Source organism: Artemia sp. Qi Xiang Cuo, chromosome 17, assembly GCF_049724085.1.
Source record: "Artemia sp. Qi Xiang Cuo chromosome 17, ASM4972408v1, whole genome shotgun sequence".
In the NCBI taxonomy this organism is placed as follows: domain Eukaryota; kingdom Metazoa; phylum Arthropoda; class Branchiopoda; order Anostraca; family Artemiidae; genus Artemia; species Artemia sp. Qi Xiang Cuo.
The window spans coordinates 23,183,489-23,471,846 of NC_142810.1; the positions used below are offsets into that span (position 1 = coordinate 23,183,489).

General features: G+C 35.2%; 3 protein-coding genes across 4 annotated transcripts in view; all 3 read left to right on the plus strand.

The window, feature by feature from the left end:
* LOC148942010 (uncharacterized) overlaps positions 1-3,566 on the plus strand; it is a 115,391-nt gene extending 111,825 nt beyond the window's left edge. The window contains exon 4 of the mRNA XM_089103204.1: positions 3,105-3,566. Coding sequence (XP_088959330.1) covers positions 3,105-3,520 — 416 coding nt within the window. The 3' untranslated portion in view covers positions 3,521-3,566. The remainder of the gene's footprint in view (positions 1-3,104) is intronic.
* Positions 3,567-22,986: 19,420 nt separating this feature from the next.
* LOC148942012 (serine/threonine-protein phosphatase Pgam5, mitochondrial-like) lies at positions 22,987-191,145 on the plus strand. Its single transcript, XM_089102842.1, has 5 exons — positions 22,987-23,093; positions 57,766-58,009; positions 112,583-112,794; positions 127,012-127,145; positions 189,553-191,145. The coding sequence occupies exons 2-5, from the start codon at positions 57,778-57,780 to the stop codon at positions 189,776-189,778; spliced, it is 804 nt and encodes a 267-aa protein (XP_088958968.1). The 5' UTR covers positions 22,987-23,093; positions 57,766-57,777; the 3' UTR covers positions 189,779-191,145.
* A 17,060-nt stretch (positions 191,146-208,205) lies between these two features.
* ND-ACP (NADH dehydrogenase (ubiquinone) acyl carrier protein) lies at positions 208,206-230,601 on the plus strand. 2 transcript variants are annotated; one of them, XM_089103757.1, is made up of 4 exons: positions 208,206-208,425; positions 221,775-221,885; positions 224,082-224,169; positions 230,442-230,601. In XM_089103757.1, the coding sequence occupies exons 1-4, from the start codon at positions 208,270-208,272 to the stop codon at positions 230,531-230,533; spliced, it is 447 nt and encodes a 148-aa protein (XP_088959883.1). In that variant the 5' UTR covers positions 208,206-208,269; the 3' UTR covers positions 230,534-230,601. The 2 variants fall into 2 exon arrangements, with proteins under 2 accessions (XP_088959883.1, XP_088959882.1); XM_089103756.1 differs by lacking the exon at positions 221,775-221,885 and adding an exon at positions 221,620-221,739 and having other exon boundaries at positions 208,224-208,425.
* The last annotated feature ends 57,757 nt before the right edge of the window (positions 230,602-288,358 follow it).

Consider the following 288,358-nt stretch of genomic DNA (forward strand, 5'->3'; position numbering starts at 1 on the left):
CCGCACACGCACACGCACACGCACACCCACACGCACACGCACACGCACACGCTCACGCACACGCACACGCACACGCACACGCACACACACACGCACACACACACACACACACACACACACACGCACACACACAACCACACGCACACTCACACGCACACGCTCACACACACGCACACTCACACGCTAGCGCACACGCAGACACACACACACACACCCACACACCCTCACAAACACACCCATTCTCACACTTTTACAATGTTGAAAAAATGGTGAAAAGGCCAATTCATTAACCCATAGAAAAAAGGCTTTATTTTCAATTTGAAATAACAACTATTTTGTAAAGTTAAAAAAACCATGTTCATTTTCATCCCATCGTCAAAACTTAATTTTACCCCTCCTAGCATTATTTAAACTAACTACTTACCTCCCCCCCCCCCCCACCCCCGAAAGTTAAGAAAGCATTTCAAGCATTGAAGCATTTCAAGTCAGATGTTTACCAGGATATTGAATAAGTACCATTTTTTATACCTCCCTGAGAACTTAATCCTCAGAACTCCCTCAGGATTAAAATTATAGCGAAAATAACATTTTAATATCTCTGACACATACACACACTTTTACGGTGCTGAAAAATTATGAAAAGAAAAGACTAAAAAAATTTGAAAGAAATAGGTTGATATTTCGAACATGTAGAAAGTAAAAGTAAAAATGCTCATATTTCCAAATTCAGACTGCTGTTGAGTGCTCTCTGTTTCTTGCATAGATGTGGTGGCAATGTCACTGGCTTGTACAGATGAGCCAGCGGGGTTCACCATCCTGTGAGCAGCCGCCCATTCTCTTTTCGGTTTTTGACCAGACTGTATTCGCGTATTCTCCAGTTGTTGCATTGGAGTATCGCCATTAGCCTTAGCTCTCTTTTGAGGGGGAGAGTAATTGTAGGAATCCTCCTGCTTAAAAATAAGACAAAATTTAGTATGGAAAAACCTTCCCCCTTTTTACAGAAGAAAAAATTAGTACCCCCCGCTGCATCTAATCCAACACAATGATTTAAAATATAAATCTAAAAAATAGCCATAAATATGATATAATTAAAAGCTAACCAAACACTAAACTTCAGTGTTGCGTGTCGGAATGAACACATTAGTTTTCTTGTCAAAGGGTATACGTGTCTGCACAAAGAATCCCCCCTTACTTTTCATGCGAAGGAATAGTTGTTTTTTTTACCTTACAACGAAGGTGTTAGAATTGATACATTGCCCCCCCCCCCCCTCCCCCGCCTTATATTTTTTTTAAAAGCCTCTTTATCATCAAATACAATTGAAAATAGAATATCTCGTCTAATTTGGCCTAAATACAATCTCTCTTTCTTCAAAGCGTCTAGAAGTACACAAAGCCCGTCTTAATCATTTCCATTCCTAAATACCAACCTTTGTTTTCATAATTTAGATAAGGCGCGCGTGTGAAGTCTGATTCTAAAATCGCCCCTTTTTGTAAATATAAACACAGATGGTTTTAGACCGGAGGGGAAAGTACATTTTAAATGCACGATGGGAAAAGGTCATTTTGAACAAAAGAACTATTTTGTAATGAATTAAACTTGTAAACAGAGGGGTGGGGGGTGATGGAGTTTACATAATGGAAAAAAGAGCGTATTTTACGTTTTCTATTGACTATAATCATCATATTTTAGAGTTTGTATTGTTGGGGAGAGGGCTATGCCCCCTGAATTTGAATTTACTGCTGGGGTGGTAAAATTATTTTATTTGGAAATAAATTAAGAAAATTTAGTAAACTGTACTCACATTGTAAATCGATATATCCATAGCTTCAAAGTCAATAATATTTAATTTATTATCCATGGTATGTTAAAACATTATGAAAATTTAATCGTAACGCATGGCCATTAGATACAAAATCTCAAGGACGAATGAAAATCACTCCTTTTTATTTGTATTGAATTACCAGTCGAGTTATCGTATATGGAGTAACCTCCGCTGTCTCTGATTGGTCCTAAAAAATGGGTGTTTTCTAAAAAAACAGTCTGGTTGAAAATGTGGAGTTAAAGAAAACTTGTGTAACAAGCTAGACTTCAAGAACCAGTAGGGAATCCCCATTTGTACTGCTCGCTTTTTTGCAATGTGCACGTGGAAGAAACATAAACGCTTAGAATAGCATAGGAAGGAACATAAACCCTTAGAATAGCATAGGAAGGAACATAAACCCTTAGAATAGCATAGGAAGGAATATAGTGCCCGTAAATAGCATTAGAAGGCATATAATGTCCGCTAATAGCATTAAAAGGAACATAGTGTCCCCACATAGTATGTAATTTCAAAACGTATTTAATCACGTGTAGAGGTCCCATAGAATAGCATTGGAAGGAATATAAACCCTTAGAATAGCATAGGAAGGAACATAAACCCTTAAAATAGCATAGGAAGGAACATAAACCCTTAGAATAGCATAGGAAGGAACATAAACCCTTAGAATACCATAGGAAGGAACATAGTGTCCCCAAATAGGATTGGAAGGAACATAGTGTCCCCAAATAGCTTTGGAAGGAACATAGTGTCCCCAAATAGCATAGGAAGGAACATAAACCAAGCAAATCCATAAGTACATGCTCCGGAAAGGTGCCAAGGAATGTAATCTCCCCAAATAGCACAGAAAGGAACATAGTTCCATGGAAATATAAGGTACTACTCTACTATTGTGGGGGTTGCGGGAAAAAATTTTCACATTTTGTAAGGGAGTGTAAAGAATTGGTTGATTTAAGGAAAGAATATTTTGAGGAATTCTTTATTAATAATAATAATTGGATCTGATTAAAGGGAAAAAATGATTTTGGAGAAAATTTGAAAGCTGGCAAAATTCTAGAGACTAGGGCTGAACCTTTGAGGTCAGTTTTTTACGTTTGAGTTGATCGCATCTATGTTTATATGTGTTAGATATTAAGTGATGTCACTTGTTGATTGGTGTCTTGTTTTTTTTTCTCGGCCCTTGCTGGCTGTTGCACAAATAAAATTATACCATTGTTATTGTATACAGTCTACAAATAATACGACACATTGCATGTACAAAACTATTTCTCACCATTTTTCTAGGTTATCATGAGGCCCCAAATTTGGAACCACTTCCAAAAGTAGGTCTCTATGCTGCACCAAATGGATATTTTGGAGATCTACCATTTGATTTGATGCAGCGGCAACAGCCTTACCATCCAGAAGAGTACCTCAGCTACGAATCTTTGCTTCCTATAAGTGATTACATGCACTACGTGCCACACGGTCGTACGTCAGAGTTGTTTAGTCTTAACTGGCCTCTTCAAGATAATAACTTTGGCTTCGAGCCAATCGGAATGGTTGTTAATTCTGCACTGACCCCATTACACAGACCTATATTTAATGTTCCTGAGCTAAAAGTGGGAGAAGAAGAAGATAGAAGAACAGTTGATGTTCGTGATCGCAGGCCACGCATGGTGCAGCCCCATGTTTGGCTGCCATCCAGGATGACAATTTAGCTTTTTACTACTACTGCGTTAATAAAAATAAAGTCATTTTGTCGAATTGCTATTATGAGCTAATTAAAACGTAAATTGTAATTAGAGGGTTTTAATTGTAAAATTTCAAAAGAAATAATAATGCGCTGCACTTGTATAATAACAACTGATCAAAGTATGTAAAACTTCTATAATAGGTTAATTTTTAACAGGAAATTATTGGTAACAATTTTATAAACAAGAGTGTTTCCGCACGATGACTAGTCAAAATCTCTAGCAACCGCGAACCTTCTAAGGGAAAATCTCTCCGCCTCCCAGCACAGAATTTGAAGTCCTCTTGCCCCCGGACTTTCTTTTCAAACTCTATCGGATCCATTCCCCTCCTCAGCCGTTACCGACATATTTTCAAAGTCTTATTGCACACATTGTGTTTTAATTTAGCTCTACCATCTCCTCCGAGTCAAAATGCAACATACACTTACTTCTCCCTCTTCCCTCAGAACTCACAGAAAGTTTTGACTGCATACCTTAAGCTGTTCCCAAAATACTCTAGTTATGTCATTCTGAAAACATGTAAACACATGATGTTCTTCTGTTTCCCTAGTTATTTGACCGACCGTAGAATATAATTTTATCAGTACCCTCGCATAACATCTTTCGATTTACCTTTGCCCCCAGTTATGTCTGTATTCTCTTGGCCTGATGACTTAAAGACTTAGGTTTTGGTTTCATCAGAATCTTGTTGATGCTTTCAGGCCCAATTAAAGGGGGACCATACACCCAAACTGTGTTTTTCAAAATTAGGCTCCACTTGGCTCGAAGAATTACAGCTATACTTGACTCATTTCAGTTCCTTCTAACACTCTCCCTCCTCCAAACAATATTTTTGGTTGTAATAACCCAGGCAACAATCCTTGAAAAATTCGAGCAAATTGAACAAACTATAGCCCTCTCGGACCCCATTTTCTGGTGAACCAGTATTTTTTTTTAAATAGTTTTTGCAAATTGTTTGCCCCTTGGCCCAAGGACTTTCATATATAAGTTTCAAACCATCAAAGAAAGCTGCTTGGCTAGTTTTTGGGGGGTTCGTGCCTCCCACCTAGTTTTGGGGGACATGAGATTCCCCTTGGGCCAGTTACGGGTATCAGTTTCAAGCTGTTTAGAAAAAAATGGCTCTTTTTTGGGCCCAATTTATGGAAAGTCAATTTTGCTCTATGCTTTCTTTGTACATTAGGGCCATTTCAAGCCCAGAAACTTACTGGCGTAAGTTTCAACGGGTTCTGAAAAACAATGTTTATTGCCCGTTTTCAACCCTATATCAGGGCCCAGGCAAGTACACAGGAATTTGTTTCAGGGGGGGGATAAATCCTTCAAACCAATTATTCTGTGAAAAAAATAGCTCAAGGTCTTCTTTATAAAGTAAAAGATTGGTGCTGGTCAAATGCTATGTCTCAATAGCCAAAAAGTGCTATAGTATAATTCAGGACTTCTTACCGTATGAGAGACGCAATGGAATAAACCCCCCTGGCGCATGGAATCGATTTTATACTACAAGCCCCTATATTAAAATTTCTGAGTGCATATCTTGACTTTTTTCTTCATTTCAAGCCACATATAACTCACACTCGCTCCTTTGTCCTCCATCAATCTTCAATGTTGCGCAGGGTCAACTCATGTCTTCCCACAGATGTTATGCTTTCTCTTTATTATGCTTTTATTTTCCTTACCTTTCTTATTGCTGTTCTACCTGGGGTAGTACTAATAAATCTCTTCTCTGCTCACTTCAAAGAGCCCAAAATAGGGCAGTGAAGGCTACTTTTCATCTACCTTTTTTTTACCCTTCCTCTGATCTTTATAATGATACCGGAATAGCTCCGCTGGATCGTATTGTGAGTAAAATTTACCTTTATTTAGCCCATTCTGCTTTACTAGGTACACTTCCACAATCTTTGCAACAGTTTTTCTTTCTGTCAGGCTCAGGTAGGTACTCTTCTTTTTTACGTAGTTCTTATCGCAGATTCATTTTACCTAAACGATCATCAACAGCAGGTCAGAGGTCTCCTGTTTATCAATCTATTTTACTATGGAACTCCATCGCTCCAGACGTCCCTCTATCTCTTTCTTCAAAGGCAGTTTCTCACCGGGTCTTTTCAGTATAGTATTCCCCCCCCCCCTTTTTTTCTTTTTTTTGGCATTCCATCCAAATTTATGTCTTTTTTTCATTCAATATATTTTTCTGATTTTTTTTTATAATATTTAATCCTAATTTTCAATCTCTTTTCTTCGTTTATATAGTTTTTTTTCAGTTATTTTTGAAATTTCCTGTTAATTCTCCTATTTTCATAAATGTCTCTTGATCCAGTTTTTTTTGTTTTTTTTTTTTTTTTTTTTTTTTGGTTTAGAATATTGTGTTATTTTGTTTTTTTTTGTCCCTTTACAAGCTGTACTTCTTGGGCGTGTATAAACTTTACGTTTGTAATTGTTTTGTTTTTAGTATTAACAAATTTGATTGATTGATTGATTGATCGTTTTTCAAATAATGCCAGGAAATCTAGCCCCCTTAAATGAAAAATTGCCTTTCCCATAGGAAATTCCTCAAAGCAAAGATCCTACCACTTACCCCCAACCTAACCCCGGAAATTCCGCCCGGCTATGCTTGCTGTAAATCACCCAGGAAAAATTCTTGCGGACAATCCCGTCCTTAAAATTGTCCTGAGCATACTATTTTTTGAAAAAGACTTAAGTTTCTTATAGTTTTCCAAAACATATAAAGAATCCTTCCTCCGTGGAATTTTTTTTCTGGAAATCCCCCTCACATCCAGTGGAAAGTTCCTCCCGCGGAAAATTTTCACATGAAGAATTTTTCCCCTGGAAATTTCTCTCACGCCCTTATGAAAAAAATCTTCAGACAATTCCAACCCCGCTGAAAATTTCTCTTGAATATCACCACATATTAAATTTAGTTGACAAATACAAAGCCAGACCAAAAAAAAGAATTTTGTATAGAAATTCTGGCAAATTTTGCAGTGTAAAACTTCCCCAGGAAAGCTCATCCCCGGAAACTTCCCTCTTCATGGAAAGTTTTCACCATTGAAAATTCCCCCAAGCAGAAAATCCCCCCCTCCAAGAAAAAATGTCTATATTCTTCCTAATAACAAATAGGTCTGCTATACGTGAACAATGGGTACATTTCGTAGCTTACAGCCCTTTTCTCGGGGGCTGCGGGGGGTTATGTTATCTCTAAAGGCATAGTTATTGGATCCTTGAGCTGTGCTGAACAAAATGGCTTACTCAAAATGTTGATCGGACCATTTTGGGGAAAAGGGGTAATGGGGAAGGGGCTAGCTTCCCTCCAATCTTCTCGGTCATTTAAATAGGGCACTAGACCTTTTCATTTCCAGTCAAATGAGCCCTCTCCAGATCTTCTAGTATAACTTGTTCGATACGATCACCCCTGGGAAAAAGAAAATAAATAAATAAACACGCATCCGTGATCTTTCTTTTGGAAAAAAGAAATGCAAAATTCCATATTTGTGCATGTAGGAGCTTGAAACCCAGGCCATGATTTACACACCCACCCAGTAGGCTTGGACCTAAGGGCGTGCACAGTACTGAGGGGCGTAAAAAAAAATACTGAGCGATTTTGTTCGTGAAGAAGACTGGACTGATGTGATTTATCTTCAAAGTGCCAAGTGCACTTTGCTGCTGCGCTGTCTATTCACAGAAAAGTGAAATTAGAACAACACAGGAATCCCGTGGCCACTTATACTTCCAAGAATGGCAGCAGAGGGCTCAGTATCACCTCTCTCTTGCATTGCTTTTGGCTCATAACTCATCACACATGGCTCATCAAAACTTAAATCCGTTCCTGTTGAAACCTCTCCAGTAGGATTCCCTGGTATGCTGAATCTGACAGCATGATATTTATGAAGATTGCTCGACGCGTTGGGGGTGTTTTCTCCCTTTTTCAAAAATTGGGCAAATTTTCTCAGGCTCGTTACTTTCGACGGGTAAATCTAAAGCTAATGAACTTTATGTATTTTGAATCAAAACAAAAAACTTGATTCCTTTGGTATATCTATTGTTATCAAAACTATATTTTTTATATAGTTAAACAGTTCGTTACCATGAGCTGTTTGATTAGGCCCAACATTATCAAACGCTTCTTTTACTCAAGGAAAGTGTTTTTGACTTTAATTGGCAAACAATGAACGTTGAACCCGACTGGTCCTTAGTTTTCTTTTTTCTTAGATTAATATTTTTTTTAGTAATAAGAATTAATTTAAAAAAAAATCAGAGATAAAATCAATCGTTAGCTTACCAAAAGTGTCGCTTGCGAGAGTGTGTTACTAAAAAAAAATAAAAAAAAAAAAAACAACAAACAAACAAAAAAACAAAAAAAAAACAAACAAAAAATATATTCTGTAAGAGGTAGGAGGGTGAAACTGTGTACCGAAAAAACATACTTGCATAAAAATTGCTAGTATATGAGTAGTAAGGCATCTAGTACCACTGATCCCACATTGAATTACACATGGATATGTGTGTAGTTTAACCGGTTCATTGACTTACCAGGGTCAGTCACCTATTACTATGAACGGTACTTGCCTTAGCAGACGGGTTTCTGCAAAGTGTTATGGGCTTCCTTGAAAAAATACCAGTTTAAAAAAAACAAAAAAACATGTATCAATGATCTTTCTTCTAGCAAAAAATACAAATTCCAATCAAAACTGGTCAAACGTGTTAATAACCTGTAAGTTATAGCTATCTGATAACTCGTTCAGTATCGCATATATTATTAGCGGTATCAATGGTATTTCATTTGCGTAAAGCTATCTCGATTTGACAAAACTTTTATCGTTCGCATAAAACTAACTCAATTTGCAAAAATGGTATTACATTTGCGTAACTCTGCTCTGAATGTCCTTAATGAGGATATAAATTATATAGAATGGCATTGTGACTTGACCTAGGTTTCCCTTTCCGATGTGACCTGTATAATACAAAAGTGACGTTTTAAAAGTATTGTAAATTTAAAATAGGATCTTACGGTCCCTTCGTTCCCCCATTTCGGAGGGGTAGTGGAAGGTAGGAGAGGGGGAGGAGGTCTCAATTTTGGAGATTTCTGATAACAAGTACCATTCATTGCGATCGTAGCTCTATGTTGGCTCGTTTTAAATACTTCAGCTTATCTATTCATTTGTGTTAAATAAAAATTTTGAATCTGGAAAATGAAAAAATAAGTATTTAAACAAAATTTACGATGCTGCTAATTAAAGAATAGTAGGCTACACTCAGAATTGTTTGCATGAGGGTTCAGTTAAAGAGGTCTCACTTGCACGAGGGTTCAGATGCATGGGGGTTCACTTGCTTAGGGCTCAGTTACACGGGCCATGGGGCACACACAAAAGCCAAATGAATGACATTGCGACTTGACCTAGCTTTATCTCTCCGAAGTGGTCTGTATAATACACATCTGGGGAGGGGAGAATGGAGGTAAGTATTTAGTTTAAAAACTGCTAGGAGGACTTGAGTTTTGTGGGTAGGGTGAAAAATGGTACTTATTCAATATCCTGGTAAACATTATACCTCATTCTTTTATTCTAACTTAACTTCTAGGAATAGGACTTCATTCCATCGGCTAAATCAGTTTATTCATCTATAAAGGTGAACAAAAAGACTATTAATTATCCGTATTCTTCTGATCATGCGCACATTCATCCTTCTCTCTTCTTCTTCTGATCATGCGCCCACTCCTTCTTCTCACTCGAGGTCAGTTGACGTCTCAGTATCCGGTAAAAATTGCATATTCTACTCGTTCTCCACAGCTCATAATATCCATCATGAGTAATATAGTGTGAGTCATCGATCTTAGGTTCCCGATCTAGACATGAAAATTAAAAGGCTTAAAATATATGGAATTTGTATAAGCTGTAATGGGCAAAAATTATTACTTCACGATCGATCTTATATACATAAAGATAATGTATTAAAAAGACCGTCAAAAAAAAATTTTTTTTCAGTGTAAGCCCGTGCAACTTCTATGGTAAGCACCATTTATCAGATAGCTAAGGAGGGTTCAGTTACATGAGGGTTCAGTTAAAGAGGGTTCAGTTGCATGGGGGATTCAGAAGCTTGGGATTCAGTTAAAGAATACCTCCTCGACAGATATATTTTTTTAATGTATTTTATAGCTATTACCAAAACGTCTAGCATAAAGAGCAAGGTATTTCGGAGGGGACATCTCACTTCATATACGGGATAATTTCCATTCGTCTTAGTTTTTAACGATGCTCCTTATTTCCACTTGAAAATGCTGTTTTCGCAAGAAAATAGCTGGTCTTTAGCAAACTTAGACATAGCTAGTTGAAACTCTGCATAAATATCTTCATTTTTAGCCTAATTGCGTAGGTACTAAAGGAACATTGAACATTTTTTTTTATTTTGTGTGTTTTCGCAAGAAAATAGCTGGTCTTTAGCAAACATAGCCATAGCTAGTTGAAACTCTGCATAAATATCTTCATTTTTAGCCTAATTGCGTAGGTACTAAAGGAATATTGAACATTTTTTTTCTGATTTTGTGTGTTTTCGCAAGAAAATAGCTGGTCTTTATCAAACTTCGCAATAGCTATTTTAAACTTTACATAAATATATTCCTTTTTTATCCTAATTGCGTAGGTAATAAATGAACATTGAACATTTTTTCTGATTTTGTGTTTTATCAAGAAAATAACTTGTATTTAGCAAACTTAGCAATAGCTAGTTGAAACTCTACATAAATATCTTCTTTTTTAGCCTAATTGCGTAGGTACTAAAGGAACATTGAACATTTTTTCTGATTTTGTGTGTTTTTGCAAGAAAATAGCTGGTCTTTAGCAAACTTAGCCATAGCTAGTTGAAACTCTGCATAAATATCTTCATTTTTAGCCTAATTGCAAAGGTACTAAAGGAACATTGAACATTTTTATGATTTTGTGTGTTTTTTACAAGAAAATAGCTGTTCTTTAGCAAACTTAGCCATAGCTAGTTGAAACTCTGCATAAATATCTTCATTTTTAGCCTAATTGCGTAGGTACTAAAGGAACATTGAACATTTTTTTTCTGATTTTGTGTGTTTTCGCAAGAAACTAGCTGATCTTTAGCAAACTCAGCCATAGCTCGTTGAAACTCTGCATAAATATCTTCATTTTTTAGCCTAATTGCGTAGGTACTAAAGGAACATTGAACATTTTTTCTGATTTTGTGTGTTTTCGCAAGAAAATAACTGGTCTTTAGCAAACTTAGCCATAGCTAGTTGAAACTCTACATAAATATCTTCATTTTTAGCCTAATTGCGTAGGTACTAAAGGAACCTTGAACCTTTTTTCTGCTTTTGTGTGTTTTCGCAAGAAAATAGCTGGTCTTTAGCAAACTTAGCCATAGCTAGTTGAAACTCTGCATAAATATCTTCATTTTTAGCCTAATTGCGAAGGTACTAAAGTAACATTGAACATTTTTCTGATTTTGTGTGTTTTTTACAAGAAAATAGCTGGTCTTTAGCAAACTTAGCCATAGCTTGTTGAAACTCCGCATAAATATCTTAATTTTTAGCCTAATTGCGTAGCTACTAAAGGAACATTGAAAATTTTTTTCTAATTTTTTGTGTTTTCGCAAGAAAATAACTGGTCTTTAGCAAACTTAGTCATAGCTAGTTGAAGCTTTGCATAAATATCTTAATAGTTGGCCTAATTGCGTAGGTACTAAAGGAACATTGAACATTTTTTCCGATTTTGTGTGTTTTTACAAGAAAATAGCTGATGTTTAGCAAGCTTAGCCATAGCTAGTTGAAACTCTGCATAAACATTTTCGTTTTTAGCCTAATTGCGTAGCTACTAAAGGAACATTTTTGTTGTATCTATGGGTATCAATATTCCGTTTTTTAGAGTTTCGGTTACTATTGATCCTTACGTGCCTGAAATCATGAATTAGAATATTTATTTAGCTGTTTGAGTTTTCAGACATAGTTTTTTAGATGTTCATGGGTGTTAGGTTCCTGAAGGGTTTTATGACTCCTCCCTCCAATGAATTCAGATGTTCTTAGGACTCATCCCCCTAGCCATAACTCCATTCAACCTTGAGCGAAGATATAAAAGTTTGATGAAGTATTTTTCTACTTATCAACTGCATTAATAACTTCCAAGATGATAGGACTGTATTACACAGAATTTATCAGTTACCGAGAGTTCAATGACTCCTCCCCGCAATGACTTCCAGGGGTTTTATGACTCCTCCCCACAATGAATTCAGATGGTTTTAGGACTCATCCACCTAGCCATAACTCAATTCAACTTTGATCGAAGACATAAAAGTTTGATGAAGTATTTTTCTACTTAACAACTACATTAATAACTTCCAAGATGATAGGACTGTATGACACAGAATTTATCAGTTTGAAAAAATCATCTTGTGGTGTTATATTTGAATGTGCATTTTTATTATTGTCTTTGAAACTCGAAGAAATTGACTGTTATCATTGGATAGTGAACTATAGCATGTTTGAGTATGATAAAAGCTGGTGGAGTACTACATTACGTCATATAAACAGACTGGGATTCTATGATAGAGTGATTACGTCACTTAATAATGCTGGTCGGGAACTGAGAAATATTCAGGAGGAAGTCAGTGAAATTTGCAGCTTTTTCGGGGTTGAAGCGCTCTACGTAAAGGGCAATGTACCTACAGATAAAGTTTTAATTCAAAAGTGTGACCCTAGGATTCCACTTTTTCAATCTAGAAGAGTTTAAGTGTCCTAAATTTGAAGGGGGTTATCACCGTCCTGAAGACGAGGTTAGGTTCTTCGCACAGTGGATACCTAAGAACATACCTGATCGTGATAAATCCATAAGACATGGTAAAAACTTTTCTATATCATGGGACCATTGTTTGTGGATGTTTAAGAGTGAACTCTAAGTACTATTTTTTATGTAAACATTTGTTGTTGTGTTTTTTTTTTGTCAAAAAAAATCTGTTAATACGTTTAAGCAATAAATATCTTTAAGCTTAACCCGTCTTTATTCTTTAGAATAGTTCTATTGTAAGCAAGTAACAAACTCTTTCCTGAAGTCACCTCTTGGATACACAATGCAGAAATTTCATTTAAGAAACTATGAAAAAATTGTAAGTAAGTAAGTAACAAATTCTTTCTTGAAGTCACCTCTTGGATACACAATGCAGAAATTTCATTAAAGAAATTATGAAAAAATTGTAAGTAAGTAGTAAATTCCTTCTTGAATTCACGCGCACGTAACCTCGTCTAAATTAACCTTAAAAAAATTAAATAAAGCTATGTCGACTTTGCATGTCTCTCTCACTATGTATGCGCCGTCGTGGTGTGTAACGAATCACCAATCAAGTTATTGTATATTGAGCAACCTCCGTTGTCTCTGATTGGTCACTAAAAAGGAGTGTTGTCGAAAAAACCAGTCTGGCTGAAAACGTGGAGTTTTCGTACTGCTCACTTTTTGCAATGTGTAGGAACCAGTGGGGAATCCCCGCTCGTTTTGAAAGGTGCCAAGGAAAGGCATGCAAATAGCATGTAGTTTCAAAACGTGTTTAATCACGTTTCTTGAATGAAGTATCTGTACCGTATATTCAAGAGGTGAAGTCAATAAAGAGCTTGTTACTTACTTACAAATATTTTCATAATTTCTTGAATGAAATTTCCGTACTGTGTATCCAAGAGTTGACTTCAAGAAAGAAACTGTTACTTACTGAGAATTTTTTCATAATTTCTTGAATTTAATTTCTACATCGTATATCTAACTCATGAAAACAATAAAGAGTTTGTTACTTACTTAGAATCTTGTCATAATTTCTTGAACGAAATGCTTTTTTGTTTATCCAACAGGTGAATTCAAGAAAGAATTTGCTACTTAGACTGAGAATTTTTTCATAATTTCTTGAATTTAATTTCTACATCGTATATCTAACTCGTGAAAACAATAAAGAGTTTGTTACTTACTTAGAATTTTGTCATAATTTCTTGAACGAAATGTCTTTTTGTTTATCCAACAGGTGAATTCAAGAAAAAATTTGCTACTTAGTTACAATTTTTTCATAATTTCTTGAATGAAATTTCCGTATTGTGTATCCAAGAGTTGACTTAAGAAAGAAATGGTTACTTACTGAGAATTTTTTCATAATTTCTTGAATTTAATTTCTACATCGTTTATCTAACTCGTGAAAACAATTAAGAGTTTGTTACTTACTTAGAATTTTGTCATAATTTCTTGAACGAAATGTCTTTTTGTTTATCCAACAGGTGAATTCAAGAAAGAATTTGCTACTTAGACTGAGAATTTTTTCATAATTTCTTGAATTTAATTTCTACATCGTATATCTAACTCGTGAAAACAATAAAGAGTTTGATACTTACTTAGAATTTTGTCATAATTTCTTGAACGAAATGCCTTTTTGTTTATCCAACAGGTGAATTCAAGAAAGAATTTGCTACTTAGTTACAATTTTTTCATAATTCCTTGAATTAAATTTCCGTATTGTGTATCCAAGAGTTGACTTCAAGAAAGAAATTGTTACTTACTGAGAATTTTTTCATAATTTCTTGAATTAAATTTGTACATCGTGTAGCTAAGTGAAAATTGTTTGTGATAAAGAGAGAAAAAAAAGTTACTTACTTGTGATTTTTTCACAATTTCTTGAATGAAGTATCTGTACTGTATATCCAAAAGGTGAAATCAATAAAGAGTTTGTTACTTACTTACAAATATTTTCATAATTTTTTGAATGAAATTTCCGTATTGTGTATCCAAGAGTTGACTACAAGAAAGAAATGGTTACTTACTGAGAATTTTTTCATAATTTCTTGAATTTAATTTCTACATCGTATGTCTAACTCGTGAAAACAATAAAGAGTTTGTTACTTACTTAGAATTTTCTCATAATTTCTTGAACGAAATGTCTTTGTGTTTATCCAACAGGTGAATTGAAGAAAGAATTTGCTACTTAGTTACAATTTTTTCATAATTTCTTGAATGAAATATCCGTATTGTGTATCCAAGAGTTGACTTCAATAAAGAAATTGTTACTTACTGAGAATTTTTTCATAATTTCTTGAATTAAATTTCTACATCGTGTAGCTAAGTGAAATTGTTTGTGATAAAGAGAAAAAAAAGTTACTTACTTGCGATTTTTTCATAATTTCTTGAATGAAGTATCTGTACCGTATATCCAAGAGGTGAAATCAATAAAGAGTTTGTTACTTACTTACAAATATTTTCATAATTTCTTGAATGAAATTTCTGTATTGTGTGTCCAAGAGTTGACTTCAAGAAATAAATTGTTACTTACTGTGAATTTTTTCATAATTTCTTGAATTTAATTTCTACATCGTATATCTAACTCGTGAAAACAATAAAGAGTTTGTTACTTACTTAGAATTTTGTCATAATTTCTTGAACGAAATCTATTTTTGCTTATCCAATAGGTGAATTCAAGAAAGAATTTGCTACTTATTTACAATTTTTTCATAATTTCTTTAATGAAATTTCCGCATTGTGTATCCAAGAGTTGACTTCAAGAAAGAAATTGTTACTAACTGAGAATTTTTTAATAATTTCTTGAATTAAATTTCTACATCATGTAGCTAAGTGAAAATTGTTTGTGATAAAGAGAAAAAAAAAGTTACTTACTTGCGATTTTTTCATAATTTCTTGAATCAAGTATCTGTACTGTATATCCAAGAGGTGAAATCAATAAAGAGTTTGTTACTTACTTACAAATATTTTCATAATTTCTTGACTGAAATTTCCGTATTGTGTATCCAAGAGTTGACTTCAAGAAAGAAATTGTTACTTACTGAGAATTGTTTCATAATTTCTTGAATTAAATTTCTACATCGTGTATCTAAGTCGTGTAAACAATAAAGAGTTTGTTACTTACTTAGAATTTTGTTATAATTTCTTGAACGAAATGTCTTTGTTTATCCAGCAGGTGAAATCAAGAAGGAATTTACTACTTACTTACATTTGTTTATTAATTTCCTATATGAAGTGCATGCATTGTGCATCCAAGAGGTGACTTCAAGAAAGAATTTGTTACTTACTTACTTACAATGTTTTCATAGTTTCTTAAATAAAGTCTATGCATTGTGTATCAAAGAGGTGACTTCAGGAAAGAGTTTTTTACTTGCTTACAATAGAAATATTATAAAGAATAAGGACAGGTTAAGCTTAAATATAGTTATTGCTTAAACGTAGTAACAAATTTTTTTTTTTTGAGAAAAAAAAACACAACAACAAATGTTTACATAAAAAATAGTACTTAGAGTTCACTCTTAAACATCCGCAAACGATGGTCCCATGATATAGAAAAGTTTTTACCATGTCTTATGGATTTATCACGATCAGGTATGTTCTTAGGTATCCACTGTGCGAAGAACCTAACCTCGTCTTCAGGACGGTGATAACCCCCTTCAAATTTAGGACACTTAAACTCTTCTAGATTGAAAAAGTGGAATCCTAGGGTCACACTTTTGAATTAAAACTTTATCTGTAGGTACATTGCACTTTACGTAGAGCGCTTCAACCCCGAAAAAGCTGCAAATTTCACTGACTTTCTCCTGAACATTTCTCAGTTCCCAACCAGCATTATTAAGTGGTGTAATCACTCTATCATAGAATCCTAGTCTGTTTATATGACGTAATGTAGTACTCCACAAGCTTTTATCATACTCAAACATATTATAGTTCACTATCCAATGATAACAGTTAATTTCTTCGCGTTCCATAGACAATAATAAAAATGCACATTCAAATATAACACCACATGATGATTTTTTCAAACGGATAAATTCTGTGTCATACAGTCCTATCATCTTGGAAGTTATTAATGTAGTTGTTAAGTAGAAAAATACTTCATCAAACTTTTATATCTTCGCTCAAGGTTGAATGGAGTTATGGCTAGGTGGATGAGTCCTAAAACCATCTGAATTCATTCTTGGGAGGAGTCATAAAACCCCTGGAAGTCATTGCGGGGAGGAGTCATTGAACTCTCGGTAACTGATAAATTCTGTGTCATACAGTCCTTTCATCTTGAAAGTTATTAATGTAGTTGTTAAGTAGAAAAATACTTCATCAAACTTTTATATCTTCGTTCAAGGTTGAATGGAGTTATGGCTAGGGGGATGAGTCCTAAAACCATCTGAATTTATTGCGGGGAAGAGTCATAAAACCCTCCAGGAAGCTAGCACCCATGAACAACTAAAAACTATGTCTGAAAACTCAAACAGTTGATTAAATATTCTAATTCTTGATTTAATGCACTTAAGACTCAATAGTAACAAAAACTCTAAAAAACGGAATATTTATACAAATAGATACAACAAAAATGTTCCTTTAGTAGCTACGCAATTAGGCTAAAAATGAAGATATTTATGTAGAGTTTCAACTAGCTATGGCTAAGTTTGCTAAAGACCAGCTATTTTCTTGCGAAAACATACAAAATCAGAAAAAATGTTCAATTTTCCTTTAGTACCTACGCAATTAGGCTAAAAATTAAGATATTTATGCAGAGCTTCAACTAGCTATGGCTAAGTTTGCTAAACACCAGGTATTTTCTTGCGAAAACACACAAAATCAGAAAAACATTGTCAATGTCCCTTTAGTGGCTACGCAATTAGGCTGAAAATTAAGATATTTAAGCGGTGTTTCAACTAGCTATGGCTAAGTTTGCTAAAGACCAGCTATTTTCTTGCAAAAAACACACAAAATCAGAAAAAATGTTAAATGTTCCTTTAGTACATTCGCAATTAGTATAAAAATTAAGATATTTATGAAGAGTTTCAACTAGCTATTGCTAAGTTTGCTAAAGACCAGATATTTTCTTGCTAAAACACACAAAATCAGAAAAAATGTTCAATGTTCCTTTAGTACCTACGCAATTAGGCTAAAAATGAAGTTATTTATGTAGAGTTTTAACTAGCTATGGCTAAGTTTGCTAAAGACCAGCTATTTTCTTGCAAAAAAAACACAAAATCATAAAAATGTTCAATGTTCCTTTAGTACCTTCGCAATTAGGCTAAAAATGAAGATATTTATGCAGAGTTTCAACTAGCTATGGCTAAGTTTGCTAAAGACCAGCTATTTTCTTGCGAAAACACACAAAATCAGAAAAAATGTTCAATGTTCCTTTAGTACCTACGCAATTAGGCTAAAAATGAAGATATTTATGTAGAGTTTCCACTAGCTATGGCTAAGTTTGCTAAAGACCAGTTATTTTCTTGCGAAAACACACAAAATCAGAAAAATGTTCAATGTTCCTTTAGTACCTACGTAATTACGCTAAAAATGAAGATATTTATGCAGAGTTTCAACTAGCTATGGGTAAGTTTGCTAAAGACCAGCTATATTCTTGCAAAAACAGACAAAATCAGAAAAAATTCTCAATGTTCCTTTAGTACCTACGCAATTAGGCTAAAAAATGAAGATATTTATGTAGAGTTTCAACTAGCTATGGCTAAGTTTGCTAAAGACCAGTTATTTTCTTGCGAAAACACACAAAATCAGAAAAAATGTTCAATGTTCCTTTAGTACCTACGCAATTAGGCTAAAAAATGAAGATATTTATGTAGAGTTTCAACTAGATATGGCGAAGTTTGCTAAAGATCAGCTATTTTCTTGCGAAAACACGCAAAATCAGAAAAAAAAAGTTTAATGTTCCTTTAGTACCTACACAATTAGGCTAAAAATGAAGATATTTATGCAGAGTTTCAACTAGCTATGGCTAAGTTTGCTAAAGACCAGCTATTTTCTTGCGAAAACACACAAAATCAGAAAAAATGTTCAATGTACCATTAGTACCTACGCAATTAGGCTAAAAATGAAGATATTTATGTAGAGTTTTAACTAGCTATGGCTAAGTTTGCTAAAGACCAGCTATTTTCTTGCAAAAAACACACAAAATCAGAAAAATGTTCAATGTTCCTTTAGTACTTTCGCAATTAGGCTAAAAATGAAGATATTTATGCAGAGTTTCAACTAGCTATGGCTAAGTTTGCTAAAGATCAGCTATTTTCTTGCGAAAACACACAAAATCAGAAAAAATGTTCAATGTTCCTTTAGTACCTACGCAATTAGGCTAAAAATGAAGATATTTATGTAGAGTTTCCACTAGCTATGGCTAAGTTTGCTAAAGACCAGTTATTTTCTTGCGAAAACACACAAAATCAGAAAAATGTTCAATGTTCCTTTAGTACCTTCGCAATTAGGCTAAAAATGAAGATATTTATGCAGAGTTTCAACTAGCTATGGCTAAGTTTGCTAAAGACCAGCTATTTTCTTGCGAAAACACACAAAATCAGAAAAAATGTTCAATGTTCTTTTCGTACCTACGCAATTAGGCTAGAAAATGAAGATATTTATGTAGAGTTTCAACTAGCTATGGCTAAGTTTGCTAAAGACCAGTTATTTTCTTGCGAAAACACAAATTCAGAAAAAATGTTCAATGTTCCTTTAGTACCTACGCAATTAGGCTAAAAAATGAAGATATTTATGCAGAGTTTCAACTAGCTATGGCGAAGTTTGCTAAAGATCAGCTATTTTCTTGCGAAAACACACAAAATCAGAAAAAAAAGTTCAATGTTCCTTTAGTACCTACACAATTAGGCTAAAAATGAAGATATTTATGCAGAGTTTCAATCAGAAAAATGTTCAATGTTCCTTTAGTACCTTCGCAATTAGGCTAAAAATGAAGATATTTATGCAGTTTCAACTAGCTATGGCTAAGTTTGCTAAAGACCAGCCATTTTCTTGCGAAAACACACAAAATCAAAAAAAATGTTCCATGTTCCTTTAGTACCTACGCAATTAGGCTAAAAATGAAGATATTTATGTAGAGTTTGAACTAGCTATGGCTAAGTTTGCTAAAAACCAGTTATTTTCTTGCGAAAACACACAAAATCAGAAAAAATGTTCAATGTTCCTTTAGTACCTACGCAATTAGGCTAAAAAATGAAGATATTTATGCAGAGTTTCAACTAGCTATGGCGAAGTTTGCTAAAGATCAGCTATTTTCTTGCGAAAACACACAAAATCAGAAAAAAAAGTTCAATGTTCCTTTAGTACCTACACAATTAGGCTAAAAATGAAGATATTTATGCAGAGTTTCAACTAGCTATGGCTAAGTTTGCTAAAGACCAGCTATTTTCTTGCGAAAACACAAAATCAGAAAAAATGTTCAATATTCCTTTAGTACCTACGCAATTAGGCTAAAAATCAAGATATTTATGCAGAGTTTCAACTAGCTATGTCTAAGTTTGCTAAAGACCAGCTATTTTCTTGCGAAAACAGCATTTTCAAGTGAAAATAAGGAACATCATTAAAAACTAAGACGAATGCAAATTATCACGTATATGAAGTGAGCTGCCCCCTCTGAAAGACCTTGCTTTTTATGCTAGATGTTTTGATAATAGCTATAAAATACATTAAAAAAATGCATCGGTCTAGGAGGTATTCTTTAACTGAATCCCAAGCTTCTGAATCCCCCATGCAACTGAGCCCTCTTTAACTGAACCCCCATGTAACTGAACCCCCCTTAGTTATCTGCTATAAGATGATCGCTATAGAAGATTCACGGGCTTACACTGAAAAAAAAAATTTACGGTCTTTTTAATACATTATCTTTATGTATATAAGATCGGTCGTGAAGTAATAATTTTTGCCCATTACAGCTTATACAAATTCCATATATTTTAAGCCTTTTAATTTTCATGTCTAGATGGGGAACCTAAGATCGATGACTCACACTATATTACTCATGTTGGATATTATGAGCTGTGGAGAACGAGTGGAACATGCAACTTTTACCGGATACTTAAACGTCAACTGACCTCGAGTGAGAAGGAGGAGTGGGCGCATGATCAGAAGAAGAAGAGAGAAGGAGGAATGTGCGCATGATCAGAAGAATACGGAGAATTAATAGTCTTTTTGTTCACTGTTATAGATGAATAAACTGATTTAGCCGATGGAATGAAGTCCTATTCCTAGAAGTTAAGTTAGAATAAAAGAATGAGGTATAATGTTTACCAGGATATTGAATAAGTACCATTTTTCACCCTACCCACAAAACTCAAGTCCTCCTAGCATTTTTCAAACTAAATACTTGCCTCCATTCTCCCCTCCCCAGATGTGTATTATACAGACCACTTCGGAGAGATAAAGCTAGGTCAAGTCGCAATGTCATTCATTTGGCTTTTGTGTGTGCCCCATGGCCCGTGTAACTGAGCCCTAAGCAAGTGATCCCCCATGCATCTGAACCCTCGTGCAAGTGAGACCTCTTTAACTGAACCCTCATGCAAACAATTCTGAGTGTAGCCTACTATTCTTTAATTAGCAGCATCGTACATTTTGTTTAAATACTTATTTTTTCATTTTCCAGATTCAAGATTTTTATTTAGCACAGATGAATAGATAAGCTGAAGTATTTAAAACGATCCAACATTGAGCTAACATCACCATGAATGGTACTTGTTTTCAGATATCCCCAAAATTGACTCCCCCTCCCCCTTTCCTACCTACCACAACCCCACCGACATGGGGGGACGAAGGGACCGTAAGATCCTATTTTAAATTGACAATACTTTTCAAACGTTACTTTTGTATTATACAGGCCACATCGGAGAGGTAAACCTAGATCAAGTCACAATGCCATTCTATATTATTTACATTCTCATTAATGACATTCAGAGCAGAGTTACGCAAATTGAATACCATTTTTGCAAATTGAATTAGTTTTACGCGAACGATAAAAGTTTTGTCAAATCGAGATAGCTTTACGCAAATGAAATACCATTGATACCGCTAATAATATTTGCGATACTGAACGAGTTATCAGATAGCTATAACTTACAGGTTATTAACACGTTTGACCAGTTTTGATTGGAATTTGTATTTTTTTTTGCCAGAAGAAAGATCATTGATACATGTTTTTTTTTTTTTTAACTGGTATTTTTTAAAGGAAGCCCATAACACTTTGCAGAAACCCGTCTGCTAAGGCAAGTACCGTTCATAGTAATAGGTGACTGACCCTGGTAAGCCAATGTACCGGTTAAACTACACACGCATCCATGTGTAATTCAATGTGGGATCAGTGGTACTAGATGCCTTACTACTTATATGACGACTTTACGCAATTCAAAGGATCTTAATCCTGATTTATTTGGCAACTAAATGGCTAAGAAGACTTGGTAGTTACGTGTTATAGCAATAACACAAAAGAATTGGAATTAGGTTAATCATAGGCAGCGCAATCGCGCTGTCTAAGTAAAGAACGATGTTGGCACAATATATTATTATTTTTTTTTTCCATACCAGGGCACTTTGTATAGAAGGAGTTGTCGTAGAAATTCGGAAAAGGGCTCATTCGATAGAAAATTGGAATGGCTAGTGCCCATTTTAATACTCGAAAGTGATTGGAAGGCAACTAATACCCCTTCCACGCCCACCATTTCCCCAAGTAGGGCTCAAAACCCTTATCCCTTCCCAAGGCCAGAACCTAATTTGCATTTTACTGGAAAAATACAAATGAATGTGAATTGTCAGTTTAATATACATATACTGATATTTAGTAATTAAAATGTTAATACTATTTGATTTACTAAAGTTATGAAATTAAAAAAACATTTATATTTTTTCAGTAATCTGCAAATTATGTTCTGGCCTTGGGAAGGCATAGAGGATTTGAGCCCTACTCATGTTAATTTCTGCTTGTTTTGAGTTTGACTCTTTTATTTATTGTAATTTCTGTTCGTTTGGGGTTTTATTTATTTACCGATGCTGATTTGTGGTAGTTTCACGGTTGTTAGATTATTTGATTTTATGTTTTGCTTATTTTTGGTTTAATGGAGTTCTTTACTTTTCTTTGAAAAACTTTTTTTGTGGAAAGTTTTTCTTGATTAATCCTAAATAAGGAGCCAAAATATTATGAAAATATAATGCTTTACTAACAAAATTATGGAAATTACAACAAAGAATTATGGAATTTAGGTCGCCCAGAACGCATTTCATTAAATACTTAATCTAACCTAACCACCTCTATATATTAAATATTTAATTATAATATACCTGCAAAGTAATTTCTCTCGCTCAGGCTAAGCTGAGCGACCATAGAAAATCGATTTCATTACAGATCAAGAACAAAGTTTGGTCGCTGTAACACGTGAGTACCAAAGACTTCTGCATGTCATTCTCTAATATAAACCAAAGCTCGCCTCCCTCTTTTCCGAACGAAAGCGCTGATTAAATCCTGCCCTAATCTATGTGTTTTAGGTAAAAGTGCATAGGTTAATAAATCTTCTCTGCCCCCTCTTTAGAAAAAAAAGCGATAGCAAACCTAATAGATAGCTCTTATCGTCAGAGAAGGTAAACAAAAGACAAGAAGAGTATAATTAGTTTTTTGTAAGAAAATATTTGTATGACCAACAGTCTCATGCTCAACCTGAATGGTTACTGGTTGACTGCTGTCAGTTTTACTGACAAAACCAAACGGGCTAGTTAAAAAGAAGATTCGTGAGAGAATCCTAAGTCATCTGCAAACTAGTCAGGTGAGGAAAATCCTTTGTAAAATGAGCCTCTGTTTTATGTTTGTCCATTGGACACGTAGTTTAAGCTGGGTATGAGCCTATCAGCCGCTAAACCGATAAGTTCACCTACTTTATTTTCGGGAGTGTTTATAGGAAAGAGTTGGCCTAAGATGGGTTTGGCACGGTCAATTTGTGGAAAGGTATTACTGAATTTAGCCGCTTTACAGTGAACTTCTCTACATTTGTTTTTGGGGCTTCAAACACGATTTGGTGGGATTATCCCCCAGAACAAAACATCTGTTGCATAGAATAATACATTTTTTCGTCAATTTTGCTTGTTTTAGTAACACTGGATGTTTACAGCTCCTCTGAAAGAAAATGAAACAATAAGATTAGAAAATTTTTTTCACATTTTATGTTCTTTCCAAATATCATAGCCGCTTTTCTGACGCTTCATCTTCCCTTTCTCTGATGGTTTTAAATACAACACTAGGATGTATAGGATACATTACAAACCGAAAACATTAAAATAATGGAATTCTTATTTTACAATGTGCAATAGATTAATAAGATTATCATGTTTCCTTCCATTATAATTCAAATTTCTATATCATTTTAATACTTTGTTTTGCAACCTGATTTTTTTTGCAATTAAATGAGGAAAGGCTAACATTATTATGGGTGAAGAATGCAACTACCCGTTAACAAATAAATACAAAGCATCAAGGGATGACAAACAACAAGGAAATATATTGTTCAGCGTTGAATCTGGGACCGTGATGTTGAGTGGTTGAAGCTAAATTTTCAGAAAAACAACCATGATGTTTCAAAATCAATTGATACTGCTCTTTTATTTTTTCATAATATTCCCTTCGAGTGAGCAATAACTCTCCGGTGTTATCTTCGTAACTAAAAGGAGGGACTCACAATCAGAGCTGCTGCTCTATTGATTGGCAACCATGCTCACAATCTATACAGTTGAGCATTAAAAGAGTAGGGAGTTCAAAGGCGAATGTAAGCTTTGGCTTTGAATAGAAAAACTAATTAAAAAATTGATGTTCATCAAAAGACTTTTCAGGCGATGTAAATTCTTTGAATTAAAAAAAAATGATTTTTGTGATTTTACTATTAAAAATAAAATCTACTTTAATTATTATCTCAACGGCACAAGTTAAAAGATACTCAAAACATGTAAATAAAGAAAAATAGAGTTCGATGAACTATAGCTCGTTTAGTCCTTTACACAGAAAATATTTGTACGCGTTTAAATTTGAATTGGGACAAATTGACAATAATATATATAATATTAAGTCTAAAATCAATAATTTCTAAAATATTAAGGACCGCCCACTCTCCATACATTATTCCTTTAACCGAGGGGTTCCCATCCTTTTTGCAAGTCAAGTCTCAATTCTCCTTTTTGCAGGTGAGTCTTATAAAATGGTTTTGCACTCTTTAAAAGAGGCTTCGAGATTATTTCAATACTACTTTATGGTTAGATAATCTTACAGCAATACTTTTTTAAATCACTGTGTCCATTCTGTATCCCCTAGGGTGTATATACTCTTGGTTTTAAACCCCATTTCCAGGAACAAGTCAATATTGCGGAAAATACAAGACTAAGAGCCTGGTGTAAAGCTTACCCCAAAGGAAATTGAAATCAGAGTTGTTCCAGATGAAAGCTTTAGGGTTGGAGTTGAAATTATAGCCAAAATACTTAAAAGTTGGAATCGGTGAAAATAAAGATAAACTCTATTAGCTTCTAAAATATTCACATTTAGTGCTTTGGGGTTGTCATTTTGACTTTGGTCCTTTCAAAATAACTGATTCCACCTGGTAGTGACGAAATTGCACTTTTAGTATATATTTAATGTTAGAAAGCACCGACAAGAAGCAGTGGTAGGAATTTATGGAGCTGGTTGCCTATCTTTGAAAAATATAAATGTCGAAATCTTGGAATAAAAAATGTCGCATTTGACTTTAGAAACTAGATTCAGAGTTGAAAAGGCGGAAAAATCTGTTTTTAGTTGGCATAAATAGTAATATTGATTGGAGAAGGGGGGGGGGGGTGCACTGATCCCTGATTTGATCCAGGAGGGTTCATTTCAGAAGAAGGTATCTCTTAATGTTTAAGTTATTCTACTTGGAAAAGTGCTTATTTCTATTCTATTTTCCGCATTTATTTCAAAGTGCAAACAAATGTGGTTTGGAGTTTAAGACTTTAGACTATTCATAGTCAGCATTTATAAATCACTGACTTGGCAGTTTGGTTGGAAATATGAACACTGAAATAGGGTAGAATTTTTCAATTGAGGGAGATTCTTTGAATTTGCTCTTTTTTTACGATTGAAAACAACCAATTAGCAGTTCGAAATCAAAATACTTTTTTTTACATGTACTTTGTTAAATGGCAATGCGTAAAAAACACTGTACGTCTAATTTAAACTCCTATTTTGTTCAAAAACTAAATTTTAGAACTGAGATTGATCAGACCTTGAATTAACACTTAAAGTATGTTTCCATCATCCTAACAAAAAGTTTTATCAACAACTTTGCATAAAATTGTTTCCACGAACTAACAGAAAAATGTTAATAACAATTTCTTAGTAAAGTTCCCTAACAATTTGAAATTTTTTCCGAGAAAATTGTGACGGGACTTGAAACGACGTAAAAAGAAATAAAACTTGTATAATTATAATTTAAGAAACAAACTTAAGCGGCTATAGTGTTCTATGGCCTTATTTACCAATTTTATGCCAGTATATACAAGTTTTCAAGTTTAAATTCTCCTTTGGATTTTTGCTTTCATTTAAAGCTTCTATCTTTAAATTTTGCGGCTATAGTGTTCTATGGCTTTATATACCAATTATAAGCCAGTATATACCAGTTTGCAAGTTTAAATTCTGCTTTGGATTTTTGCTTCCATTTGAAGCTTCTATCTTTAAATTTTGCGGCTATAGTGTTCTATGGCTTTATATACCAATTTTATGCCGGTATATATCAGTTTTCAATTCTAAATTCTGCTTTGAGTTTTCGCTTCCATTTGAAGCTGCTATCTTTAAAATTTTCGGCTATAGTGTTCTATGGCTTTATATACCAATTTTATGCCAGCATGTACCAGTTTTCAAGTCTAAATTCTGCTTTGGATTTTGCTTCCAATTGAAGCTTCTATCTATAAATTTTATGGCTATAGTTTTCAATGGCTTTATATACTAATTTTATGCCAGTATATACCAGTTTTCAAGTCTAAATTCTGCTTTGGATTTTTGCTTCCATTTGAAGCTTCTATTTTTAAATTTTGCGGCTATAGTGTTCTATGGCTTTATACCAATTTTATGCCAGTATATACCAGTTTTCAAGTTTAAAGTCTGCTTTGGATTTTTGCTTCTATTTGAAGGTTCTATCTTTAAATTTTCTACCCATTTAATATGCTCATGCAGATTTCTATCTGCAATTATCACTAGTTAACAATTATTTTTCAACGAGCTAACAGAGAATTCCTAGTAACATTAGGACAAGGGAATATGTCCTTATAACAGGTCTTTATTTAAGGGAATTCTCATTTTATACAGCCTATGTTTGTATACTTCACAGCAAAAAGACCAGTCGTTTGACCAAATACTAAAGTTTTGATCAAGACCAGATTGTTGTCAAAATCTTAGAAAAATGATTAAGCAATGTAAATAAATCTTCCAGGAATACATTTACAACGTAGCCTAATATAACCTAATCTCCATTTAAAGTCTACCTTTTATGTCGAATTCAAATTTTATAGAAGTTTTTAGTTTTGAATTAGTCCATTAAAACTATTTGTCCATTTAGAGCTGTCGTATTTATTTATTGTGACGAATTTACATTGTGACTAAATTCAGTGTGACGAAAACTCAGGAAAACCCAAAATTGACTTACTGGCTTTATCATCTTCCTGCATCATACGCATATGACTGAAGATAGAAATAATTGGAGGAATCCCTCCTAAAAACTGTTGCTACATGCGACACATAAGTAGTATGCGTCGTCTGGATTCTGTACCCTGTATAGCAATTTCTACGTTATTCTATAGAAGCTCTACACCTTTTCAAAGAGATTCAGAGCTCCCTCACATAATGGAATTTGAGGGTCGATAAAGTGAAATTATGTCACTATTCTAGTTTTTCTAAACCAGTATTGCCTATAACTTAATTAACGTAGACAATGAAGGATATTAATTAATGTTTTGAATAATAGGAGTGTGAATGATTCTAATTAGTGATTGGATTGTATGAAGGTGGAGAAAAAAAGGATTATGAAATTATGTCACTATTCTAGTTTTTCTAAATCAGTATTGCCTATAACTTAATTTACGTAGACAATGAACGATATTAATTAATGTTTTGAATAATAGGAGTGTTAATGATTCTAATTAGTGATTGGATTGTATGAAGGTGGAGAAAAAAAATGATTATGAAATTATGTCACTATTCTAGTTTTTCTAAACCAGTATTGCCTATAACTTAATTTACGTAGACAATGAACAATATTAATTAATGTTTTGAATCATAGGAGTGTGAATGATTCTAATAAGTGATTGGATTGTATCAAAGGAGAAAAAAAAAGGATTAAACTGATTAGCAGTTAAGGTAACCCCCGAAGGAGTTATTAATTCAGGTAATTTGTTATAAATTTGAAAAATCATCAGTCTATGAAAATGACTAACGACGATAGAAAGGCATTGTGACTTGACCTAGCTTTACCTTCCCGATGTGGTCCTTATAACGAACGATTTATTATTTATATTCATTTCCAATTTAAAATTAGATATAACGTTTCCTTAGTTCCCTCATATCTGCAGGCAGGAGAGGGGAGGGGTCACTTAGGGAATAAAAACTAAAAAAATCGAGACTAAACAATAAACAGGGCCTAACTCAAGAGGAAGGCTCAAAGACCCTTCGTTCCCACATTTCTGAGGGCAAGGGAGGGAGAGGGGGAGTCAATTTCAGAGGGAAAACCAAAAATACTCAGAATCGAAAATAAACAGGATCTGTCTCATGGGCAAAGCTCAGAGGTCCTTCGTTCCTCCATTTCTGAGGGGCAGACGAGGGAGGGATCAATTTTGGAGGGAAAACCAAAAATACTCAGAATCGAAAATAAACGGGATCTGCCTCAAGGGAAAAACTCAAAGACCCTTCGTTCCCACATTTTTGAGGGCAGGGAAGGGAGAGGGGGAGTCAATTTCAGAGGGAAAACCAAAAAAACCCAGAATCGTAAATAAATAGGATCTGTCTCATGGGCAAAGCTCAGAGGTCCTTTGTTCCTCCATTTCTGAGGGGCAGGAGAGGGAGGGGGTCAATTTTGGAGGGAAAACCAAAAATACTCAGAATCGAAAATAAACGGGAATCTGCCTCGAGGGGAAGGCTCAGAGGCCCTTCGTCCCCCCATTTCTGAGGGGCAGGAGAGGTGGGGGGTCAATTTTGGAGGGAAAACCAAAAATAATCAGAATCGAAAATAAATGGGATCTGCCTCAAGGGGAAGACTCAGAGGCCCTTCGTTCCCACATTTCTGCGGGCAGGGGAGAGTGAGGGGGAGTCAGTTTCGGAGGGAAAACCAAAAATACACAGAATCGAAAATAAACAGAATCTGTCTCATGGGCAAAGCTCAGAGGTCCTTCGTTCCTCCATTTCTGAGGGGCAGGAGAGGGAGGGGGTCAATTTTGGAGGGAAAACCAAAAATACTCAGAATCGAAAATAAATGAGATCTGCCTCAAGGGGAAGACTCAGAGGCCCTTCGTTCCCCCTTTTCTGAGGGCAGGGGAGGGGGGAGGTCAATTTTGGAGGGAAAACCATAAATATTCAGAATCGAAAATAAAGTATGATCTGCCTCAAGGGGAAGGCCCAGAGGCCCTTCGTTCCCCCATTTCTGAGGGCAGGGGGGGAGGAGGGGCAATTTTGGAGGGAAAATCAAAAATAATCAGAATAATATATGGGATCTAACTCAAGGGGAAGGCTCAGTTGATTTTTTGTCTTGTTACTTATGTAATAATGGAACATTTAGTATTTTTTCTAATTTAAGTGTTTTCTTAAGAAAATGGCCCATCTTTAACAAATATAGCCTTAGCTAGTTAAAACTGCGCATAAATTCTTGATTTTCTGTCGTGTTACTTAGGTAATAAAGGAACATTTAGTATTTTTTTCTAATGTAAGTTTTTTTTTAAGAAAATGGCCCATCTTTAACAAATATAGCCTTAGCTAGTTAAAAATGCGCATAAATTCTTGATTTTTTGTCATGTTACTTAGGTAATAATGGAACATTTAGTATTTTTTTCTAATGTAAGTGTTTTCTTAAGAAAATGGCCCATCTTTAACAAATATAGCCTTAGCTAGTTAAAAATGCGCATAAATTCTTGTTATTTTTTGTCGTGTTACTTAGGTAATAATGGAACATTTAGTATTTTTTCTAATGTAAGTATTTTCTTAAGAAAATGGCCCATCTTTAACAAATATAGCCTTAACTAGTTAAAACTGCGCATAAATTCTTGATTTTTTGTCGTGTTAATTAGGTAACAATGGAACATTTATTATTTTTTCTAATGTAAGTGTTTTCTTAAGAAAAAGGCCCATCTTTAACAAATATAGCCTTAGCTAGTTAAAACTGCGCATAAATTCTTGATTTTTTGTCGTTTTACTTAGGTAATAATGGTACCTTTAGTATTTTTTTCTAATGTAAGTGTTTTCTTAAGAAAATGGCCCGTCTTTAACAAATATAGCCTTAGCTAGTTAAAACTGCGAAGAAATTCTTGATTTTTTGTCGTGTTACTTAGGTAATAATGGAACATTTAGTATTTTTTCTCATGTAAGTGTTTTCTTAAGAAAATGACCCATCTTTAACAAATATAGCCTTAGCTAGTTAAAACTGCGCATAAATTCTTGATTTTTTGTCGTTTTACTTAGCTAATAATGGAACATTTAGTATTTTTTCTAATGTAAGTGTTTTCTTAAGAAAATGGCCCATCTTTAACAAATATAGCCTTAGCTAGTTAAAACTGCGCATAAATTCTTGATTTTTTGTCTTGTTACTTAGGTAATAAAGGAACATTTAGTATTTTTTTTATAATGTAAGTGTTTTTTTTTAAGAAAATGGCCCATCTTTAACAAATATAGCCTTAGCTAGTTAAAACTGCGCATAAATTCTTGTTTTTTTGTCATGTTACTTAGTTAATAAAGGAACATTTAGTATTTTTTTCTAATGTAAGTGTTTTCTTAAGAAAATGGCCCATCTTTAACAAATATAGCCTTAGCTAGTTAAAACTGCGCATAAATTCTTGATTTTTTTGTCATGTTGCTTAGGTAATAATGGAACATTTAGTATTTTTTGTAATGTAAGTGTTTTCTTAAGAAAATGGCCCATCTTTAACAAATATAGCCTTAGCTAGTTAAAACTGCGCATAAATTCTTGATTTTTTGTCTTGTTACTTATGTAATAAAGGAACATTTAATATTTTATTCTAATGTAAGTGTTTTCTTAAGAAAATGGCCCATCTTTAACAAATATAGCCTTAGCTAGTTAAAACTGCGCATAAAATCTTGATTGTTTGTCGTGTTACTTAGTTAATAATGTAACATTTAGTATTTTTTCTAATGTAAGTGTTTTCTTAAGAAAATGGCCCATCTGTAACGAATATAGCCTTATCTAATTAAAACTGCGCATAAATTCTTCATTTTTTGTCGTGTTACTTAGGTAATAATGGTACATTTAGTATTTTTTTCTAATGTAAATGTTTTCTTAAGAAAATGATCCGTCTGTAAAAAATATATCCTTAGCTAATTAAAACTGCGCATAAATTCTGGATTTTTTGTCGTGTTACTTAGGTAATAATGGAATATTTAGTATTTTTTCTAATATAAGTGTTTTTCTTAAGAAATTCCCATTTGAGGCTAAAGGACACCTCCCCACAATGAATTCAGATGGTTTTAGGACTCATCTCACTAGCCATAACTCCATTCATACTGAAATTTCATTCAAGAAATTATGAAGGAATTGTAAATAGGTAACACACTCATTCTTGAAGTCACCTCTTGTATACACCATGCAGAAATTTCATTTAAGAAATTATCCAAAATTGTAAGTAAGTAGCAAATTCTTTCTTGAATTCGCCTCCTGGATAAATAAAAAAAAGACATTTCATTCAAGAAATTACGACAAAATTCTAAGTAAGCAACAAACTTTTTCCTGAAGTTACCTCATGGATACACAATGCAGAAATTTCATTTAAGAAATTATCAAAAATTGTAAGTAAGTTGCAAGTTCTTTCAAAAATATGTTAATACGTTTAAGCAATAAATATCTTTAAGCTTAACCCGTCTTTAGTCTTTAGAATAGTTTTATTCATTTCATTAAATAATGAAAAAATTGTAAGTAAGTAACAATAGCTTTCTTGAATTCGCTTCCTGGACACAATACAGATATTTAATTCAAGAAATCATAATAAAATCGCGAGTAAGTAATAAAGTCTTTATTGTTTTCACCTATTGGATACACAAGACTGAAATTTCATTCAAGAAATTATGAAGGAATTTTAAATAGGTAACACTCATTCTTGAAGTCACCTCTTGTATACACAATGCAGAAATTTCATTTAAGAAATTATCAAAAATTGTAAGTAAGTAGCAAATTCTTTCTTGAATTCGCCTCCTGGATAAATAAAAAAGACATTTCATTCAAGAAATTATGACAAAATTCTAAGTAAGCAACAAAGTCTTTCTTGAAGTTACCTCATGGATACACAATGCAGAAATTTCATTTAAGAAATTATCAAAAATTGTAAGTAAGTAGCAAATTCTTTCTTAAATTCGCCTCCTGGGTAAATAAAAAAGACATTTCATTCAAGAAATTATGACAAAATTCTAAGTAAGTAACAAACTCTTTCTTGAAGTTACCTCATGGATACACAATGCAGAAATTTCATTTAAGAAATTATGAAAAAATTGTAAGCAAGTAACAAACTTTTTCCTGAAGTCACCTCATGGATACACAGTGCAGAAATTTTATTAAAGAAATTATGAAAAAATTGTAAGTAAGTAGCAAATTCTTTCTTGAATTCACCTGCTGGATAAACAAAAAAGATATTTCATTAAAGAAATTATGAAAAAATTGTAAGCAAGTAACAAACTCTTTCCTGAAATCACCTCTTGGATACACAATGCAGAAACTTCATTTAAGAAACTATGAAAAAATTGTAAGTAAGTAACAAATTCTTTCTTGAAGTCACCTCTTGGATACACAATACAGAAATTTCATTAAAGAAATTATGAAAAAAATTGTAAGTAAGTAGCAAATTCTTTCTTGAATTCACCTGCTGGATAAACAAAAAGACATTTCGTTCAAGAAATTATGACAAAATTCTAAGTAAGTAACAAACTGTTTATTGTTTTCACGACTTAGATATACGATGTAGAAACTTAATTCAAGAAATTATGAAAAAATTCTCAGTAAGTAAGAATTTCTTTCTTGAAGTCAACTCTTGGATACACAATACGGAAATTTCATTCAAGAAATTATGAAAATATTTTTAAGTAAGTAACAAACTCTTTATTGATTTCACCTCTTGAATATACAGTACAGATACTTCATTCAAGCAACGTGATTAAACACGTTTTGAAACCACATGCTATTTGCTTGCCTTTCCATGGCTCCTTTCCAAACGAGCGGGGATTCCCCCACTGGTTCTTACACATTGCAAAAAAGTGAGCAGTACGAAAACTCCACGTTTTCAACCAGACTGTTTTTTTCTCTTTATCACAAACAATTTTCACTTAGCTACACGATGTAGAAATTTAATTCAAGAAATTATGAAAAAATTCTCAGTAAGTAACAGTTTCTTTCTTGAAGTCAACTCTTGGATACACAATACGGAAATTTCATTCAAGAAATTATAAAAATATTTGTAAGTAAGTAACAAGCTCCTTATTGATTTCACCTCTTGAATATACAGTACAGATAGTTCATTCAAGAAACACGATTAAACAAGTTTTGAAACTACATACTATTTGAATGCCTATCCTTGGCACCTTTCCAAACAAGCGGGGATTCCCCACTAGTTCCTACACATTGCAAAAAAGTGAGCAGAACGAAAACTCCTTGTTTTCAACCAGTGTGTTTTTTAGCCAACACTCATTTTTTAGGGACCAATCAGAGACAGCGGAGGTTGCTCAATATACGTTAACTTGATTGGTGATTGGTTACACACCGCGACGGCGCATACATAGTGAGAGAGACATGCAAAGTCGACATAGCTTTATTTCATTTTTAAGGTTAATTTAGACGAGGTTACGTGCGCGCACGTAACTTCGTCTAAATTGACCTGAAAAAATGATAATAAAGCTACTAATAAAGATTATTTAATTTTTTAAGGTTAATTTAGACGAAGTTACGTGCGCGCACGTAACCTCGTCTAAATTAATCTTAAAAAAATGGAATAAAGCTATGTTGACTGTGCATGTCTCTCTCACTATGTGTACGCCGTCGCGGTGTGTAACCAATCATCAATCAAGTTATCGTACATTCATCGGCCTCCGCTGTCTCTGATTGGTCCCTAAAAATGGTTGTTGTCTCAAAATATCAGTCTGGTTGAAAACGTGGAGTTTTCGTACTGCTCACTTTTTTGCAATGTGTAGGAACCAGTGGGGAATCCCCGCTCGTTTGGAAAGGTGCCAAGGAAAGGCAAGCAAATAGCATGTAGTTTAAAAACGTGTTTAATCACGTTTCTTGAATGAAGTATCTGTACTGTATATTCAAGAGGTGAAATCAATAAAGAGCTTGTTACTTACTTACAAATATTTTCATAATTTCTTCAATGAAATTTCCGTATTGTGTATACAAAAGTTGACTTCAAGAAAGAAATTGTTACTTACTGAGAATTTTTTCATAATTTCTATAATTAAATTTCTACATCGTGTAGCTAAGTGAAAATTGTTTGTGATAAAGAGAAAAAAAACAGTCTGGTTGAAAACGTGGAGTTTTAGTACTTCTCACTTTTTTGCAATGTGTAGGAACCAGTGGGGGAATCCCCGCTCGTTTGGAAAGGTGCCATGGAAAGGCAAGCAAATAGCATGTGGTTTCAAAATGTGTTTAATCACGTTGCTTGAATGAAGTATCTGTACTGTATATTCAAGAGGCGAAATCAATAAAGAGTTTGTTACTTACTTACAAATATTTTCATAATTTCTTGAATGAAATTTCCGTATTGTGTATCCAAGACTTGACTTCAAGAAAGAAATTGTTACTTACTGAGAATTTTTTCATAATTTCTTGAATTAAATTTCTACATCGTATATCTAAGTCGTGAAAACAATAAAGAGTTTGTTACTTACTTAGAATTTTGTCATAATTTCTTGAATGAAATGTCTTTTTGTTTATCCAGCAGGTGAATTCAAGAAAAAATTTGCTACTTACTTACAATTTTTTCATAATTTCTTTAATGAAATTTCTGTATTGTGTATCCAAGAGGTGACTTCAAGAAAGAATTTGTTACTTACTTACAATTTTTTCATAGTTTCTTAAATGAAGTTTCTGCAATGTGTATCCAAGAGGTGATTTCAGGAAAGAGTTTGTTACTTGCTTACAATTTTTTCATAATTTCTTAAATGAAATTTCCGTATTGTGTATCCAAGAGTTGACTTCAAGAAAGAAATTGTTATTTACTGAGAATTTTTTCATAATTTCTTGAATTAAATTTCTACATCGTGTATCTAAGATGTGAAAACAATAAAGAGTTTGTTACTTACTTCGAATTTTGTCATAATTTCTTGAATGAAATGTCTTTTGTTTATCCAGCAGGTGAATTCAAGAAAGAATTTGCTACTTACTTACAATTTTTTCATAGTTTCTTTAATGAAATTTCTGCATTGTGTATTCATGAGGTAACTTCAAGAAAGAGTTTGTTACTTACTTAGAATTTTTGTCATAATTTCCTGAATGAAATGTCTTTTTGATTTACCCAGGAGGCGAATTCAAAAAAGAATTTGCTACTCACTTACAATTTTTGATAATTTCTTAAATGAAATATCTGCATTGTGTATCCATGAGGTAACTTCAAGAAAGAGTTTGTTGCTTACTTAGAATTTTGTCATAATTTCTTGAATGAAATGTCTTTTTATTTATCCAGGAGGCGAATTCAAGAAAGAATTTGCTACTTACTTACAATTTTTGATAATTTCTTAAATGAAATTTCTGCATTGTGTATACAAGAGATGACTTCAAGAATGAGTGTGTTACCTATTTACAATTCCTTCATAATTTCTTTAATGAAATTTCAGTATTGTTTATACAATAGGTGAAAAGAATAAATACTTTATTACTTACTTGAGATTTTATTATGATTTATTGAATTAAATATATTTTTTGTGTCCATGAAGAGAATTCAAGAAAGCTAATCTTACTTACTTACAATTTCTTCATAATTTAATGAAATGAATAAAACTATTCTAAAGAATAAAGACGGGTTAAGCTTAAAGATATTTATTGCTTAAACATATTAACATATTTTTGAAAGAATTTGCTACTTACTTACAATTTTTGTTAATTTCTTAAATGAAATTTCTGCATTGTGTATCCATGAGGTAACTTCAAGAAAGAGTTTGTTGCTTACTTAGAATTTTGTCATAATTTCTTGAATGAAATGTCTTTTTTTATTTATCCAGGAGGCGAATTCAAGAAAGAATTTGCTACTTACTTACAATTTTTGATAATTTCTGAAATGAAATTTCTGCATTGTTTATACAAGAGGTGACTTCAAGAATGTGTGTGTTACCTATTTACAATTCCTTCATAATTTCTTGAATGAAATTTCAGTATGAATGGAGTTATGGCTAGTGAGATGAGTCCTAAAACCATCTGAATTCACTGTGGGGAGGAGTCATAAAACCTTCAGTGGGAATTTCTTAAGAAAAACACTTACATTAGAAAAAATACTAAATGTTCCATTATTACCTAAGTAACACGACAAAAAATCAAGAATTTATATGCAGTTTTAACTAGCTAAGGCTATATTTGTTAAAGATGGGCCATTTTCTTAGGAAAACATTTACATTAGAAAAAATACTAAATTTTCCATTATTACCTAAGTAACACGACAAAAAATCAAGAATTTATGCGCAGTTTTAACTAGCTAAGGCTATATTTGTTAAAGATGGGCCATTTTCTTAAGAAAACACTTACATTAGAAAAAATACTGAATGTTCCATTATTACCTAAGTAACACGACAAAAAATCAAGAATTTATGTGCAGTTTTAACTAGCTAAGGATATATTTGTTAAAGATGGGCCATTTTCTTAGGAAAACAATTACATTATAAAAAATACTAAATGTTCCATTATTACCTAAGTAACACGACAAAAAATAAAGAATTTATTCGCTGTTTTAACTAGATAATGCTAAATTTGTTATAGATGGGCCATTGCCTTAAGAAAGCACAAAAATTAGAAAAAAATAAAAAAATATACATAATTAAATAAGCAAAACTACAAAAAATAATGAATATATTAGCAGTTTTAACTAGCTAATGCTATATTTGTTAAAGATGGGCCATTTTCTTAAGAAAACACTTACATTAGAAAAAATATTAAATATTCTATTATTACCTAAAGACACGACAAAAAATCAAGAATTTATGCGCAGTTTTAACTAGCTAAGGCTATATTTGTTAAAGATGGGCCATTTTCTTAAGAAAACACTTACATTAGAAAAAATACTAAATGTTCCATTATTACCTAAGTAGGCCTAACACGACAAAAAAATCAAGAAATTATGCGGAGTTTCAACTAGCTATGGCTATTTTTGTTAAAGATGGGCCATTTTCTTAAGAAAACACTTAAATTAGAAAAAAATACCAAATGTTTCTTTATTACCTAAGTAACATGACAAAAAATCAAGAATTTATGCACTGTTTCAACTAGCTATGGCTATATTTGTTATAGATGGGTCATTTTCTTAAGAAAACACTTACATTAGAAAAAATATTAAATATTCTATTATTACCTAAGTAACACGACAAAAAATCAAGAATTTATGCGCAGTTTTAACTAGCTAAGGCTATATTTGTTAAAGATGGTCCATTTTCTTAAGAAAACACTTACATTAGAAAAAATACTAAATGTTCCATTATTACCTAAGTAGGCCTAACACGACAAAAAAATCAAGAAATTATGCGGAGTTTTAACTAGCTAAGGCTATATTTGTTAAAGATGGGCCATTTTCTTAAGAAAACACTTACATTAGAAAAAAATACTAAATGTTTCTTTATTACCTAAGTAACATGACAAAAATCAAGAATTTATGCGCAGTTTTAACTAGCTAAGGCTATATTTGTTATAGATGGTCCATTTTCTTAAAAAAAAACTTACATTAGAAAAAAATATACTAAATGTTCCTTTATTACCTAAGTAACACGACAAAAAATCAAGAATTTATGAGCAGTTTTAACTAGCTAAGGCTATATTTGTTCAAGATGGACCATTTTCTTAAGAAAACACTTACATTAGAAAAAATACTAAATGTTTCATTATTACCTAAGTAACACGACAAAAAATCAAGAATTTATGCGCAGTTTTAACTAGATAAGGCTCTATTTGTTAAAGATGGTCCATTTTCTTAAGAAAACACTTACATTAGAAAATTTACTAAATGTTCCATTATTACCTAAGTAACACGACAAAAAATCAAGAATTTATTCGCAGTTTTAACTAGCTAAGGCTATATTTGTTAAAGACGGGCCATTTTCTTAAGAAAACACATTAGAAAAAATACTAAATGTTCCATTATTACCTAAGTAATACGACAAAAAATCAAGAATTTATTCGCAGTTTTAACTAACTAAGGCTATATTTGTTAAAGATGGGCCATTTTCTTAAGAAAACACTTACATTAGAAAAAATATTAAATGTTCCATTATTACTTAAGTAACACGACAAAAAATCAAGAATTTATGCGCAGTTTTAACTAGCTAAGGCTATATTTGTTAAAGACGGGCCATTTTCTTAAGAAAACACTTACATTAGAAAAAATAATAAATGTTCCATTATTACCTAAGTAACACGACAAAAAATCAAGAATTTATGCGCAGTTTTAACTGGCTAAGGCTATATTTGTTAAAGATGGGCCATTTTCTTAAGAAAACACTTACATTAGAAAAAATACTAGATGTTCCATTATTACCTAAGTAACACGACAAAAAATCAAGAATTTATTCGCAGTTTTAACTAGCTAAGGCTACATTTGTTAAAGACAGGCCATTTTCTTAAGAAAACACTTACATTAGAAAAAATACTAAATGTTCCATTATTACCTAAGTAATACGACAAAAAATAAAGAATTTATGCGCAGTTTTAACTAGCTAAGGCTATATTTGTTAAAGATGGACCATTTTATTAATAAAACCCTTACATTAGAAAAAATACTAAATGTTCCATTATTACCTTAGTAACACGACAAAAAATAGAGAATATATGCGCAGTTTTAACTAGCTAAGGTTATATTTGTTAAAGATGGGCCATTTTCTTAAGAAAACACTAACATTAGAAAAAATACTAAATTTTCCATTATTACCTAATTAACACGACAAAAAAAATCAAAAATTTATGCGCATTTTAACTAGCTAAGGCTATATTTTTTAAAGATAGGCCATTTTCTTAAGAAAACACTTACAATAGAAAAAAATACTAAATGTTCCTTTATTACCTAAGTAACATGACAAAAAAACAAGAAGGTATGGGCATTTTTAACTAGCTAAGGCTATATTTGTTAAAGATGGGCCATTTTCTTAAAAAAACACTTACATTAGAAAAAAAACAACTAAATGTTCCTTTGCCATTATATTACCTAAGTAACAAGACAAAAAATCAAGAATTTATGCGCAGTTTTAACTAGCTAAGGCTATATTTGTTAAAGATGGGCCATTTTCTTAAGAAAACACTTAAATTAGAAAAAATACTAAATGTTCCATTATTACATAAGTAACAAGACAAAAAATCAACTGAGCCTTCCCCTTGAGGCAGATCCCATTTATTTACGATTCTGAGTATTCTTGATTATCCCTCCAAAATTGCCCCCTCTCCCCCTGCCCTCAGAAATGGGGGAACGAAGGGCCTCTGGGCCTTCCCGTTGAGGCAGATCATGCTTGATTTTCGATTCTGAGCATTTTTGGTTTTCCCTCCAAAATTGACCTCCCCCCTCCCCTGCCCGCAGAAATATGGGAACGAAGGGCCTCTAAGTATTCCCCTTGAGGCAGATCTCATTTATTTTCGATTCTGAGTATTTTTGGTTTTCACTCCAAAATTGACCCCCTCCCTCTCTTGCCCCTCAGAAATGGAGGAACGAAGGACCTCTGAGCTTTGCCCATGAGATAGATCCTGTTTATTTTCGATTCTGAGTATTTTTGGTTTTCCCTCTGAAATTGACTCCCCCTCTCCCTCCCCTGCCCTCAGAAATGTGGGAACGAAGGGCATCTGAGTCTTCCCCTTGAGGCAGATCTCATTTATTTTCGATTCTAATTATTTTTGGTTTTCCCTCCAAAATTGACCCCCTACCTCTCCTGCCCCTCAGAAATGGGGGGACGAAGGGTTTCTGAGCCTTCCCCTAGAGGCAGATTCCCGTTTATTTTCGATTCTGAGTATTTTTGGTTTTCCCTCCAAAATTGACCCCAACCCACTCCTGCCCCACACAAATGGAGGAACCAAGGACCTCTGAGCTTTGCCCATGAGACAGATCCTATTTATTTACGATTCTGGGTATTTTTGGTTTTCCCTCTGAAATAGACTCCCCCTCTCCCTCCCCTGCCCTCAGAAATGTGGGAACGAAGGGTCTTTGAGCCTTCCCCTTGAGGCAGATCCTGTTTATTTTCGATTCTGAGTATTTTTGGTTTTCCCTCCAAAATTGACCCCTCCCTCTCCTGCCCCTCAGAAATGGAGGGACGAAGGACCTCTAAGCTTTGCCCATGAGACAGATCCTGTTTATTTTCGATTCTGAGTATTTTTGGTTTTCCCTCTGAAATTGACTCCCCCTCTCCCTCCCCTGCCCTCAGAAATGTGGGAACGAAGGGTCTTTGAGCCTTCCCCTTGAGGCAGATCCCGTTTATTTTCGATTCTGAGTATTTTTGGTTTTCCCTCCAAAATTGACCCCTCCCCTCCCCTGCCCTCAGAAATGGGGGAACGAAGGGAACGTTAGATTCTATTTTAAATTGACAATACTTATCAAACATCACTTGTGTATTATACAAACCACATCGGAAAGGTAAAGCTAGGTCAAGTCACAATGCCATTCTATCGTCGTTATTCATTTTCATAGACCGATGATGTTTCAAATGTATAACAAACTACCTGAGTTAACAACTCCTTCGGGGGTTACCTTAACTGCTAATCAGTTTAATCCTTTTTTTTCTCCACTGATACAATCCAATCACTAATTAGAATCATTCACACTCCTATTGTTCAAAATATTCACTAATATTGTTCATTGTCTACGTAAATTAAGTTATAGGCAATACTGTTTTAGAAAAACTAGACTAGTGACATAATTTCATAATCCTTTTTTTTTCACCTTCATACAATCAAATCACTAATTAGAATCATTCACACTCCTATTATTCAAAACATTAATTAATATCGTTCATTGTCTACGTAAATTAAGTTATAGGCAATACTGATTTAGAAAAACTAGAATAGTGACGTGATTTCATAATCCTTTTTTTTTCTCCACGTTCATACAATCCAATCACTAATCAGAATCATTCACCTTCCTATTATTCAAAACATTAATTAATATCGTTCATTGTCTACGTAAATTAAGTTATAGGCAATACTGGTTTAGAGAAACTAGAATAGTGACATAATTTCTCTTTATCGACCCTCAAATTTCATTACGTGAGGGAGCTCTGAATCTCTTTGAAAAGGTGTAGAGCTTCTATAGAATAACGTTGAAATTGCTATACAGGGTACGGAATCCAGACGACGCATACTACTCACATACTCATTTTACACACCAGATTATCTAGCTGCAAATGCAGTCCATTTTATCCCCCCAACCATATACAGTGGCATCAATTCACAAGAACTGGGGAGCTGGGATAAAACCAAATAAAATAAACAGAAAGTATCCGATATTTGGAAGAGCGTTGCACTCCTTTAACTTTCTCGCTCTTTATGATGAAGTTTCACTAGTGTTCTTCTGAAAGTAAGTTAACCTTCAATAAATATAGCCAATAAGGAATTGCCATTGAACTATTGCTTTCCAAGACATTTGGATAGAAAGATTTGTTGCTTAAAGCAAACGTAAATGAGCTCTTTCATTCTAGAAATATTGTGATAACAATTAATAAGCCACATTTTGCGTGTGGTAAATCATTAATCCTTGAAATATTGAGAAAAAATCGGTCAAACTCTATTGTGAAGAGCGGTTCATTTGAGAGGGGTAGTACCCCTTTTCACAAATAAAATAGTTTCTGCTAGTTTCGAATTTTAACGTTACTATTTACTTTTATTTGGAAAAGCGTTTTTTTTTCTAATGGCTTTACAAGGTAACGAACAAATGACAAAAAAAAAATGTACAATAGTGTTGTTTCTGTAAATAAACACATCTGAATTGAACACATTTTGGTTATATTTTAATCAAATTATTTTTATTTTTAGTATTTTTGACTTAAAATAAGGTAGGCTTGTGGAATGAGGATTATTTGGGAGAAGACTTGAAGGGTGGGAAGTTGTGTGCGTTTTAACTAGCTTTTATGAGGACAGGGAATTATGAGTAGCAAATTTGGAAATTGATAGATTTAATTAAGAACAAATTGAAAGATGTTTTAGGTCAGGATGTAAAATACATATAATTTAAGAAAAATATGTGCTCGACATTTGAAACACAATCAGCATCTTTCCATTGTCAAAAGTTTTTCGCAATAATTTTAGAAAATCTATTCCTTTTGTTTCTTTTTCGTTATTTGGAAGCCTTGGAGTTTTTTTGTTTTTTTTCAAAATACTTTCAAAGGTTCTGGAAATACTTCTAACATTCTTCGCATAGCAGTTTCAAAAATGTAATTAATATTGTTCTAGCACCCATAGCTTTTTCATAATGAATTTTGGATATTTATTTGTAGGAAACACTAAAATATTTTAAAGCTTCTTAACAGTAGAAGGGCCTTATTGAGTCGTGACAGGACCACGTGGTTTATGGTTTTCTCACTGAGAATGAAAAAACAGGAACTTTCTCACATTTTTGATGTTTTTATGGTTTTTGTCAGTGAGAATTTGAAAAAACAGGAACTTTCTCACTGAGAAAACCATAAACCACGTGGTCCTGTCAGCATTTTTAATGCTGACAGGGCACCAAATATGGGCATGGAATCCCCTGGGAAATTGATTGCGTAATCGATTGGGAATTTGGAACACCTGTGCTGTCAGTCATTAATCAAATTGTTTCCAGGCAAAGTTTAATAATGTCTGATAGGTACTGTCAACATTTCTCCAGGAATAGATCCAAGTCATTAATGTCTGCCTCGGAAACAACTCTTTTGGTCGAACTCCAAAGATATTAATAACCAAACGCCATGGAAACAGTTCTCCAAGAAACATCTTAGCGATGAATTGTTTTAGCGCGGGAATCAGGTTTCTTATTAATTTGAATTGCGTTAGCGCAGAGATGCCAAACAAAAGGAACACGCTGAAATTACGTTTAGGGATTATTTGGGCGAAACCGTTTTATCCATTTTATGGGATTATTTCGGCGAAACAGTTAGAGACATTTTGAAAGAAGATTTTAGGAAAGGTTTTAGAAGAGAATTTGAGGGTGAAACTCTGTGGTCGTTATAATACACAAGTTCCATTTGAACAGTGTTGTGAGGTCCTCTAACCCAACCCCAAAGGGTTACGGTGCCCCCCCCCAACCCCGAAGGAAGCCCCCAGTACTCAAAGGTCCCCCAAGCTCCCAAAGAGCCCCAGCCCCCCAAACGCCCTCCTCAGACCCTCAAAGGCCCTCCTCTGGTCCTCAAAGAGCCCCCGGTACTCAAAGGTCCCCCAAGCTCCCAAAGAGCCCCAGCCCCCCAAACGCCCTCCTCAGACCCTCAAAGGCCCTCCTCTGGTCCTCAAAGGGCCCCCGGACTCCCAAAGGGCCCCCCGGACCCCCAAAAGCCCTCCACCGAACCCCAAAGGTCCACCGGGCTCCCAAAGGACCAATCGGTCCTCAAGTGCCCCCCAGACCCCAAAGGCCCTCCCCAGACCCCCAAAGGCCCTCCCCGGGCCCCCCAGAGGCCCTCCCCCTGGTCCTCGAAGGTCCCCTGGGCCCGAGAAGCGCCGTGGGGCAGGAAGGTGCCGGATGGAGATGTGCCGCAGGGGGATGCGCCACGGGTCGGGGGATGCGCCGCAGGGATGCGCCGCAGGGATGCGCCACAGGGATGCGCCGCAGGGGAGCCCCGCTTTTTGTTAGAGTTCTAGTTTACTTTAATTTTAGTTAAGAGTTTGATGTTTTACTTTGAGTTTCAGTTAGAGTTCTTGTTTAGTTTTAGTTAAGAGTTTAGAGTTTTTAGCTTAGAGTTTTTGTTGAAGTTCTAGTTTAGTTTAGTTTTAGTTAATAGTTTAGAGTTTTAGCTTAGAGTCTTAGCTTAGAGTTTTCGTTAGAGTTCTAGTTTAGTTTAATTTTAGTTAAGAGTTTGATGTTTTACCTTTGAGTTTCAGTTAGAGTTCTAGTTTAGTTTAGTTTTAGTTAAGAATTTAGAGTTTTTAGCTTAGAGTCTTAGCTTAGAGTTTTTGTTGAAGTTCTAGTTTAGTTTAGTTTTAGTTAATAGTTTAGAGTTTTAGCTTAGAGTCGTAGCTTGAGAGTTCTAGTTTATTTTAATTTTATTTTAGAGTTTAGAGTTTTAGCTTAGTCTTAGCTTAGAGTTTTTTTTTGTTAGAGTTCTAGTTTAGTTTAATTTTAGTTAAGAGTTTGATTTTTTTACCTTTGAGTTTCAGTTAGAGTTTTAGTTTAGTTTTAGTTAAGAGTTTGGCGTTTTACCTTAGAGTCTTAGCTTAGAGTTTTAATTTGAGTTCTAGTTTAGTTTAGTTTTAGTTAAGATTTTAGAATTTTAGCTTAGAGTTTTCTTTGTTAGAGTTCTAGTTTAGTTTAATTTTAGCTAAGAGTTTGATTTTTTTACCTATGAGTTTCAGTTAGAGTTCTAGTTTAGTTTTAGTTAAGAGTTTAGAGTTTTTAGCTTAGAGTTTTTATTGAAGTTCTAGTTTAGTTTAGTTTTAGTTAATAGTTTAGAGTTTTATCTTATAGTCTTGGCTTAGAGTTTTTGTTAGAGTTCTAGTTTAATTTAGTTTTAGTTAAGAGTTTGATGTTTTATCTTTGAGTTTCAGTTAGATTTCTAGTTTAGTTTAGTTTTAGTTAAGAATTTAGAGTTTTTATCCTAGAGTCATAGCTTAGAGTTTTTGTTTGTGTGTGTGTGTAAGTTTTTGTGTGTGTGCGAGTTTTTTTGTGTGTGCACATATCAATTCTATTTTCCTAAAATAACATAAAATTTTCGTATGTGTAGGTGTGTGTAATAAGTTTTTGTGAGTGTGTTAGTTTTAGTGTGTGTGTAAGTTTTTGTGTGTGTGTGTAAGTGTTTTTTTTTTGTTTTTCTTTTCTTTTTTTTGTGTATTTCTATTTTGTGTTTTTCCGTTTTTTTTTTGTGTAAGTTTTTTTTGTGTATTTAATTTTTTTTGTGTATGTTATTTTTTGTTTGTGGTAAAGTTTTTGTGTGTGTGTATTTTGGTTTTTTTGTTTAAGTTTTTTTTTTGTTTGTGTGAAAGTTTTTGTTCTTGTTTTATTTTTTTTGTTTGTGTGTAATTTTTTTTGTGGGTGTGTTAGTTTTTGTGTGTGTGTGAGTTTTTGTGTGTGTGTAATTTTTTATGTGTGTGTAAGTTTTAGTGTGTGTGTGTTAGTTTTTTTGTGTGTGTAAGTTTTTATGTGTGTGTAAGTGTGTGTTTAATAAGTTTTTGTGTGTGTATTATTTTTTGTGTGTCTGTAAGTTTTTGTGTGTGTAAGTTTTTGTGTGTGTGTAAGTTTTTTTTGTGAGTGTGTATGTTTTTGTTTGTGTATGTAAGTTTTTTGTGTGTGTATTTTTTTTGTGTGTATGTAAGTTTTTGTGTGTATGTAGTGTGTGTTTAAGTTTTTGTGTGTATGTAAGTTTTTTGTGTGTGTAAGGTTTTTGTGTGTATGTAAGTTTTTTGTGTGTGTAAGGTTTTTGTGTGTATGTAAGTTTTTGTGTGTATGTAAGTTTTTGTGTGTGTATAAGTTTTTGTGTGTGTAAGTTTTTGGGTGTTTGTTATTTTTTTGTGTGTATTTTAGTTTTTTTTGTTTGTTATGTTTTTTTGTGTTTATTTTTGTTTTTGTGTGTGTGTTATTTTTTGTGTGTGCATAACTTTGTTTGTGTGTGTAAGTTTTTTTGTGTTTTTAAGTTTTTTTTTTTTTTGTGTGTATATTTGGTTGTTTTTTTTTTTGTTTGTGTTTGTGTGTTAGTATGTGTGTGTGTGTTTTAGTTTTTGTGTGTGTTTAAGTTTTTGTGTGAGCGTAAGTTTTTATGTGTGTGTTAGTTTTAGTGTGTGTGTAAGTTTTTTTGTGTGTGTAAGTTTTTGTGTGTGCGTAAGTATGTGTGTGTGTGTGTTATTTTTTGTGTGTGTGTGTAAGTTTTTGTGTGTGTGTAAGTTTTTGTGCGTGTGTAAGTTTCTGTGTGTGTTTGTAAGTTTATGTGTGTCTGTGTGTGTTTGTGTTTTATTATTTGTGTGTTTGTTAGTTTATGTGTGTGTAATTTTTTTTGTGTGAGTTAGTTTTTTTGTGTGTGTAAGTTTTTTTTTTTTGTTTTTAATTTTTTGAGTGTGCATTTTTTTTGTGTGTGTGTTAGTTTTTTTGTGTGTGTGTAAGTTTTTGTGTGTGTGTAAGTTTGTTTGTGTTTGTTAGTTTTTGTGTGTGTCTTAGTTCTTTTGTCTGTGGGTTATTTTTTGTGTGTGTGTTAGTTTTTGTGTGTGTGTAAGTTTTTTGTGTGTGTGTAATTTTTTTTTGGTTTGTTCGTTTTTGTTTTTTTGTTTTTTTATGTGTGTATTAGTTTTTGTGTGTCTGTGTAATTTTTTTTGTGTGTGTAAGTTTTCTTGTGTGTTTAAGTTTTTGTTTGTGTGTAATTTTTTTTGTGTGTGTTTAATTTTATGTTTTTTTGTAATTTTTTTTTTGTGTTTTAGTTTGTTTTTGTGTGTGTGTAATTTATTTTTTGTGTGAGTATTTTTATGTTTGTGTGTCTGTTTGTGTGTTAGTTTAATATTTTTTGTTTGTTTAAGTTTTTTTTTGTTTGTTTTATTTCTTTTGGTTGTGTAAGTTTTTTTGTGGTTGTGTAATTTTTTTTGTTTGTGTTATTTTTTTTGTGTGTGTAAGTTTTTGTGTGTGTGTAAGTTTTTGTGTGTGTGTAAGTTTTTGTGTGTGTGTAAGTTTTTGTGTGTGTGTATGTTTTTTTGTGTGTGTAAGTTTTTGTGTGTGTGTGTGTCATTGTTTGTGTGTGTGTGTTTTTTTGTGTTTGTTTATTTTGTTGTGTGTGTGTATTTTTTTTTGTGTGTGTTATTTTTTGTGTGTGTGTTTGTTTTTTTGTGTGTGTAAGTTTTTGTGTGTGTGTGTGTAAGCTTTTGTGTGTGTGTGAGTTTTTGTGTGTGTACCCATATCAATTCTATTTTCCAAAAATAATATAAAAATTTCCACTTCAATTCAGATTTTTCTCAAACAGATGAAAGAATTTAAAATACTGTTCTAAATTTTTCATAGAAGATAGAAAAGTTCAAGTTCTCTTCTGAATTTTACCAAAGAACATAATTCAATTCTAATTTCTCCAGAGAAAATAAAAAAGCTTCCACTTCAGTTTTAAGTTCACCAAGACATGAAAAATTTAAAGTTCACTTCTAAATTTTTCCGTAGAAGATTGGAAAAGTTATACTATGATTCTGATTATTTTCCATGAAGATAAAAAGTTTCACTTTAATTCTAAAATTTCTTTAATTCAATTCCGACCTTTCTCAAAGAGATGAAAAAATTTGAAGTTCTGTTTCAAATATTTTCGCAGAAGAAGAACAGTTCACCTTCAGTTCCGAAACTTCTCAATGAAAATGAACTAAGTTTTGATCAAATCTATTTTCCCAAAATAATATAAAAAGTTTCCACTTCAGTTCAGATTTTTCTCAAAGAGATGAAAAAATTTTAAATACTGATCCAAATTTTTCATAGAAGATAGAAAAGTTCAAGTTCTCTTCTGAATTTTACCAAAGAAAACAATTCAATTCTAATTTATCCAGAGAAAATAAAAAGCTTACACTGATTATTTTCAATGAAGATAAAAAGTTTCACTTTAATTCTAAAGTTTCTTAAATTCAATTCCGACCTTTCTCAAAGAGATGAAAAAATTTAAAGTTCTGTTCCAAATATTTTCTCGGAAGAAGAAAAGTTCAACTTCGATTCTGAATTTTCTCAATGAAAATGAAAAAAGTTATTGATCAATTCTATTTTCTTAAAATAATATAAAATTTTACACTTCAGTTCAGATTTTTCTCAAAGAGATGAAAAAATTTAAAATACTGTTCCAAATTTTTCTTACAAGATAGATAAGTTCAAGTTCTCTTCTGAATTTTACCAAAGAACGTAATTCAATTCTAATTTCTCCTGAGAAAATAAAAAGCTTCCACTTCAGTTTTAAGTTGACCAAGACATAAAAAATTTAAAGTTCAGTTCTAAATTTGTCCGTAGAAGATAGGAAAAGTTATACTATGATTGTGATTATTTTCAGTGAAGATCAAAAGTTTCACTTTAATTCTAAATTTTCTTAAATTCAGTTCCGACTTTTCACAAAGAGATGAAAAAATTTAAAGTTCTGTTCAAAATTTTGAATTGAAGATAGGAAAAGTTATACTTTGATCGTGAATATTCAAGTTCTCTTCTGAATTTTACCAAAGAAAATAATTCAATTCTAATTTCTCCAGAGAAAATAAAAAGCTTCCACTTCAGTTTTAAGTTCACCAAGACATAAAAAATTTAAATTTCAGTTCTAAATTTTTCCGTAGAAGATATGAAAAGTTATACTATGATTGAGATTATTTTCTATGAAGATAAAAAGTTTCACTTTAATTATAAATTTTCTTAAATTCAATTCCGACTTTTCTCAATGAGATGAAAAAATTTAAAGTTCTTTTCCAAATATTTTTCCGGAAGAAGAAAAATTCAACTTCGATTCTGAATTTTCTCACTGAAAATGAAATAAGTTATTGATCAATTCTATTTTCCCAAAATAATATAAAAAGTTTCCACTTCAGTTCAGATTTTTCTCAAAGATTTAAAAAATTTTATATACAGATCCTAATTTTTAACCTAATATAGAAAATTTCAAGGTCTAGTAGGAATTTTAAAACCGTCAACAAGAAAGGTCTAAGGTAAACAGAGACAATGAAACACGTACATGTATCATTTTTCTTTAATATGAACAAAAATTTCAAAAGTAGATTTAAAATGTTATACGCTGATTGTGATTATTTTCTATTAAGATGAAACGTTTAACTTAAATTTTAAATTCTTTCAATGAAGTGTAGAAAAGTTCAACTTCGATTCTGAATTTTCGCAATGAAAATGAAATAAGTTATTTATCAATTCTATTTCCCCAAATTAATATAAAAATTTCCCACTTCAGTTCAGATTTTTCTCAAACTGATGAAAAATTTTTAAATACTGTTCCAAATTTTTTCATAGAAGATAGAAAAGTTCAATTTCTCTTCTGAATTTTAACAAATAACATAATTCAATTATTATTTCTCCAGATAAAATAAAAATCTTCCACGTCAGTTTTAAGTTCACCAAGACATAAGAAATTTAAAGTTCAGTTATAAATTTTTCCCTAAAAGATAAGAAAAGTTAAATTATGATTTTTATTATTTTAATGAAGATAAAAAGTTTCACTGTAATTATAAATTCTCTTAAATTCAATTCTGACATTTCTCAAAGAGATGAAAAAATTTAAACTTCTGTTCCAAATATTTTTTCGGATGAAGAAAAGTTCAATTTCGATTCTGAATGTTCTCAATGAAAATGAAATAAATTATTGATCAATTCTATGTTCCTAAGATATTATAAAAGTTTTCACTCCAATTCAGATGTTTCTCAGACATGAAAAAATTTATAAAATTGTTCCAAATTTTTCATATAAGATAGGAAAAGTTATACTTTGATTGTGAATATTCTTCATGAAGATATGGAACTCCACTTTAATTCTGAGTTTTCTCGAAGAAGTGCAAAATGTACAAGTTCTCGTCTGAATTTTCTTAGAGAAGAGAAAAAAAGTTAGATCAATTCTGAAATTTAACATTGAAAATGAAAAAGCTTCCATTTCAGTTCCTAATTTCTCAAAGACATACAAAATTTAAAGTTCAATTATAAATTTTTCCATAGAAGATAGGAATGGCTATACTATGATTGTGATTATTTACAATGAAGATAAAAAGTTTCACTTTATTTCTAATTTTTCTTAAATTCAGTTCATTCATCTAACCACCAAAAACAATAGGTTAGGTTAGGTATAAATAAATATTAATAAATAATTAGTAACATTTCTCCATGTTTAAGTTAGGTTAGGTTAGGTAAACTTATCACGAGCGCTCATGATAAGCTAACCTAACCTAACTTAAACATGGTAAAAAGAATAAATTAGGTTAGGTTAGGCTAGATTAAGTTAGGTTAGGTTCAGTTAGGTTAGGTTAGGTTAGCCAACGTACGCGCGCTCTCGTAGGCTAACCTAACCTAACTTAACCTACCCTAACTTAATCTAGCCTAACCTAACCTAATTTAATCTTTTTACCATGTTTAAGTTAGTTTAGGTTAGCTTATCATGAGCGCTCGTGATAAGTTTACCTAACCTAACCTAACTTAAACATGGAGAAATGTTTCTAATTATTTATTAATATTTGTTTATACCTAACCTAACCTATTGTTTTTGGTTGTTAGATGAATGAACTGAATTTAAGAAAAATTAGAAATAAAGTGAAACTTTTTATCTTCATGGTAAATAATCACAATCATAGTTTAGTCATTCCTATCTTCTATGGAAAAATTTAGAGTTGAACTTTAAATTTTTTTTGACTTTGAGAAATTAGGAACTGAAATGGAAGCTTTTCATTTTCAATGGTAAATTTCAGAATTGAGCTAACTTTTTTCTCTTCTCTAAGAAAATTCAGAAGAGAACTTGTACATTTTGCACTTCTTCGAGAAAACTCAGAATTAAACTGGAGTTCCATATCTTCATGAAGAATATTCACAATCAAAGTATAACTTTTCCTATCTTCTATGAAAAATTTGGAACAATGTTTTAAATTTTTTCACCTCTTTGAGAAAAATCTGAATTGAAGTGGAAAATTTTATATTATTTTAGGAAAATGGAATTGATCAATAACTTATTCAATTTTCATTGAGAAAAGTCAGAATCAAAATTGAACTTTTCTTCTCCCGGAAAAACATTTGGACTAGAACTTTAAATTTTTTCATCTCTTTGAGAAATGTCAGAATTGAATTTAAGAAAATTTAGAATTAAAGTAAAACTTTTTATCTTCATGAAAATAATCAAAATCATAGTATAACTTTTCTTATCTTCTATGGAAAAATTTTGAACTGAATTTTAAATTTTTTATGTCTTGGTGAACTTAAAACTGACGTGGAAGCTTTTTATTTTCTCTGGAGAAATTAGAATTGATTTATGTTCTTTGGTAAAATTCAGAAGAGAAATTTAAATTTTCTATATTCTATGAAAAAATTTGGAACTGTATTTAAAAATTTTTCATATGTTTGAGAAAAATCTGAACTGAAGTGGAAAATTTTTATATTATTTTGGGGAAATAGAATTGATCAATAACTTATTTCATTTTCATTGAAAAAATTCAGAATCGAAGTTGAACTTTTATTCACTTCTTTGAGAAAATTTAAAATTCAAGTGAAACTTTTTATCTTCATAGAAAATAATCACAATCATAGTATAACTTTTCCTATCTTCTATGGAAAATTTTTTTTATCTTCATGGAAAATAATCTGTGGAAGCTTTTTATTTTCTCTGTAGAAATTAGAATTGAATTGTGTTCTTTGGTAAAATTCAGAAGAGAACTTGAACTTTTCTATCTTCTATGAAAAATTTGGAACAGTATTTTAAAATTTTTCATCTCTTTGAGAAAAATCTGAACTAAAGTGGAAACTTTTTATATTATTTTGGGAAAATAGAATTGATCAATAACTTATTTCATTTTCATTGAGAAAATTCAGAATCGAAGTTTAACTTTTCTTCTTCCGGGGAAAATATTTGGAACAGGACTATAAATTTTTTAATCTCATTGAGAAAAGTCGGAATTGAATTTAAGGAAATTTAGAATTAAAGTGAAACTTTTTATCTTCATAGAAAATAATCACAATCATAGTATAACTTTTCATATCTTCTACGGAAAAATTTAGAACTGAACTTTAAATTTTTTATGTCTTGGTGAACTTAAAGCTGAAGTGGAAGCTTTTTATTTTCTCTGGGGAAATTAGAATTGAATTATGTTTTTTGGTAAAATTCAGAAGAGAACTTGAATATTCACGATCAAAGTATAACTTTTCCTATCTTCAATGAAAAATTTGGAACAGAACTTTAAATTTTTTTATCTCTATGTGAAAAGTCGGAACTGAATTTAAGAATATTTAGAATGAAAGTGAAACTTTTCATCTTCACGGAAAATAATCACAATCATAGTATAACTTTTCCTATCTTCTACGGAAAAATTTATAACTGAACTTTAAATTTTTTATGTCTTGGTCAACTTAAAACTGAAGTGGAAGCTTTTTATTTTCTCTGGAGAAATTAGAATTGAATTATGTTCTTTGGTAAAATTCAGATGAGAACTTGAACTTTTCTTTCTTGTAAGAAACATTTGGAACAGTATTTTAAATTTTTTCATCTCTTTGAGAAAAATCTGAATTGAAGTGTAAAATTTTATATTATTTTAGGAAAATAGAATTGATCAATAACTTATTTCATTTTCATTCAGAAAATCCAGAATCGAAGTTTAACTTTTATTCTTCCGGGAAAATATTTGGAACAGAACTTTAAATTTTTTCATCTCTTTGAGAAAGGTCGGAATTTAATTTAATAAAATTTAGAATTAAAGTGAAACTTTTTATCTTCATGGAAAATAATCTGTGGAAGCTTTTTTAGTTTCTCTGGAGAAATTAGAATTGAATTGTGTTCTTTGGTAAAATTAAGAAGAGAACTTGAACTTTTATATCTTCTATGAAAAATTTTGAAGAGTATTTTAAATTTTTTCATCTCTTTGTGAAAAATCTGAACTGAACTGGACAATGTTTATATTATTATGGAGAAATAGAATTGATCAATATCTAATTTCATTTTCATTGAGAAAATTCAGTCTCGAAGTTGAACTGTTCTTCTTCCGGGAAAATATTTGGAACAGAAGTTTAAATTTTTTCATCTCGTTGAGAAAGGTCGGAATTGAATTTAAGAAAATTTATAATTAAAGTGAAACTTTTTATCTTCCTGGAAAATAATCAGAATCATAGTATAACTTTTCCTATCTTCTACGGAAAAATTTAGAAGTGAACTTTAAATTTTTCATGTGTTGGTGAACTTAAAACTGAAGTGGAAGCTTTTTATTTTCTCTGGAGAAATTAGAATTGAATTATGTTCTTTGGTAAAATTCAGAAGAGAACTTGAACTTTTCTATCTTCTATGAAAAATTTACAACAGTATTTTAAATTCTTTCATCTGTTTGAGAAAAATCTGAATTGAAGTGAAAATTTATATATTATTTTAGGTAAATAGAATTGATATGGGTACACACACAGTAACTCATACACACACAAAAGCTTACACACACACACACACACACAAAAATATACACACACAAAAAAACGTACACACACAAAAAAACATACACGCACACACAAACATAAACACACACAAAAACTTAAACAAAAACATAAACATACACCAACACACAAAAAATTACAAACACAAAAAAACTTACACACACACAAAAACTTAAACACAAACAAAAACTTACACACACAAAAAACTTACAAACACACAAAAACTTACAAACACACAAAAACTTAAACACACACACAAAAACTAACACACACATACACACACAAACTTACACACACACAAAAGCTTACACACACACAAAAACTTACACACACACATAAACTTACACACACACACAAAACTTACACACACACACACAAAAACTTACACACACACAAAACTTACACACACACATAAACTTACACACACACACAGAAACTTACACACACACAAAGACTTACACACACACAAAAACTTACACACACACAAAAACACACACACACAAAAACTTACACACACACAAAAACTACACACACACAAAAACTTACACACACACAAAACTTACACACACACAAACACACACACACACACACACACAAAAACTTACACACACACAAAAACTTACACACACACAAAACTTACACACACACAAAAACTTACACACACACAAAACACTACACACACACACAAAACTTACACACACACAAAGAACTTACACACACACAAAGACTTACACACACACAAAAACTTACACACACACAAACTTACACACACACAAGACTTACACACACACACACACACACACATAAACTTACAAACACACACAGAAACTTACACACACACAGAAACTTACACACACACACACAAAAACTTACACACACACACAAAAACTTACACACACACAAAAAAACTTACGCACACACAAAAACTTACACACACATAGAAACTTACACACGCACGAAAACTTACACACACATAAAAACTTACACGCACACAAAAACTACACACACACAAAGACTTACACACACACACAAAAACTTACACACACACACAAAAGACTTACAGACACACAAAAACTAACACACACACAAAAAAAACTAAACACACACAAAAACTAACACACACACAAAAACTAACACACACACAAAGACTTACATACACACAAAGACTTACATACACACAAAACCTTACACACACAAAAACTTACATACACACAAAAACTTACACACACACAAAGACTTACACATGCACAAAAGACTTACACACACACAAAGACTTACACACACAAAAACTTAAACACACACTACATACACACAAAAACTTACATACACACAAAACCTTACACACACAAAAAACTTACATACACACACAAAAACTTACACACTCACAAAAAAAATTACACACACACAAAAACTTACACACACAAAAACTTACACACACACAAAAATTTACACACACACAAAAACTTATTACACAAACACTTACACACATAAAAACTTACACACAAACACAAAAACTTACACACACACACAAAATAACAGACACTCACAAACTTACACACACACAAAAAATTACACACACACACAAACACATACAAACACAAACAAAAAAACAGACAAACACAAAATAACAGACACACAAAAAAAAACTTACACACACACAAAAACTTACACACACACACAAAAACTTACACACACACACAAAAACTTACATAAACAAAAAAACTTAAATACACACAAAAACCTTACAAACACAAAAAACTTAAATACACACAAAAAACTTAAACACACACAAAATATAACACATGCACAAAAAACTTACACACACACAAAAACTTACACACACACAAACTTAAACACAAACAAAAACTTACACACACACAAAAACTTATTACACACACATACACAAAATAAAATTTTATATTATTTTTTGAAAATAGAATTTATATGTGCACACAAAAAAAAACTCGCACACACACAAAAACTTACACACACACACAAACAAACACTCTAAGCTAAGACTCTAAGCTAAAAACTCTAAATTCTTAACTAAAACTAAACTAAACTAGAACTCTAACTGAAACTCAAAGGTAAAACATAAAACTATTAACTAAAATTAAACTAAACTAGAACCCTAACAAAAACTCTAAGATAAGACTCTAAGCTAAAACTCTAAACTATTAACTAAAACTAAACTAAACTAGAACTTCAATAAAAACTCTAAGCTAAAAACTCTAAACTCTTAACTAAAACTAAACTATAACTCTAACTGAAACTCATAGGTAAAAAAATCAAACTCTTAGCTAAAATTAACTAAACTAGAACTCTAACAAAAAAAACTCTAAGCTAAAATTCTAAAATCTTAACTAAAACTAAACTAAACTAGAACTCAAATTAAAACTCTAAGCTAAGACTCTAAGCTAAAACACCAAACTCATGAATAAAAATAAAAAAAAACTATAAATTAAACTAAAAGGTAAAAAAATCAAACTCTTAACTAAAATTAAACTAAACTAGAACTCTAACAAAAAAAACTCTAAGCTAAGACTAAGCTAAAACTCTAAAATAAAATCAAACTAAACTAGAACTCTAGGCTACGACTCTAAGCTAAAACTCTAAACTATTAACTAAAACTAAACTAAACTATAACTTCAACAAAAACTCTAAGCTAAGACTCTAAGCTAAAAACTCTAAATTCTTAACTAAACTAAACTAGAACTCTAACTGAAACTCAAAGGTAAAACATCAAACTCTTAAATAAAATTAAACTAAACTAGAACACTAACAAAAACTCTAAGCTAAGACTATAAGCTAAAACTCTAAACTATTAACTAAAACTAAACTAAACTAGAACTTAAATAAAAACTCTAAGCTAAAAACTCTAAACTCTTAACTAAAACTAAACAATAACTCTAACTGAAACTCAAAGGTAAAACATCAATATCTTAACTAAAATTAAAGTAAACTAGAACGCTAACAAAAAAGCAGCGCATCCCTGCGGCGCATTTCTGCGGCGCTTCCCTGCGGCGCTTCCCCCGACCCGCGGCGCATCCCCCTGTGGCGCATCCCCATGCGGCGCATTCCTGGCCCGCGGCGCTTCTCGGGCCCGGGGGACCTTTGAGGACCGGGGGGAGGGCCTTTGGGGGGCCCGGGGAGGGCCTTTGGGGGTCTGGGGAGGGCCTTTGGGGGTCTGGGGGGCACTTGAGGGCCGATTGGTCCTTTGGGAGCCCGGTGGACCTTTGGGGTTCGGTGGAGGGCCTTTGGGGGTCCGGGGGGCCCTTTGGGAGTCTGGGGGCCCTTTGAGGACCAGAGGAGGGCCTTTGAGGGTCTGAGGAGGGCGTTTGGGGGGCTGGGGCTCTTTGGGAGCTTGGGGGACCTTTGAGTACCGGGGGCCCTTTGAGGACCAGAGGAGGGCCTTTGAGGGTCTGAGGAGGGCGTTTGGGGGGCTGGGGCTCTTTGGGAGCTTGGGGGACCTTTGAGTACCGAGGGCTTCCTTCGGGGTGGGGGTGGGGGATCGGAACCCTTTGGGGTTGGGGTAGAGGACCTCACAACACTGTTCAAATGGAACTTGTGTATTATAACGACCACAGAGTTTGACCCTCAAATTCTCTTCTAAAACCTTTCCTAAAATCTTCTTTCAAAATGTCTCTAACTGTTTCGCCGAAATAATCCCATAAAATGGATAAAACGGTTTCGCCCAAATAATCCCTAAACGTAATTTCAGCGTGTTCCTTTTGTTTGGCATCTCTGCGCTGAGGCATTTCAAATTAATAAGAAACCTGATTCCCGCGCTAAAACAATTCATCGCTAAGATGTTTCTTGGAGAACTGTTTCCATGGCGTTTGGTTATTAATATCTTTGGAGTTCGACCAAAAGAGTTGTTTCCAAGGCAAAGACATTAATGACTTGGATCTATTTCTGGAGAAATGTTGACAGTACCTATCAGACATTATTAAACTTTGCCTGGAAACAATTTGATTAATGACTGACAGCACAGGTGTTCCAAATTCCCAATCGATTTCGCAATCAATTTCCCAGGGGATTCCATGCCCATATTTGGTGCCCCGTCAGCATTAAAAATGCTGACAGGACCACTTGGTTTATGGTTTTCTCAGTGAGAAAGTTCCTGTTTTTTCAAATTCTCACTGACAAAAACCATAAAAACATACAAAAATGTGAGAAAGCTCTTGTTTTTTCATTCTCAGTGAGAAAACCATAAACCACGTGGTCCTGTCACGACTCAATAAGGCCCTTCTACTCTTAACATAGGAAATTCAAGCTAGAATTTTTTTTTTAAACAAAAAACACTATAAAAATCTACCATAACTGTGAAAAATCAGTTTTTTTTTATTAAATTTGTAAGCAAAACTGTATTTGAAAAGTAGTCTTTTTAGCCATTGAATTATTTTATTATATCAATTGAATTTTTGTTTTGCTCAAGATTTAAGGTATGACACTCTAATAAAATTTTATCTGCTTAATTTGTATATTAATCAGAATGTCTTCATTAACTAAATTTCTTGCATTATAATCTTGATCTACTTTTGATCCTGAGCAAAGAAAATTCAGCTAAAAATTTCCAAAAAAGTAGCATACAAAAACAATGGGTATCAGAAAAAAATATGAAAAAAGAATGTTGAATTTAAAAAAAATTTCATTGGACAGTTTTCATCAACAATTAAAATTAATTTTTCTTTGAAAAATACATTTCACTTAAAAAGTTTTGAGAATATCTCTCCTCAGCCTTGGACTTGATTTCAGGTTGTGAGCAAATTCTCCTGTTTCATATATCCCTTATTTTAGATGTAAACCAAAATGATTTGGCTTTTCAAAACCATATTATCATGGATAGCTAGCATATGGAAACCGTTCAAGTGGCCCTTAGAAGACAATAAGGACACTTGGAAATGGAACGAAAATTGGGACGAACTTGTTATACCTCACCCCATCACCAAATACCAAGTTTCCAGAAATATTTTCTTAATAAGACATGGCCAGTGCACAAAGGTGGGAAATGATGATCATGAAAGACGACTTACAGATGTTGGTAAGTGGGCTTACTTGTAAACCCCCTCCCTTAGTGGCTTTTTTATACTGTCGGTATTTTCCCTATTGCGGCATATTCTCACCGTAACTGTAACCCGAAGACTATGGGTAACTTATAAGAATCAGAACTGGGGTTAGTGTCGGATAAAAATCACAAGCACCATCTAGTGTTTGGTATTTTGTTTTTTTTGCACTTTCTCAAGCATTGTAATTGCATTTTTTTCAGAAAACGAGATAAGACATTTTATTACTTCTCTAATTTTGGCAATTGCACTGGTTAAACCAATTTTGCCGTGTTATTACGCTAAAAACGCTTAGAAAAGAAAAAAAATTAGATAACACTGGCGATAGGCCGTATCCAGGGACAGAAGCGTAACTAAAGAAGGGAGAGGGGTGACTTGGCGCCTTAATTTAGCTTACCGCATCTATCGGCACACTGAACAATTTTGTCGGCACATTCTTTATAAAACCCCTCCAAACTCAAAACTCTAGCTTCACCCCTGTCCAGGAGGTTACCGCGTTTGACCCCCCCGCCCCCCGAAAATTTTGTATGACTCGTAAAAAGATTTTTCTGTATCCCTCCCCCTCACACACACAATACCACCCCCATCCAACGAAAATCCTGGATACGCCCTTGCATTAGCGATGTTTTGGAAACACTAGCACCAATTTCCTCTCGTTGGTTACCCAAACTCGTTCATCGATACCGATACCATTACATCGCTTAGGCATTAGAAGAAGCCCCGTTCTCAATCTACTTCGGAGTCAGTCACCACATCAAAAAATACCCAAGGCTAATGACCCAAACATAGCCCACAACTACAAACTACATACCCAAATGCTTTTTTCTTGGTCGATAGAGATTCTAATCTCTAGAATCTAGATTACATGTCTGATGGTTTTTATTTATAACAAGACATTAGCTGCGTTTTTGATCGCCGTTTTGATCGCCGTTTAATCACCGTTTTGTTTAAAATCTGCTTTTGATACCCGGCACGTTCACCGTTGTGCTTACTTCCGTTTTGGCTCGAGTAAAAATCTCAACGGCGACCGGTGATGTCAAACGTCTACGGCGAAAAGTAATAAATCGTCAAACTTTGATTAGAAGGACGTTGGAAGTTCCACTCAGAATCAAACCTGGATAAAATTTAGACAATAAAATGGACAAGTATGAGCTGGAAGTCTTAAACTATGAAAATGGCTACTTTCAAGTAAAAGGTAAGGGTTTAAAGATACTTTTCAGCATGGGAAGTATTAGGTACAAAAGTAAAAAAAAAGGATTGGGCCTTGACTTGTAGGGGAAGTTAAGGATAACTGGTTTACTAGCCTATAGGCTAATTTTAAATTTAACCTGTTGTATAAAATGACTTAAGATTCTACTCAAAAAGGAAAATAGGGCTACTTTAGCCACCCATGCTCAATTCTTGTTTTTACTGAAGAACGCCAACCGGCCTCATAAACGTTCACCATGCAATAAAAACGAAAATTAAGTACTTGAACGTCCAACGTTGTCAGTTCAACTGCTTCACTGAACGGTGAACAAAAACGCAGCTATTGAACATGCAACAATATCCGCAGAGAGCAAATGAAAAATTGTGATGTGCGTTTCATTCTTATCTTATATTCAATAAAAAAACAAGTTTTTTTCACCTGAAAGTAAGGAGCGAGATTAAAACTTAAAACGAACAGAAATTATTCCGTATATGAAAGGGGCTGTCCCTTCCTCAATACCTCGCTCTTTACACTAAAGTTTTTTATTGTTTTAAAAAATAAAGTTGTGCGACAGATTCAAAATTTAGCGTGAAGAGCGAGGTATTGAGGAAGGGACAACCCCTTTCATATATGGAATAATTTCTGTTCGTTGTAAGTTTTAATGTCACTCCTTACTTTTAGTAAAAAAACTTGTTTTTATATTTAATTTCTGAGTGTTTTTGAATTGATTCAGCTTTGATTTTGGCTCACCGTACATGAATAATTAAAACGAAATTTGCATATTAATTTTACTTTTTTGAATAAATGGCTTTCTCAAAATTTTGTTCTGACGTAACTTACGAATTAACTTACGTAACGAACTTCTATATTCGTATGTTGTATAACGTATATTAGGGAGTTTGCCCCCTAGTCGATACCTTGCTCTTAACGCTAAAGTTCGAATTTTGTTCGAACCACAAACCCCTGAATCACAAGGGCCGGTTAATTAGAATAGATAGCTCTTTTGAAAGTACTAAAAAAAACTTAAGCAAAGAGGGTGAGGTATTGATCAGGGAGGGGGCGAACCCCTTCATATACGTAATAATTTCTGTTTGTCTTAAGTTTTAATGTTGCTCCTTACTTTCAGTTGAAAAAACTAGTTTTTATATTTAATTTCTTATCGTTTTTTAAATAATGCTGGGAAATCCGGTGCCCCCTTCATAGAATTATCCCTTCCCCCAAGGAAACATCCTCCATGGTAGGATCCTCCCCCGTAACCCCCTCCTCCGACACCCCCCATCAGAAAAAAATCCCTCCTGAAACCTCTTTATACTTCCCATTAACCAATACTATATGTTAAAAATGGGCAAAGTTAATAACTTCCAGCCTTCCCTCGGGAATAGTGGGGGATTAAGTCATCCTCAAAGACATATTTGTTAGATTTTTGACTATGCTGAACAAAATGGCTATATCAAAATTTTGATTGGATGATTTAGGTAAAAAAATGAGCGTGGAAGGGGGCCCAGTTGCCCTCCAATTTTTTTGGTCACTTAAAAAGGACACTAGAACTTTTAATTTCCGTTCAAATGAGCCCTTTTACGATATTCTAGGACTACTGGATCGATACGATCAGCCCTGGGAAAAGAAAACAAATAAACAGGCATACGTGATCTTTCTTCTGACAAAAAATACAAAATTCCACATTTTTGCAGATAAGAGCTTGAAACTTCCGCAATGGGGTTGTCTGATACGCTGAATCCAATGGTGTGATTTTCATTAATGTTCTATGAATTTTCGGGAGTGTTTCCCCCTTTTTTCGAAAATAAGGCAAATTTTCTCAGGCATATGACTTTTGATGGGTAAAACTAAACTTAATGAAACTTATATATTTGAAATCAGCATAAAAATTTGATTCTATTGATGCATCTATGGGTATCAAAATTCCGGCTTTTAGAGTTTCGGTTACTATTGAGCCGAGTCGCTCTTTACTTACAGTTCGTTACCACGAACTGTTTGACTAATTAAAACAAATTTGCGTAAGAGTAGCTTTCAAATAAAAGTAAAGAGGCACATTAAAGCCCATATCAAGCAAAAGAGAGGTCCTATAATAGTTCAAAATTTAAACGACCAGAACTTAATATCAAAGAATAAATGAAACTCAAAAGGAACAGAAATTAGGATAAATAATCAAATTGAATATAAAGATAACATTTACTGATATAGATAAGTAAACAAAACATAAAACAACTAGAAACTAAAATGAATAATCAAATAACATTCAAAACGAACAGAAATTTAAAAAAACAAGAATAAGATTACGTCCGACCCCCCACTGACCCTAAACCTTCTAAAGGGTATTGAGTTATTTATTTTTCATTTACAACTATATGTATTTTGAACACTGTGGTTTAACTTTCACAACTTTCATGGAAATCCTTCGCTGTTTCTGAGATTAACATTCCTTGAAAATTTCAACGTAATATCCTTATCTGTCCTTGAAATATTGTGTATAAACCCTTATGACAACCTGAATGGACATATCATTTTTTTTATTCACTTCAACATTTCCCTTGAAACTGCTAAATTTCAGCTTAATACCTTTAACTGAGCCTGAGGTGTTTGTATGCATCCTTTTGACAAACTGGATGCATGTACCTTTTGATTTAGTTAAAAATTCCGTTCCTGAGATATTAAAGATACACCCTTTTGACAACGTAAATGTGTTTTGATTTAGTTTAACATCTTCCTTAACACTTCCTGAGAGTTTCGGCTTACTTTGAACCTTTTTTTTTATAAAGTTTCAGCTTAACTCCTTTTGCCAATTCTGAGATCTTGCAGATGCACCATTTTTGACAGCCTAGATTCACATAGAATCTTTGGATTTAGTTCATATTTCCCTTAACATTCCTTGAAAATTTCTCAACGTAATATCCTTATCTTCTCCTGAGAAATTGCACATAAGTCCTTATGACAACCTAGATGGACATAATGCCTTTCAACTCACTTCAAAATCACCCTCCAAACTCTCTGTAAGCATCAGTTTAATACACTTAGCTAAGTCTAAGGTATTGCAGATATATCCTTTTGAAAACCTAGATGCACATACCTTTTGGTTTAGTTTAAATTTCCCTCAATACTCCCTGAAAGATTCAATTTAATATCCTAGCTCTTCCTAAGATATTGTAGATAGGCCCTATTGATAACCTGGATCAATATAGTGCCTTTTGATTTAGTTCAACATCCTCCTCAATATTTACTGAAAGTTTCTACTTAATACCTGAAGATTTTCCAAAAATTTTGTGGATGCACTCTTTTCGACAACGGGGATGAAAATAATGTCTTTCGATATTAGTTCAACCAACCCTCAAGATTCCCTGAAAGTTTCAACTTAATAGTCTAAGCTGTTTCCAATATTTTGCAGAAGTGCCCTCATATCCTTATCTTTTCCTGAGATATTGCATACAAATCCTTATGGCAACCCGGATGGACATAATATCTTTTGATTCTCTTCAACACCACCCTTCAAACTCTCTTTAAGTATCGGCTTAATACCCTTAGCTGAGCCTTAGGTATTGCAGATACATCCTTTTGAAAACTTGGATGCACATGCCTTTTGATTCAGTTCAAACTTTCCCTAAAAATTCCCCGAAAGATTCAACTTAATATCCTTAGCTGTTCCTGAAATATTGCAGATGCATCCTTTTGTTAACCTGGATCTATATAGTGTCTTTAGATGTAGTTCAACATCCTCCTCAACATTTACTCAAAGTTTCAGCTTTATACCTGTCGCTGTTCTGAAAATTTTGAAGATGCATCCTTTCCGACAACCTGGATGCAGATAATGTCTTTCGATATTAGTTGAACATATCCTCAACATTTCCTAGAAGTTTCATCTTAACACTCTTAGCTCTTTCCAATATTTCGCAGAAATGCTCTTTTGACGATCTGGATGCACATAGTGCCTTTTATTTAGATTCAACATACTTTTCACTATTCCCTGAAAGTTTCAGCATAATATTCTTAGCCGTTCCTGGATATTGCAAATACGCCATCTTGACAATCTGCCCTCACAAAGTGTGTTTAATTTTGTTCAGCATCCCTGTCAATACTCCCTGAGAGTTTCAACTTAATACCCTGAACCATTCCAGGGGTTTAGTAGATACGTCCTTTTGAAAACCTGGGCCTACATCCTGTCGTTTAATTTAGTTTATTATCGCTCTCAGCACTCTTTCAAAGTTTCAATTTAGTACCCTTAGCCCTTCCTGATATTTTTTCTGAGAGATAGGCCTTATTGACAACCTGGATGTGCATAGTGTCTTTTAATTTAGCTCAACCTTTCCCTCGAAGTTTCAACTTAATACTTTTAGTCGTTCCTGAGATATTTTACAAGTCCTTTTTTTCCATTGTAAACCATGTGTTTAAACAATTGCAAATTTACACATTTACAGCCCTTGCCCAAGGACCTGTAGGGGTGATGACGTCCTTGGAGGCATTTTCATTAGATCTTTCGACTATTTTAAACAAAATAGACATTTCAAAATTTTTAATCGAATACCTTTGAGGGAAAAGGGGGCAGGGCCAAAAAAGCAAGGCTAAAAAGGAAGACCGGTTGCCTTCTAATCTCTTTTGACTCTTAAAAAGACACTAGAGCTTGCAATTTACAATCAAATGAGGCCCCTCGCGCATTTCTCCTTTATCAAGTGACTCTGGGAAAAAAGGAAAATAAATAGGTGATGCATTGAAGGCTTACGGCTCTTTATTATACAGTTCTACAGTTTTAAGTATACAGTTGTTTTCATTAGTTGACCTCAGAAACCCCTGGCTTCTTAGATAGAAGATGTTTTCTTAAGTCCACAATTTGGCCCACAACCTATTGGTTAGCTAGATGCAGCTCGTCACTTGTATAGATGTTATAGTTAAATTTCATAGGCAGCGCAATCGCGCTGCCTAAGTAAAGAACGATGATGGCACAATGTATTATTTATTTCTTTAGACCAGGGCACTTCGTATCGAAGGAGTTGTCGTAGAAACTTAGAACAGTGCTCATTCGATTGGAAATTGGAGTGGCTTATGCCCTTTTTAATAGTCGAAAGTGATTGGAAGGAACACCCCTTCCACGCCCGCCATTTTCCCAAACACAGCCAATCAAAATTTTGAGATAGCAATTTTGTTCAGCGTAGTTGATTTTCAGACCGAAAATGTGTTTTTGAGGAGGACACTCCCCCACAGCCCTCAGGGCAAGGGTTGTAAGTTATGTCCTGGGGGCAAATAAGGTTTTTATAGAAAGAGTTGTTGTAAAAACTTCAAAAAAGGCTCATTCGATTGGAAATTCAAAGAGCTAGTGCCCTTTTTAATTGTAGAAAGGGATGGAAGGGCACCTAACCCCCCTTACACGCCCACCATTTCCCCAAACACACACAATCTACATTTTGATACAGACATTTTACTCCATTTAGTTAAACGCTCTGAAAATGCTGTCTTTGTGGCTGCCAACCCCCCCCCAGAGCCCTAAGGGCAAGGGTTGTAAGTTATGCCCAAGGACTTTGTCGTAAAAACTACAAAAAGGGCTCATTTGATTGCAAATTCAAAGGGCTAGTGCCCTTTTAGATGGTTGAAAATGATCTTAGGCCAATTAATCCCTCACTCACCCCCATCTTTTCTCCAAACACGTCCAATCAAAATGTTTAGATAGCCATTTTGTTCAACGTAGTTAAAAATTTTAGAAATTATGTCTTTAAGGATGATAAGCTCCTCAGAGTCCTCGGGGCAAGGGTTTTAAGTTATGCCTTGGAGGCATATTAGGTTTTTATAGATAGTGATGCTGTAGAAACTTCAAAAAGTGCTCATTCGATTGGAAATTAGAAGGGCTTGTGCCCTTTTTATAGTCGAAATTTAGTGGAGGATAACTAACATCCCTCTCCCACCCACCGTTTCCCCAAACACGTCCAATCGAAATGTTGAAATAACTATTTTGTTCGACGTAGCTAAAAAGTCCGGAAATTATGTTTTTGAGGATGACACTCCCCCCACATCCCTCACGGCAAGGGTTGTAAGTTATGCCCTGGTGGGCATATAAGTTTGTTTTTTTTATAGAAAGCGTTGTCGTAGAAACTTCGAAAAGGAATCATTCGATTGGAAATTGAAACTTTACAAGGGCACTAGACTTTGTGTAGGGAAGGGAAATAATAATTGTGATAGACCGCGATAGTTTTTTAGGTTCCATAATCTGGTCAAAACCAATATACATGGTTCTTGATCGTAAAAGAGCCTTTACTGTTATCAAAACTTCTCCTCGGAGGGGAGGGGGGGTAACAAATCCTACCTGGAGCTTTGTTTTACAAAGATTGAAATGGGAGGGTGTTTATCATTTTCGTATTTTATGCATTTTTATTGTATTTTTGTTTCCCAAAGAGGAGGGGGTATGGACCCCCCCCCCCCTGCTGGTATCTATGAACGGACTCATAAGTTCACTTGACATTGTTATGGTGGTAAGACGGCTAGCCTGTGATTTTGCTGGTTAACCTGATTGATTTTGCTATTGCAAATCAAAGACTGACAGGATCAAAAGAGAGGATTAAGGTAAACAAGTGTTCTGTTATTGAAGTTATTAGTAAAGATAGCCATCTAGTAGCATCCATAGTATAATTAAAGCTGAAACTTAGCAAGAGGGAGTAATTACTAGGTAGTTGTAATATTGTGTTATAATTTTTTTTTGTGCCCAAGGTCTTTTAAGGGCAATTTCGTTGTCCCAAACTTAGCTGCGAAATATCTTTCTCAGAAGCTAAATAGGGTTAAACTAGGATAGGTACAAATAGGCACAGATTCTGCTAGTCTTTAGCGAGGAAAATCTAGGTTATCCCTAGGATATATATAAATTCATTTACTTGAGGAGCGCAACATGAATATAACTCGAATGATAATTTATGCACAGACAAACCTATAAATAAACAACACTTACAATCGAAGCAATCTGGCCTGTCCCAAAGCACTGGGTAAAAGTGACCTTTGGCAAATGCTAAAGGCGCCCTTATCCTGCAAGTCTTCCTGTATTTTTTTTTTATCTGATGTAAATTTTCAGTTTCTTCAGATTTCAAAACTAGCATTCTTAAATTATTTTAACTTTATTTGACTATTTAACAAGTTGACCCTACTTATTACATTTTTTAGACTTCAGGATGAGATTTTGAGATGAGCATTCCAAAAACAGCTAGATACGAAAATGGAGAGTTCAAAATCTTTTGAAATGACGTATGAATAGATAGTTCTTAGGAGACTAATTTGTAAAGCATCAGAATATTGTTTTAGGCAGGGAGATTATAAAAGTAGATAGAAATATTATTGAAAAGGTTTTAAGCTGGGTAGGAGAATAAAGAATTTGCGAGAAGAAAATCTAAAACCATGAATTCGTTTAAATATGTGCCTAAGATCTTCGATCCAGGATACTAAGATATAAGAAATTTGACGGAGTAAGTTTTATCAGAGTACTCTTGGGATTTTTCCGTTTTTTTTTAATATTGTAAAATTTCTTTTGTTTATAACTTCTAATGGACAAATGCCAAAGTTAAGGAATAATCTATAATGGGAATATAAATAGACGGGAATATAAGTATAATGGGAATATAAATATAAATAAAGGGGGTTCATCTTGTTTGTATTTACTTTTATCAAGCCGGCCAGTTGTTTCTAGAGTTACAGCTTCGATTGACAAGGGCTACTCTTCACTTAAGGCTCATTACCTTGAATGATTTGTAAAGGTATTCCGCTCGTTTTGCTCAAGTGATGATTGGACAATAGAAACAGAAAACTCACGCTAGAAAAAAGAGGTTCATATGCTGGACCAATAAGTCCAATTTGGTTTTAGCTTGTTTTTATTAGTTTCTCAGGTTGTTTGCAGTAATTAAAAAAGGATTATGCGACATGCATCTTACAGGAGAGGGTAAAAAAGAAAAATTGATTCCCTTTTGTTCTTCTTTTGTTTTATCACAGGATAACAAGCCAGCAAGTCTATTTGGTGAGAGCATAAAGAGAAAAATAAAAACTCTATACTTTTTTGTGAAGAGTGGGCGTGAAAAATTTCCTTCGTCCCCCTGGAACAAAATTCTTGACCTCCTCCTAAATAAGAATTTTTTTTTTAAGTTTCAGCTGTGTTTTCCTGCCGTGAGACAGAATATGTCAGATTATTCAAAAAAAAAGTTTGCCAACCTCTAAAGACCCATTAAAAAGGAGAAAACCGAATATATTTTAAATGTGTTCACTTTTTTACTTTAATAAAAAAGAAATTATTACGACTTTAAGGAATAAATATCAGTATATGTATATTAATCAGACATTTCACTGCCATTTCATTTTTTCAATAAAGTACAAATTATGTTCTGGTGTTGAAAAGGCATGGGGGTTGTCAGCCCTACTCATGCTAATTTTTGCTCGTTTTGAGTTTGACTTAGTTATTTATTGTAATTTTTTTTTGTTGTAGGTTCCATTTATTTATTGATGGTGATTTGTGGTAGTTTTACGCTTGGAAGATTGTTTGACTTCATTTCTGCCCATTTTTGGTTTAATAGAGCTCTTTACTCTTCTTTGAAAACTTAATTTATGGAAAAGAAAATTTAAATTAGTTTCCGTTTTTATGACAAAAATAATATTTATTATCTTTTCGGTCTTTTTCGATAAAAAACCATAGTTCGGCTTGTTATTTTTATTTGGAGAAACTTTTTCAACGATATTTAATTTTGAAACAGATAGTATTGTTGCATTTACTTTGTATCTCCTCAAGTTGACTTGAAAAATAAAACTTAATACTAATCCTCAAAAATTCTATATATGCTCTTTGACAACAGTAGAGATCTAAGTTATACTTTACGTACGCCCCTAGGAATTCCCATACTATTTTCGTACGCCCCTAGGAATTCCCATACTATTTACGTACGGCCATAGGACCATGCTGTGCATAATATGTGATGAAGGACAGGTTTCTGACTCCTAATTCATGTAAGCCAGATTTCTACTTCATAGTATATATATGGCCTACATACCTTTTAGGGTAAGTTCATTATCCGTGTCAAAAAATTTTTTTTTTGTCCAGATAAAATTTGCGAATTGAAGATGGAGAAAAAAAGGGATTAAAGTGATTAGCATTTAAGGTAACCCTGAAGGGCCTGTTAATTCATACCTTATTTATTATAAATTTGAAACAATATCAATCTTTGGAAACGGTTAACGATGATAAAATGGTCTTATGAGTTGACCTAGCTTTACTTCTTAGAGGTGTACTGTATAATACACAACTGGTGTTTGGGGCAGTGTTGTCAATTTAGAATACAGTTTAACGTTATACTAAAAAGTTTCCAGTTTTTTTTTATTTCTTTTTTTTAGGAAAGATCTTCCACATAGGGCGGATTTCCAGTGTGAATACAAAAAAACAACCAGAAATTCAATAAAAAAAACGAAAATATTATAATAATTTATTAAATTGATTCCTTTCTATGTTTGAGGTAAATAAAGCTCTTTTAGCAATTGACTTGTAAAAATATGCCACGAGATGAAACCGAATTAGCATCTATATTTGGGGTAATGAGATGCGAGTCCCTTCTGGGTGTGAGAAATTTACGTCTAAAACACCGGCAGTTTCTTGTTTGCATGTGATATCTAACATTCTAATTTAAGGGAAATCGTTATTTGTCATTCGCGAAGATAAATATTCTTAGGCCATAATAATAATAATAGTTTATTAAATATAAACCAGAGCGCCTTGGGTATGTGTTAATATATTCAGTTTCTTCTGATTCCGTGTGGTTTTTCTTTACTTGGTGCTCATTAAAAACGAAATTTTTGTGTTAAATAATTAGTTCTTGTATCTTTTAAAAGAGCTTTAAGGGGTTTGAGAGACTCGGTTGCCTGATTCCGTGTGGTTTTTCTTTACTTGGTGCCCAATAAAAACTAAATTTTTGTGTTCAATAAGTAGTTATTGTATCTCATAAAAGAGCTTTACGAGGTTTAAGAGACTCGGTTGCCGGATTCCGGGTGGTTTTTCTTTACTTGGTGCCCATTAAAAACTAAATTTTTGTGTTAAATAAGTATTTATTGTATATTTTAAAAGAGCTTTACGGGGTTTGAGAGAATCAGTTGCCTGATTCAGTGTGGTTTTTCTTTACTAGGTGACCATTGAAAAAGAAATTTTTGTGTTAAATAAGTAGTTCTTGTATCTCATAAAAGAGCTTTACGAGGTTTGAGAGACTCGGTTGCCTGATTCCGTGTGGTTTTTCTTTTCTTGGTGCCCATTGAAAACGAAATTTTTGTGTTAAATAAGTAGTTTTTGTATCTTTTAAAAGAGCTTTAAGGGTTTTGAGAGACTCGGTTGCCTGATTCCGTGTGGTTTTTCTTTACTTGGTGCCCAGTAAAAACGAAATTTTTGTGTTAAATAAGTTGTTTTTGTATCTTTTAAAAGAGCTTTACGGGGTTTGAGAGACTCTGTTGCCTGATTCCTTGTGGTTTTTCTTTACTTAGTGTCAATTAAAAACGAAATTTTTGTGTTAAATAAGTAGTTCTTGTATCTTTTAAAAGAGCTATACGGGGTTTGAGAGACTCGGTTGCCTGATTTCTTGTGGTTTTTCTTTACTTAGTGCCCATTAAAAATGAAATTTTTGTGTTAAATAAGCAGTTCTTGTATCTTTTAAAAGAGCTTTAAGGGGTTTGAGATACTCTGTTGCATGATTCCGTGTGGTTTTTCATTAATTATTGCACAATAAAAACGAAATTTTTGTGTTAAATAAGTATTTCTTGTATCTCATAAAAGAGCTTTACGAGGTTTGAGAGACTCGGTTGCCTGATTCCGTGTGGTTTTTCTTTTCTTTGTGCCCATTAAAAAATAAATTTTTGTGTTAAATTAGTAGTTTTTGTATCTTTTAAAATAGCATTAATGGGTTTGAGAGACTCGGTTGCCTGATTCCGTGTGGTTTTTCTTTACTTGGTGCCCATTAAAAACGAAATTTTTGTGTTCAATAAGTAGTTCTTGTATCTCATAAAAGAGCTTTACGAGGTTTGAGAGACTCGGTTGCCGGATTCCGTGTGGTTTTTCTTTTCTTGGTGCCCATTAAAAACGAAATTTTTGTGTTGAATAATTAGTTATTGTATCTTTTAAAAGAGCTTTAAGGGGTTTGAGAGACTCGGTTACCTGATTCCGTGTGGTTTTTCTTTACTTGGTGCCCATTAAAAACGAAATTTTTTTGTTAAATCAGTAGTTCTTGTATCTTTTAAAAGAGCTTTACGGGGTTTGAGAGACTCGGTTGCCTGATTCCGTGTGTTTTTTCTTTACTTGGTGCCAATTAAAAACGAATTTTTGTGTTAAATAAGTAGTTTTTGTATCTTTTAAAAGAGCTTTACGGGGTTTGAGAGACTCGGTTGCCTGATTCCTTGTGGTTTTTCTTTAATTGGTGTCAATTAAAAACGAAATTTTTGTGTTAAATAAGTAGTTCTTGTATCTTTTAAAAGAGCTTTACGGGGTTTGAGAGACTCGGTTGCCTGATTCCGTTTTGTTTTTCTTTACTTGCTTTCCATTAAAAACATAATTTTTGTGTTAAATAAGTGGTTTTTGTATCTTTTAAAAGATCTTTACGGGGTTTGAGAGACTCGGTTGCCTGATTCCGTGTGGTTTTTCTTTACTTGGTGTCAATTAAAAACGAAATTTTTGTTTTAAATAAGTAGTTCTTGTATCTCATAAAAGAGCTTTACGAGGTTTGAGAGACTCGGTTGCCTGATTCCGTGTGGTTTTTCTTTTCTTGGTGCCCATTAAAAACGAAATTTTTGTGTTAAATAAGTATTTTTTTTATCTTTTAAAAGATGTTTAAGGGGTTTGAGATACTCGGGTGGCTGATTACGTGTTGTTTTTATTTAAGTGGTGCTCATTAAAAATGAAATTTTTGTTTTAAATAAGTGGTTCTTGTATCTTTTAAAAGAGATTTACGGGGTATGAGAGACTCGGTTGCATGATTCCTTGTGGTTTTTATTTAATTGGTGCCCATTAAAAACGAAATTTTTGTGTTAAATAAGTAGTTTTTGTATCTTTTAAAAGAGCTTTGCGGGGTTTGAGAGACTCTGTTGCCTGATTCCTTGTGGTTTTTCTTTAATTGGTGTCAATTAAAAACGAAATTTTTGTGTTAAATAAGTAGTTCTTGTATCTTTTAAAAGAGTTTTACGGGGTTTGAGAATGGACCGGAAACAACTTCAACCGTGCCCAGCCCCCTGCGATCAGAAATTAAATTATAAAAAAGTTTCTTCAACTGAAAGTAAGGAGCAACATCAAAACTTAAACGGGCAGAAATAGAGGTAGTTTCCAAAGATTTAGGATTCATTAACTTTAATGTTGCCAGTCAAAAGCTATGAGCTTGAGAAAATTGCCTGATTATCGAGAAATGGAGAAACACCCCCCAAAAGTCGACAGAAATGGGATTGTCTTGAGGGGGAAATTTCGATGGAAGAGATGGAGGGTATTTTTACGTGAAAACAACTTCAACCGTGCCCAGCCCCCCGCGATCAGAAATTAAATTATAAAAAATTTTCTTCAGCTGAAAGTAAGGAGCAACATCAAAACTTAAACGGGCAGAAATAGAGACTGTTTCCAAAGATTTAGGATTCATTAATTTTAGTGTTGCCAGTCAAAAGCTATGAGTTTGAGAAAATTGCCTGATTATCGAAAAATGAAGAAACACCCTCCAACAGTCGACAGGAATGGGTTTGTCTTGAGGGGGAATTTTCCATGGAAGAGGGGAAGGGTAATTTTACGTGAAAACAACTTCAACCGTGCCCAGCCCCCTGCATTTCTAACATGAAATGGCTGAAAAGTGTTTTGGGGGAATGGGTATTAGTCTCTCATAGGCGTGTGTTGTCTGAAACCTATAAAAATAAACTATTTCCGTAAAATCTGAGCTAATAAGGGTTTTGACAGTAAACTCTAGTTTTTTTTGTAAGAAAATTATGGAATATACAATTCTCTGGTACAGGTGTAACACTTAAGTATATTTTTGTATTTAAAAATAAAGCCGTATCCGTAAAATCTGAGATAGTTATCCAATATTTTTTTTTCATATAAACAAACTTTTTTTTTTAAACTTCAAAATTTATCAACTTTATTTATTTTTTTTCTTTTTGTACGTATCATAAAATCTCAAAATATGATTAAGGTTCTAACAATTATGTTCTATGATTGTTCAGAGACATGATGTGGCTTTTCCACTGGTATTCTATGACCGGTTATCGACACTACCTAGTCTATTGCATGTATTAAATCAGTATTTTTAACGCAGCGGAACGATAAACACATAAGTCATATCTTTAAAACAAAAGTGAAGATGGAACATTTTAATAGAGTGTGTTCACATAACAAGGTTATTGTAGCATTGAATGCCGACAAGGAGAAGTATTTAAACAAAAAAGTGAAGATGGAACATTTTAATAGAGTGTGTTCACATAACAAGGTTATTGTAGCATTGAATGCCGACAAGGAGAAGTATTTAAACTATGAAACAAGTACAAGTGGTAGCACTATCGGAAACGTATGCGTGCGTTGTCATGACAGTGAGAGTTTAGATTTCTTTGGAGCACCCAAGAATTTCTATTATACAAATGCTGGATATGTGAAATTATCATTTCCAGAGATGATTACACTCAAAGAGAATGCTAACATAAAAATAATTATTGATGATAGAGGACAACTCCTTGCTACTGCTGCAGGTAACACATTACCTACGGATACATCCAATCATCAGCTTTCGGGTATTAGCATTCAACGGAAGGCTAATAAAAGAAAGGCCTACTCTGCTACTAATATCGTAAACCATATCTTGTTTACGTGTCGAAACTGTGTAAAAATATTGTGTTAATAGACAGTGAAATTGTCAGAAAAATAAAAATGGCATTGTCAGAAAATATCACTACGGAATATAAAGATGAAACGATGAAAAAAAAGCACCAGCAAACGTTACTGGCATTGATCAAACAGTCAATGAATCAAATAATACCAAAGACGAAAAACATATTGAGCCTGTCGATGACACACCAGTAAAAATTGTGTATGAATCAAAATGGAATAATGATTATTCTACTGATTACGAACTAAGAGAAGACAATAGCTATAATATCAAGAGAGAACATGGTGAACTATTTTATGGAACAGATTCAAAATGTCCGAAGTTGTTCATTGGTATTAATAATGTATATTAATATATATTTTTTGTATTAATATTTTACATGACATTATTTCATTAAAAATATATTATGTATTACATTGTTATGTGTTCATTATTTTTAGAGTAAGCTAGCATATCGAACGTTCGTTTTTCAAGAAGACTGTTTTTCGAGCCAAAAATAGACTAAAGTTTCAGATTTGAACCAGAGAATTGTATTTTCCATAATTATCTTACAAAAAACTAGAGTTTACGGCAAAAAACCCTTATTAGCTCAGATTTTATAGAAATAGTTTTATTTTTTAATCCTAAAATAGACTAAAATTTCAGATTTGAAGCAGAGAATAGTATTTTCCATAATTTTCTTACAAGAAACTAGGGTTTACGGCCAAAAACCGTTATTAGCTCAAATTTTATAGAAATAGTTTTATTTTTCGATCCGAAAATAGACTAAAGTTTCAGATTTGAACCAGAGAATTGTATTTTCCATAATTTTCTTACATCTTTGGAAATGGTTAACGATAACAAACATGTTTTTCGACCAGATGGGTTTTTGAAAGCACATTCAGCATGGCGTGCGCTATTTTTTTTATCAAAACTTAAACGGGCAGAAATAGAGGCTGATTTCAAAGATTTAGAATTCTTTAACTTTAGTGTTGTCCGTCAAAAGCTATGAGCTTGAAAAAATTGCCTGATTATCGAAAAATGGAGAAACACCCTCCAAAAGTCGACAGGAATGGTATTGTCTTGAGGGGGGAATTTTCCATGGAAGAGGGGAAGGGTATTTTTACATGAAAATAACTTCAACCATGGCCCGCAATCAGAAACTAAATTATAAAAAAAGTTTATTCAACTGAAAGTAAGGAACAACTTCAAAACTTAAACGGTCAGAAATAGAGGCTGTTTCCAAAGATTTAGAATTCATTAACTTTAGTATTGTCAGTCAAAAGCTATGAGCTTGAGAAAATTGCCTGATTATCGAAAAATGGGGAAACACCCTCCAAAATTCGACAGGAATGGTATTGTTTTGAAGTGGTGGGGGGGAGGGGGGCGTTTTCCATGGAAGAGGGGAAGGGTATTTTTACCTGAAAACAACATCAACTGTGGCCGCAATCAGAAATTAAATTATAAAAAAGTTTCTTCAACTGAAAGTAAGGAGCAATATCAAAACTTAAACGGGTAGAAATAGAGGCTGTTTCCAAAGATTTAGGATTCATTAACTTTAGTGTGTAAGTCGTCACTTTGTGTGTGCGTCGTCTCTGTGTGTGTGTGTCCTCTCTGTGCATTTGTCGTCGCTATGTGTGTGCCGTCTCTGTGTGTGTGTGTCGTCTCTGTGTGTGTGTCGTCCCTGTGCATGTGTCGTCCCTATGTGTGTGTGGTCTCTGTGTGTGTGTGTATCAGCATAAATTCCACTATTTAATGCCCCCCTTTGGCGCACCGGAGGGGGGCATTACATAGCGACGACACACACATAGCGACGACACATGCACAGAGAGGACACACACACAGAGACGACGCACACACAAAGTGACGACTTACACACTAAAGTTAATGAATCCTAAATCTTTAGAAACAGCCTCTATTTCTGCCCGTTTAAGTTTTGATGTTGCTCCTTACTTTCAGTTGAAGAAACTTTTTTAATAATTTAATTTCTGATTGCGGGCCACGGTTGAAGTTGTTTTCATGTCAAAATACCCTTCCCCTCTTCCATGGAAAATTCCCCCTCCACCCCCCCCCCCCTCAAGACAATACCATTCCTGTAGACTTTTGGAGGGTGTTTCCCCATTTTTAGATAATCAGGCAATTTTCTCAAGCTCATAGCTTTTGACTGACAACACTAAAGTTAATGAATGCTAAATCTTTGGAAACAGCCTCTATTTCTGACAGTTTAAGTTGTTATGTTGCTCCTTACTTTCAGTTGAAAAAAATTTTTTTATAATTTAATTTCTGATTGCGGACCATTGTTGAAGTTGTTTTCATGTAAAAATACCCTTCCCCTCTTCCTTGGAAAATTCCCCCCTCAAGACAATACCATTCCTCTCGACTTTTGAGGGTGTTCCCCATTTTTCGATAATCAGGCAATTCTCTCAAGTTCATAGCTTTTGACTGGCAACACTAAAGTTAATGAATTCTAAATCTTTGGAAACAGCCTTTATTTCTGCCCGTTTAAGTTTTGATAAAAAAAATAGCGCACGCCATGCTGAATGTGCTTTCAAAAACTCATCTGGTCAAAAAACATGTTTGTCATCGTTAACCATTTCCAGAGATGTAAGAAAATTATGGAAAATACAATTCTCTGGTTCAAATCTGAAACTTTAGTCTATTTTATGATCGAAAAATAAAACTATTTCTATAAAATCTGAGCTAAAAAGGGTTTTTGGCCGTAAAATCTAGTTTCTTGTAAGAAAATTATGGAAAATACAATTCTTTGGTTCAAATCTGAAACTTTAGTCTATTTTCGGATTGAAAAATAAAACTATTTCTATAAAATCTGAGCTAATAAGGGTTTTTGGCCGTAAACTCTAGTTTTTTGGAAGATAATTATGGAAAATACAATTCTCTGGTTCAAAACTGAAACCTTAGTCTATTTTCAGATCGAAAAATAAAACTATTTCTATAAAATCTGAGCTAATAAGGGTTTTTGGCCGTAAACTCTAGCTTTTTGTAAGAAAATTATGGAAAATACAATTCTCTGGTTCAAATCTGAAACTTTAGTCTATTTTTGGCTTGAAAAACTGTCTGCTTGAAAAACGAACGTTCAATATGCTAGCTTACTCTAAAAATAATGAACACATAACAATGTAATGCATAATACATTTTTAATGAAATAATGTCATGTAGAATATTAATACAAAAAATGTATTATTATACATTATTAATATCAATGAATAACTTTGGACATTTTGAATCTGTTCCATAAAATAGTTCACTATGTTCTCTCTTGATATTGTAGCTACTGTCTTCTCTTAGTTTGTAATCAGTAGAATAATCTTTATTCCATTTTGAATCATACACAATTTTTACTGGTGTGTCATCGACAGGCTCAATATGTTTTTCATCTTTGGTATTATTTGATTCATTGACTGTTTAATCAATGCCAGTAACGTTTCCTGGTGCTTTGTTTTTCATCGTTTTATCTTTATATTCCGTATTGATATTTTCTGACAATGTCATCTTTATTTTTCTGACAATTTCAATGTCTATTAACACATTATCTTTACTCAGGTAACAGTTTCGGCACGTAAACAAGATATGGTTTACGATATTAGTAGCAGAGTAGGCCTTTCTTTTATTAGCCTTCCGTTGAATGCTAATACCCGAAAGCTGATGATTGGATGTATCCGTAGGTAATGTGTTACCTGCAGCAGTAGCAATGAGTTGTCCTCTATCATCAACAATTATTTTTATGCTAGCATTCTCCTTGAGTGTAATCATCTCTGGAAATGATAATTTCGCATATCCAGCATTTGTATAATAGAAATTCTTGGGGGCTCCAAAGAAATCTAAACTCTCACTGTCATGACAACGCACGCATACGTTTCCGTTAGTGCTACCACTTGTACTTGTTTCTTAGTTTAAATACTTCTCCTTGTCGGCATTCAATGCTACAATAACCTTGTTATGTGAACACACTCTATTAAAATGTTCCATCTTCACTTTTTTTTTAAAGATATGACTTATGTGTTTATCGTTCCACTGCGTAAAAAATACTGATTTAATAAAAGCAATAGACTAGGTAATGTCGATAACCGGTCATAGAATACCAGTGGGAAAGCCACATCATATCTCTGACCAATCATAGAGCACAATTGTTAGAACCGTAAGTATATTTTGAAATTTTAGCTTGTGACTGGCAACACTAAAATTAATGAATCCTAAATCTTTGGAAACAGCCTCTATTTCTGCCCGTTTAAGTTTTGATGTTGCTCCTTACTCTCAGCTGAAGAAACTTTTTTATAATTTAATTTCTGATCGCGGGGGCTGGGCACGGTTGAAGTTTTTTTCACGTAAAAATACTCTCCGCCTCTTCCATGGAAAATTCCCCCCTCAAGACAATCCCATTCCTGTCGACTTTTAGAGGGTTTTTCTCCATTTTTCGATAATCAAGCAATTTTCTCAAGCTCATAGCTTTTGACTGGCAACATTAAAGTTAATGAATCCTAAATCTTTGGAAACAGCCTCTATTTCTGCCTGTTTAAGTTTTTATGTTGCTCCTTACTTTCAGTTGAAGAAACTTTTTTATAATTGAATTTCTGATCGCGGTGGGCTGGGCACGGTTGAAGTTGTTTCCGGTCCATTTTTGTACACAAAACCTTGGGATTTTCACCATCCGTCTTATAAACTAATGAGCTTTTAAAAGATACAAGAACTACTTATTTAACACAAAAATTTCGTTTTTAATGGGCACCAAGTAAAAAAAACACACGGAACCAGGCAACAGAATCTCTCAAACCCCGTAAACCTCTTTTAAAAGATACAAGAACTACTTATTTAACGCAAAAATTACGTTTTTAATTAGCACCAAGTAAAGAAAAACCACACGGAATCAGGCAACAGAATCTCTCAAACCTCATAAAGCTCTTTTAAAAGATACAAGAACTACTTATTTACAACAAAAATTTTGTTTTTAATGAGCATTAAGTAAAGAAAAACCACACGGAATCAGGCAACAGAGTTTCTCAAACCCCTTAAAGCTCTTTTAAAAGATACAAAAACTACTTATTTAACACAAAAATTTCGTTTTTAATGGGCACCAAGTAAAGAAAAACCACACGGAATCAGGCAACAGAGTCTCCCAAACCCCGTAAAGTTCTTTTAAAAGATACAAGAACTACTTATTTAACACGAAAATTTCGTTTTTAATGGGCACCAAGTAAAGAAAAACCACACGGAATCAGGCAACAGAGTCTCCCAAACCCCGTAAAGTTCTTTTAAAAGATACAAGAACTACTTATTTAACACAAAAATTTCGTTTTTAATTGGCACCAAGTAAAGAAAAACACCACGGAATCAGGCAACTGAGTCTCTCAAACCCCGTAAAGCTCTTTTAAAAGATACAAAAACTACTTATTTAACACAAAAATTTCGTTTTTAATGGGCACCAAGTAAATAAGAACAAAACTGAATAAGGCAACAGAGTCTCTCAAACACCGTAAAGATCTTTTAAAAGATACAAGAACTACTTATTTAACACAAAAATTTCGTTTTTAATGGGCACCAAGTAAAGAAAAACCACACGGAATCAGGCGACAGAGTCTCCCAAACCCCGTAAAGTTCTTTTAAAAGATACAAGAACTACTTATTTAACACTAAAATTTCTTTTTTAATGGGCACCAAGTAAAGAAAAACCACACGGAATCAGGCAACAGAGTCTCTCAAACCCCGTAAAGTTCTTTTAAAAGATACAAGAACTACTTATTTATCACAAAAATTTCGTTTTTAATTGGCACCAAGTAAAGAAAAACCACACGGAATCAGGCAACAGAGTCTCCCAAACCCCGTAAAGATCTTTTAAAAGATACAAGAACTACTTATTTAACACGAAAATTTCGTTTTTAATTGGCACCAAGTAAAGAAAAACCACACGGAATCAGGCAACAGAGTCTCCCAAACCCCGTAAAGCTATTTTAAAAGATACAAGAACTACTTATTTAACACAAAAATTTCGTTTTTAATTGGCACCAAGTAAAGAAAAACCACACGGAATCAGGCAACTGAGTCTCTCAAACCCCGTAAAGCTCTTTTAAAAGATACAAAAACTACTTATTTAGCACAAAAATTTCGTTTTTAATGGGCACCAAGTAAAAAAAAACACACGGAACCAGGCAACAGAATCTCTCAAACCCCGTAAACCTCTTTTAAAAGATACAAGAACTACTTATTTAACGCAAAAATTACGTTTTTAATTAGCACCAAGTAAAGAAAAACCACACGGAATCAGGCAACAGAATCTCTCAAACCTCATAAAGCTCTTTTAAAAGATACAAGAACTACTTATTTACAACAAAAATTTCGTTTTTAATGAGCATTAAGTAAAGAAAAATCACACGGAACCAGGCAACCGAGTTTCTCAAACCCCTTAACGCTCTTTTAAAAGATACAAAAACTACTTATGTAACACAAAAATTTCGTTTTTAATGGGCACCCAGTAAAGAAAAACCACACGGAATCAGGCAACAGAGTCTCCCAAACCCCGTAAAGTTCTTTTAAAAGATACAAGAACTACTTATTTAACTCTAAAATTTCGTTTTTAATTGGCACCAAGTAAAGAAAAACCACACGGAATCAGGCAACAGAGTCTCCCAAACCCCGTAAATCTCTTTTAAAAGATACAAGAACTACTAATTTAACAAAAAAAATTCTTTTTTAATGGGCACCGTGTAAAGAAAACAACACCTAATCAGGCAACCGAGTGTTCCAAACCCCATAAAGCTCTTTTAAAATATGAAAGTAATACATATTTAACACAAAAATTGTTTTTTTAATGGTCACCAAGTAAAGAAAAAACTCACGGAATGAGGTGAACGGGACTCTCAAACCCCGTAAAGTTATTTTAAAAGATACAAGAACTACTTATTTATCACTAAATTTTCGTTTTTAATTGGCACCAAGTAAAGAAAAACCCCACGGAATCAGGCAACAGAGTCTCCCAAACCCCGTAAAGCTCTTTTAAAAGATACAAGAACTACTTATTTAACACAAAAATTTCGTTTTTAATTGGCACCAAGTAAAGAAAAACCACACGGAATCAGGCAACAGAGTCTCACAAATCCCTTAAAGCTCTTTTAAAAGATACAAGAACTACTTATTTAACACAAAAAATTTTGCTTTTATTGGACTCCAAGTAAATAAAAACAACATGTAATCAGGCAACTGGGTCTCTCAAACCCCGTAAAGCTCTTTAAAAGACAAAAAAACTACTTATTTAACACAAAAATTTCGTTATTAATTGTCACCAAGTAAATAAAAACCAAACGGAATCAGACAACAGATTCTCTCAAGCACCTTAAAGCTATTTAAAAATATACAAGAACTCCTTATTTAAAACTAAAATTTTGTTTTTAATGAGCACCAAGTAAATAAAAACCACATGGAATCAGGCAACAGAGTCTCTCAAACCCCGTAAAGCTCTTTTAAAAGATACAAGAACTACTTATTTAACACAAAAATTTCGTTTTTAATGGGCACTAAGTAAAGAAAAACTACACGGAATCAGGCAACAGAGTCTCCCAAACCCCGTAAAGTTCTTTTAAAAGATACAAGAACTACTTATTTATCACGAAAATTTCGTTTTTAATGGGCACCAAGTAAAGAAAAACCACACGGACTCAGGCACCCGAGTCTCCCAAACCCCGTAAAGCTCTTTTAAAAGATACAATAACTAATTATTTAACACAAAAATTTCGTTTTTAATGGGCACAAAGTAAATAAAAACCACACGGAATCAGGCAACCGAGTCTCTCAAACCCCGTAAAGCTCTTTTAAAAGATACAAAAACTACTTATTTAACACAAAAATTTAGTTTTTATTGGGCACCAAGTAAAGAAAAACAACACGGAATCAGGCAACCGAGTCTCTCAAACCCCTTAAAGCTATTTTAAAAGATACAAAAACTACTTATTTAACACAAAAATTTCGTTTTTAATGGGCACCAAGAAAAGAAAAACCACACGGAATCAGGAAACCGAGTGTCTCAAACCCCGTAAAGTTCTTTTAAAAGATACAAGAACTACTTATTTATCACGAAAATTTCGTTTTTAATGGGCACCAAGTAAAGAAAAACCACACGGAATCAGGCAACCGAGTCTCCCAAACCCCGTAAAGCTCTTTTAAAAGATACAAGAACTACTTATTTAACACAAAAATTTCGCTTTTAATGGGCACCAAGTTAAAAAAAACCACACGGAATCAGGCGACCGAGTCTCTCAAACCCCGTAAAGCTCTTTTAAAATATACAAAAACTACTTATTTAACACAAAAATTTTGTTTTTGATGGGCACCAAGTAAAGAAAAGCCACACGGAATCAGGCAACCGAATCTCTCAAACCCCGTAAAGCTATTTTTAAATATACAATAAATTCTTTTTTAAAAAAAAATTTTTTTTTTTAATTTTCACAATTTAAAGAAAAACCACAAGGAATCAGGCAACCGAGTCTCTCAAACCCCGTAAAGCTCTTTTAAAAGATACAAGAACTACTTATTTAACAGAAAAATTTCGTTTTTAATGAGCACCAAGTAAAGAAAAACCACACGGAATAAGAAGAAACTGAATATATTAACACATACCCAAGACGCTCTGGTTTATATTTAATAAACTATTATTATTATTATGGCCTCAGAATATTTATCTTCGTGAATGACAAATAACGATTTTCCTTAAAATAGAATGTTAGATATCACATGCAAACAAGAAACTGCCGGTGTTTTAGACGTAAATTTCTCACACCCAAAAGGGACTCGTATCTCATTACCCCAAATATAGATGCTAATTCGGTTTCATCTCGTGGCATATTTTTACAAGTCAATCGCTAAAAGAGCTTTATTCACCTCAAACGTAGAAAGGAATCAATTTAATAAATTATTATAATATTCTCGTTTTTTTTATTGAATTTCTGGTTGTTTTTTGTATTCGCACTGGAAATCCCCCCTATGTGCAAGATTTTTCCTAAAAAAAAAAAAAAAAAAAAAAAAAAAAAAAAAAATGGAAACTTTTTAGTATAACGTTAAACTGTATTTTAAATTGACAACACTGCCCCAAACACCAGTTGGGTATTATACAGTACACCTCTAAGAAGTAAAGCTAGGTCAACTCATAAGACCATTTTATCATCGTTAACCGTCTCTAAAGATTGATATTGTTTCAAATTTATAATAAATAAGGTATGAATTAACATGCTCTTCAGGGTTACCTTAACTGCTAATCACTTTAATCCCTTTTTTTCTCCATCTTCAATTCGCAAATGTTATCTAGACAAAAAAAAAAATTTTAAACGGATAATGAACTTACCCTTAAATGCATGTAGGCCATATATATACTATGAAGTAGAAATCTGGCCTACATGAATTAGGAGTCAGAAACCTATCATTCATCACATATTATGCACAGCATGGTCCTATGGCCGTGCGCAAATAGTATGGGAATTCCTAGGGGCGTACGTAAAGTATAACTTAGATCTCGACTGACAACCTGGATACATTTACACTCTTTTGATTTATTTAAATTGTAAGAGCAGAGATAATAATACTAGTAGCCCTGAAAGTTTCAACTTAGTACTCTCACTCGTTCTCGAGATATGACTGAGGTGCCTTATTGACAACCATAAACACAATGCCTTTTGATTTTGGTTAAAGCAACATTTAGTTTTAAAGCATAATGGGCCAATTGTGTGGGGGTTGACATGCTCATTATCCCTAGAGATATAGTTACTGAACCATCCTAATATGCTGAACAAAATGGATGTCTTAAAATTTTGATTTGATGTACTTGAAAAATGAATGGGTTTGGGAGGAGGCCTACTTTCCCTCCAGTCACTTTTGACTCTTGAAAAGGGCACTTGAACTTTTAATTTCTAATCGAGTTAGCTCCTTTAAAAGTTTCAAAGATATGCTAACTATTAAAAAGCGGCACTGCCTATTATATTGCTTATATGTCCTTCTGAAAATCTGCATCTGCATTACAGAATCTGCATTACCTTTAGCGTCATTGGTTACAGTAACTATAGTTGTAGTATTAAATAGTATACACATATTGCATTCTGGCTAGTAAAAATCCGCCACAACTTACTGTTAAAGGTCTAACTGAATAACGTAAGCCGTTCTAGAGACATGGCTCTTTCACCTTTTTGAAAATCTACATGCTCATAGTTCATTTTGATCTAGTTCAACATCCATCGAAATTACCCTTAAAAGATTCACCTTAATACCCTTAGCTTGGGTAGTAGCAATAGTTCTAACAGCAATAGTTACAGTATGCACAGTAAGATTGCTCTATTTTTAGGACTAGAAACTAAGTTTGATTGTTGCTTTAAGCTTGATCTGGGTAAACCTATCCCTCTAACCGTTCCTTCTGAACTTATTAAATTCTATTTATAAACCTTTTTACCCAGAGTTCATAAAGGCGTAACCAATGAATTTGGTAGCGTTATAAACTGAGGCAATTTAGTTCTTTCGTACTCAAAATTTGGTGCCAACTTAATTTTATTATTAAATTCAATAAAAGAGGTAAAAGCCTTGTAATTCCAATTATTATAAACCCTTCCAATGGCTCTCTTCAGAGTTGAATAGTCTTATATTGTGTGTGTGTCTGTCGTTCTAGGAGGTTACCTCTATTGTCCAAGCGCCGTTCACTGAGAAAAAGGATTATTTTAAGTTTATGGGCTACTGAAATTCTAATTGAATAAATTACATTTGGATATTTAGTTATAGCTTGGATCGGTGGTATTAGAATCTTCAAGTCTAAAAATATCAAAGTAAGTAACTTCTGATAATTTGATTAGAAATGGAAGCACCACTATTACGAGTTCATTTGATTAGTTAAGGTATCTCGAGAAAGTAATTTAAGGGTTTCTAAGGTGGGTAAAAACTCGGTATAACGACATTGATTGGTCACAAATTTCGCAGTAACCCAAAACAAGGTATTTTCTACCTATTTCTTGTAAAAGCGTGTTAGTGTTCCTTGGACCTCGGGTAAAACTCAAAATTTAATGGGAAAGATCCTTGATTGAATTTCCCCCGACAGAAAGGAACTTAAAATTCAAAGTTTGACAATATCATTCCCTTTTCCCTAGCCTCCCTGTATAACATCAAGACCACCAATCTGTATCTATGGCCAGCACAGGATTAGGAAGGTGAAAGAACTAACAAAAGGGGACAAGACTCTCCTCCGTATGACGTTGGAGAATTCACAAGGAGATAAGTAAAACTATAGTCTAGGAAATTCCAATTTCTGTGTGTGACCTATTTTATAAATACTGTACTGTAGTTCCATGAAACACTAAATTGGGAAAAAGCATACAGCCAATAATCTCTACTCCCTGTTGTGGGTTTTTCCATCTTAAACCTTAGTTTATTCTAAGTTTGTTCCACCAATTATGTGCTTCTGGGAAGACTCTCACTTGAGTTCTTAAATCTAATTAATCGTAGAGTAGGCCTATTCTATCCTTTACAGATCTGGCCTTAATTAAAAGGAAGTATAAAGACGAAATTAGGAGACCCACAACCAAAGGAAATAAAAATATAACAAGAATCTTGAGCTATTTACAAGGGTGATCACCGCCCTTCACTATAATCTAGTTAATTTTAATTGGATCACGTATCTCCTAAATAATCAGAATAAATCCAAGGAGCTACCTTGCACCATCCGCAAGACTCAAAACTTTGTTCTATACAAAACTGGTCTGGATTGGGCCTTCAACTATTTGTTATGGGTTCAAATGTTGTTCGATACTTAAACAAAGCAATGTCACTTCAAGATTTATGACAAGGTATACAAGTCGAAGGTATTTCAAATTTAGGCTAATTTAAAATAATCTTATTTCTGATCTATTGGGGCAAAGGGGATTCCAAATTTTTCTGAAATTGAGTTACTAAATTTACAAAAAAATAAAGCATTCTTACAAAGCATAGCACCTTTTGTTTTTTTAACATTGCCTTCGACTTACACTGAAAGTTTCAACTTAGTACCATCAACTGCTCCTGAAGCATATCTGATACGTCCTCTTGACAATATATGTGGGCATAGTGTGTTTCAATATTTACATACAGTTTCAATATTTCTTAATAATTTTCGCCCTAATACTCTTTACTTTAGTTGCAGTAACAGTAGTACCTGTAGAATTAATAGTAGCAGCCTTAGCTTTAGTTGCAATTGTAGTAGTAGAAGTGGTGATAATAATAGCAGTAGTAGTAATATGAGTAGAAGCAGTTGCATTAGGAGGCAACTACTGTCTTTTGGTTATTTCAATATCTCCCACAAAAAGCCCTGTTATTTTCCACTTCAGACACGAAAATGTTCCTAAGATATCGTTGATACGCCTTTTTGACTACCTGCATATAGACGGTATATTGTACTGTAAAAAATAAATGTTTGAGATTCAACAAAAATTGTCTGGAATGTTTATCAAACAGCAAAAATGGAATTTCAACAGCTTAAATCGAATATTAGAGGCCATTTTGGAATTCCATTATCTTGACTGAGTATCCAATCTGTTGAGAAGCAAAATGTTGGATTCCCATACCTGAACTGAATTTTCAAAAACAACATGTTGGATTTTAAGATCCTTATTGGATTTCCATCTTGTTTGTTGTATTTCCTGTTCTTTAATTGGATTTCCATCACTATCGTTATTCAATTTATTAGGCCTACAATCTTGTTGAACAATAAACTAGTTGGATGTTCTAACAGCTAACTAGAATGGTCCTTAATAATCAATTTCAGATATAAGCCCGAACAGGTCCTTCTCCTGCTCAGAGGCAGACTTTTCCATTTATCATGAAGTTTAGTGGAATCGTCGGTTTCCAGCGAAATCCAACTAATCGTACTACCAAAATAATCCCGTAAAGTATGATATTAACATTTAATATGTCCGGTCTTTTCTCTGTGTAGAAAAGGTAAAAAAAAAGATTGTTTCTCTTTTATTAGGAGATTATTATTTTAGAGAATATTGCTCCAAAATATTAATTATAAGCTAAAAATGTTTTTATATAAATGTATGCATGTTTACAAGAACATTTGTACATAAATTCACTTTAAATGGCACCATAGTCAAATTCAATAAGATATTGAAGAAATTTTAATCTACTGTTAAGGTCCAAACCATTTTGATTCATATAACCTATTTGCGTCGAAAATTACATTATTTTCTGCTGAAAAGTGCATATACCTTAATAATTTCAATAATTTGTTGGAATTCAGTAAGCAAGTCACAGTTTCAACAGAAAAATTATATTTTTTTACTTGTTTGAATTCAATAAGCATGTCATAATTCCAACAGAAAAATTGGATTTTTTTTTACTTGTTTGAATTCAAGCAAAACATTTTGTTGGAAATCAATTTTTTTTACAGTGTGTGATTCGGTTCACCTTCCTCCCCTCAAAACATCTTGAAAATTCCACCGTCATATCCTTAGGCATAGTTGAAATAATCGTCACAGTAATATTATTGGTCTTGCTAGTAGTTGTATTAATAGTAATGGCACTATTAATATTTGCAGCAGTAGCATTCCGTGTTGCCTTTTGGTCAGTTGAATATCCCTTTCATCAAGTCCTGGGAGTTTCAACTTAATACAACCAGCAATTGCTATGACTTTGCGGATATTTCCTTTCGATAACCTGTATGTTCATATACTTCTTGAAATTTTAATTTTAATGCTCCTAGCCTTACAGGTAGTTGCAATAGAAGTGGTAGTTGAAGTAGTAGTAGTAGCTGCAGCAGTTGTAAATGTAGCAGTTGTAGTAATATTAGTAGTAGCGTAAACATATTGTCTTTTGGTTAAATGATCTTCCCTTTTCAGCATTCTCTGAAAGTTCCAACTGAATAGCCAAATCCTTTCTTGAAATATGCTCTTTTGACGATGTGCCTGCAAAAAGTGTTCTTTAATTTAGTTCAAATTTCCCCATAGTATTGTAAATCTACCAGTGTGGTAGTAGTAGTGGTAGCAATAGTAGTAGCGGTAGGTGCTCTAGTGTGCAAATATTGCCTTTTTGGTCAATTAATCATCTCCCTTATCACTTCCTCAAATTTTCTAATTAATATATTCAGCCACTCTTGAGTTACGGTCCTTTGACAACCCGTTTACAAATAAAAGGTTTTGATTTAGCTCAACACTCCCCCCGAAATTATCCGGAAGGCTCACCTGAATGCCCTTCGTCTCTTTGGAAAGTAAAGGTCAAACATGCATATATTTCTCAATAACATAAACGCATTGCTGCCCTCTACATTACTAAAAAGGAAAGTGTACCAATCCGTAGAGTGCGTGTCGGCGGTGATAAGCAGGCTGGACCAGCAAACTGGAGGTGGCCGATTTTAGGTTTCATATTTGGAAAGAGTGTGGTATGCCGTGTACCAGAGTATTGAACGCAATGATGCTCTGCAAAAAATCTCAAACGACTTCAAGCAAATTCTATTGTCGCAATGACCCGAACTTTGTGTGGAAAATTTTAAAGCAGGGTAAATCCAAATCATGCAGCGTTTCTGTCCTTACAAGGGACCAGTAGTTTTATTACTTCACTGCTGAATTTTTGTAACCTGAGAAAGTCTGACACGGAAGTGTTTATAAGAAGGAGCTTGATAAATGTTTTCTGAAATCTAGCGATAACGTCAGTTTTATCGTCACACTTTCTCTGGTGATTAATTGTATTTGTAAGCTACGTAAACAGAATTTCGGTGGTATTGATGACATTTGTGCTAAGTATCTTGAAGATGACTCCCCGTCTTTAGTTGAGCACTTGCTATTGCTTTATCAAATGATTGTCTGATCTGAACTGGTGCTAGACCTATTTTGTACTGATATAGTTAGTCCTGTCATTAAAAAGGGAAAAGCTTCCGACCAGTGTTCTTCGTTAAGACCGATTATTGTTTTTCCTGTACAGTGTGAAATATTTGAACTAATGATTATTAATGAAATTATGATGAAGTGTTATACACCAGATAGTTAGTTTGGGCTTTAGTTTGGCCGCGATCATGCACATCATCTTAGTTCTAATCTGTTGGTACATGTTGCTGAAAACGATGAAGCACTTTACTTTGGTGGTCTTGATGTCTCACTAGCATTTGACAATGGTATCCACGCTCGAAATTCTACTTACTGATACAAACGTGGAGTGAATTCTTCCAATTGTAAAGCCTTTTCCGGTAATGCACAGGAAGCTGAGCGCTTAACTTAAGATTAATTTATCACCCGGTGTTACTGAGCTTACTTCGCAAATCCCGACTAAGAAAGGTATTAGACAGGGATCCCTGGCTGCTCCACCCCTGTTCAATAATAGCACCGCTGAACTTCAACATGAAGCTAATACGGCTTGTTTATTTAGGGGGGGTTGATGTCTTGTTAGCAAATTACGCTGATAATATTCTGAAAGTTAGTCGAATGCAGACTGGAATAGAACAAAATTTCCGTGTACTGTCGGAGGAGTAGGAACATACGGGACTGAAGTTCAACGGGAGTAAAACTGAAATCTAGGTTTTTATTCGCCATATCTAAGAGCTATGAAATTTAAATTTGGTCGTCCTATCCTAGAATCTCTTTACAATGCGTTTATAGTCTTGCATTTGCTTGCTCTTTCGCCTTTTTGGTAGATTTTCACTTGCAGTAATATTGCTTATATTAGAAAACGTTTTTACAAATATATGAAACATCTTCTTTGGGTGCCCCTTTGGACTAGCAACACCATTGTGTCGACCATATATGGAGCCATTAGCCCCTTTGATACTATCAGATGAAAAACTGAGTCTTTTCGAAAGCGGATAAATTTCGATTCTGCTTTTCTGAATTTCTTTCTATAAGCTTGTCAATGGTTAAATTTTTAATTTATTTTCATTGGGTCTTGTTTTTCCTACTCAGTCATCCGTGTGCTTTCGTTCATTATGATAAGCACTAAAAATTTATTATTATCGGAGGCAACGCTATAGCGTTGACAATAGGAAAGGCCTTACGGCTCCAATGTTTTATTATTATTAATTAAAAAAAAAACTCTCGGAAAAATCATTTTTTCAAGGAAAAGTAAAGGCCATTTTAAACTTAAGCTCAGCAGATACAAATACCTGTTAAAATTCAAACTCTGAACGACCAGAAATTACTATTGAAGAATAAATGAAACCCAAAACGAACAGAAATTAAACGAACAATTATAGGAAAAAAAATACAACAACAAACAAACAAACATACAATAGATATTAATAGGTAAATGAATGAATAAATCTTAAAACGAGTGAAACTCATATTTAATATGCAAATCAAGCTTGAAACGAACAAAAATCACTGCAAACAAGAGTTAGGCTATAGCCTCCTTCTCTCACTGTAAAAGTGTAAAACCTACTGCGTCATTGACGCTTTACTGAAAATCAATTTCATGACAAATATTTTCTTTTGTATTTAGTATTGGAAACAAACATTAAAATTATAGTAAAATTTTAAACTGATGAGTTTTCAGCCATTAATATCATTATACATCAAATATTCAGTTTAATTTATTAGTTCTTTCTAAAGTTGTTCAAGACGAATTTAGTTTCGCTACAAACAAGAGTTTGGATACAGCCCCCTTCCTTAACTGTAAATAAAAACCAAAAGCCTACTGCGTCATTGGCGCTTCATTGAAAACGAATTATACAAGTGCCTTTCCAAAAACTAACAAACAAGTATGTGTCCCATAAGAGAGTCATAATAACTCCCGTCATTTACCCGTGCCGCAGCGATTTAAACATTTTCCTCTCAATTACTTGGACATCTGTCTTGGCTTTTCTCTTTCTATCAACAATTAGCTATGTCTTGATGCAACCTACTGCAAAATACTTCATAATTTACACTCCGAAGTTTATACGAGCATCCCTTCCATAAAAATTATATATGCCCCAAGAGCATTACTTAAAACGCCTGCCTCCGGCTCTGGGGGGTTGCGTCGACACAGGACTTTTTTTTTATCTGACCTTTGAACTATTTTTAATGAAATGGCTATTTTAAAAACTTTATCGGATAAGCTTGGGGAAAAGGGTGTGTGGGGAGGGGGCTAGTTTCCCTCGGATATATTTTGACTCTTAAAATGTGAACTAGAACTTCCAATTTCGAATCAAATGAGCCCTCTCTGAAGATTATATGAGCATTCCTTTCATAAGAACCATACACGCCTCCAGGACAACACTTACAACGCCGACCCCCTGGGCCCTGGGGGTTTGTGGCGACACCGGAGGTTTTGTTATCTAATTTTTGAACAATTTTTTAAAAACTGGCCATCTCAAAACTTGTAGCGGATAGGTTTGGGGAATAGAGCGTGGGGGGGCTAGTTGCCCTTAAATCTCTTGACTCTTAAGAAATGAACCAAAACTTTCAATTTCCAATCGAATGAGCCCTCTATGAAGTTTATACGAGCATCCGTTTCATACGAACCATACTTGCCCTTAGGGCATAGCTTAGAAAGCCTTTTCCCGGGCCCTGGGGGGTTGTATTGACAGCGGAGTTTTTCTTATCCGACCTTTGAACTATTTTTTTAACAAAATGTCTATATCGAAATTTTCATCAGATGAGTTTGGAAAAAGAAGGCGTGGGGGAGGGGGCTAGTTGCCCTTAGATCTCTTTTGACTATTAAAAAGTGAACTCAAATTTTCAATTTCCAATCCAATGATCCCTCTCTGAAGTTTATACGAGTATCCCTTTCATAAGAACCATGTATGCCCCAGGGCATAACTCACAACGCCTGCCCCGGGCCCTGGGGGGTTGTGTCGACACCTGAGTTTTTGTTGTCTGACTTTTGAACAATTTTTAACTTAATGGCTATCTCAAAATTTTATCGGATACATTCGAAAAAAAGGGCGTGGGGGGGGGCTAGTTGCCTTCCAATCTTTTTTGACTCTCAGAAACTGAAGTAGAACTTTCAATTTCAAATCAAATTATCCCTCTCTGAAGTTTTTATGATCATGCCTTCCATAAGAACCATATCTTCCCCCAGGCCATAACTTACAACGCCTGCCTTCGGGCCCTAGGGGGGGGGGGCTGTATCAACCCCGGAGTTTTTGTTATAGGTCTTTGAACTATTTTTTTTTAATAACTATCTCGAAGTTCTTATCACATGGGTTTGAGAAAAAAAGGGCGTAGAAGGGGGGGGGCTATGTGCCCTCCAATCTCTTTTGACTCTTAAAAAGTGAACTAGAACTTTCAATTTCTAATCCATTGAACCCTCTTTAAAGTTTATACGAGCATCCCTTCCATATGAACGATATATGCCCCCGGGCCATAACTTATAACGCCTGCCCCTGGGCCCTGGGGGGTTGTGTCGACACCGGAGTTTTGTTATATGATCTTTGAACTATTTTTAACAAAATAGCTATCTCACATTTTATTGGATGCATTTGGGGAAAAGGGGCGTGGGGGGTTTGTTACTCTCTGATATCTTTTGACGCTTAAAAAGTGGACTAGAACTTTGACTTTCCAATCAAATGAGCCCTCTCTGAAGTTTATACGAGCATTCCTTCCATAAGAACCATAGCCTATATGCCCCCAGGGCGTAACTTATAACCCTTGCCCTGAAGACTGTGGGGTGAATTTCCTGCTCAAAGATATAATTTCCAGAACTTTCAACTGCGTTAAACAAAATGGCTATCTCAAAATTTTGATTGAATGTGTTTGGGGAAATAGTGGGCGTTGAAGGGGTGTTAGTTGCCTTCCAATCACTTTCGACCATTAAAAAGGGCACTAGCCATTTAAATTTCCAATCGAATGAGACCTTTTTGAAGTTTCTACGACAACACTTTCTATAAGAACCTTATATGCCCCCAGGGCAAAACTTAGAACCCTTGCCCTGAGGGCTGTGGGGGCCTTGTCATCCTCAACTTAATTTCCAGAATTTTCAACCACGTTGAACAAAATGACTATCTCTAAATTTTGATTGTATGTGTTTGGAGATAAGGCGGGCGTGAGAGGGGGGTTACTTACCCTCCAATTACTTTTGACTATTAAAAAGGGCACTAGCCCTTCAAATTTCCAATCGAATGAGCCTTTTTTGAAGTTTCTACGACAATGTTTTCTATAAGAACCTTATATGCCCCCAGGGCATAACTTGCAACCTTTGCCCTGAAGGTTGTGGGGGGGGGGAGTGTCCTACTCAAAAACATAATTTATATTTGGAAATCAACTACGTAGAGCAAAATGGCAATCTCAAAATTTTCATTGGAAGTGTTTGGGCAAATGGTGGGCATGGAGGGGGTTTTCGTTGCCTTCCAATCACTTTTGACCCTTAAAAAGGGCACTAGAACTCTTGATTTCCAATCGAATGAGCCCCCTTTGAAGTTTCTACAACGATCCCTTCCATATGGTCCCTCTGGAAAAAAATTCAGAGGCAATGCTATAGCGTTGCCTTTAGTAAAGGCCATACGGCTCCTATGTTTTATTATTTTTTACTTATTTTTTTTCAAAGACACTTCATATAATAATAATAATTTATTTTTGACCCACTATTAATTATAAAAAAGTGGAGTAGCAAAAGAAAATAAAGAGTCCAACTTATTATATGACGTCAATATATCAGTTGCATTAAACATTCGAATAATCTTACGGTTTCTATACCAACGAGGCAAATACAAAAGATATTTACAATTACGGAAATACAAAAATCTAATATCCTGCATATCACTAGTATTAAAAAATGGGCGTAAACCTGATAGAAAAAGAATAGAATGGTCGCAATATGGAAGGGGTCGTCGTAAAAAATTCAAAGGGGGCTCATTCGATTGGAAATTGAGAGTTCTAGTGCTCTTTGTAAGAGTCAAAAGTGATTGCAAGGCAACGAACACCCTTTACTTTTCTTTAAAAAACTGATTCTTCGGAAAGTTTTTTTTAATTAATTATATTTAAACAATGAATAAATTGCCTAACTGTCAGCCCTTGCTCTGAGGGCAGTGGGGGGTTGACATCCCCAAAGGCATAGTTACTGGAACTTTCAACAATACTGAAAAAAATAGCTCTCTTAAAACTTTGACTGGATGTGTTTTGGGGAATGATTGGTCTGGAGGAGGGGGAGGCTGGTTGCCCTCCATTCACATTTGACTCATAAAAAGGGCACTAGAACAGTCACATTCTAATCAAATGAGGACCATCCAAAGTTTATACGACGACCGGATCCGTAAGAACATAGTATACCCTGAGCCATAAATTACAACCTTTGCTCCTGGGCTCTGGGGGGGGGGGGTTCACAATTTTGATCGGAAGCATTTGGGGAAAAGAGGACGTCGGAGGGGTGGCTAATCACCCTCCATCACTTTTGACTCTTAAAAGCAAACTAGAACTTTCAATTTCCCATTAAATGAGCATCCTTTAAAGTTTACACAACCATCCCTTCCATAAAAACCTTATGTGCCCCGGGGCATAACCTACAAACCTTGCCCCCAGACTCAGAGAGGCTGTGTCAGCCCAGACGGCCTTGTTTTGTGATCTTTGGACTTTTTTAAGAAATGGCTGTCTTACACCTTTTATCGGCTGTATTTAGGAAAAATAGGATGTGAGGGGGGAAGGTGCTAGTTGTCTTCCAATCACTTTTACTCTTAAAAAGGGCACTTGAACTTTTGATTTCTAATCCATTAAGCCCCTTTGGAATTTTATACATCCACCCCTTCCTTAAGAATGTTATATGCCCTTGCGGCATAGCTTAGAATCCTTTTTCTGAGGTCTATGGGGGTTTGTCAGCCTCAAAGAGATAATTACTGGGCCTTGCAACTGCGCTGAACAAAGTGGCTATCTCAAAATTTTGATTGAATGTGTTTGGGGAAATGATAGGCGCGGGGGGCTGGTTGCCCTCCAATCACTTTTTACTATTAAAATGGCACTAGAACTTCTAATTTCCAATCGAATGAGCTCCTTTTGAAGTTTCTACGATAGCTTTTACGAAGTTTTTACGAAGTGTGAAGTTACGAAGTGCCCTGGTCTGAAAAAAAATAAATAATAATACATTGTGCCCACATCGATTTTTACTTAGGCAGCGCTATTGCGCTGCCTATGATTATGATATGCCTATGATATAAAAAGTGGAATTATTCTAATCGTTTATAGCGAATTGCAAAGTACATATTTGGTCCAGCGATCGCTCTATATGTCGTGCAAAAAAAAGAAAAAAAAAGTCTAATGCAAACAAATGAGAAAAAAAGTTGCACAATCGACATTAAACAGAGATAAAATCTTGGACTAAATACAGGAAATAAGTAATAATGAGATTAAGACATAAACTGTCAGAGTATTGCTCAAGAGAATTATATCAGACACTTTTACGCTTTATTGAAACAAATAGAATCCAATATCAAATTACTTTACTTTGATTGATGTAACATGCACAAGACTCATGAGCATGTCAGCTGCATAACAAGAAACACAGAAAAATTAAATTATACTTGTTGTTTTTAAATGCGCTAATCAGAATTTAATAACATTCAAGAAAAAACCTTTAAGACTCATTGAAAGGTTTCACAAAATTTCTAAAGCAGAGACATTTTTCTTAAAACAAATAACCGGTATATCTGGTCTTGAAAATATTATTTGAACGATGATTGAGGGACTAAAATTTTCACATTAATAAAAAACAACTGAAAACTAGGTTTGGAATTCTGTGAAAATAACTGTACCAAACGATTTACCTTGAAATTTTACTTTGAATGCACAAATAACAGAGTCTACATGCTTGTTTTTTTGTCGTTGTTTTTTACGCAACACTACTGGATTGAACAGCAGTCATCTGCAAATAGATAAGCGAATAACAGGATAAGACGAAATAAGACGAAGTAGGAATAAAAAAAACATGAGAAAGGGATGAAAATAGAAGGGACATTTGTACATTACGAGTGAGTTAAAAGAGATTGCTGATGTGAATGCCCCGTCAAGTGCTGCAGCGTTTATGACCAATGGGTTACAGTTGTGTTTGGGAAGCAGCTTAGTAGGTATTATCTATTGGATTTGATTCGAGCTCATTACGATGAAAAAAAGCCCAAGCTGCCAATCTGTGTCAAGATTAATGGGATGAAAAGGGATAGATGTAGATGGAAAATTTGTGTATTACGAATAAATTAAAACAGATCTATGATGGCAATGCCCCGTTAAGTACTGCAGCATATTTGAACAGTGGGCTATATTTTGTGTACGTGAAGCAGCTCAACATATAATATCTGTTGGATTAGATTTGAGCTCCCTAAGATGAAACATGGCCTAAATTGTCAATCTATGTCAAAATTAATCAAGAGCTGACGAGCCATTTTTATAGACATTTTTAATAATGTCACTTTATGACATTATTAATAATGTCACTTTTCCCTCCAAGATGTCTGGTTCAGCAAATTCACCCAAAACCATAGTTTAAGGCGTTGTTTAGGCTTTGTCAAATAAATTCTGTCAGCCTGTATAGTAATTAGTTTGATAAAAGGAGGTTGTGACACCGCTACCCACTTCCACGGAGGTTGGATCAGATTAATTTATCTTCAAGACTAGTTCAGGTACAAACCCCCTAATTAACCAAAATCTGGACAACTACCCTTCTTCACTTAGTTTGGTTGGGATCTAACAACCTGTTGTAGAAGATTTCCTGCTGACAAAAACTTAGGGATCTCCCCCGTCAGTGGAGGCCGTACTGCGTCTCTCACTCTCGCAAAATTAACCAAAAGAGTCTTCTTTTGGTAGACGTGCTTACAAAGATATTTAATAACCCCCTTCTGCTGCCCCAATAAAGATTGAAAGTTTTTCTGTTAAATATCCTGACAGCAATGATTAACGGAATCCCTCTTCCCGCGTAGGTCAAAATAGTTATAACCCTCCAAATGAATTACTAGGACGTTTACTGTTACCTCTAAAGTTTAACTGAAATCCGATGACCCCTCTTTCTAGATGTTCTGATGACAAGAAATTAATACTTTCTCTCTTTTCCCCCGTCTACGGTAATTGCGTCGGGTTTGAGGTCTGATTCCAAGAACATAACTATTATATTAGTCTGTATTTTCTCCAAGTTAAAAATCACACCAAGCACTTATAATTGAACAGTGTCCAGCAATTCTTTCTGGTAGATATCCTAAAGATAATAATGCAAGAATCCCTCGTGGTTAATTAAGGAAGAGGTCTGATTTGTGTAGATAGCAGAAAGGCAAAACTAGAACATGACTTTTACTTATAAAGTTTGATTGGGATGTGACAATCCCTTCTGGTTGATGTGCTAAAGGTTGCTCCAGAAATCGCTTTTCTCTTTCCTTCAATTTTGAATCAGATGGTTGTTAGACTTATTTCAGTCAATTTCGAAGTTTAGCAGTAGTGGGGGCTTACCACTTTCTACCGGGGCCCTCCCCGGATTTCTACTGGAACCCTTGACGTCACGGCATAGATAGGGAAATTCTCATTGGATTTCTACTGGAGCCCTCTGGCGTCACGGCAGCCCTGGCAAGAGTCCATCCCCTGACAAATTTCCCACGCCTGACAAGATTACCGAGATTCCGGGTGTTCGAATACTTCCCCTTAGCAACCGCCATTTTTAGCAAATTCATTTTTCTGGAAGATTCCTGGAGCTATCCAGTCCCTCAAGCAGTCACAGCTGTGCAACGTGGTCACCGGTTCTATTAAAGGGAACACAGTTGGCAAAACTCCCATGATACACCCTTCTGGACTCTAATGACGTCACAACACACCCCCCGTTTCAAACAGTCAGGTATAATATGCTTGACGCAATTTTATGTAACCTTGCGACAGATACCTATGGGGGAATCCCCGCTTATAACGTAATGACAGTACACCCACCTTACGTAAAATTGCGCAACCATCACTGTCACTTAATACCTCTTCAACGTTTTCAGTTTTTGCCCAAAACGCTCAAAACATTTTTTCTTTCTTTAACTTAATGGTGGGACACACTTTACGTAAGGCTAGCGCATCTTACGCAATGTCGGCATACATCACTGTTAGATAATACCTTTTTAGGCCTGTTATTGTTCGTCGGAAACGTTCAAAGCTTTTTTTTCTTTCTTTAGTTGTGTCTTTTTTTCTTTAGTTCTTGACCCCGCCAGGACTCGAAAGGTCAATTTTCTTCCAACGGATATGTGCCCTAACCGAGAAGACTAACAAGCCATTCCTAATATTTTGTCCTACTCATTATATTCCTAAATTAAACTATTGCGCAACACCTGAGATTCCCCATTTTTGGTCCACGCTAGAACGGTGTGTTACTGCCCAAATTTGACAAACTCTTGGAGACAATTGCTCTCAAGATATTAATAGCGATACAGACTAAAGAGTACTTAAATTGTAAAATCACATTGTTCGTCCTAAGCAATACATCTTGAAAACATATAGCTTGTAAATAAAAGTTTTATTAATAAAACCAACTTACATCAATATTAAAAACATAGAAAAAAGTAGCTAAAAAACACGACAAAAAAATAAAACGTGAAAAGAAGCTTATCGAAATATGTGCAAAAGAACCATCTATTATAGAAAAACACATCCTAGCTACCATTACCAGGGGGGATATCGCTGATATTAACTGCAAATTTATGTCCTATTAAGAACTTTTAAGGAAAATACCTCGTTTTTTTAGTTAAACTTATGAATATTTCAGAATATCCTGACAGTATACGGCTGCCCCCCGTCCCCTAACAATCATTTTGAGAGGGCGAGCTGATATTAGTGGTACATTTAAACCATACTAAGAGGTATTTTTGAAAAACTTTTAATGAAATGCGTCGTTTCTTAGACAGGAATGTTAGATTTTAGTCCCCCTTTACCAAAAATTCAATTAATGCCTCTCGCCTTATCTTTAAGCTCTAGAGTGTACTAGACCAAGGCAACGCATGCAACAATGTCACACTATTACTGCTTTGTGGCATCCCTCCGACATCACCCCATCTCCCCCTCAAGACATCTTTCAGGTATTTCTTGTCAAAAATTATATTTCAACCATTGATTCCTGGTTTTCACAAGCCAAGCCCATTATAATATCTTCCAAAACACTCCACACCACCAGGGCATTACACACTAGCCCTTCTTCCTTAATCAACAGGATACCATCCCCCTGCCCCCCTAGGACATCTCCAACCTTTTCGCTCCGAAAATAAGGTAGTGAATCTAAATTAAACAGTGTTTTTTTACTTGAACATCGAGACGTCAATTTCTTTGCTAGAGAGTGAAACTCCAAGTAATTAACTCCACAATGCCACACTGTTACTGCTCAGTGGCACCCCTCTGACATCACCCTATCCCCAAATATACTTTTTCAGTCATTTCTTTTTGAAAAGTATACTTCAACCTTCTGATTCAAGTTTTTGCAATCCTAGACCTATCATAATAGCCTCCAAAACACCCCACATCACCATGGCATTCCACACCAGACCCCCCCCGCCAGCCACAAGGTATCACCCCTTCAACCCCCTAAGACATTTTCAACCTTTTCGCTCCGAAAATAAGCTAGTGAATCCAAATTAAACAGTGTTTTTACTTGAACACCAAAAAGTCACCCATTTTTTTGCTAGAGAGTGATACTCCAAGCAATTTACCCCACAATGGCACGCTATCACTGCTCTATGGCACCCCCTCGGTCATCGGCCCATCCCCCCAATACACTTTTTCAGTCATTTCTTGTTAAAAATTATACCTCAGTCCTCTGATTTAAGTTTTTGCAATCCCAAGCCTATCATAATAGCCTCCGAAACACTCCACACCATGACATTACACATCAGCCCCCCTCTCCTTCATCTACTTGGTTGAACATTTTCAACCTTTTCGCTCCGAAAATAAGCTAGTGAATCTAAATTAAATTGTGTTTTTACTCGAACATCGAGAAGTCGCCAATTTCTTTGCTAGAGAGCGATTCTCCAAGCAATTCATCCCACAATGCCATGCTATTACTGCTCCGTGGTACCTCCTCTGACGTAACCCCTCATCTTCTCCCCCAAGACATCTTTCAGGCATTTCTTGTTAAAAATTCTGCCTTTAAATACCATGATTCAAGTTTTTACAACCCAAGTGCATATTTATAACCGTGCAACTGGGCCTGTTTAACTGAACCCTCGTTCAACAGAACCCCTGATTTTGCATAACCTCCCTTTCTATCAGCCCTCATGCAACCCGGGAGGCATTTTTTCAGCAAAAATATCAAAACGCGCAAAGGGGAAATTCTATTTCTAGAAATTATTGTTCCCAAGGCAAATATGCAATTAGGAAAATTCTACAAATACCATTTTTTCGACACAGGACTATGCCATGGAAAAAAACAAAAACACGTGTATGGGAGCTAAGGTATGGGACCTAGCAGGCAGGGAGGGTGGAGTGGTACAAAAGATAGATTTAAAGCGTTTTAAGAGGTATCTTTGACGGACTTTTAATGCAAATTTCCATTTCTTTTAGTACTTGTTAGATTTTCACACCTCCTCTCCCTCTCCCATGGAATAAATTCTTTAACACCTCCACCTTAACTTTTAACCTGTAGAACTTGATACTCCAAGCAGTTCACACCACAATGACATGACTCGACCCCCCTCCCTTTCCCCGACATCACATCGTCACCTCAAAGACGTTTTTTAAGACATTTCATATTAAAAATTATGCATTTAAATTCCGTCTTTCAAATTTTTACAAACCAAACTTATCATAACAACCATCAAAAGACACCCCGCCACCACGACATTACACGACTGGCATCCACGTGGCATCACCCTTCATTCCCCCTAGAACATTTTCAACCTTTTTTCACTCCGAAAATATACTTGTGAATCTAAATTAAAAACTATGCTTTTTTTGAAAAGCGGAACTCGGCATTTCATCCCTAGAACGTGACACACAAAGTAATTCACGCCACACTGTCATTATTAGACTGCCACTCTGACATCTCCTTACATATTCAATCCGATGCTTTAGGTTTTTTCACGGGGCAACCCTATCACGACCCCCCACAAAAAGTTAAAACCACCACCCACAACCCAAGAATTACATGCCTACCTTCTACGTGGCACACACCCCTCATCACCTCCTAGGTCATTTTCCACCTTTACATCCTGGAAATAGGCTTTTGAGTCTAAATTAACTCTTTTTTTTGTAAACAGAACTTGGTTTCCTTAGAAGTAACAATTTCCTGACTATGATAGCAAGCTTTTCTATTAGAAGGAGCAAGTTTTGTCATTAATGCTAAAAAAATTTCTCTTTGAAGTAACAACATTTTTCCCTTACTAGTAACAAAGTTTTTCTAATAGCAGCAAGTTTTCCGCCAAAGATAACAAATTTGTCTTAGAAGTAACAATTTTCTGTTATTGCTATAAAGTTTTCTGTTAGAAGTAGCAACTTTTTCTTAATATTAATAAATTTTCTCTTTAAATTAACAACTTTTTTCTTTAACACTAACAAATTTTTACTTAGTACGATCAAATGTTTCATGAAGGTAACAGGTTTTCTTAATAGTAACACGTTTTTCTAATAGCAGCAAGTTTACCGTCAAAGATAAGAAATTTCTCTTAGAAGTAACAATTTTCTGACTATGCTACCAAGTTTGCTGTTAGAAGTAACAACTCTTTCTTACGCTAACAAAATTTTTCTTTGAAGTAACAGCTTTTTTCCTTAATAGTAACAAATTTTTTTAATAGCAGCAATTTTTCCGTCAAAGATAACAAATTTTTCTTAGAACTAACAATTTTCTGTTTACGCTACCAAGTTTTCTGTTAGAACTAGCAACTTTTTCTAACACTAAAAAATTTTCTCTTTGAAGTAACAACTTTTTCATTAATACTAACTAACTTTTACTTAATATTATCAAATTTCTCCTAGACGTAACAGGTTTTTTTTAATAGTAAAATTTTTTTATAATATCAGAAATTTTTCCGTAAAATATAACAATTTTCTCTTAGAAGCAACAATTTTCTGGCTATGCTTTGTGTTAAAACTAACACATTAAGATTTGTGTTAAAACTAACAAATTTTCTCTTCGAAATAACAACATTTTCTTTTATACAGACAAACTTTTACATGATATTATTAAATTTCTCATGGCGGTAACAAATTTGTCTTAGAAGTAACAATTTTCTGTTATTGCTACCATGTTTTCTGTTAGAAGTAGCGCGTTTTTCTTAACATTAACAAATTTTCTCTTCGAAGTAACGACTTTTTTCCTTAATACTAAACAATTTTTCACTTAGTACGATCAAATATTTCGTGGAGATAACAGGTTTTTCTTAATAGTAACAAATTTTTCTAATAGCAGCAAGTTTCATGTCAAAGATTACAAATTTCTCTTAGAAGTAATAATTTTCTGCAAAGGGTTTACATGTTATCTGTTAGGAAAAGTAAGTTCTTCTTTAAACTAACAATTTTTCTCCTCGAAGTATTAATATTTTCCCTTAATAGTAACAAAGTTTTTCAAATAGCACCAACTTATCTGTCAAATATAACAAATTTCTATTAGAAGTAGCATTTTTTCTTTATACTAACAAATTTTCTCTTCGAAGTAACAGCTTTTTTCCTTAATACTAACAATTTTTTACTTAATACCATCAAATTTCTCATGGGGGTGACAATTTTTTCTTAATAGTAAAAAAAATATTTTCTAATAGCAGCAAGTTTTTCGTCAAAGATAACAAATTTCTCTTATAATTAGTAATTTTCTCTTATAAATAGTAATTTTCTGTTAATCCTACCAAGTTTTCTGTTCGAAGTAGCAAGTTTCTCTTAACACTAACAAATTTTCTCTTCAAAGTAACAACTTTTTTCATTAATAATAACAAACATTTGCTTAAAATTATCAAATCTCTAGTGAAGGTGACAGGTTTTTTCTTAATAGTAACAAATTTTTCTAATAGCAGCAAGTTTTAGGTCAAAAGATAATAATTTTCTTTTAGAAGTAACAATTTTCTGATTATGCTAACAATCTTTCGGTTAACACTAATAAATTTTCCCTTCGAAGTAACAACTTTTTATTTCATACTAACAAACTTTTACATAATATTTTCAAATTTCTCACGGAAGTAACAGGTTTTTTTCTTAATAGTCATAATTTTTTCAAATATTAGCAAGTTTTCCGTCAAAGATAACAATCTTTTTTAGGAGCAATAATTTTCTGACTATACTAACAAAATTTTCAAATAGCACCAATTTATCTGTCAAAGATAACAAATTTCTAATAGAAGTAGCATTTTTTCTTTATACTAACAAATTTTCTCTTCGAAGTAACAGCTTTTTTCCTTAATACTAACAATTTTTTACTTAATACGATCAAATTTCTCATGGGGGTGACAATTTTTTCTTAATAGTAATAATTTTTTCTAATGGCATTAAGTTTTCCTTCAAAGATAACTAATTTCTCTTAGAATTAACAACTTTCCATTTTTGCTACCAAATTCTTTTTTCGAAGTAACAAGTTTTTCTTGACATTAACAAATATTCTCTTAGAAGTAACAAATTTTTTTATTAATACTAACAAACTTTTGCTTAAAATTATCAAATCTCTAGTGAAGGTGACAGGTTTTTTCTTAATAGTAACAAATTTTTCTAATAGCAGCAAGTTTTTGGTCAAAAGATAATAATTATCTTTTAGAAGTAACAATTTTCTGATTATGCTAACAATCTTTCGGTTAACACTAACAATTTTTCTCTTCGAAGTAACAACTTTTTATTTAATACTGACAAACTTTTACATAATATTTTCAAATTTGTCACGGAAGTAACTGGTTTTTTCTTAATAGTCATAAATTTTTCAAATATTAGCAAGTTTTCCGTCAAAGATAACAATCTTTCTTAGGAGCAATAATTTTCTGACTATACTAACAAAATTTATTTTAACACTGACAAATAGAGAAAACTGTTATCTTTAGACGGATAACTTACTGCTATTATAAAAATTTGTCACTATTAACAAAAAACCTATTAACCCCATGAGAAACTTGCTAATATTAAGTAAAAGTGCGTTAGTAATAATAAAAAAAGTTGTTACTTCGAAGAGAAAATTTGTTAGTATTAAGAGAAACTTGCTACTTCAAACAGAAAACTTGGTTGCATTAACAGAAAATTGTTACGTCTATGTGACATTTGTTATTCTGGACGGAAAAATTGCTGCGATTGAAAAAAAAAATTACTATTAAGAAAAAGCTGTTACCTCAATGAGAGATTTGATTGTATTAAGTAAAAAATTTCTAGTAATAAGGAGATAAGTTGTTAGTTCAAAGAGAAAATTCTTTAGCGTAAAGAATAAGTTGCTACTTCTAACAGAGAACTTGGTAGCATTAACAGAAAATTGTTACTTCTAAGAAAAATTTGTTATCTTTGACGGAAAAAAGGTGCTATTAGAAAACCTTTGTTACTATTAAGGGAAAATATTATTACTTCGAGGACAAAATTTGTTTGTGTTAAAAAAACTTATAACAGAAAACTTGTTAGCATTGTTGGAAAATTAATAATTCTAAGATAAATTTGTTATCTTTGACAGGAAACTTGCTTCTATTAGAAAAGAATTGTTACTATTAAGAAAAAGCTGTTACCTCCATGAGAAATTGGATCGTATTAAGTAACAATTTGTTATTATTAAGGAAAAACTCTGCTATTTCGAAGAGAAAATTTGCTAGTGTTAAGAAAAAGTTTCTAGTTCTAACAGAAAACTTTGAAGCATTAGCAAAAAATTGTTACTTCTAAGAGGAATTTGTTATCTTTGACGGAAAACTTGTTGCTATTAGAAAAACACTTTGTTACTATTAAGGAAAAAATGTTTTTACTTCGAAGAGAAAATTTGGTTACTGTTAAGACAAATCTACTTCTTCTAACAGAAAACGTGTTAACATAGTCAGAAAATTGTTACTTCAAAGAGAAATTTGTTATCTCTGACGAAAAACTTGCTGCTATTAGAACAAATTTGTTACTATTAAGAAAAACCTGTTACCTCCATGACAAATTTTTTAGTATTAGGGAAAAAAGTCGTTACTTCGAAGAGAAAGTTTGTTAATGTAAAGAAAAAATTGCTACTTCTAACAGAAAATTTGGTAGCATTAGCAGAAAATTGTTACTTATAAGAGAAAACTTGGTAGCAGTAACAGAAAATTGTTGCTTCTAATGTTAAGAGAAACTTGCTACTTCTAACAGAAGACTTGGTAGCAATAACAGAGAATTGTTACTTCTAAGACAAATTTGCAATCTCCATGAGAAACTTGAGAATATTATGTAAAAGTTTGTCAGTATTAAGGAAAAAGTTGTTACTTTGAGAAGAAAATTTGTTAGTTTTAACATAAATCTTGTTAGCCTAGTCAGAAAAGTGTTACTTCTAATAGAAAATTGTTATATTTTGACGGAAAACTTGCCGCTATTATAAAAATTTGTTACTATTAAGAAAAAAACCTGTTAACTCTATGAGAAATTTGATAATATTAAGTAAAAGTTTGTTAGCATTAAGGAAAAAGTTGTTACTTCTTAAAGAAAATTTGTTACTGTTAAGAAAAAGTTGCTAGTTCTAAGAGAAAACTTGGTATTGAATGAACAATACCAAGGTATTGAATGAACAAACATGAACAGAAAATTGTTACTTCAAATAGAAATTTTTTGTCTTTGACGGAAAACTTGCTGCTATTACAAAACAAAATTGTTACTATTAAGAAAAAGTGCTGTTACTTCGAAGAGAAAATTTTTTAGTGTTAAGAAAGATTTACTTCTTCTAACAGAAAACTTAGTAGTATAATCAGAAAATTGTTACTTGTAAGAGAAATTTGTTATCTTTGACGGAAAACTTGCTGCTAATACAAAAAATTTTTACTATTAAGAAAAACCTGTTATTGATCGTGATATTTGATCGTAATAAGTACAAATTTGTTAGTATTAAGGAAAAAAGTTGTTACTTGAAAGAGAAAATGTATTAATGTTAAGAAAAAATTTCTACTTCCAACAAAAACTTGGTAGCAATAACAGAAAATTTTTATTTCTAAGACAAATTTGTTATCTTTGACAGAAAACTCGGTGCTATTAGAAAAACGTTGTCACTATTAAGGAATAAATGTTGTTAGGTTGAAGAGAAAACTTTTTAGTGTTAAGGAAAACTTACTTTTTCTAACAGAAAACTTGTTTGCATAGTCAGAAAATTGTTACTTCTAAGAGAAAATTGTTATCTTTGACGGAAAACATGCTGCTATTGGAAAGAAGTAGTTGTTACTTCGAAGAGAAAATTTGTTAGTACTAAGAAAAACAATTGCTACTTCGACGAGAAAATTTGTTAGTGTTAAGAGAAAATTGCAAGTTCTAACAGGAAAATTGATAGCATTAACAGAAAATTAGTACTTCTAAAAGAAATTTTTTATCTTTGAGGGAAAACTTACTGCTATTAGAAAAACTTTGTTACTATTAAGGAAAAAATGTTGTTGCTTTGAAGAGAAATTTTGTTAGTATTAATGACAAAACTTACTTCTTTTAACAAAAATCTTGTTAGCATAGTCAGAATATTGTTACCTCTTAGGAAACCAAGTTCTGTTTATCAAAAAATATAGTATTGAATTTAGATTCACAAGCTGATTTCCAGGATGAAAAGATGGAAAATGTCCTAGAAAGTGATGAGGGGTGTGTGCCACTTGGGTGGTATGAATGTAATGCTGTGATAGTGTGCTGTTTTTTTTTTGGGGGGGGGGGGGGTGATAGGTTTGTCCCGTGAAAGAAGTTGAAGCATCGGATTGAATGTGTAAGGAGATGTCAGAGGGGCAATGAAATGCCGATTTCCGATTTTCAAAAAACGGTATATTGTTTAATTTAGATTCACGAGTTTATTTTCGGAGTGAAAAAGGTTGAAGAGGTTCTACGGGTGATGAAGGGTGGTGCCACCTTGATGACAGGGGTTTAATTTCGTGGTGGCAGGGTGTCTTTTGATGGTTGTTATGATAAGTTTGGTTTGCAAAACTTAAAATCACGGGATTTAAATGCATAATTTTTATTGGGAAATGTCTTGGGAAAACGTCTTGGAGGTGATGATGTGATGTCAGGGGGGCAGTCGAGTAATGTAATTGCGGTGTGAATTACTTGCAGTATCGTGTTCTACAGCTTAAAAGTTAAGGTGGAGGCGTTAAAGATTTTTTTCCATGTGGGGGGGGGGTGAAAATGTAATTAGTACTCAAAGAAATGAATATTTTCATTTAAAGTCCTTCAAAGATGCCTCTTAAAACGCTTCAAATCCATCTCTAATATCTCTCCACTCTCCCTAGAATGGCTTGCTAGGTCCCATGTTTTTATTCTATTCACTTGTGTTTTTGTTGTTTTTTTCCATTGCATAGGCTTGTCTCGAACACACTGTATTTTCAGAATTTTCGTAATTGCATATTTGCCTTGGGAACAATAATTTCTCGAAATATAATTTCCCAATTACGCGTTTTGATATTTTTGCTGAAAAATGCCTCCTGATATGCATGAGGACTGAGACAAAGGGAGGTTATGCAAAAATTGGGGGTTCTATTAAACAATGGTTCAGTTAAACGGGCTTTGTTGTACGGTTATAAACATGGTCTTAGGTTGTAAAAACTTTGATCATGGTATTTACAGGCATAAATATAACAAGAAAAGCCTGAAAAATGTCTTAAGGGAGATGGGAGTGATGTCAGAGGGAGTGCTACAGAGTACTAATAGTTTGGCATTGTGGGGTGAATTGCTTTGACTATCGCTCTCTAGCGAAGAAATGGTTGACTTCTCGATGTTCAAGTAAAAAACAGTCTTTAATTTAGATTCACTAGCTTATTTTCTGAGCAAAAAGGTTGAAAATGTCCTAGGAAGCTGTAGGATGGTGCGATGTGGGTGCCGGGGGGACTGGTTTGTAGTGCCATGGTAATGTGGAGTGTTTTGGAGGAGGTTTGAGATAGCGAAAACTTGAATTAGAGGATTGAAGTAAAATTTTTAACAAGAAATGGCTGAAAAAGTGTCTTGGGGGATGGGCACTGACTGAGGGGGTGCCATAGAGCAATAACAGTGTGTCATTGTGGGGTGAATTGCTTGGAGTATCACTCTTTAGCAAAGAAATTGGCGATTTCTTTGTGTTCAAGTAAAAAACACTGTTTAGTTTAGATTCACTAAATTATTTTCGGAGAAAAAAGGTTGAAAATGTCCTAGGGGGCGGAAGGGTGGTGCCATGTGGATGGTGTGGAGCTGCTGTGTAATGCCATGGCGGTGTGGAGTGTTTTGGAGGCTCTTATGATAGGTTTGAATTGTTGTTATTTAAAAAAAGAATAAAAGAATGATAAAGAAATAAGTATTAAAAGTAGGATAAATATAAAGTTTTAAAGAGATTTGAGAAGTTTTAAAAGTAGAATAAAGATAAAGTTTAAAGACAATTGAGCAGCCAAAGGGGAAAGGTAAGATGAGTAATAAAGGTAAAGGAAATGAAGTGAAGTAAAAATGAGACAGAATACCTTTTAGTATTTTTTGTAATTGTAGTGTTTTTTCATTTCTTTCTCTCTTTTTTTTTCTTTTTTTTATTGTTTGTTGTGGGGATGGGTGTAACATTAAATTATATATAGGGTGAAATAGAGGTTGATGAAAATGGATTTTAAAATTGTAATTTAAGGTCACGATGGAAGGGGTGCCCTAAGGGGGAAGGGCAGCCTGAGATATCGGATGAACCTAAAAGGTATATGAAATTTAAAATGTAGTATACCTCTATTTTTATAACCTGATATATTTTGGAATGCTCAATTTTATATAAATTTAATATATGGATTTTTTTTTGAAGAAGTTTTTTTTAAGAAAAGAGTAGGTGACTTTAAATAAATTATGAGATATTGTTAAAGAAAATTTGAAAGTCACCAAGAGGAGAGGAGGTGGGAATAAAAAAAAAAAAAAAACAAACAAACAAGAAATGACTAAAAAACGTGTCTTAGGAGAATGGGGTGATGTCAGAGGGGTGCCACTGAGCAGTAATAGTGTGGCATTGTGGGGTGAATTGCTTGGAATATCGATGTCTAGCAAAGAAATAGGCGACCTCTCGATGTTCAAGTAAAAAAACATGGTTTAACTTAGATTCACTAGCTTATTTTCTGAGCCAAAAGGTTGGAGAGGGGGGCGGGGGGTGGTAGCGTGGGAATGATAGAGGGGCCTGGTGTGTAATGCCATGGTGGTATGGAGTATTTTGGAAGCTATTATGTTGGACTTGGCTTGTGAAAACCAGGAATCAATGGTTGAAGTATAATTTTTAACAAGAAACACCTGAAAGATGTCTTGGGGGAGATGGGGCGATGTTGGAGGGGTGCCACAGAACACTAATAGTGTGGCATTGTTGCATGTGTTGCCTTGGACTAGTGCACTATAGAGCTTAAAGATAAGGCAGGAGGTATTAATTGAACTTTTCGGTAGAAGAAGACTAAAATCTAACATTCCTGTCTAAGAAACGATGCATTTCACTAAAGCCTTTCAAAAATACCTTTTAATATGGTTTAAATGTACCACTAGTATCAGCTTACCCTCTCAATATGATTTTTAGGGGCAGGGGTCAGTCGTATATTGTCAGGATATTGTGAAATATTCATAAGTTTAACTCAAAGAAAAAGGGGATTTTTCCTTAAAAGTTCTTAGTAGGACATAAGTTTGCATCTAATATCAGTGATATCCCCCCTAGTATTGTATGCTAGGATGTGTTTTTCTATAACAGATTGTTCTTTTGCATATATTACGACAAGCCTCTGTTCACGTTTTATTTCTGTCGTGTTTTTAACTACTTTTTTTGATGTTTTTAATATTGATGTAAGTTGGGTTTTACTAATAAAACTTTTATTTACAAGCTATGTGTTTTCAAGATTTGTCGTTTAGGACGAACAATGTGATTATACAATTTAAGTACTCTTTAGTCTGTATTGCTATTAATATCTTGAGAGCAATTGTCTCCAAGAGCGTGTCAAATTTGGGCAGTAACACACCGTTCTAGCGTGTGCTAAAAATGGGAAATCTCAGGTGTCGCGCAATAGGTTAATTTTAGAATTTAATGAGTAGGAAAAATGTTAGTTATGGCTTGGTAGTCCTCCCTTTTAGGGCTCAAATCCGTTGGAAGAAAATGGACCTATCGAGTCCTGGTGGGGTCAAGAACTAAAGAAGAAAAAGAAGCAACTAAAGAAAGAAAAAAGGGCTGAACGTTTCGAGCGAAAAATGATATGCCAAAAAAGTTATTATCTAACAGTGATGTATGCCGACATTACGTAAGATCCACTGGTCTTAAATAAAGTGTGTCCCACCATTAAGTTAAGGAAAGAAAAATGCTTTGAGTGTTTCGGGCGAAAAATGAAAATTTCGAAGAGGTAAACGTAATAGTGAAGGTTGCGTAATCATTACGTATGGTGTGTTTGATGTCGTTACGTTACAAGCGGGGATTCCCCCGTGGGGTCCTGTCGCAAGGTCACATAAATTTGTGTTAAGCATATTACACCTAGCCGTTTGAAACGGGTGTGTTGTGACGTCATTGGAGTTCAGAGGGCTGTGTCTTGGGAGTCTTGGCAACTGTGTTCCCTTTAATAGAACCGGTAACCACGTTGCACAGGTTTGACGGCTTGAGGGGCTGGTAGATCCAGGCATCTTCCAGAAAAAAAAAACAATGTGCTAAAAATGGACGTTGCTAAGTGGAAATATTAAAACACCTGGAATATCGGGAACCTTATCAGGGGTGGGAATTTTGCCAGAGATTGGAATCTTGTCAGGGCTGCCGTGATGTCAGAGGGCTCCGGTAGATATCTGAGGAGGGCCCTGGTAGAAAGCAGTAAGCCCCCACTACTCCAAGCCTTACATGTACGTAAAATTTTAGAAAATTGGAGGAAACTCAAATATTTATAAGAAAAATATAAACACAGTTTTTCTTATCTCAGGGTATGTGACTACTTTCTCCTGGGAAAATACTATAAATTTTTCAAATTTCAGTCAAATTTCCTTCTCCATTTCACGATCCCTATGCTAGATAAACATGTTCAAATTTTCCTCTCACTGTGTGGCCGAAATACACACACTGACAGATTTGATGCAGACTGATGATAAACCTAAGGATGATGTACTTAAAAAGGAGAGATTGCCTTCTTTATAATTTGGGAAATTTGGTACTTGTCGGCTAATGGAAACACACCCAAAAAGTGATGTTAAGATAATCCTAATGAGAAATAACAAAAAATTATGATAAAATAAGACTTTAGAAACATAACTAAGGGTTTTGGTAAACGGCTTGGGCAAATGGCAGAAGTAGCTATGACTCTCCAATTGGGCAAGTGCTTATGTGTTAGCTTTTGGAGAGGCACGCCCGGCTAGTGTCTCGTGCAGGTTCACCAAATTTTAGCATTGACACTTGACCGTTAAGGTACTACACATAATACTGCACATTAAAAAAAACATTTAATTACTTCTTGGCGTTATAATTTTCTTTTAATGGAGCCACTATTCCTAAAATCATGAGCAATATCAAAAAAAGGAATAATAAATGAATAGAGAAGCACTCGGAAACAAAACATATAAATAATAGAATTTAAAATGCTTTCTTGGACCCATTTTCTGGTCACTTGATAGATGAAATCTCTTTTTCAGCATGTGGTAGATCCTGCTTTATATGCCATTAAAAGAGATTTGCAAATTGCGAAATTATTTGGCATTCGTTATGTAATTAGCAAGTCTTCTCTTCAAGGGGCCAGATACAAACTTCACAACTCGATATTTGTATGATAAACGCCCTACCACTCAATTTGTTCATTCATTGACGTGTTACAGAGCCGGCTTTTTTTCGTTAGTTTCTTTAAGCTTATCTTGAGACAAGACAAAGAAAAGTGACAGAATAGATGGAAAATATATAATTTGGGCTATGTATTTGCCCAATAGGGGGGGGGGGAGGGGTAAAGTATATGGAATATGAAGTTAGAAAACAATTCTTACTGCATAATATGCAGAGCAATTGTACCTAACATCTAAGGTATACGACCCGCTATACCTTACCCCTCCCCCCTATTGTGCAAATATATAGCCCAAATTTGTTTCTAAAGTATTATATTTTTATCTTACTTTTGTATATTTTATTAAGATTGAGCGTCAGAGAAACATATTAGATGAACATTAGGTAGGGTATATATCATACAAGTACCCACAACTCTTATACCGATGAGTACGTTTTAAATTGGAGTAGTGCTTTATGCACATATTACTTTATGAATTCTGATTATTTTACACATTTAAGATTTTAAACGCTTTTTTGCACTTATAATTACCAAGTTTTAAATTAACATATTTATAAGATTTGTCAGAGAAACATATTAGAAGAACATTAGGTAGGGTATATATCATACAAGTACCCACAATTCTTATACCGATGAGTACGTTTTAAATTGGAGTAGTGCTTGATACACAGATTACTTTATGAATTCTGTTTATTTTACACATTTAAGATTTTAAACACTTTTCTGCACTTATAATTACCGAGCTTTAATTTAATATATTTCTAAGATTATGTCTTGACATTAAAAAAAAAACATTAGACTTAACAATTTCCTATAGGATTAACCTTTAAACAACTCTCTATGATGTTCCAGTGCCCCGCTAGCAGTGGAAAAGAAGAAAAAAGACGTTTTACTTTTAAGACTAATCAAAATAAGAGTTACCATTCCTGAATCAGCTAGAAATGGCGTTTTTCTCACTTGCCAGTGTTCTTAAAACTCGTTTTTAATGTTTGTTTCCTATGTTCCGCAGTCCGTCCCTTACTAGGTTCCAGCTGCTACTGCAACTATGAAAGTAGATCTGATAGATATTAGAGCCCTATGAAACTTATAATTTTTATCTAAAGGCTGCCAAACCAAAAATTTTTAATATAATTTGATGAATTAATGCCTATACATATTTAAGTCAAATTTGTTTCATTATAATTATTTTAGCAACAAGCCAAATAATAAATAAAGTATAACCAGCTTCCATATGAAGGCACAGGGCATTTGTGGCCCGAGTCTTGACTCAGTTTGGGGAATTTGACAGTAATAAAAATATTCCAATTTTGCTTATTGTTATTTTTAAATGAAAATTCATCTTTATCCTTCTATACTCTCCGTTGAAGCTGAAGGAGAAAGGCCCCGCTTTGTTTAGCCCATAGGCGTTAGATAAGTATATCCGGCTCTGTTTCTGGTCATTGAAGTTTTCAATTCAGATATTTAACTTTAGGTCACTTCTGGCGTACTTTTATTTACTTTTTAGAACAAAGAGGTGGTAAGCTCAGGATATGTCACAATAATTTCCCGATAAACACAAAATGGAAAGAGAAAACTACTAGCTAATCAAGCAACAAAAAAACGAAACAAAAGCAGACACGTATCTCTCCGCTTCAGTACTAACGATTCAGTACTAACAGAGTTAGCCTCAGTTGAAGGATCCAAATTAAAACTATTTTACATTGTATTAACAAAACAAAGCTGAACCGTTTTTTTTTTATTCCGTCCGTCAGGGAACTTTTCCTCGCCCCTCGAGTATCTTTAAATTATAGTTTTTTCTGGGTGGCCTCTTAAATAACAATAATCTTCTGATTTTTGTGTCAATTAAATAAACTTTTAAATTCTCTTAAAGGGCAAGACCAAGCATTGAGAACAGGTTACCGTCTCCGTGAGCTTCGATACCCTTTTCACAAGTTAATCCATTCGACGATGAAAAGAGCTAAAGAAACTGCTGACCTTATATTGAAGGCTGTTGATCTCGACATGGAAGTAATTTCTTGCAACTTTATAAGAGAAGGCTCAGCTATAGTTCCAAATCCTCTGCGCACGCAGGATGAAATAGAAGTAAGCCGTTTTGTTTTAGTACGGGTACACTCTACCTGTCACAGATACATATATCTTGGGGCTTGCAGCACGAAGATGCAATACCGGTCTGGCAGGACCCCAAAATACTTTTGCATTTACAGATTTATAAATGTTATTTATTAGAAAAAATAATTTTCTATTAGACAGAAAAGATCAATTAAACCCAGAAGTCACAGACTGTGTAAAAGTTTACACAGACGCATAAGAAGGTGACAGAGAACTTCACTCCGGTGCCCACTCTTATCTTCCAGACTAGCCATTTTTATAACCAAAAAGAGAGCAGGAAATGATGATCGTGAATATTTTGGCATAGGCTACAAAGGATAAAAGTGTTTTTTATCATTTATGCATCCTATTTTTATTGGGCAACCAATAGGTCTTTATGACATAAGGTGAATTTCATCCTCAAAGATATGACGGTTGGAGACCGCTTAAAATACTATTGTTTGCTGTCAATAGTATTATGTCGTCTTTGACTTTCTACTTATTAGATTTTATTGTGGTTACCCTGGATGATTAATATTCTGGGGCTTGGAATCTAATCTTAGCTGACTGTGAATGGTGATACCAAAAGTTTATGAATTTGGAATCTTATTTCGTCTTATTTCTAATACTTAAGCATATGACTGGATCTGGACTAACGTTTGGATTAGAAAAATTTCTAACGTAAAGATTTTGCCCATAAATAGATTATTTTAACCCTTAATAAACAAGAATATGTATCATTATCACATGGAAGAAAATCAATAATTTATTGATTCGAATCTGGGCTTGGATAAAAAATTTTCATAAACTTATTTGCTGTTATCTCGTAGTACACCAAGCTAAAGGGCAATTCACAAGCCCCAAGCAAACACCAACCTAAAAAGCGAAAGGGAAAATCCCAAGCGTAGTGAGCTAAGCTAAAGGGCAAATATGATTCTTTTGTAAATTTACAAGTAAGGCTTGTTAATTTTACAAGCAAGGTTTAAAGCGGACTCATAGTTTTTGAATCTGCTTATCATAAAACTTTTTTATTTCACATGACTGCAGGTTTTGCCTATTTTTTTACGATGAAAAAATAGGTAAATGCGAATACCCTGGAAAGGTTATAGTAAGCTAGAAACTCCATGTGAGCCCATTCGTTCTGGTCGCTCTAAATACTGTCTATACTTGATACGTCTAAATACTTTTTGAATAATGGTAGTATTTTTGTGCTTCAAATAGTAAATTAAAGCAAAATCAACGCAAAACAATTATATCTATGATAAATCAATCTATAAACACTTTAAGGTTCTTAAAACTCGAAAGAAAACAACAGGCTTTAGATACACTACCTCTTTTCGGTGAAGAAGTATTTCTAACAGATAAGACATATTAATAAGGAAATAAGAGAATAATTGTGCTGGATTTTTACTCCGAATGTGAAGAGGAAAAATCACAAAGTATTGAGTTTTTTTCTCTATATTAAAACTATTGCTGAAAATAAAAAAAAAAAATAAAAGAAAGCCAGTATTAAGCTAGGAGCTTTAGATAAACCATTTATTTCTCATCATCCCCTTGAGATTAGTTTTGACGCAGTAATCTCACCTCTCCAAGTGCTAAACTGGATGACGGTCCACTAGAGCACTCTTAAAACACAGTAAGTTGTCGACGTTGTCGTCCGAAAAAAAAACGTCAAATGCACCCTTTTATCCCAGACAGGGTGATTTTCAGCTCCTCCTTCTTTTTGGGGAACGTTCATCAAATATAATCGCTCAGAGAAACCAATCATTAGAATAATTAAGACCCTAACTAACGCTATTTTATGCGATCTCCATACATCTTTTCCTTTTAGGTAAAATGTTAGGAGAAAGACGAACTATAGAACACCCATGTAGTTCAAGAGAAATCAAACTGCAATTTTGGGAAATATTCCACTCATTCGGTCTGCAGGGACTCTTATTCACGTAATAATTTATTTTAGCACTTAAGCTTTGATAAATGCGCTAGACGTGAAATCCTTTGTCCGTCTGGACAGAGTTTCAAGTCCTGGTGTCACTGGTTATTTGGTTTGGAAGGGGGGGGGGGTCAGCGATGTGACCCTATAAGCTCAGTCAGAGTCTACCCAGGTTCGATTGGGAACCTGGAGATATCTCGGGGGAAAACACAGGAAGAATTGGATAATATGTCCCCACCCATACGTTACACTCCCGGCAAAAGGCAGTGAATCAAGTGATCAGGGCCTGCATTGCGAAGACCACTGGCCAGCATACGAAAAAGTTTTTTTTTTTTTAATTAAAATTATCTTAGCTTTACGATTAAGCTGGCTACCAGTACCCAGTATTATCTTTTCCTCTTATTGGCTTCAGATTTTAGTTTCTCGAGTTTTTTTTTGGTAGAAATACTAAGTTGTATTGTTTGTCTTTTCAAAGGTTGCGAGCTCTCGCTTTTCTTTTTAGGAAAACGTTTAATCTACCAAATCTGTTGAGGAGAAAAACATCTAGTGTTGTCTAGATTTGGTCTAGGAAGGGTCTAATCCTTCATGGGGAGGGAGTGTAAATCTGGCACAGTCTTTTTAGAAATTAGTCTTGGCAAGTGCATTTATTTTATTTATGTTTTATTTACACCCCAGATGCAACCCTGATACCCTGTTACATAAGTATTGACAAAAGAATATGACTCTTCGGAAAAGCCCGGCGGTGCTATGAAATAAAACACCAATAAAGAGATTGAAGAAAACAACGTACTGATTTAAGGTAAATTACTAACCTGAAATGAAATATGCAATAATTCGTTATCAGAGGCACCGCTGCAGCGTTGCCTATAGTAAAGGCCATACGGCTCCAATGTTTTATTATTATTATTTTTTTTTCCCAGAGGCACTTCATACGGAAGAAGTCGTCGTATAAATTTCACAGGGGACTCATTCAATTGGAAATCGAGAGTTCTAGTGCCCTTTTTAATAGTCGAAAATGATTGGAAGGCAACTAGCCCCCCCCCACGCCCATCATTCCCCCAAACACATCCAATCGACATTTTGAGATAGCCATTTTGTTCAGCGTAGTTGATTACCAGATAGAAAATATATTTTTGAGGAGGACACTCCCCCACAACCCTCAGGGCAAGGATTTTAAGTTATGCCCTGGGGGCATATAAGGTTTTTATAGAAGGCGTTGTCGTAGAACCTTCAAAACAGGCTCATTCAATTGGAAATTAAAGAGCTAGTGCCGTTTTTAAAAGTCAAAAGTGATTGGAGTGTAACTAGCCCCCCTCCCCCCCCCATGCCCATTATTTCCCCAAACACATCCAATAAAAATTTTGAGATAGCCATTTTGTTCAGCGTAGTTTATTTCCAGATAGAAAATATATTTTTGAGGAGGACACTCCCCCACAACTCTCAGGGCAAGGGTTTTAATTTATGCCCTGGGGGCATATAAGGTTTTTATAGAAGTCGTTGTCGTAGAAACTTCAAAAAAGGCTCATTCGATTGAAAATTCAAAAAGCTAGTGCCCTTTTTAATAGTGGAAAGTGATTGGAGGGCAACTAGCCCCCCCCCAAGCCCATTATTCCCCCAAACACATACAATCAAAATTTTGAGATAGCCATTTTGTTCAGCGTAGTTGATTTCCAGATAGAAAATATATTTTAGAGGAGGACACTCCCTCACAACCCTCAGGGCAAGGGTTTTAAGTTATACCTTGGGGGCAAATAAGGTTTTTATAGAAGGCGTTGTCGTAGAAACTTCAAAAACGGCTCATTCGATTGGAAATTCAAAAAGCTTGGGCCCTTTTTGATAGTTGAAAGTGTTTGGAGGGCAACTAGCCCCCCCCCCACGCCCATTATTCCCCCAAACACATCCAAACAAAATTTTCAGATAACAATTTTGTTCAGCGTAGTTGATTTACAGATAGAAAATATGTTTTTGTGGAGGACACTCCCCCACAACCCTAGGGGCGAGGGTTTTAAGTTATGCGCTGGGGGCATATAAGGTTTTTTAAGAAAGTGGTGTCATAGAAACTTAAAAACAGGCTCAATCGATTGGAACTTAAAGGGCTAGTGCCCTTTTTAATAGTCGAAAAGGATTGGAGTGCAACTAGCCTCCCCCCCATGCCCATAATTTCCCCCAACACATCCAATCAAAAATTGGTGATAGCCAGTTTGTTCAGCGTAGTTGATTTCCAGATAGAAAAGACGATTTTGAGGAGGACACTCCCCCAGAACCTTCAGGGCAAGGGTTTTAAGATATGCCCTGGGGGCATAAAAGGTTTTTATTGAAGGCGTTGTCGTAGAAACTTCAAACAGGCTCATTAGATATGAAATTCAAAGGGATAGTGCCCTATTTAATAGTCGAAAGTGATTGGAGGGGAACTAGCCCCTCCCCCCCACACACCCACCATTCCCCCAAACACATCCAATCAAAATTTTGAGATAGGCATTTTGTTCAGCGTAGTTGATTTTCACATAGAAAACATGTTTTTAGGGAGGACAATCCCCCCCAACCCACAGGGCAAGGGTTTTAAGTTCTGCCCTGGGGGCATATAAGGTTTTTATAGAAGGCGTTGTCGTAGAAACTTCAAAAAAGGTTCATTCGATTGGAAATTCAAAGGGATAGTGCCCTTTTTAATCGTCGAAAGTGAGTGGGGGCAACTAGCCCCCCCCCCCCCGCCCATCATTCCCCGAAACACATCCAATCAAATTTTGGAGATAGCCATTTTGTTCAGCGTAGTTGATTTCCAGATAGAAAATATGTTTTGAGGAGGACAATCCCCCAAAACCCTCAGGGCAAGGGTTTTAGGTTATGCCCTGGGGGCTTTTAAGGTTTTTATAGAAGGCGTTGTCGTAGAAACTTCAAAAAAGGCTCATTCAATTGAAAATTCAAAGGGATAGTGCCCTTTTTAATAGTCGAAAGTGATAGGAGGGCAACTAGCCCCCCCCCCACGTTAATCATTCCCCCAAACACATCCAATAAAAATTTTGAGATAGCCATTTCGTTCAGCATAGTTGATTTCCAGATATAAAATATATTTTTGAGGAGGACAATCCCCCACAACCCTCAGGGCAAGGGTTTTGAGTTAAGCCCTAGGGGCATATAAGGTTTTTATAGAAGGCGTTGTCGTAGAAACTTCAAAAAAGGCTCTTTCGATTAGAAATTCAAAGGGCTAGTGTCCATTTTAATAGTCGAAAGTAATGTTATTTGGGCCATTTTGTTCAGCGTAGTTGATTTCCAGATAGAAAATATATGATAGGTTTATATACTAATAGATAGGTTTCGATGTTTTATTGTTTTTTTAGTTGTGAAATAATATCAGTGAAAACAGGACCACCAGCTAGAAGGTTTTGCACAGCCAGCCCCGTCCGCCCACCCCTTTGCACTAAACCCCACCCCCTCGTCTCGTTTTTTGCGCAAATAGGAGGATAGCTCTACATAATGCTTGTTAATGGTTATCTCTTTTATAAAGCTATTTTAGTTGTTTTTTTTTTATTTATGTTTTCTGTTACTAAGTCTTTGTCAATAGAAAACCAAAGGTCATAAAGACCATAAGACTTTAATGTTTTATTTGGTCTTTTTCTAAAAACTCCTCATTTTGTTGTGCAGAGCCAGGTCCGCCCGTCCACCCCTTAGCATTAAAACCGACCCCTAATATCCTCCCATTTGCAGCGCAAATTGGAGGATAGGTTTATATACTGCAACAATTATATAATTCTTTCTAGATAGTAAAAGATTTTTTTTTCTGTTTGTTGATTTTGCCTCCATATAAAAGGATTTCCTTATCGCCATAAAGGCAATAAGGTTTCGATATTGTATTGTTTTTAGTTTCGCAATAAAATCATTAAAGACAGGGCCACCAACTGGAAGGTTTTGCACAGCCAAAACTATTGGGCCTTCTTTTAAGAACTCCTCACCAGAGGCAACGCTGTAGCGTTGCCTATAGTAAAGGCCATACGGCTCCAATGTTTTATTATTATTCTTTTTTTTCCAGAGGCACTTCATACGGAAAGGGTCGTCGTAGAAGCTTCAAAGGGGGCTCATTTGATTTGAAATCGAGAGTTCTAGTGCCCATTTTAATAGTCGAAAATGATTGGAGGGCAAATAGCCCCCCCCACGCGCATCATTCCCCAAAACAAATTTTGTTCAGCTTAGTTGATTTCCAGATAGAAAATATATTTTTGAGGAGGATACTCCCCCACAACCCTCACGGCAAGGGTTTTAAGTTATGCCCTGGGGGCATATAAGGTTTTTATAGAAGGCGTTGTCTTAGAAACTTCAAAACAGGAGCATTCGATTAGAAATTAAAGAGATAGTGCCCTTTTTAATAGTCGAAAATGATTGGAGTGTAACTAGCCCCCCGCTCCCCCCCCCCCGCCCACCATTTCTCCAAACACATCAAATCAAAATTTTCAGATAGCCATTTTGTTCAGCGTAGTTGATTTCCAGATAGAAAATATTTTTTTGAGGAGGATACTCCCCCACAAACCTCAGGGCAAGGGTTTTAAGTTATGCCCTGAGGGCATATAGGGTTTTAATAGAAGGCGTTGTCGTAGAAACTTCAAAAGAGGCTCATTCGTTTGAAAATTAAAGGGCTAGTGCCCTTTTTAATAGTCGAAAGTGATTGGAGTGCAACAAACCCCTCCCCCCCCCTCCCGACGCCCATTATTTCCCCAAACACATCCAATCAAAATTTTTCTATAGCCATTTTGTTCAGCGTAGTTGATTTCCAGATAGGAAATATGTTTTTGAGGCGGCACTCCCCCAGAACCTTCAGGGCAAGGGTTTTAAGATATGACCTGGGGCATATAAGGTTTTTATAGAAGGCGTTGTCGTAGAAACTTCAAAACAGGCTCATTCGATTAGAAATTAAAGAGCTGTGCACTTTTTAATAGTCGAAAATGATTAGAGTGTAACTAGCCCCCCGCTCCCTCCCCCACGCCCATCATTTCTCCAAACACATCAAATCAAAATTTTCAGATAGCCATTTTGTTCAGCGTAGTTGATTTCCAGATAGAAAATATATTTTTGAGGAGGACACTCCCCCACAAACCTCAGGGCAAGGGTTTTAAGTTATGCCCTGTGGGCATATAGGGTTTGTATAGAAGGCGTTGTCGTAGAAACTTCAAAACATGCTCATTCGTTTGAAAATTAAGAGCTAGTCCCTTTTTAATAGTCGAAAGTGATTGGAGTACAACTACCCCCCCCCCTCCCGACGCCCATCATTTCCCCAAACACATCCAATCAAAATTTTGATATAGCCATTTTGTTCAGCGTAGTTGATTTCCAGATAGGAAATATGTTTTTGAGGCGGCACTCCCCCACAACCTTCAGAGCAAGGGTTTTAAGATATGACCTGGGGGCATATAAGGTTTTTATAGAAGGTGTTGTCGTAGAAACTTCAAATCAGGCTCATTCGACTGGAAATTCAAAGGGCTAGTGCCCTTTTTAATAGTTTAAAGTGTTTTGAGGGGCACTAGCCCCCCCCCCCACGCCCATCATTCCCCCATGATTTCCAGATAGGAAATATTTTTTTGGAGGTGGTACTCCCCCACAATCCTCAGGGCAAGGGTTTTAAGTTATGTCCTGGGGGCATATATGGTTTTTATAGAAGGCGGTGTCGTAGAAACTTCAAAAAAGGCTCATTTGACTGGAAATTCAAAGGGATAGTGCCCTTTTTAATAGTCGAAAGTGATTTGAGGGCAACTAACCCCCCTTCTCACGCCTACCTTTTCCCCAAATGCATCAAATAAAAATTTTGAGACAGCCATTTTATTAAACGTAGTTTTAAGTTCTGGAAATTAGGTCTTTGAGGATGACAACTGCCCCACAGTCCTCAGGGCAAGAGTTGTAATTTAAGGATTCTCCGAATCCTTCCCATTATTTCTTATGGAAGGGATACTTGTATAAACTTTGGAGAGGTCTCATTTGACTGAAAATTGAAAGTTCTTGTTCACTTTTTAAGAGTCAAAAGAGATTGGAGGGTGACAAGCCCCCCCCCCTCCTCCACACCCGAAATGCATCAGATAAAAATTTTCGATTAGACGTTTTGTTGAAGTAGTTCAAAGTTCTGCTAACAAAAAACTCCGGTGTCGACACAGCCCACCAGGGCCGGGGGGTAGGCATTGTAAGTTATGCCGTGGGGCATAACTTATTAAAGGGGGTTTATAACTTATGGGAAGGGGTTTTGTATGGGAAGAACACATAGGAAATTTATTATAATTATCCAATTATAAGGTTGAAATACATACTCTGAGATAGATGTAATTGCTTTGGCACACAAAATCCTATTAAGGTCAATTCCAAACAGTCGTGATCCCTTTGTGTCAGCAAGTCAAATGGTCTAAAGCCCCTTATTGGAGCTATTTTTTCAATCCATTCATTGTTGTCAATCGTTGTCCACAAGTTATGCAAGTTGTCTATTGTTCATATATAAGGTTTTTATCAAAGAGGTAATCGTATAGACTTTGAAAAAAGCCTCATTCGATTTAAATTGAAAGTTCCACATCCGTTTTTTAAAGTCAAGAATAATCGGACAGTAAGCTCCCCCCCCCCCATGCCATAAAAGATTGAGACTTTTTTAAATCAAAACCGAACAAAAATTAATTAAAAAAACTCCTCTAAAAATATGTCTTTCAAATTACTGTAAGTCCCGTCTTAGAAATAAGCACAGCATTTAAAATCGCCTGTTAAATTTACAGAACGCAGCGACAAGAAATTAATGTTAGAGAATAAATAAAGCTCAAAGCGAACAGAAATTAAATAAACAACCATAGTAAAAAACATACAACAAGTAATAATATAAATAAATAAATAGATGTTAAAGCGAGTAATGCTTAGATTGAATATGAAAATAAAGCTTAAAACGAAAACAAATATTTTGCTATTGAAGTATAAATGAAACTTAAAATGAACAGAAATTAAATAACAATCAATGCGAACAAACATACAATATATATTAGTGTAAATGAATGAGTAAATCTAAAAACGAGTGAAACTTAAACTGAATATGCAAATCAAGTTTGAATCGAATAAAAATAACTACAAACAAGAGTTTGGGTATCGCCTCACTGCAGAAGCCTAAAACCTACTACGTCATTGGCGCTTTACTGAAAACGAATTATATTACAATTGTTTTTTTGTGCTTAATATTAAAAATAAATATTAAAATTACAGTAAAATTTTGAACTGATGAGCTTTTAGCAATTAATTTCATTATGCATCAAATATTCAGTTTAATTTATTACTTCTTTTCAAGATTAGTCAAGACAAATATAGCTTCACTACGAACAAAATTTGGATACTGCCCCCTTCTTTAACTGTAAAAACCTAAAGCCTTCTGCGTCATTGGTGCTTCACTGAAAACGAATTACTCGTATATTACAAATTTATTATTTTCCAGTTCTTACAGCAATGAAAATGAAAATAAAATTAGAGTGAAAAAAACATCTTGAACTGATGAATCTTTCAACATTTAATATCATTATATATCATTATATATCTTATATATTCAATTTGATTTTGGTTATACTTTCCAAGACTGTTCAAGACTCATATAGTTTTGCCATTTTTTCTAACTAATCGTTATATAGTTTTGCCATTTTTTCTAACTAATCGTCTTGGTTTGTTATGAAAACATTCTATGGCTTCTAGGCATTTCTATTTGAGCGGAAAACTGCACCTCAAACTTTTTGGAACATGCATTTTCTTGCATGAAACACCAAAATATGATAAGATGTCAAGTTTCGGAGTGTTCCACCACTCGCAAGCAGTGCCATTGGTATTTTTGAATCCGTATGGTCAATTTAGGGGGTGGTGGGTAGGCTAATTCTCGTAGCAGCCCCATTCCGTCGTGGTATGATTCACACTTTCAACACCTGGCGTCCCAACTATCATACAATTTACCAAGCATACAACTACCCCAAATCAGTATCAATAAATAAATGAAACCCAAAACGAACAAATATTAAAATAAAAATTAGAGTCAAACTCAAAACGAGCATAAATTAATATGAGTAGGGTTCAAAACACCTATGCTTTCTAAAAGCCAGAACATAATTTATACTTTGCTGAAAAAAAATTCAAATGAGTTTACTGAAAAGAAATGTGCATTGTCAAATTTCATATTAATATGATATTTATTCCCTAAAATCTTAATTAATGAAAGAATTGTTTTCAGTAAGGCGCCAATGACGCAGTAGGTTTTAGGCTTCTGCATTGAGGCGATACCCAAACTCTTGTTTGTAGTTATTTTTATTCGATTCAAACTTGATTTGCATATTTAATTTAAGTTTCACTTGTTTTAAGATTTATTTATACTTACTTTGTACTTGTGCCGGGAATCAGGCGTTTCCACCTCGCCCGGCATCGATGATCTTGGAGACCTTCTTGGACCATGTTGAGCGATCTTCTGCCAGCTGCTCTGCAAAAGTAAGCCACTGAGTTGACCATCTGTGTCCGAACTTTCTGAATCCCCCGATAGGTTCAAGGTCTGATTTGGCCAGGTTCCACCAGTTTTTCCTCTGTCCTCCTTGCCGTCTCTTCCAGGAGCTAATAGGCTCGACTAGAGGTATTTGGCAAGGCAAGTATTCTGGTGGCTTCCGTAAAACATGGCCCAACCATTTCAAACGGCGTCCTTTAATAGTGAGCACAACATCTCTATGAATATTGCACATTCGACGTAGATTCGTGCTGGAGATAAGGTCACGCAGCTGTATTCTGAGAATTCTTCGCAGACAGGTATGCTCAAACACCTTCAGCGTATTCTCATGCTGTAGTTTTACCGACCATGTTTCACATCCGTAAAGGAGAACGGTGCGGACTAGTGCCATGTAGATTCGAACTTTCGTTCGGACACTGACTTCGCAGCGATTCCATAAGGGTTTCCGAAGGGAGGCAAAGACTGTCTGCGCTTTCTGTATACTCTGTTGGATATCAGCGTCAGAGGATCCGTCAATACATATTTGGGAGCCTAAGTATGTGAAACAGTTGACTTTTTCCAGCTGAACTGGATTGACAGTTAGTGTGAATGGTCGTGTGTCGTGGTTAATAGCCATGAATTTTGTTTCCTCTGTGCTGACTTTCAAGCCGATCAGGTCTGCCCAGGCCACCACGTTGTCAAGCATGTTTTGAGCTTCTACGGGTTCTGACAGGAGGCCAACATCATCTGCATAATCGAGGTCAGTCAGGGAAAGATTCTGTCCGATCTGAACTCCTGGATAGGACGACAGTGCATTTTCAAGCACCCAATCGACGCAATAATTGAACAGAGTCGGAGAGAGGATACACCCTTGTTTTACTCCGAACTCAACCAGGAATTCTTCAGTTTCTTCACAATAGACTCGAACTCGGCTCACTGACGCGTCATAGTTTGCCTTCATCAGTTCAACAAACTTCAGTGGCATTCCATCATTCTCTAGGATCTTCCCAAGTTTCTGGCGAGTGACAGAGTCAAAAGCGGCAATGAAGTCCAGGAACATCAAGATCAGGGGTATATTGTACCTTTCAAACTGCTGGATAATGAGGCGAAAAACAAAGATATTATCAGTACAGCCTCTACCTGGCCGAAAGCCGGCTTGATTTTCTCGGGTTCTTTCCTCCCTTGCCCCTTTGAAGCGGTTCAAGAGTATAATCCCGAATATTTTGACCGCAATGTCTATAAGACTTATTCCGCGGTAATTTTTGCATTCGGTTTTATCTCCTTTCTTATAGAAGGGGAGAATGACTGATGTCTTCCAATGTTTTGGGAAAGAATTGGTCCTTTACACTTCTTCGAGAATGCCATGGAGCTGATCAGTGGTGACCTAAGGGCATTATTTAGACACTTCCAGGGGGAAGGTGTAGTCAACTGGGCCGGTGGGGTTCATTAAGGTTTGGATCGCTTTTAGTATTTTGGATCTGATCGGTGTGTATAGCTCGCGGTCAGTTGTTTCCTTCGAAAAAGCAGGTGGGAAAATATCAGGAGAGGATGATCGGGATGGGTTTAGGAGGATCTGAAAGTGATCATTCCATCTTGCTAAGCGCTCCTTCTGACAACTGATGATTTTTCCTGATCTGTCTTTGACTATTTCTGAGACACCAGCTTTCTTACCAACGGACTCTTTCGGGATCTGGTAAAGCTTGCGGGTATCATGTGAGCGTGCTGCTTTCTCTAACGACACGGTAGCATCTTCCCACATTTGGTGGCGGTCCAGACGAACAGAGCGTTTTACCTGTCTGCGCAGCTCTTTTGTTTCTTCTTTAGGGCCGCTCATCTTTTGTCTTCTCTCACCGACTATTGACAGGGTCCTAGTGGTAATCCAATGCTGTCGTTTGATTTTTGCTCGGCCTATGATCTCATCAGCAGTCTCTGTAATCACTGTTTTAAAGGTCTCCCATCTCTTCTCGGGGGTTGGGTTTTCATCAGAACTGAGGGCGTCAAATCGGTTAGTCAGTTCCAAATTTAGGGCCTGCCGAACTTCTTTGTCTTGGAGCTTACCGATGTCGAATCCGGCCTTGGGTTTGTTTTTCCTCCGAGTTGCAAGACGTATCAAAATTTTTGCAGCAACAATCCTGTGGTCAGACCCAGACTGCGAGCCTGTGTCCGCGCCGTTGTAAGAGCGAGAGTCCTGTACGGAGCTTCTCCAGCGCTGGTGTACGAGAATGAAGTCTATTTGAGCCTTAGTGACACCGTCATTTGAATGCCAAGTTAAAAGGTGGCTAGGTTTGTGCTGAAATATGGTATTGGTGACAACAAGGTGGTTCATCAAGGCGTAGTTTACTAACCTTTGCCCATTCTCGCATCTGTGACCTTGTCCAAATTTTCCCAGGACTTGTCTTGTGGTTTGGTCAGAGGGACCAACTCTTGCGTTGAAGTCTCCAGCAACGATCAAGTAATCACGTGCGGCAACAGAAGGAGACAGCTGCTGGAGTTCGCCGTAGAAATCATCCTGGGTTGTATCAGCAGCGTCACAGGTGGGGACGTAGGTAGAAATTATCGGCACATTTGCGGGGTTTCCTTTTAGTCTGATTCTGGAAAGTCTACAGGAGACTGGTTCCCATTCTAGGAGAGCATTTCTGGTTCTTTGGCTCATGATGAAACCAACTCCCTGGAGTCCCGAATTATCCTCTACTCCGGAGTAGAAAAAATGGAATTGATGTAGCGTTTCAGGAGCTGTAATAACTATGGAGCCAGAACCTGAAATTCTGGTCTCGGTTATGCAAATTATGTCTATGTTGTACTTCTCCATCTCATGGACAAGAAAAACTTGCTTGGCTTCTTGTTTTACGGATCTTACATTCCAGCATCCCACATTTATTCTAGATTTTGCCTGTTTAATGACTGTAGTGGGCTATCCTAGATTTATGGCATGAAAAGGATTATTCGACTTCACCGCCATATTCGAAGTCGCATCGCCTACCGGGAACGCCGTAGTATGGTTGGCTTGTTTACTTCTCGACACCCGCGCCAATACAGGGGCCGCGTCGCTTGCCGGGGACGCCGTAGCCGTTACAACTTTTCTTCTAGGTCTCAGATTCATCGATGTTTCTTGGGAATAGAGTTGACCGCAAGGTCTCCAGTCTTGCGGGTCACCCGGAGCGCGTTGGCCACCAAATCGCTCGGCGTGGAGCTCAGTGGTGTTTACACCCTTCCACCGCTTTGAAGTGCGCTGACGGATTTCCTCTGCTGCCCAGGGACGGAAGATCGAGCCTCATTGCCTGTAACTACCATCACTGCCATGGAGGTATACAAGCTTAGCTTGACCTTTAATTCCCACCTGGAATCAGCAAGGGCTTTAGGAAGGGAAAATACATTAATTACATTAATATATATTGTATGTTTGTTCGCATTGATTGTTTATTTAATTTCTGTTCGTTTTAAGTTTCATTTATACTTTAATAGCAAAATATTTTTTTTCGTTTTAAGCTTGATTTTCATATTCACTTTAAGCATTACTCGCTTTAAGGTCTATTTATTCATTTATATTATTATTTGTTGTATGTTTTTTGCTATGATTGTTTATTTAATTTCTGTTCGTTTTGATTTTTATTTACTCTTTAATAGTAATTTCTGGTCGTTTTGAGTTTGAATTTTAACAGGTATTTGTATCTCCTGAGCTTAATTTTAAAATGGCCTTTACTTTTCTTTGAAAAACTTATTTTTCGGAAAGTTTTTTTAATTGATATATTATAAGTACTCTTTTCATATTTCTTGTGATTCTGTTCGGTTTCCATTATTTTAGAAATTATAATTCTTCTAATTGTTTTAGAGACTACAAGCCGACCGAGAGAGACTAAATAAAGCCTTTCATACGTATTTTCATCGTGCGTCACCAGATCAGCTTCATGACAGTTATGAGATCTTTGTCTGCCATGCTAAGGTTGTTAGATACTTCGTATGCAGGTAAGGAAACAATAGTAGAGTGCTAGGTACTATTTTGCGTACAGCACTAAGAATTACCATGCTATTTGCGTACAGCACGTTCCTTAGTACCTCGCCATGCTATTTGCTTAGAGCACTAGGAATTACCATGCTATTTGCTTGAGGCCATAGGAAAACGTTTCTATAGAAGTTCTACACCTTTTCAAAGAGAGTGAGTATCCGCTCACATGGCCTTATACTAGTAGTATCGTATTAATTACCGCGACGCCTACATGGAATTACACAAGAACCCTACAAGAATATGCTCAAAAGTGTAATATATACGAACCCTACATTCAACTATACATTCACGCATACAAGAATATGCTCAAAAGTGTAATAGATACGAACCCTACATTCAACTATACATTCACGCATATAAGAATATGCTCAAAAGTGTAATAGATACGAACCCTACATGAAAATATACACATGAATTGTGCAAGGAAAAGCCATGCCTGAGACACTACACTCACGCGTGAATATTTTAAAAGTTGGCACACTAAAGTCGAGGTTTTTTAAACTTGGCAATGTATAATGTAGTCAAGCATGTTTTTAGAGTTTGGTCGTAATAATAAAATTTAAAGCAAACAGGTTTTTTTTCTGTTTTTGTTGTCAATTGCACAATGAATGTACGTCATGAATTCACGTGTACATTCTTTAAAAAAAAACTGGTATGAAGTAGTCAAACATGTTTTGGGAACACGCACGAAATTATGTAACTCAACATCCGTTTTTTATTCGTCCTTGAAACCCCGTATAAAATGTTCATGTGTTGAAATATAATTTTCATTATGTTTTAGCATATCGAGCATAGTACACAGAATTTTATTAACTCTGAAACAATGGATATTTCTATTTTCAATGTGAGTACACTTTCATTCTTTATTTCCAAAAAAAAATACGTTTTACTAGTAAATTCAAATTTCAGGGGGACTTAGCCCCCTTCCCTCCAACAATACAAACCCGTAAAATATTATGTGTATAGTCATTAGAAAACGCTAAGTATGCTTTTTTCTATTATGAAAAACAAAAACCCCCTCCTCAATTGCTGTGTTAAGACCATAATTCCTTAGTTTTAGTTATTTCGTTCAAAATGTGGCTTTTCACATTATCAAAAATAGAGTGTCCGCTCTAAAAGTATCTGTGTTTAATCCTCTTAACAAGAGTGACAATTTCCAAACATGCTTTTACATGCGTTATCTGAAATTATTAATAGCATATGTTGAAGGATAGCGGCAAGGGTCTCCTTGACAAATAGATTCTTTTTAGGGTTAAATTAAAGGTGAGTAAAGCCGTTGAAATGCGAAGCATAAGTGATGTTTGAACAATATTGTCAATTTAAAATAGGGTCTAGCGCTATGGTATACTAAAAAAATTGATATTAAAATCGTTAATTAAAGAATAGTACACTAAACTCAGAATTGACTTTATAAGGAAAATTATTTTATGGTAAGATGTTTTTGAAATCTCCCTTCCCCCCAAACGGACAGTGTTGTCAGTTTAAAATAGTTCCCACTGGTTCCTGGCACTAGGCTATGCATATCAAGTTGAAAATTTGACAGAATGAGGTTTTTGAGGGGGGTGAGTTGCACGGGAGTTGAGTATGTGGTTGAGTTGCACGGGGGTTCAGTTAAAGGGGGTAAAGTTACACGGGGGTTTAGTTAAATGGGGTCGAGTTGCACGAGGGTTCAGTAACACGAGGGTTCAGTAGTACGGGGGTTCAGTTGTACGGGGTTTCGGTTATACAGGGGTTCAGTTACATGGAGGGTTCAGTTGCAGGGGGGTTGAGTTAAATGGGGCTTGAGTTGCACGAGGGTTCATTTGTACGGGGGTTCAGTTACATGCGGATTCAGTTACACGGGGTTTCGTTAAATGTGGTTGAGTTGCAAAATTTAACAAGAAATGGCTGAAAAGTGTTTCGGAGGAGATGGGCTGCATGGAGGGTTGAGTTGGATGAGGGTTCAGTTAAAGGGGGTATAGTTACACGGGGGTTTAGTTAAATGGGGTCGAGTTGCACTAGGGTTCAGTAGCACGGGGGTTCAGTCGCACGGGGGTTCAGTTGTTTGGGGTTTCGGTTATACAGGAGTTCAGTTACATGGAGGGTTCAGTTGCACGGGGGTTGAGTTAAATGGGGCTTGAGTTGCACGAGGGTTCATTTGCACGGGGTTCAGTTAAAGGGGGATTCAGTTACACGGGGTTTCTTTAAATGTGGTTGAGTTGCAAAATTTAACAAGAAATGGCTGAAAAGTGTTTTGAAGGGGATGAGTTGCATGGAGGATTGAGTTGCACGAGGGTTCAGTTAAAGGGGGTATAGTTACACGGGGGTTTAGTTAAATGGGGTCGAGTTGCACGAGGGTTCAGTAGCACGGGGGTTCAGTTGTACGGGGTTTCGGTTATACAGGGGTTCAGTTACATGGAGGGTTGAGGCTTGTTAAATGGGGTTTGAGTTAAATGGGGCTTGAGTTGCATGAGGGTTCAGTAGCACGAGGGTTCAGTAGCACGGGGGTTCAGTTGTACGGGGTTTCGGTTATACAAGGGTTTTTTTCTTTACTTGGCGGCCATTCAAAAAGCGATGATTTCTGTTAAATAAATAATTCTTATATTTTAAAATAGCTTTACGGAGTTTGAGAGACTCTGTTGTTTTATTCTGTTTTATTCTAAAGTGCTAAGACATAGAGTGCTACAAACACCAGAATAAACTTTAGAGGGCAATTTATCTGTAAAAGAGGGCTTATTATTTCATTATTAAATTTTTCTTCTTTTTAAGGATGTTGAGGTGGATTCATGCAATTACCCTCCCTCCGAAAAGAGATCAAGATGGGGTGATATCACATCGATGCAAGCTGCAAGACCATCAACCATCAGATATGCTAGCTCCAATACAAGTTCTCTGGACCAGCCAGGAGCCTCTCAAGCCAGTGTCAGCTCTGCACAAACCTCTATGCAACCTGGCAGAAAATTCAAGAGAGAATGGATAGATTCTCATAATGCATCAGTCTCATCTAGTCAAGATTGGAGGGTGACCCCCTATCAAGCATTGCCGGGCCCTTCACGACCAATGCAATGCGAGAATGATGAGACCCCTACAGCTCTCGACATGCAAGCTGCAAATTGAAATGTGAGTTTTCAAATATTATTTCTCGCTAATGATTCTTTTTTCCCAAGTCTATTTGAAGGAGTGTGTGTGTGAGCGGTACATGCGCCGCGTTTTTGTCTGTAGACCCGATAATTCAATAACGTCATACTGATTGTTGTATGTGTGTGTGTGTGTGTGAGCGGTGCATGCGCCACATCTACTCGAAAAATAATTGAGATATTATAATGAATATTGCAAATTCAATAAAGGCGTAATGATTGTTGTTTGTGGGTATGTGTGTGTGTGTGTGTTTGTGTGTGTGTTTGTGCGTGTGTGCGGTGTAGGCGCCGAATCTACTCTATAATTCATGGAAATAGTAGAATGAATATTGCAAATTCAATAACAACATAATGATTGAATGGCATATATTTATTTCTTATGTTTTGATCCGAGTGGTTAAATTTTTTCAATATACGTATCAACTGAATTGTATTTGAATAATGATTTTGAATATCTTTAAATTATTTCGTTTACCTTAATCCATCAAAATTTATGAGAAAATTAAGAATTTTTTAAGTAGAAATTCTGATATCACGTAAATTGTTTCCGCAGCGTATTCAGAGAGATTCTATCTGACGCTGTTTCCGCAGCGCGTTATAGGCTGATGGAATATAGGCTAAGGGGTTAGAAACATAATTTCAACCTGTAAGAATATTTCAGCGTGTGTGTGCGCGCGCGTGTTTGAGTGCGTTTTTGTCTGTGTGCGTTTTTGTGTGTGTGCATGTCTGTTTGTGTGTGCGATTGTGTGAGTTCGTGTGTGTGTGTGTGTGTGTGTGCGTATATGCATGTTTGCTATTAAAAAAAATTGTAATTCATTATTCACTTGTTTTATAAATAATGCTATAGGCAAAAATTTGTAATTTATTATGCATTTGTTTGATAAATTCGAATCCAATTAAAAAAAATTGTTGATAAAAAAAAGTGTGCTATAATTGTGATAAAACTTTCGTAAAAAAAAATGAACATGATTTTTCAACATTATGATATAATGCTTATTTCACATAGAAAATAAAACCTTTTTTCTACAGATTAATGAAATAGCACCACCATTGAGTGATGAGACATCAGCATTTACTGGACCAATTCTTTCACCACCAACGGAGTTCAGTGATGAACCTACATTAGTTCTAGAGAATATGGAATGGCAAAGAGGTTTCCTTAATGATGTTTTCGGGGGAATGGCTAGCCTAGACGACTTAACTTGTGATATTGACATGCTTGAGGATCCGGAGTGGGCAGATAGTTTTATGCGTGAGCATTTAGGAGATGTTACTATTGCATCTGAACCGGTTCCTCATAACGAAATTCCAACACTGGACAATACAGGCTGGCTCGATCAATTGTCCCCAAACACCTTGGAATATGTTCTATCAGCCTTAGGGGACCTCATGCCATCTTCAACCAGTGCTATTGAACAGACTGGGAGTGGTGGTGTTAATGACAATTCCGTCTCACCCCCCACCATTCCGATTAAAGATGTAGCTAGAACTAGTAGTAGTAGTAATACAACAACAACAAAACCAGTACCCGCTCTTCCAGATTTTTTTCTTTCCAATTCTGCCTTGTACCACATAAATGTCTACAGCGCCAAATCCGGCGATCCCTTCAACTCTCTAGTGTCGGGGGATATAATAACAGATCCCTCGGCCATTACACATTCATATACTAATAAGATTCGAGCCATTCTTGAACAACAGATGGGGGTGTGGGGAGTGGGGGTCAGTTTAAAAGCATCAATAACACTAAAAATATTTTTTTTAAATGAAAATGCGGGCGAGAAGTATTCGTAATACTTGCACACAGAGATGTTGGCAATTCGCCCGCATTTATCAAATGATGGGGAGGTTTTTCTAAATTGGGCTAATAGTATTCAAAGTAAGTGGGAAAATTATAACGAGGGTGGTAGTGGATCTGTGGTTTTATTTATTGAAAGTTTAAATGTTAATATATGTAGACTTAAAAAGGATTTTATTTTAAGATGTAGGCATGGGGAAAGGAGGGCAATTGAATTAAAATATCATTCAGATTTAGAGGGGTGTCAGGGGGTACAACGAATCTGTTTCGATACGAGGCTGCAGTGTTTCAAGTATGTATTTTTAATTGCAGCATACAGACCTCTGTGCGATGATGCCACTAAGAAAAAGTTGGATAAAATGGCAGTTAATGGTAGGGAGGGTTCAAAGTCCCCAAAAGTAGATTTTAATTGTTTAAATGGTCAATTTTCCATGACACTAAAAGGAATAGATATTTTTGAGCGGGCTAAAGCACATTTAAAGATTAGTGTCACGGTGTTACAGTATGAAACAGAATTTGAAGAGGGTCAGCGTTCCGATAAAAAGGGTGTATTATTTCCGGTGCGGGCTCCTTCATTTGAATCAGTAGAACATTGGGTGTGGCTTCTATACACACCACCCACAGACTCCGATTCAATTGGTCATTTTAATCCAATTACGGATCTTAGTAGGTTTTTATGTGAGGGCAAAATTGGGCGTGGGGGTGTATGCTATTACTGTCCAACATGTCTCTTAAGATTTCGCTCTGATTTAAAGTTAAAGCATCACATGAAACACTGTAAACGTCATGGATACCAGGCTGTGGAGACGGTAAGCGGAGATAGAGCGATCTTACGTTTTAAAAATTTCCAAAACACGCTCCTGCAGAGCAATAAGATCGCTTTGGACTGTGAAACTAAACTGACAGACGTGTGCGATCCGTCAAATTCAAATCGTGTTAAAATACATGAAGCCATAGAGGTCTCTTACGCTCATGCGCAACGAGATTCCAATAATACCATGCATGTGCTGGATGTAGTTGAGATGTTGGGGGACGGCGAAGACTTCTTGCGCTCGGCATTGGTCAGTCTAATCAAAACAGCGAACGGTGCAATTTCGTGCCTTCGTTAAACAAACTATCCTATGTTCCTGTCCTCAGCTGACGAATCGGCCATAAAAATCATAAACTATGTTGGGTTTTCAAGGGACAATTTGATGATAGTGTAGGGAATGGTTAGTGGAAGGACGGTGTTCAAAACTGATCATTTGTTGTATAACATTACATCGGGGGGGAATAACTTTAGAGGGGTAGCACATCAGTCATGCAATTGAAACGTTAGACAGCAATATTTCGTACCTGTTTTTATACACAATTCCAATTACGACTTAAAGTTTGTTCTACCGGCGTTGGCCCGCATTGCCAAGGGTGGAGTTGTAGATGACGCATGGATAGATGGTCATTTTCCATATAATATCATACCCAAATCATCGGAGAAGCTACTGCTGCTGGAATTCATGTGGAAAACTGTTGACAAGGGTAACACGTGCCTGAATAAAATCCGTTTTTTAGACTCTTTCAGCTTCTTCTCAATATCTTTGAGTCAGTTGATTCAGGTACAGAAAAGTGACAATTTCGATAGCTTCCCCCTCCTCAAAGAGCGTGTCCCTGATGATGAAATGTAAGAGTTATTAACGTGTAAGGGTGTATATCCATATGATTATTACAAATGTGGCTCGGGGCTAGATGAGGTGTCACTACCATCAATTGAAGCCTTTTAAAGTTCTCTTGCCGAGAGTGAGTGCACCACTAGTGACTAAGAATTTGCTAAAAGGGTTTGGGCAAAGGGCAGATGTAAAAAAGGGTAGGATTATTGTAAGCTATACTTGGCTAGTGACCTACACACTCTTCTGGACATTGTGTGCAAAAATACGGATAAAATCTCTGGGGACTATGGGTTGGATTTATGCTATTATTTTGCCACTCCTCATTTGGTGATGGACTTGATACTTAAAATCAGCAAAGAAGAAATCGGACTGATCGCCGTTGTGGATCAGCATCTTTTTGTTGAGGGATCAATGCGGGGTGGGTATGTTTTTCAGGGGGATCGTATCATCAAAACTGATCCAAGTGGACAGCACACCGATGAAAAGTCGGACGCATCTTTTTTGGATATGAATTCTCTTTACCCATCGGCAATGTCTCACTACTGTTTGCCGTTTGGCAATTATAAATGGCTTGACAATCCGTGTGCTTCGAATTTCCCCGACATTGCCAGTGTTGAGGAGAATGGGACACAGGGATGGTTTTTTGAAATTGACGGTGAAATACCCATGGAAATCCAAGACTCGGTAAAAGACTTTGTTTTTCCGTGTATAAATAGACCGGTGGGTAGGGACTCTCTGTGCCCCAACAATTTATCTTTAGTAGAAGGCGGGAGTATGCACTGGGTACCTTCAAAACAAAAACTAATTGCCGACCTCAACCCGAAACAGAATATTGTTGTTCATCACGTGCTATTGAAATGGATGGTGTCCAATAAGGTCACAAAGATTCATAGAGCCCTCCAATTTGATCAAAAGCCTTACATGAAAACGTTTATTGACACCTTTGTCAGTAAGCGTTTACAAGCGAAAACGAAAGTTGAAAAAGAAGTCTATAAACTCATTTTGAACTCAGCTTTCGGTAAAATGTGCGAGAGCGTACGAAACAGAAGTCGATGAGACATTGTAACCAATCCCAAAGATTGTGCTTGAATCATTGCGGATCCAAACTTCACATTGTTCACAATCATAGACTCTGATATGGTGCTCCTACACCGTAAGAAAAGAAGCATTGTATTAAATAAAAATATTGCAGGCGGAAGTGCAATAACTGAAATATCCAAGAAACTCATGTTGTCATTTTATTATAATGTATGCAAGGTACAGTGGCCGATTGAGGGACAAGTTCAAGTGTATTGAGGGGACACCGAGTCACTCCTGTTAGAAGTTAAAACTAAAATTCTATAGAAATATTTGAAAAATAGCGAGTGCATTATCTCATGAACTGAATACACTAATTGGGACAAATACCTCTACCCAGAATTTCTGAAACGTCAGGCCCCAAATTAATTGTCAATGTTAAAATCTGAAACGGGTAGTGATATGTTATCCAGTGGTGTGTTTCCTGATCTGCAGGTATACTGTATGGAGATACACAGTAAGGATATAAAACAAGTTTGCAAGGGGGTACCTACACACTTTGTAAAAAATAATTTTGACATGAGTGTGTATAGAAACTGTGTGGAACGTAGTCTAGTGCCAAGGGCGAAAGTCAAGGCGATTCGCTCTTTACAATTTAAAAACTACACAGTTAGAGTTGATAAAAACGCCATGTCGGCCATATCGGACAAAGTCTATTTACTTGAGGATGGTGTGAAGGTACTACCACACGGTCATTATTTAATTTCAGACCTATTTGAATTTGTAGATTGAATAAAACAAATTTGTCTATAAAAATTAACTTAAATTCATTTAAAAAAAAGTATAACTTGAGTGGAAGCGTTTTTTGGGTAATGGAGTGTTTTTTTTAAATTATGTTTAATTATTTTAAACACCCAATTAAAAATGTGTGTGTGTGTGCAAGGGAGATCTATTTATAGTATTTAATGCCCTTAACCCAGGCCTGCAAAAGCGGGGTCCTGCTTCCCGGCGTACGGCACTTCCCGGCCCGCCCCCCATCGCCGCAGCGGTCGCCCCGGGGGGGGGGGAGGGGGACCCCAAAAATTAAAATGCAATAAATAAAAGTGTATGATATTATTTCAAGTGCTTTATTCTAATAAATGTTGTATTTTTTCTATAAATAAATAAACAAAAAAAAAGTGTATTTATTTAAGCGTTTTATTTTTTTTCTCTATGCCTATGTAAATGTTGTATTTTTATTTATAAATAAATTTAAAAAAAAAGTGTATTTATTTAAGTGTTTTTTTTCTGTGTGCCTATGTAAATGTTGTATTTTTTATTATAAATAAATTAAAAACTTTATTTTTTCATATTCAATGTAATATTTTTTAAAAGTATTGTTAGTTTTTTATGTATATAATAAAAGAAAATATGATTCTTTATTCGTCTTCTTCTTCTTCTTATTATTCTTGAAGGGAGTTGTAGTAGTAGGGAAATTATTTAGTCACTAGACAACCATAGTCTACAGTTAGTTTTCTAGGTGAACTGTTGAAGGGAACATGTATCAATTTAAAACGCCATTTAGATCGTTTCTGTGTGGGCCGTCAATGTTAGGCAAAACAACACTCTTAACTAAAATAATTAAAAATTGCGATAAAATGTTTGTGGAAAAGCCGAAAAAAATCTACTATTGTTACAGTATTTGGCAGGAGTCATACGATACAATAAAAGCATTTGCTGTCACCACGGGTTTGGTGCAGAGACAATTAATACAGGGACTTGATGTTTTCAGCATTATTGAACCAAACTCTTGGCTGATCATTGACGATCTGGCTGAATCTATTGAACAATGCTCTCAGGAAATGCTGCAATTGTTCACTGTTCGCTCACATCATGAACAGATTTCCGTTACTCTGGTTCTACACAATCTCTTTCATCACAGCAAATGTATGCGAACACTTGCATTGAACTGCACCTACTATATCATATACAGAGTTGTTCGTGATTCCAGCTCGCTAATAACTCTCAATAAACTATCCAGGCGCCCCCAAATTTCTGCTCTCAGCATACAATCAGGCAACTAATAAACCCTACGGCTACATCCTATTGGATCTTAATCCAAATACGCCCGAGGAACTGCGTGTATTCACATATATTTTTGACAATGAAATTACAGTATATCTCCCCATGAACACTAAAAAGAACTTGTAGGTGGTATTGTAACTCAGAAACAACTTTAATGTCAGAGATCCCCGTTTTTAGTTCTATGTAGCTGATACATCTCAATTGTGTCAGACAGACTCGCATATTACATTAACGATTATTTCATCAATCGAAGGACTGAACCTTATTTAAATGCGATCGAGGGCCTTGATCCACTGCAGGGCGTCGTTAAACAACGAAAAAAGTAACGTTGTTTCATTGTACGTACATCGACCTTTACACACAAAGGAAGGGATTTTAAAAAGAAAATACTTCTTCAGGCGGGTGGTAGCTTTTTTAGACTTTTAGAGAGAGAGAGAATGGATTTTAAAGAGAGAAAGAGAGAGAGAAAGACTTTTAGAGAGAGAATTTTCTTCTAGAGAGAGAGAGAATGGAAAAAACCTTATAAATTGACTCCAATAGAACTCGCTCTCTGATCCGTGGAACACTTTGAGAACAATCTGAGTAAATTCATTGACAACGAGAATATTGAGGATGATAAAAAACTGCTTTTACTTCAAGATGCACTTTGCCGAGTGGACAAACATTAGCCCTATCGTGTGAAGGCCACTGCTGGTATTGATCACAAAAAAGAATTACCTCCTCAATAGTGTGCTGCTGCTGATGTAACAAAATTAAAGATGTTGTATTTGTATTCATTTATATTTAAATTTGTAAATATATGCCCCAAATATTTTGTTTAAAATTTTACACGACTCCTAACCTATCTCATGGAAAGTGGTCAAGATCATATTCAAGTTCAGTACAATGGCAAAGGGATTATAATTCAGGGCAAGAGCTATAATCTACTTGATTTAATCTATGATATGGTTACAAATCGTTAAGGACTATTATCATTTGACGCTCATCTATACAACTTTCTAAATACATTAAACTTCTCCAAAGATCTTATTGGCAACAGAAAAATTCAAAAAAAATTAAATGAACATGCATCAACATCAACAACAACAACAACAACACCAATAAAACATGAAGAAGAAGAAGAAGATTTTAAATCAATCTTGGAAAATACTAGCACACTTAGTGGAAAGAACTTGACAATGGTGGCAAGGAAAAAGCGAAAACGTATCATGTCACCATCACCATCCAATATACAATAGGGTAGCGGACGTTACACAACGTGTTTACGTTCAAAATGGCTGAAGTTCTGAATGGTGCTTATGAAAATATTGTGGAGGTAGTGAGTTTAAGTTCCTCCACCAATCTTTCCGAAGTCACTGGTGTTCACACTAAAAGTGTACAAGACTATCTACAAAATGAATCAAGTTACACTCTAAATAGAAATCATAGACTTTGTGCCAATTAATATCGAAAAACCAAAGCCTTTTTCCCATTGCATATAATGCAAGCAGATCTCCTGACTCTAGATGAGCTTCAACGACGTCACAATACACCGTACAAGTACATTCTACTTGCAATCAGTGTTTATAGTCGTTATGCATATGCAATTCCATTACGATCAAAGAGAGGCGTTGAATTTGCTCAGGCCATTGAAAGTATTCTTGAACAGGATTCTTATAAAAAAATGCAAACGGATCGTGGTAGTGAATTTGTTAATCCTCATGTTGTAAAAGTACTAGAACAATATAGTACACTGCTCTATTATAGTCATAGTCCTATAAAGGCTGCATTGGCCGAACGATTGATAAGAACTATTCGACTTTTAATTTCAAGATATTGCACATTGAAAAATACACCGGTTTTATTCATGTTGATTTAAAATCAACGAGCTCATCAATCATTGTCCAACTCTACACCAACGGAAGTTCAAAATTCTGATCATGATACAATTGACATCTTTCTTAAACAATATTCCAATGAATCGGTTGTCAAGAAGAAAAAAAAATTCAATTTTAGTGATACTGTTCAAATTAATAGAACAACTATTGTTTTTGAAAACGAGAATTACTTGTGGTCCACTGAACGTTTTAAAGTGGCAAAAATCCTAGACACTAAACCTATAACTTATCGTTTGCGTGATATCAAAGATGAAGAGATTCTCGGTGGCTTTTATGACTATGAACTACAAAAATTTAAAAATAATAGTGAAATCTATCAAATTGAAAAGATATTAAAGACACGTACTCGCAAGGGTAAGAAACAGTTACTTTTCGGTAGCTAGGATACAACTCTGATTTTGATTCAGGGATCGGTGTTGAAGATATTGACAATGCCAAATGATTTCTATGTAACTTTCATGTCCAATGTTTCCGATCCTCTCTACAACGACTTGAATACGACAAGTGATTTTGGACAAAACTCTCCCCCGCCATCAAATTTGACGGTGCGTATGAAGTGGCTATTGTCGACTGTATTCTCAAAAATACCTATGACATCCTGATATAGGATTGTGTGTATGATATAAAAGTTATACCATTCGATTGGACACTCTTTGTCGACTATGAATGGGTTGAAACACTTAAATCTAGTGAATATCCACATGCCAAATTGAAATTTATCGAATATGATAATATGACAGATTTGTGTTGTACAATTAATAGAAAAATCTCATATCGTAGGAATGGTAAATTCCATTTTGATTATTCATTGGAACACGATAGGATTTACATTACCTCACCTGTTGACACTGAAATAATTATTCTCAATGATAATCTGAGAGAATTTCTTGGCTTTAAACAGAATTTTATCAATGGGGAAAATGCTGGCACCGTTTACGTGATGGATCAAGTTATTTTTGCTGATTATCCACCTGGTTTTGCTTCGGACTCTTGCATATTTCTCTATGCATCCTTTGTGGAAACATCGAGAGTGGGTAATTCAAATGTCCCCCTCCTACGTGTTCTTGAACGAAAAACATCTCATGAACTTGTTCATGACTATAATATAAAGCATCTTCAGTATGTTCCTGTAAACACTTCATATTTGGAACTCTGTCAGTTAACACTAAGAAGTGCATTGGGTGATCCTCTAGCAATAAAAAAAGGCTTAGCAGTGATTACATGTCCTTTTCGACACATTGTTGGCGATAGCACAATCACCTAAAATGAACAATAGGAGAATTCCATTTGTCTGTCCCGATATCAATTGCTATGTTGGTGCTTTGAGTCCACGTCAAATAGACAATGGATTGGACTACTACAAGGGGCGTACTACAATGTCTGGTTATGGTCTTGGTAGCTGGTTTGCTAGGCTATTTCGTTCTGCACTACCCCTTGCCAGAAAATATCTTGTACCTGCTGCATCGAATTTTGCTGCCTCCACACTACAGGACTGGGGGTCGGGCAAGAATTTCAAGGAGAGTGTTAAGATCTTCAGCAAGAGCCGTTGGAGAGCAACTAAAAACTCGACAAAATGGGGAGGGATTGAATAGGATGCGAGTGCGTCATTCACTCATCAGTCTCCACCCAGGCGGGAAGCGAAGGATAATACCAAAGACTTTGAGGAATAATACAAGGAAGACCAATAAGCAGAAGAAGAAAAAGAAGAAAGAGATTGTTAGATCAAAGAAGGATTTCTTCTCTTAAGATGACTTATCTCCCCCACAAGGAATCATATCCATCAATTAGTTCCTCATTGAATCTATTCAATGCTGAAAATGTTGATGTCAGTGTCAAGTATGGGTACTTTGAACAATTTCACCCCCAGCAACCCCTCTCGGAAAATATACAATTTCAAATATTTTCCAATGAAGACTATTTCATTGATTTGTCATCAACATTTATTGATTCAAATGTTGCGGTGAAGAAAAATTCAGATAATACAACTCCAACTGCTGGCGATGGTCTCTCCTACGAGAACTGTATTCTACACAACCTATTCAAACAAATTAATGTATTTATTAATGGTACTTTGATGAGCACTCGCAATAATTTATCCAAGTATGCAAGCTACATACAATTTATGATGATGACACCAAAGGCATACAAGGAGTTGAGAGTACAATCATTGGGCTATGAATATCGATCAAGTGTTGATACTGACGGTGAGTTGACTACTGCATTGACCCAAGAGTATCATCTGGTTGGAAAATTAAATCATGAGATATTCAATATATCCCAATGGTTACCCCCCAATGTTAAGATTGACATAAAATTACAGATGGCCCCATCGAATTTCATTTTGAGAAAAACATTTCCTGCAGCACCCGATGCAAATTTCGTTATCACAGTGGAAAAGCTGTTGCATTGGCAGTGGAAAAGCTAAGAGCCAATGGTAACAACATTAAACTTCTTGTCCCCCATACGATCACCAATCAACGTCACATTGCCACCGGCTCTCGTAGCTATAGCGATTCATCAATTATCAATGGAGAAATCCCATCAAAATTGGCTTTGGCCTTTGTAAAGAGTGGCAGTGCCGTTGGATCCTGGACTGAATCCCCCCATGATTTTAATTTTTTGGTATATCTAGCCTTGTGTGCAAAGTGAATGGTATTCCAATGTACACTCTATCTTTTGACAAAAAATCATATAGAACTCTGTACGAGTTGACCATGCAATCCCTAAACCATGACTCTCAACTATTTGAAGATGGAATAACCGATTCAATGTTTTCAAAAAATCATGGGGTAATAGTTTTGGACTTGTCGGGGACTCAGGATATGAGGATAGTACAAACAGGGAATGTACGTTTAGAGTGTACATTTGCCGATGCTCTGACTGAGAGTATCACCCTAATATCACTGATTCAATTTGAAACCTATTGGGAAATCACACCCGACGGCAGTGTTCTACTAGACCTAGCACCATGAACACAAACCAAATAATCACCGTATTTAGTATGGATCCATACATGTCCCAGTACAAGTCCTATTGTATACCTTCCGACTTCATTGAAAAAATTCCAAGTGTTAACAATACCTTAATCGTTGTTAATAGTAGTCCATCGACTTTGAAGACCGGCCATTGGCTATGCATCTTTCAAACAGCAAAGAATATTGAATTTTTTGATCCTTTTGGCCTATCGTATAAATTCTACACTCCATACATCACCAAATTCATTGAAAGCAGTGGGTAAATCATTATTGAAAATCAACGAAAAGTATAGGGTTTTGAAACAGGGGCGCGCGGCTTCTATGCAATACTCTTTTTCATGCTCAGGTGTCGTGGCTATTCTATCTGGTCGTACCGTAATATCCAAGCCGGGTTACTTTGTTTGAGTATCTGTCTTCTGGGAGATAAGCGAGCAAATGTGGGTGATGTGGGTTTTATTGCACTGCGAATAAAATGGTCTAAAAATATATGTGAAATTGTTCATTAATAAAAATTTATATACATGATAAAACGAATTTTCTACTCTTTAGATTTCATCTTCTACTAGGTATAGGTATTTGTCGACAACAACTAGTGCAGGTAGATTATCTGAATTCACAGTGTACTGATGCTGATGTACTGCAATGTCAGGGTCACATTTTCTACAATAGAGTGTGACTTCACTCTTGTCATATCTCTTTGTATAGTCAATGATACTATTCTCATTCATTCTATAGAATTCATATGTTTCAATTTGCTTTTTTGAAGTAATTTCACAAACAGTGTCCTCAAGTGTCGAATCACATTCCGTCAAAGCCAAATAAAAATCAGTGGGCTTATAATCATAAGACCCATTGTCTTCACAACGATGACGTAGAAACCATATTCTTTTGCTGTTCCAACAGTTGGATCGGTGACCCTGCTCCTCCTCCCAGAACAATCTAAAACCACGACGATACTAATCTCGTAGCAATAAACTAAAATCACGCTTAAGATTCTTTCCAATCATATCGGGATATGTATTCTTCCACTGATTATATTAATCATAATGGCAATTGGAGCATAGGTGGCCTCTAGGATGAGAGTCATAAACCTCTTCAAGACAGGAATTACAACCTTTAATTTTTATAGCATATCCTCTATGCAATTTACATGGGATGCATAATCTACACTTTTCATCATACTCATCAATCATTCTGCAATTCTCACATGATGACCAGCTGCCCAGTGTTTACATACATAGGGGACATGTATGGAACATTTTGTTATGTGTTGACACTCTTACTGCCACAATGAAACTGAGCTACCAACAACAAAAATTGTCTGAGATAGAGAGATGAGTAAATCATCCTTGAGCACCATCTTTCTCATGAAAAAAAGTCTTAAATTTCTAAACTAATGTTTAAAAGCATATCCACAATATCATTTTGCCGTGTCGCAATCAATATATCAATAAATTGTGTAAATGCATTTGAATCACGGCGTAGAAGCTTCATACAATAGTATAATGATGGAGAATCAGTTTTCATTGTATCGACAAGCATCCCCCTAGAAAATATCTTCGTTCGAATAGCCACCTCTACAAAATGGTCATCTACAGTCAAATGTTTTTTTATAAACACTAGATTCACCAAGATTCACTCTTTTTCAAATCTACCCATTTTTTAAAGTCCTAAATCTCTCACAACCAATTTCAGACTAACAAGAATTTCTTTTACTCTAGAAAATATACACTAATCTACTATAGAAAGAAAAATACCTTTGATTTAGAAACAATTTTATTGAACATAATTACAATAATAATATTCACTGATGCATTTTGTTCTCATCAATATATTTCGATAGGACATCTAAGGCTGACCGAAGTTTATTTATGTGGAGAATATTCACTTTTCCAGCAAAACATAATTGCTCCTCCTGCTTAAACTTGCTCAATGATATCATGTATCTAGCATACATACTATCCCATTCAAGGCATAGTCTACATCCAGCGGTTATTTCCACAGCCTCATTGGGTACTCGTATATAGTTGCTGCTGCTGCTGTCGTCTCGAACATTTATCTATAATAATGTAAATGCACGACTCATTTTTGCCCCTCTCATATCCTATCAAATAAAATATTCTCTCTGAGTTTAATTCTATTACTAATATGAATCGTAGTGAAAACTATTCTATTTATTTGAACTCCAACCACAAATCAAGTTATCGTATATTGAACAACCACTGATTGGCTCATAAAAAATGCCCAGGTCAAACGATACATTCATTGTGCAATTCTTATCAAAAACAAAAACCTTTCCAACTTTTAGAATGTTCACGCGTAAATACAGTGTCTCAAGCATGGGTTTTTCTTGCGCAATTCAATGTACGCTTGAATGTACGCTTGCAATCTATTACACTTTTGAGCATATTCTTGTAGGGTTCTTGTGTAATTCCATGTAGGCGTCGCGGTAATTAATACGATACTAGTTATACTTCTATGGAAGCTATAGGAATTACCATACTATTCTATAGCGCTATGTTCCTTCCATTGTTATTCTATGGGACCTTTACACGTGATTAAACACGTTATGAAACTAGTGGTCTTTACCCAGAGCTAGTAAAAGGTCGGGTGCCAAATCAGCTTTTACTTTTTAAATCAGAAACGGGAAGTGACATAATTTCCCGTAGTATGTTTGTAAGTCCGAAGGTGTAATTTATGCAGAAACACGACGAGAAAAATTAAGAAACGTTGCAAAGGAGTATCCACGGGCTATGTGGATAAGAATTTTGACATGGACATCTATAGGAATTGTATTGTTCAAAATACAATTCCAAGAGCCAAATTGCTGGCAATTCGTTCCCACAGCTACAGGAACTTTACTGTAAATGTAGAAAAAATTGCCATGAGTACCATTTCCGACAAGGACTATGTTTGTCAAGACGGTGTGACTACCCTCCCCCTTGGGCACTATTTAACTTCAGACCGGGCTGAATGTGTTATCCATAGGGAAAGTCTCGGTTTGAATAAAGTCCAATAAATTTTTCCCGAAACCCTTGGGGGGAGGGGGGGCTTGCGGCCCGGGGGGGGGGGCTGCCAGCGGGGGTGCACCGCCACTACCAAAGTTATCTTTTTTTTACTTAGAGCAGATTTTTTTTGTGCTTTTGTAAATATAAATGTTTCATTGAAAAGAAAAAGTGATATTATTTTAAGTGCTTTTTCTAGTGCATTTTTCCTTGTTTTCTGTAAAGTGTTGTTTTTCATAATACAAGAAATATGATTCTTTATTGATTTTATTCTCATTATTCTTGAACCGACTTGTAGGGAAATTATTTAGTCATTAGACAACTATAGTCTACAGTTAGTTGTCCAGGTGAATTGTTGAAGGGAAGATGTATCAATTTAAAACACCATTTTGATCGTTTCTGTATGGGCCGTCAATGTCGGGCAAAACAACACTCTTAACTAAAATAATTAAAAATTGTGATTTAATGTTTGTGGAAAAGCCGAAAAAAGCTATTACTGTTACAGTATTTGGCAGGAGTCATACGATTAAATAAAAGCAATTGCCACGACGGGATTGGTGCAGATACAATTCATACAGGGACTTGATGTTTTCAGCATTATTGAACCAAACTCTTGGCTGATTATTGACGATCTGGCTGAATCTATTGAACAATGGTCCCAGGAAATGCTGCAATTGTTCACCGTTCGCTCTCATCATAAACAGATTTCCGTTACTCTGGTTGTACACAATCTCTTTCATCAGAGCAAATGTATGCGAACACTTGCATTGAACTGCTCCTACTATATCATCTACAGAGTTGTTCGTGATTCTTGCTCCCTAATAACTCTCAATAAACAAATCTATCCAGGCGCCAAATCTTTCTGCTCTCAGCATACAATCAGGCAACTAATAAACCCCACGGCTACATCCTACTAGATCTTAATCAAAATACACTCGAGGATTTGCGTGTAGTCAAAAAAATTTTTGACAATGAAATTACAGTATATCTCCCCGTGAACACAAAAAAGACCTATTAGTCGCTATCATGACATTGAAGAAACTACATGAAAATATACATTTATTTTCCGTTCTAAGTACTTCAAAACCCCCACTTAGGAAAGCCATACTCAAACATGGTATTGACAATGACTTCATTAATCTAATATCCGAACTTTGTTTAAATTTAACCGAGGGCGATGTTCAAGTGCCAGAAGTATTTAAGCAACAGGCAAAGCAACATCGTTCCATTGTACGTATATTGGCCTGTAAAAAGAAAGGAAAGCATTTTAAAAGGAAACAACTTCTTTAGGCGGGCGGTATATTTTTCACTTTTCTACAAATAACTTCAGGACTTTTAGACTGTTTTCTTTAGACGACAAAATCCTACTAATTGACTACAGTAGAACTCGCTCGCTCATCCATGGAGCAATTTGAGGAAAATCTGGGAAAATTGAATGACAACGAGAAAGTTGAAAATGATAAAAAACAACTTTCATTTCAGGATGCACTTCGCCGAGTGGACAAACATAAGCCCTATCGTGTCAAGACCAGTGGTATTGATCACAAAAAATAATCATCTCCTCATGAGTCTGCTGCTGGAACAAAATTAAATATGTTGGATTTTGTTACATTTGTATCTAAAATTGGAATTCTAATGCACCAATATTATGTTGAACAAAGAACACGACTCATAACTTATCTCATCGAAAGTGGTCAGGATCATATTCAAGTTGAGAGCAATGGGAAAGAGATTATAATTCAGGGCAAGAGCTATAATCTACAAGATTTAATCTATGATATGGTTACAAATCGTAAAGGACTATTATCATTTGACGCTCATCTATACAACTTTTTAAATACATTAAACTTTCCCAAAAGCCTTATTAGCAATAAGCAAATTCTAAAAAAAATAAATGAACATGTATCATTGTCAACACCATTAAAATATGAAGAAGAAGAAGAAGATTGTAAATCAATTTTGGAAAATACTAGCACATAACTCATAGCTAGACAAAAGCGAAGACGTATCAACTCAACGTCACCACCACCACCACCAACCACCAGTATACAAAATGGTAGTGGACGTTACACTATACGTTTACGTTCAAAATGGTTGAAGTTCTGAAACGTGTTTATAAAAATATTGGTGAAGTGGGAAGTTCAAGTTCCCCCGCCACTCTTTCCAAAGTCACTGGTGTTCACGCTAAAAGTGTACAAGACTATCTACAAAATGAATCAAGTTAAACTCTGCGTAGAAATCGTAGACTTCGTGCTAATCATTATCGAAAAACTAAAGCCTTTTTCCCATTGCATATAATGCAAGCAGATCTCCTAACTCTAGATGAGATTCAAAGACGTCACAATGCACCGTATAAGTACATTCTACTTGCAATCAGTGTTTTTTGTCACTATGCATATGCCATTCCATTGCGCTCGAAGAGAGGTGTTGAAGTTGCTCATGCTATTGAAAGTATTCTCGAACAGGATTCTTATAAAAAAATTCAAGGGGATCATAGTAATTAATTTATTACCACCATTGTAACCAAAGTTCTAGTAAAATATAGTCCGGTGTTGCATCATAGTGGTTATCGGGTTAAGACTGTATTGGCCAAACGATTTTAAAGGCGAATTTGGCTTTCAACTTGCGCATACTGCATATATATATATACATTTAGTTTACTTCATGATTTATATAAAATCATGTTGGACTATAATCAGAGACCTCATCGATCATTTTCCAACTCAACCCCAACGTAAGCTCATCATTCTGATCAGGATACAATTGACACCTTTCTTAAACAATATTCCACTGAAGCAACTGTCAAGAAGAAAAATCAATTCAAAGTTGTTTATACTGTTTGAATTAATAGAACAACTAATGTTTTTGAAAAGGGGAGTTACTTGTGGTTCACAGAACTTTTTAAAGTGGCAAAAATCCTAGACACTAAACTCATAACTTATCGTTTGCGCGATACCAAAGATGAAGATACTCTCGGTGGCTTTTATGACTATGAACTACAAAAAGTTAAAAATATTAGTGAAATCTATAAAATTGAAAAGATATTAAAGACTCGTACTCGCAGGGTTAAGAAACAGTTACTTGTTCGGTGGCTAGGATACAACTCTGATTTTTATTCTTGGATTGCTGTTGAAGATATTGACAATGCCCAATGATTTCTTTGTAACATTTATGTCCAATGTTTCTGATCCTCTTTACAACGACTTGAATACGACAAGTGATTTTTGAACAAAACTCTCCCCCGCCATCAAATTTGACGGTGCGTATGAAGTGGCTCATATCGAGTGTATTCTCAAAAATACCTATGACATCCTGAGAAAGGATCGTGTGTATGATATAAAAGTTATACCATTCGATTGGACACTCTTTGTCGACTATGAATGGGTTGAAGCACTTAAATCTAGCGAATATCCACATGTCAAATTGAAATATATTTAATATGATGATACGAGAGATTTGTGTCATACAATCAATAGAAAAATCTCATATCGTAGGAATGGTACATTCCATTTTAATTATTCATTGAAACACGATAGGATTTACAATACCTCACCTGTTGACACCGAAATAATTATTCTCAATGATAATCTGAGAGACATTGTTGGCTTTAAACAGAATATGATCAATGGGAAAAATTCTGTTACCGTTTACGGGATGGATCAAGTAATTTTTGCTGATTATCCACCTGGTTTTGCCTCGGACTCTTGCATATTTCTCTATGCATCCTTTGTGGAAACATCGAGAGTTGGTAATTCAAATGTCCCCTTCCTACGTTTTCTTGAATGAAAAACAACCCATGAACTTGTTCATCACTATAATATAAAGCACCTTCAGTATGTTCCTGTAAACACTTCGTATTTGGAACTCTGTCAGTTAACACTAAGAAGTGAATTGGGTGATCCTCTAGCAATAACAAAAGGCTTAGCAGCGATTACATGTCATTTTCAACCCATTGTTGGCGACAGCAGAATCACCTAAAATGAACAATAGAAGAATTCCATTTGCCAGTCCCGATATCGATTGTTATGTTGGTTTTTTGAGTCCACGTCAAATAGGCAATGGATTGGACTACTACAAGGGGCGTACTACAATGTCTGGCTATGGTCTTGGTAGCTCGTTTGCTAGGCTATTTCGTTCTGCACTACCCCTTGCCAGAAAATATCTTGTACCTGCTGCATCAAATTTTGCTGCCTCCCCTCTACAGGACTGGGGGTCGGGCAAGAATTTCAAGGAGAGTGTTAAGGAAAATATTAGATCATCAGCAAGAGCCGTTGGTGAGCAATTAAAATGCGTGCACGTCATTCACTCCACCCTGGTCTCCACCCAGGCGGGAAGCGAAGGACATCAACAAGGACTTTGAGGAATAAAACAAGGAATACTAATAAGCAGAAGAAGAAGAAAAAGATTGTTAGATCAAAGAAGGATTCTTCTCTTAATATGACTAATCTCCCCCACAAGGAATCATATCCATTAATCAGTTCCTCATTGAATCTATTCAATGCTGAAAATGTTGATGTCAGTGTCAAGTATGGCTTTTATGAACATTTTCATCCCCAACAGCCCCTCTCGGAAAATATACACTTTCAAATATTTTCCAATGAAGATTATTACATTGATTTGTCATCAACATTTATTGATTTAAATGTTGCGGTGAAGAAAAAGTCAGATAATACAACTCCAAATGCTGGCGATGGTCTCTCCTACGAGAACTGTATTCTACACAATCTATTCAAGCAAATTTATGTATTTATTAATGGTATATTGGTGAGCACTAGCAATAATTCATCAAACTATGCAAGCTACATACAATTTATGATGATGACACCAAAGGCGTACAAGGAGTTGAGAGGACAGTCATTGGGATATGAATATCGATCATGTGTTGATACTAATGGTGAGTTGACTAGTGCGGTGAGACAAGAGTATCATCTGGATGGAAAATTAAATCATGAAATATTCAATATATCCCAATGGCTACCCCCCAATGTCAAGATTGACATAAAGTTACAGATGGCCCCATTGAATTTCATTTTGAGAAAAAAACGTCCTGCAGCACCCGATGCAAATATCATTATCACATCGGCAATTCTCCACGTTGAAAACAACAGGTTGTGAGCTCTGTTGCCTTGGCAGTGGAAAAGCTAAGAGCCAATGGCAACAACATTAAACTTCTTGTCCCCCATACGATCACCAATCAACATCACATTGCCACCGGCTCTCGTAGCTATACCGATTCATCATTTATCAATGGAGAAATCCCATCAAAATTGGCTTTGGCCTTTGTGAAGAGTGGCAGTGCTGTTGGATCCTGGACTGAATCGCCGCATGATTTTAATTTTTCGGTCTATCTAGCCTTGTGTGCAAAGTGAATCGTATTCCACTGTACACTCTATCACTTGACAAAAAATCCTATAGAACTCTGTACGAGTTGACCATGCAATCCCTAGATCATGACTCTCAACTATTTGAAAATGGTATAACCGATTCAATGTTTTCAAAAAATCATCGGGTAATTGTTTTGGATCTGTCAGGGACTCAGGATATTAGCATAGTACGAACAGAGAATGTATGTTTAAAGTATACATTTGCCGATGCTTTGACTAAGAGTATCACGCTAATAACTTTGAGTCAATTTGAAACCTTTTGGGAAATCACACCTGACGGCAGTGTTCTACTAGACCTAGCACCATGAACGCAAACCAAATAATCAAGGTATTTAGTATGGATCCATACATTTCCAAGTACAAGTCCTATTGCATACCATCGGACTTCGTTGAAAAAATTCCAAGTGTTAACAATACCCTAATCATTGTTAATAGCAGTCCATGGAGTTTGAAGACAGGCCATTGGCTCTGCATCTTTCAAACAGCGAAGAATATTGAATTTTTTGATCCTCTTGGCTTATCAAATAAATTCTACACTCCATACATAAGCAACTTTATTGAAAGCCGTGGGAAAACTATTATTCAAAATCAACGAAGAGTGCAGGATTTAGCGACTAAGACATGTGGCTTTCATGTACTACTCTTTTTCATGTTCAGATGTCGTGGCTACACCTACAAGCAGTTTCTTGACATCTACGTTGACTTACCTCGATTGAAAGACTTTCTTGTGTAAAATATACTTACAAGCATATTTAATATTTATTTTAGTGCCATAGTAATAAAATGTTCTAAAAACGTATGTGAGATTGTTTATTAATAAATGAAAAATGTGTGTACATGATAAAAACGACTTTTCTACTCTTGAGATTTCATCTTCTACTAGGTATTTGTCGACAACAACTAATGCAGGTAGATTATCCGAATTCACAGTATACTGATACTGATGTAGTGCAATGTGAGGGTCACATTTTCTACAATAGAGTGTAACTTCACTCCTGTCATATCTCTTTGTATAGTCAATGATACTATTCTCATTCATTCTATAGAATTCACATGTTTAAATTTTTTATTTGAAGTAATGTCACAAATAGTGTCCTCAAGCGGCGAATCACATTCCGTCACAGCCAAATAAAAATCACTGGGCTTACAATCAAAGTAGTCATTGTCTTCACGACGATGACACAAAAACCAAATTCTTTTGTTGTTCAAACAGTTGAATCGCTGACCCGGTTCCTCCTCCCAGAACATTCTAAAACCACGACAATACCAATCTCTTAGCAATAAACTAAAATCACGCTTAGGATTCTTTCCAATCATACCAGGATATGTATTCTCCCACTGATTACATTTATCATAATGGCAATTGGAGCATAGGTGCCCTCTAAGATGAGAGTCACACACCTCTTCAAGACAGGAATTACAACCTTTAATTTGTACACCATATTCTCTATGCAATTCAGATAGGTTACACCATTCATACTGTTAATCATACTTTTTAATTACTCTAAAATCCTCAACTGACGTACAATTGCCCAGTGTGTAACTGTAAAGCAGGGATATAAATAGCATATTTTCATGTTTTGGTACCCACACCGCCGTTAAGGAAATGAACTACCAGCAGCAACAATTTGAGTGAGAGAGAGGAGTAAATACCTCCGCTGTCTCTGATTGGCCCCCTAAAAAAACAGATGTCGACCCAAAAACCAGTCTGGTTGAAAAACTTGGAGTTGAAACTAACTTGTGTGGGGAATCCCCGTTAAAACTGTCATCCTTTTTGCAATGTTTAGGAACAGGAGGGGAATCCTCCTCTCGTTTGGAATGGTATCAACGGGACATAAGCAAATAGCACGTAGTTTCATAACTTGTTTAATCATGTGTAAAGGTCCCACAGAATAACAATGGAAGGAACATAGCGCTATAGAATAGCATGGTAATTCCTATAGCTTCCATAGAAGTATAAGGCCATATGAGAGGATAGTCACTCTCTTTGAAAAGGTGTAGAGCTTCTGTAGAAACGTTTTCCTATGGCCTCAAGCAAATTGCATGGTAATTCATAGTGCTGTACGCAAATAGCATGGCGAGGTACTAAGGAACGTACTGTACGCAAATAGCATGGTAATTCCTAGTGTTGTACGCAAAATAGTACCTAGCACTCTACTAACAATTATGTTATGCTTAAATAACAGTTTTAACATTAAGACGACTACGCTTACACAGCATAGGTAGAAAGTGCATGAGTAGTGTATGGAACCCTATCATTTAAACCAGGGATGCCCAATATTATATTATAGTGGGCCATATTGTCACTTGAAATAATTCAATGGGCCGCAGAAGCTATTAAATTTCAAGAAAAATGGGTACATAAAGAAACAACTAAAAGCCATTAATTTCATCGTTGAAAATAGGAACAAATACAACACACATAAAGAAAGAAACAAAAGTTATTTCTACAATAAATTTCTGTTGTCACAGGTGAGCAGTCACAAACTGCATACACCCACTCAGTACCAACCCTCGATTAACACTGGTGCCACCGTGCCATACTTGAAAGCTGTACTGGTAGTGTAGGGTGTATGAAGGCTGTTTAGGTGCAGCATAAACATTGAAAAATTTATTAGATGCAGCAAAATATTTTTAAACGCTGGTTTTTTCAATTGTCAGCAATTCTGCTAAAAAAAAACTACTTGGACTGAAAAATCTCAGGAGAGGCGCAGACATCCCTGATTTAAACTATGACCCCTAAAACGTGTTTAGAGAACGCAGGATATCCTTGGTCAAGGAAAAGAGATATTCATTCTGTCTGTTTAAGTTTAAAAATAGAATACAAAAGAAGGCAACGTAACACAGATATTTTCTGTATATTTTTGATTAGAAAGTACATAGGGTACCGTTCGCTCAAACTTTCGTATTGCATGTATGACTAAAGTCGGGTCTTTGGTATTCGGGTCGGCTCTGTTTTATCTAGTCGACGCAACAGTTTTCTACTTTCGGTACCTAAAAAAGTTAAGTCTCTTTGTCAATAGACAAACAAATTACGACGGATGAAAATTGACCGGGTCCCGAATGAAGCTAAAGTCCAGATAGCTGCTTTCTAATTCCGGTACCCCAGGAAAATAAAAAATAGAACAAATGGCGTCTCACTTTAGGTAAAGCAGGAACTGGATTATTGTAAAATCTGGGACCCAAAGGAATCTAAAGTTGGGATAGCAGCTTGCAAATTCTAGTGTCTTAGGAAAACAAAATAATAAAAAGTAACATGGCTGAAAGGTGTTACCAGGAACATAATATAATGGATGGATCATTGCTTTTACCTAATGCACTTTGCCGTTTAAGATTATATTCGTGGGCGTATTGCCCACGTGGGTGATTTGTTTGAATGATGTGTTAGAAAAATTCAAAAGGTTTTTTGAAAAGAAACGATCAAGTGAGGAGAGGACCATAGAAGCTGATTCAGGAAACGTAACTATTGTTTCAATTAATCTTAAAATTAAAAGTTTTTACTGTAAGACAAAACAGATAAATTAACCTGCGTGGGTCATACCTAGATATATCATTGTTAAAGATGATAATACAGTATTACATAACAATTACTATAGTGTAGGGCTATGGAATTTTTTCTGGAGAAGCAGGATCGAAGTTAAAGTCGCTTTGTAGTAACGTTTCTAATTAAGTAAAATCCAAGTTCCTTACTTTATTACTTTTTTTCTGCTATTAAATATATGTGGAGAGTGATTACTTAGCTTACCAAGCAAATCATTTGTTAAAGAATAAGCTCTATACAGCATAAAAAAATATTCCTAAAATGAGATAAAATTTCTAGTTTTATCTTTAGCAATTTGTCCCCGAATTTTTGGGCTATGATTTTTACATGCTTATGAATTTAGCGACGAAATTTATGTGGATTTTTTTAGATTCCTCCTTGTGCTAGGAATGTATTAATTGTACCAGTTGTTTCAGCCATCTTTTGTAGTGGTTACTCTATGACGGGTTTCATAGGCAGCGTAATAGCGCTGCCTAGGTAAAGAGCTAATTGGGCACGATGTCTTTTCTTTTACCAAGGCACTTTTTAGAGGAGAAGCTGTCTTAGATACTTCGGAAGGCTTTCATTTGATTGAAAATTGAAAGTTCTAGTGCCCATTTTAAATTCAGAAGTGGCAGGAGGGCAACCAGCTCCCCTCCCACGCCCCTCAATCCCCCAAACATATACAATCAGAAATTTGAAATTGTCACTTTGTTCAGCATAGTTTAAACGTTCAACAACTATGTATCTGAGAATGCCAACCCTCTCCCCCCTCACACACTCACACACAGCTCTCAGGGCAAGGGCTGTAAGTTATGCAATTTAACAATTGTTTACGTATAGTACATGTTATTGAGAAAGGTGGGCATGCTTGACCTATAGTGTCTAAAAAGATGAAGGGAATGCAAGTGAACCTCTCAGAGAGTGGTGGGGGAGTGTTGGACTAAATCAAAACATGTTATGTGCATACGAGTTGTCAAGAGGACGTAACTCAGGAAAGACTGAGTGTATTAATTTGAAACTTTCAGGAAATGATAACGGGGATGATAAATTAACCAAAGAGGCAATATTGTCACGCTATTACTGCTAATACCCTACTACTACTACTATTACTACTGCTGCAACAACTACTACTACCAGTAAAACTACTGCTTCTGTAGTGACTACTACCAAGGCTGAGGGTATTGAAATGAAAGTTTGAGGAAATATCGAGGAGAAGGTGAACGAAATTTAAACATACTATGTGCATATTGATTGTGAAAATCAGCAATATCTTTGGAGCGGCTTACAATATCAAGGTGAAACTTCCAGCGCATCATGAGTGGGATGTTAAACTGGCCAAAAAGCAATATGTGCATACTATTACTACTATTACTAATATTGCTACTAATATCTAAGGGAAGTAAATCTAAACACACTGTGTGCATATGGATTGTGAAAATCAGCACTATATTTAGAACGGCTTACTGTATCAAGCTGAAACTTCCAGTGCATCATGAGTGGGATATTAAACTGGCCAAAAAACAACAGGTGTATACTATTACTACTATTACTTATGGTGCTACTACTACTGCTTCTAATATCTAAGGGCATTAAAGAAAAAATTTTGGAGAATGTAGTCTCTAAAAAAAAATTTAGAGAGTAATGTGAAAAAAAAACACACTAAACAGGTTGTCAATAGGTCGTATCGGCAATGCCTCAGAAACAGCTTATGGTAATAAGTTGAAACTCTCAGCGGGTGATGAGGGGCATGTTGAAAAAAAAACAAAGGTGTTGCGTCTATATTGCTACTAATGCTACTACTGCTACAAGTATTGCTACTACTGAAGCTAAGGAACGGCTTACATCATTAAGTTGGAACTTTCAGGGTATGTTGTGGGGGATTTTGAACTACCCGAAAGGCTCTACGGGTATACTATTACGATTATTTTAACTAATGAGGTTAAGGGTATTAAGGTGAAACTTTTAGGGAACGTTTACAAGAACATAATTTACACTTTACTGAAAACAAAATACATTATAAATATTTTCAGTTTGTTAACTTCCAAAGAAGAATGGAATTCAAAAGAGTTCCAAAAAGAATGGATTTGGAAAATGGGAGAGTGGTTACTATATCTAACAGCCCCTCTTTTCGGTTTGGATACTCCCAAAACAGCGAAAAACTAATAGCCCTGTTCAAACTTTGTGCAGGTTGCCGTTCGGGTGTAGTTGTTCCGGGAATAGTCTGACCCATGAAGTTTAGCCTCAATATAAAATTAATACACTTATCATAAAGTTGTTTATATTCTGATGGGGTAATGAGAATATTGAAGTTATGAATAGGTTTAAGAGGTTCAGGGTTATCTCTAACGTATGAGGACAAATACATTCCTTAGTCTTTAGAGGGTTAGGGGATTCTATGCTAAACCAGCCACGATTGCCAAATACTAAAATTAGCGCTATAGATTACTTTTACATAATAGATAAGAGCTTTCCTTAAACAAAGTTCCCAATTTGTTCGTCATGGCTGAAACATGTTTATCTTAGTAGATTTTATTCTTAATTTTATTTTAGCTTATCAAACACTTAAAGAAGCTTTGTTTACCATACAGATATGGACATTATTGTGAAAAATTTGTCATATTAAGCAATCCCTCAAAGAAAATAAATACTTTTAACATTGATATAGTAATCAAAACCTCTCAGTACTCAAAAACCTCCATAATGTTGCGGAAGCAACAAGTAAGGGTTTACCCTCCACAGATAGTGGAGGAAAGATACGGAAAAAAATGGTCAAACCTCGGGGAAATTGCAACAGAATTTTTTTTACACCAAAATGTTTCAGAAGAATCAGCTTAATCACAAACAAAAAATTCCCCCGAATCCCCCGTGCACAAGTATCCCAAATTCTCCCTTGAAGAAGGGAAATCTATTTTTACGGTTATAAATATTTTGGAGTTTAAATAGTTGTTTCCTATCAAATCAAACATGCTGAATCAAAATCTGAATTCAGATTTTAATTTTTCACTACCCTAATGCCCATTTCCATTCATAAACGGCGGAGGGTGGGGGTAAAACTTGAAAATAAGAGATAAGGTCAAGTACCTTATCTTATCTAAAGCGGCTGAGAAAGTTGACCAAAATGAACTAGTTATTTTAATCATTTGTCGGTTGATTCATCATTTCCTATCAAGCTAGGAATGGCACCTTAGAATACGATTCTCGAACAGTCTAATTTCAAACCAGTATTACAGACTCTCCTCCCCCTCCCCCTCAGTTTACGGTTTCCATTCCTTAGTGCCACTCTTTAAGTGATCTAATCAGTGGATTCATCAACCATAGCACTTGCTAGAAGACTGGCGTGTTCAAGGCTATATACAAGGTTTGTGCCTTTTTTTTTTTTTACTTCCACAAAAAAAGACAAAAGAATAAACTGGGATCCGCGAGCGTTGAGTATAAGTATTTAGTGAGATATTGTTTAGGATTGTGCTTCTGATTTTTGATAAGAGTAGATAATCATTTCTGCTTTTAAACTTCATTTATGCAATGCCATCTACTGTTTATCACTCAAGCTGAGTTTGTTCTTCTGTGTGGCGATGGGTTGAATTCTGATTGAAGTGTGCCTGGTTTGACTGAACAAACAAGTGGTACGAATTAATGAAAAAACCGTTTAGTTCGGGATTATACCGAATTCTTTTTGTTTGGATCCACGGTGGGACGGCTTCCCATACCCCTCTTACCCAGCATTTCTTTCCTGTCCAGTATTTTTTTTTCTCCCTTCTTTTCTTTTATTCCTTGTTTTCTAAGTTTTTCTTGCTTTTTGTTGTTGTTAATTAAGTTAATTTTGCTATTATTATTATGGCGAGAAGTTTTGTTTTGTGTATGTCCCATTATTTACACACCCAACCTTACGAGCTCTGCTCTCAGTTGGGTGTTAATGTTTTTTTGTATTTTAATGTATATCAAATAAATGAATACATGTTAAGACCACACTGGCTATACTCTCTGAGTATAGATTTTCTTTCCTCTCTGAGTTTCATTTATTAAATAAATAAAATAAAAAAAATTAAGAAGTCTCTCATTCTTCTAGAACCGTCAATGAAGAAAACCTGTACTGCCCGAATCCCGTGGACTGCCGGATTCACATATTCTGAGGTGGCAGGATCTTACGTAGGTTATGTCACAAGACATTTCGGCCTGGCAGCGGGAGTCTTTGACTCTTACACTGACACACCGACGACAAAATATTGCACACAGCTGAAGAGAACCAAAGGTTTGTCGTGTGCAACGATTGAATTCTCTCCTGACATGAAGATCGTCAAAAGTAAGGAGGAATTTCTGAGAAATCCCAAAAATAAACAACGCTTCATCGAGCTACTTACTGAGAGGCTGGTGAGCTCAGGATGCAAAGTTCTACATGCTCAGGATGATGCTGATGTCTTAGTTGTACAAACTGCAGTCAGTTGCGCTGAAACCTCGTCGACTACTTTTATTGGGATGATACCGACCTATTAGTCCTTCTGCTGTACCATGCCAAGCTTGATGCATGTGATATCTTTATGCAGACAGACGCACAGAGAAATAACAGACATTGTCCGACATAAAAAGGATCAAGAACAAACTAGGAACCGAAGTAGCAAAAAATCTACTCGTTTGCCATGCAATGTCTTGCTGCGATACAACATCTAGACTTCACGGCGTAGGGAAACCAGCAGTGGTTTCTTTGTCACTTAAAGATGGGATTTTTAAGAATGCTTGCAAGATCTTGATGAAACCATGATCCAACCACCAGAAGATCGCCGAAGCTGGAGAGAAAGCTTTGCTCCGTATATACAAAGGGGAAAGCAATGAGAAGACCTTGAAGGATGTCTGGGTGCGAGAATTTACAATGCGGGTTGCAATTGCAAATGGTTTTGTTCAGGCAGATTGGCTTCCACCGACTTTGGGTGCCGCAAAGTATCACTTTTACAAGTGCTATTTTCAAATAATGAAGTGGCAAGACACGTCCAATTCGCTAAAGCCCGAAGAGTCGGGTTGGCACCTCTCTTCATCACGGAATATGTATCTTCCCATTATGGCAGATGTGTCACCAGCACCGGAGAGCCTACTGAAGATGATGCGGTGCCAGTGCACCAGCAGGTGCGAGTCACTCAGATGCAGCTGCCGTCGGAACGGTTTGCCCTGCAGCTTTGCCTGCGGGGAGTGTGAAGGGGCGCTATGCACTAACGCAGCAGAAAGACAGGATGAGGACGATAACGAAGACAAGCAGGAAGAAGAATTAGCTTTAGGTTGTGCTTTAAAATCAAAATGTTCCTGTGATTAATTGTGAAGTTTTGATCTCGATTAAAGAAGGGGTTTTTCAAAATTTTATACTTAGTAACCCCTCATATTGCAGGCCCTTTAGAGGTGAAAATGAGGTAAATAGTAAAAAAAACTGCTTTTTGACCTTATTTGTGGCAATACGGTGCTTAATTTGATATAAAATGACCCTTTAGCCGCAGGGAACCCGGCAAATGATGATCGGCGTACTTTAGCCCCCCCCCCCCCCGTTCCGTGAAGGTGAAAATTGATACTGGAGTACGGAAAACTTGATTTTTGACGTCGGACTCAGATTCTTTATGCTTGATTTGACAGTAAACAAGCACTTAAACCCAACAATACGTCCAAAAAGAAATTCTGATTTCCTCCCCTTATTTTCCCCCTTCAAGGGGGATTTCGGGTAGTTGTGCAAGGGGGATTCGGGGGAATTTTTTATGTGTGATTAAGCTGATTCTTATGAACATTTTGGTTTAAAATAAAATTATGTTGGAATTTCCCCGAGGTCAAACCGTATTTCTCCTCCACTAAGATTCTACAAAAAGTGTGAAAATCAAACTGACATAGAAAGACTGAATGGTTCCTAGAAAAATGGGACTAGTTAGAATGGTTTATGTCTGTCCTTGAGCCAGAGCCTACAATATAAGAGTTTTTCCAAATTTTTTCTTCCAAACTTGCATTTCTATCATCCCCGTTTCTGCTTTCGAGTGAAAACATCTATTTAAACAGGTAAGCAAGGTGGCAGTAATTTTAAATCAAGACTAAAATTTAAAACTGCTTAATATGTGCAACAATTCCCTAACCCCATCAACAGAATATATTCTTAGAAAAATGAATCGAAAATTCGTACTCTTTTTATAATTCTACCATTTCCTTGTGGTTCAGAAAGAACCGCCATCTACTTTTACAAGCCATTTCTTTTTGTGATTTTTGTTCATTTAATTATTTTATTTTTTGTGCTTAGGACTGAAACAGAGGAACAGTGTCATATTAACCCTCTAAACTTTTAGCCCTTCATTGCTATAGAAATTATCCTCGATATTGTCCCTCATGAAAAAGAATAAAGAGTCAAGCCAAGACAGACAGTCTGAGTGAGAGGCAAAGCTGGCATAAGGTAGATAGTCATGAAATATGGGTAAGTTAAATAGTCCATGAGTTTCTATGAGCCATTTGAAGGCAATCGGAGACCCCAAATAAAATAATTTCTAAGATTTATGACTGACCTTGTCCACAGGACTTTGAAGACAATGGGGCAACTGAGACTGTTCTCATTATCTGGGCCTTGCCTACTGGGAAAGCCTACTGGAATTACAATTGGGAGGATCAAGATTTTTGGGTTGACTCAAGACAGACAATGTCTACTGGACTTGTATGCGAAACGAGGGACTCAATTTGCCTGGGCTCACAGGCGAACAAGATATCTAAGCCTAATAGGCTCCCCCGTTTAGAGTCTCAGGCGGACTACCGTGTTTTAGGATTGACACATGACCGATAAGTCCCCTGGACTCGCAGGCAATCCCAAATGTTTGGCTGAGAGCTAGACACATTTCACCGTCTTGATCTAGAATCACACAAAGAATTATAACTAAAAAGACCAAAGAACAAAATAGGCCATTGGTTGCTCTACCTCTTACTTTTTGGAAGAAATGTAGGAATGCCACACCTTATCTTAGCAGAATATTTTTAGCTGGAGAACCATATTTGGGCCATAGCCTCTCCATCTCTGCCTCTACACCTCACTACCTTTTATTAAAAAGGTAGGTAAACTGATCCTTGTTAATACTATTATGAAATGACCATATGGTCCCTCAATAATAAACAGCAGCAACTTTCTAGCCGAAGCATTGGTTTTTTGTACCTTTTTAAAAGACAATCAAATACAGATTATCAATCGGAATGAATTTAGACCCGAAGTTAACGGGAGGCTCCTCCAAGATCCCGTCGGATCGAAAAAGCAAGTACGCTATTGGAATAACCTTGACCAAATTACCTATTCAGGCAACTTACACCCTCCTGGCTTGAACAAGAAGGAAAATGATTTTTATTTGTTAATTTTCTTTTCCTCCACTGCTAACAGGGAACTGGAACATTAAAGACAGCTTTATAAAGGTTTATTTTAAAGCAACTTGCTGCATCCATGTGCTTTGGCAATTAACAGAATACCATACTTAAAATAAAATATTTTTTACAAAAAAAAAACTACATATTTGCGTGGAAGATCATGAACGACGATTTCATGAACGATAGATTTCAACCATAAATGACGATATAGTAAAACTATACAGTGACATCAGTTGCAACTGAGGTTAGTTCTTTACTATATCCAGCTAAGAGAAAGCAGAAGGCTTTTTCCTGTGTGTGATAGCATCTTTCACAAAATCCAGTTCTTTTTGAATATATGATTGTGATAATTTAATTTGCCAAAAATACCCTAATAAAAAAGATGGCCATTATTGGCTTTTAAACATTGCTTAATTTAGCCAAACTAAGAAAAATGGGTTTCCAATGAAATTACCAAGTGAAACGCGTTGTTTTGAAAATAATAACTTTCATTCAGATTCAAATCAATAGTAATTTTTCAGTGCAAAAATTCTTTCCGAAATTTCAAAAGCCTGTAAAAAGTGATATCTAATTGAAATGAAAAGCACGCCATTCCAGTAGTTATTGTCGAAAATCCTTCGACATTAACTATTGGAGGGTTTACACACACCTTGAAAAAAAATTGTATTTTTGCATGGGTACCACTGAGATAACACCAACGTGCCTTCTTTTTGTGGTTTTATTTGCTAGATAGTACAGGTCAAGCCGTCACCTTTTTCTCCTTTGTCAATGACGTCATGGCCCTCTAATCAAACAGTTCGTGGTAACGAACTGTAAGTAAGGAGTGACCCGGCTCAATGGTAACCGAAACTCTAAAAAACGGAATTTTGGTACCAATAGATACATCAAAAGAATCAGATTTTGATTTTGATTTCAAATATATAAGTTTCATCAAGTTTAATCTTACCTATCAAAAATTACGCGAATGAGAAAATTCGGCTGATTTTCCAAAAAAGGGGGAAGACCCCCTAAAAGTTATAGAACCTTAATGAAAATCACACCATCATATTCAGCGTATCAGAAAACCTTGCTGTAAAGGTTTCAAGCTCCTATCTACAAAAATGTGGAATTTTCCATTTTTTGCCAGAAGAAAGATCACGGATGCGTGTTTATTTGTGTTTTTTTTTGTTTGTTTTTTTGGGTTTTTTTCTTTTCCCCAGGGGTGATCGTATCGACCCAGTTGTCCTAGAATATTGTGGGAGGGCTCATTGGAACGGAAATTAAAAGTTCTAGTGCCCTTTTTAAGTGACCAAAAAAATGGAGGGCAACTAGGCCCGCTCTCATGGTCATTTTTTCACAAAGTCACCCGATCAAAATTTTGAGATAGCCATTTTGTTCAGCATGGTCGAAAATATTATAACTATGTTTTTAGGATGACTTAATCCCTCGAAGCCCCCAGGGGGAGGACTGAAAGTTATGAACTTTACCCAATGTTAACACATTGTATTGGTTATTGGGAAGTATACAGACGTTTTCAGGGGGAATTTTTTCTGGTAGTGGGGGGTGGGGGTGGGTCGGGTATTATATGGGAGGATCTTTTCATGAAGGAGGTTTTCAGGGGGAAGGGACATTGCTATGAAGGGGGCTCCGGATTCCCCATCATTATTTTTTTTTAATCAGAAATTAAATATAAAAAAAACAAGTTTTTCAACTGAAAGTAAGGAGCAATATCAAAACTTAAAACGAACAAAAAAATATTAGCTATATGATTGGGTTCACATTCTAGTCAATGCCTCGCTCTTTAAGCCAAAGTTTTTTTAGTACTTTCAGAAGAGCTTTTTATTCTAATTAACGGCCTTTTTGATTAAGGGGTCATTTTTAAAGAATTGGAACAAAATTCAAACTTTATCTTAAAGAGCAAGGTATTGACTAGGGGGCGAGCCCCCTAATATACGTATTAAAAATATATGAATATAGAAGTTCGTTACGTAAGTTAATTCGTAAGTTACGTGTATTTATTACTAATAAAAACGTTCGTAAATAAAATTCAACAAGTTTCGAGAAAGCCATTTAACCAAATAAAATTAAAATTTATATTCAAAGTTCGTTTTAATTATTCATGCACGGTGAGCCAAAATCAAAACCTGCATTAATTAAAAAACGTTCACAAATGAAATAAAAAAAAACAAGTTTTTTTTAACTGAAGGTAAGGAACGAAGTTGACGGCTCTCAAGTCTATGCACCAACCCCTAATATTTTTGTCAATGTTGAAAAAGGTACCCCTCAAGGTGCTGTTTCTTCCCCTTCACTCTTCAATAACGGAGTTCTTGATGCACAGTCAGCTATTCCCACACCATTCATCTTTTCCGGTCTTGATTTATCTCTCGTATGTTATGCAGACGACATTCTGAATGTGAGCCGCACTATCCAGCGCATAAGCGAGACTTTCGCAACGCTACAATCTGAGTATGCGAAACTAGGTCTTCAGTAGTATGTGACCTTATACTTTGCTCACAGGTATAGCAATTCCCATGTTATTTGCTCACAGGTATAGGACCATGCTATTTGCGTACGGCCATAGGACCATGCTATTTGCTAACAGCACTAGGACCATGCTATTTGCGTACGGCCATAGGACCATGTTATTTGCGGAGACATATAGGAATTTCTACATTATTCTATAGAAGCTCTACACCTTTTCAAAGAGAGTGAGTATAACTTGATTGATGATTGGGATTTGAATAAAATGAATAGTTTTCTTTACAATTCATATTAGTAAGAGAATTGAATTCAAAGAGAATAGTTTATTTGAGAGGATATTAGTAGAGAAAAAATAAGTGGTGCATTTACATTATTGGAGATTAATGATGGAGCTGACAACAGCAGCAACGATATACGAGTACCCAATGTGGCTCTGGAAATAACCACTGGTTGTAGACTATGTCTTGAATGGGACACTATGTATGCAAGATACGTGATATCATTAAGCAAATTTAAACAGGAGGAGCAGCTATGTTTTGCTGGAAAAGTGAATATTCTCCATATAAATAAACTTTGGTCAGCATTAGATGTCCTATCGAAATATATTGATGAGAACAAAATGCATCAGTGATTATTATTATTGTAATTATGTTCATTAAAATTGTTTCTAAATCAATTGTATTTTTTTTTTTCTATAGTAGACTAGTGTATTTTTTATTAGAGTAGAAAAAATTCTGGTTAGTCTGAAGTTGGTTGTTAGAGAGTTAGGACTCTAAAAAATGGATAGATTCGAGAAAAAGTGAATCATGGGGAATCTAGTTCTTATGGAAAAACGTTTGATTCTAGATGATGATTTTCTAGAGCTGTCTATTCAAAGGAAGATATTTTCTCGGGGGATGCTTGTCGAGATAATGAAAAGGGATTCTCCATCATTAGACTATTGTATGAAACTTCTACATCGTGGTCCAAATGCATTTACACAATTTATTGATATATTGATCACAACACGGCAAAACGATATTGTGGATATGCTTTTAAACATTAGTTTAGAAATTTAGGACTTTTTTTTCGTGAGAAAGATGGTGCTCAAGGATGATTTAATCCTCTCTCTCTCTATCTCAGACAATTTTTGTTATTGCTAGCTCAGTTTCATTATGGCAGTGAGAGTGTCAACACATGACAAAATGTTCCATACATGTCCGTTATGTATGTACACACAGGGCAGCTGGTCATTATGTGAGAATTGCACAATGATTGATGAGCATGATGAGAAGTTTAGATTATGCAACCCGTATTAATTGCATAGAGTATATGCTATAAAAATTAAAATTTATAGTTCATGTATTTAAGAGATATGTGACTCTAATCCTAAAGGACACATATGCTAAAATTGTCACTAAGATAAATGTAATCAATTGGAGAATACATATCCCAGTAAGATTGTAAAGAATCCTAAACGTGACTTTTATCTATTGATACGAGATTGGTATCACCGTGGTTTTAGATTTTTCTGGGAGGAGGAGCCGGGTTAACGATTTAACTGTTGGAACAGCAAAAGAATATGGTTTCTACGTCATCGTTGTGAAGATAATGGATCTTATGATTATAAGCCCACTGATTTTTATTTGGCTGTGACGGAATGTGATTCGACACTTGAGGACTCTGTTTATGAAATTGCTTCAAATAAGCAAATTGAAACATGTGAATTCTATAGAATGAATGAGAATAGTATCATTGACTATACAAAGAGATATGACAAGAGTGAAGTCACGCTCTACTGCAGAAAATGTGACCCTGACATTGCAGTACATAAGGATCAGTACACTGTGAATTCAGATAATCTATTTGAACTAGTTGTTCTAGACAAAGACCTAGTAGTGGATGAAATCTAAAGAGTAGAAATGTCGTTGTTTCATGTATATAAATTTTTTTTTTTTATTAATAAGAAATTTCAAATATATTTTTATAACATTTTATTCTTAGGGCACTAAAATCAATATTAAATAAGATTGTAAGTATATTTTCCACTAGAAAGTCATTCAATTGAGGTAAGTCAACGTAGATGTTGAGAAACTGCTTGTAGGTGTAGCCACGACATCTGAACATGAAAAAGAGTAGTGCATGAAAGCCACATATCTTAGTCGTTAAATCCTGTACTCTTCGTTGATTTTGAATAATGGTTTTCCCACTGCTTTCAATAAAGTTGATGATGTATGTAATGTATAATTTATACGATATGCAAAGAGTATCAAAAAATTCAATATTCTTCGATGTTTGAAAGATGCATAGCCAATGACCGGTCTTCAAAGTCGATGGACTGCTATTAACAATGATTAGGGTATTGTTAACACTTGGAATTTTTTCAAGGAAGTCCGAAGGTATGCAATAGGACTTTTATAGGGACATGTATGGATCCATGCTAAATACATTGATTATTTGGTTTGTGTTCATGATGCTAGGTCTAGTAGAACACTGCCGTCGGGTATGATTTCCCCATAGGTTTCAAATTGACTCAGTGATATTAGCGTGATACTCTCAGTCAAAGCATCGGCAAATGTACACTCTAAACGTACATTCCCTGTTCGTACTATACTCATATCCTGTGTGCCAGACAAATCCAATACAATTATCCCATGATTTTTTGAAAACATTGAATCGGTTATTCCATTTTCAAATAATCGAGAGGCATGATCCAGGGATTGCATGGTCAGCTCATACAGAATTCCATAGGATTTTTTGTCAAATGATAGAGTGTACAAAAGAGTACTATTCGCTTTGCACAAAAAGCTAGATAGATCAAACAAATCAAAATTATGGGGGCATCCAGTCCAAGATCCAACGGCAATGCCACTCTTCACAAAGGCCAAAGCCAATTTTGATGGGATTTCTCCATTGATAAATGAGTAATCGCTATAGCTATGAGAGCCGGCGGCAATGTGACGTTGATTGGTGATTGTTTGGGCGACAAGACGTTGAATGATGTTACCATTGGTTCTTAGCTTTTCCACTGCCAATGCAACTCAGCTCATAGCCTGTTGTTTTTAGACGCTGAGAATTGCCGATGTGATAATGACATTTGCATCGGGTGTTGCAGGAAGTGTTTTTCTCAAAATGAAATTCGATGGGGCCATCTGTAACTTTATCTCAATCTTGACATTGGGAGGTAGCCATTGGGATATATTGAATATCTCATGATTTAATATTCCAACTAGATGATACTCTTGTGCCACTGCAGTAGTCAAATAACCGTCAGTAACAATACATGACCGATATTCATAGCCCAATGAGTGTCTTCTCAACTCCTTGTATGTCTTTGGTGTCATCATCATAAACTGTATGTAGCTTGCATAGTTTGATCAATTATTGCTAGTGCTCACCAATGTTCCATTAATAAATACATTAATTTTTTTGAATAGGTTGTGTAGAATACAGTTTTCATAGGAGAGACCATCGCCGGCATTTGGAGTTGTATTATCTGACTTTTTCTTCACCACAACATTTAAATCAATAAATGTTGACGACAAATCAATGAAATAGTCTTCATTGGAAAATATTTGAAAGTGTATATTTTCCGAGAGAGGTTGTCGGGGATGAAATTGTTCATAGTAGCAATACTTGACAGTGACATCAACATTTTCAGCATTGAATAGATTCAATGAGGAACTGATTGATGGATATTATTCCCTGTAGTGGAGATGAGTCCTCTTAAGAGAAGAAATCCTTCTTTGATCTAAAAATCTTTTTCTGGTTCTTCTTCTGCTTATTGGCCTTCGTTGTTTTATTCCCCAAAGTCCTTGTTGATGTCCTTTGCTTCCTGCCTGGGTGGAGACTGATGAGTGAATGACGCAAACGCATCCTTTTCAATCCCTCCCCATTTTGTTGAGATTTTAGTTGCTCACCAACGGCTCTTGCTGAAGACCTAATATTTTCCTTAACCCTCTCCTTGAAATTCTTGCCCAACCCCCAGTCCTGTAGTGTGGAGGCAGCAAAATTTGATGCAGCAGGTACAAGATATTTTCTGGCAAGGGGTAGTGCAGAATGAAATAGCCTAGCAAACCAGCTACCAAGACCATAGCCAGACATAGTAATACGACGCTTGTAGTAGTCCAATCCATTGCCTATTTGACGTTGACTCAAAGCACCAATATAACAATCAATATATGGACAGACGAATAAAATTCTTCCATTGTTCATTTTGGGTGATTGTGCCGTCGTTGACAATGGGTCGAAAATGACATGTAATCACTGCTAAGCCTTTTGTTATTGCTAGAGGATCGCCCAATTCACTTCTTAGTGTTAACTGGCATGTTTCTAACTATGAATCGGTTTCGGGAACGTGTTGAAGACGCCTTGTGTGCTAGCGACGAACTAGCTTATGAGATGTTATCCGCTCGAAAACAGGTAGGAGGGGGATATTTTAATTAACGAGACTTGATGTTTCCACCAAAGACGCTTATAAAAAAAATCGAGAGTCCCAGGCAAAACCAGGTGGGTGTATAGTCAGCAAAAATAACTTGATCCATCCCGTAAACGGGGCCAGCATTTTTCCCATTGATCATATTCTGTTTAAACCAAAGAACATCTTTCATATTATCATTGAGAATAATTATTTCGGTGTCAACAGGTGAGGTAATGTAAATCCTATCATGTTCAAATGAATAATTAAAATGGAATGTACCATTCCTACGATATGGGATTTTTCTATTGACTGTGCGACACAAATCTCCCATATTATCATATTCAATATATTTCAATTTGGCGTGTGGGTATTCGCTAGATTTAGGTGCTTCAATCCATTCATAGTCGACAAAGAGTGTCCAATCGAATGGTATAACTTTTATATCATACCCATGATCCTTTCTCAGGATGTCATAAGTATTTTTGAGACTACAGTCGACAAGAGCCACTTCATACGAATCGTCAAATTTGATGGTGGGGGAGAGTTTTGTCCAAAAATCACTTGTATTATTCAAGTCGTTGTAGAGAGGATCGGAATTGTTGAGTATGAAGCTAAATAGAAATCATTGGGCTTTTTCAATATTTTCAACACCGATCCAACAATCAAAATCAGAGTTGTATCCTAGCCAGGGAACAAGTAACTGTTTCTTACCCCTACGAGTATGTGTCTTTAATAGCTTTTCAATTTGATAAATTTCACTACGATTTTTAACTTTTATCAGTTCATTGTCATAAAAGCCACCGAGAATCTCATCATGTTTGGTATAGAGCAGAAAATAAATTATGGGTTTAGTGTCTAGGATTTTTGACACTAAAAAAAACTCGGTGGACCACAAGAAATTCCCCTTTTTCAAAAACATTAGTTGTTCTACCAATTCCAATAGTATCACCGACATTTAATTTATTTTTCTACTGGACATTTAATTTATTGGAATATTCTTTAAGAAAGATGTCAATTTTATCAGGATCAGAATGATGAACTTCCGTTGGCGTAGAGTTGGACAATGATCGATGAGGTCGTTGATTATAAATCAACATGATTTTATCTAGATCATGAGTAAAAGCCGATGTATTTTCAATGTAAAATACCTTGAAATTAAAAGTAGAATAGTTCCTATCAATCGTTCTGCCAATGCAGCCTTTATATGAACGTAATTATGATAGAGCAGCGAATTATATATCTCTATTACTTTTGCAACCTGGGGATTAAAAAATTCACTACTGCGATCCGTTTGAACTTTTTTATATGAATCCTGTTCGAGATTACTTTCAACTGACTGAGCAACTTCAATACCTCTCTTCGAGCGCAATGGAATTGCATATGCATAGCGACTAAAACCACTGATTGCAAGTAGAATGTACTTGTACGGTGTATTGTGACGTCTTTGAAGCACATCTAGAGTCAGGAGATCTGCTTGCATTATATGCAACGGGTAAAAGGCTTTAGTTTTTCCATATTGATTGGCACGAAGTCTATGATTTCTATGCAGAGTGTAACTTGATTCATTTTGTAGATAGTCTTGTACACTTTTAGTTCGAACACCAGTGACTTTGGAAAGAGTGGTGGGGGAATACTCTTAAGCTCCCCGCCTCACCAATATTTTCATAAGCATCTGTCAGAACTTCAACCATTTTGAACGTAAACACGCTGTGTAACGTCCGCTACCCTTTTGTATACTGGCTGTTGGTAGTGGTGGTAAAGGTGACGTTGACTTGATACGTCTTCGCTTTTGTCTAGCTATCAGTGGTGTGCTAGTATTTTGCAAAATTGATTTAAAATCTTCTTCTTCTTCATATTTATATTTTAATGGTGTCAATTTTGTTGATGATGATGCATGTTCATTAAATTTTTTTAGAATTTGTCTATTACCAATAAGACTTTTGGGGAAGTTTAATGTATTTAGAAAGTTGTATAGATGAGCGTCAAATGATAATAGTCCTTTACGATCTGTACCCATATCATAGACTAAATAAAGTATATTACAGTTCTTGCCCTGAATTATAATCCCTTCCCCATTGCTCTCAACTTGAATATGATCTTGACCACTTTCCAAGAGATAGACTAGGAGTCGTTTTCATTGTTAAACAAATGTGAGGGGGAATATAATTCAAAATTTCAAAAAAAATTAAAAAAAATACACCCTCTTTAATTGTTTTTCAGCAGCAGCAGACTCATGAGAAGATGATTCTTTTTTGTGATCAATACCAGCAGCAGCAGCAGTGGGCTTTGACCGATAGGACTTGTGTTTGTCCACTCGGCGAAGTGCATCTTGAAGTAAAAGCAGTTTTTTATCATCCTCAATATTTTCGTTGTCAATGAATTTACTCAGATTGTCCTCAAAGTGTTCCACGGGTGAGAGAGTGAGTTCTATTGGAGTCAATTTATAGGGTTTAGCCATCTAGAGAAAACTGTTTACAAGTCCTGCAATTATTGGCAGTATAAGTGTGAAAAAGCTACCGCCTACCTGAAGAAGTCGTTTCCTTTTAAAATTCTTTCCTTTCTTTTTAGAGGCCAATGTACGTACAATGGAACGATGTTGCTTTGCCTGTTGCTTAACTACTTCTGGATGTTGAATATTACCGTTGGTCATATTTGCAAAAAGTTCGGGAACTAGATTAATAAAGTTATTGATAATACTGTGTTCCAGCATTGCCTTCCTAGTCGAAGTTTTTTAAACCCGTGAAACTGAAACCCGACTGGCCTTTAGCATCACTTTCTTCAGATTTATAACGTTAAATAATAACTCTTTTTATTGGTCTCAGGGAGATATGCTGTTAAGTCATTGTCGAAAGCATATGTGACTGCGTATAGGTCCTCAGAGGGAGTTTTATTAATGTCAAGCTGACCATTGCAGATAGATATACTGTTCTAGCAATTGCATATCTAAAGTTGAAAATAAAAATATCTAAACCGATCTGTTTATTGAGGGTCATTAGTGAGATAGAATCACGAACAAATCTGTAGATGATATAGTAGGTGCAGTTCAAAGCAAGTGTTCGCATAAATTTGCTCTGATGAAAGAGATTGTGTACAACAAGATTAACGGAAATCTGTTCATTATGAGAGCGAAAAGTGAACAATTGCATCATTTGCTGGGACCATTGTTCAATATATTTAACCAAATCGTCAATGATCAGCCAAGAGTTTGCTTCAATAATGTTGAAAACATAAAGTACCTGTATGACATGTATCTGCACCAATCCCATGGTGGCAGCAATTGCTTTTATTTTATCGTATGACTCCTGCCAAATACTGTAACAATAGTAGATTTTTTCGGCTTTTCCACAAACATTTTATCATAATTTTTAATTATTTTAGTTAAGAGTGTTGTTTTGCCCGACATTGAGGGCCCACACAGAAACGATCTGAATGGTGTTTCGAAGTGATACATGTTCCCTTCAACAGTTCACCTGGACAACTAACTGTAGACAATAGCTGTCTAATGACTAAATAATTTCCCTACTACTACTCTGTTCAAGAATAATAATAAGAAGAAGACGAATAAAGAATCATTTTCTTTTATTATATGCATAAAAAAAAAGTAACAATACATTGAAAAAAGCACATTAAACATGAAAAAATACACTTCTTTTTAAATTTATTTATAAAAAAAAAATACAACATTTATATAGGCACACTGACAAAAAACACTTAAATAAATAAAATTTTGTTTTGTTTATTTATAGAGAAAAATACAACATTACATTAAAGCATTTGAAATAATATCACTTTTTTTTGAATGAAACATTTAAAAAAAATATCTATTCTAAGTAAAAAAAAGATAACTTTGATAGTTGCGGTGCGCCCCCCCCCACTGGCGGCCGCCCCCCCCCCCTCGGGCCGCGAGGCCCACCCCCAAAGGTTTTAGTAAAAAATTTACAGGACTTTATTCAAACCGAGACTTTCCCTATGGGTAACACATTCGGCCTGGTCTGAAGTTAAATAGTGTCCAAGGGGGAGGGTAGTCACACCGTCTTGACAAACATAGACCTTGTCGGAAACGGTACTCATGGCAATTGTTTCTACATTTACAGTAAAGTTCTTGTAGTTCAGGGAGTGAATTGTCAGCAGTTTGACTCGTGGACATGTATTTTCCATAATACAATTCCTATAAATGTCCATGTTAAAATTCTTTTCTACATTGTACATGGGCACTCATTTGCAACATTTCTTGATTTCCTCGTCGTGTGTCTGTATAAAGTACACCTTTGGACTTACAAACACACCACGGGAAATCATGTCGCTTCCCGTTTCTGATTTAAAAAATAAAAGCTGATTTGGCGGCCGACGTTTCACTAGCTCTGGGTAAAGACTACTCCAATTTGTGAAGTCCATCCGTGAGCTGATAATTTCACCGTGCTCCAAATCGTCAATTAGATTTTGGGTTTTTACTTTTAACATTAGAGAATCTGTGTCCCCGTAGCAGACCTCTACGTGCCCCTTTTTCGGCCACTGGACCCTAGTCACATTGTAGTAGAATCATAACATGATCTTTTTAGAGATCTCCAAGATTGCACTGCCTGCAGCAATATTTTTATTTAATATAATGCGTCTTTTTTTCCTATTCAATAGTACCATGTCCGGGCCAATGATTGAGAAGGAAGTGTAATTTGGATCGGCAATAATTCGAGCACATTGTTCGGGATCGGTCACGACGTCACAACGATTCCTATTGCGAACACTTTCACACATTTTGCCGAAAGCCGAATTCAAAATGAGTTTATAAATTTCTTGTTCGGCTTTCGTCTTTGCTGCAGAACGTTTGTTGACAAAAATGTCAACAAACGTTTTCAGATAGGGTTTTGGACTTAACTGGAGTGCTATGTGAACATTTGTGACGTTGAAACAGTTTTTGCACATCCCTTTTCAAGCTACATGATGTACAACTATGTTTTTTTTCGGCAGAAGATCAGCAATAAGTTTTTGTTTTAAAGGTGACCAATGCAATCCATCCACCTTGACTAAACGCCTATTGCTAGGGCTCAAAGAGTCCTTAGTCACAGGTATATTGATGCATGGGAAAACAAAATCCTTTACTGAATCGTAAAGCTCGACTGGTATATCCCCATCAATTTAAAAAAACCATCCAACCGGTCCATTCTCCTCAATACTCTCAAGGGTGGGAAAATGGTGAGCTTGGGGGTCATGGATCCAATTATAGTCACTGCAAGGTAGCGCATAAGGGGACATGGCCAAGGGGTGAAGAGAATTCATATCAAGGAAAACTGCATCCGATTTTGTCCCTGTCTTCTCTCCTTTTGGACCAGGTTCCAGAATACGATCCCCGTGAAAAACAAATCCACCCCTCATGGACCTTTCTATGAACTAGTGCTGATCGTTGTTTGTGATTAGCCCAATTTTTTCCTCACCAGTTTTTTGGATTAAGTCCATCACTAGACGAGAAGATGAAAAATAATAGCCCAAATCAAAATTAAACTCCCCACAGATTTTTTCCGTATTTTTACACATAATGTCTAACAGAGTTAACACGTCACTCGACAAATACAGCTTGTAGTAGTCAAACCCATTTTTACACCCTCCCTTTGCCCAAACTTTTTTAGCAAAACGGTGTTCATCGGGGGTGCAACTACGATCGTGAAGACTATCGTAAAACGATTCAATCGGAGGAATAGTTTCCTCGGCAAATCTCGACATGGAACAATAATAATCATAAGGATATATGCCCTTGACCGTCAACAAATCATATAAATCATTTGGAAATTGTTGCTTGAGAAGGGGGAAAGCATTGCAGCCGTCATCGTTTTTCTGTACCTGAATTAATTCGCTCAATGATTTGGGGAAAAAACTTCCCAAATTTCCACATAAATTCCAAAACAGGCAACTTTTCCGATGATTTAGGTATGATTTTGCAGGTAAAGCTGTCTATCACCCATGCATCATCTACTGTTCCATTTCTTTGAAGATGTGCCAGTGCTGGTAGCACAAACTTCAGATCATAGTTAGAGTTATGTATAAAAACCGGAAGAAAAAGTTGCTGTTTAATTTTTAAATTACATGAATTTTGAGCCCATCCCCGAAAGCTAACTTTCATCGTTGAAATGGGATAAATAAGGTGGTCGTGATCCTGGAACACGTCGTCTTGGGCAAGAACACCTCGACAAACCAAGCAAACCATCCCCTTTTCTAGCGCCAGTTGCGCTTTATCTGACAATGCCATTGGGTGGTTGGTGGGACGCAATCGTGAAATTGCGCCGTTTGCTGTTTTATTAAGGATACTAATAACTTTTCCATGCTGCTTTCCTCATCCATAGCCAAAAAAAACTCTTCCAACTGCATTTTATTGTTGGAATCGCGACGGGCGTGTGCGTAGGAACATGCAACTAGTTTGTGTTCCTTGACTATATTTGGCCTTGATGGGTCTGATACCTCAACCAGTCTTGTTTCACAATCTAAAGATATTTTATCAACTTGTAGCAGGGAATTTTGGAAATTTTTAAATTGTAAAGTATCTTTGCCTTCTGCCGGCATTTCAATTCTTTAATTCCCATGAATTTTGCAATGGTTCATGTGAGCTGAGAATGTTCGCTCAGATGTGAATGGGGAAAGGCACATGGGGCAATAGAAACGTTCCCCTTTCTTCACACCTTGAGATAGGAGTCGACTTATTGCTGTAACGGGGGAAAAAATACCATAAAAATTTACATCTTTGGGAGGCTCATAAATAATCCTAACCCAATTTTTAACATTATCCACCGACAGTGTCCTCACTGAATACAAAACTTCTTTTTTATTTGGTTTTTCCCCCCATCTACAAATTCAGTGTCGTATTGGGGAACAACCCCCGTCACCCCAAGATTATCATTTACTTTTTCAAATAAGCTTATTTCTTTCAACGACACCGGATACTTCCCCTCTAAACAGTAAAAATTTACTTTAGGGAAATTTTTTCCACCGTTGCGAGCAAGTCCGTCGAGATTTTTCATTGACGATTCTTTTTTTAATGTTTTTTTGGATGCTGCTAAAAATGCATATTTAAAGCATTGCAACCCCGTTTCAAACTTGAAAACCTGAACCCCCCCCCCCCCCCATAGCCGACAAATCCGGGTGGCATTTTATTCGTCGAGCAGCCCCTGCCCCCCTTAAAATAAAGTTTTTTTTTAATCTACTGAGATTCAGATCCATGTGTTCAATGTATAAAATGGTGGACCCACTTCCCCTCTCATTAAACGTGCCCAAAGTTGATATTAGTTTATTTACCCAGTTGAAAAAGTTTTCCTCAAATTCGTTTAGACCTGGGTAAAAAGTCTGGTTGCCATTTCAAAAATGAAAATAAAAAATTTCCTCAGATGTCCTCTTTTGTAAATAAACTTCTTGATTAACTGATGGTTTAACTCCCCCGTGACCCCCCAGGTCTGAATCTGTCTCTCACTTTGCGCTCGCGTTCTGGCGCTATCGCTAGGAAGAACAGTCACAGGGTCAGTTAAAATAATGCTCCCGTCAACCACGTTTTCCTCGGGAGGGTTAAAATACCCTATATGTTTGTATGTGATTTAGAGCAGACTCTAACAAATAAAATTCACGTAATTCCGAGGACATAGCACTATTTTCATGTTCTGCACCTATTTGTACAGGATCCAATTCACTAATAGTAAAGTTGTCATCAAAAATGTCCCCGGAAGAATTAGGCCCAAAAATTTGCATAAGACTGTCCATTTCTTCAGCTGTAAATTGAAAATCCAGGGGGATATCAAATAACGTACCTTCACTAACATTATCATCCGGCGAGAGGGGACAATTACCCATGATACTTTGAAGTCCCGGACCAAGGAAGGCAGAAGTTTTCACAGCTTCCCCCTGAAACTATAAAATGAATGGATTAAGTTTTTTTTTTCTTTGACGAAAGTTTTATCACAATTATAACACACTTTTCTTTTTTTTCTTTTCTTATCAAACAATTTTTTTTATTTTTTTTCCTTAATTGGATTCGAATTTATCAAACAAATGCATAATAAATTACAAATTTTTGCTTATAGCATTATTTACAAAACACTGCATAATAAATTACAAATTTTGTTAATAACACACACATGCACACACACACGCACACACACACCCGGGATCTTCCTTTGGGGTAGGAGGATCGGAGCCCTTTCGAGTTGGGGGTAGAGGACTTCACAACACTGTTCAAATAGAACTTGTGTATTATAACGACCCTAGAGTTTCAGCCTCAAATCCTTTTCGAAAAAATATTCTAAAATCATCTTTTAAAATGTCTCTAACTGTTTCACCGCAATGTCCAAAACGGTTTCGCCCAAATAATGTTTTTGACATCACTGCATTGTCACATTTGGAATTATTAAGAACCTTTTTTCTCGCGTGAATATCTCTTCATCTAAGATTAAAACATCCGGTTATTTGAAACCCACTTTTTAACGAGCGATTAAAATTCAAATTATACCTGTCGGATTAACATTCAGCCTTCCTGATGGGTTATTTTGATAAGAGACCGAATATGCTCAAAAGCTAAGTCCAAAACACATCCCAGTTTAAGAACGGTTGTTCAACCGTCAACTGTGAAATAGTAGTGATTTGTTTATATAGAGTTTGTTTAATGAAATAATGGATTTTTGCATTAGAAAACATCTTGCTTAAAAGAGAAATTACAGGTAAGCTTTTATAAATCTATAGAAAAGTATGATAAGCTATTTGCTACTTCTGTGTTACAACCACTCTTTTATATACTGCTAATTTGGCTAATGCTAATGAAAGAAAATGAAATAGGATTATTATAGAATAGTTTAGAAACAAATTTACGTTTTACTCGTCGAAAGCTACGCACTTGAGAAAATTTACCTTGTTCTTTAAAATACGGAAAGAAAAAAATATATGTACACTTATAAATTCTGACTGAGCTTGTACAACTGAATTCACCGGTAAAGTATGAAGAGGATTGTCCCCCCGATCTTGATTTGAGGAGATTGCTGCATTATGAGGATCTATCCATTCTCTCTTGAATTTTCTGCCAGGTTGCATAAAGGTTTGTGCAGAGCTGACACTGGCTTGAGAGGCTCCTGGCTGGTCCATCGAACTTGCATTGGAGCTAGCATATCTGATGACTGATGGTCTTGCAGCTTGCATCGATGTGATATCATCCCATCTTGGTCTCTTTTCGGAGAGAGGGTAATTGCATGAATCCACCTCAACATTCTTAAAAAAGAAGAAAAATTTAGCAATGAAATAATAAGCCCTCTTTTACAGATAAATTGCCCTCTAACGTTTATTCTGGTGTTTGTAGCACTCTATGTATCTTAGAACTTTAGAAATATTTAAAAAAAAAAGCTTTTAAAGTAAAATTTTGGAAAATTTTGAGTTTGGAGGGAAGGGAGATTTCAAAAAACATCCCCCCTCCCCCCATAATATAATTTGACCTATAAAGTCAATTCTGATGTTTGTAGTGCTATAACTATTAGCACTTTAGAATGCCTGCTACTTTTTACAAATCAATATTTTTCTGCTCAAATATTCATTCGCGTACATACATTCATCATACTGAACAGCCTTGGGGTCCTAGTATGCTACCTAGGCTGGAATATGCTTTAAACAATTAATAGCTTAATAAATACATCTTTAAAAATTTCACTTTGAAGGATGAACCAAGATATTACCTATTAAGCTTTGGAAAGTACTAAGAATTTTCTCCTAAAATAACATAGCCCAAAATTATCGGTGAATAAATTGTAGGTCCCACCTATATCCCCTCCTTAAGTTTAGACCTGAGGTCCGAGGGCTTTACTCACCTAGGAGTTTTTTTTTTTTGTTTTACATAATAGAAAAAAGCATACTTATCGTTTTCTATCGAATATAATCATTATATTTTAAGATTTTGTATTGTTGGAGGGGAGGGGGGCTAAGTACCCCTGAAATTTGAATTTACTAGTAAAATTGCGAATATCACAGTACTAAACCCCCAAAATTTGAAAAAAAATGACACAATTTAATTAGCTAGCTCAATTCTTACTTATTTAGAATATTAATGGAGGACCTTGGGCCTTCAATTCCATAGTGTCAAAACACAAAATGTTGACAATTATATATTTTTTTATATGCAAAGCTTTTAAAACTTATATACCTAAATTAAGAAACATTTAAAATCACAGAAAAAGGAAGAAAAAGACTGCTAGACATAGCCTAAACTAAAAAATTATTAAGTTTATAAAGGGTTCACCCTCTAGCCTATATCTCACCCTATACGCTTTTTTTAGCATTTTCAAAATAGATATCTATTCTAATTAACCGACCTTTGTGATTCGAACAAAATTTGAACTTTAGTGTAAAGAGCATGATATTGAGGGAATGGGGGGGGGTGGATACGTGAACTGTTTAATTAACATTTAAAAGAAGGAAGCTTTTTTAAAGAGCTAACAACACGATGAAAAAAAACCGTAAGTAAGGAAGGAAAAGGAAATTCTTCCTTAACTTAATGACGAGACAAAAATAGATTTCTTTTTACTATAATAATTAGAAAATTTTACTCACCAGAAGTCGCTTAGAATATTCCATATACATGTAAATGATTGCAAAAATATTGATACTGGTAGAATGAATGAACTATTCAAACTGTAGAAAATTCTAATTTGAAACTTGAATATATACGAAAAAAAATAATTGATGTATATTGGCAGCTAAACAAGACGCACCAGTTTTCTGACACGCACTTACCCTAAAAGACATGTATATCATGAAATAGAAATCTAGTCTACGTAAATTATGTCAGAAAAACTAGTCCTTCATAACATGTTATGCAGGGTCCTAACTAGCACAAGATAGAACATAGTCTACCCAAATTATAATGCCATGTGACGGAGCTCTGAATCTCTTTGAAAAGGTGTAGAGCTTCCATAGAATAATGTAGAAAGTCCTATATGTCTCCGCAAATAACATGGTCCTATGGCCGTACGCAAATAGCATGGTCCTAGTGCTGTACGCAAATAGCAGGGTCCTTTGGCCGTACGCAAATAGCATGGTCCTATACCTGTGAGCAAATAACATGGGAATTGCTATACCTGTGAGCAAAGTATAAGGTCACATACTACTGTCTTCAGTTCAATGCTGAAAAGTCCGAAGTTGTATTCTTCAATTGGAAGCAAGCGTCACCTAGGGATATTCCTCTCGGAAATAGTAGGATTAAGCCAGTAGATCATATCACCTACCTCGGTCTTCCCATTGGTTCGTCAGTAATGCACACGCGAAAACTATTAATTGCTCACATTGAGCGTAGAGTTGGGTTATCATATGCTTCTTTTGTAACTAATAAGTTACGGTTTAACCGCCATCTTCTCTCGAAACTTTTTAACTCTGTCGCTCTACCACATTATTTGTACATATCGCCGTTTTGGAATTTGCTCACAAATTCTGACAAGTCAAAAATTCGTTCAGTTTTCTTCCGGTTCGCAAAATATCTTTTACGTTTTCCCCCTTGGACGCGCAATTCTTACCTGATTAGAAAATTCAGCATTGCTGACCCCATTATAGCCGTGGAAAAGCAAATTCGTGCTTATAATTCCCGGTTTAATGAAGTTGAATCATCCCTGGTCGTCAGTATTAACCCATTAGTTAAGATGTATTTGTTGTGTGTTTTTTTTTTTTAAAGTGTTTGTTTTCGCGCTTAGTGTAATTAGTGTTTGGTTGTTTTTTTTTTTTTTTTTTTTTTTACCAATTACGGGTTGTTTCAATGATTTTCATCTTATTTATGTTTGTTAAGTATTTAGGAGCCTAAGAAAAAAGAAAAGAAACATTTTGCGTACCTACAGAGCAGTGTATAATTGTGTTTTTTTTTCTCGTTTTGTGTAATTTGTTTTAAGTGCTGATTTAGATCTTAGCTCCAGCGTTCTTCACTACAAACCACATGTATAACTCCTAAGTTTATGTGTATTGCTTTTTTTTGTTGTTTTGATTATTGCTCAGTCTTTTCCTTTTTTTGTATGACGGGTTTTCCAATAAATAATAATAATAATAATAATAATATATGCAACGTATTTTTGCCTGAAGAAAAATATACGAATATAGAAGTTCGTTACGTAAGTTAATGTGTAAATTACGTCAGAACCAAATTTAGAGACAGCCATTTAGCAAAAGAAGAGTAAAATTTTTATGCAAATTTTGTTTACTTATTCAATGACGGTGAGCCAAAATAAAAGCTGCATTAACTAAAAAAGATCAGAAATTAAATAAAAAAAACAAGTTTTTTAAACTGAAAGTAAGGAGCGACATTAAAACTTAAAACGAACAGAAATTATTCCGTATATGAAAGGGGCTGTCCCCTCCTCAACGCTTCGCTCTTTACGCTTTGTCTCACAACTTTATTTTTAAAACAATAAAAAATTTGTTTTTTTATTTAATCCTCTAAAGCGATTAAAAAAAAGGAATTTTGGGCCAATAGACCAGAGCGGAGGAATTTTCAGAGTCCGTTATTATTTCTGAACCCCATTTATTTTTCACACAAAAGAGTCTGGATTTACCTGAAAATTGATGGGAGGATAACTAAAGCCTAGGGCAAGCACAAGTAAGAAATTTCCGAGTGGATTCAAAATTTTATTGTTTTGGGATGTCTTCTCGATCACAAAAAGGGACTTGCAAGCAAGAATTGCGATCTTTTTTCCTCTTCAGGGACAAGGGGCTACACACGAGGGGTCTGACGCCTTTTAGGTGGATAAATATTTCTTCATGCAGTTGGCTAGAAAATTATTATAAATAATTCCGCAACGGAGTGACGTGTACTTTGAACTTATTAGCAAAGAGTCTTTTTTTAGGTAAAATATTCTAGCCTACGTTTCCTGCAATTTTAGACATAGCAATAAGATTACGATAGGTTTTATGTCCTGCGGTAAAATGATAAAGTATCTGCTTGTAAATATGGTACACATAAAACTGATTGATTAATATCAAGAATTAGGGAATAAAGTTTCTTTTAAGAACGCGTGGTATTTTCAGACTCTCTTTAAGGAAAGAGTTTTTTTTTCTTCTTTTTTTTTGACGAAACAATTTTTCCTAAGACATGCCATCTTTAAAGTTTTGAGGGATCAATAATCAATTGTTCCCCAAGACGCTTCTTTTGTAATACTGTACAGTTGATCCGTGATTTAAAAACTTAACAATAATTCAGAGACAATGTTTACCAACAAATGTATTTTCACGTGCCAATCATAACTTATTCTACAGAACGATTTTTATGCAAAAAATTTTACATTTTATTTTAAACTTGAACATCTAATGTTTAATAGATCTTACCAGAAAATCTCAATTTGGCCGTTTCATAGGCAGGGCGCTAGCGCTGCCTAAGTAAAGAACAATGTTAGCACAATGTGTTTTTTTCTTCTCCATACCCGGGCACTTCGTATAGAAGGCATTGTAGTAGAAACTTCAAAACAGGCTCATCCGATTGGAAATTCAAAGGGCTAGTGCCCTTTTTAATAGTCGAAAGTGACCAGAGAACAACTAGCCTCCTCATCCCCACGCCATCATTCCCCCAAACACATCCACTCAAAATTTTGAGATAGCCATTTTGTTCAGCGTAGTTGATTTCCAGATAGAAAATAGCTTTTTGAGGAGGACACTCCTCCACAACTGTCGGGGCAAGGGTTTTAAGTTGTGCCCTGAGGACATATAAGAACAATGTTGGCACAATGTACTATTTATTATTTTTCCTTTAGAGCAGGACACTTCATATGGAAGGAGTCGTCGTAGAAACTTCAAAAGGGGCTCATTCGATTGGAAATCGAGAGTTCTAGTGCCTTTTTTAATATTCGAAAGTGATTGGAGGGCAACTAGCCCCCACCACCATGCCCATCATTCCCCCAAACTCACCCAATCAAAATTTTGAGATAGCCATTTTGTTCAGCGTAGTTGATTACCAGATATAAAATATGTTTTGAGGAGGACACTCCCCCACAAACCTCACGGCAAGGGTTTTAAGTTATGCCCTTGGGGGCATATAAGGTTTTTATAGAAGGCATTGTCGTAGAAACCTCAAAACAGGCTCATCCGATTGGAAATTTGAAGTCCTAGTCCCCTTTTTAATAGTCGAGAGTGACCGGAGAGCAACTAGCCTCCCCACCCCCACGCCCATCATTCCCCCAAACACATCCAATCAAAATTTTGAAATAGCTATTTTGTTCAGCTTAGTTGATTTCCAGATAGAAAATATGTTTTCGAGGAGAACACTCCCCCACAACCCTCAGGGCAAGGGTTTTAAGTTATGCCCTTGGGGGCATATAAGGTTTTTATAGAAGGCATTGTCGTAGAAACTTCAAAACAGGCTCAACCGATTGGAAATTCAAAGGGCTAGTGCCCTTTTTAATAGTCGAGAGTAACCGGAGAGCAACTAGCCTCCCCACCCCCACGCCCATCATTCCCCCAAACACATCCAATCAAAATTTTGAGATAGCCATTTTGTTCAGCATAGTTGATTTCCACATAGAAAATATGATTTTGAGGAGGTCACTCCCCCAACACCCTCAAGGCAAGGGTTTAAAGTTATGCCCTTGGGGGCATATAAGGTTTTTATAGAAGGTATTGTCGTAGAAACTTCAAAACAGGCTCATCCGATTGGAAATTTAAAGGGCTAGTGCCCTTTTTAATAGTCGAGAGTGACCGGAGAGCAACTAGCCTCCCCACCCCCACGCACATCATTCCCCCAAACACATCCAATCAAAATTTTGAGATAGCCATTCTGTCCAGCGTAGTTGATTTCCAGAGAGAAAATATGTTTTTGAGGAGGACACTCCCCCACAACCCTCGGGGCAAGGGTTTTAAGCTATGCCCTGGGTGCATATAAGGTTTTTACAGAAGGCGTTGTCGTAAAAACTTCAAAAAACACTCATTCGATTGTAAATTCAAAGGGCTAGTGCCCTTTTTAATAGTCAAGAGTGACCGGAGAGCAACTAGCCTCCCCACCCCCACGCCCATCATTCCCCCAAACACATCCAATCAAAATTTTGAGATAGCCATTTGGTTCAGCGTAGTTGATTTCCAGATATAAAATACGTTTTTGAGGAGGACACTCCCCCACAACCCTCAGGACCAGGGTTATAAGTAATGCCCTGGGGGCATATAAGGTTTTTATTGAAATCTTTGTCGTACAAACTTGAAAAAGGGCTCGTTCAATTTGAAATTCCCAGGGCTAGTGCCCATTTTGATAGTCGAAAGTGATTGGAGGGCAACTAATCCCGCTTCCACTCCCACCCTCCCACGCCCACCCTCCCATTTGCCCATTATGTTTAAAAACTAAATGTTGCCATAAGATTAAATCAAAAAGCACTATGATAATGCTAATTCCCAATAAGGCATCTCAGCAGTATCCCAAAAACGACTGAGGGTATTATGTTCAAACTTTCGGGGCTACTTCTGCTCTTAAAATTTAACCAAATCCAAATAGCGTAAGTTTATCCAAGCTATCAAAGAAAGTAAACAGAATTTTTTGTGAATGGTATCAATTTTTCAATTTCAGGTCAACTAGGGGAGGAGTGAAACTAAATTAAACACTACTATTTGTCCCCAGATTTTTAAAAGAGTATATGCTGTTAAAAATTGCTGAAAATTTTTCTCCAGCATACAAATAGCAGGCCAAACTATAAAGTCTTTAAAAACGAAAAGATTTAAAGTATTATTTTCTTTTTCCCTGAAAAGACTATGTTAATATAAAACGAATAGAAACTAATTAAAAAAAATACTTTCCACAAAATAAGTTTTTCAAAGAAAAGTAAAAAACTCCATTGAACAAAAAATGAGCAAAAATAAAATCAAGTAATCTACCAAGCGTGAAACTACCACAAATCAGTATCGATAAATAAATGAAACCCAAAAAGCAGAGAAATTACAATAAATAACCGAGTCAAACTCAACACGAGAAGAAATTACCATGCGTTGGCCGCAAAACCCCTATACCTTCCCAAGGCCAGAACAAAATTTGCACTTTGCTGAAAAAAATACAAACGAATGTGCATTGCCAGTTTAATATACATATACTGATATTTAGTAATCAAAATGTTAATATTATTTGATTTATTAAAGTTATAAAAGTAAAAAGATTTATATTTTTTTCAGTAAAGTACAAATTATGTTCTGGCCTTGGAAAGGGATAGAGGTTTTGAGCCGAACTTATGGTAATTTCTGCTCGTTTTGAGTTTGATTCATTTATTTATTGTAATTTCTGTTCGTTTTGGGTTCATTTATTTCTCGATACTGATTTGTGGTAGTTTCACGCTTGGTAGATTATTTGATTTTATTTTTGCTCATTTTTTGTTTAATGGAGTTCTTTACTTTTATTTGAAAAACTTATTTTTAGGAATTTTTTTTTTAATTAATTCTTTAAGAAGAGACACAAATCGTTGTAAAACTGAGGTAGTTAATGCTTGGAATATTCCAACCAGGGACATAACGTATTAGAGAAAAGGTACGTCCCCCCTCTCCTATGTCTTCAGCCTGTTGACAAAAGTTTTAGTCAGTACAATAGGCATGCAAAGCACTGCTTTCTTACTGGTTTACTTTGTTATTCTTTGATGGGGTGATGGATATACAGAAAAAATCAATGAAGGAAGATAAGTGTTAGTCAGTAAAAAGTGAAAAATTAGCAATTTTAATGAAATATCACCCGACTCGATAAAAACGTTCAGCCAGCCAGTAAAACCTATTGCCTTCCCCTCTTCCAAATGTTTTGGTGAGTGACACCTGAAATTCTAACTTGCATTGTATTTTAATTGAATGGAATGTTATTGAAAGCAAATTCGTCTTTGTTTTATAAATGCACTACGTTACATCATTGGATTGCACGTGGAATAATATTCTTTTCAAAACTCAGATAGCAACAAATCAAGAATTTGAAAAAGTCTCTCTTTATCAAGACTTGATATATACTACTTCTTCTGAAAGAATAAATAATCAGGAAGTATATAAAAATTCTCATTCCCTATGTTAGACTGGGAAGAGTCTGTACAAAACTAACCAATTGTTGTGGATAAATGACCAGAAAAATTACACAATAGATGGCAGAGTATTGTCCACAAATATTTCTACTGCGGTTAAAATACTGCGGTTCTACTGCGGTCAGTCTTGATTCAGTCTCCCAAGTGAAAACATCTTTTTTGGATTTCTTGAACTTTAAAGCGTGCTCTCAACCAGTATTAATTCATTTGCTTTGAACTTGACCTAGTTTCTTGATGTTCATTAATTCACTTCTTGAACTTTAATTTAATTCAGTGACTTAGTTTGGAATAAATAACAGTCGACTTTTGGTGAATTGACCTGAACTTAACCTAGATTATTGATATTCATTAATTCACTGCTTGAGCTGGAATTTAATTCAGTGACTTAATTTGGAATAAGGATTAAGTTTGAAGGATTAAGTTTGAAATAAATGAATAGCGGATTCTAGAGTGCGTTCATATTATTAAATTTTACTAATAAGCGAGCAGAAGAGGGGAGTTTCTTGTCGCAAGGGCCGTTGTACCTGCCGGGAGTGTGACTCCCTTAAACTGCGGGGATCAGGTAGCAAGAGACTACGCTTCCCTCGCTTATTAGCTTAAATAGCTCTGTATTACGTCGTAGTTTATTGAACTGGCTCCTCCCCTCGGACTTTGATTTTGCATTACGGATTGTGACGTGGCTGTTGCGATGGGGAGTAATGAGAAGTTGGTTTGGAATGCGTTACTGAATTATGCTTTCCGTGCGATAAAAGCTGGTAATCGCTCGGAGGATATAGCGAAAAAAGCAGTCGAGTTTTTCTCAGAGGAAGCAATTGCAACGGCGAAGGAGTTATTGTGGCCCCTAGCAGGAATTACCACACGTGTTACTGCGCGATCGAAGAACACCGATGATATCCTGGACATATTAAAAGTATTTCGGGTTTGTGAAGATAAAAATATCTCGTTGCCGCGGTTTGTGATTTTCGAACCTGATGAAGTTCCGATAATCCCGGGAGAAGTGACGGCTACCCTAACCCGGAAAGTAAACGACTTGTGTGCTAAGTTCGATAGTTACGTGGATTCTAATCCCTCTCCTTCTGTCTCTGCTATGCCTGCGGCAGAAACCAACACGATCATGTCGAAACTGTCATATGCGGTTGTTTTGAAGAATCCCCCGAAAGATCTTTCGAACCCTAGCGCTCGGAAATCCTATTTGGACAGAGTATGTGGTGATACTAGTTCGAACATTGTGGAGCTGAAACCTAGGAAATCTGAATGGAGAGTAGTCTTGAACAACAAGAATGCTGCCGAGTCCCTGGCTGAGGCAGTGGGTAAAAGTGACTCAACTATAAGTGTTAAAGTAAAAACTCCCGCTTTCTTCGGAATAATCCGCCACGTTCCCACTGAAACTTCAGATGACGAACTGCGCTCAGTTGTACCGAACTGTGTTAAGGCCGTACAAATTGGTAGTACTCGGTCATTCAAATTACAGTTTGAAAGCAAAGCTCATCTCTTTATCGCAATGAACTCTCCGCCCATTTTTGGTTACGAGCGACTACCCATTACAGAATTTAAATTCTTACCGATGCAGTGCTACAACTGTCAGTCCTACGGACATGCAGCAAAATCTTGTGTAGATCCCCCGAAATGTTCAAAGTGCGGTGGAGATCATTCCAGCTCTCGGGACAATCCATGCCAAAATGCCCCCAAATGCGCTCTGTGTGGTTCTTCTCGACACCCGTGCTACAGCTTCCAATGTCCAGTAGCTCAGAAGCTAATTTCTAAACAATGATCGGTGATTCTATACGGGTTGTTTCATGGAACTTAAATGGTGGAGTGGTTGATAAAATGCCACTGTTAGAAGGATTGTTATGTTATAATGATGTACTCTGTGTGCAGGAACACTTCCTCTCGAATCAAGCCGTTAGTCTGCTTGAGCTAAACGATGGCGTCAAAGTATTTGCTACTCCTGCAAAGTCTTCGGGCAGGGGAAGGCCGTCCGGTGGAATCGCCATTCTTGTTAGCAGCAGGTTAAATCCCATTCTGTATAAATCTTCAGACTTTTTTGTTGCTGTTAAGGTGCACAAAACTGTTATCCACTCTGTGTACATGCCAACAGACTACAGAGACAGTAAATCAGAAAAAAAATTTAGTGAAGCCTGCAGTAAGCTATCGAGTTCGGTGGGCAGCTGTTCTAGCCAGGGCCTTGAATGTATAGTCGCTGGTGACGTGAACTGTGACTTGACTGATGAGTCTAACGCTCGAGCACAGATCCTCCTATCTTCCTGTGACGGTCTTCGTCTTGCTAACAATGATCTGTGTTTTACTTATATCCATAACTCAGGCTCGACTTCATCTCTCGACTTCATGTTAAGTTCCATCCAATCTCCAGCTTGCGGCAATTCGCACGTAGATCTGAGCGTAAGCGCGTCTGATCACTTTCCAATTATAAACACTTTTCGAGTAATTCCTGCCTCTCCTAACCCCCCAACTAATGAAAAGAAGTGGAAAATCAAAACTAATTGGAGTAAAATTGACCTGGCTACTTATCATTACGTATTGGATGAGATTCTCACAAAGATTAAAGTGCCGTTCCAATTACTACAGCAGAGTGTATGTATTCAAGATGAAGAGAAACAGCTGCTACTAAACATCTACTGTAGTGAAATATCTCACGCACTGTTATCTGCCGAGGCCGCTGCGGTCCCCATTCGTAAAGTCCGAGTGGGAACGTAAATTCCAAAGTGGTCCGAAAACCCTGATCTAAGTGAAGCATGTGGTCGTGCAAAATTTTGGCTTAGGCTCTGGAACGAGTGTGGTCGTCCGAAATCAGGTGTTGTAAATGAAGTTCGGCTGTTCAGCAAACGCAGATTTGCTAAGATTTTGTCTAAGCATAAATGTGAAGTGATCGATCAACATAGTCAATTGATAAGTAATGATCCAAATGCTGTGTGGAGATTTCTTAAACGTAATGGTGATCAGAATAGTGTCGAACCTGTGATCTCTGAGCAAGATTGGGTGTCCCACTTTACTTCTGAGTTCTCTCCACCCGAACAAGATCTTGAAGATAAATATGAAGTCGAACTTGATAAGTTCATGGAATTGCCTAGTTCTGGTGTTGGCTACATAGTAACTGTTCCTAATCTGATTCGTGCAATTTCAAAATTAAAAAAGAAACAATCAAAAGGTGTCGACAAGTTGTGTGGGTTGCATCTTGTACATGGTACTGCTGGTCTCCTGAGTCATTTAGAGCTTCTATTCCAAATTATCTTTAATTCTGGTCTCGTTCCCGACGTGTTTGGTACTGGAGTAATTACACCTATTTTGAAAAAAGTGAAAAATCCGTCTGAATGCGTATCTTACCGCCCTATAACTGTTTCGCCGGTTTTATGTAAGCTTATGGAATTGCTAGTTATAGATCATATTGCTTTTCAATGTTCTACCCCCGATAATCAGTTCGGATTTAAAAAAGGTGTTGGTCGCGAGCACGTCCATTATATTCTTGCTAATATATTAATAGAAGCTGATGAACTGAATGAATCCCTTACTCTAGCGAGTCACGATGTTAGACGTGCTTTTGATTCTGGGATACATCCCCAGTTATTAGTGTCTGCTCATAAACGTGGTGTGGACCGATCGGTTATTTTGCCTTTTCGGGATATGTATAAGAAGCTTCGAGTCCAAGTTAAAGTCCCGTCTCCTAACGGGCCGATTGTATTACCAAAAGCTATTCCGGTTAGAAAGGGCATTAGGCAGGGTGCAATTTCGTCACCCCGGTTGTATAATAATAGTGTTCTCGAGGCCCAAAAGTTAGTGCAAATGAGCTGCATTTTCCGAGGTTTGGATGTAACATTACTTAATTACGCAGATGATATTTTTAATTTAAGTAGATGTTTGTCTCGTATTGAAGAAAATTTTCAGATTCTAGATGATGCTTATAGAGAGATAGGCCTATCTTTTAATGCAAGTAAAAGCGAGATTGTTGCTTTCAATAGGAGAAATGCAGATTGTATAGATCTTGCTGTCAAATTTGGTGCTCAAGAGGTTCCACTGTCTGACTCCATAATGTACTTAGGAATGCCTATAGGTCATAACATGGCATCTACACGTGCTCGCCAAATAAGTAATTTCGCAGAAAAGGCACGTAAGGCTTACGGGGCGCTATCTTCAACTAAAGCGAAATATAATCGACAAATTCGAGCTAGGCTTTATAATGCACTGGTGATCCCACACTTTCTGGCTTTATCACCGTTTTGGCATATATTTAGTGTTAGTGATAAAAGAAACCTTCGATCACTTTTTTACAAATATGCAAAATTTCTTTTAAATACCCCACCGTGGGTTAAAAATTCCAAGATGTCTGCAAGGTTCGGTATCACAGATCCGATTGCTGCTGTGACGAAACGTCGTTCTGAATTTTTGGGGTCGCTTGGGCCGAGTTGTCTGGCCCATGCCAATAGTACTTTGTGATTTTTTTTTTTTATTTCTTTTTTTTTTGGGGGTGTATAGTAACGTTTGTTTTTGTTTTTGCAGTTAAGTGTTTTTTTTTTTTTTTTTTTTTTTTTTTTTTCTTCTTCTTTATACTCCATTTGTGTCATTTGTGGTTTTGTATCGAGTGGGTGAATAAAATTATCTATCTATCTATATATCTAATGATATTTCTTTAATGCAGCAAAAGTGCATTTTAATTTCTCCCTGTTGATACTTGACTTTAAGAAAGGTTAAGATCTCCAGAAGGTTTTGTGAAAGCATAAATAAGATGCTATTCCCGTTTCAGAGCCCTTCAGATCCCTCCACATGCATGGAGGCGTATGGCAGTCAACCACGGCAGCATTACCCGGATAGAAATTCTTCCAAATGGCCATGTCATTCTACGATGCCTTGGAGACAGCGGCCACTTAGCTCCAAACCAACTGACGACCTCGTATACAAATCTAGTGAATTTAAACAACAGTTTTATTAAAAGGCTCCCACTAGATACTTCTGAAAAGTCAAGTTATTAATGTTTATTTTTGAACTATTTACCTGAATCTTACAAAAGTGGAAACAGTGCTTTCTTTTGTTCTATTCTCTTTTTTATGCACAGAAAATAATTGTTTTTTAGGTTGACACTTAGTATGTACGGGCGTAGATATTTTGAGACTGGCCCCCTCTTCTTTTAGAGAAAACGTGTACCTACACTAGGTATTACAAGTTTTTAATTATTTATTGTTGCTTAGTTGAGGTATTGCTTATAAAACAAGTAAAAATGCTTTCATCTTCTAGCTAACCAACTAATCTCCTACTTTTTAAAAACCTTTTGATTTTTTTCAGGGTTGTTTTCTTAGCATCATTTAATTTTTTTTCATTTAATCTTAAAAATGTAATGAATGTTTCTATCTTCTCCCCGTATGAACAACACTGAGGACAACATTTTCTCCGTATGATTCTAAGGTCGTATGACAGCTTGTAAGATTAATTTATGTGCCGTTGAAACTAAAAAACAGAACTTTTGGTCCCCAAATGAGGTGAAAAGTTATTCATGACTGATCAATATTGTAGATAGGTTATCTTTGCGATACAAATAACGGTATCGGTAAATTTCTAGCCCTATCTGTATCCATACCAAAAGATATATACATGCAATGATGTCAATCATGGGGAGGGTGGAAGGGACCTCTTCCAATTTTGAAAATGACTTTCTTGGTATTTTCACTGACAAATTCCTTTCTTGGTATTTTCGTTTAAAAAAGGACAAATTTTCATCCCCCTAGATTTTACACCCCTACCCTACCTCCACCAAAAAAAAAATCAGGAATTGACACTACTGTATATCTACAGCCAAAGATTTTATTTGAGTTACAGAAACATAGTGATTGATATTTCACATTATGAGCCAAAAACATGGCTCATATCAACTAATCTTTTCGAAAATATAGGAAAATATTTGTAGTTACTATGAAAGAGAACTAAATAGAAAGAAACAAGTTCTTTTTAAAGCTTTTGTCAGTGAAGGCCATAATGTTTTAACCTGTGGAAATAGAGATGTACATTTGACAAAATCAGCGTGTAGTGGGCATTTATTTCCTTGATTTCTATTGAATGCATATCATTCTATTATCAGCTTTCTATTACAAGATTGTAGTTGTCTCCTTTTTACCTTACCAAAAGATTAGGCGATCGTTAATTTACCATCAGAAAAAAAAAATACATTTAGGTTTCCTATGCTGCTGGCCAAGCAAAACAGCTCAGCTTCAATATGCTTCAAATTGCTTTTACAAGCTTTTCCTTTTACATTTTATTAAGATACAATTGGTCAAATTTCATTTCATTTCATTTGTTTTAATCCAGACAAATAATGCTTCCAAAACTTCTTGTGATCATTTTTTCTAAATCAGCTACTATCAAGGAACGAGTAAGAAACATTGAAAAAAAGGCAATCCTAATTATACATAAATGAAATAGGTTTAGCAATATTTTTTAAGGTATTATTTCGTCAAAGTCGTCGTCACTTCCAGAAAGATCGCATGACCCAGCCCAAAGCAAGTCACACTTTCGGATACCCGCACAGGAGCACTTTCCAATGCACATATCTACATTTCTACATTTTATTTACATTTTATCTACATATCTACATTTTATCTTCATTTGCAATGGACTGCAACACGGCTTAAAGAAATCGGCCACTGTGACAATGAATTTGTCAGAGGACAAAATAGTCACTGTATACCCATCCTAAATTTAGGGGATCTAGAACTATTGGCTCACACTCCGTAGCCTGTAAAATGATTCCCCACATGATTCTCTATGTGCTTGCCAAGCCCAGGCAATAATTTTGGTCTCTTTTCGCGACCTCTACCTAGATGGTAGAGTCGAAACTATTACCTCATCTTAAAGTTTAAAGTGCACTTCGATGGTCGCTTACCCCGAAATAACTGGAACCAGCATGTTCGAAACTATCGTTTCCAAAAGTCAAAATTCATGTACTAAAATGTTTTTTACAAATCGTTATTTGACGACTTTTTCAACTTTGGCTCCCCGACTATAGTCCATGTAGCTTTTTTTTTAAAACAAAAGTATATCAAAACCTCCTTCCGATACGTTGTTGGTCTTAAGCCTTTACTGATTAAATAAAAAGAACAAGTTTTAGTAAGGAACGACGTTAAAGCTTAAAACGAACAGAAATTATTCCGTATATGAGGGGGGCTGTCCCCTCCTCAACGCCTCGCTCTTTACGCTAAGGTTTTTTTATTGTTTAAGAAAAATGAAGTTGTGAGAAAGTCAAACTTAGGCGTAAAGAGCGAGGCGTTGAGGAGGGGACAGCCCCTTTCATATACGGAATAATTTCTGTTCGTTTTAAGTTTTAACGTCGTTCCTTACTTTCAGTTAAAAAAAACTTATTTTTTTATTTAAATTTTGAATGTTTTTGAATTAATGCAGGTTTTGATTTTGGCTCACCGTACATGAATAATTAAAACGAAGTTTGCATATTAATTTTGCTTTTATTTGGTTAAATGGCTTTCTCGAAACTTGTTTAATTTTATTTACGAACGTTTTTATTAGTAATAAATATACGTAACTTACGAATTAACTTACGTAACGAACTTGTATATTCATATATTTTTAATACGTATATTAGGGGGTTAGCCCACTAGTCAATACCTTGCTCTTTAAGCTAAAGGTCAAATTTTTTTCCAATTCTTTAAAAATAAGCCCTTAATCACAATCAGTTGGTCGGTTGAAATCAGTTAAAAAACTTATTGTTTTTTTTTTATTTAATTTCTGATCTTTTTCTTTAATAATGCTGGGAAATCCGGCGCCCCCTTCATTGCAATGTCCCTTCCCTCATGAAAACGTCCTTCATCGAAAGATCCTCCCAAATAACCCCCGACCCCTCCCCACCTACCAGAAAAAATTCCCCCCCAAAGACGTCTGTATACTTCTCAATAACCAATACTATAGTAGAGTGCTAAGTTATACTTTGCTTACTGCCATAGGAATTACCAAGCTATTTGCTTACTGCCATAGGACCATGCTATTTGCTTACTACCATAGGAATTACCATGCTATTTGCGTGAAGCTATAAGAAAATATTTTCAGAGCATGTACTTATGGATTTGCTTGGTTTATGTGTCTTCCTGTGCTGTTTGCTTGCATTATGTTCGTTGGTACCTTTCCAGAGCATGTACTTATGGATTTGCTTGGTTTTTGTTCCTTCCTATGCTATTCTAAGGGTATATGTTCCTTCCTATGCTATTCTAAGGGTTTATGTTCCTTCCTATGCTATTCTAAGGGTTTATGTTCCTTCCAATGCTATTCTATGGGACCTCCACTCGTGATTAAACACGTTTTGAAACTACATACTATTTGCTTGCCTTATGTTCCCTTGATACCTTTCCAAACAAAGGGATAAAAAAACATGTCTAGCAACTTCGTTCATCGTGATAGTGTATAAGGTTTGAAACCTACGCCTGAGGCACTTCAGTTTCACGTGCACATTGTAAAAAGCGACCAATCCTTTAAATGCACATGTTCCATTTCTTTGCAGTATGTGCTATCAGACTGGTTTTTCTGATTTTTTGGACAATTAACTTAACTCGAGAGTAGTTTGTTATTAATGCGTCAATGCTAATTAAAAAAATTGGATGCTATTATCAGAATTGTTTGATTGAAATTTGAAAAAGGGATAAGGGATTCGTGAATTGGACTTTACGAATGATCTTATTTGAATAATAGGGAAAAAACAGAGCTAGATAACATTTGCTAATTGGATCGTATGAAGGTGGAGAAAAAAAAAGAGTTAAACTGATTAGCAGTTAAGGTAACCCTGAAGTTCTTGTTAACTCAGGCAGTTTATTATAAATTTGAGACAACATCAATCTATGAAAATGGTTAACGATGATAGAATGACATTGTGAGTTGACCTAGCTTAAACTCTCCGATGTGTTCTGTATAATACACAAGTGGTGTTTGAACAAAGTTGTCAATTTAAAATAGGATCTAACGTTATAGTATACTAAAAAGATGATACTAAGAGAGATGTAGATGGCAAGAAAAGAATTTTAATAACGGATAGCTTTACTTCTTCGATGTGTTCTGTATAATACACAAATGGTGTTTGAACAGTTTTGTCAGTTTAAAACAGAGTCTAACGTTATAGTATACTAAAAAGTTGATACTAAGAGAGATGTTGAAGGCAAGAAAAGAATTTTAATAATGGAATTCAGAACAAACCTTAGAAATCCTTGCAAATCAAGTAGTAACGTGTATATGAGTCCGAACCTTCAAGGATTATAAGCACCAACTACCCTAACCAGCAGAGACATCAACCCCCCAAATATCTCCTACCCCCATAATCGAAGGGCACCCCCCTCCCATCCAACTTTTTTGCCCCCTCCCCCCATTTTTTGGGGAATTTTTTTTTGAATTTTTTTTATTATTTTTTTTAACATGATATATTTTTTCAACCTTTTTTTAGTGTCTTCGAATGAGATGAAACATACTTTAAATGACAGTAAGGAATTAAATTTCTTTGGAGTACCGAAAAAAAATCAACTTATATGTTGGTGGATTGGATTTCATTAATTGAAATGCAAGAGTTGGAATATTTCAGTAGTGTTTTGTCGTGGTTTACCTTGTCACTGTTACATTCTCTTGACTTTTCAAAGTTCATTTTGTATTTCTTTCGTTCAAATGAAATATTTGTAATATTTCAGTAGTGTTTTGTCGTGGTTTGCCTTGTCAAACTTACATTCTCTTGATTTTTCAAAGTTCATTTTGGATTTCTTTCATTGAAATGCAAGAGTTGGAATATTTCAGTAGTGTTTTGTTATGATTTACCTTGTCACAGTTACATTTTCTTGATTTTTCAAAGTTCATTTTGGGTTTCTTTCGTTGAAATGCAAGAGTTGGAATATTTCAGTAGTGTTTTGTTATGGTTTACATTGTCACAGTTGCATTCTATTGATTTTTCCAAGTTCATTTTTGAATTTCTTTCGTTGAAATGCGAGAGTTGAAATATTTCAGTAGTGTTTTGTCATGGTTTACCTTGTCACACTTACATTCTGTTGATTTTTCAAAGTTCATTTTGGATTTCTTTCGTTGAAATGCAAGAGTTGGAATATTTCAATAGTGTTTTGTCTTGGTTTACCTTTTCACACTTACATTCTCTTAGTTTTTCAAAGTTCATTTTGGATTTCTTTCGTTGAAATGAAAGAGTTGGAATATTTCAATAGTCTTTTGTTATGGTTTACCTTGTCACAGTTACATTCTATTGATTTTTCAACTTTCATTTTTGAATTTCTGTTGCTGAAATGAAAGAGATGGACTATTTCTGTTGTGTTTTTTTATGGTTTACCTTGTCAAAGTTACATTCTACTTATTTTTCAAAGTTCATTTTGAATTTATTTCGTTGAAATGCATGAGTTGGAAACATCATTTGTCGGATATGTCGGACAAAATTTTCTTATCAAGGAAACATCTGAATGCGTTTAAGGTATAGTAGGAATGGCTTGCAAAAAACATGAAAACACTATCAGAATGAATAAATTCTTTATCAACATCCGTTGTTGGATATGTCATTATGAAAAAAAATTGTAATTAAGTAATTAATTAAGTAACAAACTCTTTCTTGAATTCACCTCTTGGATACAAAATACAGAAATTTAATTCAGAAAATTATGAGAAAAAAATTGAACAAATTCTTTATTAACATTCATTATCGATTGGTGTCGCTTCCTAGACAGACAATGCAGCAATTTCACAAAATCTAAGTATAGTAGTGATTCAATTCTATATCAACATCCATTTCTCGGATACAATGGAAAAAGTTGACAAAATCTAAGTGTTAGAGTGAATAAATTTTTTTATCAACATCTTTTGTCAGATACATCGGATAAAATTGCAAGAATCTAAGTGTCAGAGTGAATAATTTTTTTTATCAACATCCTTTGTCAGATACATCAAATAAAATTGACAAAATCTAAGTATCAGAATGATTAAATTCTATATCAACAACCCTTTCTCGAATACATGGGATAAAACCGAAAAAATCTAAGCGTCAGAGTGAATAATTTTTTTTTTTATACCAACATCTATTGTCAGATACATCGAATATAATTGACAGAATCTAAGTATCAGAGTGAATAAATGCTATATCAGCATCCTTTGTCGAATGCATCGGATAAAAGTGACAAAATCTAAGAACCAGAGTGAATAAATGAATTATCAACATCATTTGTCGGATATGTTAGTTAAAATTGACATGTCGGATAAAATTGACAAAATCTAAGTGTCAGAGTGTATAATTTTTTTCTCAACATCTTTTGTCAGATACATCGAATATAATTGACAAAATCTAAGTGTTAGAGTGAATAATTTTTTTTATCAACATCCTCTGTCAGATACATTGGATAAAATTGATATAATCCAAGTATCAGGCTGAATAAATGCTTTATCAACATCATTTGTCGGATATGTCGGACAAAATTTTTTTTATCAAGAAAATATCTGAATGCATTTAAGGTATAATACGAATGGCTTGCAAAAAAAAACACAAAAATAGTATCAGAATGAAAAAATTCTTTATCAACATCCGTTGTTGGATATGTCAATATGAAAAAAAAAATTGTAAGTAAGTAAGTAAGTAACAAACTCTTTCTTGAATTTACGTCTTGGATACACAATACAGAAATTTAATTCAGGAAATTATGAAAAAATAAATGAACAAATTCTTTATTAACATTCATTATCGATTGATGTCGCTTCCTAGACAGACAATACCGCAATGGGAGTGATTAAATTCTATATCAACATCCATTTCTCAGATACATAGGAAAAATTTGACAAAATCTAAGTGTTAGAGTGAATAATTTTTTTTTATCAACATCTTTTGTCAGATAAAATTGACAGAATCTAAGTGTCAGAGTGAATAATTTTTTTTCTCAAGATTTTTTGTCAGATACATCGAATATAATTGACAAAATCTAAGTGTTAGAGTGAATAATTTTTTATCAACATCCTCTGTCTGATACATCGGATAAAATTGACAAAATCTAAGTATCAGACTGAATAAATGCTTTATCAACATAATTTGTCGGATATGTCGGACAAATTTTTATCAAGGAAATATCTGAATGCGTTTAAGGTATAGTTCGAATGGCTTACAAAAAACATGAAAATACTATCAGAATGAATAAATTCCTTATCAACATCCGTTGGTGGATATGTCATTATGAAAAAAATTTGTAAGTAAGTAAGTGAGTAAGTAAGTAACAAACTCTTTCTTGAATTCACCTCTTGGATACACAATACAGATATTTAATTTAGGACATTATGAAAAAATTGAACAAATTCTTTATTAACATTCATTATCGATTGATGTCGCTTCCTAGACAGACAATACAGCAATTTCACGAATCTAAGTATAAGAGTGATTAAATTCTATATCAACATCTATTTCTCAGATACATAGGAAAAAGTTGAAAAAATCTAAGTGTTAGAGTGAATAAATTTTGTTTTATCAGCATCTTTTGTCAGATACATCGAATAAAATTGACAGAATCTAAGTGTCAGAGTGAATAATTTTTTTTTTATCAAAATCCTTTGTCAGATACATCAAATAAATTTGACAAAATCTAAATTTTAGAATGAATAAATGCTTTAACAACATCCTTTATCGGATATGTCAAATAAAATTGACAAAATCTAAGTATCAGAGTGACTAAGTTCTATATCAACATCCTTTCCTCAGATACATAGGATAAAATTGACAAATTCTAAGTGTTAGAGTGAATAAATTTTTTATCAACGTCCTTCGCCAGATACATCGGATAAAATTGAAAAAAATCTAAGTATCAGTGTGAATGAATTCATTATCAACATCCTTTGTCAAATATGTCGGATAAAATTGACAAAATCTAGGTATCAGAGTGAATAATTTTTTTATGAACATCCTTTGCCAGAAACATCGAATAAAATTGATAAAATATAAGTGTCAGAGTGAATAAATTTTTTTATCAACATCCTTTGTCAGATACATCAAATAAAATTGACAAAATCTAAGTTTCAGAGTGAATAATTTTTTTGTCAACATCCTTTGCCTAATACATCGAATAAAAATTGATAAAATATAAGTGCCAGAGTGAACAACCTTTTTTTATCAACATCCTTTGTCAGATACATCGAATAAAAATTGCCAAAATCTAAGTATCAGAGAGATTAAATACTTTAACAACATCCTTTATCGGATATGTCGGATAAAATTGACAAAATCTAAGTATCAGTGTGATTAAATTCTACATCAACATCCTTTTTTCGGATACATAGATTAAAATTGACAAAATCTAGGTGATAGAGTGAATATTTTTTTTATCAACATCCTTTGCCAATTACATCGGATAAAATTTACAAAATCTAAGAGTCAGAGTGAATAAATTCATTATCAACATCTGTTGTCGGATATGTCGGATAAAATTGACATAATCTAAGTATCAGATTGATTAAATTCTATATCAACATCTTTTTCTCGGGTACATGGAATAAAATTGACAAAATCTAAGTATCAGAGTGAATAATTTACTTTTTATCAATATCTTTTATCAGCTACAACAATTATAATTAACAAAATCTAAATATCATAGTGAATAAATGCTTTTTCAGCATCCTTTGTCGGATATGTTGAATAAAATTGACAAAATCTAAATTCACTATCAACATCCTTTATTGGACATGTCGAATAAAACTGAAAGAATCTAAGTATCAGAGTGATTAAATTCCATATCAACATCCCTTTCTCGGATACTTAGGATAAAATTGAAAAAAATCTAAGTATCAGAGTGAATAAATGCTTTATCAACATCCTTGAAATGCATTATCAACGTCATTTGTCGGCTATATCGGATAGAATTGACAAAATCTAAGTCTCAAATTGATTAAATTCTATATCAACATCCCTTTCTCGAATAGTTGGGATAAACTTGACAAAATCTATGTATCAGAGTTATTAAATTCTATATCAACATTCCTTTCTCAGATACATGGGATAAAATCGACAAAATCTAAGTATCAGAGTGAATAAATGCTTTATCAATACCCCTTAAATGCATTATCAACATCACATGTCACATACATCGGATTAAATTGACAAAATCTAAGTACCAGAAAGAATAATTTCGTTTTTAAAGTTTTTATCGGATACATCAGATAACAGTCATAAAATCCAAGTTCTATTCATCTTGACTTCATGCGTCTTTGCGTTGAATTTAGGTTAGACCGGTTATAGATGTCAGCAGTGCCACTGGGAAAGCACCTCGGAGATATCAAAACCATAGGTAAGGTTAGGTTAGCTTACTTGCACGCACGTATTCATTCTGATAGTATTTTCGTGTTTTTTGAAAGCCATTCGTTCCTTAAACGTATCCAGATATTTCATTGATAAAAAATGTTTGTCCGTTATATCCGACAAATGATGTTTCCAACTCATGTATTTCAACGAAAGAAATTCAAAATGAACTTTAAAAAATCCAGAGAATGTAACTTTGACAAGGTAAACCATAACAAAACACTACTGAAGTATTCCAACTCTTGCATTTCAACGAAAGAAATCAAAAAATGAACTTTGAAAAATCAAAAGAATGTAACTGTGACAAGGTAAACCATAACAAAACACTACTGAAATATTCCAACTCATGCATTTCAACGAAAGAAATCCAAAAATGAACTTTGAAAAATCAATAGAATGTAAGTGTGACAAAGTAAACCATAATTAAACACTACTAAAATATTCAAACTCTTGCATTTCAACGAAAGAAATCCAAAATGAACTTTGAAAAATCAAGAGAATGTAACTGTGACAAGGTAAACCCTTACAAAACACTACTGAAATATTCCAACTCTTGCATTTCAATTAAAGAAATCCAAAATAAGCTTTTAAAAATCAAGAGAATGTAAGTGTGATAAGGTAAACCACGACAAAACACTACTGAAATATTCCAACTCTTGCATTCCAACGAAAGAAATCCAAAATGAACTTTGAAAAATCAAGAGAATGTAACTGTGACAAGGTAAACCACAACAAAACACTACTAAAATATTCCAACTCTTGCATTTCAATGAAAGAAATCCAATCCACCACCATAAGAGTTGGATTTTTTCGGTACTCCAAAGAAATTTAATCCCTTACTGTCATTTCAAGTATGTTTCATCTTATTCGAAGACATATAAGAAGAAGTTGAAAAAATAAATCATGTTAAAAAAAATAATAAAAAAAAATAAAAAAAAATTCAAAAAAAAATGGGGGGGAGAGGGCCAAAAAGTTGGAGGGGAAGGAGCGCCCTTCGAGTTTGGGGGTAGGGGACCTTTGGGGGGGTAGATGTCTCTGCTGGTTAGGGTCGTTTGTGCTTATGATCCTTGATGGTTCGTACTCACATAAACCATACTACTTGATTTGCAAGGATTTGTAAGGTTTGTTCTGAATTTTATTATTAAAATTCTTTTCTTGCCCTCTACATCTCTCTTAGTATCAACTTTTTAGTATACTAAAACGTTAGACTCTATTTTAAACTGACAACACTGTTCAAGCGCTACTTCTGTATTATACAGAACACATCGAAGAAGTAAAGCTATCCATTATTAAAATTCTTTTCTTGTCATCTACATCTCTCTTAGTATCATCTTTTTAGTATACTATAGCGCTAGACCCTATTTTAAATTTTCAACACTGTTCAAACACCACTTGTGTATTATACATAACACATCGGAGAGGTAAAGCTAGGTCAACTCAAAATGTCATTCTATCATCGTTAACTATTTTCATAGATTGATGTTGTCTCAAATTTATAACAAATTGCCTGAGTTAACAAGCCCTTCGGGGATACCTTAACTGCTAATCAGTTTAACTCTTTTTTTCTCCACCTTCATACGATCCAATTCACAAATGTTATCTAGCTCTGTTTTTTCCCTATTATTTAAATAAGATCGTTCGTAAAGTCCAATTCGCAAATCCCTTATCCCTTTTTGCAAATGTCAATCAAACAATTCTGATAGTAGCATCCAATTTTTTTAATTAGCAACTACGCATTAATAACAAATTACATTCGAGTTAAGACAATTGTCCAAAAAATCAGAAAAACCAGTCTGATAGCACATACTTCAAAGAAATGGAACAGGTGTCTGTAAAGGATTGGTCGCTTTTTACAATGGGCACGTGAAACTGGAGTGCCTCAGGCGTAGGTTTCAAACCTTATGCACTATCACGATGAACGAAGTTGCTAGACATTTTATTTTTTTTATCACTTTGTTTGAAAAGGTACCAAGGGAACATAAGGCAAGAAAATAGTATGTAATTTCAAAACGTGTTTAATCACGTGTAGAGGTCCCTTAGAATAGAATTGGAAGGAACATGAACCCTTAGAATAGCATAGGAAGGAACATAAGCCCTTAGAATAGCATAGGAAGGAACATACACCTTTAGAAGAGCATAGGAAGGAACATAAACCCTTAGAATAGCATAGGAAGGAACATGAAGCCTTTGAAAAGCATAGGAAGGAATATAAACCCTTAGAATAGCATAGGAAGGAACATAAACCCTTAGAATAGCATAGGAAGGAGCATAAACCCTTAGAATAGCATAGGAAGAAACATAAACCCAGCAAATCTATAAGTACATTTTCTGGAAAGGTACCAAGGAACATAAGGCAAGCAAATAGCACAGGAAGGAACATAAACCAAGCAAATCCATAAGTTCATGCTCTGGAAATGTTTTCCTATAGCTTCACGCAAATAGCATGGTAATTCTTATGGCACTAAGCAAATAGCATGGTCCTATGGCAGTAAGCAAATAGCATGGTAATTACTATGGCAGTAAGAAAATAGCATGGTCCTATGGCAGTAAGCGAATAGCATGGTAATTCCTATGGCAGTAAGCAAAGTATAACTTAGCACTGTACTTACTATATGTAAACATTGGATAAAGTACATAACTTTCAGCCCTCCCCCTGGGGGCTTCGGGGGATTAAGTCATCCTAAAAGACATTGTTATTATATTTTTGACCATACTGAACAAAATGGCTATCTCAAAATTTTGATCGGGTGACTTTGGGAAAAATGAGCGTGGGAGGGGGCCTAGTTTCCCTCAATTTTTGGTCACTTAAAAAGAGAACTAGAACTTTTAATTTCCGTTCCAATGAGCCCTCTCAAGATATTCTAGGACTACTGGGTCGACACGATCACCCCTGGGAAAAAAAACACGCATCCGTGATCTTCCTTCTGGCAAAAAATGCAAAGCTCCACGTTTTTGTAGATATGTGCTTGAAACCTCTACAGTAGGGTTCTCTGATACGCTGAATATTATGGATGACTTTCATTAAGGTTCTATAATTTTTAGGTGGTCTTTCCCCCTTTTTTTCTAAAATCAGAAAAATTTTCTCAGGCGCTTAACTTTTGATGGGTAGGACTAAACTTGATGAAACTTTCAAATTGATGAAACTTTTATTTCAAATCAGCATTAAAATCTGATTCTTTTGATGTATCCATTGGTATCAAAATTCCGTTTTTTAGAGTTTCGGTTACCATTGAGCCAGGTCGCTCCTTACTTACAGTTCGTTACCACGAACTGTTTGATAACAGCAAATGATAACATGTTAGTGATAGAAGCAAAATAAGTCCAGGCTAAGGGAGAAATACGTAAAGTTTCATCTAAAAATATAAATAGCAAAGGTCAAAATTTGGCCCGTAACACTGCACAGCGACTCCTAACGTAGTATTTCCTGAAAAATTACTTCTGACCATATTCTGGTCTTCCGTGCATTTAAGTTATGTCGTCTAATAAATAATTTACTTTAAATATTACCTTTAACTTAAATATTTGATTAGTACTTCAACTGTTTAATTATTATAAATCAATAAATAATGGACTACTTTGGTGATTTATTCAATTAACAAAGCTATAAGGTGGAATATAATTGGGCATTGTTCACTCATTCCTTGCGCTGTTTACGTGTAGTAATAAAATATTTATGAACATAAGGTATTGAATTTTCAATATTTGAATTTCAATATTTCAACAAACTGAAGCAAATTCTTACAGCAGTGGTGCCCATTCAGGAAAGAGTCGGGAGGAGAGGCAACATATATTTTTCTAAATCTAGGTACAGAGTGAATTTGTCTTCTATTTTTTTTTTCATTTCAATGAAAATACTAAGAGAAGAGGTATTTTCCTAAATTTAGTAGGGGGGGGGGAGATTAAAAATATTGAGGCAGAATAACAATACAAAAGAAATACATAAGAGAATATGAAGTAGACAGGGGCGTCGTTTGGGGGTGGCAATCGCCCCCAATAATTTGGAAAAAATATTATACAGCCCCTTGACTATCCAGGTATGAACCCCTCTTGTCCCTCCCTCCCAAAATAAAAAGGCTGGAGATTCACCCCTGAAAGCAGAAACACTTGATACACTTTTCCAAGTAGGTGTCTATTGCAATTATATTTGTGTGATTATTACACCGTTGTTACTAATTCTTAGCAATCTCATTATCAAAATATCATTAAATAGCATTAATATCGTATTGTTATTAACATCGTTATTATATCAAATCTTATTTATTTATCAAGCAATTATATAGAAATTAGAGGATTGAAGTTGTGTTCTATCTTCGAGGTAAAAAGGTATATGTTGGCGATTGTAAATAGCTGTTTAATTTAAACTTCCTCCCTTCAATGTATGCCAGAAAATATTGCCAGCTTATTTTTTCAAAATAATTGCAAAACGTAGAAAGCAAGAAATTTGTTGCACGAAATAATTTTGTTTCAGCTAAATCCTAAAAAAGACTTGTCCCAGATTTGCCTTTCAATCGCTCGGACTATCTGTCTTGTCTTTTTCTACAAATAGCCATGCCTTGATATCTGCAAAATAGATTTTAATTCAAAATCAATTCAATTAAGGGTCTTTTTAATTAACTATTCAGTTTGAACGAATAATAAATTTCTAAGTTGAGGCATATTTTCAAACTAGCCCAAAGGTAGGACACTGATGCCCCCTTTTTAGTTTAAAAAAGCAAGGAAAAATAGTAAAATAAGTCTAAGAACTTAAGATACTAAAAGCGACAATAGCGAAATTCTTAGCAAGCAAGCTAGAGGGAAATCAGATTCAGGACATTCCGAATAGGGAGGTAAGAGGTCAAAAGAGTAGAATCAAACTAATTAGAAACTCCATGTAAGAACATTAAGAGAGAAGTAGAACACTGAATACCTTGGGGTTGAGGAAGAGTATGTGTATCTGTTTTAGGCTCATGTAGCTTGGTGGTTTGACTATTTATTAGTAGTAGTGGTATTGATCTTTACAATCCTTTATTTTGTTTTTGTGTTAGCCAGAAAACGGTAGGCATACAGTGTTTGTCACGATAAAATAAAAGTTCAAAATAGGGATAAAATCCTTTTTAATAGACAGTGTATAATAAGTTTCACAAAAAATACCAGATATTTCGGTCACATATGCAGTGACCGTCATCAGTAGTAAAACTAAACTGGTATTTTAAAAAATATCTGGTATTTTTTGTGAAATTTAGTATACACTGTCTATTAAAAAGGATTTTATCCCTATTTTGAAGTTTAATTTTATCGTCATGGAAAGGCAGTGTGGTCTCCGAAATTATCTAAGTGCTTGTTACTTTTATACATGCATATTTTTTTTAACTTCTTGTTCCAAAATAAAGACCTCATATTTTAATTTTCGAGTCCCTCCCTAATATACGAGTATGAAGCATTTACGCTTTATCCGATAATTTATTTAATTTTTATGGTAATTTCCCTTTTTAAAACCATTGTACATGAAAAGGTTTTTAGACACAATGATTCTTCACAATAGATTAAGGGTGGTACATAATAAAAAGAGAAAAATGGAAATCAGCAAAGTATAAGAACTTTTTTCAATTCTTTTTGTAGGGATTAAGCTGCTATTAACTTCGTTTCCGCGGACACGCAACTTTTTTCGGCACCAGTTTGAAAAATCAAAACTACGTTGATATCCATCATGCAACTACTGATAAACTACAGTTCACAGTTCACTATTGGTGTCCATGATGTTTAGTTTTGAAAGTCTTTGGCACATGGCACTGTATTTTTACCGCTATCATTTACCCACTGAGCTGCTATAATTGGAGCAAAAAAAATACTTGTGTCTGGCCCATAAAAGAGAATTCCAGTGTTTTTTTTTTCCACTGTACCAAGAAAAGCAAAACTTGCTTATATTCATAAAACCCTGAAATGCCAGGGTTTTCAAAATTATGACTACTTCACAGCCAAATATTTGTGATATACTCCAGAAGGGTACATTTTCTTTGAAAGACAGAAGTACTAATTGAGGAGGATGAAGGTGATTGTTGCCCCCTTCCATTTCTCCCCAGATTTACAAGATATCTTTACCTATCTCTTCATTAAAAAAAAAATGGAAGAAAACGGTAAAGATCCCTCCATCATAGAATTTGCAAACACTTCTTTACTCCGTTTTCATTAAAATAATAACAAAAATCCTTATTTCCTATCCCCCACCTTCTTACATTTTCCTTTTTTTTCAGTTAGGAAGATAAGCAGTTATTTTTTTACACGTTATTTATTTAGTGTTGGCAAAGCCTCTAGAAGGCTAAGGTAGGGGGACGAGGACAAAACTCATTTTTGAAAACTACTATCTTGCTCTTAATAGTATTATATAATTCTTCCCGATAATTGAAATTATTTGTTATATTTATCTTTGTGATGACCGTTGTGATTTTTTTGCCTAGTTTGAGTATCTCTGACATTAGCCTAAACGGACAATGTAATTGAGTTTTTTTCACATTCGTCTTTTTTCACTTGCTTCTTTGCATTTTTTATAAGAAATGTTTTATGCTATGAATAAGCTAATAGAGATTAGTTCGTACAAAACCAGAAATCTAATAAATAAATAAGCGGTAGGATTATATTGGCTAACGCTTTAAAATCTTAGCAAGGGATTGAATTGCATCAATAAAAAAGCTTGAAGAAGGAGTTTTCCAAATTAAAGTTCTGGTTAGTAAAAACTTTTTTTTCCTAACTAACATTTTTTTTTTAACTAAAGCTCGAGTTTTCTAGCAGAAGTTAAGGCAATAAGATGCTTGCAGAACCAGCTGTTTTGGAAGAATCAAAGTTTCTTTCTATTGCAGTCACACAGAGAAGGCACATGAGTCAATTAAAAAAAAACAATGTAGCCAAAAGACTGTACACAAAGGCGAAATCTTAAAATTGGTGACACAAGCGATAGAATGAGTGTGTCAGCTATCAGTCAGTCACTGAATTTAAATTAATTATCTGGTTTAACACCCGTCTTTTATTACGGATTGTTATGTTATTCTCTGTTTAGAAAATTCTTTAACTTTTCCCCACAGAATGGTGAAACAATGGCTACAGCAACTCAGTTTCGTACGTGAACACTTCATTAGCTCATTAGCTACCAACAGGTTTCAATAGGTCATATTAGCAAGCATCCTCGCGAATTTTTAATATAATGTGATCGATATAATCTTTTCAAAAGTTCACAATTTGATAGGGTTCTGTGTTATGGAGCTTTATTGCTGCAAAGCTATTTATGACGATAAGGTGTAGGAATGTTAAGCCTTTTAAGTGTGGATAGATTTGTCCCATTTTGAAGTTCTTTTAAGCACTTTTCCGGGTCCCAGTATATACACAAGACTCGAAGCTGGGTGAAGTTTATTTCAAACACCTAAGATGTAATTATTGATCAATGGCTTTTCACACCTAACACATTATACCAAGAGCTCAAACAGACATCGCCAAAGTGCCATGGTAGCTGTAGAACTACAAAGATATGTACAGCTGTGTCTTCACTGACATTTTGGAATTACATTTAGTAGACAAATGTCTAAATGCGTTACTAGCCTGCTTCAAGTGATTAAGTCCATGTTCACCAAAAATCTTGTTAAATATTCATTGATTTTTACATCATATTGCCATTGATCTTCATTTTGGCAACATCAAAATCGCAGGATCTGGCAGCACCTGGTTCAAATTCAGAAATAGCCATTACTATGACATATAAAAAGGACAGCTTTCTCTTCTATGGAGGAAATAGTGAATCTAAGCCAATCCTTTAAATGAACTTTATTTCGTCGTTTTGGAATCCTGAGATATCGTCCAAGATAAATTATCTAAACCAGTTTATTTTATTACCCAGTATTTTGAAACTAAAATTCGGAAAGAGTAGATTTTAGTAATTTCAAGTCAAGCGAAAAGTATGTATCTGACTTTTAATATTTTCATATTGCTATGCAAGAACAAACCTTACGGACACTTAAGCATGTAAAATGAGTTATGATTGGTCAGCTAAAAATAATTTCCGAATCAGAAACAACCTTAAATCCTTAATGCAATAGATTTCATTTGACCTCTGTGATTCTCCTGAAACAAGTATGGATCCAGACATGTGTAGCATATTCAAATCAGAGGTGATAGAACAAATGGAAAAAAAAAATGCTCCACGAGCAATGGTTCTTCCGAGAATGTAAAGCATACTCGTATTGGATGTGTTTTAACAAATTGATAGATCGGATCATAATTAGGACATTTTATCATTTTATGAAGCTTATGGTGGTTTCGTTAGCTACTAAGAGCAAGTTTTAAAATGATGTATGTGTGGTTAACTACAAATAATTTAACTGCCTCAAACAATTTTATAATCTAACGAACCTAATGTCAACCAAAGTGATAGATCACACATTGCTACTTTTGTCTTCAAGTGCTGGCCAAGTGGTGCTTGAAAATTAAAGAATAAAAGCACACTTTAACAAGGTGGAACCAAAATGTATGAGTGATCTACAAAAGTAGGAACGGTGGCTAGACTGATAAATAACCAACGCCATCCAGCTTTTGTTGTTTCTTCAATTTTTTTTTATTTGTTTTACAGTACTAGTTTAAGTATTGTAATTGGCGAAATCAGTCTACTAATAAGGGTCTGATTTCAAATTCCAAAAAATACACGAGTACAAAGTTCTAAAAATCCCAAGAAACGCCTAATGCTAAATGGTGTTTGGTTGGCTATGCTCTTCGGAGTGAATAAACCAACATCACCTTGTTTAAACGTCTGACTGGCAGGCCGTTTGGACAATAATTGGTCAACTTTGCCTGATAAAGACAAAGAAGACAAATCCTGCGTTCAACAGAGCTTACTGCCAGCTTATTATTTATGCTTAACCATTGTGCTCTTTTATAAAGGATTTGAGCATTAAAATGAATTTCTAACCAAGAAATATAAAAAAAAAAAATACCAATCGACCAAAAAAATGTACGGCTTAGTAAAATTTGATTTCTCTAAACATAAAAAAGGTTTTACGCTGTTCTTCACAAAAGTCATCAAAATAGCGTAGACTGCGGAGGCTACGACACGCAATTTTGACAGTGGAAAACTTGGAAAACTTATATCGTCCTGAAACCTCCTGAAAATCGCCGTTTTGCGCTATTTAAAAATTAAGAAAAGAATAATCGAAAATCATGAGAGCTCTTTCCAAAACTCTCAGACTTGTTTCTGCAACTGCACCTAACTTGGTGAGCAAAGCAGCTCCAAAGGTGCTGGCAACTGGATTCCAGCATTGTTTATTGTCACATTTAGCATCTGTTCAAAATCAGTTGACATGCTGTCAAGTAAAGGTAGGCCAATCTGTTTGCAGCTTCTTTAAACCTAGGGTGACACAGAGGCACATTAAGAATTAGTATTTGAAATTTCTAGGTCCCCCCCCCTGCACAAGTCCTGCCATGCATTTTTTTTAGTAATGTATTCAGCCTAATCATCCTTTAATTCAGCCTAGGGCTAGCCTGCCTCTTTATTTTGTGCAAAATCTCAAACAATTGGCTATATTTTAAGGTTTATCAAAGAGCTGAAATCAGAATAAAGTTATAGATTAGGGGTTATTGAGGATATGTTAACAAAGCAATTCTTAGGCTACCTCAATGGCGCCTAATACGTAAAATAGTGTAATTGTAGTTAACACATTTTGACTAAAGCTTCAATATACTTTGCCCCTCTCCCCTCCCCCCTAATGTGCAAATATATAGGCCAAGTTATATATTTCCCACATGTTCCACCCCCTGTTGCTTGTTTTACCTTGACAAAATTACCTTAAGTCACACTTGCTAGTAATATGATGATCCAGTAGTCATTAGTCAGTGAAGATAGTGTGCTGACTGATCAGATGGATCCCAAACTAATCGCCAGGGCTTGTTCCTGCACCATTCCTTGTCAACTGATGATTTGAATGACTCAACCCTGGCTGAAAAGACTGTGTCCTGTTCTAACAAGTCCCATAGACTCATCACCCAATTAGAAAAGAATTTGTTATATAACCTTTAGTTGGCATGCTTCTTGAAAAGGTTCTCTGATAATTCCCTCTGTCAAAGAATCTCCCAACCAACTCATTACAGAGAAGGTCAAGTCTCCAACATACTTGATCTAGTTATAGCCTACTCAGTAACCCTGACCTAGCCTACTTATTAAGAATGTAAAAACCACACCTGTTCGTAATAGCAACCATGTAGTAATTATTTCAGAGCTATGTCTGCCTACCAAACAACCTTCCTCTAAGTAACAAAAATGTGTAAACTACAAAGTAGTCAGTACTGTTTTTACTAAACAAACTCTTTTATATAGTGCTAGTTTGGTTAATGCTAATGAAATAAAATAGGATGAATATATAATAGTTTAGAAACAAATTTGGGCTATATATTTGCACATTAGGGGGGTGGGGGGCAAAGCATACCATATATTAAATATGTAATTTAACCAAGGTACCTTTTTCCCCCTCAAAACTAAAAAAAACAAGAATTTAAATACAGTTTTTGCCTTTGTTTATATCCCAGAAGGCATTGTAAACCTGTTTTCATCATGCATCTCAGTCTGTTTAGTACAACAGTACCAAATAGTCTCTGATAAACTTGTAAACTTGCCAAAGTCAACTGGAAAATGCTTATTACTGATGATATTCAAGAGAGTTGGTCAAATGTAAAAATGGACTTTCTCAATTTTGAAAAGTCATGCACCAGAATTTTTCAGGTAGAACAGGCAAAAAGTTTACCATTTTTAACCACTAAATTAAGCAAGCTAATCAATCATAAACACAGAGCATAGAATTGCTATAGAATAAATAAGACCTCAGAAAATTATATAGTCTTCAAATCCTTTTGTAATGAAACAACAAACCAAATAAAGGAGTTGAAGAGAAGGTTTGAAGAAAAACTTGCTGAAGAAGTTAGGGATAACCCTAAATCTTTCTGCCATTATGCCACTCAAAAATGTAGCAGCAGATGTACAATCCCAGATATCCTGCTCAATAGGAAATCAGTTGCTGATCCTGAACTGAATGTTGAAATTTTCAACCAATATTTCTCTTCTGTTTTTTATCCAACTCCAGTATTGTATATCCTACACCTCTTTTATGTGATATATCACATAATATGGAATCAATTCTGATTACAGATACTTTAGTTCTTAAGGAACTCACATCCCTCAACTTGAATAAATCTGCTGGCCCAAACAGGGGTGAATCCAGGATTTTTTTTGGGGGGGGGCAAAATAGGTTGATCCAATAAACTTGCATTAGGAGCAAGTTTCATTTACACAAACTTGAGTTAATTAAGTAAATTATACTACCACTGGGCCCAGACAGAATTCACCCACATATCCTACATGAATGTCATACAGTTTTGTGTCAAACTCTTTCCTTGCTATTCAATTTATCATTAAATTCTCTAGATTACCCCAGGACTGGGCAACTGCACTTATCATTCCTATTTTTAAAAACAGTAGAAAGGACCTTGCTGAAAATTATCAACCCATACGCAGTTGTTAAGGTTCTTGAAAGAGTAATTAACTCTGCAGTTGTTAAACACCTTGAAGCAAACAATGTTTTACACAGTTCATAACATGGCTTTTGTTCTGGAAGATCTGTTGACACCAATCTCCTCAAGTCATATTATCACATCACCAAGTTGCTTGATATTAGGGTGCCTGTTGATATGATTCTGCTTGACTTCTCCAAAGCTTTTGACAAAGTATGTCACAATTGACTTGCAATTAAAGTGTATGCAATAAAGATTGAAGAGAAATCCCTGATTTGGATCCTTGATTTTCTTTATTTGTGTAATCAGTGTGTTCAGTTATTTGACAACTCATGTAATCATATTCTTTCTTCCTTGATTCATGTTCTGACTGGACTTCCTCAGGGAAGTCTCTTGGATCCTACACTATTTAATATCTTCATCAATGATGCTCCTTCCATTATCAGCAGTAAATCAACTCTTTATGCAGATGACCTGAAGCTTCTTGGACCAGCTTTGTCCTGTGAAGATCATTCCCTGCTACAAATTAATCTTCAACTGCTGGGCCAATAGGCTGAGGCCTGGCTTCTTGAATTCAATGTTGCCAAGTGCCATACCATTCACTTTGGCAAACTGAATCCTTGCTGCTCTTATTTTTTTTTTTAGGCTACCCATTCTCCTCTATAAATAATGAGGAAGATCTTGGTGTCACTATTGACAATGAACTAAAATTCAGCACTCATGCTAAGAGGTCTGCTGCTGGGGCTAGTTTGTCCTTGGGACTGATTAGGCGTACTATTTCCTTTTGTTCCCTTAAAGTCATTAGTCTTCTTTATAAGGGACTTGTGCATCCTAAGCTTGAAGTTGGAATGTCTCTTGCCTCTCCATATTTTAAAAAAGACATAAAAGTTCTTGAAGATGTACAGAGACATGATACTAAAATGATATCTGGCTTGCAAGAGCTTTTTTACCGTGTAAAACTATCAAAGCTGAATCTCCCTACACTTGTTTACAGGAGAAAAAGAGGAGATGCCATTTTAACCTATAAGTTATTGAGGGCTAAAGTTGCAATAACAGTCACCAGTGAACCTGCATACAACTAGTCATCATTCCAGAGCTCTACAAGGAGAAATCCTTAGATTGCTCCTAGCTGAAATTTAAGGTAATAAGCATAGGGAACTACCTGGAGAGAAGGAAACATTTTAAGAAAACAATTCATGCAGAATAATCATAGTTTACACATTTTACAATCAGCTAACCTTCATTTTCACTTGTTTCAGTGTGTTTTTTTTTTTAATATATTTATCATTTTTTTCAAATATTCAGTTTTGAATCATTCCTGAAACAGAGCACCCTTTACAAAAATTTGTTTGTAGAGTATGGGTGTAAATTTACAACTAGTCATGGTCATAAGAAACATGTTAAGAAAACAGTTCTTACTTTATAATAAGTATAATGATCCTAGTTAACATATTATCCAAGGGGAGAACCTTTATCATCACTTCTTTCCTCTTTTTTCTTCTTTTTCAAACTTGAAAAAAAAAATTACAAAAAAGCCATGCTTTCAACAAAACATTTTATATGTTTTGATACATTTTATATTGTTTAGATGACTTTCTTCTTAGCCATTCTTAAATAATTTAGCTGTAATGAAAAATATGGTTTTAAGAAATTTATGAATTTCTTAAAACCTATATATTAACAGATTATATACCCCCACCCCCCTGATGTGCAAATATATACCCAAAATTACATTCTGAATCTAAATGTAGCTTTCATTTGTATCACAAATGAATTTTATCCCCATGATGTGCAAATATATACCCTGATTTGGATATATTTAGGGGTAGGGGTAAAGTTCCTTTGTTGTTTTTTTTTTCTTTTTTTTTAGTTACCCCACCCATCACCTATTCTAAACCCCCATTGCTCCTCAAAAAAGCTAACCTACTCTCAACTCCTAAATACTGACACACACTTGAGCTATAATATTAGGGCTCAAACTTCAATGAGATCAAGAAGTACCTTGCAAGCCAGTGTGAATACTAGCTCTTAATTACTAGAAACTGGTGCCCAGAGAAACCCCCCTTGTGCTCTTTCCATTTATTACTAGTCACTTCCTTGGTAAATTTTGTTTTATTTTGAGCCCTGAAATTGAAATTGATTACCAGGAATTCTGAAAACTACCTCAAAACAATCATTAGCACCTACTTATCCCATTCCTAAAAGGGTGTTGCTTCATTTTATTTCCTCCCTCTAACAGATAAATATACAGTCCACTCTATATACTCAAACCATATTTTTCTTTGTTTTTATTCTACTGCAAATACTAATCACTTGGTGGGAAGACAAGAGTTGTGTGATTCTAAAAACAGTTTGAATGTTTATAGTGGGCTGTATAGTCATCCATCAGGAAAAGGGAAGGGTAAGTAAAGCAATGCATTTTTATAATTGAGATTAGTAAGTATTTATGTTTGTTTTATGGTGGTTTATACAATTTGGCAACTGTTTTCTATTAGCATGTAAGAAGAAGTGCAGTGTAAAAGGACAGACCATAAAAAGGTTCACTAAGTATTGTGTTCATATTCTACCTAGCTAAAAATGGAAACAACTCCAAATGTACCCAGCAGTTCCAATTCGGAAAGCTGTGAATATTGTGTTTTAGCCTGTGCATGGCTGATGGGTCATTTTTTTCTTTTGTGCTAAGAGAGCACTGGAACATTGTAGAGAGTTGTTATGGTTTCTTTTGTAAGCTAATGCTTTTTCTAAATTTGTCTTGATAATACAGGGCCATATGATAATTGTTGTGCTATTTCTAGAATGGAAAAAATGGGAACAAAATGGTTACCACTAAAGATTCATGGTTGAAAATTCTTCATTGGAGGTTTATATCCCTTTCTTGAATATTCTCCATTCCAAACCCCTTAATAAGCAAAATCTAAAAAATACGTTTTGTTAAAACCTGCCTAATAAATGAATTTTTTTTTATAGTCAATTTGAGAATATCAACTGATATTTATTTTTACCTCAGAGGAATTCAACCATAAATATATCTGGGTACTTTGTATAAATTACTTCTGACCATGCCATTTTGCAATATGGCATTAAAAATGAACTTTTTTTGCATCATCACTGAAGTGAAAAGGTTTGGAACCATAAACAGGGTACCATTAGATTCTCCATCTTAAAAAATCCTCAACTAGATGTCCATATTTTGCAATGCTGGACAGCGTTTACCCCCTGGCAAATACCCCCCCCCCCCCCCCGCGGAAAATACTCCCTGTGGAAAATAAAGCTTTCCAAATTTGAGAGTTTTATTTGAGTTTTTTTTTCATAGGGGAAGGAATTTTGGTTCTTGTGTATTATGCACCACTCACTCAACTTTATGCTGTGTAAAACTCAAGAACAAACCTGTTTCTTCATTAGTTTTTTCAGCTTAGTGCAAGACAACATAAAGAGAAGTGACAGAATACATGGGAAATATATAATTTGGGCTATATATGTGCGCATAAGGGGGGGGGGGAGGATAAAGTATATGGACAGTTTGAAGTCAGAAAACAGTTCTTTCTAGGTGACTACTGAAAAAATACAGAAGAATAGTGAGGCATCTGGAAATTTTGCTAACTAAAAAAAAAAAAAAATCCCAGTATAAAGTAAATGTAATGTTTCATTTAAGTATTTTTCCAAGTCTTAAGTATTTTTTTCAATGACCATTTTTCCAAGTAATAAGTACTATTATTAGCTTAATGTGTTGTTTCATTTAAGTGTTTTATGATGATTGTCGATCAAAGTTTATGCTATTTGTGCCTTTCATTTATGTTATTTTGCTATGTTCATGGCCATTTATTTGGCTTTAAAATACACTTCTGTATCTATCTATCTAATGTGCAGAATACTTGTACTAAACACATTTTGTATGCAGACCCGCTAAATTTTATTCTCTCCCCCCTAATATGCATTTTTATAGCCCAAATTTATTTCTAAAGCAACAAAGAAACTAACATAAAAACTGGTGTGTTTGCAAATTTTACACAGTGTAAACTTGAATGAGTGGCGCATAATACACAAGTATCGAAATTCCTCCCTCCCCTACAGAAATAAAAAAAAACTCAAACAAAATTCTCAAATTTAGAAAGCCTTATTTTCCATGGGGGGGGGGGTATTTTCTGCAGGGGTAAACACCTAGAACCTCGTGCAATATGGCACTAAAAATGAACTTTTTTTGCACCATATCTGGAGTGAAAAGGCTTGCAACCATAAACAGGGTACTATTAAATTCTCTATCTTTAAAAATCCTCAACTAGATGTTTACAATCCCCCACATAACACTCCTTCCAATTGCCCCTAGGAAATGAAAAGTAAAATGTGAGTTTTGAAATGAAGATATTTATTTAAATTTGGTGAGAAAATAATGACTGGTTCTTCTAATTTTATTTATAGTGTTACTATGTTTATTAACAGTAAAAGTTAACTATTCAATTTTTTTTTGGGGGGGGGATTTAGAAAACAAGCTTATATTGGACATGGAGAAGGATCCTGCAGAGACATTGCTGATTAAAAATAGTTTATCAAAATAAAAGTACACCATTCACCATGGCCAATAATGCTAAACTGCAGGTTTACAATCCCTTATCTTTAAAGCACCCTTTTCCCATATTGAAAATGCAGCCTCTTGCCCACAAAACCATTGTGTGAATATAATATACAAAATACATGTATAAACTCTCCTGCTATCCAGGTTTAATCCATAAAACTCCAGCACTTTGAATGCTGGCTTTGATCCAGAATGGCTCCAATTTTTATCCTGGAGTATATCAACACCATAACTGCTGAAAAGATGTTGCCCAATAATGTCTCTCTAATGTCACTTTTTTCCCTATTACGATTCCCAGCTGAAGTGCCATGAAACAGATGTCAGTACCATCAGTAGGGACTACAAAATTCAATGCCATGTTCTTTACCTTACCTTACATATTGCTAGTGTCCTGTATTGATCCTTCTGGTCTTTGATCCACAACTTCCAAGCTCCTTGCTTGGGCTGGGCAAGAAGTGGACAGGCTAGAGCTGTTAATTATCCTGGGTTTTTGTAACTATCCAAGTTAAAAGTTTATAAACCTTTTATCAATTTTTTTTAATGATAGTTTACTTTTTATTTTGATCTGACACCTTTTGGGTTCAAGCTCTTTCAAAACTTCTGAATTTTTTTTTCTTTATCACAAATTACTCTTCAGTTGAAAGTGACAATAATCCATCAGTGTCAATTACCTTAAAATTACCTTAAATTGCACTAGCCAGCAATAAGGACGAATCCTGTAGATGCCAGTCAATGATGATGGTTACTCAGCTCATTGGGTGCATCCCAAACTGTGTACCATGGCTTGCTGCATCAATCTCTGTCAACAGCTGACTTGAAGGCTTCAGTATTAGGGGACACGACTACATTCTGGCTCAGTGAATTCCATAGGCCAACCACATAGTTGGAGAAAAATTTGTTTTGCAGTCTGGTATTAGCGCGTTTCCGGTAGAGCTTCAGGGAGTGCCCTCTTGTTCTTGACGAACTATCTAACTGGAATAAGTCAGGGATGATATTGTGGTTGCAGATCAATTTGTATGTCATCAATACATCCCCTCGCTTACGTCGGTATGTGAGAGATGGTATTTTGAGCCTCTGGTATTTTGAGGAGTCTGGTAGAATATGGCAAATTTTGAAAACCCCTTATGCATTTCGTTGCTCTCCGCTGCACCAATTCCAGAATTGATTGGTCAAGCTTGTTAACTGGCGTGGCAATGGACATCCACTGGACATCCGTCCAAAATTAGAATTTGGGATGTCCATTGCCACGCCAGTTAACAAGCTTGACCAATCAATTCTGGAATCGGTGCAGCGGAGAGCAACGAAATGCATAAGGGGTGACTGCGAAAAAGATCTGGGAGTCTTGGTTGATAACAAGCTCAAATTCAACTTACACACGCAGTCTGCAGTAGCCAAAGCCAACCAAACTCTCGGTATAATAAAGAGAACGTTCTGCAGTAGTAGAGTTTGGTTGGCTTTGGCTACTGCAGACTGCGTGTGTAAGTTGAATTTGAGCTTGTTATCAACCAAGACTCCCAGATCTTTTTCGCAGTGACTGGTTGTAAGTGGTTGTTTAGAACCACAATTGGATTCCATAAAATACTGGCTGAGAGGGTTGTTTGCTCCAAAGTGTATGACCCTGCATTTCTGGATATTAAATTCTAGTCACCAGGTTTTTGCCCACATTGAGAGTACATTGAGATCTGTTTGGATGTCTTTGGTACTTTGGGGGTCATAAATTGGACTGATTATTTTGGAATAATCAGCATATAAGCAAATCTTATTCTTTATGATTGAAGATGCATCATTAATATAGATGTTGAATAGAGTTGGGCCCAAAACCGTGCCTTGGGGTACTCCGCTTTCTACATCTGCTGATTCTGAGAAGAAAATTGATCCACCATCCCCAAATACTCTTACCACCTGCTTCCTGTTGGTAAGAAATTGCATCGTCTAATTTATGACTTCATCGTGGAGGCCTATTGTGTGGAGTTTAGAATTTAGCCTCCTATGACATACTTTATCAAATGCTTTCGCTAAGTCTAATAATATCATATCAACTGGGGATCCCGTGTCCATAAGTTCTGTGACATGCTCGTAAGCATCAATGAGGTTAGTATCAACTGATCGACTGGGGCAGAAGCCATGTTGGCTAGGAGATAGTAGCTTGTTAGTATTTAGGTGTTAAATAATGGCTGAGTTAACTATGCCTTCAAGAAGTTTTCCCATTCCTGAGGTGAGGCTAATTGGTTGATAGTTGCTGGCTTCATCTCTGCTGCTTCCTTTATAAACAGGTGTAATCTAAGCTTCCTTCCAATCTTGTGGAATAGATTTAGTATTTAGAGACTTTTGGAATAGTAGGGTGAGAGGATGTGATAGTACTGCATATGTCTCCTTTAAAAGCCGAGGGGGCACTCTGTCAGGTCCTGTTGATTTATTTGGGTTAATTTTCTTTAGTCGAGTCTCTACATCTACTTTAGTAATATTGATGGGTGGCATACTTTTATGAATTTCGTACTGTGGGGGGTCTGGAAGTGGGGCATTATCTGCAACTATGAATACTGAAATGAACTGTTTATTTAATGCATTAGCTATCTCCCTTGGGTCACAGATTTTTGATTCACCTTGTACAAATTGAGTGACAGAATGCCTTCCAGGCTTACCCAATGACACATACCTCTAAAATTTCTTAGGGTTAGTTTTTGTTGCAGCTGCCACTGATTTCTCATACTTCTCGGTGGTAGTTCTGGAGAGACTTCTAAGCTTGTTACGCGCCTGCTTATATTTTGTGTAATAGTCAGCCTAGTTTTGATTCTTTGTGTACAGCTTCCAGTATTTCTTTTTTCTGTTCCTAGCCATTTTTATTTCTTTTGTAATATATGGGAGGGTTATTGGTTTCCTTTTCCATTTCGTAGAAGAGTGATTTTCAATACCCTTCAGTAATATTCTTTTCGTAGTTGTCCATGACTCTTCCACATCTGTATTGTCAATGAAAGACCAATCACATTGAGTCAGTTCCTGACGAATTAAACTGTAATCAGTGTACACGTGTTTTGTAAATTCTAGTCTTTGGGGATACAGTCTAAAACTGCAACGTATGACAATGTGGTCACTAGCTCCAAATGGTGGTAGGGGCTTGATGCTTATTATAGACTCTTGGTCTTTTGCTAGTAGTAGATCAAGTAGCGAAGGGTTCTGGCTATTTCTATATCTTGTCGGGACGTTAACTGCCTGGTACAAAGAATGATTAAATAGGCACTCCAGGAATGGTCTTATTAAACTATTTTCAGAAAAACCGAATCCGTTGACCCATTGAATATTTGGGAGATTGAAATCACCAACAATAATTATGTTTCCTTGTAGCTTCATTTCAATATCAATTGAAGTACTCATAGCAAGTAAAGAGGATTCAAGGCTAGGGGAACTGGGGCTTCTATACATGCAACCAATGTAAAATGGCCCACAAGGCAGGAGGACAGATATCCACACTTGTTCAATATATGGTTCATAATCTGAATTAATATCAATGCTTCCTACCTTCAGAGAGCTTCGGATGTACACGGCTATTCCTCTTCCTCCTTCTCTAGATAAGCTGGTGACCAAGGAATAGTCGGGTATCTGGATCTGGGTATCTCCAAGAGAAGTTTAGTCCATTTAGGTTTAATCTCGCAGAAAGCGTAAATGTCTGCTTTTTCCGACAAAACGGCATATTTTATCTCATGGAGCTTTGACGTTAAACAATCTACGTTACTGAAGACAACTTTCAGACCATTGTTCATCCAATGCGTGCAACTTTTATTTGGGCTATTATCCAGATCATTACATTCCCCAGACTCTATGCTGCTGTGGTTTGAAACGTCACTCATGAAAACAGTCTGCTCGGAAAGAATACAGCTTACTGATCTCGCACTGTAAAAAGATTCACTTTATTCATCAATAGTACTTATTTCAACATTAGAAGACACAGGGCTATTTACACTACTATCTATATTTCTTTGAGAATTATCTAGATCTTGTCCATTGCAGCTGGTGCTGTGGAGGTGGGCACGTTTTTTGGAACAATTCTGTTGCCTCGAATGACTAGTTTTTTTTCATCATTAGCTCGTCGTACATGAAGCACTTCATATAGCTTTGTCCTCTTTATACATTCGGCTTTTGAAAAATCATTTTTAAATTGAACTTGGCCTGGCCCTTTTCTCTCATATTACTTTTGCAGGATCACTTTCTTAATTTTTAATTCATCAACCGAAAAAATAATGGGGCTCGCCTTACGCGAATCATTTTCGTTCCTGGAGTTATTGGGACTGACGAGGCGGCGAACATTTTTTACAGCTATCCGTTGTAGTCTGTATTCGTTACATAAGAAGTCACGAATGAATGTCTCATCATCGGGTTGCGGCAATACTCTGAATGCTAGAACATTTAATTTGCGTCTTTTTTTGTCTCTATCTTCAGTGATCAATTTTTTCCCGTGGCTCTCGAGTTGCTGGTTCATTTCATCTTTAAGAGATTCTACTTGAGATTTGATTAGCTTTTGTAACAGATCAGGATTACTAGCAGCCCCCGGGGCTTCTTCAAGCGAAGTAATACAATTCTCCACGTCCTTGAACTTGGCATCAATGTCTTTCTTGAACTCTTCTTTAAATTCACTAAATGACTGTTTAACTGCATTCTTGATTTTAATATCTAGGTCCTGTACAGCAGTTATTTGTCAGTCAACTGAGAATTTTGCTTGCTACACAATTTCTACATGATTTTTATTTCTTGTCTCCACTAAGTAAAATCCAGTGTGTCAGGTTCTGTTTTGATTGCACTAGATGCTATCTATTTTTTCCTTCAGCTGTTACCTGTGTATATGCTGAATTTATATTAAAAATTAGATGAAAGGTTTGCTGATTCCATCATAGCTTTTTGGGATTTACTTAACTCTGATCCAGGGTGTGTTCCCGGTGCAAAATGCAATTTAATTTGTACTTACTTCAAATTTAATACAAATTGACTGCAAACCTGGAATGGTTTATTAACATCATTTCCTACCATCACTACTTCTTTTCACAATGGCAGTTCCACCATTTTCCCTACACAAGGGCTCACATTCCTCATACTCATTAGTTTGGTCATTTGCCTTGACTTAAATTTGGTCATTTGCCTCCATTTTTCCCACTTTGATGATGAATGTACAGATGTTAATTTAGTAAATATGCTAGTTGACCATACTCACTATAACTTAATACGAATTTAATTTTCGGTCGTTCCAGCAGCTGTTAATTTGCTCTCACCTGGAACGAAATAGTAAATATTACTAACTTTTCGTCAGACCAGGAACACGCCCCCAGTGACTACTAAAAGTTTTAAAATTGATAATATTGTAAAATATCATAGAATTGGTATTCTACTGTGTAAGGTATAACACACCTAAGGTTTATTTCCATTAGAAGCTCAGCTGATGATCAAGTAATTTCTATTGATGCATTCCTGTGTTTGAAGAGTGTTCTTTCCAGTGCTTGGTTTGTACCATCTCACTTTTCACTATTACTTTACTATTTGGACTTTTTCTTTAGCTAGGTCATTTGGTGTGTTAAATTACAACCAGTTTTTCATTTCACATTGCTACTGCTATACTGTGTATTGAATTGAACTGTTTAGATGTTTATTTTCTTATCACCCTTTGATTTAAAAAAATGCTAACAGTGCCATAACAAAGTTTTCAATCTCCCTCAAACTAGTTTTAGTCAGTGAATTCCTTGCCTGAGACTTTCAACATTCCCTTTAGGAAAAACCATATAATCTTTCATTGAAAGATTGGACCTTTGTGGTGCTAAAAGCTTAGATACTTAAGGATAATCTGGTTTTATCTATTAATTGTAGCATTTTGGCTACATTTCATAATGCTTTTTTTTATGAAAAGATGTGTCCATTTAATCAGACTATAAACATATAAACCAAGATTTCTTGAGACAAGTGGTGGCATCTAGCTTTTTAAAGTAACTAAATTAGATTTTGATCATAAGCAATATTAAACAGGATTAGAAGGATGATAACCAATGTTCAACAGAGCTTATTGTAGCAACTTATTGAAATAGTTGAATGGTGTTGGAACATCCAAACTTACAAAAAAAAAATCTTGCTAGACCATATCTATAAGGACAAATTTAAGAAATGTTCTAAAGACCATATCTTTAAAAGGACAAATTGGAGCTTTTGAATGCAAATTGCTTTTGAATGCAATTGGCTATTGAAAGTCAAAATTACAAAAATAAATTGCTGCAAATTCATGGAATGTAGGGTAAATAAAATAGACCTTTAGGGTACAGTAGGTTTACAGAAACAAGTAAATAAATGAAGAGTTGTATTTAAGTTATTTAGTTCTATCCTCTGTACTTGTTCATTACTTTCCTTCTCAATGCTGCTCTTCATCACCCCTTGGTTGCAAAAGCTCTTAATAGCTCAATTTCTTTCAGATCAATCAAAGATCTGTTCAGCAGAGAACTTATGCAGGGGCAATCCAACTAACACTTCCAGAAATTCAGGAGAGAGTAATGAATGTGTGCAAGGCATATGACAAAATCACTGCTGATAAGGTGCGTTTTAAGGATTTTATTTTTATTTATTTCAGACACAAGTAAGTTTGAGAAAGTATGGAGGTGGACCACCCTTGAGTCTAAAACTTATTGAAGAAAGGGTATTTCTTGTCTTAAGGCTGTATGATAAGGTGGATCCAAATAAGGTATGCTGTGCTGTACATTACCCTTTTTTTATACTAACCCATTGACTTCATAGTGTACTGTCTTTGAGCCAGCTGGTATCAATATTTCTGGAAAGTATAATGTCCAAACCACACTGTTGGCATAACTGTCACTAAAAAGCCAAGATTTATGAATGATTTGTTTTCTTCCTTGATTTTAACATCACATTTAAACTACAGAACCAGAGATTGAAATGATAAGAAATTGGTCTGAAAACCTTGTGTCTACCCTAGTTTATTCCCAGTTATTGGCTGCAAATGGTGGAGAACCATGTATAGTTGTGTTGACCTCAGGTGGCTTGGTTCTGTAGTCAGTTGTTAGCAGTAGTAGTAGTATTGGCTGCAAATACTAAGTCTTTTTATCTCTTGTCAGATTGATTTTGCAGATAGGAAAACTGCTATTCCAATTTTTAATAAAAAAAATCACCTTAAATTTTGACTCTTATTGGTCAATACCAAATTTTGTGTTTGGAAATTGAACATTCTTCAACTTAAGAAATTATGACTGAGATACATTGGTACTGTAGTCTTGCTGCATTTTGATTTTATCAACAAGTTTGATCATAATTTGTTTATATAATAAGGTAAACTTGTTGATGGTATACAAACCAAAATTATCATTGGCTGAAACATGAAGAGGTTTTAACTAAACAATTAGAAAAGGTCTGAAGGTTTCCTGCCTCCTCCTGCTCTTGGGCTTTGCATAGTTAATTATTGAGCTCCAAGATTTGTCCCTTTTTAATTCAAAATTGGATTGGATTTTCAGAAAATGTTCATAATTTATCTTTTTTACAAATATATAAAATTAGCTTTTGTTTTGTAATTCAATTCTATAAACTACTAAAGAGATTGTTGAAAAGAAGTATGTTTACAAGTAGTTCTTTTTAATTTAAATTATTTCTCCCCCAGCCTTATAAATCAAGGATCTTCTGTCTAACTTTGTAAGCTGCTGACCTCATGGGTAAAGGATTCATTATTGCCAGATTTGAGCTTTTTGACCAAACTGCAATATTAGCAAATTAACAATCTGTTGTTGAATGTTTACTCCAAAATATATTGTATTGTATTATAGAGCAATTTTGAATAGTTTGGTTGCTTCTAAAATATGTGGCCACATTTCTGGTGTGACTGGATGACTTTTTGTTTTGCTGTACTTCAGTTTGGAGTTCACTTACTCAACAACAACAAAAAATCTGAGTAAAAAAGGAGACAAATTTGGCATCACATTCCCCCTGCAAGCCTCACAGAGGAAAAGAGAGAGCCAAACATAAAGAAACAAAGAAAAAAAATTCAAAGAGAAACAAACTAAACTGAAAACAAACTAAAACAAAAAAGAAGGATGAACTACCATCCAACATCTAATTATTTGAAATCAGTAAAATAAATAACATTTAAATATCAAAACAGATTATATAAGTAGGAACTAATACAAACAAAAAATATTTAAGTAATGTAAGAATTTTTTCTTAGATGTTAGTTTTGTTAAGTTTATGCTGAAATGTTCTTGACCACACAATCTATGCTAAAACACATGGAGAATCGCGACAAATATAAAAGATGTCAATTTGACTAAGTTCAAAATGAAATATGTTCTTACCCATTGCTTGTGCCTAAAACGACTAGAGGCTCGTTTGTAATAAGAAATGTTTCTCCCTGTGTATGGAATATAATACCGGTTGCGATTCGAAATGCAAGTCATCTGGTAACCTTCAAGGCTGCAGACAAAAGACTTCCTTGCAAAAGAATAGAATTTATGTATGTGTTTTTAAGTAGAATGGTTGTTGTATATGTGTGGATTTAGTATTATTACCAAGTAGAAAAGATAAAATAGTATTTTTTAGAATATCTAAAATAGAAGATTCCCACCTGCTGCCAAACAAGCCATTAGGGGTTTTCTTAGTAGTTGCAGCAAAAATGTTATGTGTTTTTTTTTTTTTTTAAATAAAATTATCTAATTATCTTAAAAAAATTATAAATTATCTAAAAGGTTGAGACCTCTCAAATATTTTTGTTCTTTTTTTACAATTCATATAACTTCAGTGTTGCTGAGGAATACCTCAAGCTATGCACTTTTTCTTTTTAATTTTGCCTTTTTCTTTTTAATGTGCGTTTGTTGTTTAAGTAGGCCTCTAGACTCTTCATATGGTATTCAAAGCTAGTTTGAAATTCTTTTTATAGCTAACCCTTGAATCACATTTCATGAATGACCTTGGTTTGGATTCATTAGATCATGTTGAAGTTATTATGGCAATGGAGGATGAGTTTGGTGAGTTTTAAAAAATTAAAACAACTAATCTCTCAAAGAGAATGATGGTTCTTTAGTTTGTTCAACTTTAAAAACTGTATGATATCCAATTCAATGGTAAATTCTTAAGTGGATACTTGTGAGGTCTTTTTTTTTATTCAATTTGAATTAAAACAGTTCTTTTGAGTGTCACAATTCTTTGTAGGATCAGCAAATTATGTTGCTATTGAATATGTATAAAACTTAGGTAAAATATTCTATCTTAAATCTGAAATTGGGATAGCTGTAAAGCCTGGATTTTTTTTCACTTTGACGGGATTAAAATTCTTACTGTTGTGAGCAGCTAGCAGTTACTAAGGAATTACCGTGATGATATTGACTTTGCTTAGATTTATCCAACTATGTAATTTATTAGTATATGATTCTATAATTGGAGTTTGCACCATAGGCTATAGCATTTATAGATTGTAAATATGTAGAGTTTAAGCAACGCTATAAGTAGAATTGTCTTTGTAGTCTATAACTCTCTGAACTCTGGATCTCAAGGCTAAAGTCTATAACTTGGCTAGCCACATAAATTCTAGATAAAGATTTATCAATCCTTTTTTCTTTCCTTTCTTTAGATTTTGATGTTCAGTAAAACCAGTGGCATCAATTTGCTTGAATTTAAAGTGGGAACAAAATATATTTTTTCAAAAATACCCTAACAAAGTTTTTTTTAATATAGGGAAGCATCAGCCTCCCCCCCCCCTTATTTCATGCCATTGATTAGAAAAATCTGATAAAATAGTCAGTTTTAGACTCGGTCGTATGTTAAACAGGGGAAAACCAAAATAAGGAGTATGTCTTGTGCTCCTTTTTGTTAGAAAAAAATTGTGGTCACAGTGGAAACAATTAGGTAAAGTTAAATTTTACCAGCTCTTTTTGTGAAACTTTTTTAGAGTTCTATTTATTCCTCCATTGTATTCTGGTCAAAGATATTTGAAAAGCTATAGCAGAGTATTTGTCTCAAGGAGTCTCAAGGAGATGCGAAAAACTCCGAAAAAACACGCAAAAAATAAGGGAGCTGTAGAGAAACAAAAAAAAAAAGACAATATAGAGCAATTCATTAAGATTTTGATATTTCGGAAGGCGGGGGACGAGATTTAAGTCCCACCCTCTTGTATACTTACCTTGGTCATAGTTATGTGATTTCATTTCTGAACTAAAGACTTGCCTTGTGATATTTCAGCAATTAATCTCTGATGTCTTTTTCACTGAGGCAGTTTTTCGGTGGATACACTTAAAGAATGGTCTTAAAATTGGATTGAATTATTTCTTTCGTCCCTTGATACATAATGGGTCCTATGTCCGACCCCCTCCGTAGCATGGTTGGACAATGATGCCGTATCTTCCAGCAATGGCTCTGTAGGACCTTTATCCTTTTTTATCCTTTTGATAAATAATTGGCTATTTTCTTGACAATTCAAGGTTGCACGTGTATTGAAAAGATTCTCATTAAGGAAAAATCTTTTTCTTTAATGGGAAAAGATTATTTTCAATTATGGTAAAAGATTCCCTTAGTCCAATTAAAAAAAATTTTGTCTTAGTAATTTTATTCCGTCGATTTAACAAATGGCTTCATAAATGAAAATTAAAAAGCTTCTGGGAGGAAAGGGGAGCTATGAATGTACGTAGAAGAGGATTCTTGTGAATGGAGGGTATGGAGATGCATCTCCATCTGCAATTTTAAGATATTTCAAAATTTCTTCTGAACTCCTTATGTTTGGCAAATAATTTTTTTATTTATTGTGTTTTTTTTTGTAGTTATCACACAAAATCCCATAAATGCGACTGTGAGTGGGAGGGATTGTAAATAAGGCTGAATATTGAAGTAGATCATCCTTTGTATTAGCCTGGCTTAGCTTTATTAACCTGGCTAAGCTTTTACGCTGTTTTGACAGAAGAACATCTTTTGATAAAAATGATTCTGACCTTACTTCTCAGACTGTTTTGTAGGTCAATGATTATTCTTTTCTGATCAGTAGTCTTTGAACATTAACGAGTACTTCTTCAAAATCATCTCTACTTTATTTGGCAGAAAATTTTTGAATTTAGGCATTCCTGTTCTAGATCAGTGATTTCTAAGATCTTGTGACTCTCATTAATCAAAAAAAAAAAACAAAAAAAAACCGTAGCAAAACAATGTTAGCTGAGGGAAGTGAGATATCCAATGGAAAGAAGGGGAATTTGTCTTAGTCGCTTGACCCCGTTGGCCTGTATCTCAAAAGTAACCTTTATGGACTGGTGCCACTTTATTCATGAATCCTTCATAAACGAATCAATATCTGAGGTCGTATCTAATTGTTTCTTATTAGGATGTCGTAAATAAGGTGATTTTTTGGGGTTATTTAAAGTAGGTGGCGATGTAGAATACTTCTTTGAATGTAAAATTTAGAAAGTCGATCTTTAAAATTTTTAGTTTGAAAAAAAAATATTCAAATTTACCAGTTGGAAAGACTTTTAAATTATGAGCCTCTAAGATCAATGTTGGATTACCCTTTTTGGTATTCAAACTGGTGAGGATTTTTGTCACTGTTTAAATAATGAATGAAATAATGTACAAAGACGGATGCGAATAAGAGGTCCTGTGCACCTTCAAACCCCCTGAATTCCTGGGCACTTTCTGTCTAAATTATCAAATAAAAAGGTTTTTCACCCCCACCCCCTCGAAAAAAACCTATGTGTGTGTCTGTACAGAGGATGCATAGTATCTTGCCATGGTCAATGTGGATCTTTCTTGAAATAAATCTGTGCCTTCCCATTTCTTAACACATTCAAGGAATTCATTTTATATTATTTTGACAATACTACACATTGTCTTTATCAATTTATTGGCAAGTGCTTTCACTATCTCATATTTTACGCTTAGTGCAATTTTCTTTTTTGAAAAAGTACAAAAAAAAGATTTTATTGAGGACAAACCTTAAAGTAACAAGGACAGTAAAATGGAATCGTATTGTTTGAATTGGTGAATGTAAAATTTACACATCCATATACATCTTTAAAAATTCGGAAAAATTCAGAATTCAAAAAGGGTTCCACATTTAGTTACACAGTTTTTTGGTACTAGCTAGTGCCAAATTAAAAAAAGAAAGGTGGGTGGAAGATCAGCAAAAAAATAAGCCAAAGACATACAAACAGTTTAAGAAGGTGTAGCTGTATTCGGGAATCAAAAAATTGTTATTATATGAATTGTTATATATGAAAACCATTGTCAAATTTCGCCGACTAGTTTTGGGTATGTATTTTCATTGGTCCACTCGGCGACTCTGTCGAAAATATAGTACTCTCGTAAGAACATTATTTTGTAAGAAGCAAAATAAAAATCTTAAATCTCAGTTTTTAGGTGTGCATTGACCTAAGATAGGGCCTGGAGGGCCAAAAATATTTTAATTTGATGATCTTGGATATCTAAGGGTAATGTATCTCGAAACTACTAAATTGTGGGGAATAAGTTATGAATGGGAGGGCTTGTTTTACACTGTATGTAGTTAGGCTGATATTTAGTTTGTGGGCTGTCGGGGGGGGGGGGGAGGATTTGGCGGAATTTTGAAAATTTTTGAAGAATTTTGAACAATATTGAAAAAGTACTCAACCATGGGCAGTCCTGTCCAATCAGTGAATAGTTCGTGAAAACGGGTTGGTTGTTTTTTTTCCTGTAGATGGTAAGTTATTTGTATAAGATGCTAAGTTATTTGTAATCCACGTTTTCATTTAGTACTTTTACTTATGAAACGACAAATATAGCAGTCTATTGGGAACCCCATTTTCCTATGGTGTATTGAAAAAAAATAGTTTTCTTGCTCTGTCATTGGGCGATTTCTCTCTAGTTTATCCCTAAAATGCCAAAATGAATAACGTGGCATTTATTTAGTTAGTAGTTGCATTTTGGGGTAACTAGACCGTGATTTTAAGGTAAGGAATACATAATAAATAAATCATTTATTTATTGAACACCCATCATTCACATAACATGATGAGACAGAGTTGAGAAAAAAGAAAAGAAGAAGAAAAGAAAAAAAACATGAAGAAGAAACAAATTACTTCACCAACTCTTTTCGTAGCAACGACGATAATATAAAACATGAAATAGAAACAAATTTAAAATTTTTATTTATGGCTGGTAGTAATGTTTCTGATTGTTAAGTTAGAAAATCTGCGTTAACAGTCTCATATCTAATCTAAAATTTCATATATTCTAAATATACTCTCTATAGAAGTGAGGAAACTATAAGGTCCCTTAGCAGCATTGTGCTGTGTTCCGTTGATGTTATCTAGACCATATTTAGAATTTTCATAAAGAGGCGGTGAAGAAATCTTCGAACCTTCGTTTCCAGAAATAAGTAACTAAATGAAATATTCGCGTTTTCCTGTGCCAGTTTTTTTGCTATTAGACTGTGCTCACAGCCTTCTCACCATCATGTGTATCATTATTACGGTCTTCTGGACATATATCACCAAAATTTTCCTGGTGCAAGCAATTTCCTGAAACTTTTTATCTCTTTAAAAAGCTTCTACAATAAGTGAAAATTATTAACGTAAAAAAAATCTACATGCTATGAAAAAAATATTTGCAGTCAACGAAATGCTGAATATTTAATTAGTATAAATGTAATTCTTTTTAAAGTAGAATAAAAAAGAGGACAGGTAATCATCTCCTTTCATATGTCCATGGTCGGAACTGGACTTTTTCTCTTTCTTTACAAAATTAAAAAGGCCCGAGGGAATTTAGGCAAATGGAGATTGTAATAAGGAAAACATGAACTTGGTAATAAAGGGGCCCGTCCAAATTTCAACAAAAAAGATATTGGAAAAGTTTTTTAAAACCCTTTAAAAGAATTTAAGCACTTTTTTTAAATACATGATAAGAAAAAATATTACCGACTAGAAAAATTGCAATTTAAGACTAAAAATGAACGCATAATGTGGTTGTTTTATGTTTCATTAGATATTTCAAAGAAATATTCGGATACATTCCTATGTCATTTTGCAATCATCAACGTAACAATTGTAACCCTTCTCGTGAATGGATCCCTTATATCACGCTTAATAGGATTTTAAATTCGGAAACTTGCAACTTGGGCCAGTACAAAAATAATAGATTTAGGTTGAATCATTGTAACCTCATTGGTTACAATGGTAACAAGGGCAACATCATTGTAAAGTAATCAAGTGATAAAATGTAATAATTGCCTTTAGGACAACTTTAAGTATTCTAAAAATGTAATTCAAGCGCCGTTGCTTGATTAAGCTTTTTCTTTTCTAAAACTGAAATTTGCTCGGCATTAGTTACGCAAATAATACCGTGTAATTGTTCTTCATGAACTAAACGTGGATAAATAAGAACCAATTCCTCCTGATAGTTTTATCACATAGCCAGCAGTCCAGACAACCCCCAAACTAAGCTTTCTGAGTATTTGATACATAGCAACCCTCTCCAGTTATTACTTATTGCAGTTGTTAGTTTTAGTCAAGGTAGCAAGGTGACACTAGAAATAAAATGCAAAGGCTTTTATTGTAGATGTCTGGAAGTTTTCTTGTTTGTGGCCAATGCCATGGGGAAGACAGAGATGTAAAAATCATTATCTTCCCCATGGCCCTTAGTTGTTGCCTGATACAACTCAAAGTATGAATAAACAATAAAATATTGTTCAGCTTCTGACCTATCGGTTCTTTTTTACATTCTGTCCTTTTTTGGTAAAATTTTCGATTTTCATAATTTTTCAGACAATATTTGCAATTTTCGGAAGACAAAATCTAGGTATTGAAATTCTACAGCTATATGTAGCAGCTAGACAGCAGGCGTTTCGTTATTAAGTTTTATTAGTTCGTAATGTTTCTGAATGGCGCTTGTAAGACATTCTCCTCCATAAAGAACTGTTCAATGATGCCACTCAGTGTAAGCACATGGGAAAAGTTTAACACAAATATGCATATTAAATTCTTGAGAAACCCATGCTGAAAAGGACTAAATCCCTTTCTGGGAAAATCCCCAAGAGTTTTTTTTTGTACTGTTTTTACTTACTTATCTATTTTCTAAATTCTATGATTCAGATAGACGGAGTGGGGTAACTTTCCATAAAAGATGAGTTCCATCCATGTACGGGAAAGAAGTCTTTCTGCAAGATTTGCTCCTCTGTAAAAACAGCCTGACCTTGCGCATTTTTTCACACTGGACTGTTGCGTTTGTCATAATATTTTAGTCACAAGTATGTTATAATATAAGTTTGTCACAATATGTACAATTTTAGGTTTTGAGATCCCAGATGCAGATGCAGAGCGTTTACTACGACCAGCTGATATCGTTCGCTACGTTGGTGATCATGAAGATGTTTATGAATAACAATTTTTTCTAGAAAACTTGGCACCCTATCATATAAATAAATAGAAATAAATTAATCTTTTTTGCTATTGACATTGTTGTCGTTCAGGCTAAGAATCTTGAATCATTAATCCTAAGTTTCTAATTCATATTGCGCCAACATAAATGGACCAACAGATTCTCTTGGGTATTAGTATTAATCGTTACTGAAATTGTTCTTAGTTTGGCTAAAGCTAGAAAAGCAAAAATAGCTATAGGATTTTAATCGGAAATTGTGTATGAAGCTTTGATTGTTTTAGTTTCTTCTTCTTCATTGAAGCCAACTTGCTTCGATTTCATTTCTCCCATTTCTTTCTGATTTACATATTATTTTGGGGTTAAAACAGGAAAATAATTAGATACATAATGCAAACAGAGTATATTTGATTTTCATAATTCTTCTGACTTTTGTACCGAAACATTATTAGACTCTTGTCTATTAAACTTGGGACATATATCAGCCTTTTCATTCAAAACTAGGGTTCGTCAACGGATGTGGTAAATATTAACCAAAACAAGAAAGGGTATTCATAAGCAACTTACAAGAGTGGAAACTGGCGCTAGTGTCGAAAAATAGCAATGCTATCTAGCGCCTGGTATTTTTTGTGTTAGAATAAGAGCAAAATTGATGTAGTAGTAAGTATCGGATTTCAGTTTTTTAAAACAAAATACGATTATGAAGTTTGGAAAAAAAATTCGGAAAAATACCAAATGTTATATGGCAGAGGTAATTTCTCGAGCTCCTGTCTCCACTGTAATAAGTTGCCCGTACATAAACAACCAGAAAAAGGCAAAAATTGATTTTGCATAAAAACCTACCTTTTTGAGCGAGGTATCCTATGGACTTTAGCAAGAAGCATTAAAACGGGTAATTTTATTTCCAATTTGGTTCGGATGAAGCCTATCTGCCTATGGTCTATGAATGTTTCATTGGAAGAACTGCATAAACTGTGATATCACTATGGGCGTCTGGAGAATCTTTTATGGTGGTGGATGGGAGAGGGATGGTAGCTTGAAAAATATTCTTTAGGCAGAATTCTTTTCAAGATAACAAAACATACTCTGACACAGAAGAATATTTGTATTTACGATATCTAACTCGAAAGGTGTTAAAAAGAGAATAAGCAGTTAGTTTTCATTAATTATTTTTTAGATGTGAAACCTTTAAGGAGCAAAACATAGGGTGTCAGGTGGCCTGCCAATCCAATCTTTGCTCATCTCTGGATTGAAGTAGTTGTATAAATTAGATTGTGATTAATCGACAGTCGTTCGAAATAAATTCATACTATGCTGATCGTGTGATAAATGAGTTTTTTTTATATATAGTGGTTGTGACGTTAAAGATAAATTACTGAAGATAATAAACCTGACTTGAAAAAAAGGGAAGTACCTAAGATTTTAGGAAAACTTTAATTAATCCCCTCTGTAAGAAATGTGATAAGAGAGTGAGTGTGGTAATTATAGAGGTATTAGCTTGGTTTCTGTGGGAAGCAAATTATTTAGTATGATTATAATTTTTGGACTTTGAGATGCTTTAGATGAAGTTTTAAGAAAAGAACAATGTGGTTTTAGGGAGGGCAGAGGATGCATCTGCCGAATTTTCACTCTTAGTTTGATAATTGAGATGTTTCAGTCATCAGTCCCCTTTAGTCCTCAGTTTTGTAGATTATGAGCACGCGTTTGATTCAGCCGATAGAAGAGTTCTAGCTGGTTTCGTGTTGAATCAGGAATTAAGGAGGGTTACGTTCTTTCTCCATTGATATGGATGATTTTGATGGACTTTGTCTTAAGGAACAGAGCATAGGCTAAGGGATAGTACGGTATCAATTGCAGAAGTAAAACTCCCCTAGACTTAGATTAAGCTGATTATTTGAGTGTCCTAGATGAAAATGTTGGCAAAACGAATGAATTTTTGGAGGTGTAGACAGTTCAGGATGCAACGATGGGTTTGAAAATTAATGTTATGAAGACTAAGTCGCTTAGACTGGGAATAAGTGAAAAAGTGATGCCGGGTAACGAGAAGATTGGTAAATTGGACAGCTTCCCTTACCTAGGTACTATTGTTAGCAAAGACGGTAGATGCAGCGAATATGTTAACAGTAGAATAGCCAGGGCCCAGGGTGTTTTTTTCGCGGTTGGAAAAAAGTTTGGAAAAATAGGAAGATAAGTGAACTAAGGCCAAGTATGTTTCTGAAAAGTGGCCACTCAGAAAGACGGAAGAGGAGTTTTCAGATGTTTTCCAGAGAAATTGTCTACGGATTGTATGTCGACGGTTGACTGAACGTATTTCAAACAGTAAGCTGTAGAAAAATACGGTTCTATCCCGCTTTCTAAGGCTATAGTGAGAGAAAGGTTAAATTTCCTAGAACATGTTCCGAGGATGAAGGATGACAGATTGCCAAGGTCGTCCTTTTTGGCCAAACGAAAAGCAGGTCGTCTCCGAATGGGGTGGGAGGGGGTTGTTAGGAAATTTATAAGCACAATTGGAAGTTCTTGGGAGGGTGTAAAAAGGGAGGCTTTGAATACATTGGGACGGAGGAGGATCGTGCGTATCCGTGTTGAACTCAGGCGGCTGGGTGCTGCGGTAAGTTGTCAGTAGTAGTAGTTAATAGTCGGAGAAGTGCTTTAATTTATATAAAAAAAAAATTATACAAGACAAAAGCTGGGCAGGAATCATTTGAAGAATTATCACTAGCGCCTCCACCAACTATTGTTACCAAAAATTACCCTTTTTTTAATTTTCAAAAAATTATTTTTGTAGTTGTTAAAGCTAATTTTTCAATCGGCATTTTGCATTCCACAGCGTGCAGATTAAATGTCAGCTTCTTACTTCTAGTTTAGCCCTTTCTGCTCTTTCCTTAAAATTCATCTTAGTTTTCAGTTTCTTACAATTAAAACACATCTCCGCTTGACATTTTCTGAAAAACTGGGTCCCCACGGATCAATCAAGTCCTACCCTTCTTGATTTAATTTGCTCTTGATTTAATTTGCTTTTTTACTATTCATTTCTTCCATTTTTATTACCATTTTTGCAATTTTGCTTGTTTGTTTTTACTATTTTCGCTCCCTTTCCACTGCTATCTTTTCAATTTCGTGAAAGGGACTAAAAAATTAATTACAATTATTTATTTTTAGTGGAAATTGCATAGCTACGTAATTCATTTCTTTTGTAAATAGAATTCTCGTAGTATGTAAGAACATTTAGCAAATTTAAGAAAAAAAATTCAATTATTTTTGATGGTTTTCCACAAAATTTAAACAAGTGTATTTAATTACTCAAGCGGTTTGTGATTGGTAAACACTTTTCACAATTTTTAACCGACAAATCAAAAGGTGCCTAACCACTATACATTTCCTGGTCTGCAGGGGTAAGTTGCAATCATAGACACCTCTATTATAGAATAATTAGCAGACATTCACCTTTATTGACTTTTCGTCAACGAATAGAACAGAGCCTCCCCCCTCCTTTTAGCCGTATTGTTTATACCTCTGAACGCGCAAAATAGTGTAGTATCGGTTGTTTACTCCATAAATACAACCTTCACCAATAAAGAACATATCCTGAAAATTTCTGCGTTTTATGTAAATAAAAAACGCAAATAAGGGCACTGGCATCAATTCACAGAAATTAAGGGGAGGGACAAAATGTATTTTTTATAATCTAGGGAGGGTGGGGTGAGCAGCTTTGTTATTTCTTTCCATGGAAATACTAAATTAGCCATTTTTCAATGAAAATACCAAAAAGGTAATTTTTCAAATCTATAGGAAGGAGAAAAGAGAATCTTGGGAGGGAATAAACGGAGGGGTAATTGAGCACATATTGCCCTCTTGAACCTCCCGGTCTTAAGTTTGGTTCGGTCACTTTCATTTTGTTTTACAACTCTATTTTGCCAACGCTTTCCCTTCCAGGTGTAAAAAAAAACTACACGAATTTTTGTATTTTCAGCAACATAATGGCTAGTAAAGAAAATTTTCCATAACTAGGTCCCTCATACTTAAAACGAGTCATATCCCTCGTAAAACAGAATTCAAGCTACGACACCGTTCTTTCTGTCACCGTCTTCAGGAGGACAAACTAATTTTAATATGAGTTGTGCAATGCCACGAATAGTAAACTTCTGTTAACTTAACCAAGCCGCATATGCAGGAAGGGCCCTTTGGGCTTGCAATTCCTCCCCAACAAATTATTAAAGGTAATATGATTCACCTCTTATTTTTCTATATTTTTTTTCAGATTTTTTTTTTTCGATTCTTTCCTTCCAGAGAATTTGTTAGAACAAACTTTCTTAGTTCCTACTTTCATAGTAAATATATCGCAGCTACAAAAAAATATTTTATCTTATTTTTAGTTATCTTGCTAGCTTAATTTTTTTCCTATATTGAATCCAGTTTAACATATAAGAGGGAAACGAGGGAAGCTAAATGCTGCATGTTCGAAAAGGCAATTTGTTACCAAAACTAAACAAATAAAAAAAATATTACTTCACACAGTGATAAGTTTTAAAGAAAACTAAATAATAATCTAGTACTAACCTTCAACATCGATTAGGTTGTAGTTTTTTTCTTGGAGAATGATGAAAAATTCTCTATTGTCACTTTTCCTACCAATTATCCATGTATCTCCTTGAGTTCGTGCAATTAATTCTCCTTGATCTAACCTATAATTCATGCTCACATTAGCCAGAGTTTGGGGGGGGAGGGGTGAATATACTCCCCCTTCTCTCATAACGACGAAATTTTTTATTAAGTCAAGTCTTTAGCTTCTCTATAAAAAATTTATAGTATTTTTCCTAGAATAACAAGGCCTACCAAGATTGTTGACAGTAGGTTTCGTAGATGATCCCGTACCGATGGATATCAGCGATCGAAAGTATAGTTGGTTTGCCAGTAATTTCGAGTGGTTTCGAAACTTGGTTTTGTGGCAACTAATCATACTGATTGCCCGATTTGGTTTCGGCTAATACAAAACCGAGTTCGAGTGTCCGCTTAGCAAAAAAAGCGACCATTAGACACCATAAAGGATTTAATTATATTTGTGATCATATGAGTAGAATGGCCTTATTGACTCCGACGCCCACAATACCCCTTCGAATCCCGATCCGGACACTTTTTTTAAAAATTCCGACGCCCACACCAAATAAGGGCATAGCCTCCCTAGGGAAAATGATTACGTAATGGGGTCAATGACCTTTTTTTCCAAGGTCGATTTATTTGATGTTTCTATGTGTAATAACTCCGGGGCGAAGGTTGCACATGCGCATTGAATTCTAACGGGAACAATGTTATTGATCTAGGACTCGAGGGGGAAGTGAATTTCCAAGAACTTGATTGCGTAATCGTTCGTGAATGTCATGGTGTCCAGAAATAGTATTTGTTGTTGTTGCTCTCGCCCAAATGTTATGACTTTCCCGGAAACAGTTAGATCACGTGTGTCCTTCTCCACCAATCAGCGAGTCGCTTACCTCCTCCTTCACACCCAAGCAGAGGGCCGGTTACCTCTCCGTCTACGTCCCTCAGTGGGGGGGGGCGGAAATATTAGAAAAAGAAGATTGCAGATTAGGTTAGTTTAGATTTTTATGTTATTATTTTATTAACTATTTAGTTTAGATTTTTAGTCTATTTTAAGTTTTTTTTTTATTACCTTTATTTAGTTTAGTTTCAGTTTGGTTTAGTTTAGATTTTTGTTTAGTTTTAGTTTAATGTTTAGTTTAGTGTTATAATTTATGTTTTGTTTAGTTTTAGTTTAGTTTTAGATTAGTGTTTAGTTTTAGTTAGAGTTATAGTTTAGTAGTTTAGAGATTAGAATTTATTTTTAGTTTAGTTTTAGTTAGTTTAGTTTTAGTTTACTCTAGATTTTTAGTTTTAGTTTACTTTTAGTTTAGTTTAGATTAGAGTTTTAGTTTAGCTACAGTTTGCTAAAGAGTTTTAGTTTAGTTTTAGTTTAGTTTTAGATTAGTGTTTAGTTTTAGTTAGAGTTATAGTTTAGTAGTTTAGAGATTAGAATTTATTTATAGTTTAGTTTTAGTTATTTTAGTTTTAGTTTAGTCTAGATTTTTAGTTTTAGTTTTATTTTAATTTTAGTTTTTTTTAGTTAAGAGTTTTCGTTTTACATATGAGTTTTAGTTAGAGTTTTAATTTAGTAGCTTAGTTTGGTTTTAGTTTAGTTTTAGATTAGTGTTTAGTTTTAGTTAGAGTTATAGTTTAGTAGTTTAGGGATTAGAATTTATTTCTAGTTTAGTTTTAGTTAGTTTAGTTTTAGTTTAGTCTAGATTTTTAGTTTAGTTTTAGATTAGTGTTTAGTTTTAGTTAGAGTTTTAATTAGTTTAGTTTTAGTTTAGTCTAGATTTTTAGTTTTAGTTTGGAGTTTTAGTTTAGTTTTAGTTTAGTTTTAGATTAGTGTTTAGTTTTAGTTAGAGTTATAGTTTAGTAGTTTAGAGATTAGAAATTATTTCTAGTTTAGTTTTAGTTAGTTTAGTTTTAGTTTAGTCTAGATTTTTAGTTTTAGTTTTAGTTTACTTTTAGTTTAGTTTAGATTAGAGTTTTAGTTTAGCTACAGTTTGCTAAAGAGTTTTAGTTAGAGTTTTAATTTAGTAGCTTAGTTTGGTTTTAGTTTAGTTTAAGATTATTGTGTAGTTTTAGTTTAGAGTTTTAGTTATTTTAGTTTAGTGTTATATTAGTGTTTAGTTGTAGTTAGAGTTATAGTTTAGTTTATTTTTAGATTAGTGTTTAGTTTTAGTTTAGAGTTTTAGTTAGTTTAGTTTAGTTTTAGTTTAGTCTAGATTTTTAGTTTTAGTTTTAGTTTACTTTTATTTTAGTTTAGATTAGAGTTTTAGTTTATCTACAGTTTGCTAAAGAGTTTTAGTTAGAGTTTTAATTTAGTAGCTTAGTTCGTTTTTAGTTTAGTTTTAGATTAGTATTTAGTTTTAGTTTAGAGTTTTAGTTAGTTTAGTTTAGTTTTAGATTAGTGTTTAGTTTTAGTTAGAGTTATAGTTTAGTAGTTTAGAGATTAGAATTTATTTCTAGTTTAGTTTTAGTTAGTTTAGTTTTATTTTAGTCTAGATTTTTAGTTTTAGTTTTAGTTTACTTTTAGTTTAGTTTAGATTAGAGTTTTAGTTTAGCTACAGTTTGCTAAAGAGTTTTAGTTAGAGTTTTAATTTAGTAGCTTAGTTTGGTTTTAGTTTAGTGTTTAGTTTTAGTTTTAGTTTAGAGTTTTAGTTTAGTTTTAGATTAGTGTTTAGTTTTAGTTAGAGTTATAGTTTAGTTTAGTTTTAGATTAGTGTTTAGTTTTAGTTTAGAGTTTTAGTTAGTTTAGTTTACTTTTAGTTTAGATTTTTATTTTTAGTTTACTTTTAGTTTAGTTTAGATTAGAGTTTTAGTTTAGCTACAGTTTGCTAAAGAGTTTTAGTTAGAGTTTTAATTTAGTAGCTTAGTTCAGTTTTAGTTTAGTTTTAGATTAGTGTTTAGTTTTAGTTAGAGTTTTAATTAGTTTAGTTTAGTTTTAGATTAGTGTTTAGTTTTAGTTAGTTATAGTTTAGTTTAGTTTTATATTAGTGTTTAGTTTTAGTTTAGAGTTTTAGTTAGTTTAGTTTATTTTTAGATTAGTGTTTAGTTTTAGTTAGAGTTATACTTTAGTAGTTTCGAGATTAGAATTTATTTCTAGTTTAGTTTTAGTTAGTTTAGTTTTAGTTTAGTCTAGATTTTTAGTTTGAGTTTTAGTTTACTTTTAGTTTTTTAGTTAAGAGTTTTCGTTTTACATATGATTTTTAGTTAGAGTTTTAATTTAGTAGCTTAGTTTGGTTTAATTTTAGTTTTAGATTAGTGTTTAGTTTTAGTTTGGAGTTTTAGTTTAGTTTTAGTTTAGTTTTAGATTAGTGTTTAGTTTTAGTTAGAGTTATAGTTTATTAGTTTAGAGATTAGAATTTATTTCTAGTTTAGTTTTAGTTAGTTTAGTTTTAGTTTAGTCTAGATTTTAAGTTGTAGTTTTAGTTTACTTTTAGTTTAGTTTAGATTAGAGTTTTAGTTTAGCTACAGTTTGCTAAAGAGTTTTAGTTAGAGTTTTAATTTAGTAGCTTAGTTTGGTTTTAGTTTAGTTTTAGATTAGTGTTTAGTTTTAGTTAGAGTTATAGTTTAGTAGTTTAGGGATTAGAATTTATTTCTAGTTTAGTTTTAGTTAGTTTTGTTTTAGTTTAGTCTAGATTTTTAGTTTAGTTTTAGATTAGTGTTTAGTTTTAGTTAGATTTTTAATTTAGTAGCTTAGTTTGGTTTTAGTTTAGTTTTAGATTAGTGTTTAGTTTTAGTTTAGAGTTTTAGTTAGTTTAGTTTAGTTTTAGTTTAGTCTAGATTTTTAGTTTTAGTTTTAGTTTAGTTTTAGTTTTTTTAGTTAAGAGTTTTCTTTTTACATATGAGTTTTAGTTAGAGTTTTAATTTAGTAGCTTAGTTTGGTTTTATTTTAGTTTTAGATTAGTGTTTAGTTTTATTTTAGAGTTTTAGTTAGTTTAGTTTTAGTTTAGTCTAGATTTGTATGTTTAGTTTTAGTTTACTTTTAGTTTAGTTTTAGTTTAGAGTTTTAGTTTAGCTACAGTTTGCTAAATAGTCTTAGCTAGAGTTTTAATTTAGTAGCTTATTTCGGTTTTAGTTTAGTTTTAGATTAGTGCTTAGTTTTAGTTTAGAGTTATAGTTTATTTTTAGATTAGTGCTTAGTTTTAGTTAGAGTTATAGTTTAGTTTAGTTTTAGATTAGTGTTTAGTTTTAGTTTAGAGTTTTAGTTAGTTTAGTTTACTTTTAGTTTAGATTTTTAGTTTTAGTTTTAGTTTACTTTTAGTTTAGTTTAGATTAGAGTTTTAGTTTAGCTACAGTTTGCTAAAGAGTTTTAGTTAGAGTTTTAATTTAGTAGCTTAGTTCGGTTTTAGTTTAGTTTTAGATTAGTGTTTAGTTTTAGTTTAGAGTGATAATTTATTTTATTTTTAGATTAGTGTTTAGTTTTAGTTAGAGTTATAGTTTAGTTTAGTTTTAGATTAGTGTTTAGTTTTAGTTTAGAGTTTTAGTTAGTTTAGTTTAGTTTTAGATTAGTGTTTAGTTTTAGTTAGAGTTATACTTTAGTAGTAGAGATTAGAATTTATTTCTAGTTTAGTTCTAGTTAGTTTAGTTTTAGTTTAGTCTAGATTTTTAGTTTGAGTTTTAGTTTACTTTTAGTTTTTTTAGTTAAGAGTTTTCGTTTTACATATGAGTTTTAGTTAGAGTTTTAATTTAGTAGCTTAGTTTGGTTTAATTTTAGTTTTAAATTAGTGTTTAGTTTTAGTTTGGAGTTTTAGTTTAGTTTTAGTTTAGTTTTAGATTAGTGTTTAGTTTTAGTTAGAGTTATAGTTTAGTAGTTTAGAGATTAGAATTTATTTCTAGTTTAGTTTGAGTTAGTTTAGTTTTAGTTTAGTCTAGATTTTTAGTTTTAGTTTTAGTTTACTTTTAGTTTAGTTTAGATTAGAGTTTTAGTTTAGCTAAAGTTTGCTAAAGAGTTTTAGTTAGAGTTTTAATTTAGTAGCTTAGTTTGGTTTTAGTTTAGTTTTAGATTAGTGTTTAGTTTTAGTTTAGATTTTAGTATTGTTTAGTTTAGTTTATTTTTAGTTATGGTTTTGAAGTGCCTAAAGGGAAAATAAATGCCGTTGTTCGTGTAGTTTCTTCAATGTCATAACGCCAAGTAATAGCCTTTTCTACTATTCACCGGAAGATCTGTTGTAAGTTCTTGTTCGAAAATGTCTGTTAATATACGAATGTCCTCGAGATTCCTCTGATTAAGATGCAACAAAATTTACCCATAGGGATGGCTATTCGGGTAAGTGTACGCTTAACCTCGAAATGTAGGGGCACCAGAGTCTATCTGTCTATTGAGAGTTATGAGCGATCTAGAATCACGAACGACTCGATAGATAATATAGATAGTGCAATTCAAAGCAAGGGTTCGCATACATTTGCTCTGATGAAACAGATTGGGTAAAACTAGGGCTATGGAAATATGTTCATGATGAGATCGGACAGTGAACAATTGCAGCATTTCCTGTGAGAACTGTTCAATGGATTCAGTTAAATCATCAATAATTAGCCACGAGTTCGATTCAATACTATTGAAAACATCAAGTCCTCGTATGAATTGTATTGGTATGCTGTGGCAATAGCTTTTATTTTATCATAGGACTCTTGCCAAATACTATAGCAATAGTAGATTTTTTTCGGCTTTTCCAAAAACATTTTATCGCAATTTTGAATTATTCTAGCTAAAAGTGTTGTTCTCCCCGACATTGAGGGCTCACACAGAAACGATTTGAAGGGTGTTTTAAATTGATACATGCTGTTGACAACAGCCGGACTATGACTAACTGTAAACCATATGTGTCCCATGAGTAAGTAGTAATTTTCCCATAGATCTATCTATTCAAGAACAAAAACAATATTTCATGGCAACAATTATTACAGCAATATGAACACTTATTCAAAGTGACAAAATTTCATGGTCAACATGAAAACTCTATTTGTTCAACATGAACAATGATAACACTTTTTTGTCTTTAAACACTTTTGTCCATCTACAGCACTTTTTGTACATCAACACTTTTCTCTACAACACTTTTCTATACAACAAAATGAAAACTTTTTCAACGTGACAAAATTTCATGGTCAACATGAAAACTCTATTTGTTCAACATTAACAATTATAACACTTTGTGTCTTTAAACACTTTCTGTACAAAAAAAACAACAAACACTTTTCAATACAACACGTTTTATAGAACAGAAAATACACACACTTGGAAATTGCTAGCACAGTTGAACTTGATTATGGTGAATTTAAAGTTGTGGATCCCCCCACCCCCCGGTGACCGCGGGGCCAACTGCCAGCCGGCCGCGGGCGGGGACCCCCCCCCCTGGGCGGCCGCGGGAAGGGACCCCCCCCCCACCCCCCGGGAACCGCGATGGAAAAACAATAGTTGTCGTCACTGCAGGTTAGTGGATGGGTTAAGCTAGTGAGATTGGGATTAGTTAATTTATGAACAGGTCGGGGTGGAGGTTAGTCAGATTAGGTTAATTTATCCAGACCAAGTTGATTGCGATAGTCAATGCATTCAACTCGATCCGAAATACGGTAGTGGCCGTGGGGTAGGAAACTCACACCATTCTCGAGCACATATACTTTGTCGGATATACACGACATTGCATTCTTTTCCACTCTTACAGTATAATTTCTATACTGTAGAGAGCGAATTGCAAGCACTTGTGCTCTTGGCACTAGGCTACTTTCTACACAGTCTCTGTAGACACTCATGTTAAAATTGCTCTTTACAAAATGTGTAGGCACCCCTTTACACGCCTGCTTTTCTTCCCCACTATGAGTTTCAACGCAATAAACTTTGGGGCCCGGGAACATCCCCCTGGATATCAAATCACTCCCCGTCTCTGATTTTAATTTTAATAGTTGGTTGGGGGCTTGAAGTTTCACCAACTCGGGGTAGAGAGACGGATTCCAGTTGGTGAAATCCATCCGCGAGCTGATGTGCACCCCCTTTTCTAAATCACCCAATAAATCTTCAGTCCCATTTACCTTTAACAGCAGAGAATCTGTATCACCATAGTAAACTTGAACCTCCCCCTCTCGTGGCCATTGCACCTTGCACACATTGTAAAGGAATGACAACATGAGCTTTTTTGAAATTTCTAGTACTGAACTGCCTCCTGCAATATTCTTGTTCAGTACTACATTTCGCTTTCGCCTGTGTAGAAGAACCATGCCGGTCTCTATGCTAGTGAATGATGTAAAATTGGGGTCGGCAATAATTCGTGCACACTCTAGAGGGTCAGTCACGACGTCTCAGCGAGATATATTACGAACGCTTTCACACATTTTGCCAAACGCTGAATTTAGGATGAGCTTGTAAATTTCCTTCTCCACCTTTGAATTTGCCCTAGAGCGTTTATCGACAAAGGTGTCGATAAACGTTTTCAAGTAGGGTCGCTGATTGAACTGCAGGACCCTATGTATTTTAGTGATTTTGAAACCGTTTCTCACCATCCATTGCAAAATCACATGGTGAACAACGATATTCTCTTTAGGGTCCAAATCAGCAATCAGTTTCTGTTTGGAGGGAGTCCAGTGCATCCCCATATCCTCAACCAATGAACGATTGTAGGGGCTCAGAGAGCCCCTGTTCACGGGCCGATTGATACAGGGAAAGACAAAATCTTTGACTGAGTCGTGAAGCGCCAGCGGAATGTGACCGTCAACTTCAAAGAACCATCCTTGTGACCCATTGTCCTTGACGGTGGTAATGTCGGGGAACTCACAAGGATTCTCAAGCCATTGATAGTTCCCACATGGCAAAGAGTAGTGTGACATTGCCGAGGGATACAATGAGTTCATGTCCAAGAACACTGCATTTGACTTTACACCGGTGCTTTGTCCGCTCGGATCGGTTGATAAGACGCGGTCCCCGTGAAAAACATATCCCCCCCACATTGAACGCGCTACAAAAATGTACTGATCTACATCCGTGATTAGGCCTATTTACTCCCTGCTAATTTTTAAAAATAAATAGATTACTAAATGGGGTGTAGAAAAATAGTAGCCTATATCTAACCCGAACTCTGAATAGATCTGGTCTGTGTTCTTACAGATTATATCCAACAGAGTTAGAACGTCACTGGCTAAGTACAGTCTACAATAATCCCACCCATTTTTACAATCCCCCTTGGACCAAACCTTCTTGGCAAACTCATACTCCTCGGCTGTGCATTCACTGTTGGTCAGTGAATTGTAAAAAGCTTCAATTGGAGGTAGTTTCTCCTCACTTAAGCGTGCGCCAGAACAGTAATAGTCCTATGCGTATATACCTTTGCAGGTCAAGAGGTCATACATTTCACTGTCTGGAAAGTGCTGTTTAAGCAAGGGAAAGCTATCAAAATTGTCGCTTTTTTGCACTTGAATAAATTTACTCAATGCCTTGGGTAAAAAAATAAAGGAATCTAAAAACCTGATTTTATTACAACACGTAGGCCCATTATCCACTGCCTGCCAATTAAGTTCAAGAAGCAATAACTTCTCAGCTGATTTGGGAATTATGTTGTAGGTAAATGAACTATTTACCCATGGACAATCTACTCCCCCTCCCTCCCTATGCATACGTGCCAGTGCCAGTAAAATAAATTTTAAATCATTATTGGAATTATGAATAAAAACAGGGATAAAAAACTGCTGGCTAACATTTAAATTACACGATTGATGCGCAACCCCTCTAAAATTACTACCCCCCGAGGATATTTCCTGCCACAAATTGTCATGATCTCTAACTTTCCCCCTCCCCCCTCGTTTCCCTTTCGTCCCCGTATCCACCTCTGCAAACTCCCCCGCCCAAACCCCCCAGATTTTTTGATTTTTAATCGCGCGACGATCCCCTGCAGACAACGCCAGTGGATAATGGGTATTTCTCAAACGAGAAATAGCACCATTAGCCGTGCCAATCAGTTCAGTCAATGCCTTGACCATGCACTCCCGCTCATCCAATGTTTCAACTATTTCTAAAAACCGCCTGGTGTTAGAACTGTCTCTTTGGGCGGGGGTGTAGGACACTGCAATATCCAGATGTTCTTTGACTCGGCTTGGAAATTGTGGGTCATTCACCTCCACCAGCTTAGCCTCACAGTCAAAAGATATTTTGTTGCACTGGAGAAGGGTCTTTTGGAAATTTTTATAACGTAGAATTGACCTACCCCCTGAAACCGTTTCCACTGTCTGGTAGCCATACTGGCTACAATGCTTCATATGACCCCGTAGTTTCATATCACTACGGAATCTAGAGAGGCATGTTGGACAGTAGAAACATTACCCCCTAATCATACCCTCCCTCATGACTCTACTACTATCAGTGATAGGGTTAAAATGACCGATTGTGTTCGGTTGACTAGGTGGTATGTAAAATAAACACACCCAGTGTATAACCAAATCAACTGACGGACCCCTTACAGGAAAGACCACCCCCTTTCTTTTAGAACGAGCCCCATCTTCAAATTCTGTTTCGTATTGTACCACAGTAACGCCGATATTCAAGTGAGCATTAGCCCTTTCAAAAATGTCAATAGATCATAGCGTTACTGGGTATTTCCCCTCTAGGCAAGAAAAATCTACAATGGGAAAACTGGACCCCTCCTTCCCATGTACAGCCCAATTGTCTAAATTCGTCTTGGTAGCGTCATCTGCTAGAGGCTGAAAGGCTGATATGATAAAAGCATATCTGAAACACTTTTGACCTGTTTCAAAACAGATCTTCTGGACACCTTGACAACCTACTAGATCTGGATTATAATTTAGTTCAACTGCCCTCCCCCCCCCATGCCCCCCGCTTAAAATAAAAACTTTATTAAATTTACATATATTTACACTTAAATTTTCAATAAATAAAACTACTGAGCCACTACCATTTTCGTTAAAGTTCTCGAGATGCGTTATAATTTGATCGACCCAATCTAAGAAAACTCCCTCAAAATTTTCTAAATTCGAATAAACCAAACGCATCTAGGAATGTATAAAATGATAGTACACCTCGCTTTTTCCCTCATTCAAATAAAAAACCTTTAAAACAATGGAAACCTTAATTGAATCCCTACCTCCCCACAACTGAATCTGGTTCTCCAGAAGTGCACGAATTTTATCTACATAGTTGTGTACAATCTCTACAGGGTCAAAAACAAATTTTCCCGCCATAAGTGTATTAAAGGTATCCCCAAACAGTGCAGTGAAAACAACTATATTATTCAAAATTCTGTTGGACAACTGAAAGTCTGGGAGAGTTTTACCCCCCTCCCCCTCTTCAATATTACCCCCTCCCCCAAGTTCTTCAGCAATATCTGGCGAATGCTCCACTTCAGTTGTTCGAAGTGGAGTCGTTAGGGTATCGGAGGTTTGAGGGTTACCGGTAAAATCAATTAAAATTTTTAAATTATTCGGACTCAAGTCTACCAGCTCAACTGTGCTACTATCTACTTTAAAAAAATCAGCAAAAAACTCATCAATATTAAAAGGTACTTCAATGCTATCGTCCCATGTTAAATTGTTGGGGGACTCCACGTGTGCCTCCTCTTCTTCCCCTTCTTCACTGGACGGCGAATAAGGGACCAATGCTCGTCCAATCTATAAATGAAAAAATAGCTTATTTTCAATGTGTTCAAATCATCCCCTATTGCTTTTAAAATTTTGATTATTTTTGATTAATAAAATTTTTTTAATTCAACTGAAGATAATATAAGATATGTAAAGTAATGCGAAAATTTGTTCGTTTTTTTTAATAGTGTTAAAAAATTATTTTTTTTTTCGGCGCTCCCCCCCCAGCGCGTCCCTAACCTTGCCCCACAGCGCTTCCCGGACCACCCGGGGCGCTTTACGGAGCCACACCGCATCCCCGTGGCGCGTCTCGGGGCCTGCATCGCTCCCCGCGATGCTTCTCTGGCCCGTGGCGCTTCTCGGGGCCCGCTCCCTAACCTTGCCCAACAGCGCTTCCCGGACCACCCGTGGCGCTTTACGGAGCCACATCGCATCCCTGTGGTGCTTCTCGGGGCCTGCATCGCTTCCCGCGATGCTTCTTTGGCCCGTGACGCTTCTTGGGGCCCGCATCGCTTCCCGCGGTGCTTCTCGAGCCCGTGGCGCTTCCCAGACCCTTGGCACTTCCCCCCTCGCTCTCCTGACGCGTGGCGCATCCCTGGGGCGCTTCCCTGACCCGTGGCGCTTTTCGGAGCCACAGCGCCTCCCTGTGGCGCTTCTCGGGGTCCGCATCCCGTCCCGCGATACTTCTTGAGCCCGTGGCTCTTCCCGGCCCCGTGGCCCGTCCCCCGGCGCGTCCCTAACCGTGCCCCCCACAGCACTCCCCGGACCCATCGGCGCATTCCGGGCTCCGCGGCTCCCAGCCGTTTACCTAATGCCCCAAAAACCGTATTGTTAGGCGGCATAAGTCGTTTCGCCTACTCCCCGTACAGGCTGTCTATGACTCCAAATGAGCCTAGATTATTTTTAATCTCGTGTCTGTTCTGTTTCCAAGCGTATTCTCTGGGAAACAGTACAATTAAATTCGAGAACCGTTAATTCTTATTCAGGAATGTCTCTCCATGCAAAATCATGCAAAGTTGATCAAGACAATCGTTACGCAAATTAGAATTAGGCATATGTGTAAGAGATTGCAATGATATAATCTCTGTCCAACACAAATTGAGTGGGGAAAAAAATCTTTTAAAATCTATGAAATTTTAATTTTACAGTGTTGAAAAAAAGCGAAAAGCGAAAAGATGGAGGAAATGGGTAGAAACTAATCAGCTTTTGAAAAACCGTGGTCTTTACTTGATAGCCTCCTCATAGAAAATTGTGTTTAAATAAATCGGCAGTTTATAACGCAAAGGCAGTTTTCTATGAGGAAATTCTGTCCGGGGTATAGTATCCCTTTTCGGCTTCACTACGAGCCGATTCAGCAGACTGCTGAATGTATGCGATAACAGTGACCTGATTTAAAAGGGGGGGGGGGGCAATGTCCTGTAATATCTCTGACATAATTTTACTGTGATTAAATAAAAGGTGTACTTCAAGGCCACTTAAAACTATAATATTCTAGCAAAAATAGCATTTTTTGATAAAAGGTTCTCAAAGAGTAAACTAGAAAATTAGCTAAAAATATTATTATGAGATAGCGAAGCGATAGGAAAGATTAGAAAAGAGTGGTTTCCTTGCAAAAAATTACATTTAGATATGTAATATGGGGTTAATATCTCACAGAGATAAGTTTATATTGGGATTGAAAAGGACTAAAAATTGGAAGAAATAGAAAGGTAGGAAAAAATGCTTACATTTTTATATCCCGGCTGCACTTGGGTGCCAGATGGCCCGGGTAGTGCGTGTTGGAGGGTGGACGGGGCGGCGTCGCTATGTTCTTGCGCGACTATTTCACGATCTTGCATAGCTTCGGCATTGTAGTTATCCGCCCACTCTCTCTTTAACTTTCTGCCAGGCTGCATTGGGGCTGGCACTAATAGGGCTGTCTCGTCATCTCTGGCTTTCTTGGAAGGAGGGGGCACGCATTCTTCATAATTTGCCTTAAAAAGAAGAGAAAAAATTAGTTTCAAAATAATATGCCCCTTTTTATAGAAAGAAAGTTAGTATCATCATCCATATAATTTTTTCTAGAAATGCATTTATCACTAAGAAGCTCCCTCCCCCTAAACCCAAAAGCACAGCAAGAGGTAAAAATTGAAAGAAATGCCCCTATTTTTACCATGCTGAGAAAAATTTTTTAATGTTTCCCGTCTATAGGTTTTTAAAATAGAAAAAAGATTGTTAGCCTAGCAGCTTATAAGCATAAATTACAATCTTGGATGTAAATGCACAAATAATAAAGCTATCTTTTTTTCTTAGAAACCCTCGGTTCTCTTACTGCCCTAAAGCGAAGAAACAGTTTTGGTTTTCATTATAGAATTGAGGCATGGTCCCCCTCCCCCTTTCGCCAATTTCTTAAATATATTGTTAGATCTTAATTTGAATATAAGGAGATTTCATCGATTTTCCAAAAAGAGGTTGTATATGAATGCACTTATTAATTTTAAAGTTTCTGCATGAAAGCGTTTTAATTTGACAGGAGAAAAAAACAACATATTCATCTGAGAAACCTTTTACAGGAAGTACTTTAAAAGGGTGACAGCTAATTTTAACCACGCACTGAAGTCTTGTGTCAAATCAGAGCGAGCTAATAACAACAGAGCGATGGATGTCTCAGTTAGAGAAAAGATTACAATTGAGAAAAGTCAAACTTTAACGAAAGGAAAATTATTACTTTTTGCTAGAATTTGATTGTAAAACAATGGTGGGGGGGGGGTTAGGTTTTGAGGGTAAAAGAATATATTTTATGTTTTCCTAGTGAGTAAAGTGATGTTTGTACGGTATGTGGGGGGGGGGGGGGCCATTTGGGGTAAAGGAATATATTTACGTTTTAGCTGAATATACTGGAGGATGTCCAAGGAAAATTCGTTTGAAAATAAAAAATGTACTTACATTGCAAATTGAAGTTGACATGGCTTCTAGTTCATCAATAATTTCATGTGTTCTATCCATTGTGTAACAATACTTTCTGATAATTTAATCACATTGCATGTCCGTTATATACGAAATCTCAAGGGCGAATTGTTATGTAACGGGGAAATCATATGTAACCAGCCCTCTGATTGGCTGAGAAGGAGGATGTATCCGACTCGCTGATTGGCTGAGAAGGAAACATGTGATCTAACGGTTTCCGAAAATGTCATAACATTTGGGGCGAGAGCAACAACAACAAATACTATTTCTAGACACCATGACATTCACGATCGATTACGCAATCAAGTTCTCGTAAATTCACTTCCCCCTCGAGTCCTATATCAATAACATTGTTCCCGTTAGAATTCAATGCGCATGTGCAACCTTCGCCCCGGAGCTATTACACATAGAAACATCAAATAAATCGACCTTGGAAAAAGAGGTCATTGACCCCATTACGTAATCATTCTCCCTAGGGAGGCTATGCCCTTATTTGGTGTGGGCGTCGGAATTTTTAAAAAAAGTGTCCGGATCGGGATTCGAAGGGGTATTGTGGGCGTCGGAGTCAATAAGGCCATTCTACTCATATGTGCATCCAGAAGAGAATGAGGGGATTCCCCAGTTGCGACTGGTCCAAATACCCCTCCCCCGGAAAACTGAACAAATATAACAAAAAATACACATTTTTTTAGCTCTGGCCCACCCTTCCTCCACCAAATATCTTCTGATTTTCCTTGAGGCATTCTGACCTGTGCGTTCCAGCTCCCAAATTTCAAGTTTTTATGATTTTGTTCAAGTCTCTACATAATTCACAATTTCTTTTGCTTTTTTGGAGTTGTGATCCCCTCCCTTCAAAATGTTATACGTATGTGCCTGACCAGGATTGGTATTAATTATCAATTTCTAGTTCTTAATTTTTGAATTATCCTTGTCGTCTACGATTTCGTCTTCTTTTTCTCTCCTTTATCTTTTTTTATTTGTGGGTCATTTTATTCTTTTCGTTTTGACGCAATGTTAAATCACTCTGTCACAAGGGGTAAATGGTAAATCATATCTTCGCAAATATAAGTAGCATTCCAAGTTATACTGATTTACGAATGGGCGTAGGAGGAGTACTCAACATAATACCTAATGTGTTAAGAAGTCTGTCCTCGAATGCAATCTGGTCTCTTTTGTTTTCAAATCAGCCATTATTATTTGTTTGAATGATCAGTGATAACTGAATTTAGGAAAATTATACGTGTGCAGGATTTTAAGAAAACGGCTGGAAACGTCAAAGGTTTTGTGTAAAATTCTGTCTTGAGATTATATTTAAATTTAGCCTGTAACTCACAATTTCTCAGCATTGCACGAACTCGTCTTAAACTTCAGTATACAATAATATTTTCACATAGATACTAAACCCTTTGCAAGCCTTGTTTACAGTAGAAATTGTTAGCACTCGATCTTAGAGGCAGAGTCGCACAAACTTTGGGAAATTCACTATCTTACCGATAAAACGAACTGCAAGATAAAAACAGGACTGTCTTTATACGTGTGGTGCCAAAATGACAAAGGAGCACTAAAGGTGCATGAATACAAAAGTTTCTGTAGAAAATCTAACGACTGAAATTATTAATTTCTAAAATTAAATTTCAACATTAACCTGAAATTTCGCAGTCTAAAATTTTTAATGAAATGTACTAAAAACTACTATGGTCATTGGATGTATGCAATTCATTACTTTGGTGATAATAGTAGAGATCTAAGTTATACTTTACGTACCGCCATAGGTCTCTCCATGCTATTTGTGTACCGCCATAGGACCATATTATTCTACGACCGCCATAGGAATCTCCATGCTATTTGCGTACCGCCATAGAACCATGTTATTCTGCGTACCATCATAGGAATTTCCATGCTATTAGCGTACCGTCATAGGACCATGTTATGCTACGTACCGCCATAGGAATCTCCATACTATTTGCGTACGACAATAGGACCATGCTATTTGCGTACGGCCATAGGACCATGCTATTTGAGACCTTTACGTTCCTTCCTGTGCTATTTGGGGCCTTTACGTTCCTTCCTGTGCTATTTGGGATTGTATAATATGTGATGAAGGACAGGTTTCTGACTCCTAATTCATGTAAGCCAGATTTCTACTTCATAGTATATATATGGCCTACATGCCTTTTAGGGTAAGTTCATTATCCGTGTAAAAAAAACAGGTTTGTCTTGTTTATGTGTTAATATATTCAGTTTTTTTTACTATAAAATCGATTTAAACAATTCTAGGAGGAATTGAGTTTTGTGGCTGGTGTGGAAAAAAGGTACGTGTTGAATATTCGGGTAAACATACGACTAAGAAACACTTCACTATAAATAAGGCTATTGTGTTTTTCTGAACTTTCTAGGGCGGGGGTAACTATTTAGTTTAAATAATTCTAGGAGGAAGTGATTTTTTTGGCTGGTCCGGAAAAATGGTACGTGCTTAATATTCGGGTAAACATATAACTAAGAAACTCTTCACTATAAATAAGGCTATTGTGTTTTTCTGAACTTTCTAAGTCGGGGGTAACTATTTAGTTTAAATAATTCTAGAAGGAATTGAGTTTTATGGATGGTATGGAAAAATGGTATATGTTAAATATTCGGGTAAACATTCGACTATAAATAAGTCTAGTGTGTCTTTCTTAACTTTCTGTGAGAGGCGGGGGTAAGTATTTAGTTGAAATAATTCTAGGAGGAATTGAGATTTGTGGCTGGTGTGGAAAAATGGTACTTGTTAAATATTCGGCTAAACATACGACTAAGAAACGCTTCACTATAAATAAGGCTATTGTGTCTTTCTGAACTTTCTGTGAGAGGCGGGGGTAAGTATTTAGTTTAAATAATTCTAGGAGGAATTGAGTTTTGTGGCGGGTGTGGAAAAATGGTACGTGTTGAATATTCGAGTAAACATACGACTAAGAAACGCTTCACTATAAATAAGGCTATTGTGTTTTTCTAAAATTTCTATGGCTGAGGTAACTATTTAGTTTAAATAATTCTAGGAGGAATTGAGTTTTATGGATGATATGGAAAAATGGCATGTGTTAAATATTCGGGTAAACATACGACTAAGAAACGCTTCACTATAAATAAGGCTATTGTGTCTTTCTGAACTTTCTGTGAGAGGCGAGGGTAAGTATTTAGTTGAAATAATTCTAGGAGGAATTGAGTTTTGTGGCTGGTGTGGAAAAATGGTACGTCATGAATATTCGGGTAAACATACGACTAAGAAACGCTTCACTATAAATAAGGCTATTGTGTTTTTCTGAACTTTCTAGGGCGGAAGTTACTATTTAGTTTAAATAATTCTAGGAGGAATTGAGTTTTATGGATGGTATGGAAAAATGGAACGTGTTAAATGTTCGGGTAAACATACGACTAAGAAACGCTTCACTATAAATAAGGCTATAGTGTTTTTCCGAACTTTCTAGGGCGGGGGTAAGTATTTAGTTTAAATAATTCTAGGAGGAATTGATTTTTGTGACTGGTGTGGAAAAATGGTACGTCATGAATATTCGGGTAAACATACGACTAAGAAACGCTTCACTATAAATAAGGCTATTGTGTTTTTCTGAACTTTCTAGGGCGGAGGTAACTATTTAGTTTAAATAATTCTAGGAGGAATTGAGTTTTATGGATGGTATGGAAAAATGGAACGTGTTAAATATTCGGGTAAACATACGACTAAGAAACGCTTCACTATAAATAAGGCTATCGTGTTTTTCCGAACTTTCTAGGGCGGGGGTAAGTATTTAGTTTAAATAATTCTAGGAGGAATTGATTTTTGTGGGTGGTACGGAAAAATGTTACGTGTTGAATATTCGGGTAAACATACGACTAAGAAACGCTTCACTATAAATAAGGCTATTGTGTTTTTCTGAACTTTCTAGGGCGGGGGTAACTATTTAGTTTAAACAATTCTAGGAGGAATTGAGTTTTATGGATGGTATAGAAAAATGGTACTTGTTAAATATTCGGGTAAACATACGACTATAAATAAGGCTATTGTGTCTTTCTGAACTTTCTGTGGGAGGCAGGGTTTACTATTTAGTTTAAATAATTCTAGGAGGAATTGAGTTTTGTGGATGGTGTGGAAAAATGGTACGTGTTGAATATTCGGGTAAACATACGACTAAGAAACGCTTCACTATAAATAAAGCTATTGTGTTTTTCTGAACTTTCTAGGGCGGGGGTAACTATTTAGTTTAAATAATTCTAGAAGGAATTGAGTTTTATGGATGGTATGGAAAAATGGTACGTGTTAAATATTCGGGTAAACATACGACTAAGAAACGCTTCACTATAAATAAGGCCATCGTGTTTTTCCGAACTTTCTAGGGCAGGGGTAACTATTTAGTTTAAATAATTCTAGGAGGAATTGATTTTTGTGAGTGGTTCGGAAAAATGGTACGTGTTAAATATTCGAGTAAACATTCGACTATAAATAAGGCTATTGTGTCATTCTGAACTTTCTGTGGGAGGCGAGGGTAAGTATTTAGTTTAAATAATTCTAGGAAGAATTGAGTTTTGTGGCTGGTGCGAAAAAATGGTACGTGTTAAATATTCGGGTAAACATACGACTAAGAAACGCTTCACTATAAATAAGCCTATTGTGTTTTTCTGAACTTTCTGTGGGAGGGGGTAAGTATTTACTTTAAATAATTCTAGAAGGAATTGAGTGTTGTGGGTGGTACGGAAAAATGGTACGTGTTAAATATTTGGGTAAACATACGAGTAGAAAATATGCTGTGTTTGTCACACCAACTATTAAATATTCATCGGGCTTTTATTTATTCGGTTCAATTATTTTCAGTGTAAGCCAATATAATGCTAGAGGGTAAATTAAGTTTTGAGGGGGGTATAAATGGTAATTATTCAGTACCCAATAATCAAATGCCTTGAAATAATTCATTAAAAATAGGTTAGTGCTAATGATACCTCCACGACAGATATTTTTTTATTGTATTTTATAGCTATTAGCCAAACCTTGCTCTGTGTTTGTCACACCAACTAGTAAATATTTATCGGGGTTTTATTTTTTCTGTTCAATTATTTTCAGTGTAAGCCAATATAATTACCTCATTCTTTTATTCTAACTTAACTTGTAGGAATAGGACTTCTAGAATAAGGAGTCATTCCCTCGACTAAATCAGTTTATTCGTGTATAATGGTGAACGAAAGACTATTAATTCTCCGTATTCTTCTTCTTCTTTTTCTTATCTAGCTAAACGTTGCGCTGTGTTTGTCACACCAACTAGTAAATATTTATCGGGCTTTTATTTATTCCGTTCAATTATTTTCAGTGTAAGCCAATATAATGCTAGGGGGTAAATTAAGTTTTGAGGGGGTACAAATGGTAGTTATTTAGTACCCGGTAAACAGTTAACTTGAAATGCTTCATTAGAAGTAGGTTATTGCTAATGATACTTCCTCGACAGTTTCAGTGTAAGCCAATATAATGCTAGCGGGGAAATTAGGTTTTGAGGGGGCGGGGTAAAAATGGTAGTTATTTAGTACCCGGTAAACAGGTGACTTGATATATTTCATTAGAAGTAGGTTATTGCTAATGATACCTCCTCGACAGATATTTTTATGGCTCTAACAATTGTACTCTATGCTTGCCCAGAGACACGATGCGGCTTTCCTACTGTTGCTCTATGGCCGGTTATCGATACTATCTAGCTTATTGCATGTATTAAATCAGTATTTTTTACACAGTGGAACGATAAACACATAACTAATATCTCTAAAAAAGTGAAGATGAAACATTTTAAGAAAGTGTGTTCACATGATAGTGTTATCATAGCATTGAATGCTGACAAGGAGAAGTATTTAAACTGTGAAATAAGTACAAGTTGGAGCACTATCGGAAACGTATGCGTGCAATGTCATGCCAGTAAGGTATTGAATTTCTTTGGAGTACCAAAAAAATTTAACTCTTATGATGGTGGATATGCGAGATTGAGATCTCCAGAGATGATTGCAATCAAAGAGAAGGCCAATATAAAAATAATAGTTGATGAAGAGGGGCATCTTCTTGCTAGTGCTTGTGGTAACATTTTACCCAGTGTCAAACCATATCGTCAACTTTCTGGTATTAGAAGACGAATAGAAGCAACGACGACAAGAAAGACCTAATCTAAAACTAATATCACAAACCAAATCCTGTCTACCTACTAGAACTGTTATCTGTTTAAAAATAATGTGATAATAGACAATGAAATTGCCAGAAAAATAAAAAGGGCATTGGCAGAAAATATCACTAAGGTATATAAATATGAATCGATGAAAAACAAATTACCAGCAAACGTTATTGCCATTGATCATACAGTCAATGAATCAAATAATACCGAAGACGAAAAGCATATTGAGCCTGTCGATGACACACCTATAAAAATTGTGTATGAGTCAAAATGGAATAATGATTATTCTACTGATTACGAACTAAGAGAAGACAATAGCTATATTATCAAGAGAGAACATGGTGAACCATTTTATGGAACAGATTCAAAATGTCCAAAGTTGTTCATTGATATTAATAATGTATAATAATATATATTTTTTTTATTCATATTCTACATGACATTATTTCATTAAACATATATTATGCATTACATTGTTATGTGTTCATTATTTTTAGAGTAAGCTAGCATATCGAACGTTTAGAATGTCTATTAAAACATCGGAGATGTAAGAAAAGGAATTTACATACATCATATATCGGATAGATAGGTTAACATAGAGAAAATCTAATTATAAGAATGAATAAATTCTCTATCAACATCTATTGACAGATACTTGGGATAGCATTGACAAAATCAAAGTATCAGCGTGAATAAGTTCTTTATCGATGTCTTTTGACAGATACGTTTTATAACACTGACATAATTTAAGTATCAAATTGAACAAATTCTTTATTAACATTCTTTATCGATATCATATGTCGGATACGTCGGATAACATTGACAAAATCAATCTATTAGAATGAATAAATTCTCTACCATCATCCATTGTCGGATTTCTCATTATAAAAAAATTGTAAGTAAATAATTAGCAAACTCTTTCTTGAATTCAACTAATGGATACACAATACAGATATTGTAAAAAAAATTGTAATTTCCAGACATCATTTGCATGCAATAGATACCGAGAGTTCTATGACTCCTCCCCGCAATGAATTCTATGGGTTTCATGAGTCCTCCCCACAATGAATTTAGATGGTTTTAGGACTCATCCCCCTAGCCATAACTTCACTCAACCTTGAGCAAAGGTATAAAAGTTTGATGAAGTATTTTTCTACTTAACAACTATATTAATTGCGCCCACGTTGATGGAACTGTATGCAACCAAAATTACTAATTTGAAAAAATCCATTTTTGGTTCTATATTTTAATGTGTATTTTAATAATTGTCTAGAGACCGCAATAAGACTGACTGTTATCATTGAATAGTGACCTATAACACGTTTGAGTATGATAAAAGCTTGTGGAGTACTACATTACGTGATATAAACAGACTGGGATTCTACGATAGAGTGATTACACCACTTAATAATACTGATCAGGAACTAAGAAATGTTCAGGAGGAAGTCAGTGAAATTTGCAGCTTTTTCGGGGTTGAAGCACTCTACGTAAAGGGTAATGTACCTACAGATAAAGTTTTAATTCAAAAGTGCGACCCTAGGATTCCAATTTCCAAACTAGAAGAGTTTAAGTGTCCTAAATTTGAAGGGGCTTATCACCGTCCTGAAGACGAGGTTAGGTTCTTCGGGCAGTGGATAGCTAAGGACATACCTGATTGTGATAAATCCATAAGACATGGTAAAAACTATTCTATATCATGGGACCATCGTTTCTGGACGTTTAAGAGTGAACTCTAAGTACTATTTTTATGTATATATGTGTTGTTTTTTTTTCTAAAAAAAAATCTGTTAATACATTTAAGTAATAAATATCTTTAAGCTTAACCCGTATTTATTCTTTAGAATAGTTCTATTCTTTTCATTAAATTATGAAGAAATTGTAAGTAAGTAACAATCGCTTTCTTGAATTCGCTTCCTGGACACAATACAGATATTTAATTCAAGAAATCATGATAAAATCGTAAGTAAGTAATAAACTCTTTTTTGTTTTCACCTATTGGATACACAATAGGGAAATTTCTTTCAAGAAATTATGAAGAAATTGTAAATAGGTAACAAACTCTTTCAAAACAGCTATTTATTCTAATTAAACAGTTTTTGTGATTCAGAGGTCATTCTTAAAGAATTCTTGCAAACATTGGGGGCGGGGAACACCGCGGGGGGGGGGGGCCACTGCGGTGGAGCGGAGGGGGGCATTAAATAGTGGAATTTGTGAGGAAATTGCTCTGCCTTGCACACACACATAGACACATTGTTACTTACTTACAATTTTTCATAATTTCTTTAATGAAATTTCTGCTTTATGTATACAAGAGCTGACTTCAAGAAAGAGTTTGTTACCTATTTACAATTTCTTCATAATTTCTTGAATGAAATTTCCGTATTGTGTATCCAATCGGTGAAAACAATAAAGAGTTTATTACTTACTTACGATTTTATCATGATTTCTTGAATTAGATATCTGTATTGTGTCCAGGAAGCGAATTCAACAAAGTAATTGTTACTTACTTAAAATTTCTTCATAATTTATTGAAATGAATAGAACTATTCTAAAGAATAAAGACGGGTTAAGATTAAAGATATTTATTGCTTAAACGTATTAACAGATTGTTTTTTGAGAAAAAAACAACACATATATACATAAAAATAGTACTTAGAGTTCACTCTTAAACGTCCAGAAACGATGGTCCCATGATATAGAATAGTTTTTACCATGTCTTATGGATTTATCACGATCAGGTACGTCATTAGGTATCCACTGCGTGAAGAACCTAACCTCGTCTTCAGGACGGTGATAAACCCCTTCAAATTTGGGACACTTAAACTCTTCTAGATTGAAAAGTGGAATTCTAGGGTCACAATTTTGAATTAAAACTTTATCTGTAGGTACATTACCCTTTACGTTGAGTGCTTCAACCCCGAAAAAGCTGCAAATTTCATTGACTTTCTCCTGAATATTTCTCAGTTCCTGACCAGTATTATTAAGTGGTGTAATCACTCTATCGTAGAATCCCAGTCTGTTTACATGACGTAATGTAGTACTCCACAAGCTTTTATCATACCCAAACATATTATAGTTCACTATCCAATGATAACAGTCAATTTCTTCGTGTTCCATAGACAATAATAAAAATGCACATTCAAATATAACACCACAAGATGATTGTTTCAAACCGATAAATTCGGTGTCATACAGTCCTATCATCTTGGAAGCTATTAATGGAATTGTTAAGTAGAGAAATACTTCATCAAACTTTTATACCTTCGCTCAAGGTTGAATGGAGTTATGGCTAGGGGGATGAGTTCTAAAACCATCTGAATTCATTGTGGGGAGGAGTCATAAAACCCTTAGAAGTCATTGCGGGGAGGAGTCACAGAACTCTCGGTATCTATTGTATGCAAATGAAGTATGGAAATTACAATTTTTTATAATATCTGTATTGTGTATCCATGAGTTGAATTCAAGAAAGAGTTTGCTACTTACTTACTTACAATTTTTTCATAATGAGAAATCCGACAATGGATGATGGTAGAGAATTTATTCATTCTAATAGATTGATTTTGTCAATGTTATCCGACGTATCCGACATATGATATCGATAAAGAATGTTAATAAAGAATTTGTTCAATTTGATACTTAAATTATGTCAGTGTTATCAAACGTATCTGTCAAAAGACATCCATAAAGAACTTATTCACTCTGATGCTTTGATTTTGTCAATGCTATCCCAAGTATCTGTCAATAGATGTTGATAGAGAATTTATTCATTCTTATACTTAGATTTTCTCTATGTCAACCTATCTATCTGATATATTATGTATGTAAATTCCTTTTCTTACACCTCCGATGTTTTAATAGACATTCTAAACGTTCGATATGCTAGCTTACTCTGAAAATAATGAACACATAACAATGTAATGCATAATATATTTTTAATGAAATAATGTCATGTAGAATATTAATACTAGAAATATATATTATTATACATTATTAATATCAATGAACAACTTTGGACATTTTGAATCTGTTCCATAAAATGGTTCACCATGTTCTCTCTTGATACTATAGCTATTGTCTTCTCTTAGTTCGTAATCAGTAGAATAATCATTATTCCATTTTGACTCATACACAATTTTTATATGTGTGTCATCGACAGGCTCAATATGCTTTTCTTCTTTGGTATTATTTGATTCATTGACTGTTTGATCAATGGCAGTAACGTTTGCTGGTACTTTGTTTTTAATCGATTCATCTTTATATTCCTTAGTGATATTTTCTGCCAATGCCCTTTTTATTTTTCTAGCAATTTCACTGTCTATTATCACACTATTTTTACACAGGTAACAGTTCCGGCACGTAGACAAGATATGGTTTATGATATTAGTAGAAGAGTAGGCCTTTCTTTTCGTCTTTGCTTTCGATTGAATGCTAATACCCGAAAGCTGACGATATGGTTTAACACTGGGTAACATGTTACCACAAGCACTAGCAAGAAGATGTCCCTCTTTATCAACTATTATTTTTATGTTGGCATTCTATTTGAGTGCAATCATCTCCGGAGATCTCAATCTCGCATATCCACCATCATAAGAGTTGAATATTTTTGGTACTCCAAAGAAATTCAATTCCTTACTGTCATGACAATGCACGCATACGTTTCCGATAGTGCTACCACTTGTACTTATTTCATAGTTTAAATACTTCTCCTTGTCAGCATTCAATGCTTTAATAACACTATCATGTGAACACACTTTCTTAAAATTCTTCATCTTCAATTTTTTAGAGATATTAGTTATGTGTTTATCGTTCCACTGTGTAAAAAATACTGATTTAATACATGCAATAAGCTAGGTAGTGTCGATAACCGGCCATAGAGCAACAGTGGGAAAGCCGCATCGTGTCTCTGGGCAAGCATAGAGTACAATTGTTAGAGCCATAAAAATATCTTTCGAGGAGGTATCATTTGCAATAACCTACTTCTAATGAAGCATATCAAGTCACCTGTTTACCGGTTACTAAATCACTACCCTTTTTACCCCCCCCCCTCAAAACCTAATTTCCCCGCTAGCATTATATTGGCTGACACTGAAACTGTCGAGGAGGTATCATTAGCAATAACCTACTTCTAATGAAGCATTTCAAGTCACATGTTTACCGGGTACTAAATTACTACCATTTTTACCCCCCTCAAAACTTAATTTACCCCCTAGCATTATATTGGCTTACACTGAAAATAATTGAACGGAATATATAAAAGCCTGGTAATTATTTACTAGTTGGTGTGACAAACACAGCGCAACGTTTAGCTAGATAAGAAGAAGAAGAAGAATACGGAGAATTAATATTCTTTTGTTCAAAATTACACATGAATAAACTGAGTTAGTCGAGGGAATGAATCCTTATTTTAGAAGTCCTATTCCTACAAGATAAGTTAGAATAAAAGAATGAGGTAATTATATTGGCTTACACTGAAGATAATTGAATAGAAAAAATAAAACCCCGATAAATATTTACTAGTTGGTGTGACAAACACAGAGCAAAGTTTGGCTAATAGCTATAAAATACAATAAAAAATATCTGTCGAGGAGGTATCATTAGAAATATAAGCAAGATAATGGTGTATACAATATGAACGGTACATGAAACGGGACAAGAAAACCCACGCCTTTGACACTATATTTAGACATGGACATTTTAAAAAGCTGGGACGCTATAATGCATGTTATGAAACAATAGTCAAGGTTCTATTGCACAAGAAATTTCGCAAGAATGTGCGTCGTAAGTTCACGTGGACGTTTTTTTTTAAAGCTGGCACGGTATAAAGTAGTCCAACATGTTTTGGGAGTATGGACGAAATTATATAACGCAACCAGACTGTTTTTCGAGCCAACATCCGATTTTTAGGAGGCCAATCAGAGACATTAGAGGTTGCTCAATATACGGTAAGTTGATTGGTGATTGGTTAAAAATAAAAGGACTGGTTTTGTATTCGTCCTTGAGATTTTGTATAAAATGCTCGTACCTTACGATTTAATTTTCATTATGATTTAACGTATCATAGATAGTACATTAAATATTACTGACTTTAAAACAATGGATACTTCAATTTCCAACGTGAGTAGAGTTTACTGAATTTCTTAATTTATTTCCAAATAAAATCATTTTACCAGTAATTCAAATTTCAGGGGCATAGCCCTTCTCCCCTCCAACAAAACAAACCATACAATAGTATAAGTATACTCCCTAGAAAACACAAAGTACGCTCTTTTTTCTATTATGTAAGTAAAAACCCATCCCCCACTGCTCTGTTTACGAGCATAATTCTGTAGTTTTAGTTATTTCCTTCAAAAATGTCAGTTTCCTCATTCATTCTAACTAAAATGCGTTTTCTTTATCTGTTTAAATAGAAGCTTCTGTGCTACAAAGGAAGGGTCAGTTTTGGGACCAAATTTCACACGCTCCTATTATCAATTAGATTAAAGCCACATGTTTATGGGATAGCAACACGGGTTTTGACAAAGAGAGAAATTGCATTCTAGCCTAATTAGACGAAAGATATTCTCTTTTCAATTGTATTCCATGATTAAGATGGTTTTATGATGTGAAAAAACAAACTATTTCGTCGCATGGAAAGTAAGGGGGAGGGAGAGGGTAATTCTTTGTGCAGACTAATTTTTTGAAATCCCCCGTCACCCCAAACTCAAAGTTTTCCAAAATTTTACTTCAGAGGCTTTTTAAATATTTCTAAGGCGCTAAGACCTATAGAGGTAAAAATATCAGAATCAACTTTAGAGGATAAAATATGTTATGGCAAGATGTTTTTTAAATCCCCCTCCCCCCCCCCCCGAAACTCAAAATTTTTAAAAAATTTAACTTTAGAAGCTTTTTAATATTTCTAAAGCGCTAAGACATAGAGCGCTACAAACATAAAAATTTACTTTAGGGGGGTAATTTATATCATGGCAAGATGTTTTTGAAATCCCCCTTCCCCCCAAAATCAAAATTCTCCAAAATTTTACTTTAGATGCTTTTTAAAAATAGTTCTAAAGCGCTAAGACATAGAGCGCTACAAACATCAGAATCAACTTTAGGGACTAATTTATGTTAGGGGAACATGTTTTTGAAATCCCCCTTCCCCCCAAACTCAAAATTTTCCAAAATTTTACTTTAGAAGCTTTTTAAATATTTCTAAAGCACTAAGACATAGAGCGCTACAAACATCAGAATTGACTTTAGGGGGTAATTTTTATCATGGGAAGATATTTTTGAAATCCCCCTGCCCCCAAAAAATCAAAATTTTCCAAAATTTAACTTTAGAAGCTTTTTAAAAATATTTCTAAAGCGCTAAGACATAGAGCGCTACAAACATCAGAATCAACTGTAGAGGACAAATTATGTTATGTGAAGATGTTTTTGAAATCCCCCTTCCCTCTAAACTCAAAATTTTCCAAAATTTTACTTTAGAAGCTTTTTAAAATATTTCTAAAGCGCTAAGACATAGATCGCTACAAACATCAGAATAAACTTTAGAGGGCAATTTATCTATAAAAGAGGTTATTATTTCCTTACTAAATTTTTCTTCTTTTTTAAGGAGGAGGAGGTGGATTCATACAATTACTCTCCCCCAGAAAAGAGATCAAGATGGAATAGTACCACATTGATGCAAGCAGCACGGCCATCTATTACAAGTTCTCTGAACCAACCAGGACCCTCTCATGCCAGTGTCAGTTCTGCACAGACCACTATGCAACCTGGCAGAAAATTCAAGAGGGAATGGATGCTTTCTCATAATGCATCGGTCTTGTCTACTCAAGATCATGAGGTGACCTCCCTTCATGCTTTGTCAGGGGCTTAAGGCACACAAAAGCAGTCTGGATTTGTAAATGTAGATATTTTGCCTCTACCTTATACGTGATTATTTACTTAAAAAATGCTAGGAGGAGGAGGAATTGAGTTTTGTGGGTAGGTGGTGTGAAAAAGCGGTACGTGTTGAATATTCGGGTAAACATACGACTGGAAAAATGATTCAATACAAATAAGCGTATTTTGTCTTTATGAACTTTCTGTGGAAGATGGGGGTAAGTATTTAGTTTAAATAATTCTAGGAGTACTTGAGTTTTGTGGGGGGCTGGTATGGAAAAATGGTACGTGTTAAATATTCAGGTAAACACACGACTAGAAATGAACATGATTTTTCAACTTTATGAAATAATGCTTATTTCACATAGAAAATAAACCTTTTTTCTATAGATTAATGAAATAGCAGCGCCATTGGGTCATGAAACATCAACATTTACTGGACCTGAACCAATTCTAGCACCACCAATGGAGTTCAGAGATGAACCTGCATTAGTTCTAGACAATATGGAGTGGCATAGGGGTTTTCTTAATGATTGTTTTGGGGACATGGCCAGCCTAGACGATTTAACTTGTGACATTGACATGATGGAGGACCCGGAATGGGCAGATAGATTTATGCGTGAGCAATTAGGGGATGTTACTAGTGCATCTGAACTGGGTCCTCATAAAGCAATTCCATCACAGGACAATACAGGCTGGCTTGATCAGCTATCCCCAAACAGCCTGGAATGCATACTAACAGGCTTAGGGGACTTCATGCCATCTCCATCCATTGCAATTGAACAGACTGGGGGTGGTGCTATTGACAATTCTATGTCACCCCCCACCATTCCACTTAATGGTACACCTAGTGCTAATAATAGTAGTAGTAGTAATACAGCAACAACAAAACAAGTATCCCCTCCTTCAGATTTTTTTCTGTCCAACTCTGCCTTGCACCACAAAAAGGTCTTCAGTGCCAAATCCGGTGATCCCTTCAACTCTCTCTTGTTTGGGGATTTAAAAACAGATCCCTCGGCCATTAATCATTTATATACTAATAAGATTCGAGCAATTATTTAACAACAGATGGGGGTGTGGGGGTGGGGGTCAGTTTAAAAGCATCAATAGCACTAAAAATATTTTTTTTAATGAAAATGTGGGTGAGCTGTATTCGAAATACTTGCACACAGAGATGTTGGCAATTCGCCCGCATTTATCAAATTACGGGGAGGTTTTCTAAATTGGGATAATAGTATTCAAAGTAAGTTTGAAAATTATAACGAGGGGGGTAGTGGATCTGTGGTTATATTTATTGAAAGTTTAAATGTTAATATTTGTAGATTTAGAAAGGATTTTATTGTAAGAGGTGGGCATAGGGATAGGGCAATTGAATTAAAATATCATTCATATTTAGAGAGGTGTAGGGGGATACAACGAATCTGTTTCGATACGAGGCTACAGTATTTCAAGTTAGCATTTTTAATTTGTAGATATAGACCACTTCAAAAAGATGCCACTAAGAAAAAGTTGGATAAAATGGCAGTAATTGGTTGGGAGGGTTCAAAGTTACCCAAAGTAGATTTTAATTGTTTAAATGGTCAATTTCCCATGACACTAAAAGAAATAGATATTTTCGAGCGGGCTAATGCACATTTAAACATTGGTGTCACGGTTTTACAGTATGAAACAGAATTTGAGGAGGGCCAGCGTTCCGATAAGAAGGAGGTATTATTCCCAGTGTGGGCTTCTTCAATTGAATCAGTAGAACATTGGGTGTGGCTTCTATACACTCCACCCACAGTTACGGGGTGGAGTGTATTTCAATCCAATTACGGATATTAGTAGGGTTTTGGGGGAGGGTAAACATTGGAATTTACGTTATTACTGTCCAACATGTCTCTCAAGATTTTGGACTGATTTAAAGTTAAAGCATCACATGAAACACTGTAAACGTCATGGATACCAGGCTGTGGAGACAGTAAGAAGAGATAGACCGATCTTACGTTTTCAAAATTTGTAAAAGACACTCCTGCAGAGCAATAAGATGGGTTTAGACTGCGAAGCGAAACTCACAGACGTGTACGATTCGTCAAATCCAAATCGTGTTAAAATACATGAAGCCACAGGGGTTTCTTACGCTAAGGCGCAACGAGATTTCAATAGTGCCATGCAAGTGCTGGATGTAGTTGAGATGTTGGGTGACGGTGGAGACTGCATGCGCTCGGCATTGGTCAGTCTAATCAAAACAGCGAACGGTGCAATTTCGCGCCTTCGTTACACAAACTGTCCTATGCTCCTATCACCAGATGACATAACGGCCTTTAAAAATAGTAAAATATGTTGGGTTTGTATGGGGGAATTTGATGATGGTGTTGGGAAGGGGGGGAGGAGGAAGGTAATCGACCATGATCATTTGTGGCAGGAAATTATATCGGGAGGGAGCAACTTTAGAGGTGTAATACATCAGTCATGCAATTTAAACGTTAGACAGCAATATTTCATAACTGTTTTTATACACAATTCCAATTACGGCTTAAGGTTTGTTCTACCGGCGTTGGCCTGCATTGCCAAGGGTGGAGTTGTAGATAACGCATGGATAGATGGTTCTTTTTCATATAATATCATACCCAAATCATCGGAGAAGCTACTACGGCTAGAATTCATGTGGAAAACAGTTGACAAGGGTAACACGTGCCTGAATAGAATCCGTTTTTAAGACTCTTTCAGTTTCTTCCCCAAGTATTTAAGTCAATTGATTCAGGTATAGAAAAATGACAATTTTGATAGATTCCCCCTCCTCAAACAGCGCGTCCCCTATGATGAAATGTATTATTTATTAACTTGTAAGTGTATATATCCATATGATTATTACAACTCTGGCTCGAGGCTGGAGGAGGTGTCATTACCGCCCATTGAAGCTTTTTACAATTCTCTTACTGAGTGTGTGTGCACCACTAGAGACTACAAATTTGCTAAGAGGGTTTGGGCAAAGGGTGGATGTAAAAATGGGTGGGATTATTGTAAACTATGCTTGGCCAGTGACGTAATCACTCTTCTGGACATTGTGTGCAAAAATACGGATAAAATCTATGGGGAATGGGGGTTGAATTTAGGTTATTATTTTTCCACTCCTCATCTGGTGATGGACTTTATACTTAAAATCAGCAAAGAAGAAATAGGTCTGATCACCTTTGTGTATCAGCATATGTTTGTAGAGCGATAAATGAGGTATGGGTATGTTTTTCACGGGGATCGTATCATGAAAACTTATCCGACCGGACAGCACACCGATGAAAAGTCAGACGTAGTTTTTTTGGATATGAATTCCCTTTACCAATCGGCAATGTATCACTACTGTTTGCCACGTGGAAATTATAAATGGCTTGACAATCCGTGTGCTTCGAATTTCCCCGAAATTGCTAGTGTTGAGGAGAGTGGTGCGACAGGATGGTTTTTTGAAATTGACGGTGTAATACCCATGGAAATCCATGACTCGGTAAAAGACTTTGTTTTTCCGTACATAAATAGACCGTTGGGTAGGGACTCTCTGAGCCCCTACAATTTATCATTAGTAGAGGATGGGAGTATGCACTGGGTACATTCAAAATAAAAACTAATTGCCGACCTCAACCTGAAACAGAATATCGTCGTTCATCACGTGCTATTGAAATGGATGGTGTCCAATGGTTTCAAGGTCACAAAGATTCATAGAGCCCTCCAATATGATCAAAAGCCTTACATGAAAACGTTTATTGACAGCTTTGTCAGTAAGCGTTCACAAGCGAAAACGAAAGTTGAAAAAGAAGTCTAAAACTCATTTTGAACTCAGCTTTCGGTTAAATATGCGAAAACGTACGAAACAGAAGTCGATGTGACATTGTAACCAACCCCAAAGATTGTGCTCGAATCATTGCGGATCCAAACTTCACATCGTTCACAATCATAGACTCTGATATGGTGCTCCTACACCGTAAGAAAAGAAATATTGTTTTAAATAAAAATATTGCAGGCGGAAGTGCAATAACTGAAATATCCAAGAAACTCATTTTTTCATTTTATTATAATGTATGCAAGGTACAGTGGCTGATTGAGGGACAAGTTCAAGTGTATTACGGGGACACTGATTCACTCCTGTTAAAAGTCAAAACTGAAAATCTATTGAATGATTTGGAAAATGGCGAGTACATTAGCTCACGAATGAACTACACTAATTGGGATGAATCCCTCTACCCGGAGCTAGTGAAACGCCAGGCCCCAAATCAATTGTTACTGCTAAAATCTGAAACGGGTAGCGATCTGATATCCAGTGGTGTGTTTCCCCGTCCGAAGGTATACCGCGTGGAAACGCAATACAAGGATATAAAACAAGTTTGCAAAGGGGTACCTAAACACTTTGTAAAAAATTACTTAGATATGAGTGTGTATAGAAACTGTGTGGAAGGTAATTTAGTGCCAACGCTAAAAGTCATGGTAATTTGATCTTTACAATTTAAAAACTACACACTTAGAGTTGACAAGATCGCCATGTTGACCATATTTGACAAAGTCTATGTACTTAAGGATGGTGTGAAGGTAATACCACACGTTAATTATTTAATTTCAGCCCGTGTTTATTTTATATATTAAATAAAAAAACTCGGTCTAGAAGAATTATCTTAAACTCATTTAAAAAAGTATAAATTGGGTGGGAGGGTTTTTTGGGTAATGGGATGTTTTTAAATTATTTTTTCTATATCACAAACAATTTTCAATGTGTGTGTGTGTGCAAGGCAGATCAATTTCCACTATTTAATGCCCCGACCCGGGCCCGCCGCAGCGGGCCTCCTGCTTCCCGGCCCGTGGCGCTTCCCGCGGCGCTTCCCGGCCCGCCGCAGTGGGCCCCTCTCCCCTGCCACCGCAGTGGCCGCCCCCCGGCGGTGGGAGGGTGGGGGCATCCCAAAATTTAAATTGTTGCTAATAAAAGTGTTTGATATTATTTCAAGTGCATTATTCTAATAAATGTTGTATTTTTTCTATAAATAAATAAACAAAAAAAAAAGTTTATTTATTAAAGTTTTTTTCTAGTGCCTATGTAAATGTTGTATTTTTATTATTAATAAATTTAAAAAAAGTGTATTTTTTTCATGTTTAATGTGCTTTCAATGTAGTATTTTTTTAGTATTGTTACTTTCTTATGCGTATAATAAAAGAAAATATGATTCTTTATTCGTCTTCTTCTTCTCATTCTTTAACGGAGTAGTAGTACTAGTAGGGAAATTATTTAGCCGTTAGACAGCTATAGTCTACAGTTAGTTGTTTAGGTAAATTGTTGAAGGGAACATGTATCAATTTAAAACACCATTCAGATCGTTTCTGTGTGGGCCATCAATGTCAGGCAAAACAAAACTCTTAACTAAAATAATTAAAAATTGCAACAAATGGTTTGTGGAAAAGCCAAAAAAAATCTACTATTGTTACTGTATTTGGCAGGAGTCATACGATAAAATAAAAGCGATTGGCACGACGGGATTGGTGCAGATACAATTCATCCAGGGACTTGATGTTTTCAGCATTATTGAACAAAACTCTTGGCTGATTATTGACGATTTAGCTGAACCCATTGAACAATTGTCCTAGGAAATGCTATTATTGTTTACTGTTCGGTCTCATCATGAACAGATTTCCATCCCTCTAGTTTTGTACAACCTCTTTCATAAGAGCAAAGGTATGCAAACACTTGCATTGAACTGCACCTACTATATCATCTACAGAGTTGTTCGTGATTCTAGCTCGCTAATAACTCTCAATAAACAAATCTATCCAGGCGCCCCTAAATTTCTGCTCTCAGCGTACAATCAGGCAACTAATAAACCCTACGGCTATATCCTATTGGATCTTAATCAAAATACACCCGAGGATCTGCGTGTGGTCACAGATATTTTCGACAATGAAATTACAGTATATCTCCCTGTGAACACTAAAAAGACCTATTAGTCGCTATCATGACACTGAAGAAACTACATGAAAATAGACATATGTTGTCAGTTCTAAGCACTTCAAAGCCCTCGCTTGGGAAAGCCATACTTAAACATGGTATTGACAATGATTTCATTAATCTAATATCTGAACTTTGTTTAAATTTGACTGAGGGCAATTTTCAACTGCCAGAAGTAGTTAAGCAACAGGCAAAGAAACATCTTTCCTTTGTACGTACACGGGCTTCTAAAAAGAAAGTAAAGAATTTTAAAAAGACAAGACTTCTTCAGGCGGGCGGTAGCTTTGTCATACTTTTCCTGCCAATAATTGCAGGACTTGTAAACAGTTTTCTCTAGAGAATGGCAAAACCCTATAAATTGACTCCAATAAAACTCGCTCTCTCACCCGTGGAACACTTTGAGAACAATCTGAGTAAATTCCTTGACAATGAGAATATTGAGGATGATAAAAAAACTACTTTTACTTCAAGATGCACTTCGCCGAGTGGACAAACATAAGCCCTATCGGTCGAAGGCCACTGGTATTGATCACAAAAAAGAATCATCTCCTCGGGATTCTGCTGCTGGAACACAATTCAAGAAGGAGGAATTGGATTCAATTACATTCTTAGACAACACTGGCTATACATGACAAATGAAACTCAGAGAGGAGAGAAACCAAACAAAATGAAAAATAAAATAAAAAAGGGTGAAAAAACGAGGATTTTGTCAGCCAGTGGCGAATCATGAGGAAGACAAAATATAAGCAAATATTTCGACAAGGACCTCCGCCAAGTCGTCCTCAGTGCTAAACAAAAAAGAAGACAAAAAAAAAGGAAATCCAACCTTTCGAAAATACTTTTCAAAGACAGAACAGACACTGAATAAAAACCAGGCAGGAATCAATGAAACTGAATTTACCAATTCAAAGATTTTATTTTTCATTTTGTTTGGTTTCTCTCCTCTCTGAGTTTCATTTTGATTATATTGTTTTGAAAATTTTAATTCAATTCCCCAAAAATTTGCTTGAACAAATTAAACGACTCTTAGCTTATCTCTTGGAAAGTGGTCAACCCTGTGTTCTAGTTGATAGAAATGTGGAAGAGAATATAATTAAGGGAAAGATTTATAATATACTTGATATTAATCTATGATATGGTTACAAGTCGTATAGGGATACTTTCATTTGAAATTCATTTATACGGTTTTCTAAATACAGTAAACTTCCGCAAAAGTCTTATTAGCAATAGACAAATTCAAAAAAAATTAAATGAACATGCATCAAGTAGATTACTCCTTACTTACTCCTTAATAGTAGATTTTTTTCGGCTTTTCAACAAACATTTTATTGCAATTTTTAATTATTTTAGTTAAGAGTGTTGTTATGCCCGACATTGAGGGCCCACACAGAAACCATCTGAATGGTGTTTTAAATTGATACATGTTCCCTTCAATAGTTCACCTGGACAACTAACTGTAGACTATAATTGTCTAATGACTAAATAATTTCCCTACTAATACTGGTCTTTTCAAGAATAATAAGAAGAAGAAGAAGACGAATAAAGAATCATATTTTCTTTTATTATATGTATAAAAAAAGTAACAATACATTGAAAAAAAAGCACATTAAACGTGAAAAAATACACTTTTTTAAATTTATTTATACTAAAAAATACAACATTTACATAGGCACACAGAGAAAAACACTTAAATAAATACTTTTTTTTGTTTATTTATAGAAAAAAAATACAGCATTAGATTAAAGCACTTGAAATAATATCACCTTTTTTCTTGAATGAAACATTTACAAAAAAAAATCTGCTCTAAGTAAAAAAAAAAAGATAACTTTGATAGTGGCGGTGTGCCCCCCCCCCCCGCTGGTGGCCGCCCCCCGGGCCTCGAGCCCCCCCCCCCCCCCCAAAGGCCGCGAGGCCCCCCCCCCCCGAGGTTTTAGGAAAAAATTACTGGACTTTATTCAAACCGAGACTTTCCCTATGGATAACACATTCGGCCCGGTTTGAAGTTAAATAGTGCCCAAGGGGAAGGGTAGTCACACCGTCTTGACAAACATAGACCTTTTCGGAGATGGTACTCATGGCAATTTTTTCTACATTTACAGTAAAATTCCTGTAGTTGAGAGAACGAATTGCCAGCAATTTGACTGGCGGAATTGTATTTTGAACAATACATTTCCTATAAATGTCCTTGTCGAAATTCTTATCCACATAGCTCACGGGCACTCCTTGCAAAGTTTTTTGATTTCCTTATTGTTTTTCTGCATAAAGTACACCGTCGGACTTACAAACACAACACGGGAAATCAATTCGCTTACCGTTTATTATTTAAAAAAAAAAAGAATAATTGTCGTCCGAAGTTTGACTATCTAAAGGTGAAGACTAGTCCAATCGGTGTAGTCCATACAAGAACTTATAATTTCACCGTGTGCCAAATCATCAATTAGATCTGTGGTTTTTAGTTTTAACAATAGACAATCCGTATCACCGTAGAAGACCTCTACTTTCCACTTTTCCGGCCACTTTACCCTAGCCAAATTGTAGAAGAACTCCAACTTGAGCTTTTTAGAGATCTCAAAGATCATACTGCCTGCAGCACTATTTTTATTCAAGACAATGTGTCTGTTTTTCCTATTCAATAGTACAATGTCCGGGCCAATGATTGTGAAGGAAGTGTAATTTGGATCGGCAATAATTTGAACATATTGTTCAGGATAGGTCATAACGTCAAAGCGAGTCTTATTGCGAATACTCTCAGACATTTTGCTAAAAGCCTAATTCAAACTGAGTTTGTAAGTTCCTTTTTCGGCTTTTATCTTCACTGCAGACCATTAGTTGACAAAAGTGTCAACAAAAGTTTTCAGATATGGTTTTTGACTAAACAGAAGCGCTCTGTGAACCTTTGTGGCGTTTAAACTGTTGTTGCACATCCATTTTAAAGTCACATGATGTACAACTATGTTTTTTTTCGGCAGAAGATCAGCAATAAGTTTTTGTTTTGAAGGTGACCAATGCAATCCATCTACCTCGACTAAACACCAATCTCGAGGGCTCAAAAAGTCCTTAGTCAAAGATCTATAGATGCATGAGAAAACAAAATTCTTTCCTGAATCATAAAGTTGGAGTGGTTTATCCCCATTAATTTAAAAAAACCATCCAACCGGTCCATTCTCCTCAACACTGTCAATGTCGGGGAAATGGGGATCTTGAGGGTCATTGAGGCATTTATAGTCACCGCAAGGTAGCGCTAAATGGGACATGGCAGAGGGTTAGAGAGAATTCATATCAAGGAGAACCGTATTTGATTTTGGCCCCGTTTTTTCTCCTGTTGGATCAGTTTCCAACATGCGATCCCCATGAAAAGCGTAATTAACCTTCATTGATCTTTCGATGAACAGATGCTGATCAATGTCTGTGATTAGCCCAATTTTTTCCCCACCAATTTTTAGGATGAGGTCCATCACTAGATGAGGAGATGAAAAATAATAGCCCAAATCAAGATTAAATTCCTCATAGATTTTGTCCGTATTTTTACACATAATGTCATACATAGTTAAAACTTCACTCGAATAATACAGCTTGCAATACTCAAGGCTATTTTTACACCCTCCCTTTGTCCAAAATTTTTAAGCAAAATTGTGTTCATCAGGGGTGCAACAACGATCATGTAGACTCTTATAAAAAGATTCAATCGAAGGAACATTATCCTCGGTGAATCTCGACATGGAAAAAAAATAATCGTAAGGATATATGCCCTTAACCATCAACAAATCATAAAAATCACTTGGAAAGTCTTGATTGAGAAGAAGGAAAGTATGGTAACTGTCATCATTTTTATGTCAATGAAATAATTCACTGAATGATGGGGGGAAAAATCTGTAGCACTTGATGCAATGAATTTCATTCATATATTCAAATCTGTGTGTAACAAATTTCCACTTAAATTCCAAAACAAGAATCATTTCCAATGATTTCGGTAAGTTTTTGTAGAAAAAGCTGTCTGTCACCCCCGCATCATCCACTGTTCCATTTATTGGAAGACGCGCCAGTTCTGGTAATCCATACTTCAGATCTTAGTTAGCGTTATGTATAAAAAACGGAAGAAAGTGTTACTGTTTAATTTTTAAATTACATCAATTTTGACCCCACCCCTAAAAGTTACTTTTCTCTGTTGAATTGGGATCAGTAAGGTGAGCGCGTCTTTTGGGGCAAGAACAGCTCTACAAACCCAGCCAATTGTCCCCTTTTCTAGTGTCAGTTGCGGTTTATCCGACAATTTCATTGGGTTGTTGGTGTGAAGTAGTCATGAAATTACGCTGTTTGCTGTTTTTATTAGAGATACCAATAACTTTTCCATGCTACTTTCCTCATCCATATCCAAAAAAACTCTCCCAACTGCATTTTATTGTTGGAATCGCGACGAGCATGCGCATAGGAACACGCAACTAGTGTGAGTTCCTTGACTATATTTGGCTTTGATGGGCAAGATACCTGCACCAGTCTTGTTTCATAGTCTAAAGATATTTTATCAACTTGTGGGACTTTTGGAAGTTTTTAAATTGTAAAGTATCTTTGCCTTCTGCCGGCATTTCAATTCGTTGATTCCCATGAATTTTGCAATTGCTCATGTGGTCTGAGAATTTTTGCTCAGATGTAAAGGTAGAAAGGCAACTGGGACAGTAGAGACATTTCCCTTATTTCACACCTTGAGATAAGAGTCGACGTTTTGCCGTAACGGGGAAAAAGTGACCATAGGAATTTACATCTTTGGGAGGCTCGTAAATAACCCATACCCAATTTTTAACACTATCCACCATCGGTGTCCTCACCGAATACAAAACTCCTTTTTTATTTGGTTTTTTCCCCCATCTACAAGTTCCGTGTCATACCGGAGAAAAACCACCCCCAACCCAAGATTTTCATTTACTTTCTTGAATGTGGTTATTTCCTTCAAGGAAACCAGATGTCTCCGTTATAAACAATCAAAATTAAATTTAGGTAAATGTTTTACGCTTTTACGTGCGAGAAGTTTATCAAGATTTTTCATTGATGATTCATTGTTTATTGTTTTTTGGGCTTTTGTAAAAAACATATATTTCATGCATTGCAGCCACATTTCAAAACCGAGATATTGAAATCTTCCCGTAGCCGTCAAATCCGAGTAGTAATTTATTCTTGTTACGTCGTCCCCCACTTAAAATAAGGTTTTTTTTAATCTACTGAGATTCAGATCCATGTGTTCAATGTATAAAATTGTGGACCCATTCCCCCTCTCATTAAACATGTCTAAAGTTTATATCAATTTATTCATCCAGTTGAAAATGTTATCTTCAAATTCGTTTAGACCTGGGTAAAAAGTCTGGCTGCCAGTTGAAAAATGAAAATAATAGATATCCGAAGATGTTTCCTTTTGTAAATAAATCTTTTGATTAACCGATGCTTTAACTCCCCCCTGACCTCCCCAATTCTGAATCTGAATCTCAACTTGCACTCGTAAGCTTTAAACTTAGCTAGTGAGAAAATTTACAGGGTCTGATAAAATAATGCCCCCGTCAATCGTGTTTTCATTTGGGGGGTTAAAATTAGACCTGTACTTTTGTGATTGACCTAGAGCAGACTTTCACAAAGGAAATGCATACAGGTAAAGGGAAATAGCACTATTTTCATGTCCAGCGCCTATTTTTACAGGTTCCAATCTACTCATAATATAATTGTCGTAAAAAGTGTCCCCAGGCAAATTAGATTCCACAAATTTCATTGTTGTCGCTGTACAATTAAGCGGAGTGGTGGAGGATGACACAGAACTGTCAATACTCCCCCTTTGTTTAACTGTAAAGGTTGGGGGTTGCGCGAGCTCTCCTTAGTAAATATTCAAAGGTGTTTGAGGACCATTGATTGAGCCAGCCTGTATTATCCCGTGACATAATTTCCTTATGAGGCCCCTGTTCAGCTGCCCTAGTAAAATCACCTAAATATTCGTTCATAGATCCATATACCAAGTCCGAATAATTCAGCATATTAACATCACAAGTTACCTCATCTAGGCTCGCTATGTTCCTAAAAGTAATTTTAGGAACACCCTTGTGCCATTCTATATTATCTACAACTAATGAAGGTTAGACTCGAAATTCCACTGGCGGTGATAGTATTTCTCCTGTAAATTCTGATGTTTCATTATCCAATAGCGGCGCTATTTCATGAATCTGTAGAAAAAAGGTTTTATTTTTATGTGAAATAACCATTATTTTTATAAAGTTAATAAACTATGTCAATTTTTCATAGTCATTGTCCCACCACCTGAACAATTAAAAGGAAAAAAAAGTTACATTGGCATGTTTCTTTCATAATGACAACTGAACATGTTAAAAATACATATTGTTTTAATCAGGAAAATGAAGTTTTAGTCTTAGAGGATAAGTTAGAACAAGAGAATGATATATAAAACTAATGGTTTTATTCAAAAAAAAATTTTCAGAATAAAAATGCAAAATCCATCTCTAGTACCTGTCCCTCTTAGCTGTAATTCTGAATAAAACCTATCCATTTTTCAACCGTTCCACTGTTTTCAAAGAAAAACCTCTCTTCAGCTCCGGTTCTTCGGAATGCCTCCAAAGTCTTGGTTAATGGTTTTTGTGCACCTTTTTAAAAACTCTATGTTTTCCACTTTTCTTTGGCGACGGATGTGATCGGTACTGGACGAAGTCAACCTTTACTAAATAAATCATTGTAAGTGAAGAACTTTTTTTCTCCTTCCATATCAACAATTAAAGTGCAATTAAAAAGCTGGATGGTCCTTTTGAGAGCCCCGGGGAGGACCTTTGGGGATCCGAAGGGTACTTCTGGTTTGGAATTGGACCCCTTTCGTGTTGGGTTAGAGGAATTCACAACACAATTCAAATCGGACTTGTTTATTATAACGCCCCTAGAGTGTCGGTCTCAAATCTTTTTTAAAAAATTCTTCTAAAATAATCTTCTAAAGAGTTTCTAACTGTTTTACTAAAATAGTTATCTAGACCACTCCATAGTTCAATAAAAACCTTATATGCCTCCAGGGTATAACTTACAACCCTTGCCCTGAGGGATGTGGGCAGGGGGAGGGGGGTTTGTTATCCTCAAAGACCTAATATCCAGAACTTTCAACTACGTTGAACAAAATGGCTATCTCAGAATTTTGATTGGATGTGTTTCGGTAAAAGGTGGGCGTGAGAAGGGGGCTAGTTGCCCTCCAATCACTTTCGACTATTAAAAAGGGCACTAGCCCTTTGAATTTTCAATCCAATGAGCCCTTTTTAAAGTTTCTATGACATCTTTCTATAAAAACCTTATACGCCCCAGGGCATAACTTACAAGCCTTGCCCTGAGGGATCGGGGGGGGGGGGTATCATTCTCAAAGACCTAATTTCCAAAACTTTCAACTACGCCGAACAAAATGGCTATCTCAAAAGACAGTTGGTCCTAGATGACTCGGAACGGGAGTTGCTAGATGAACTTGCCACACTTCTAAGTTTTTTCAGAGAGGCCGTGGAGGTTATGGAAGGGGAACTCTACCCTATACTTGGATTAGCTCTGCTTTGTAGAGCAGAAATTAAAGAGTATCTTGTGGACAAACGATCAGATCCAGCAACTATCAAGATCCTAAAGCGAAGCCTCAGAGAGAAGCTTAACTTCAGGTTTCCTATTGACGATTACATGATCGGAGCTGCATTACTGGACAGTGAAAAATTTCAGTTTGCAGCTATTACTGGAAAAAGAAGGTTACGCAAATGGGAATCCAAGAGGTTTTTCGGTCAAGCTTATCCAGCTTCATGTCAATAAAGAAGATTCTTTAGTTTTCATGCAACTTTGTCCTCACAGCAGTGCAGACTGTGCACTGGAGACCCTCAGTTTTTGTATAACTCTGACAGAAGAGGAACCAGATGCTGATATGGACATGGAAGCTGCTAAGACGACTACAACTGATTCAAAGGTTAGTTTTGTCGATGTTGAAGTTCTTTTTTCTGCTCCTAAAGTATTAGCGTAAAAAGAAAAAAAAACCTCTATCTGGATTTACCACCTGCTTTTGTTTTGATTGCTTACCCTAGGAATCTACGCTACCAAGTTTTATTAGACTACAAAATTAACTTCTCAAGCTGTTGGAAAATTCCAGCCCCTTCCTCTACCCTTAATGATTTAGCAATAATGCCAACATTCGAACTCGACATTACCTTTGGCCCAAGGAATCTACACATTGAGTTTCATCAAACCATCTTTTCTCCTTTTGAAGTTATCCCAAAACACAGTTTTCTGGATTCCGATTGGATTCTCGGTTAGTCGGTAATCCTACATAAAAATACGTGATATTTCAACTCAGCGTAGACAGGAACCCATCAAAACAGTCCTCAGACATTGTAAACGACTTTATCGTAATATTTACAAAACTCCGACGACCTCTTCTATCCTGAAATTCTTAGCAATAATGCCTAAATTCCAACATGACAGTATCTTTGATCGAAGTAATTTACATGTTAATTTTCAATAACAAAGCTTTATTCCTTCTCAAGTTACTCAAAAACCAATTTTTCCAGATTCAGACCGCATTCTGAGTCACTGGTGTAAGCGGTATCAGTATAAACTTCATATTCGGACTCGTGAATACTCGATAACCCTGTACACAACCCTCATCCAGTGTAAACTGCTTTATTACAATCTTCCAAAAATTCAGTAAACTCCCCCCCCCTTCAGTTTTTGAGCAATAATGTCCATATGCTAACCTAAGATTACCCTTGACCTGAAAAATCTACATATCGAGTTACATAAAAAAATCTTTGTTTCTTCTCACATTATTTTGGCTAGATTATGGGTCATCGGTGTATCTGGCATCAAAATGAACGTTATATTTGGACTCAGCACACTTGAAAATAAGCCAGCTTAAATTGCTTGATTGCCACCTTCCAAAATTCTGAACTTCTCCCTTCTTTATTTTTGAGCAATATGGCCCATACATGAACTTGGCCTTACTCCTGATCCAAGGAATCTATATACCAAGTTTCATGATAATATCATTTTTGTTCTCGAGTTAGCGTGTTTATAGACGGACGGACGGACAGACGGACTTCCCGATCTCATAGGTATTTATATTTTTTCACATGGAATCCCAAAAATAGTCGATCCGAAGTAGAAACGGCCGATTAAAAACTGATGCTTTACTTTTTCCTGAAAATTGCGCATAAAATGCTGCATCCTCGCGACATGTCTCATGTGATTTCTCGCTGTATTAATGGCACATAAAATGTGGCAAGAATACTAGTCCGAAGTCAGAATGTCACGAAAACTGCAGATCTAATTCCGCAGTTTCTGAAGAACAGTTGAATTTGGACACGCTCTTGCTGATGATGTTTAGGCTTAAGGTAAGGACAACGTTCTTCATTTCTGGAGACACAATCGCGATAAAACTCCATGCGTCGTCGCACTTGCCAGAAAGCTATTGCCTATTCCTGCGACTTGTTCGACCGCAAAAGACAATTTTTGTTGGCAGGTCTGGTAGTGGTGCAGAAGAGAAGCAGCCTTAGTCCACACAGAATGCATAAGTTGATTTTCATTCGCGATAACTATAGCCACATCCTGCAGTTCTAATAGACTTCCAAAGTTTGCCTGAAGGAATTTTTATTCGACTTGCACTAATATTCAAAGTTTTTACCCAGATAATTAATGAATTTTGTGATGCAATATTTGAAGTTTTGTATGTAGTAAACCTCGATGAAAAAAAATACCACTAATTTTGATAATTAATTATGTTAGTAATACATAGCTGTTAGATATTTCAACTATTATGCAAGGGTTCTGAAATGCCAGAGACATTTATTTCTATCAGATTTCTATTTCTGTTGATGAATAAGAACGAAGACCAGTATCCAGCAAGCGACTTAGTATCCTTGCGAAGACCATTACGTGCGCGCACGTAACCTCGTCTAAATTAACCTTAAAAAAATGAAATAAAGCTATGTCGACTTTGCATGTCTCTCTCACTATGTATGCGCCGTCGTGGTGTGTAACCAATCACCAATCAAGTTATTGTATATTGAGCAACCTCCGCTGTCTCTGATTGGTCCCTAAAAATGGGTGTTGTCTAAAAAACCAGTCTGGCTGAAAACGTGGAGTTTTCGTACTGCTCACTTTTTGCAATGTGTAGGAACCAGTGGGGAATCCCCGCTCGTTTGGAAAGGTGCCAAGGAAAGGCAAGCAAATAGCATGTAGTTTCAAAACGTGTTTAATCACTTTTCTTGAATGAAGTATCTGTACTGTATGTTCAAGAGGTTAAGTCAATAAGGAGCTTGTTACTGACTTACAAATATTTTTCATAAATTATTGACTGAAATTCTCATATTGTGTATCCAAGAGTTGACTTCAATAAAGAAATTTTTACTTACTGAGAATTCTTTCATAATTTCTTGAACTAAATTTTCTAAATCTTGTATCTAAGTGAAAATTGTTTGTGTTAAAGAGAAAAAAAATTTACTTACTTGAGATTTTTTCATAATTTCTTGAATGAAGTATCTGTACTGTATATCCAAGAGGTGAAATCAATAGAGAGTTTGTTACTTACTTACAAATATTTTCATAATTTCTTGAATGAAATTTCCGTATTGTGTATCCAAGAGTTGACTTCAAGAAAGAATTTATCTTCAAGAAAGAACATAATGAAAATTGGAATGTAGTGTATGAACATTTTATAGGGTTTTTTGCTTGAGTACATTATACTTTGCCAAGTTTAAAAAAAAAAAAAAACTAATCAAGTTACGGTATATGGAACAAACGCCACTCTCTCTAACCGATTGACCCCAAAAAATGAGTGTCACATTAGAAAACCCGTCTGGTAGGGCAAGTACCGTTCATAGTAATAGGTGACTGACCCTGGCAAGCCAATGTACCGGTTAAACTACACGCATATCCATGCCTCAGGCTTGTAACCGTCAATGTAATCGTCAAATCAGCACCTAGGTTACTACTCATGATCGTGTCTATAGGGGCCTTTCTACTTGCAATGCGGGGTTTGGGACAAATCACTCGAAGCTTCCTGTGTTTTTTCCCAGATTTCTCCAGGTAACCATTTCGATCTGGCTTGACTCTTGCTGAGCTTATAGATTCACATAACCAACCTCCGTTCTAAACGCCGGCAACACCAAGACTCGAACCGTTTTCCTCAGAATTTTACAGATAAACTAAACAAAACTTGCCCATTTCTGTGGATGCTTGAATTATGCAGGCTTATCGTAATTTTGAAGAAACTAAATTTCAGCTGGAAGGACAAACTGGGGTCTTGGGGCAGTTGTTCCCCTGCATCATTGCAAATTACGCCCCTGGTTATTGTTAGGGCAAGGAGTTGGGTTCTAATTACGAGTAAGGTCACTATTTGGAAGATTTCATTCAGATTTTAAAACTTCCAGACATGCAGCGCTCTCCAGCAAACTTTTTGGCGCATCAAAAACTGCCCCAAGATTGCTTTTTCGGCTCCTCAGCCCTTCCCAAGCTCCTAAAGACAGAGGCAGAACAATTAGGAAAGAGCTTTAGTTGAAACCGAAAAAGATTTAAACATATTTATGGAGGGGTTACTATAGGGGAAGGATTTAAAACCCAAGGAATAACAAAATTATAACAGAAAAGAAAATAAAACTAAGGAGGAAAACGTAACGATCTTGAGATTTCAGGGAGTACATTGTGCATCTACCTGTGCGCACCATTACCTCTTTGTCATTTCTAAAGAGTAAAGCTAACACATTAAATGCCTTTGCATAAATTTCTTTAATGATCCTAAAGCAAAATTTATCAAAAAAATTCAGGGTTCCGCAAATTCAGTCCCCCGTTTTGCATACAAGTCCAGTGGGCATTGTCTATCATGTTTTAACCCAAATCTTTTGGTCATCCCCATTGCATTTCCAGTGGGCTTTCCAAGCTGGCAAAGCTCATATAATACGAACAATCTCAGTTGTCCAATTACATTCAAAGTCCTGTGGAGACGGTCAGTTATAAGTCTGTCAAAACTTTTAGTTGGAGTCTCCAATTGCCTATAAAGGGCTTCAAATGAATTTGAATTACCCTATGCTATGCCTACCTACCTTTGTTCTGCCAGAGGATGGACGGATGATTGATTATCTATCTAAAAGTGAAATGACATTATTTTTATACGATTCTGATAATGGCTTGTGCCAGCTACGCCTCTTCCTCAGCTGTATATGGATTCTCATTGTCGCTTGTCTTTTAACCGCAGAAAATTTGAGCCTCTTCTTAATGTAATGGCGTCACCATATGTTTGATACAGCCTGATTGGGAGAAATACCAATCCCTGCTTAAAGTTGGCCTAATTAGATCGTTTTTCTAGCCAAATACATCAATGTGCCAATTTTAATAAAAAAAAAAACCTATGTAGCCGAATTCGAGACCGGGCCCTTGGATTGTTAAGCGGTTGACTTGTATATATAGATTGTCATTGTCAGTTTTCTTCTAATTACAGGCAGTTTGAGCCTTATATTAATGTCATGGTGTCGCCATAGGTTCGATACAACCACTCAAGGAATTATACAAATTCTTCCTTAAAGTTTTAACGTTTATAGATCGTTGTTGTGCCCAGAAATTTGAATATGTCAGTCTTAAGAAAAAAGACAAAAGCACTCAGCATGTGGCAGCTTACACTTATTAATCCTCACTGTAAGCATCAGCCGGCAAATGAATCATCTTTGTTTGCTACTCTTTTTACTTTTAAATTGAGGGCTCATCAGGGAATACATATAATGTTGAAGGGTCTAACGTTGAAAAACTGCTCCTCAGACACCTAGAGATTTTTATCTTTAGCAGTAAGGACGACCATTACTGGTTTACTGATCTTTAATTTAGTTAAAAAAAATATGAGGCATACAATTATTCGTAATAACAAATGATTGGACAGATACGCTGTATAGGTATTACGTCATTAATAAGAACATTCAATTCAGAGCATATTACATCATTAATATTAAATGTTCAGTCAGAGCGAATTAACAGTTTTATGAAAAAATAGTTGACTTCTTTTCAAACTAAAAATGCAAAATAATCTAGTATTGATTCTAGAATCTAGTATTAAATCTTTGAATCTAGTATTAAAGCCAAGAAGATACTAGAACTGCAAGCATTTAAACAGTAACTAATTTTAATATTCCTACTTAGTTCCGAAGCTCTCATAAAATTTCTATATACATAACTGAAATGTTTTTTGGCTTGTTTAAAAAGGAAGACGTGAAGACTTCCAGTGAAGACGTTAAAGATATCACTGAAGAACTACGTGATTTAGCTCAGGATTTAAGTGACCGAATTCCTGATTTGTTTAAGGAGGAAGCAGAAAAAAAACAGTAGAAAAAAGGAAACATTTACATATGTCGTCGAAAAAAGTTGCTCGTTCGAATTGCAAAACCCGGGAATGACCAAAATGAGGAGTGAGAAAAAGGAAATAATAACAAGAAGAAAAGATGTCGATTATGTTCCAGAAAAAAATTTAAAATTTTAGATAGGAGAAAAATCTATAGCTTCAGCTATAATGCATTTCTACATGAACAAGATAAGAAGATTTTTTGATAATGTGGAGCTGGAGATCAAGCTTTGGGATCCATATGCAGGTGCAGCATTCTTTTAATTAAATAATTTTTGGAGATGTAGCAAATACCCTCTGAAGTTGAAGCTGCACTTGTTCAACAGCAATGTGATATTTCCATTTACATTTGGATGCAAACCCTAGGGTCTGGGTAAAGCTATAGACAAAAAAGTTGCTTGGATTTTAGAATAACTGCCTGTGAGGAATACTTTCAATAAGCTGGATTAAGTACATTACCTAATACGAAGATAAGGTCTCTCATTAAGCAGCCAAAAATAGCCAATGAAACCAGATGAAGAAGTTCATGATGCGGGGACACATGAATCAAATGAGACAGGGAGGATTTCCATATGATGTGTGACGCTGGATTCCTCTAGGACTCCGGAAAGGGGGCTGACAATGGGCCACGACTGATTGTTCTTTAGAAACTGAGACAAAAGGTCTACATTCATCCCATGGCATCTGGGTGCGATACATGGGATATTTTAGATTTCAGCTTAACAATTTTCAGTGTTTTTTCTTTTTGTTATAAAAATATAGTACGACAGATAAATAGTATACGATATAAATACTTATATGCTTTATCTTATAAAAATTGTGGGGGATTAAGTCATCCTCAAAAACATAGTTAATATATTTAATAATCCCAAATATCACAAATATGCCCCATCTGGTGACTTTTCGGACGTGTTTTTGTACAAAACTGAGCTAATGTTTAAATGGAAATCAAAAAGTTAAAAATCTGAAATACTTTAAGGGTACCAATCAATATGTTCCTTTTGCTAATTTATCTTCAGTTTCTGATGCTTCTAGCACACATTAACGTCATCTTACATAGCCAAAAGACACCCAGATATACCCGACATCTTTTTTTAACTTTATAAGATAAAGCATATAAGTATTTATATCGTATACTATTTATCTGTCGTACTATATTTTTATAACAAAAAGAAAAAACACTGAAAATTGTTAAGCTGAAATCTAAAATATCCCATGTATCGCACCCAGATGCCATGGGATGAATGTAGACCTTTTGTCTCAGTTTCTAAAGAACTATCAGTCGTGGCCCATTGTCAGCCCCCTTTCCGGAGTCCTAGAGGAATCCAGCGTCACACATCATATGGAAATCCTCCCTGTCTCATTTGATTCATGTGTCCCCGCATCATGAACTTCTTCATCTGGTTTCATTGGCTATTTTTGGCTGCTTAATGAGAGACCTTATCTTCGTACTAGGTAATGTACTTAATCCAGCTTATTGAAAGTATTCCTCACAGGCAGTTATTCTAAAATCCAAGCAACTTTTTTGTCTATAGCTTTACCCAGACCCTAGGGTTTGCATCCAAATGTAAATGGAAATATCACATTGCTGTTGAACAAGTGCAGCTTCAACTTCAGAGGGTATTTGCTACATCTCCAAAAATTATTTAATTAAAAGAATGCTGCACCTGCATATGGATCCCAAAGCTTGATCTCCAGCTCCACATTATCAAAAAATCTTCTTATCTTGTTCATGTAGAAATGCATTATAGCTGAAGCTATAGATTTTTCTCCTATCTAAAATTTTAAATTTTTTTCTGGAACATAATCGACATCTTTTCTTCTTGTTATTATTTCCTTTTTCTCACTCCTCATTTTGGTCATTCCCGGGTTTTGCAATTCGAACGAGCAACTTTTTTCGACGACATATGTAAATGTTTCCTTTTTTCTACTGTTTTTTTTCTGCTTCCTCCTTAAACAAATCAGGAATTCGGTCACTTAAATCCTGAGCTAAATCACGTAGTTCTTCAGTGATATCTTTAACGTCTTCACTGGAAGTCTTCACGTCTTCCTTTTTAAACAAGCCAAAAAACATTTCAGTTATGTATATAGAAATTTTATGAGAGCTTCGGAACTAAGTAGGAATATTAAAATTAGTTACTGTTTAAATGCTTGCAGTTCTAGTATCTTCTTGGCTTTAATACTAGATTCAAAGATTTAATACTAGATTCTAGAATCAATACTAGATTATTTTGCATTTTTTAGTTTGAAAAGAAGTCAACTATTTTTTCATAAAACTGTTAATTCGCTCTGACTGAACATTTAATATTAATGATGTAATATGCTCTGAATTGAATGTTCTTATTAATTACGTAATACCTATACGGCGTGTCTGTCCAATCAATTGTTATTACGAATAACTGTATACCTAATATTTCTTTAAACTAAATTAAAGATCAGTAAACCAGTAATGGTCGTCCTTACTGCTAAAGATAAAAATCTCTAGGTGTGTGAGGAGCCGTTTTTCAACGTTAGACCCTTTAACATTATATGTATTCCCTGATGAGCCCTCAATTTAACAGTAAAAAGAGTAGCAAACAAAGATGATTCATTTGCTGGTTGATGCTTATAGTGAGGATTAATATGTATAGGCTGCCACATGCTGAGTGCTTTTGTCTTTTTTCTTAAAACTGGCATGTTGACATTTCTGGCCACAAGAACGATCTAAAAACGTCAAAACTTTAAGGAAGAATTTGTATTATTCCTTGAGTGGTTGTATCGAATCTATGGCGACACCATGACATTAATATAAGGCTCACACTGCCTGTAATTAGAAGAAAACTGACAATGACAATCTATATATACAAGTCAACCGCTTAACCATCCAAGGGCCCGGTCTCGAATTCGGCTACATAGGGTTTTTTTTTTATTAAAATTGGCACATTGATGTATTTGGCTAGAAAAACGATCTAATTAGGCCAACTTTAAGCAGGGATTGGTATTTCTCCCAATCAGGCTGTATCAAACATATGGTGACGCCATTACATTAAGAAGAGGCTCATATTTTCTGCGGTTAAAAGACAAGCGACAATGAGAATCCATATACAGCTGCTGAAGAAGCGTAGCTGGCACAAGCCATCATCAGAATCGTATAAAAATGATGTCATTTCACTTTTAGATAGATAATCAATCATCCGTCCATCCTAGGGCAGAACAAAGGTAGGTAGGCATAGAATAGGGTAATTCAAATTCATTTGAAGCCCTTTATAGGCAATTGGAGACTCCAACTAAAAGTTTTGACAGACTTATAACTGACCGTTTCCACAGGACTTTGAATGTAATTGGACAACTGAGATTGTTCGTATTATATGAGCTTTGCCAGCTGGGAAAGCCCACTGGAATTGCAATGGGGATGACCAAAAGATTTTGGTTAAAACATGATAGACAATGCCCACTGGACTTGTATGCAAAACGGGGGACTGAATTTGCGGGACCCTGAATTTTTTTGCTAAATTTTGCTTTAGGATCATTTAATAAATTTATGCAAAGGCATTTAATGTGTTAGCTTTACTCTTTAGAAATGATAAAGAGGTAATGGTGCGCACAGGTAGATGCACAATGTACTCCCCGAAATCTCAAGATCGTTACGTTTTCCTCCTTAGTTTTATTTTCTTTTCTGTTATAATTTTGTTATTCCTTGGGTTTTAAATCCTTCCCCTATAGTAACCCCTCCATAAATATGTTTAAATCTTTTTCGGTTTCAACTAAAGCTCTTTCCTAATTGTTCTGCCTCTGTCTTTAGGAGCTAGGGAAGGGCTGAGGAGCCGAAAAAGCAATCTTGGGGCAGTTTTTGATGCGCCAAAAAGTTTGCTGGAGAGCGCTGCATATCTGGAAGTTTTAAAATCTGAATGAAATCTTCCAAATAGTGACCTTACTCGTAATTAGAATCCAACTCCTTGCCCTAACAATAACCAGGGGCGTAATTTGCAATGATGCAGGGGAACAACTGCCCCAAGACCCCAGTTTGTCCTTCCAGCTGAAATTTAGTTTCTTCAAAATTACGATAAGCCTGCATAATTCAAGCATCCACAGAAATGGGCAAGTTTTGTTTAGTTTATCTGTAAAATTCTGAGGAAAACGGTTCGAGTCTTGGTGTTGCCGGCGTTTAGAACGGAGGTTGGTTATGTGAATCTATAAGCTCAGCAAGAGTCAAGCCAGATCGAAATGGTTACCTGGAGAAATCTGGGAAAAAACACAGGAAGCTTCGAGTGATTTGTCCCAAACCCCGCATTGCACTCCCGGCCGAAGGCATCCTCTATGCCTTCCCAAGGCCAGGACATAATTTGCACTAAACTGACAATGCACATTCATTGGTATTTTTTACAGTAAAGTGCAAATTATATTCTGGCCTTGAGAAGGCATAGAGGTTTTAAGCCCTACTCATGTTAATTTCTGCTCGTTTTGAGTTTGACTCGGTTATTTATTGTAATTTATATTCGTTTTTGGTTTCATTTATTTATCGATACTGATTTGTGGTAGTTTCACGCTTGGTAGATTATTTAATTCCATTTTTGTTTATTTTTGGTTTAATGGAGTTCTTTACTTTTCTTCGAAAAACTTATTATGTGGAAAACGTTTTTTAATTAATTGCTGTTCGTTTTATATGGACATAGTCTTTTCAGGGAAAAAGAAAATAATAGTTTAAATCTTTTCGTTTTTCCTTAAGACTTTATAGTTTGGCCTGCTATTTGTGTGCTGGAGAAAAATTTTCAGCAATTTTTAAAAACATTGATCCTTTTAAAAATCTGGACACAAATAGTAGTGTTTAATTTAGTCTCATACCTCCTCTTATTGACGTGAAATAGAAAGCTTGATACCATTCGCACAAAAATTTGTTTACTTTCTTTGATAGCTTGGATACATTTACGCTATTTTGATTTGGTTAGATTTTTAGAGCAGGAGTAGCTACGAAAGTTCAAACATAATACCCTCAGTCGTTCTTGGGACACTGATGAGATGCCTTATTGGGAATTAGCATTAACACAGTGCATTTGGATTTAATCTTAAGGCAACATTTAGTTTTTAAACATAATGGGTAAATTGGAGGCTGGGCGTGGGAGGGGGACTAGTTGCCTTCCAATCACTTTTGACTATTAAAATGGGTATTATCCCTTTCAGTTTCCAATTGAATGAGTCCTTTTCGAAGCTCCTATGGCAACTCTATCTATGCAAAGTGGCCGTGGTCTAAACAAAAAAAAATTAATACATTGTACCCACATCACATCAATCTCTACTATAAAAATGTCAAGCCTTCCAATCACTTTCGACTATGAAAAGTGCACTAGCCCTTTCAAATTCCAATCTAATTTGCCCTTTTTGAGTTTCTACGACAACGCTTTCTATAAATATCTTATATGCCCCGGGACATAAATTACAACGCTTGCCCTGAGGGCTGTGAGGGGGTTGTTATTGTCAAAGACCTAGTTTCCAAAACTTTCAACAACGTTAAACAAAATGGTAATCTAAAAATTTTTATTGAATGTGTTTGGGGAAATGGTGGGCGTAAGAGGGTTGTTAGTTGCTCTCCTATCACTTTCAACTATTACAAAAGGCACTAGCCCTTTCAATTTCCAATCGTATGAGCCCTTTTGAAGTTTCTACGACCACGCTTTCTATTGAAACCTTACAAGCCCCAGGGCATAAATTACAACCCTTGCCCCGAGGGCTTTGGCGGGGGTTGTCATCCTCAAAGACATAATTTCTGGACCTTTCAACTATGTTGAACAAAATGGTTATCTCAAAATTTTGATTGGATGTGTTTGGGGAAATGGTGGGCGTGAGAGGAGGGTTACTTGCTCTTCAATTACTTTTGACTATTAAAAAGAGCACTAGCCGTTTCAATTTCCAATCGATTGATTCCATTTTGAATTTTCTACGACAACTCTTCCTATAAAAAACTTTATACGCCCCCAGAGCATAACTTACAACCCTTGCCCTGAGGGCTGTGGGAGAGGGGGAGTGTCATCCTCAAAAACATAATTTTCAGACTTTTCAACTACGTCGTATAAAATGGCAATCTCAAAATTTTGATTGGATGTATTTGGGAAAATGGTGGATGTGAGAGAGGTGTTAGTTATCCTACAATCACTATTGACTATTAAAAAGCGCGCAAACCCTTTCTAATTTCCATTCGAATGAGGCCTTTTTGAAGTTTCTACAACATCACTATCTATAAAAACCATATATGCCCCCAGGGCATAACTTACAATCCTTGCTCCTAGGGCTCTGAGGGGGTTATCATCCTCAAAGACATAATTTCTAAAACTTTAACAACGTTGAACAAAATAGCTATCTAAAAATTTTAATTGGATGTGTTTGGGTAAGAG

What these genes read in the sequence shown, in the direction of transcription:
- ND-ACP (XM_089103756.1), top strand. Translation starts at nt 208,270, where the DNA reads ATGAGAGCTCTTTCCAAAACTCTCAGACTTGTTTCTGCAACTGCACCT. An exon ending in TGACATGCTGTCAAGTAAAG is followed by an intron (nt 208,426 to 221,619) that starts GTAGGCCAATCT and finishes AATTTCTTTCAG; the next exon opens with ATCAATCAAAGATCTGTTCA. An exon ending in GGCAATGGAGGATGAGTTTG is followed by an intron (nt 224,170 to 230,441) that starts GTGAGTTTTAAA and finishes GTACAATTTTAG; the next exon opens with GTTTTGAGATCCCAGATGCA.
- LOC148942012 (XM_089102842.1), top strand. Translation starts at nt 57,778, where the DNA reads ATGATTTGGCTTTTCAAAACCATATTATCATGGATAGCTAGCATATGG. An exon ending in AAGACGACTTACAGATGTTG is followed by an intron (nt 58,010 to 112,582) that starts GTAAGTGGGCTT and finishes ATTCTCTTAAAG; the next exon opens with GGCAAGACCAAGCATTGAGA. An exon ending in GCACGCAGGATGAAATAGAA is followed by an intron (nt 112,795 to 127,011) that starts GTAAGCCGTTTT and finishes TAATTGTTTTAG; the next exon opens with AGACTACAAGCCGACCGAGA.